This window comes from Hyaena hyaena, unplaced genomic scaffold (assembly GCF_003009895.1).
Source record: "Hyaena hyaena isolate Hyena2069 unplaced genomic scaffold, ASM300989v1 scaffold_28, whole genome shotgun sequence".
NCBI lineage: Eukaryota > Metazoa > Chordata > Mammalia > Carnivora > Hyaenidae > Hyaena > Hyaena hyaena.
Genome location: NW_024080660.1, coordinates 2634383 through 2845587, shown reverse-complemented (window position 1 = coordinate 2845587; position 211205 = coordinate 2634383). Strand labels below are relative to the sequence as shown.

Sequence of the window (211205 nt, the reverse complement as noted above, 5' to 3'; positions counted from 1 at the left end):
CCAGGCAGGATCCACACTGTCAGCACAGAGCCCGACACAGTGCTCAATCCTACAATCCTGGGATCGTGACCCAAGCCAAAACCAAGAGCTGGACACTCAACCAACTGAGCCACCCAGGGGCCCCAGAAAATGTCATTTATTATCAATTATACTCCAGGTACTGAGATAGACATTTTGTATATATTCTCTTGTTTAATTCTAGTTGGATACCTCATCCTGACTCCCTTCAGACCAGTCTGCACAAGACATCCATAGTGATCTTCCCAAAGCACAACACACAGGTCATTTCACTCTCCTGGCTAAAACTGTTCAATGATTCCCTATTGCCATCAGGATAGTCTAAACCCCTTAGTTTGTTTTTACAGCTTTTATTTTTTTTTAAGTTAAAAAAATTCTTTTTAGGGGTGCCTGGGTGGCTCAGTTGAGCATCTGACTTCGGCTCAGGTCATGATCTCACAGTTCATGGGGTTGAGCCCCGCGTCGGGCTCTGTGCTGACAGCTAGCTCAGAGCCTGGAGCCTGCTTTGGATTCTGTATCTCCCTCTCTCTCTGATCTTCCGCTGCTCACACTGTCTCTCTCTCAGTCTCAGAAATTTTTAAAAAATTAAAAATTTTTAAAATAAATAAATAATTTTTTAATGTTTATTTTTGAGAGACAGAGGGAGACAGAGCATGAGCAGAGGGGCAGAGAGAGAGGGAGACACAGAATCTGAAGCAGGCTCCAGTTTCTGAGCTGTCAGCACAGAGCCCGACATGAGGCCTGAACTCATGAACCGTAGATCCTGGCCTGAGCCGAAGTTGGACACTTAACTGAATGAGCCACCCAGGTGCCCCAGCTTTTTTTTTTTTAATAACTGCTTTATTGGGATATAATTCACATGCTATAACATTTATTTTTAAGGTACACAATTCAATAGTCACAAAGTTGTGCAACCATTACCACAATTTTAGAACATTTTTTTTTCTTAAGATTTTATTTTCAAGTAATCTCTACACCTGGTATGGGGCTTGAACTCACAATCTCGCTCCACCAAATGAGCCAGCCAGGAGCCCCTAATTTTAGGACATTTTCATCACCCACAAAAGGACCCCATGTCCATTATAAGTCATTTTCCATTTCCGTTTTCCCCAGCCCCTGGCTACTAATCTACTTTTATTTCTATGGATTCGCTTAGTCCGGTCATTTCCTATAAATGAAATCATATAATATGTGGCCTCTTGTGAGCACTTTCTTTCATGTAGCATAATGGTTCCTATGTGCTGTAGCATGTCAGTACTCTTCCATTCCTTTTGTAGTCAACTGATATTTCATTATATGGTTACACCACATTCTGCATATCCATTCCTCTGTTGGGCATGTAGATTATTCTCACTTTTTGGTTATTATAATACTGCTATGAACATTCATGTATAAGTGTTGGCATGGGTGTATATTTCATTTTCTTGAGTATAGACTTAGGAATGGAATTGCTGGATCAGATAGTTATCTGTTTAACATTTTGAGGAACTTTCTCAAAGTAGCTGCACCATTTCACAACCCCACCAGCAATGTATGTGGGTCCCAATTTCTCTAAATCCTCACCAACATTTATTCTCCATTGTTTTTTAAAATTAGAGCCTTAATAGTGGGTGTGAAGTGTTATTTCATTGTGGTTTTGATTTGCATTTCCCTAATAACTAATAATGAACTTCTTTTTTTTTTTTTTAAGAGAGAGAGAGAGACAATGTGGGTGAGGGGCAGAGAGAGAGGGAGACAGAAGACAGGACCTGTAGCGGGCTCTGCACTGTCAGCACAGAGCCTGATGTAGGGCTCAAATTCACAAACCATGAGATCATGACCTGAGCTGAATCCAGACACTCAACCGACTGAGCCAGCCAGGTGCCCTGATGAGCATCTTTTCATGTACTTATTGGCCATTTATACAGCTTCTTTGGAGAAATCTCTGTTTATATCCTTTGCCCATCTTTAATGGGTTATTCAGGGTTTTTTAAAAATCATTGAGTGTAACAATAAACTATTTGTAAAAAAATAAAAAATAAAAAAAAATAAAAAAAAAATCATTGAGTGTAAGACTTCTTTATAATATTCTGAATATGTCTCTTATTGGGTATATGATTTGCAAATATTCCATTTTGTGTGTTATCTTGTCACTGTCTTGATAGTGTCCTGTGAAGCACAGAAGTTTTTAATTTTGGTGAAGTCCGATTTATCTATTCTTTGATTGCTGATGCTTTCAGTGTCATATCTTAATATACTGTTGCCTATCCAAGGTCACAGTGATTTACACCTTATATTTTCTTCTATGAATTTTATAGCTTTTGCTCTTACATTAGGTCTATGATCCATTTTGAGTCAATTTTTTATATGGTGTAAGGTTGGAAGTCCCACTTCATTCTTTTGCATGTAGATATTCAGTTATTCCAACACCATTTGTTGAAAGGACTGCTCTTTCCCACATTGAATTGTCTGTGGCTCTTCTTAAGCTGGTCCTCTCTCAATCCTGTGGCTTCATCTTCTGCCCCATCCTTCCTCCAGCTTGCCCTCCATCTCCTGTCCCACTAAATGATTTGTGTTTTCCCAAATGAACCATGTTCTTTCTCACCTCTGGCCTACTTCTCAGCATGCTGTTTCTTTCACTAGAAAATCTCCCTGACCTTCTTCCCACATTACCTGGCTATCTTCTTTAATTATCTGGCAGGTCTAGGCTTAGATATTGTATTTTCCAAGAAGCTTTTCCTAAGCCCCCAAAAATGTTTTAGAAAGAGCAGGTCTGTGTTTCCAGAAGACCATGTACTTAAACCCACAGGGGCTTTCTTATGTTCCTCGCACATAGTAGGCATTCAATAAATAACTGATGAATGGATAAATACCAGAGGTCAAGGAAGAAGCCTGTTTCTAGAAGAAACACTAGTTAATATTGTATATGGCTACAGAGAGTAAAAGGGAATGAGCTCTGAAAAATGCAGTTGGGTTTTGACTATTTTTGTCATTACAAATAGTGAAGAGTTTCAGTAGCTTTGTGGATGTAGACACCAGTGGGGGAGTTAAGGAGTGAATTGCTGATGAGAAAGTAGAGTTTTAGTTACAAACTATTTATGTCCAAATTTGTGAGGAGAGGAAGAAACTAGACGGGCACTATGAAACAGCTTAAAGGATAGAGTTAAGGGCTTAGTTTTATTGCTATCAGTCCATCTGCTGCTTTCCTGAATTTCAGAGAATTTAACTTCTTTTTTAAAATGTTTATTTATTTATTCTGAGAGAAAGAGAGAGCACGAGGAGGGGAGGGGCAGAGAGGGAAAAAGAGAATCCCACTCAGTCTCTGCACAGTCAACACAGAGCCTGACACGGGGCTTGAACTCATGAATCGTGAGATCATGACCTAAGCCAAAATCAAGAATCCAACACTTAACCGACTGAGTCACCCAGGCGCCTCCAGAGAATTTGACTTCTAATGAGGGTCACTTTCTTGGCTACTTATGGTATCAATTTTAGGGACACCCCATGATTTCCCCATTTACCCTCCTACTACTACATTATATCTCCCCACCTCTGACTATATTTCAATATATGTATTTATATGCACACACAAGTATTCTGTGCTCATCTCAGCATTCCCAAAATCTAAAGATTCTGGGAGTGACCAACACCACTCCCCAAGTTGGGCTAAAGCTGTATCTGCTCCCAGATAAAGATAACCTATAAGAATCACCTTATAGGGCACCTAGCTGGCTCAGTCAGTAGAGCATGCAACGCTTGATCTCAGGCTCATGAGTTCAAGCCCCACGTTGGGTGTGGAGCCTACTTAAAATAATAAATAAATAAACATAAAAAGTTTTATAAAAAAAAAAAGAATCACTGGTTTGGGTAGAAAAAGGAACAGGTCTCTTAACATCATGGTGGCACCAAAAGCATCATAGAGTCTTCTGTCTCTGCCCCTTATTCCCTGGCATCTGTCTCCCCACATCACTCAGAGAGGCTCGAATGGAACAGCTTCAAGACTTTAATTTTTCACATCCAACTCTGAGCTGCTTCCATATATTTGGAATTTTCTTCCCAGAGGTAAATATGCCTGATTATGAGACCGCCAACCTGATTAGCTTTCACCACCAGCCTTACACAGCTTACATCGTACCCCATACTGTTGAGAATCTCCTGATTCATCTGCCCTTCCAAGAGGTGGCCCAGCAAGGCAAAGCTGGTACAGTATTGAGGCATTCCCTCAGGGTCATAGCCCAGCTCCACTTGCCCCTTCTCCAGGGCATGCTTTCCATCCACAATGGTGCCTGTCAACACTTGCACTCTGCTCAAATTCGCTGGATGGTTCAAAATGACTGTCAGGTGGTTCCCTGCACTAACATCGTGGGTCCAGAAGAATGACTCATCCAGAGTGTAGGCCTCCCAGGGGAAATGAACATCAAAAACCTTCATATTGGTGAAAATGGCTGCAGGTGGGTTGTCAGGACCATAGGGGTTCTTTTTCCGAAATGATGTGGCCTTCTGGCTGTCATTAGAGGTATAGTAGGAGAACCTGTTGTAGAAAAGGAACGGTCTGCAGAGGATTGGGTTTTTCTGAGCTAGGAGGGTACGGAAGTGGGGGATCAGCCCATCAAGGGGCTTTTCCTTGTAGAAGAGGAGGAGGAAATGAGCCAGAAGTGGGAGGTCCCTGCTGTGGAAGAGTTTGCCAAGGAAGCCCATATTAGAGAACTCCAGTAACACCCAGGGGTTGGACCTCATGGCGTCCACCTTCCGATGAATGTGGGTGATAAAGCTGGAGGCACAATGGACATTGTCCTCCAATAACAGGAAGTATTCAGAGAGCTTTGCGGCAAAACTCATGAGGAAGGCATGATCTATATTCTGCCTGGAGTAGAATTCCCCATTGTGGGTCTTCTTCCTCATGGCATCCATGGTGGGGTAGGCATCAGAGGGAGCATGAATCAGTAGCAACTGCCCTGCTGAGATCTGTGTGCTGAAGAGGGTTGAAATATGGGCAACAGTTTCTTTGAGCCAGGAGAGGTCAGAATGTGCCAGGTGAATCAGGACCGTGAGACGTTTCTGCTCAGTCTTAGAGGAAGCATGGAACAGGGAGACCAGGGTGTACAAGAGGCTGCTTTGATCTGGTCGTGGCACTGAGGAGATCCCCACTGTCAGCCATGCTAAGGAGAGGCAAAATAGGGATAATTGTCAGCATACGTTGGGTTGGTAGTGAAGGTGGTCAAAGGGTTAAGGGTTGGGATGCTCTTCAGGACCTTCTCTGTTCCTTTCTTCCCTCTCCTAGTTCCCGCCTATGCTCCCTTTTGATACAGGGGATGTTTAGATCATTGCTTCTCAGAATGTGGTCCTTAGTCCAACAACATCAATCTCATCTGGAAGCTCAGAAATGCAGAATCTGGGTTCCAAGAAATCTGCATTTTAACAGTATCACCAAGTACCTTATATGCACATTACAGTCTGAGAAGCACTAAACTAGGTGATGCTGAGTCCCTGTGGGTCCCTTTGAGCCTTCTTTGAGCCAGAATTTTGTAGCACATGGTTTAAGTGCTCAGGAAGTATTAGCTAACATTATTGTTTTTACAATTCTTTCTGTTTTACCCAGTTCATCTTCCCAAAGCTCAGCTTTAGGTGAAAGGAAAAGAGCTTCTCCGTAAGTCAGGAGACTAGGTTCTTGTCCCAGTTCTGCCACTGACTGTAACCTTGAGAAAGTCCCTTCAATCCTGAGCTTAGATACTGATTCACAAAACTGAGGGATTTAAACTATGACTCTAAGACCCCTTCTAATAGAAATGTTCTCTAATCCAGTGATTCTGCCTTCCTGTAACAATTATCTTTTTCCTTCTTCCTCATTCCTGAACTGTCCGCTAGATTCAAATATTCCTGGGTGGAGTCCTGCCTTCTTTCCTCTCCCTTCTTCTTTCCTTTCTAGCTACCTTCTCCTGATGTCCCTACTTCCCCTAGGGTACCCCATTCCTCTCCTTGGAACTCACTCTTTCTTCTCTGCTGAATTGTCTTAATATACTGGAAGGTATGATTCTGCCAGGCTTCCATCAGGCTCAGGTCTCTTCTTTTGCCATAATTGTCCTCCTAGATCATTGACAAAAGGCAAAACATGTACCTCCTTTCATAAGAGAAAAGGATTTAGCCCCCTAGAGGCTTCTCATAAGCTTTTCCAGGAAAGACAAGGGATGGATCACTCTCCCTAGAGTGAGCCCAGCACATTCTCAGGATGTCTGACCACTGGCCAAAGTAATAAGGGCTGGAGCACTATTTGCTCTCTTCCTTACCTTAATAAATATTAGGGTTGGGGGAGCAGCTTCTTTATGGACCGATGGGTCCAGGTTCATATCCCAACTCCCTTTGGAGCTTCCTGCTCTCAGATGAAAAGGTATAGGTGCTTTGAGAATCTACCTGTCCCCACCATTGCCACCCTACATCCTCAATTCCCACCTTGAGAGCAGGGGTTGCTACTTGGCCTTTGAAAGCCATCATGTTTTGATCATCTTCAATTTCCCTGGGGACTTTCAAAGTGATGAAGAACCACAGGAATCCGATGCCCACTGAGGTTATGATGCCACGCCTGATGGAACACCGCATGGTGTCTGATGGGATATGGTTCCTATAGCAAAAAGTCAACATGTACAGGAGCTGGGGACTCTCTCCATCCATCCATGCCTAGAACTTCTCCTTTTCCCCTGGACTTTCCCCCTCACATTCCCCCATATTCTATCCTTCCTCCTCATCATTGTTACTTCCAAAGCCTGTCTTTTTATCTGAGCTGGGAACCTGATAGAATATAGCCTTATTCTCTGACTTAAAGAAGGAAGGTCACAGTACAGGTGTGCTTTGCTGCCTTCTCTTTATAGGTTTGTTTGGAGATTCAACTTTCCTGCAGTTTTCCCTTTTCAAAATGATGAGGCTTCAGTGATGAGGCTCTTTTATCTTAGGAAACAGATGGCCACCACCTACCCTTGCTTTTTTAAACAAAAGTCAAACAGTTTATTAAAATAGCTGAACCTCAGGTACCTGGGTGGCTCAATCAGTTAAGCAACCAACTCTTGATTTTGGCTCAGATCATAGTGAGTCCTGCATTGGGCTCTATGGTGTCAGTGCAGAGCCTGCCTGGGTTTCTCTCTTTTCTTCTCTCTTTGCCCCTCCCCTGCTTGCTCACTCTCTCAAAATAAATAAAATAGCTGAACTTAAAGTAAGGCTAAATGCTAAGCAATGTGGTGCCTTTCTTACTTTTTAATAAAAGATATCCTTCATTTATTCCAGTCTTTAATCTCATTCACATACCTTGATCAGAACACGACTCTGTTAACTTAGAATGAAAAAAAAATCCTTTCGTGAATGTTGAGCTTTGGACTTCAGGCTTATTCAGCCTCAAAGGCACTTGTCTACTGCTCTCTTCCTCTGTTAGTGCCTTTTCTCCAGTGAGAATGTATTTTCATGATTGTTTCTAAATGAACAGAGGAAAGGCTTTAATGAACCTCATCACCTACTCTTGACTCTTTTCCTGTATCGTCAGTACACAAACGAAAAGAAATTGTAGTTGATGACTTCTGTGCTCCTGAGGCTGTAATATTCTCCAATCTCCCTGTTTTATGGATCCTGCCCATGCAGCATTTTGAGAGAGATTAATATGCTTCTCTCCCTTAACCATTTAGCTTTTTGATAAGAGTTATAAAATAACTTAAAATATAACTTTGATAAGAGTTATAAAAATAAAACTTATACATGGTAGGAAGGTTTCACAGAATAAACTTGTCTTACCTGGTTTCCTGAATCTGGGACTTTGAGTCACTTGGGTGATTCAGATACAAACCACTCACTAGATGTCAAAGAGATAGGTTTCTCTTCCCTAGAACATAAATACAAGGATACATATCCCGGTTAAAAAGGCTCTACAACAGCTGAAGGAGTTCACTGCCACAGCCGTAGCTCAGTCTTCCTCTGTACCTCCTGTGTCATTTCCCAGTCACAGCCAGAGTGCTGCCCTCAGTTAGCCCCCTGAGTCCTACAGACTTCTGGAAGAGTCAGGAGAGAGAGAAAAAGAGGAGCTGGGGTGTGGAGGGCCAGGCATTCAGGCATAATGGCAGAGAAGGTGAGGCCGGGTAGAGCAAACTGAGGCCTCCCCAGTGCTCCAGCTTTGAGCTAAGCTCCCTCTGTGATGTGACTCTTGCGTCCTCTCCACCCACTCCCCTACCATGAGAGGAGCGCATGTGGAGGCCTTACACAGGAGCGGTGTGTGCTTAATTATTGGCAGCTATTAGTATTCATTCCAAAGAAGTGTCAGCATCTTTTAACAGAGAAAAGAGATCCACCATGCCCTCCGCTTCCCTGAACCTCAACTCCACACTCTCCTCCCTCAGGGGGTTGTGCCCGGACTCCTACTCCCTGTCACCGGCTCAGGTGTTGCACCCCTGCAACGACCCTCTTCCTCTTCTGCATTACCCTCTTCTCCCTCTCTGCCGGACCATTCCCATCATCTTGACAGGGAACTCTACCGTATTCCAACGGGGAAAAAAAGCAAAATTCCTCTCTCAATTCACGTTCTGTCCAAATTCTGCCCATTCCTCTGCAACCCCAGCACAGCCTCCTTGAAAGCATTGTCTTTATCATTTAGCCCCACTTCACTTCACATTTTTTCTCATCTTGCTCAACCTCTCTGCAAATTTTGACATGGTTGACTACTTCCTCCTTGACACGCTTTCTTCTCTAACATCATTCTTGCCCACACTGACCATTCTTTCTGTTTCTTTCCTGGCTCATCTCTTCCCAACCTGTAAATGGAGGAGTATTCTTGGACTCTGTCCTTGGCTCTCTTCTTCCTCTATGCTCCCCTTGGGTGATCTTAACCCAGTCCCGTGGTTTTAAGTACTATACATTATATATGCATGTGTGTGTATAACTATCTTTATCTCTACAATATCTGTGTGTATATTCCATATCTGTAGGCTTTTACATATATAAGCTTGTGGGTATATACATAGATATACACACACTTGGACGACCCAGGGCAGATCTTATCTGCAGTCCTGACTCCTGTCCTGAGCTCCAGATTACCTGACTATTGCACATCTCCATTTGGATGGAGATCTTAGCTTTAACAGAGCCAAAGCAGAAACATAGATTCTTCATACATCCCCAATCTTTTTTTTTTAAATAATTTTTTTAAGTTGATTTATTTGTTGTTGAGAGAGAACACAGGTTGAGGAGAGACAGAGAGAGAGGGAGACACAGAATCCGAAGCAGGCTCCAGGCTCTGAGATGTCAGCACAGAGCCTGATGCAGGTCTCAAACCCACAGACCATAATATCATGACTTGAGCCGAAGTCAGACGCTTAACTGACTGAGCCACCCAGGCTCCCTTGGTATATCCCCAATCTTTCCCTCCCCAAGTTTTCCCATCTCAGGAAATCCATTTGCCCATTTACTTGGGGAAAAATCTAAAAGTCGTCCTTGGTGCCTCTCTCCCTTTAACACTCTACATCCAATCTAATTAGTCTTGTTACCTTTTCCTTCAAAATTTATCCACAGCATGACCTTTTCTCATCACCTCTACTGCTACCATGTGAGTCTGGGCCACAGTCGTCTCCTGCCTGGACTATTGCAAACACCTTCTAATTGGTTCCTCACCTCCACCTCGTTCTCCAGCAATCTATTCTCCACATGGCAGCCAGAAAAACATTTTAAAATTGTAAATCAAATGATATCCCTTCCTGACCTATAATTCTCCAACGGCTTGTCATTGAAACTAAGATGAAATCCAAACTCCTGACCATGGCCTACAACATCCTGCCTGATCTAAGCCTCTGCCTGCCTCTTTGACTTCATCTCCCCCCACCCACTGGCTTTCTTGGAGGAAGGAGCATCGTCCCTTGGACATTCCAAGGTGTTTGCAGACCCAGGTCTCCGTACATGGTACTCCTCTTCTTGGAACTATCCTCTGTAGACTTTCCAAGAGCCATCTTCTTCCCAATATTCCAATCTGAGCCCAAATATTCTTCCTGCCTGCGGCCACTGTGTCTAAAGCAGCCACTCACCATGCCTCCCACCCAGCCTCCCATCACTCCATCATTTGTCCTGTTTTCCTTAGCACTGATTTCTACCAGAAATCCTTCTTACCTGTATGTGCTTATTGTCCGTCTCTGTCTACTAGACTACAGTATAAGTCCTTGAAGGGCAGGGACTTTATTTTATTCAATGCTATGTCTACAGCACTTTGCATAGTAATTGGCCCAGAGAACATGCTCAACAAGTATTTATAAACTCACTCATTGTCAGGCATTATGTGATCATGGTGAGTGACCATGTGTTTCTTCAACAAACCCTGTGCTAGGTGTCAGGGACACAGCAGTGCCAGAAGGACTGTGTAGTACACCAGAGGAGGGCAATATGTGGGTGATGGTTAAGAACACAGATTCTGGACTCAGACAGCCTGGGCAGAACCTGGTTCTGTTAAACTTCTTGGCTATGTGACCTTGGCTAAATGACTCAGACTCTTTGAATCCCAGTTCTTCATCTAGAAAGACAAAGATAATAATGATGGCTATTCTCAAGGGTTCTTATGAGGATTCTGAGAGATCATTCACACAGAAATGCGCAGCACACGGCAAGCATTCAATACATGTTAGCTTTTTTATTATAAGGGACAAGCATCATTTTCAACCATGACAACACTGTCTTCTTTTCCCTTATATCTTGGAGGTCTGTCTTACTTTAATTCCTAAGCTTTCACCCCAATTTTACTTTTAGATTCTTGCACTGATGCACAGCACTTTGAGAACCTTTCCATACCTTGTCATTTGATTTCCACTTCTTTGAGGGCTTTAGAGGAGGCAAAAAATAGAGGGGGGGGGATATTTAAAAGCACTGACACTCCCCATTCCAGGTCCCTCATCAACATTGCAGTTATGTAGGCCATCTATGACACTGTGCCTGTTGCTACCATATGCCCTCGGCGTGGGCCCCGGACTTTGCTGAAAGTCAAAGTTCTCCTTTAAGCTTAGGAGGCCGAACCTGACCCACAGGGTAGGGATGAAGCAGGAGCCAGCCTCCATTCCAGCATTTCTGGCTGCGTGCCTCAGCTGGTGCTCCCTTGGCAACCATTGTTCTGAAGGTCTGAAGCTCACCATCCCAGCAGCCTCTCCAGAGCAGGTGGCTCCACACAGAACACAGTCAGATCACGAGCCTATTTGATTGGCCCACACACTGTTTTTTAAAAATTTGTTTGAAGATTGAATATTTTAAAACTAGGAGAGCTTGGGGCACCTGGGTGGCTCAGTTGGTTGAGTGTCCAACTTTGGCTCAGGTTATGATCCTGCAGTTCACGGTTCAAGCCCTGCATCGGGCTCTGTGCTGACAGCTCAGAGCCTGGAGCCTGCATTGGATTCTGTGTGTATATTGTCTCTCTCTGCCCCTCTCCTGCTCATGCTCATGCTCTGTCTCTCAAAAAATGAATTAATCTCAAAAAAAAATTCAAAATAGGGGAGTTTGTATAAAAAACCTAGACTTTTGGCTTCTCTTGAAAATTTGCAACTTAACTTCCACCCTGGCCTGATGGCCCAGGGCCCAGGTAGCTGGATATGCATTCTCCTTATTTCAGGCTCCACCTGGCTGACTTTGCTTATTTACTTTGCCCCCTGTAGGCATTTGAGTCTTTGGCTACTGCTCCAAGTCAGGTCATGCTAGATCCTGGTTTTATACCAGGCACCTGTTTGGGATAAAGTGCTAAAAAGATGAGGCACAAAGTGATCCCTGGGGTTGTGCTGTGGGTCAGGGGCAGGAGGAAAATTACTAGAGGATTTCAGACAAGTGAGTAATAACCAATGAAAAACAAACAGAAAAGAGCTGATGACTGATTTTGTCTATGATGTGGTCCATGTTCTGGAGGACTTACAGAAGATATGGGGGAGGAGGAGGGGCAATGGCCAAAATTCCAAAATTCAAGATTATATGGGTATGAGTAGAGAAAACTCACTTCTTGGTCTAGATCATCTTGAAAAGCTGCCCAAAACTACAGGAAAAACTACAGACCAGCATTTTTCAAATTGAGGGTCACAATCATGGCTTATAAAACCAGCTTCATGGGTCTCAATCAGCATGTTTGTGTATCACTGTGTGAGGGCAAGTACTATTTTGTGGAACTTTTATTTTGTGAAACTTTTGGTATATAAACAAAAGTACTGGGGCTCACAGTCAAGAAGTGTGAAGCCACTGTGGCTTAGGGGAGAGAATGGACACGTGTTGGCAGGTTAAGGGACAGCTGGTGTGAGAGTCTCAGCTTTAGAGAAATCAGCTTGGTATTTGGGGATGATCAAAGGCTTTAGGATCATCATTCTAGTCCTAACACTGTTATTATCTGTGTGGCTTTGGCTAATTAACTTTTCTGAGTCTCAATTTCTCCATCTGAAAAGCAATGACACTAAAACCCACCTACCCCATAGTGTTGATGTGTCTAAGAGACTATGAATCACTCCCAGCCACTGACCCTGTCTTATTCATGTTAGAACAGTATTTCTCGTTGTTCATGTATCACCCCTTCCTTCCAGGGGAGAGAAGAAAGAATTAGCATTTAGCGTTTAGTGTGTCTGACCCTGTGTTGGTCACTCAGCCGGGTTTAGTCGAATTTCAAATGAGCATAGTAGATTCAGTAGTGTTTCCTGAAGTTCGGACATAATTAGTGTAGAAGCCATTTTCTTCCTGTTAGAAGACTTTCATCCCAGACACAGAGAATTCCAAACATTCCAACTATCCAAGGCCATAGAGCATGCTGAGAGGGGGGCCTCGGGTCCAGAAACCTTAGTTGGGGTGGTTGCGCTCCAGGATGAACAGAGAATTTGAGTTTCCCTCTCTGCCTCTCAGCTTCTCTCTCATCTGCACAAGGCTGCTCTGGGAAAGAGTCTAGGGCCTCTAAAGTGGTCCAACCAGAAAGGGAGGAAACACCCTGAAGCCCTGTGTAGGTAACTCTGCCCCTCCCCACCCCATGGGCAGGGCTGGCCACACACCGTGGGAACTGCCCCACTTGCTGGTGTCTGTTGGAGGCTCCCTGGGGAGGGGGCCCCACTCCCGGGTCAACCAAAGCGCTGAACCCTGGATCCCCGTGGTCTGAGTTAGCTGAGAAGGGATCCCAGAACTGGAGAGGAAGAAAAGATGGGGAGGAGGAAGAGGTATTTAGTTACCAGATATCTCTCCAGGATCCAGACCCAGCTTCCCAAGGACAGAAGCCCAGAGATGAGACCCTTGTGTGAGATGAGCTGATCCCCTGAAAAAGACAGCCCGCAGAGCTGAGGGTAGGGCAGAATAGGGAACACACAAGAGACAAGTCTAGCAGAGGGAGGAGGGTTTGCTGGTTCCAGGGAAATGGGCCTGGCCTGGCAGGGAATGGGGGAAGGTGGGTTTATCCCACTAGGTGGGCTCCCCCACCCCCCACATACTGATCTGTTGTGAGATCTCTTCCTGCTTCACCTGGACAGCCAGATGCTTCTCCTGTCCTGTCCAAAGCTCCATCCTCAGCCAGTAGGAGCCACAGACACTCAAGGCCACTTCCCTTCCCCTTGAACAAATATTTGTGGAGTTTCTACCACGTGCCTGATGCCAAGGCTAGAGACATTACTCCTTCCCGCCAGCGGCTCCAGTTTGGAGGAGAGTCGTGTGTAAGGGAAGAGGGCAGTGTTAAAAAGACAAATACCGAGTTATGATTGCAGTAATAGAGAGTAGTAACGAGACGCCGTGGGAGTACACGAAATAAATAAAACAGGGAGGCCAAAGAGACTGCAGCTCATCTCGAGATCTCATAGATTGTGGGTTTCCACAGGGGACATCTGATACCAAACATTCCAGGACACCAGAAGTGGTGGGAGAGAGAGATGATGGCACTGAATCGGAGGAGCTCAGACAAACTGCGAAGAGGCTGAAGAAAGGCCCGTGCGCTGGGGAAATTAGGGGGGGAAAGGAGAAAGAAGAGGATCAACAGGGAAGGGGAGGGTGGTGTGAGAAGGGGTGCAGTGCTGGGAGGGCCCAGACACAGGAGGTCGGGGCGGAAGGTAGGCGCACCGCAGACACCCGGAGCTCGGGAGAGTGGTCGGAGGCCGCGGGCTGGGGAGGGGGGTGGAGAGCGGCCCCTACACGTGCGCTACGTGCTGCGCGGGCCGCCGCCCCCTCCCAGGCTGCTGGGGAGACTTGGCCGGCCCTCTGTCCCGGAGCCCCGTCTCCCGGGAGTGCGCGGGGGTCTGGCGGCGGGAGGTGGGAGGGGAAGGGAGAAAGTCGCTCCCCTGGTTTGCAACCCTGGAGCGTGGTCGTCCCGTCGCTGAGACCGGAAGGAACGCGGGGGCGCCTCATCACCGGGCGGGCGGATCTAGGGGCGAAGGCTGCAGATCTGGGGCGCAGGCCGGGGGCGGGGCAGACTCGAGGAATGAGGCCTGGGGACCGAGGGGGCGGAAGAGGATGGAGCCCCCTGGGGATGCGTCCAAAGGTTCTGGGGCTGCACAAATAGGGGTAGTTTGGGGGACGGAGGCCCGGGTGGGGCGGAGTGTTGTCCAAGAGTAAGGAGGGGGTTCCTGGAGACGTGGCACTCGGAACGGGGCTTGGTTCCGCTCCGGCCGCCGGGGCTCCAACCCCACTCTCCCCGGGCAATCCAAACCGGACGCCGCCCAGACCTCACTCCCAAGGCCTCCGGGAGATCCAGCCCCGGGACCTCGGAGCCGGGGTTGCCCAGGTCCGGCCTCTGGGGCGTCCGGCCAGCCCCAGACGAGACAATGCGGCCCCGGCCCCGCCCCCGGAGGCTGATGCGGCCCCGGCCTCGGCCAATCGCTGGCTGTGGCTAGGCTCTTTAAAAAAAGAAGAGCCGGCCGCGGTGTGGCTGTCAGCTGGAGAGGGATCCCTCCGCCCATGTAAACACACATCATAAAGGGCAAGGGAAGCGTCTTACGCGGGGCGGGGGAGTTGTCGCCTTCCCGGAGAGCCCTCAGGGTCCCTAGGTTCCCCTGACTACCCTGGCAACCGTCCCCTCCCTCAACGTCACATCGGGTCCTCGGGGAGCCAAACAGCTGCTGCCAGATCTGGGAGCCACAAAATCTCATCACTTAGGGTCAATACCGGAAATGGAGAGAGCTTGGGAGTTGGAAGCGTGAGGGAGTCCTAGTACACGGCTGAGGATTGGGAACGATTATCCTAGGCTCATTCTTCCTGTGCACTTCAGTTAAGTAATGGTCAGTACTGACATATGTCTGGAATTTTTCTCACAGTTATACTTACCCGGCTTGAAGGATGCCAGGGTTAAGTGTGAAAATAGTCTTAATGTTCTCCCAGGAAAGAGCACATGACAGGAAATCAACTGCAGCAAGACCCTCAAAAGCAAATACACCCATGGCAAAGAGCAACATTGATTCTTCTCCCCAACATTTTATTATGGAAACACTTCCAATATTCAGCAAAGTTAAAAAAAATTTTGCAGCAAATTCCTCTACACCCACCACCTAGGTTCTACCACTAACAATTTATTATAACTTTATCTCTTGTCTATCTTACACTGATCACTTTTTCTCCAGTAGGATGCCAGCTGCCGCTTGGCTTAAGTCTCCCTTGCAGTGGGAAGCAAAAAAGGTTTCCCTAGGTCCAAAGCCTGAGAGAGGTAAGAAAAGGAGGACCTTCTGCAAGGACCTTTTTGAACCGTTTTCGGGCCAAGTATCTCTGCGAAGAGTTTATTGAAGAGGAGGCTTCTCCCCTCCCCACTTTTTAAATTGAAGAACGCTTAAGGATAAGAGAGACTTCTTTCCTCTAGGTGAATCTGAAAGCAGAGCTAGGATTCTGTTGATCCAAAGAGTACTTCCATGGGTTTGGCTGCTTTCTGGATGAAAGAGCTCTTTTTAGTGTTGAGGTCCTACTTGTTAAATATCCTCTCCCCCCTTTCCTGGGCAGGACACTAGGCACTCACCCTACACACACACACACACACACACACACACACACACATCCCACCCATGCCTCAAAATTTTTCATATCTTTTAAAATTACTTAACCTCTCTGTGCCTCCATTGCTTGCTCTGCAAAATGGGGATAATAGTAATACCTACCTAACAGGATGGTTGTGTAGATTCAATGAGCTAATACACTAATACATGCCAAACATTTACAACAATGCTTTCACACAGTATTAGATTAGCTTTAGATAATTAATAGCTGTCAGTCATATGCTAATAACTCTAGATTTACATCCCCCATTTCTGATCACTCCCCTTCAGATTTATACTATTCAGCCTGTTGTATATTTCCAACTGTACCAAAGACATGTCAAACTCAACATATCCAGAAGTGAACACATTATCTCCCTCCTATTTTCTCATTTATATAATCTAGGGGAACGCATTGGCAATGCCTGTGCACCAGCAACCATTCAGGTAGGTACTTAAACACCTGAATCACCCTGGATACTTTACTGTCCTTCCCCAATTCCAATTTATCACTATGTTCTAATTTTATCTCCTACATTTGCCTCCCTTCTTCCTAACGAATAGCACTGGCGCCATAGTGTTTTTACCTGGATTGTTTTAAAAGTCTTTGGCTTCTCTCACACCCAATCTTGCCATTATTTTGCTCATGGACCACTCTTTTCTCAGTAACACCTCTCATTCTAAAAGACAGAGTCTCTATCATTTGTTAGCTGTGTGAATTTGGGCAAATTGCTTAAACAACCTGTGCCTCACTGTCCTTATTTGTAAAATGGAAATAAGAGTACCTGCCTCAAAGGGTTGTGTAGATTAAATGATTAATCCTGCAAAGCACTTAGAACAGAACTGTGCCCAGGATATGCAAGTGCTCAAAAGTGTTAGCTTATTATTAACATTATAACTAGTGTTTTCTCACCTCCATTTTGTTCTTACTTTCAGGCCGTTCCCCCTACCTTGAAACTCCTTCCCCATTATGCCAAATACCTTCTGCCCCTCCCCGGGTTTTACTAAGTGTATACACTTCTATCATGGCACCTACCACAGTGTACTGACATGACCGATATAATCCACTTATGTGTCTGATCTTCTCCACCAGAGTATTAACTTATTGAGGGAAGGGATTCTGGCACGTAGTAAATGGTCAATAAATGTTGGCTCAACTGGGCCGAAAGGATCAACTTCATCCCGAGGCCGAAGGCCCGTGCCCCGCCCGATTCGGGGGCGGGGCCCGGAGCCTGGCGCGGGGGTGGGGTGGGGGTGGGGGTGGGACTCTTTTTCCTCGCCGTGGCGGCGGAGGCGCACGGCGTGGGTTAGCGGCAAGACGTCGTCGGAGGAAGGCTGAAAAAGCCCAAGGTGCTGCCGTTGCTAGTACAAGTCGGACTTGCTGTTGCTGGAGCCGCGTCTGCACACGTCTCGGACCCAGCGCAGCCCGCCGCCGCGGTCCCGGAGCCCACCCCGTCCTCGCCCGTGCCCGACCCGCGGTGATGGAGCCGGCCACCGCGCTGCCCCCGGGCCCGCGCCCGGCGCTGCCCCTCGGGGGCCCGGGCCCGCTGGGCGAGTTCCTGCCTCCCCCCGAGTGCCCGGTCTTCGAGCCCAGCTGGGAAGAGTTCGCGGACCCCTTCGCTTTCATCCACAAGATCCGGCCCATAGCCGAGCAGACTGGGATCTGTAAGGTGCGGCCGCCGCCGGTGAGTCACGCCGGCACCCCGGATCCTGCTCGCGGCTGGGGGAGGGAGCTGGGACGCGCGGGCCGGGGAGGCCTGAGGCGCGGGGGGCGGGGAGCGGGGTCGCCCCGGAGGCCGCGTCAAGTTTGGGGCTGCCCCAAGGTCGGAGTTGAGGCCGGGGGCGGAGAACGGGGTTTCTCCAGGGTGGGAGATGAGGAGCGTGGGAGAGCGGGCGCCTCCGTGGTGCCACCCCGAGGGCCCGGGCGACGCGCAGCCCGAGCGGACGGGTGTGCGGCCCGGCCCGGGGTTCGGTTCGGTTCCGGATGGAGTGGCGGCCGGAGTGGGCGCGGGGGTGCTTCCTGCCGGAGGCTGGCGGCGGCGCGGGCGGGGAGGGCGGGCGCCGGCCCCGGCGCTGCTCGGCGGGCCGGGGCTCGCCTCCTCCCCCGGGGTGCGGGGGTGTGTGCTGGGTGGGGGTGGGGGACTTGCGAGTTGTCGTGCGCGGAGGAAAGTTTTCAATATGGCGGCGGGAGCCCCTGGTCCTTTGTGTGGTGGCGGCGTCGGCCCGGAGCGGCCCTCACCTGGGCGCCCCACCCTGCAGGCCGGGGCACCCCCTTGCCCCCCGGGCCCCGGGCTTCCTGCTGTTCCCCGGGCCGGGCTCGAGGAGGGGGCTTCCTGCGCTGCCGGGGGGCGGGGAGGAGCCGCGGGGCCGGCCCCGGAGCCGAGGTGTTGTGGGGGGCGTAAGTGTGTGGGGGGCACTTGGGGGTGGTGGGGAGCAGGACCGGCGGCGGAGGGTCCGGAGCCCGCCCGGCCGCGCGCACACCCGACTTCTGGCTCGGCCGCTCGGCTCCCCGGGGAGGTCTCGGCTGTGTTGGTGGGGTGGGGGCGAGGCCGTGCAGTAGGGGGACATGTCAGACCAGAAGACCTGCGAAGCCTGAACGCGCACTTCCCGCGTCCCCCCTGTCCCCCAACCCCCGGAGGCTGAAACGCAGCCCCGCTTCAGCCCTCGGAGCCGTGTCTAAAGCGCCTCGGGCCTGGGGGCTGTGTGTTAGGGGTGGGGTGCTGCTGAAGTCATCCCTAACGGCTCCAACGTTCGCTGAGAAGAGCCCGGCCAGCCCTTCACTGTCCCCCTAGCCCCCGCCCCCACCCCCAAGCCGGAACTGGGTGCGCGCCTACACCCCTGTTTCTTTGCCCACCTTGCGGATGGTCTGAGTCCGAGTTGGCCTAAAGGACGGTTGTACGGGCCGGGACCGTTGGGAAGGATGTTTAACTGCCTTTCCTACAGTTGAAGAATCTTCTCCCCTCTCTCTTCCCCGCCCCCCACTCCACCCCCACTTCCACCCCCATTGGAGGAAGATTCCCCCCCCCCCATCCCTTTCTTTCTTAAGCTTGCTCTTTGTAATGACATTTGGAGTTGCAGGGGTTCTATGTGTAATCATTAGGGTTTGGAAAAGCAGTATTGAGGGAGATCTCTTAATAGGTCCTTTCTCTCGTCTTCTTTCCCCTCCCCAACCCCCCGAAATAAAACACGGGCACCATACTTTGGTTTTTCTTGGACAAGTTTGAAAATGGAGATGAAATCTATGAGTCAGAAAATAACTGGTCAGCTAGTATGGAGGAAATGTTTGAAAATAGAACCATTTCTCTCAACTGGACAAGGTTGATTCTTGTTGCTTAAGGGACTTGCGTTTCTTCTAGAGTGCAAAGGGGCCTGCAGAAGTTACAGCCGGAGCTGATTAGAGCCAACGTTTTAATTCTTGAAGAATAGGTCACGTTTCAGACATTTAGCAGTTTAGCTTTATGTCCTGTGCTAGGAAAGGTAACTGTGGATATTGTACATTTGTGTTAATAGGATTTTATTCAGAAACTAGGCAACTTGATTAAGTTCTTGGTAACCAAAATGTGTGAAGTCTGGTTCCTGGGAGTGAGAGTTGTCCTCCATGTTGGTATTGTAGTATATATAGTAGGGCTGGGGTAAACCCTTTATCTTACTTTATTATATTCTGTGCCTTTTCTAGGGCCCTTTCCCAAAAAGATAGTGTTGGCTCTGGTTAGTTTTGGCTACCCATTTTCTCATCTTGGCTGGGATATGAATAGTAAGCTTTGCAAAATGTGTGATCATATTGCCTTTTTCCATTCTGAATGTCAGACAGACATGATGGCCACCATTTTGTATTGAGAGTAGTACATTCTACTGCCTGAGGAAGGGTGTTAAAGAGGCACAAATAATCTACAAACATAACCAGGGCTCTGTTTTGGAGACCTCCTTTGTGTGAGGGGGGCTTTCTTCCTCCTTTGTTTAACAAACTCCTATGCCAAATGGAAAGAGTTTGTTGTTGATATAACCACAAAAAGAGAAATCTTTCCAGAAGTTGTAGCTCTTGAAGAAGGGTCTTGTTGGAACAAAGGTTTCTTAAGAGATGTAAACAGTCTTTGTTTCAGAAACTGTTTTTGTTTTAGGAAGCTGTGAACAAGTGGTTTCATACAGTTGAAATAAAGCAACAAAAAAAAAAATAAGGAGTAAGAAATATTGTCCAAGGCCATGGCTACATAATGCCTGTGTTCTAGATGATTTTTGTTCGCTAATTTTTTTGGAACACAAGTCACTGTGTTAAAATGGAGATTGGGTCTGTTGGTATTTGTCCGTTGGGAGGTTAGGGGAAGAATTGTAAAGCACTTCTATTTCCTTTTGTTCTTATCTTTGTATCTTTAATTAATGGTACTTACATAGTTTCAGTTTATAGCTGCTTTCAGTGAGGGTCCTAAACTGCGTTGCTTTTGAACACTTGGGGTTCACAAAAATTTGTGAAAATATAGTAAGGTAAATGTGATAAAAGATAATCAAGAAAATGGTTAAACCGGAGTTAAAAGTTTAAAGAGGAAAATAAATGTTTTTCAGATTACATGAAGTATGTAGGATATCCAGGCTTGTTTCCTGGGCTTTTAAAAATTTTTTTAAGCTTACAATTAATCTGACTTCTGGTTTTGCTACCTTTAAAATGCTCATTTTCATTTCCTCCTTGATGTATTTAGATGTCTTTTTAAGGACAAATTTTCCGTGTCACTTTGTGGTATTTGGAAATGATTAATTTTAGGAGTGTAACTATTAGGCAAAAAATAGTTGGCTGCTCAGTAAATACTCTTTTGAGTCTCTCAAGTTTGATTGGAATATATCTGATGACTTTAATAACTTTGTTGCCCTCAAATGTCTCACATTTGGCCATAGATAGGCAGATTCCACAAATTTCTTCTTTGGCAGTGTCCAAAAATCAGGGATTTAAATCAAACCCCAGATGGCACAGTAGACATATTTTTTTCAACTTTAACTTCCTGTGGGTTGTTAGTTTGATCCCTTCATCTTTATAGCTAAAGTGTAAAACTTTCTAATGTTTCAGTATAGTCAGCATCTTTGAGTAAGCCTGATGGTTCGACCATTAGGAACAGGGTGGAACTTAAATACATATTTCTTTGTATGGTTAGAGGTGTTAATGATACGGAGCTCATTACTCTCATTCCAGCTTGTCAAGCTCCTTAATTTTAGGTTTGATTGACTTTGGCCTAACCCTCTCTGTTTTCCCATTTCCTTTGGTGTCACAGAATTTTTCCCTGGTTGTGATTCTTTGGCCACCTTAGACCTGCTTAGCATTTGGAGAAAAGGCTGATCAATGGAAACATCCTTGAATGAAGGAAGAACTTATAATTACTATTTAAAAATAAAGTTTTATATAGATATAATTCATAGACCATACAGTTCATCAATTTAAACTGTTTTTAGTTATAGTTTTCAGTAGTTACAGAGTTGTAAAACTATCCACAATCAATGTTAGGACATATCCACCATCCCCAAAAGAAACCCTGTACCCACTTGTACTGCCTTTTAGGACAAAGGTAGGACTATACTGCTCAGCAGAAAAACTTTTTTCCTCACTTAGTAGGAGGTTGGATTAAGTCCTACAGTTGTAGTTTGAAAGTGCCTTAAACAAAGCAACAAACTTCATTTGTTACAGTTTTTGAATTGGCATTTAGCTAAATTTTACTTAACTAGTGGTAGATTATAAATTGGTCACACTACGAGCCACACACCTATTCACCTAGTTGTAATTTTGTTGAACTAATCAACAAAATTAATAGTCTTTTAGAATAGAATGCGAGCAATATTGCAAATACATGAGGCAGTTTAAGATTCACACCCCCACGGGAAAAATTTCCCTACCAGTGATTACAGGATTAGGTTTTAAACATGCAACCTCAGCCTCTTCCAAGAGCAAAATGAATAGAGAATAGAGAAGTGCCTTTGAAAAGTGTTACTAAATGTATTAAAGCTGGGGTTTGAATTTTTCTGTTATTGAGATACACTAATAAGAAAAATTAGGGAAAATTTATTAGCCCTCAATTTCCTTCTTTCTCTCTCAGGTACTTAATTTTCTTTATGGTATCTTGGCTTAAATTTAAGAGTATTTCTGGTTGATAGAGGAGCAGAACTCATTTATTTGTTTACTTTTGGAGACAGAGTTCAGAATGCTTAGGATACTTTAATAAGCAGACAGAAATCTTCCAGGGAGAGAATTTTCTTTTAGAAAGGAAACAAAATATTGTAAACTATTTGATTGAAAGAACCAAGTCTGGTTTATGTGCTGTAAATGGAATCTTTTTCTAGACTTTTGTAATCTCTTGTTGTCTTAATTGGACCACATTAAAAGTTGGCTGTAGGAGACAATAAAGGGAAAACCCAAACATAGGTTTTAAAAACCCAGGAATCTAGAAAATCTTAGCTTTTTGCTTTCTTGTACAGACCTTTCTGTACAAGCTTGATTTGTGTTGATCTGGTGGTGTGATTTTTTTTTTCTTGTTAAGATATTCTCTGGAGATTATGTTAATACACTGTTTTTAAGTGCAGAAGATCATTGCCAACCTCAAAAAAAAAATTAAGTGGAATAAATATTGGGAAATGAAGGGCTGTCTATACTGTTCTTTCTGAAATTTTTGTTAAATGTGGGTCACTTGACGAGGAATCACCAGAGGCAAACCGTTAAGTCCCTTTGGGGTAAGTGGGTGGGTAGGGTGGTACTTTGGGAAAGCTGCTTGGCTGGGCTCCTCTCATTTTGCTTTATATTACTTAAAGATTGAGAAATTTATAACTGGACTTTAAAGTCTAATTTGTGAGAAACTTGTTTCAGATGTAAGAATTGTATGCTGCATACAAGGATTTTTTTGTTAACAGTTGTGTCTTAGCATGGAATTAAAAGGGAAAAATTAGATGTTACCTTTGTACACCTCTACAAGTTTTTCTAAAAATGCTTTTTCTGTCATTAACTATTAGGTGATTTCTATAATGAAGGTGCTTTGTATGACTCCCAAGTTTATAAACCAGACTAATGAGGAAAAGTTGCCTCCAGGGCAGTGAGACATTTCTTTTCCATAATTGTGCGATGTTTGGAACAAAGATGTGGAATTTGACTAAATGCATTCTTATAAGTCCTTTTCTTTTTTTTCAAATATTCAAATCTTTCATTGTAAACCATTCCTCTGAAAGCATCGTTGTCTTATACCTTTAGACGTGGCCTAGAGTCTGTTTATCTGTTTTTTTTTTTTAATCATGTAAACGTTCTTTCTGAATGTAAAGATTAGTTAGCTGTGCCAGAGCCATCACTTCCAGAGTGCAAATTTATTATATATATATATATTTTTATAATGTTTTATTTATTTCTAGGAGAGAGAGGGAGAGACAGCGTGAGCAGGGATGGGTCAGAGAGAGAGGGAGTCACAGACTGAAACAGGCTCCAGGCTCTGAGCTGGCAGTCAGCACAGAGCCCGATGCGGGGCTCAAACCCACAAACCGCGAGATCATGACCTAAGCGAAAGTCCAACGCTTAAGTGACTAAGCCACCCAGGCGCCCCATTTCCAGAGTGCAAATTAAAAAAGTTTTTTATTATAAATTTTTATTTATTATTAGATATTTTCCTGGATATAGGAGAGCAGAGTAGCAGTAGTTGGATTGAGAGTAAGCTAGTGACCTTCAGTTATAAAGAACAACTTCATGGGATCCCTGGGTGGCTCAGTCGGTTAAGTTTTTGACTTCAGCTTGGGTCATGATCTCATGTTCGTGGGTTTGAGCCCCGCATCAGATTCTGTGCTCATAGCTCAGAGCCTGGAGCCTGCTTTGGATTCTGTGTCTCCTTTCTCTCTGCCCCTCCCCTGCTTGTGCTCTGCCTTTCTCTCTCTCTCTCTCAAAAGTGAATAAACATAAAAAAAAAAAATTTGCATAGTTTTTGTTTTATTCAGGGAATGAGTGAGATTTGGGCAGTTAGGAATGTTTCTAGCCTTTAGTGAGGATGGTCACTTTGCCCAATTAGGATATGGATTGTATTTCTCAGTTTTTAAAAAAGTTAAGTTATTTATTTAATCTCTACACCTAGCGTGTAGAGATCAAGACCCTGAGATCAAGAGTTGCATGCTCTTCTGACAGCCAGCCAGGTAATCCTATATTTTTCTCAGTTTTAATCAGTGGCTTGGTTGCTTCATTACAAATTTTTAGAACCTGTGCAGAAACTTGACCATCCTCAGGCCAACTCTGGGCACCTAAAAGTTTGATGGCATTAGTTGGAGTAGTAGGTGGTGGTTGGAGGGCACTCTCCACAAACATTGTTTCATTCTCTGTCCATTTTCCTATCTACTAGACTGTCTCAAAAGAATAGAGCTGGAAGTCAGGAGTAACCAAAAAAGTAGAATTAAGTCGCTTTCTGGAAAAGGAGGTTTATGGAAATGAGAATCAAAAGGGTCTAATGAGTTGTTGGTTAGGTTGTTAGGTTCAGTTTTTTGTTAAGAATGATAGTTTGACTTTCAACCTTGATGGTGCACTATCTGTTTTAGCAGAATTGCTGATTAATATTTCTGTGGTGTCAGAAGTTCAAAAGGAGCAATTTAAAAATCAGGTCATTGAAAAATATTTTCTGTCAATAACTCCTTAAAATCTAATTGCTTTGGGGCGCCTGGGTGGCTCAGCCGGTTAAGCGTCCACCTTCCGCTCAGGTCATGATCTCACGGTTTGTGGGTTCGAGCACCGTGTCGGGCTCTGTGCAGGCAGCTAGCTCAGACCCTGGAGCCTGTTTCAGATTCTGTGTCTCCCTCTCTCTCTCTCTCTCTCACCCTCCTCTGCTCATGCTGTCTCTGTCTCTGTCTCTGTCTCTCTCTCTCTCAGAAATAAATAAAACATTTTAAAAATTTAAAAAAGAAATCTAATTGCTTTTTCCACCAAAATAATAACTTAATTTCTCAGATGGGAAACTAGTTAAACAACACCAGGCAGAAGATCGTGTAATGAATGGCTTTTTGGAACCTGTTGATTCCATTTTACTTGGTAATGTCTTATTTTACAATAGATATGAAATTTAAAGAATATTTTGCATGGGTAAAAATAAGCTTTATACAAGGGGAGTGTGTTACTTTTTAAAAGTTTGTACTTTTATTATGTAACAGAAGGAGTATGGTGTTTCTAGATTTTAAAAAATAAGTGAGTAGAGTCTTGAATCTAATTCCATTGCGACCTTGGACAATGTCATTTTTCTCCAACGTATGCCTTCTCATCTGCTGTAAGGGGATCTGACACTGACCTAGGGCTGCTGTCCAGATTAATTAATTGATGGATTGCAAGGAGCTTAAATCCCAAAGCTTTATTTGCTCACTGCTAAGAAGAGTATGGGGACAGATTTAGTGCAACAAACGTTGGTGCCAAATACATATCCCTCCTTTTCCCCTACAGTGAAGAGATTTTTAAAAAGTGAAACTTGAAAGTCAAAAGCTCAGCTTCAAAACAACAGTATATAGAATGTAATTCTTCTCCTGGTCTAGCTTGTTTTTTGTTGTTGTTGTTAGATATTTTAAATATTAGTGAGATTAGGGGCACCTCAGTGGCTTAGTTGGTTAAGTGTCTGACTTTAGCTCAGGTCATGATCTCACAGTTTGGGAGTTCGAGCCCCGTGTCTGTGCTGCTGACAGCATAGAGCCTGGAGCCTCCTTCAGATTCTGCGTCTCCCCCTCTCTCTGCCCGTCCCATGCTCTTGCTCTGTCTTTTTCTATCTCTAAATAATAAAAAAGTTTAAAAAAATTAGTGAGATTATAAAAAATTAGTAAGGGGGTACCTGGGTGGCTTAGTTGGTTGATTTCAGCTCAGGTCATGATCCCTGCATTACGTCGGGCTCCATGCTGAGGGTAAAGGTTACTTGGGATTCTCTCTCCCTCTCCACTGGCTCATGCACAATCGCTCTCTCCCTTCTCTCTAAAAAGAAAATTAGTGATATCAAAAATCTATTTTTTTCAAGTAGAGCTGTTATAAATTATTTCAGAAAACTTGCAGGTGCATGTGTTGTGTGTGTGTTGTGTGGTGTGAGTATACAGGCAGGAGTTTGTATTTGGTGAGCTTTGTGTTAAGAAATGTTTAAAATTACTTTAATTTCTCCTAGTATGGGATGGCTGTGATGCTGTTGAAGCCCTGCAAATGGAGAGCATCATATCTTACCTAACAATTTAAATAATGCCAATTCTAGCAGGTTAGGAAATTGAGTTAGTACATTGAGTCTTTAATATTCCACAATTATTTTACTTATAAAGTGGGGAGAAAAGTAGAAGAGGTGGCAGGGAAAATGTTTATTTTTGATCCTCAGGACAGAGCCGGATTATATTTTATTCTTTACTAAAAATTAGGCAAACTTAAAATAAAGCTAATGAGAACTCCCATACAAACCTGGATTCCCCCAGTGTTTTTTTTGTCCAGATAGGTCTTGTAATTGAATCTCATAACAATGCTTCTTAGGTGGACTCATATATACTGTGTTTCTGCTAGTGTGGTTTTCTTCGTTTTTATCCTGGATCAAGCAGTTTACTCGGTCAGTATTGTTTTCTAAATAGACTTTATTTGGGTTGTGTGGGTGGCTTAGTCGGTAAGGCGTCTGACTTCTCTGCTCACTGTTTGTGGGTTTCAGCCCCACATCAGGCTCTGAGCTGTCAGCTCAGAACCTGCTTTGGATTCTGTGTTTCCCTCTCTCTCTGCTCCTCCCCTGTTCACGGTTTCTCTCTCTTTCAAAAATAAATAAACATAAAAAAATATACTTTGTTTTTTTATTTATTTTGAGAGAAAATGACAGAGAATCCCATACAGGCTCCATGCCATCAGCACAGAGCCCGATGCAGGGCTCAATCCCAGGAACTGTGAGATCATGATCTAAACCAAAATCAAGAGTTGGATGCATAACCAACTAAGCCACCCAGGCGCCCCTCAGTACTGCTTTCTACATGTATTAAAAACACTTTCTGATGGCATATATAGTTAAGTGTTAAGTCTTTAAATGTTGAGTATTTTAGTTGGTAGCATGCACCTAATCTAAGATTTCTTTTCTGAGCTCTGCTCCTTACATAGCCCTAGGCAGATTTCTGTGCATTCCTGTGCTAATTCTTGTCATCTCACTGGCTTGACCATATTGCAGTGTTCAGAGAACTAAAGTCTAAAACTCAGTGCCTATTGAGCACTTGGTTGGAGCTTTTATTAAGCACATATTTCTATGTGGCATACACACTCCAGACTACAGATGCTGAAACATTATCATTTTACTCTAATCTCATAACTCCAGAAACAAAGAACAAATCCATATGAAAACCACATAATTACAAGTTCTTTAAGGCAAGATCCTCTCAATTTTTTGTGTGGTTGTACCAGCTCATCATTTGTGATATTTAAACCAGATGGTAACATCTTATCTTTGCCAGTCTTTAACTTGAGGGAAGAGATGGGGAGAGCAGGATCTCTTAGGATTTGTTTTCTGGTATCTTAAAAAAAATTGTTTTTTAAAAAATTTTTAGAGAAGAGCACAAGCAGGGGAGAGAGGCAGAGGGAGAGAGAGCAAACCTCAAGCAGGTTCCAACTAGCGTGGAGCCTGATGGAGGGCTTGATCTCACGACCCTGGGATCATGAGGTGGGCCGAAATCAAGAGTCAGATGCTCAACCGTCTAAGCCACCCACGCTCACCTGTATTCTGGGACCATACTATTTGTGGGACAGGGTGAAGGGGTAGAGATTAGAGAGGTCTACAAAGAGAATCTTTGGAGTATAACTTCTATTTTGTAAAATTTCAAGTATTCCAAGCTTTTTCTGCTCCCAGAGAGGCTCTTATCCAGTATTATGATGTATTTTGGATAAATTAAGAATAGCCACCAGATTTTCCTGTGGGAGGCTGGCTTCAGGGATTTGTGTAGGGTATGGGTTTTGGGTTTTTAAAAATTGTACTTGATGGCAACCCATTTTTCTGGGTTCCTCTCTCTCACCGCTTTTTTTTATTCATTGCTAATCTTGTGGCTCTTCTCATCTTCCATTTGTAAAATATATCTTTAACTTATATAACGTAATTGTTTATCAAGATTTCTTTTTTTTTAGAGGAACAGAGTTTAGAATTTAACTTAGGATCCAAGGTAATTTGTTTTTGGAGATTGGTATTAGTTAGGAAATGAAAACCTATTTTATGGAAAGAATACTGGAGTGGGAATGAAAACATTTGGTTTCTGGTGTGTGTTCCATTGTTTATGTGTTATCCTTGAGCTCCTAGCCTTAAGAGGGTCATGACTATTTTCAGAGTTTTTTATTCCATTAAACTGCTTATAAAATAGGGATTATGCTAGCCCTGCTTTACACAGTGAAGCCTAAAAGAGGCAAGTAAATTTGCTCACGGTCTCCTGACTATTAAGTGGTGGAGTCAGTATTTGAACCTAGAATAGAATTAGTGCACTTAACCACTATTGATATTGAATGATATATCCATAGTAATGATACAGTTATGATTACATGAGATAGTTGATGGAAAATTATGAGTCTTATTTTTATTATTTTTTTATATATTTGTATTATTCTTTTGTTTATACATTTTCCATCCTGGTATAGGCTACCCTTTTTTTTTTCCTAATAGGCTCAGCAAAAAACAATTTTATAACATAGTTCTTGCTGCTAAGGTATGACAGTTTTATATATAAGGAAACTGCTGAAACAAGTGACTTGTCTAAGGTGATGCAGCTTTTAAAGGATAGATTGGAAAGTTTCAAGCCGTTGCTTTTTACTTCCAAGTTCACTGTTCTCTTTTTTAAAATATTTATTTTATTTATTGAGAGAGAGGAAGGGAGGGAAAGGATGCCCAAGTAAGCACACAAGCAGGGGACAGGGCAGAGAGAGATGGAGAGAGAATCCCAAGCAGTCTCCACCTATCAGTGCAGAGTCCAATGCAGGGCTAGATCTCACGGACTGTAAGATCATGACCTGAGCCGAAGTCAAGAGTTGTATACTTAGCCGAATGAGACACCCAGGTCCCCTATTTATGAAATTTTATTTATTATTATTATTATTACTATTATTTTTATTTCTAGGAGAGAGAGAGAGACAGCGTGAGCAGGGGAGGGTCAGAGAGAGAGGGAGTCACAGACTGAAACAGACTCCAGGCTCTGAGCCGGCAGTCAGCACAGAGCCCGACGCGGGGCTAGAACCCACGAACCGCGAGATCATGACCTAAGCGAAAGTCGGACGCTTAACCGACTAAGCCACCCAGGCGCCCCTATTTATTATTATTTTTTAAGTTTATTTATTTTGAGGGAGACAGGGTGGGTGGGAGGGACAGGGAGAGCAAGAATTCCAAGTAGACTCCACATTGTCAGCCCAGAGCCTGATGTGAGGCTTGAACTCACAGACTCTGAGATCATGACCTAAGGCAAAATTAAGAGTCAGATGCTTAACCAACTCAGCCATCCAGATGCCCCTAATGTTTATTTTTGAGAGAGAGACAGAGTAGGAGTGAGGAAGGCGCAGAGAGAGAGAGGGAGACACAGAATCTGAAGCAGGTTCTAGCTCCAAGCTGTCAGCACAGAGCCCAACATGGGGCTTGAACTCATGGACAGTGAGATCATGACCTGAGCCAAAGTTGGACGCTCATCAGACTGAGCCACCCAGGCACCCCTGAAATTTTAAATAAATCATATACCCTCATTCTTTTAATTTACCAATGTGTGTGAGCTTCGCATTTCATATATTGGTTGCTTGGTTCATTTGAATGGAAACTCCTGGCTCATCTGTTGTCATTCTGGTGACCACCAGGTTCAGTTAGAAGAGTATTTAGGCCCCCAGAATGTAGCCCTCTTCCCATCAAAATCATCCTGGGCTCCACCCTAGAATTAGAATCTCATGAGATGCCCAAGTATTTGAATTTTAAGAAGCTCCTCTAGTCATTCTAAAACCCAGCTGGGTTTAAGAACTATTGGTTTAGATAGTTCCTTGCTGAGATTTAGGCAGCTGTTCAGAGAAGAGATTTTCTTACCTGTTGACTTTGAGTTAATAGAATTTCTCAACTCCACTACCAGAAACAAGGGGATCTTTTTGTCAGCTCTGATGAATGAAGAAATGAATTGGGTCCTTGGGTTTGGTTGTGAGTTCAATTTAGTATATTTATTAATATGTCGATAAGTGCCAGTCATTGTGTTAAGGGTTTTAGAAATGAGTTAAGCAGCTTTGACTTAAAGGAACTCATAGTCTACTGTGAGAAAGGTCTGCAACTGGATTATATGGTGTGATATGCACAACAAGTAATGGAAATTGTGTATCAAACGGTCGAAGATTAGGGTTGAGGGGATGTGGAGGTAGATGGCATAAAGTGGCGGGGCTGCTTCAGATGTTTGGAAGGATTTTGGATTGAGATAGGGTTAGGGAGGAAATAGGAGTATAGAATGAGAATGAGAATCTGACAGACCCTCAAGAAATACCAACATTTAAAGAAGGAAGAGGACATAGTTGTAAGCTGTAGGAAAAGTGCCAGGGGAAAAAACAGGTTTCTTTTTCTTTTTTTAAATATTTTTTATTTATTTCAGAGAGAGAGAGAGAGAGAGAGAAACAGCATGAACAGGGGAGGGTCAGAGAGAGAGGGAGACACAGAATAGGAAGCAGGCTCCAGGCTCTGAGCTAGCTGTCAGCACAGAGCCCGACGCGGGGCTCGAACCCACAAACCATGTGATCATGACCTGAGCCGAAGTCCGACGCTTAACCGACTGAGCCACCCAGGCGCCCCGGGAAAAAACAGGTTTCTTGAGAGTCAGTATTTGAGACTTATATGACTTGTGATGATTTTCTTAAGTCTCATCTCTAGACACAGAGTCTTTTATTTAAATCCTTTATTTAAAACCTGGAAAAGTAGATAATAGAAGAGTTTTCATAGTGTGTGTCCCTTTGCTACCAGGCAGCCATTCAAAATGAGGACCACTTTTATCAGGCTGCAACTTCTGCATATTTTAGGTTAAAACGGATTACCTATTAAATCAAGTTATTATTAAATGTGGCAATAAATATGAAGTAAGTAAGGCAGTTAATAGTGCTAACTCTATAATAGTAATACCCAGTATGGTTTGAGATATATCATAGGATAAATCTATTTTAAGACCTTTGGAGATAAGACCTATTTACCTACCATTGCAAGTAAGTTGAGCATGTCTGTGCATTAGTACATCCATTTCTCTTTCAAAAAGGAGATCTATCTAGCCTTGAAGCATGCTCAGAATTACAGTATTTTGAATAGACTTGCAGGTTGCCCTTACATAAATATTAAACCATCTGACAGTGGCAGGAAAGGAGCCGCTTACTAGCAATTCCCGTTCAGGTCCAAGCTTCAGTCTTTTACTTCAGATAGGGCTGTTAGGGATCATACAAGTTCTAAAATTATTTCCACTTTTAATGTTCAGTTTGCAGTTAGTTGTGACAGGGCTAAATAGTTAATTATTTGCATCCAGTGAAATGTATGGCTTACTGTTTCTTTTTTTTTTTTTTTAAGTACAGTTGCCAAATGTCTTCAAATGAAACATCAAACAAAAACAAAAGTTTTGTATTCTTTTGGTATCTTCTTAGAGACCCAAGCCAAGTTTTAATGTTGCTATTGTCCCTTTTGTGATCTTGATTTTGAATCTCCGAGTGTCCAGTTTGTAAAGTACTAAAGTTGTAGAACATGTATTTATAGATTTAATGAGGCCTTAAAGTTAGGGTGTGTGATGTTTAACTTTCCCTGCCCTTGGTGCCCAGGTAGGTTTGGGTGTTGCTGAGGGGAAGGTTGAAGGGGCAGAGTCTAACCTTTTTCCTAAACTCCTTCCCCTGACAAATCATTCCTGGAACCTTTCTCTGAAGTATGTCATCTTTTCTTAACCTTGGTAGCCTCAGTTTTCTGCCAGAAATGGTCTTTTCCTCACTGGGATCCTAGTTATGAAAGAAAACAGAATCAAAGCTACATATTACATTTCCTTGGGGGAGAAACTGTAGCAGAATAGCTACTTGATTGTAACATGGCTTGGTATAGACATTGAAGTAATATTTGCACCAATTACAATTGCTGTAGGGGAGAAGGATCTGAAACTTCTTCTGGTTCCATTCGGTGATTTGTGTTGTAAGATGTCTGTGAATGATCTAAAAGAAATAATGCTTTCCTCTTAAATTTTCATGATTGACCTATCATGATGTCAGCCCATTTGAGTGGAAGATGATTTGTTCTAGGAATTTAGCTTTCTTATGATCATTCTGGGGGATTTTTAAAAGGATGCTTCCAGTATAGAGGTCTGATGAGGCTTAGGGGGATATGCCAAAAATTTATTGAATCACTTCAGTAGTTATCTTTGGTAGACATCTGTTAGGTACCTTTTGGAAGATACAGGTTTTCATGTGATCGTTACTCCCTTCTTCTTATTGTTTATAAACAAAATGGTACTTGGCTTGTTGTATAAAGTGGCCTGGAAAGGAAACCATGTTTTTAAGGTTTGGGGGGTTGGTGGTGGGACATTTTCCATAGTATTTTAACATGGTTTTTGACAATTATAAATCGAAGTCCTTTAGGGGTCCTGAAACTACAGGTGATTATTAAAAGAGGTCCTTATTGGAACTAATGCTTAAAAAAGTAAATATGACATGTCTTTTACCAGTGTATTTTCATTTACTAATAGATGCTCCTCCATAGAAACAGTCCTTGGACACTTTATATTCTTTTAAATAAATTCTGTAAAACTGAAAACTAATGGTGTTTTACCAGGTCCTGTCTATTATAGGAATTATAATTTTTTTTAATAGTTTATTGTCAAGTTGGTTTCCATATAACACCCAGTGCTCATCCCTACGAGTGCCCTTCACCATGCCCATCACCCCCCACCCTCATCAGCCCTCAGTTTGCTCTCGGCATTCAAGAGTCTCTCATGGTTTGCCTCCCTCCCTCTCACCCACTATTTTTTCCCTTTTTCTCCCCCACAGTCTCCGTTAAGTTCCTCCTAATCCTCCTATACATGCAAACATGGTATCTGTCCTTCTCTGCCTGACTTATTTTGCTCAGCACAACACCCTCAAGTTCCATCCATGTTGCTACACATGGCTACATTTCATTCTTTCTCATTGCCAGGTAGTAAGGAGTTATAATTTTATCAAAAGTTTTTATTTCTTGGTCCTTAATATTGTATTATATTTTATTTTATTTTATTTATTATTACTTTTTGGTCCTTAATATTTTAGTACAACTGAAACGTCCCTGTATGTTTGCAAATGATTATGCTGGCATTTACAGCATCTTTTTGGTGGTAGCAGTTTTAGGGAAGATGACTGGGTTGACATTAGTATACCTTTTATTTTTTTTTTAAACATTTATTCATTTTTTTTAAAAATATTTTTATTTATTTCTAGGAGAGAGAGAGAGAGAAAGAGAGACAGTGTGAGCAGGGGAGGGTCAGAGAGAGAGGGAGTCACAGACTGAAACAGGCTCCAGGCTCTGAGCTGGCAGTCAGCACAGAGCCCGACGCGGGGCTCGAACCCACGAACCGCGAGATCATGACCCAAGCGAAAGTCGGATGCTTAACCGACCAAGCCACCCAGGTGCCCCTTATTCATTTTTGAGAGAGACAGAGTGTGAACAGGGGAAGGGCAGAGAGAAAGAGGGAGACACAGAATCCAAAGCAGGCTCTAGGCTCTGAGCTGTCAGCACAGAGCTGTCAGTACAGAGCCGGAGGTGGGGCTTGAACCCACGAACCCATGTGATCATGACCTGAGCTGAAGTTGGACGCCAAACCGACTGAGCCACCCAGGCACCCCATTGGTATACCTTTTCAAAAAATGTTGGCATTTCACAAATAGGTCAAGGAATCATTGTTATTAAATAGAGAAAACACTTGAAGACACTGGTTTTAAAATATGGATGGATAGAGTTCCTTGGGATGGGTTGGATGGGAATTCTGTAGGGATTAGGATTATTAAGGCAGTTTTCCAGGGTTTGGGTTGAGGACTGACTCTTGGAGGGTACATAAGATCCTTTTGTCAGGCCCAATGAGAACTTCCTCTTTTTGACTAAGTATTGTTTTTTGTTGTTTTTTAAATTTTTTTCAAATGTTTATTATTGAGAGACAGAGCATGACCATGGGAAGGGCAGAGAAAGAGGGAGAAACACAGAATCTGAAGCAGGCTCCAGGCTCTGAGCTGTCAGCACAGAGCCCGACACAGGGCTCGAATTCACAAATGTAAGATCATGACCTGAGCTGAAGTCAGATGCCTATCCAACTGAGCCACCCAGGTGCCCCTTGACTAAATATTTGTAACTAGATTTTCTTGGTATACTTTAACCAAACAGTATACTAAAGCTTATTGGATTTTCATATCTTCTGTAGTCAGCTTATTTCTGTTCAGCCAGACATTAAAGAGATTTGCAAAATAGGGGCGCCTGGGTGGCTCAGTCGGTTAAGCGACTGACTTTGGCTCAGGTCACAATCTCATGGTTCGTGGGTTCGAGCCCCGCGTCGGGCTCTGTGCTGACAGCTTGGAGCCTGGAGCCTGCTTCTGATTCTGTGTCTCCCTCTCTCTCTGACCCTCCCCTGCTCATGCTGCCTCTTTCAGAAATAAATAAAAAAAAATAAAAAAAAAGATTTGTAAAATATATGTAATATAACACAATGCCACTCTTCTATTTTTTGCTTATTATTAAATGAAAATATTTTAAAATTTCTACTGTAATAAAAGTGTATAGGTACAAGCCATATAGACTAAAGCTCTTTGAATTCCTCAATTTTTAAGAGTTTTAAGGGGTCCTAAATCTAAACATTTGAGAGTTGTCATAGTGAAAAGGGAAATTTAGTTCTGCAACGGCCTGACTCAAAAGGAATAAATCTAGGTTTTATGGATGTGTAAGAGGTACATTGATCAATTGCAGAGACTATTAAAAAACCAGTAGAGAGGGTTTGGTAAAAACTTCAGTTATCTGTTGATTCTAAGCAGTGAAATGAACAATTAAAAGTGTTTTCTAAAGGGCAAACAATAGGTTTTCCTATATAACCAATATCAATTTAAATGTTAGAAAGTGGGCCTTTTTGTTGTATTTTGTCATTTTATTAAGTTTTATAAAATTTATAATAAACCTGTGATTGTGTTTTTGCTTCTTCTTGAGAGCTGTCTTTTGGGGTCAGAAGTTTGGAACATAAAACAAACTGATCCAAGTGATTTATTTTATTTTATTGTTATTTTTTTTAATGTTTATTTTGGAGAGGGAGAGTGAGTGTGAGCAGGGGAGAGGCAAAGAGACAGGGAGACACAGACCTGAAGCAGGCTCTAGGCTTTGAGCTGTCCCCACAGAGCATGACATGGGGCTTGAACTTATGAACCGAGTGATCACGACCTGAGCTGAAGTCAGATGTTTAATCGACGGAGCCACTCAGGTGCCTGGATCCAAGTGATTTTTTAAATTGACTTAGTATTTTTAAGAAACTGTTAGATTTAGGGGCGCCCGGGTGGCTCAGTCGGTTAAGCGTCCGACTTCTGCTAAGGTCATCATCTCACGGTTCGTGGGTTTGAGCGCCGCGTCAGGCTCTGTGCTGACAGCTAGCTCAGAGCCTGGAGCCTGCTTCGGATTCTGTATCTCCCTCTTTCTCTGACCCTCTCCTGCTCACGCTGTCTCTCTCTCGGAAATAAATAAATGTTAAAAAAAAAAAAAACAACTGTTAGATTTAGATTTAAAGAAAAATTGAGTAGAGTTCCCATATACTCCTTCACCTAGTTTCCTCCTTTTATTTATTTTTCTTTTTTTAAAATGTTTTCTTTATTTCTGAGAGAGAGAGAGAGAGAGAGAGAGAGGCAGCATGAGCAGGGGAGGGTCAGAGAGAGAGGTAGACACAGAATCCAAAGCAGGCTCCAGGCTCTGAGCTGTCAGCACAGAGCCCAACGTGGGGCTCGAACTTAGCAAGAGTGAGATCATGACCGGAGCCCAAGTCAGATGCTTAGCCAGCTGAGCCACCCAGCTGCCCCTCAGGCTTTGTTTTTATCGACCTTGACTATTTTGAGGAATACTCACTTGGGTATTTTGTAGGATGCCCCATTATTGGAATTTATCTAATTTTTTTTTCATGGTAAGAGTGGGTTTATGGGCAACTGATTTTTATTTATTTTTAAGATGTTATTTTTATTTAAAAAATTGGTGTGCGTGTGTTGGGGGTGCCTGCATGGCTCAGTCGGTTAAGTATCCTTCTCGACTTTGGTTTAGGTCATGATTTCATGGTTCATGAGTTTGAGTCTTGCACTGGACTTTGTGCTGACAGTGCAGAGCCTGCTTGGGATTCTCTCTCTTTTCTTCTCTCTGCCCCTCCCCTGCTCATGCTCTCTCTCTTTTTCTCTCTCAAAATAAATAAGCTAAAAATAATAATAAAATCACAGATTAAAAGCTTTAAGTTTAGGGGCGCCTGGGTGGCTCAGTCGGTTAGGCGTCCGACTTCGGCTCAGGTCATGATCTCACGGTTCGTGGGTTCGAGTCCCGTGTCTGGCTCTGTGCTGACAGCCAGCTCAGAGCCTGGAGCCTGTTTCAGATTCTGTGTCTCTCTCTCTCTGCCCCTCCCCAGCTTGTGCTCTCTCTCTATCTCAAAAGTAAATAAACGTTAAAAAAAATTTTAATAATAAAAAAAAGCTTTAAGTTTATTTTATTTATTTATTTATTTTAAAGATTTTGGGGCGCCTGGGTGGCTTAGTCGGTTAAGCGTCCGACTTTCGCTTAGGTCATGATCTCGCGGTTCGTGGGTTCGAGCCCCGCGTCGGGCTCTGTGCTGACTGCCAGCTCAGAGCCTGGAGCCTGTTTCAGTCTGTGACTCCCTCTCTCTCTGACCCTCCCCTGCTCACGCTGTCTCTCTCTCTCTCTCTCCTAGAAATAAATAAAACATTAAAAAAAAAAAAAAAGATTTTAAGCAATTTTTTTTAATGTTTTTTATTATTTTTAGGAGAGAGAGAGAGAGACACAGAGTGAGCAGGGGAGGGTCAGAGAGAGAGGGAGTCACAGACTGAAACAGGCTCCAGGCTCCGAGCTGGCAGTCAGCACAGAGCCCGATGCGGGGCTCGAACCCACGAACCGCGAGATCATGACCTAAGCGAAAGTCGGACGCTTAACCGACTAAGCCACCCAGGCGCCCCTAAGTTTATTTTAAAGGAAGCTAAAATGAGCTTCCTAGAAGGTAGGGATGTTTTATTTATAATGATTAACATTGGAAAGTAAAGAAAATAACCTAAATGTCTAATAATAGGAAATTTTAAAAAGTATCACTACAATTAAGTGTTAAATGTTCACAGCATAGTAAGTAAAAGGCAAAATATATACATATTTTTAAAACTATTACATAATTTTTAAAAAAATATTTTAATTTAATTTTTTATTTTTTTTTACAAATAGTTTATTGTAAACTATGACATAATTTTTTGATGATTATGAAGATAACTTGCATTTTAGAAGATACTGGAAAGATGTATACCAAAATGCAACAGGTTTCTCTGAGATTATGGCTAATTTTTTCTTCATATGTATTTTCTGATATTTTAGTAATGAGGGTATTTTGTATTAGAGAAAATTATTTTAAGCTTATTCTACGCTTAGCTTTTACCTCAGTAAGAGAATATGCAGTCACGAAGTTTTATATAGTGGATATATAGGAAATGGGTTGGTTAATATAAAATACTAACATTGTGGAACCATGCATAGGCTTGCCCACTACTGTGTTAACTTTTATAATATAGAAGTTGAATTCTTTTGTAACCTAGCAGCTCCTCTCTTTGCAGATCCATTGTTAAGTACCTCTACCCTTGAATTATATACCTAAAACAGTCTTAGGAAAAGCTCTTTAAGCATGGAAACATGACAGTATATTCTCCTTTAAGAAGCAAGGTTGCATATATCTCAATAAAGCTGGAAAAAAATACAGCAAAAAAAAAATAGATGAATGGGCCTTGAATAGTATGTATTAATTTATGAATGCCATTTTTTAATGTTTATTTTTGAGAGAGAGGGAGCATGAGAAGGAGAGGGGGCAGAGAGAGAGACACACACACAGAATCTGAAGCAGGTTCCTGGCTCTGAGCTGTCAGCACAGAGCCCGACGTGGGGCCCAAACCCACAAACTGTGAGATCATTATCTGAGCCAAAGTTGGAGGCTTAAACAACTGAGCCACCCAGGCGCTCCCTATGAATGTCATTTTATACAATTTGATAATGAAGATTAGAGAATTGAAACAATTGTTTTGAACATAACCAGTCATAAAACAAAACAAGGTTACAATAGGCTTCCTGGGAACTGAAGCTTTGCAACATAAATGTTTCCTCCTAACATTTTTGACCGCTTATTTTGTAAATGCCAGGAGCTATCTAAAGGCTTTTGCCCATATTATTTAAGCCTCAGTTTCCCCTTTTTACATGTACCTAAGCTACAGAGAGATGAGCTAGTACAAAGCCACACAGTCAGGATTTGAACTCAGGCAGTGTGACACCAGAGCATATCCTCTTTAACATGTTTTACTGTGCAAGGGTAAAGGAAATGACATTTTAAAGCACTTTAAAAATGCTTTAAAATGAGCACTGGAGAAATAACAGTGGGGAGGAGGGTGGAAATCTAGGGGAGCCCTTTAACCTGTGTTGAAATTGCCCTGATGCCAACTAGAGTTAGGCTGGAAGGATAGAATCCTTAAAGGTACAGTTTAGAGGTCAGATACTCCTTGAAAGTTAGGTTGAGTGACTATTTGCTAGAAGAAATTCTGTTTCAGTGGTCAGAACTTAATGTAATAGAATACTTGCTATTTTTGCTTTATAATAAATACTCCTTTATATTTGTAATTTTAATACTCACCATAGTCCTGAAGGTAGCTACTGTTTGTACATTTCAAATGGAAAAGTTAAGATCCCTTAAGTGGTGACTAAAGAACCAAAATGCACACCAGGTCTTCTGACTCTTATTAAGTGCATTACTCTTTCTGTCCTACAGTGTGTGTATATAATCTCCTGACATTCTGAGGAGCCAAGTATCTCATCCATTATCATGTCTTGGTTAAGTATGAGAAGGGACTGAAAAAAAAAAAAAAGGTGGGGATAATGAGATAAGAATTTGAAGGTGCAAAAGTTTTGAAAGCCAAATATACTCTCAGGATTTCCCCCCTAAGGTTACAGACTCCTTTGAGAGCTTGGTGGAAGCTGTGGACTGTCCCCCCAAAATCCACATGCACTCAATTCAAATACAGTATAAGAATCTCTGATTTAAGGAATAAAAGTGATTCTGTAGTCTAAAAAGAAAACCCTCAGTGATTTTTTAACTAGTGGCTCACTAAGGATGAGAGATCTTTATTAATTTTTAAAGTTTATTTATTGAGAGAGAGAGAGAGAGAGAGAGAGAGAGAGAGAGAGGGAGGGAGGTGGGATGGGGCAGAGGGAGGGGAAAGAAAGAATCCGGCACTGTACACAGTACAGAGCCTGACACTGTCAGTACAGAACCTGACGTGGGGCTCAAACTCACAAACCCTGAGATCATGACCTGAGTTGAAATCAAGAGTGGGATGCTTAACTGACTGAATCACCCAGTCATCCTATGGATGAGAAATCTTAAACTGACTTTGATCAAATGCATGGCTAATTAAAGCTGCTTGGTGCCAAGCCTACCCTGAGGGAAATAAGAAAGGGAGAAGTTAGTATTATCTAACACATTTTTATTTCTATTTGGAAGACATTGAAGTCCTTTGTATTACAAAACTTTCCTGATAGGGGCACTTAGGTGTCTCAGTCCACATCTCAGTCAGTTGAGCTTCCGACTTCAGTTCAGGTCATATCTCACGGTTTGTGGGTTTGAGCCCTGCTTTGGGCTGTGTGCTGGCAGCTCAGAGCCTGGAGCCTGCTTCAGATTCAGTGTCTCCCTCTCTGCCCTTTGCCGGCTGTTCTATCGCTCATTTGTTCTCTCACTCTTTCTCTCTCTCATAAATAAACAACAACAACAACTTTCCTGATAGACACTCATCAGTGAGTGTTCATTGGACCCCACTGAGGGACTCATAAATACTAACTCTACTTGTTTTAAAATGTATAGATAGGGACTTATAATGATTATGGTGTGCCCAATTTTACCAGTTAGATTTGTGCAAGTGTCTTAAGGACATCATACTGACATAAAACCATTAACGTGATGAAAAAGTAGTCATTTTACATTGTATTTCATATGTGTGTTACTTAAGTCTTTATTAAGGTCGATAAATCTTGTCCTCAACTGAAAATTTTTCTGACTTGCCTTAAAACGAAGATAATTGTTTGGATCCTTAAAATTTTGCACTATAGTTTTGTGTTAATGTGTTGATAACCTAGAAAGTGTAAGAATCCGGACTAAAACACGGTGTTTAGCTTTGCTGCAATGGATTAAAATCTTTTTAGTGCATTTATTCTATGATGACAGGTTTTAATAGAACATATGCAATTAGAAAATACATTGGTCTTTACTTAATGTAATTATTTGTAAACTAACCAGAATGAGCTTTTGACATTGAGTTTTAAAAATTAGTTTTGTCTGCAGGAGAACCAACTTTTGTAATAGACTCTATACAGAATATTTTTTCTCATTTTGCTGATTATTAAATCTCAAAATGGTGATAGCCTCTCTATAATCAGAAAGATTAAAACAGTATTCTAATATGTGGATGCCAGTACTAGATCATTTACAGACTGAATTTTCATGGTGTTTTTGAAAAATCCTTAGCATCCTATGAAAGTTATTCTCCCACCGGTCAACTTTATTGCACATTTCTCTCAGTTAAATGTACTATAAGTTGTTGTTCAGTGTGGGGACTAAGGAAGAATGTTTACTTGATTTTTCTCAGGCCTCTGAGGATTTCAAAGCTTTAACTTCCTCCTACTTAATAGTCTTCTGAAGGAATATATTTTTTAGTGCTCAGGAAAATAATTGAACTTTTAAATAATATGGCTGGACATTTATTTTGAAAGTGTTAAAAATAAAGCCATTTTAAAGTTTTAAAAGTGAGCGAATCTCAGCAGGGAATTATATGGGATGCCTTGGAGTCTGTGAGCTCATAACATCTAGTTAGTATGGAAATGCTGTTTTTATGTCAGAAAAAGGATTTATGCACCATTATTGTTAGAGGCTAAAAGTTTTGGTTAGATTATATGATTGTATGATATGACCTTTAGATAAAGTGTCAAACCAAAAAGTTATCACATTTTTTAATAGTCTCTTCCCTTTGATGGCTTTTTCCCCCATGTAAAAGTTACAGTCCATTGAGGCCAGACTCAGTAAAGGATACCTTTTTTTTTTTTTTTTTTTTAATGTTTACTTATTTATTTTGTGAGAGGGAGGGAGAGCACGAAAGCAGGTGGGGGCAGAGAGAGAGAGAGCATCCCAAGCAGGCTCTGCACTGTCAGTGGGTGGGGGAGTCCTGTGCAGGGCTCTATCTCACGAATGTGAGAACACAACCCGAGCCCATACCCAGAGCTGGGCACTTAACTGAACCACCCAGGTGCCCCAGCCAAGGATATCTTAATTCTGATATTTCAGTGAGCATTGCAAATAATATGTAATTCTTTTATTGGAGTAAAGCTTTTCAGCTGACAGTGAAAGTCTTGAAATTGAATGACACTTATCCCATTCTCCCTCATTCTTTGTAACCAGAAGAGATGACAAAGATTTCAGTGGTCTGTGTTTAATGAAGGAATGATCTGAAACAGTTTTAGCTTTATATATATTAGAACCATTGTGTAATCTTCTTTAGTGACAGATATGTACTGTTTTCCTGTTTATTTTTAGGATTCATTAGAAAAAGCTTCAGTATAAAATAAGCATAAATTATATAATATATACATACATACAAAGACACAGCTCACTATAATTTATGAAACTTTAATATACAGATGAGATGAAATTAATTTCTATATCATTGTGTTTTGTGATTAAAAGGCTTATTTGGTTAGTCAGGGAATATCCTACATGACCCGAAAGTCTTAGTTTATTAAAATCCTCAGGCCATTTGGACAGTATGTTAATCATTTACTTGTATATTCTGACATATTATCCTTGATATGTTTTTGGTCTTAACCTTCTACCCAGATTAATTCATTTCAGAAAGCCTACAGCTTTTATTAAGTGTTACGGAGCAAAGCTCTGAGCAATATAAAGTCTTCCTATTAACCTGTGATAGAATATCAAACAATGTGATTTTCTTTTATTACATTGTGTTCTGTACAATTAAACACACTGTTTTCCTTAGCCTTAGTTATCAAACTAAACAAAAACAAATCACTTTCATCTTTTTTACCTGGGTTAGAGTAGGTAGTATTTTTTAAGTTTAGTAACAAGGTATATAGCATTTCTTTAACTGACAACTGACATTTAAACATTAGCCATAGTCTTTGTGGAAGAGGCAGTGGGACAACATTAAATACTTGTTAAAACAGTGCTGCCAATTTTTCTTTTTTCTTTGGTTCTTCTTTCTGGTATGGTAGTAAATAGCTTTGTATCAGTTTGTAATCTACTTTTTTTCCCTTTTTAAAAAAACTGGTAAAATGTTTTTAACATAATACTTTATTAGGCATTGCTGTTGGGTATTTTTATTGAAGTCTCCCCATCACTAAAACAAAACCTTGTTTTACTTTTTCTTTCTTTCTTTCTCCCTTCCTTCCTTCCTTCCCTCCCTCCCTCCCTCCCTCCCTCCCTCCCTTCCTTTCTTCCTGTCTTTTTTTTTTTTTTTTTTAAAGTAAGCTCTGCATCCAACATGGGGCATCAATTAATGACCTGAAGATGAAGAGTTGCATGTTCCATGGACTAAGCCAGCCAGGGGCCCTAGACCTTGTTTTACTTTTTAAAAAAAATATTTGAGAGAGAGAGAATCCCAATCAGGCTGTGCACTGTCAGCCCTGAGCTGAAGTAGGGCTCAAATTCACAAACCATGAGATCGTGACCTGAGCTGAAATCAAGAGTCAGATGCTTAACTGAACCACTCAGACACCCCTGTTTTCTTTTAAACTAAAAGCAATCAACAAATTAGAATTTAAATGAAAAATTGAAAGCAAATAAATAAAAGCAACCAATAGTAATAGGTCTAACAATATAGATTTGAAATAACAGTAATCTCTTTCCTCCTTCCTATTCTGATAATCTTTAAAATTTACATGTCTGTGGGGTGCCTGGGTGGCTCAGTCTGTTGAGCATCTGACTTCTGGTCAGATCATGATCTTGTGGGGAGTTTGAGCCCCATGTTGTACTCTGTGCTGACAGCTCAAGAGCCTGGAGCCTGCTTTGGATTCTGTGTCTCCCCCTCTCTCTGCCCCTCCCCTGCTCATGCTCTGCCTCTCTCTGTCTTTCTCTGTCTCAAAAATAAATAAACATTAAACAAAATTAAAATTTACATATGTAATATTGTTGGCACAATTTTACATGTTTTAGTTTTTTACTCATCCAGTCTTGGCTGTTTTTCTGTATTTAGAACATCTAGATCTTTTTTCCTTTATTACAGCTGCAGAGTATTTTATTGCAACTTACAGGTGTGTCAACATTTATTTACTTTATCCTCCATTGATAGATATTAAGGGTTTTTTTTTTTTTTTTTTTTTTTAATAAGTAATCTCTACACCCGATGTGGGGCTTGAATTTACAACCCTGAGATCAAGAGCCACATGTTCCACTGACTGAGCTAGTTAGGTACCCTAATATTTAAAAAAAATTTTTTAATGTTTATTTTTGAGAGAGAGAGAGAGACAGAGCATAAGTGTGAGGGGAGGGGCAGAGAGAGAGGGAGACACAACATTCAAAGCAGGCTCTAGGCTCTGAGCTGTCAGCACAGAGCCCAACGCGGGGCTCAGACTCATGGACAGCAAGATCATGACCCAAGCCGAAGTCCATGCTCCAGCGACTGAGCCACTCACGCGCCCCAAGGAAGATTTTTTAAAACGAATTTTGTTTGGATGGCAGTCTCTGCCACCCCCCCTCCCCACCCCCCCAACATATCCTTAATTTTATAATAAAAGTTAATGAAACTAGAAGGTTGCATACGTAAAATCTAGTTTATAGATGATTTGATATTCATATAGCTATTTTGTAAAAAGATAACTTCTGTGGAATAGAGGAATCAAAATCTCTTTAAATACCATATGATTTCATTCATATGTGGAACTTAATGTATCAAAATCTAACAATACACTTAATTGAAAATCAAAGAAATCCACTTCCTGTGTTTATTCTCCCACCACCCCAGTCCTACTAATCTCCTATAAGAAGATGTGGTTGGTATATATACACCACAAATACCATATGATTTCACTCCTATGTGGAATTTAAGAAACAAAACAAATGAAGAAAGAAAAAAAAAAAAAGTGATGTTTTGGAGCACCTGGCCGGCCCAGTCGAAAGAGTATGTGACTCTTGATCTCCAGGTTGTGAGTTCGAGCCTTAAGCTGGGTGTAGAGATTATACTTAACAAAATAAATAATAAACTTGTCAGTGATTTTTCAACAGGTTGACTTTCAGTGACATTATTATTCATTTGGAAGGGTGTGAGGAGGGGTGTGTGCAGGATGTATCACTTATATGGGGAGGGGTAATCAGTACATATTCTGCTGCTCTGCTGGAAAGATTGAGAAAGTACTACGCATGTTCTGTTTTGTTTTACTGGTAGGAGGTACCTTGTGTTTTACTTGACTGGGGTTTTAACACATATTTTTGAATGTCAGAATTATAAATTCTTCTGATAAAAGCCTTTGCTTCTCCCCTAGGATTGGCAGCCACCATTTGCTTGTGACGTTGACAAACTTCATTTTACCCCACGTATCCAGAGGCTGAATGAATTGGAGGTATTGTCTTGACTACTATTCTGGTTGCCTGTATTTCAGAAGGGCTTTCTTGGAGGAATCTGTCACAAATCTAGTGGTTTTTAGTGAAGCTAAAATATGGCCAATAATTGATAATCATGGTAAAACAGATGACATTAAAGCCTTTGTAGCCAACCAGATTTCATTAAAAACACTGACTTTGTCAATCATTCTTGGCCTATGAATTCACTTAAATCCTTCTAAATTTAGGTGACATTCACAGTAATTTAGGTCTTGAAAGGAATTGACTTTGAGAATCATCTAATGGAAAAGAATCTCCAGCTCTAATTTTCTTCCAAGTACACATCTCCACTTAGGTTTAATAACACTTTAATTTCCTAAGGGAGGAGTGTGGGGAGTACTGAGAATTTTCAAGAGAAGAGGTGATTTTCTTCAGTCTCTGGGTGACTGAAACTCTCAAGTGCAGGGTGAATAAAGCTTAGGTATTGGAAACCTAGAGGTAGTGTTTATATTAATGTTTTGCTAACCTGATTTTCATATTGAATCATGTTTTGTTTTTCTATAAAAAATGAGACATTTTTAACTTAAATGAAACATATATCCCCTAGGATTCTGTGGGATCCCAGAATTTCTGTATTTTGTGTCTGTATTTTCAAGTTGAGCTTGAAGGACAGGAAATGAGTGCCAACTTTGAGGTCTTAGACTGGGAACATCTGAACGTTCATTTCAGTTGTTTTTGAGCAAGATAAAACTCCTAAAACTCTCTGACTTACATTTAATTTTCAAGGAGGGGAAAGAAAAATGACCAAGAAAAATTTTTTTGGACAAAAAGTTTTTAATGACTTACAGACAACAGTAATAATTTGTTAAAGGAATGACATTTAAGAAATTTACCCTGGTTTTCCTTTATCTTATCAGGACTTGTTAAAATTGGTATGAAATCGCTTTTGTAATTCTGTTTTTAGGTTTTGTGTTTGAGAAAATAAGAAAATTTGTATTTGGAAAGAACAGACCTTTAAAATATCCCAGTTGTAAAAAGACTAAAGCATATAGAAGCTTATGATATAATTTTGACCAGTAACAAAATTGTGCTTATATGATTCCTTAAATGAGGTACTTTTCAGAGTGCCTGTTTAAGGGAAGGCTTACTGAGTTTTTAACCCTGCCAGACACATGGCAGGGGCTGAATTAAATTTTTGTTGAGTTAATGTATAATTATTTAACTAGCTTTTTTTGGTATATTTTTTGGCAGTTTCTCTGTTGAATTCAGAAATGATATTTCACTTAAATATTCTAAGAGTGAAACTACCACACACACGGGTAATAATAGGCAGGGGTCTTAAAATAAGCTCGATAGGATTAAAATTCACTTCTGTGTTATTTAGGCTCAAACTCGAGTAAAACTGAATTTCTTGGACCAGATTGCAAAGTACTGGGAGTTACAGGGAAGTACTCTGAAAATTCCACATGTGGAGAGGAAGATCTTGGACTTGTTTCAGCTCAATAAGGTAAGAGGCTAATGGCCATCTCCCTCTTTTAGTATCTTTCTGCCAGCATAAATTTGATCTTCTTCACTTTAAAAAGAAACTTACTGTTTCAAATATGTAAAATGAAATTCTCCATTCACTTTAGTAATAGATCGGGCTCTACATGTCAGGTCTGCAAGCCTTGAAAGCCTTATCTTGTGAACTATTTTGCTGCCATCTTTTTTGTGTGTGTCATTTAAAAACTTTAATTGTTCCGTAAGATACTCTTTTTTGTTTTATTGTAGTAAAAACAACTGAGGTTCAGGGAGAAAATTGACCAAACTCTAAAGGCTGAGTCAGAATTCAGTACTTTAACTTCAGGTTCACTTCAGTGTAAAGTCTACATTCTTAACTCCCAAATGGTGCCATCTTTCCTACTCCTTAGTTTATGAAGAGTTGTAAGGGTTACCGAAGTTAGACCAAGGACTAGGACTTGTTCTTTATTTATTAGAGATTTAATTGTTGGTCTAGTTCTTCCTTCTAGAAAATCTTGACTGCTTTGGGGAACTAAGAAGTAGCTTTTTGGGGTACAACATGTTTATGGGCTATATTTAAATTTTCTAGCTTGAAAATAAAATTTCTTTGTTTGACTTGGGAAAAGTATTTTTTTTTAAAGTTTATTTTGAGACACACACACACACACACACACACACCCACACCCCCCCATGAGCGAGGGAGGGGCAGAAAGAGGGAGAGAGTGAGAATCCCAGGCAGTCTTCTCATTGTCAGCACAGAGGCTGATGCAGGGGTTTATCTCATGAATGGTGAGATCATGACCTGAGCCAAAATCAAGAGTCAGATGCTCAACCAACTGAGCCACCCACATGCCTCAGAAAATATATTTAAAAAAAATTTTTTTTAAATATTTTATTTATTTCTGAGAGAGAGAGAGAGAGACAGCATGAGCAGGGAAGGGTCGAAGAGAGAGAGAGATAGAAAGACACACACAGAATCTGAAACAGGCTCCAGGCTCTGAGCTAGCTGTCAGCACAGAGCCCGACGTGGGATCTCACAAATCCATGAACCATGAGATCATGACCTGAGCCAAAGTCGGACGCTTAACCGACTGAGCCACCCAGGCGCCTCTGGAAAATATATTTTTAAAACTTACCGTTGCCAAGAACATGTTGTTCTCAGAATCATACCTAGATACGATGGAATTAGAAGTGATTTCTATATATGTATTTCTAATTTCTTTTCCTATTTTATTTAACAGTTAGTTGCAGAAGAAGGTGGATTTGCAGTTGTTTGTAAGGATAGAAAATGGACCAAAATTGCCACCAAGATGGGATTTGCTCCTGGCAAAGCTGTGGGCTCCCATATCAGAGGGCATTATGAACGAATCCTCAACCCCTACAACTTGTTCCTGTCAGGAGACAGTTTGAGAGTGAGTATTGAGGCTGATCTTAACCTATTTTATTTCACTGCTTATTGGTACGTTATCTTTTAGGGTGAATGAATAAGCCTTAGTTCTTTGTGGAATGCACTGCTGAGAAGACTATGTTTTGTGAGTTTTTCCTCCAGTGTTTCTGCTGCTGTGTTTTAAGAGCAGCCGTACTTAGAAGTTTGGAATGAATAAGGTTGGAGAAGAAATACCCTTTTGCCGTCAGAAGCCAAAGTCTGTATTTAACTTCACTAAGGCTGTGTCTTCCTAACGACAAGTTCATTATTATCTTGTTATGGCTCATGCTTTTGCACTCACATACTATGTAGCACATATTCCTAGTTGTCACAGCAAAATACGACCTGTGAAAGAAGTTGCCTACCTGTTCTCTCGCCATCTGAGATCTCCAAGGATATTTTCAGATAGAATGTTAATATGAATAAAAGGTAGAGGATTTAATAATGCTAGATAGCTATTGGATCCCTCTTCTAATAGTTCCTGTGTAGCCATGTTTGTTTTTTTTTTTATAAAGATGGTTTTTGTCAAATTATTCAGATAAGAACTTTCGTTGTAATTAAAGTAAAACAATATTGCAAAAACTTATTTCAAGACTGGTAGAAAGAAGAATATCGTTATCTGTTTATCCCTTTGAGTTATTCTAAGGCAAGAGCAGTGAGCCCTATAATTTTAACAATTGTTACTGTGCCACAGAGAAGTAGAAAGATAATGACATAGTTTCAGAGGGTAAACTACTAATCATAACTCTGTCTTGATGTTATAGACATACCATCTGTAATACTCAAATTCTATAGATTTTTGTAGCATTGCATTTTTCTTTCCTTTCTCCCTTGATTCCAGGGGAGCTTTCTTTTTAGCCTACAAGGACATGACCAGTCTAATATTCAGAAAGTTGTCAGTGTTCTTAAATGTATATGTGTGAATGTTTAATGAACCTCAGGCATGAAATTTAGAACTTTGTATGTGGAACCTTTATGTCTCTGTTTTATAGTTAGATTTGATCTACATATAGTTGCCTACAATAGATTTTCTCTTTATTAACCTTTCTGTTTGAGTATGGAAGTCATAGTGAGAGAAAAGAGAGTTTCTACTTGCTTTATGGGTTGCAGCATTTTAAAAACAACTGTATATTTGGAGACACAGTGTAGTTTCATAGTTGAAAAGCACAGAAGCATTTATTCAATCGTAGTCTGAAAGGAATAGATATTTTTTAAAAAAATTTTAAGTGTTTTATTTATTTTTGGGAGAGAGATAGAGACAGCATGAGCAGGGAAGGGTCAGAGAGAGAAGGAGACACAGTCTCTGAAGACAGGGTCCAGGCTCTGAGCTACCTGTCAGCACAGAGCCCGATGCGGGGCTCAAATCCACGAACCGTGAGATCATGACCTGAGCCGAAGTTGGACACTTAACCGACTGAGCCCCCCAGGTGCCCCAGGAATATGTATTTAAAGATGCCTTTTATAAACATTACATCTACAACACGGATAAATACTTACTGAGGGGCCTGCTGTGTACCAAGTATGTTCTAGGCACTGATAGGTATTCATTGCAGAGCAAAGGAAAATGTGATGACAATAAAAATCACTCCTAATCCTCTTACCTGTTTTTTTTTTTTTTCTTTCAAAGATACTTTTATGCATATATACACAGGCTGGGATTGTATTCTTCACATACAGTATTATATCCTGCCTTTTCTCTGTTTAACATATCATGAGCATTTGCCATGTCATTGAATATTTTTTTATCTAGTGGCATTCTGTTTTTGTGTGTGTATTTTTCTTTGTTGTTACTGTTTTTTTTAGAGAGAAAGAGCACGAGCAGGAGGGAAGGGCAGACAGAGAGAGAGAGAGAGAGAGAGAGAGAATGCCAAGCAGGTTCCATGCTGAGTGCGGAGCTGGACGCAAAGCTCAATCCCATGACCCTGGGATTATGACCTGAGCTGAAATCAAGAGTTGGGATGCTCAACTGACTGAGCCACTTAGGCGTGTTGACATTTCATTTTTATATCCAGACCTTGATTTCCTCCTATTGTTGAATGTTTAGGTTGGTTCCAGTATTTATTTATTTATTTATTTATTTATTTATTTATTTATTTATTGTACTGGGATGCCCATTTTTTATACCTTATTTTTGGCCCATTTCTGAGTTTTGGAAATAATTCTTGGAGAAAAGGGTAATTAGAATACATATATATATTTCTAATTTTTTAAATGTTTATTTTTGAGAGAGAGACCGAGTGCAAGCTGGAGGGGCAGGGGCAGAAAGAGAGAGACACAGAATCTGAACCAGGCTCCAGGCTCTGAGCTGTCAGCACAGAGCCCGATGCAGGGCTCAAACTCATGGGTCATAAAATCATGACCTGAGCTGAAGTTGGATTCTGAACTGACTGAGCCACCCTGGTGCCCTGGAATACATAATATTTTTAAAAAGAATCAAAAGCAATGTGATACCACCACACACCTATTAGAATGGCCCAAGACAGAGCACTGACAGCACAAATGCTGGCGAGGATAATAGAAATTCTCATTCATTGCTGGTGGGAGTGCAAAATGGCACAGCTACTCTGGAAGACACTTTGGCTGTTACTTAGAAACCAAACATACTCTCTTACCATACAATCCAGCAATCATGTTTCTTGGTATTTACACAAGAGTTGAAAACTTATGTCCACACAAAACCTGCACATGGATGTTTTTAACATCTTTATTAATAATTGCCAACACTTTGATGCAGCCATGCTGTCCTTCAGGAGGTGAATGGATAAATGAACTGTGTTCTATCTAGAGAATGGAGTATTATTCAGCATTAAAAAGAAATGAGATCTCAAGCCATGATAAGACAAGGAGAGGAACATCACTAAGTGAAAGAAACCAATGTGAGAAGGCTGCATGTACTGTAAGATCCCACACCTGTGGTATTCTGGAAAAGGCAAATGTGTAGAAATGCTAAAAAGATCAGTGGTTGCCTGGGGTTTGGGGGTAGGAGCAAGGGAGGGAAAAATATTCACAGTACAAAGGATTGTCAGGGCGATCAAAATACTACACGTCATTATAGATTTGTCTAAACCCATAGAACGTACAGTATCACAAGTGAATCCTAATGTCACCTATGGACTGTGAGTGATAATGATGTGTTAGTGTAGGTTCATGAGTTGTAACAAATGTACTACTACTCTGGTAGAGGATGGTGACAACAGGGGAGGCTGTGCCTGTGTGACAGTAGGGCATATATAGTAAATCTCTACCTTCACATCTTGATTGTGCTGTCAACCTAAAACTTCTCTAGAAAATCTTAACATTAAGGGGGAAAAAGAAGTCTTAACATTAAGGGGGAAAAAATATGCTCAGTGAAGGAATTGTTTCAAAAGGGTGAACCGAAGCTTAGAGTAAGTTTTGGGAAACGTGAGAATAACTGAGCAGTGATGTCCTGGTAGAGTGGGACATGAGCCTCACATTTTCTAGGTGTCTCAGCAGATGCTCTGACTCTGTAGGATGGGGTCCTCATGCTCTGGTATCAGTTACCTCTCAATCCCAGTTTATCAAATAAAGGTTAAAATTAGTCTGCATTCACTAGCATTAGATACAAAGCAAACACATCAGGTGTGTGTTTGGAACTGTGGTTTGGAACAAAATCATAAAGCTCTTCATATATATTCTGAAAAGTTTCTGACCTTGATTTTACCTTAAATCTTTAAAGTCCTTACAGAATGAAGCTAGACCATAGTTGATGGAATGATTTAGATTTGGTGGGAGATAGGGACCACATATATAAGCGGGCGAGGATGGAGGGGGCAGGGGGAGAGAATCCTGAGCTGGCTCCATGTTCAGTGGGGAGCCTGACATGGGGCTGCATCTCAAGACCACAAGGTCACAACCTAAGCCAATATCAAGAGTCAGATGCTTAACTGACTGAACCACTCAGGTGTCCCGGTAAGGTCTGCTTTTCTGACCATCCACTTAATAAAATTTTCTTGATTCAGTTCAATTCATATCTGCACGATCATACATATTTCTAGGTTTCAAATAAAAAGTTTAGGGGTGCTTTGCATAAAAGTATATTACTGTGGATTTCTGGGACATGAGTTTAAGTCCCATGTTGGGTATAGAGATCACTTAAATATATTTTTAAAAAGAAAATTTATATGAAATGTGAAAGAGGCTAATTTATTTGTTCTTAATGTTTATTTATTTTGAGAGTGACTGGGGGAGGGGCAGAGAGAGAGACAGGGAGACAGAGGGTCCTTAGTAGGTTCTGCACTGACAGCAGAAAGCCCAGTGTGGGCCTTGAACTCACAAGCCTGAACCAAAGTTGGACACTTAAAAGACTGAGCCATCCAGGTGCCCCTAAAAGAATTTAATTTAGATGATAGGTAGGTTTTTTTTTCCCATCTGCATGTTTTCATTAAATATACTCTAGGGGTACCTGGTTGGCTCTGTTGGTTAAGTGTCCAAGTTTGGCTCAGGTCATGGTCTTACAGCTTGTGAGTTCAAGCCTTGCAGCAGGTTTTGTGCTGACAGCTCAGACCCTGGAGCCTGCTTTGGGTTCTGTGTCTCCCTCTCTCTCTCTGTCCCTTCCCTGCTCATGTTCTGTCTCTGTCTCTGTCTCTCTCAAAAATAAACATTAAAATTAAATATACTCTAAGTGCTCAATTTGAGGACTTGTTATAGAATGGAGGGTAGTATTTCATACTAATTTAGTTAGTATTTCCAGATGAAATCAATGTATGAATTTAATTAGAATGAGCAGAATACTTACTATACTTAAGTTGTTGTGCCAGTGGTAGATTTATTACTTGTTTAAGAGTATCAAATAATCTGTATCAGTATTTTTTTATAGTGCATCATATTTCTTAAATGTCAGGCATAGGTTTTCTTAATTGCTCTGTTTTTGTTGTTTCCATCCCTCTTCTCTGGATTCTTTCTGCACATGTAGGGGGGAAAGAGCCAATAGTGAGACTGTATGGTAGTAATGGTACCCATAGAGCCAGGAGTTTTAGAAGATTATTATTTTACTGTATCTTAGTCCAACATAGATGATATACCTTAAATAGTTACAGTTGGGAACCTGCTTTTATAAATGCTTCTTATGATAATTGTGAGTCCTATTATGAAGAAGTGTTACTTGAAATCCATATTAGATTCAGTGGTGATATTTTGATGTTATTTTGTTTTGTTGTGCTGGCATTAAATACCCTCTATTAGCAAGCCTAGAATCATACTAAAAATAATCAAAGCAAGAGACTCTTGTCTGATCAGAACCAAAGTTATTGCTGTGGCTTACCTATTAACCTTTGCCGTGTGAGTTAGACCTTGTAGGAATATGTTGAAGTAAATGAAAGCACTAATAAGGGAGAACAGTTTAATCAGTTTACCAATTTTCTCAGTTCAGATGATATCTTTTGATCATAGAACAATGCTAGTTTGAAAGTGCAGGATTTTAAAATTTAGAAAACCTATTGGATTCCATATTTTATTCTAAACACTATAAAAAAATCAAATATTCTCAATATGGAAGGTCATTTTGGGAACTTACAAGGGGCCTTTTTTTAATGAAAAAAAATTTTTTTTATGTTTACGTTTGAGAGAGAGCATGAGCAGGGGAGGCGTAGAGAGAGAGAGGGAGATACAGAATCAAAAGCAGGCTCCAGGCTGTCAGCATAGAGCCTGATGTGGGGCTCAAACCCATGAACTGTAAGATCATGACCTGAGCCGAAGTCAATGCTTAACTGACTGAGCCACCCAGGTGCCCCTGTAAAGGGGCCTTTCTAACAGTTTGAGCCTTCAGTTAATTGACAGTTGCAAACAGGAGTAATTGCAAGTGGCTCATTGGGACTGCCTTGAGCCTGCTGTGGTCTGGTGTAACCTGATAGCATGAACAGTTAAGTGAATTGAAGGAACACCATTCACCTGCTAAAAAATTGTTTAAGCTTTTATATGTGTGTGTGTGTGTGTCTGTGATTGGGTAACTGCAGACTTGTGTTTATTTGAATTTTAAAAGTTTGGAGACTGTTTATGTTTCTGTGTAAACAATCGTAAAATATACCTTGCAAAATATGTTGAAATTCTTAAGATTAAAAAAGGAAGGGAAATTCATTAATGCCATTGTCCTTTATTTCTAGTGCCTGCAGAAGCCAAACCTGAGCACAGACACAAAGGACAAGGAGTACAAACCTCATGATATTCCCCAGAGGCAGTCTGTGCAGCCCTCAGAAACGTGCCCCCCCGCCCGACGAGCGAAACGAATGAGAGCGGAGGTGAGGACCTCATGCGGTTGTTCAGCAGAGTTCTTGAGCCCTGTCTTACACTGGGTTACTGTGACCTGTGTGTTCTTCGTAGTTTTGAACCTTGTTCACCTCGTAGAAGGATGCTGTATGTATTCTGGCTTCTACAGTTGGGGGGACTGTCAAAGGGGTAAGGAGAACTCTTTCTAGGTTTATGCTGCCTGGATAGACAGCTGCTTAACTAACTGAGTTAGGACAGTCATTCATTGTGATGGTATATGGTTTGCCTGTTAGGTTTGCCTGTTAACTAATGAAATTAGGCATTGTTGTTGGATTAAGGCTAGGGGATAGAAAGCTAGGAACTGTTTTTTTGTTTGTTTTGTTTTTTAATCAGAGAGGTTAGAGGCTATTGAAAGCTGTTTTCTTCAGAGTTCCTGAAAAGGAATTAGCAGATTATTTATGCTAAGACAGAAAATAATTACGCAGCATGGGGGTGGGGGCATTAAATTTATGAGATGAAATTAAAGTAGAACATGAGGGAAGATCAGGAGGAGAGAACTGAATGAGAAAGACAGTTTGCATCAACATTTTTCTGCTCTGAGAGTTTTACTCTGGGTAAGAGAAGAATATTTTCACAGTTACCTTGTTTCCATGCACACGTGTCAAGGGGTATTCTTGCCCGGGTTGCTGGACATTTAAGTGTTAGGAGTCCGTGATTAATGTATTGACGACATCTTAGAGCTGGGAAGCCTCACTGCATTAATCAGATGTCTAAAACAGTCTCTGGTTATTAGTAATTAGTGGTCACGATTAAAAAGGAACAATTTTGTTATCTGAGGAAAAGGGTATAAATAAGGCGATTATTTTTAACCTAGATAAGTTAGAGATATGGAAAAAATTTAAGGGCTCCATTTTTCTGAATTAAGACTGCCTCAGAATAGGAAAATATGGTTATTTGAAGTCCATAAGCATACTCTTAAAGTTCATCAGTCTAAAACTTCTCGTTTGAGCACATCTTGGCTTTAAATGTGTGAGACATGGGGCGCCTGGGTGGCTTAGTCGGTTAAGCGTCCGACTTTCTCTTAGGTCATGATCTCGCGGTTCGTGGGTTCGAGCCCCGCGTCGGGCTCTGTGCTGACTGCCAGCTCGGAGCCTGGAGGCTGTTTCAGTCTGTGACCCCCTCTCACTCTGACCCTCCCCTGCTCGCGCTGTCTCTCTCTCCCTCTCTCTCTCTCTCCTCTAGAAATAAATAAAACATTTAAAAAAAAAATAAAATAAATGTGTGAGACATGCTGTACTGCTCTGGATACCTAGGTCTGCATAGATGAGACACACATAGCACCCTGGGAAAAGTTTTGTCTGCAGTGGACATCCTGAATGCATAGAAGTGAACACAGACAAAAATGATCAAGTGTAGTTTTACAAATACTTCGCAAAAGTTGTTTTGCTTTATTAATGAGTATTACCACTTGAAGAAACGTTAGAAGTTGAGACTGGCTTATTTACCCTCAATGATGGGGGGTGGGGAATCTTTAGCAATTTAGCAATGTTAGAAGAGTAGTTTGTAATAACAGTTATATAGAAGAATTAACAGAAAACTATTATGGAAACTTGAATTTTCTATAAGCAACGGGCAGACTTTGGAAGAAGCTAGCAACCTCTTCTAGGCTAATAAATTATATTTATATAACTGTTAAAAGTTTGGCTTAGTGATGACTGAATAAAGCATGAGGTGGGTAGATGAGAACTGGGAAACTTCTAGGAGGAAAATAAGAGCTGTTCCCAATTCTGGTAGTGACATTTCCCCTAATTTGTTCCTGATCTTTTGGCTTTTCCCTATTTTTCTCACCTACCTAAGTGGAGATACTCTTGTAATCCCTAAGATTTTGGTTCATTCCTTAAATAATAGTAATTCTAAGGGCCGATTTCTCTTTTGGATGAGAGAGAAGCATGCTTTGAAGGTCTACTAATAAAGACAACTTATAAGATTATAGTCACCTTGAGATTTCAGTTGGATTTTAGAAAATTTCTTTTTTTTAAAGGAAATATTTATTATATATGACAATTTTTTTAAAGGCCATGAATATTAAAATAGAACCAGAAGAGACAGCAGAAGCCAGAACTCATAACTTGAGACGACGAATGGGTTGTCCCACTCCAAAATGTGAAACTGGTAAGAAAGTTTATCCATGAGTATGAAAGAAGCAAAAAGTAAAGAAGTACAAATACTATTCATTTGTTAATTAAGGAAACAGTGTAGCAACTATTAAATACTAATCAGTGGGTTGGGCCTTGAAATAAAATCTTAAAATATGTTAATGTCCCTCTTCTCTGTCGTTAGTGACCAGTAGAAGTAAACAGAGGACTATATGCATATTAGAAATACGATTGAGTTTCCCTTCAGTCACTAATTGCTACTTTGAAATTTGGTTACATGGTATTCATTGAAAAGAAGTGATTTATGAGAAGCATAAGTGCCTTTGACTGGATATCTGATAAGTTTATTTCAGGCATGGCAGGCTGACGTGCTTTTTCAAATCTGAATTTTAGTTGATAATTGCTTGACTGGCCATTGCTTGATGTTAGTCACCGAAAGATAAGTTTAGGACTAAAAAGCTGTAAGAGAAGGCTTAAATCGTGTATAAGCAGGCACTTACAAATGAAGGAGTTATTAAAATTGGTTGTTCTTAGTGATTGGTGAGTTATTGGAAAGGCAGCACAATATCTAATGAAGGTAGATGGATTTTTAAAAATAGAGATCTGAATTAAATCCTGGTTTAACCACTAACTAGTTATATGACCTTCAGTATTTTTTGACTTCTTTAAATGTCCATCTTCTTATCCTTGAAATGGATTTGTTGCAAAGGGTTGAATAATTCATGGAAAGCATTTAGCACAGCACCTACTAGAGGATAGTTCAGTAATTGATAGCTAGTGTTTTAGCCAAGATTCTCAGTCTTTGGAACCAGGAAGTTGGGGTAGTAAATATCATAGGTTATGGAGGGATAATCTGTATTGTGGAAGAGAGGTGACTGGTGAGCTGTTAGTCTCTTATAGTAAAGATCAGGAGGAACCTGCTTTCCTCAATATATGTTATGTCTCGGTAACATATTGTTAAGACCACATCTTCAGCTCCTGTTTTAAAAGCTCACAAACCGAGCAACATCTCTGGAAGTACCCACATTGAAATGTTGTGAGAGTTTGCTTTTATCATGAAGTAATGAGCACTTAGCCCTCGAACAGGGCAACAGTGGGTGCTGCTGCTCCAGTGAAAAGAAGCAACAAAATTGTGTTTGTGTCCTGTGTGTGCTTGGGGTAAGGAGAGGTGAGAGGTGAGGGAGCAAGATGAGCAAATTTTAGTACCAGAAGAGCTAACTCAGACTGCCTCTTACAGAGAGAGAAATGAAAAGCATCGTCAAGCAAGAACCCATTGAGAAGAAAGAGTACATTGTAGAAAGTGAGAAGGAAAAACCCAAGAGCCGATCTAAAAAAACCACCAATGCTGTGAGTTGACATGTTTAAACACTTTTATTCCCCAGTTATCCTTTTGTGCCTTACTTAGGACTGCTAGCTTAGAGTGTGACAGAAGTCCTTTTCATGTTAGTTTATAGTATCTTTTTAATTGAGAAAATACACAAATGCGTTATGAAGCAAGGGGGGAGTTGACACCCGTTTTTCTGGAGTCCATTCAATTTAGACACAAATAATGGTGAACTTGATTACATATGGAATGTTCATAAATCAATAGATCACCTCCAAATGAGCTGAAAGCTAGATCAAAAATCAAATTGATGTTTTCCAACTTTACAACAAGGAATGAAAAGGAAGATAGGAAAAAGGAAGGAAAAGGAAAGGAGTGGGGGGAATAGGAATTGAGCACCAGCAAGCGTTGGAGGACTAGGTGACCATTTACTCAAATGGAAACTTAAAAGTAAAGCTTGAGGACATTGCAGAGGATCTGGTTGCTTTTCTTCTCTGCCCTCTTCTGAGAGCCCTGTGAGTAGCTCGACAAGTGCTTTTTATCTTGGAATTTGAAATTATTTCAATTAAGTGTCCTATTCATGAGTACCATCTCCTACCCCCACCACCAAGAAAAAAAAATACAATTAGAAAGTGATCAGTACCTAGGTTTTTATTTGCTACAACAAAAAAGACGGAAAAAGTGTGACTACCTGATTAGTTGAATTAGCTTTCCATATTTATTGGAAATGTATTAGTTTACAAGGGCTGCCGTAAAAAAGTACCACAGACTAGCTTAAACAACAGAATTTATTTTCTACGTTTCTGGAGGCTGCAAGTCTAAGATCAAGGTGTCTGTAGGGTGGATTTTTTTTCTAAGGCCTTTCTACTTGGCTTGTAGATGGTCCTCCTGTCCCTGTATGTTCACGTGGCTTTCCTCTGCACACGTCTGTGTCCCTACCTCCTCTTCATGAATACGAACCATTGGGTTAGGGCCCACTCATTATGATCTCATTTTCCTGTAATTAACCTCTTTAAAGACCCTGGTTCCAAATCCAGTCACATTCTGAAGTACTGGGAGTTAGGACTTCAGGATATGAATTTTGGGGGAAACACAGTAGAGCCTGTAACTGATAATAACTATGTATTTTATTTTTATCACTGTGTATTTGGGGAACTTCTTAACCATGAATTCCTAAATAGAATATAAAGTAAATTAATGTGTTTAATTAACTTAAACGCTTCTCTTTCCTTTTAAACATGGCAAAATTGAATTTTTTTAAGTTCTATTTTTGGTTAAGCTGATAACTTATTACCATTTTAGATTATCATTCTCTAAACCACTAAAAGCTAGATATCTTAGTAATAAACTTTAACTAAAACACACAACTGAAAAAGTTTAGAGATTATACTTTAGAGTTGGGAACGTATTAAGCATTGTGAAATATCTGTTAAAAAAGGCGAAGCATTTTTATTTAGAATGGGGTGCCTGAGTGGCTCAGTCAGTTAAGCATCCAACTCTTGATTTTGGTTCAGATCATGGTCTCATGGTTTGTGGGATCAAGCCCTGCATCAGGATCTGTGCTGACAGCATGGAGCCTGCTTGGGATTCTCTCTCTTTCCCTCTCTCTGCCCTTCCTGCTTATGAACATGCACACACACTTGTCTCAAAATAAAAAAATAAAATACCTCTTAAAGAGGGTGAAGCATTTTCATTTGAAAGAGGATGGAGAAACTAGATTGTGCTAACCATTTCATTCTTAGAATTTCGCAAAATCATATAGTAGCTCATGTACCTTTGTTTTTTGTACCTATTTTTATTGCTACAGGTGGATCTCTATGTCTGCCTCTTATGTGGCAGTGGCAATGATGAAGACCGGCTTCTCTTGTGTGATGGGTGTGATGACAGCTATCACACCTTTTGCTTGATCCCACCTCTCCATGATGTTCCCAAGGGAGACTGGAGGTGTCCTAAGTGTTTAGCTCAGGTAAGAATTAAAGGCAGAGATAGCATTAGAGGATTTCCTTCAGAATATTTTTTTCCTTGCTTTTGGGTTTTAGATTTAGTAATTGATAACAATGATGCTCAAAAAAAAAAATTGGGCTGGACTTGAATAGTAAGGTCTTAACAGTGAGTTTTACAGCCATGCAAGGAGCTAAGAGGCAGAAAAAAATTTTTTAACTACACTTAAATTGTGTTTTTCATTTAAGAAAGCATTGCACGCTCTTTGCAAAAATTCTTAAGGACTGAATGACTTAAAAAAAAAAGTATGATTTTACAATCAATAGGTAACAGTTATTTTGATGTATATCCATTCAGCTTTTTTCCTAATTTAAACAACTACTTAAGTAATCCGTTTTTAAATATATATAAATAAAAATATTTTTCCCTTCTTTTTCTTTTTGGCAGGAGTGTAGTAAGCCACAAGAAGCATTTGGCTTTGAACAAGCAGCCAGGGACTATACCCTCCGTACTTTTGGGGAAATGGCAGATGCGTTCAAATCTGATTATTTCAACATGCCAGTCCACGTATGTATATACATACTGCTTTGATACAGAATTTTAATAACCTTTGTAGAAAGATGTATCTGAAGACAAAGTTGACTTGGTGTTTACTTATGATAGTCATTGTTATGTATAGTGAACCTTTCATTTGTTTGGTGGTATTAAAATTCCACAATACTTTAAAATACATCCTGATTTTTTACTTGGTTTCTCCAAAGATGGGCTTTTCCACACAAATCAAACAGTAGCAGTAACAGAATATTAGTAAAAAAAAAAAAAAAAACAAAAAAAAAACCCAACAAAAAACCAAAACCCATCAGCAATGCTTTCAGCTGAACAGATGTAATTTAAAGAAAACTGTACAGGGGCCCCTGGGGGGCTCAGTGGGTCAAGCATCCTACTCTTGGTTTTGGCTCAGGTCATGATCTCCCAGTTTGAGTCCCACATTGGGCTCTGCGCTGACAGTGCAGAGCCTGCTTGGGGTTCTCTCTCTCCCTGTCCCATGCAGTCTCTCTCTCTCTTTTCCAAAATAAATACACAAACTATACAACAAAAAAGGAGAGCTGTCAGTGTTTAGTAGGACATATTAAAAAGGAAAAAAACTTTGCAGTGTACTGAATGACCTCTGCGTGTGGGCGGCGTGCTCTGCGTATGTTGTTATGTTATAAGTATTACCAGCTTTAGGGTGAGTTCATTTTAAATTCTCCTTTATGCTCTTAGAAGCATAAGCATGTTTCATTCAGCATTTAATGTTCCATCAAGTGAGTATACCATACATAATTAAATGATTTTCTACCTTAATTCTAGACACTTAGGCTGTGTTTTTTCTTACATACCAACAAAGTGCTATAGCAAACACTTCATACGTGTAGATTTCTTTAGTTGGATTATTTTCTAGAGACGGTTACTGAGGTTAGATGAAAGCATTTTCCCTCCACTTTAATGGCTTTATCATTTATGGCAATGTATGAGTGAACCCTAAGAACACTAACATTAGCTGTTAAGTTACTTAAAATGTTTGCCTATTTGATAGGCATAAATTCAAAATATGCTCCTTTGAATTTTAAGTTCCTTTGACTCCTCATACAGTGTATTATTTTCTGGTATGTTTGCTTCACCAGTCCTGGTAGTGTGCGTGTGACCTCTTCTATTTGTGCTTAGTTTTTTATTTTACTTAGAAGATAAGGACCTTGAGGGATAGCATTTAAGTTACCTGTCTCTAGACTTGCATCAGATTAACAGCAGATCCTAGACACTTGGGCTGGTTGCTCTTTGTGCTGCTGCAGAGTAATTGTTCTTTTTGTTCATATTTTGCACTTTTTCTTCCTGGCTCCTACACTCCCATCATCCAGACCTAGTGAAAGGTGCACCCAGGTAATGTGTTTGAATACCTCTCAAGGATAAAGCATTGTTCACACACAGCTGTTATTACTGTGTAATAGTGACCCAAGTTATGTATTCCATTTCCCATACAGAAAAACATCTCTAGTTGTTGAATGTCAGAATTTGGTTTCCTTGATTACCTTTCAGAGTAGTAGCCAGATTGGTGATAGAGGAACATGAGCTCCTTTTTTTTTAAATTGTTCTTAATGTTTATTTCTGAGAGAGAGACAGCATGAGCAGGAGAGGGTCAGAGAGAGACAGAGATACAGAATCTGAAGCAGGCTCCAGGCTCTGAGCTGTCAGCACAGCACCCGACATGGGCCTCGAACCCATGAACTGTGAGATCATGACCTGAGCCGAAGTTGGATGCTCAACTGATGAGCCACCCAGGCACCCTAAGGAACAAAAAATTCTTAATCAGTACTTATTCTTTTAGTAATACAGTTGCTTTTAGAAAATAATGTCTGTGTCTGAGCTTCCGGGAATCATTGTGGAACATTATGGTTGTAATTTTTCTTAGGGTTCTATCCTCTGATTCCTGTCATTTAGCTAATCTCTTCAGATTGGTCATGAGTGGTTTGTGAGTATCTGAGAAAAAATTCATTTTTTTCTCTTCCTCATTGTTTTGTTTCCAGATGGTTCCTACAGAACTGGTTGAGAAAGAATTTTGGCGACTGGTAAGCACTATTGAAGAGGATGTCACAGTAGAATATGGAGCTGATATCGCTTCAAAAGAATTTGGCAGTGGCTTTCCTGTCCGAGATGGGAAAATCAAACTTTCACCTGAAGAGGAGGTAGGCTTTAGCTGTGAGGCACTTATATTTCGAGGAGAGCCCTGCAGTTAAAGTGATAGTTCAGCATATCCAGCATATCCTTATCTAAAGGGCATAGTACAGGATTCATAGCCTTACTGCAGAGATGTGTAGTTGGAACTTGAGTTATTAATTGAAATTCTTTTTCATTGGTTTAATGTAATATTTATGATTGCTTTCAGCACATTTTTGATTACTAGAGTTTTAATGATTTCTAGAAAAGTAGAAAGAGCCCACAGAACCGTTCTAGTCCCAGCTATTCTCCACGTTGTGGTGATGTGGGGAGATACTTAACCTCCCTTTGCCTTCAGTCTGTGACTTTGGTTTCTCCTTCTGAAGACAGTTTGAGAGATTGGGACCAGACCTATTTATCTTTGAACTTTAGTGTTTAGGAGTCTAGTGTTTTCCACAATAGCAAACTTCTAGGAGGGTTTCTATTTCTATCCTAATAGGAAGTCAGGTTTTTTTTAAAAACCTTTTTGAAGTCTAACATATACCTAGAAATGTACATAATCGTGTGCACAGCTTGATGATGATTTTTCACAACCTGAATACACCCATATAACCAACACTAGAGCAAGAATAAGGATGTGACCTATTATTACCATACCTTACCCCTGAAGTTCCCCTTCGTCCCCGCTCTTGTCCTGCCTACCCTGTCTCAGGACACCACTATCCTGACTTGGACCACCATAGATTAGTTAGCTTGCTTTTGAACTCGATATAAACAGACTCATATGATGTATTTCCTTTGTAGCCAGAACAAAGGGGGTGGGCAGATAAAGAAGTATATACTATATGAGTTCATTTATGTAAAGTTCAGAACTGAGCAGAAGTAATACATGAACGTCTAGAAAGTCAGCATAGTGGTCTCCCCTCCTTTCCTCTGACCCCAACCTTTTTATTTTGAAGACTGTTTTCAGCCAGCTTTTTGAAACATTCAGAATCTAAAATGTTGGCATGATATTGCTAAACCTTTGTACCTTTTTTGCTTCCTTCTTTTTAGGAGTATCTTGATAGTGGCTGGAATTTGAACAATATGCCAGTGATGGAGCAGTCTGTCCTTGCTCACATTACCGCTGATATATGTGGCATGAAACTTCCTTGGTTATATGTGGGAATGTGCTTTTCTTCATTCTGTTGGCATATTGAAGACCACTGGAGCTATTCAATTAACTACCTGCACTGGTAAGGAGTTCCAAGTGACCTGCAAATGGTGGCAAGCGGGCTGGAAACTCTCCTTTTCATGTCCGATGTGTCCTAACTCTTTAACTGTGTCTGGAGAGTAACGAGATATTTTTTCCCCTTAAGTTTTCACTACTGTTTGAACAGGCATCTTAACAAGTTAAGGCAGTGGTTCCTAAGGATTCCTGGGAAATCCATAAATCCCCTGAAATTGTACCCACACTGTTTTTCAGGTATAACATGTTTCTGCAGAGAGGGTAGACAGACTTTAGTGAAAGAAATCTTAATTCCTGGGAAGATGAAAAAGCACCGAGTGTTGCCCGTACTGTGGAAAAATCCCATTCCATGGCAGTGGCAGCTCAGATACCCTTTGGAAGCGCAGTGAGGTATGGGTGCCAGAGTCCAGGCCCTTGGAACTGCCAGCTTCCGTTTTGTGGTGCTGAGGGCTGGCATCATTACACCTAGTGGAATGGGCTTCCTCAGCCAGCGCACGTGTGCGTGGTGCAAGGATGCGGCTATTTGGACTCTTTTACTTTTTACACTCTAACCAAAGCCATTTCTTCTTTCACATCTGTTTTTACCCCTTCTGTTTCCCTTGCTTTTCTAAGTACAGAAATATTTGAAGATCTGTAACTCACTTAAATCCCCACACAAGGAATTTGAGAATATACCACAAGAAAGAGGGAGTTGGCAAAAATATATGTGGAGCATCAGTTCTGCTTCTCTAGGCAATTGCTCCCAGCTGTAAAATGAAGATTAAATTTACCATACCTCACAGGAATGTTACAGATTAGTTGGTCGACAGTTTAAAGTGCTTTGAAGAATAAGAGTTCTTTAGAAATGCTAATTACCTTATTAGTGTTTGATTTAACCTTGCCTGTCAGAATGGACAAGGGAAAAGGAAGATGGAGAATTGCCATCCCCTGTCATTTACGATAAGAAATTGTGGTAACCACATATCCTGTAGCTTAACAGGATATTGTATATTCTTAGAAATTTTAGATATTTTATAGTTTCTAAAGGCTCAGATAAAAATGGGAGTGAGGAGAGGGACCTCGGACAGAAAGTCTCCTGTGCAAATTCTATACATTTGAAGGGGGGAAATGCATTACATATGTCCAGATCACATTTCATTTCTTTTAAAAAAATTTTTTTTATTGTTTATTTATTGTTGAGAGAAAGACACACACACACAGTGTGAGCAGGGGAGGGGCAGAGAGAGAGGGAGACATAGAATGTGAAGCAGGCTCCAGGCTCTGAGCTTGTCAGCACAGAGCCCAATGTAGGGCTCAAACTCACAAGCTGTGAGATAATGACCTAAGCTGAGGTCGGACGCCCAACCGACTGAGCCACCCAGGCGCTCCCAGATCACATTTCTAATGACACTGAGAACATTCCTTCGTAGCATAATCTTACAGAGCAGGGTCTGAAATGTATGACTTGTGAACCAGTTTGTTTGTGTTCTTGCAGACTGATTTTTTTCTAATGAAATTTCATGTTTATGTATTTCTTGAGATTGATTTATTTTTATAATCTGTTTTTAGGGGTGAGCCAAAAACCTGGTATGGAGTCCCAGGGTATGCTGCCGAGCAGCTAGAAAATGTGATGAAGAAACTAGCTCCAGAGCTCTTTGTGTCCCAGCCAGATCTTCTCCATCAGCTTGTGACCATCATGAACCCTAATACCCTGATGACTCATGAAGTGCCTGTATGTCCTGGGTCAATCTGCCTGCCACTCAGGCTTGATTAACTTCCACTTCTCTTCTCTTACTCGGATTTTTATGCATTGATTTGGGTATATGTGTTCCATACCATAACTGGGTAGCAGAAACAACTGTTGGGTGTGATTGGCTACTATCCTGCAGTAAGCCAGTAGGACTAGATCCTTGGACACCATAAAAACTAACTTGTTGCAGCTAATAACTAGGTTGCCAAGCAGCCATATTTTGCAAATACTAAGTGTGATGTCTTTTTTTTTTTTTCCAGTTTCTAATTTCAGGCTTTCTAAACTATAATTTTTCTTTAATTAAAGAAAATATTAAATTAATATTATAGCTAATATTTAGAAAGATATGTCCTAATTCTGGATATAGCCCAGTTGTTGTAGTAAAAGCCATGTTTTCTATTCAGATGCTAATAATCAACCCTAATAGTCTGAGATACTACTCCATCTTGTGACAGAAATGAGTATCTCTGTGATTATTCTATCATAGTTCCTTTATTATGGCTCACTTTTAATTGGCAGAAAGCTTCCCTTTCTGGAGACTTAATCTGATAGTCTGTGTCCAGATTATCTTTCACGAATGTCACTAAAAGTCTCCAATTTCTGTCTTTTTAGGTTTACCGAACTAATCAGTGTGCTGGAGAGTTTGTGATTACATTTCCGAGAGCCTACCACAGTGGTTTTAATCAAGGTTTTAATTTTGCTGAGGCTGTTAACTTCTGCACTGTTGATTGGGTATGTAATTAGGACGTAGACTTTTCAAATGTATTGTTTTCCTACAGAAATAGTATATAATACTTTAAAAGCTTTCATGTGTATGGTTGCTTAAACCTGTTGCTGCTCAAATGCCTGGTTTACAGATTGTTTACCATCCATAATGAGATAAAGCACGTGGCACCACATTGTAAATCAAGCCTGTACTAATGAAGCACACTACTGGGTTCAGCTGATAGGTTTTTCTTCTGTAAAAGTGAGACTTAGTGAATAAATGAGTCTGTTGATAAACATTTTGGGTGGAATTCAGTATTTCATTGCAAACTCATAACAAACAGTTCAGTCTTAAGACTGTACAGCACTAACTTAAATGATCTACAACACAGCAGTTTTCAGTGATGGCATTTAGTTTTAGTTGTAGATTTTTTTTAATGTTTGTTTATTTTTAGAGAGAGAGAACGTGAGTGGGGGAGAGGGAGAGAGAGAATCCCAAGCAGGCTCCTCAATGTCAGCACAAAGCCTATGTGGGCTTAATCCCGTGAGCCACAAGGTCATGATGTGGGCCAAAACCCAGGTGCCTTGTAAAGTAGAATTTTTATGCTAGTATTAATACTTTACATTTACGTAAAAAGATGTAGTTTAAGTGTGTGATATTAAATCTAATGAATTATAACTTTGTTTCAATGCTTTATTGAGTAATAGTACTACCTGTATCTAAAATTACTTTCTGTTCTAGTTTGGAGCATTATTATTTCCTGAAGTAGGTTAACCTGCACTGCTTCAGCATAGTTGTTTCAGGAAATGTGTGAATTCATATGTCCAGTTAGATTTTACATTGTTGTAGACATTAATACATTGTTAATACATTTGGTTTCTTTAAGTTTATTTGTAACCAACATAGGGCCTGAACTCATGACCCTGAGATCAAGAGTTGCATGCTCTTCTGATTGAGCCAGCCAGGCACCTAAGTACATGTTTTTTTGTTTGTTTTTTTTTAATTTCTGAGAGAGACAGCATGAATAGGGGAGGGTCAGAGAGAGAGGGAGACACAGAATCCAAAGCAGGCTCCAGGCTCTGAGCTAGCTGTCAGCACAGAGCCCAATGCGGGGCTTGAACCCACGAACCGTGATATCATGACCTGAGCCGAAGTCGGACGCTTAACTGACTGAGCCACCCACGTGCCCCCGTTGGGTTTTTTAACTGCCTAATATGCCAGATCTTTGAGGCACAAGATTAAAAAAAAAAAAAAAAAGGCCCAAGGCCTCTTAAAGGCTAGTTTTAGGGTTGATATATGTATCATGGCCCAGAATATCATATTTAGTCATTTGATAATGGTCAGAAGTCTTTGGAAATAGGAAGGAGAAAGATGAATGAATGTCATGTATTGTCCTTTGTCTTTTGACCCAGCTGCCATTAGGCCGACAGTGTGTGGAGCATTATCGCTTGCTTCACCGCTATTGTGTATTTTCCCACGATGAGATGATTTGCAAGATGGCTTCCAAGGCTGATGTACTGGATGTCGTAGTGGCTTCAACTGTTCAGAAAGACATGGCCATTATGATTGAGGATGAGAAAGCTTTAAGAGAAACTGTCCGTAAATTGGTAAGGTTCTGGAATCCTCCTAATTGCATATCTCTGGGCTTTACTTAGTAAAATTCTTACACATGTTGTTAATGCCATTTTAAGAGTCTTTTCTTAGTCTAATTTCCTTTAAGATCATCCTGGAGAGCTGTATTAGTATCTCTTTGTGGTTTTAATTTCTACTTCTCTAATGGCTACTGATATTATTGAACATCTTATCATGTATGTACTTACTATTTGTATATGTATCTCTGGGGTGAAGTGTCTATTCAGATGTTTTGTCCCAGCCCCCTTTTTATTGGATTGTTGTGAGATTTCTGTTTATTCTAGAGACCAGTCCTTTATCAAATACGTGTTCTGCAAATATTTTCTTCTAGTCAGTGACTTGTCTTCATTCTCAAAGCAGTGTCTTTCTAATAGCAGAAGTTTATTTTGATAAAGCTCAATTAAGCAGTTGTTTCTTTTTTGTATCTCTTTTATGTCCTTAAGAAATCGTACCTAACCCAAAGTCACAAAGACTTTCTCCTGTGTAGTCCATCAGCTAGAATTTTTAGTTTTAAGCTTTAAGTATAAATCTTTAATTCATCTCAAGTAATTTTTATTTATGGTTCAAGGTGTGGTTTGGGATGACTCTCTTCTACCTGTGGGTGTCTCATTGCTTTAGCACCAGGTCTTGAGAAGACTTCTTTTTCCGTGGAAATGCCCGGGCACCTTTGTGTTGATACTCATTTCACTTCTTTGGGTCTATTTCTATGCTCTGTTTTATTCTCTTAATTTATGCATTTGTCTGTTGCTGTTACCATATGGTATTGATTACTATAACTTTGTAATAAATCTTGAAACGAGGTAGTGTGAGTCTTGCAGCTTTGTTCATTTTAAAAATTGGTTTGGTTATCTTAGTTCTTTTGCTTTACATATAAATTTGAGGATTGGCTTCTTGATTTTTACCAAAAAACTGGTTAGGCTTTCATGGGAACTCCATTAAGTCCACGACTATAGTTGGAGAATTGATATCTTAACAGTGTTGACTCTTCCAGTTCACGGACATAGCATAGCCACCATTTATTTAAGTCATCTTTATTTCATTCATTCAGTATTTTGTAGATTGCAGCGCACAGATCTTACACATGTTTTCTTGGGTTTATAATAATATACTTTGGTTTTTTTAGATACTGTTATAAATGATACTTAATTTTTATTTCAAATGGTTTATTGCTAGTATATACAAATATAATTGACCTCTGTATATTGACTACTTGTATCCTGCAACCTTGCAAAAACTCAGTTGTTTATTAGCTTTTTTAAGATTGTTTTGGGACAGTGGTATCTGCAAATAAATAGTTACATTGATTTTTTTTTTTTTAAGTGTGCCTTTTTAGATAGAATCCTTGAATGTTGGCTCCCTGAAGCCTGTACAGATCAACATCAGCTTGCTCACCTTCCCCTGATATTTTACAGTTAGGTACAACAATGCCCAGTGGATTTAAGCACCTTTACCAAGGTCTTATATCAGTAATGGTAACTCGTTTTTGGAGCTTTGAGAACTTAAAATTTTTTTCTAGATGTAGAAATTTACAAACAAAAATTGGGCGAACTGTATATGAGTCATTCTCAAGTAAAATCCGTAAAGTTGGTCCTTACTCTCATTTTAAATAAAACTGTAACCATTTTTACCTCAAAGTTTTTTTAAATGATCAGTTCCAGTTTAAAACCAAAATTCATCCATTAGTGGTTTCCTTACACTCTTCTGTTCCTGTTGGTCCATGTAATCGGGAAGTAAAATGATCAAAAGGTTAAAATACAGAGTAACAGCAAAACAGAGGAGCTTGGTGGCTCATAAATTGACTTAATCAATTAGTTTCTGGCATTCTCATGGTTAGATCTGGATTCCCTTTCAGATAAAGAGAAAAGCTGGTAAAAGCTTGATCTTTGAGTGACAAAAGTGTATTCTAGGAGGGCCCTCTAGGTGTCAGGTGGTACAAACTGCAGTTGAAATTTACTGGTTCAGTATCTTAATTTCTTGATACTATTTAAATTAGGAAATGCTTTATTATGACTCTGGTCTTTATTGTATGTTTTTCTAACACTCTGGATAAATAATATCCCTTTAGATAACTTTTTCATGTAAAAGCTCATCTACCACTAAGCATCTTCCCATCAATAATCCCTTCATGAGAGTCTTCATTTTTCTTCCTTTTTCTTACTTTTGTTCTTTTTATAGATTCTCTGGCAGTATTATTCTGAAGTCCTACATAATATTTCCTCTGAAGTAGAAAGTATATATGTTCCTTTTTCTCTTATCTCTTATCTATATACAAACTATGGGCAGAGCCAATTTGGAGTAGAATAAATAGCTAATGTCAGTAGTTTATAATCCTACAAACTGTTTTTGTATATACTGATATATACTCTGAGGCCCAAACATGAGGGCCTACCTTGTCCAAAAAGTGGTTCTCTCTAAACAAATGAGGTACTTTACCTTGCCCATCGTTGTAGGTCATTGTTACTTTGTGTTCCACACATTTTTAATCATGCACTCCCATTTTGGTAAGGCTCCCTCACCCACTTCCTTCCTTCCTCCCTCCCTCCCTCCCTCCCTCCCTTCCTTCCCTGCTTCCTTGTCAAGTTGGTTTCCATATAACACCCAGTGTGCATGCCAACAAGTGCCCTCCTGCATGCCCATGACCCCCCTTCCCCTCTCCTTCACCCCCATCAGCCCTCAGTACTCAGTATTTAAGAGTCTCTCATGGTTGCCTCCCCCTCTCCCCATCTATTTTTCCTCTTTTCCCCCGCCATGGTCCTCTGTTATGTTTCTCCTGTTCCATTTACAGGTGAAAATATATGGTATCTGTCCTTCTCTGCCTGACTTATTTCGCTCAGCATAACACCCTCAAGTTCGATCCACGTTGCTACACATGGCCAGATTTCATTCTTTCTCATTGTCATGTAGTGTATTCCATCGTATAGAAAAACCGCATCTTCTTGATCCATTCGTCAGTTGGTTGACATTTTGGCTCTTTCCATGATTTAGCTATTGTTGAAAGTGTTGTTACGAACATTGAGGTACATGTGGCCCTATGCATCAGCACTCCTGTATCCCTTGGGTAAATTCCTAGCAGTGCTATTGCTGGGTCATAGGGGAGTTCTATTAATTTTTGAGGAACCTCCACACTGTTTTCCAGAGTGGCTGTACCAGTTTACATTCCCACCAACAGTGTAGGTGGGTGCCTGTTTCTCCACATCCTCGCCAGCATCTAGAGTCTCCTGATTTGTTCATTTTAGCCACTCTGACCGGCGTGAGGTGGTATCTCAGTGTGGTTTTGATCTGCATTTTCCTGATGATGAGGGACGCTGAGCATCGTTTCATGTGTCTGTTGGCCATCTGGATGTCCTCTTTGGAGAAGTGTCTGTTCATGTCTCTGCCCATTTCTTCACTGGATTATTTGTTTTTTGGGTGTGCAGTTTGGTGAGTTCCTTAATAGATTTTGGATACTAGCCCTTTATCTGATGTCATTTGCAACTATCTTTTCCCATTCCTTCAGTTGCCTATTAGCTTTATTGATTGTTTCCTTTGCCTTGCAGAAGCCTTTTATCTTGATGAGGTCCTAATAGTTCATTTTTGCTCTTGATTCCCTTGCCTTTGGGGGTGTGTCAAGTAAGAAATTGCTGCAGTGGAGGTCAAGGAGGTTGTTTCCTGCTTTCTCCTATAGGGTTTTGATAGCTTCCTGTCTCACATTCAGGTCCTTTATCCATTTTAGTTTATTTTGGTGTATGGTGTAAGAAAGTGATCTAGTTTCATTCTTTGGATGTCACTGTCCAGTTCTCTCAGCACCATCTGTTAAAGAGACTGTCTTTTTTCCTTTGGATACTCTTTCCTGCTTTGTCAAAGATTAATTGGCCATACATTTGTGGGTCTAATTCTGAGTTCTCTATTCTATTCCATTGGTCTATGTGTCTGTTTTTGTGCCACCCCACCCACTTTTTAAAAAACTCAGCTATTATGTATTTGACTTGGGGGCTGGTGGATTATATTATCCTTCAGAGGTCTCTAAAGTACACTTTATTTTAGGGAGTAATTGATTCGGAAAGAATGGATTTTGAGCTGTTGCCAGATGATGAGCGTCAGTGTATAAAATGCAAAACCACATGCTTCATGTCTGCCATCTCCTGCTCTTGTAAACCTGGTTTGCTTGTTTGCCTGCATCATGTGAAAGAATTGTGTTCCTGTCCTCCTTATAAATATAAACTGAGGTGAGTAGGAAGAATGATCTTTTCTGTGGAAAACCCTAAGTCCTTCATAAAAGCTCTGTGACATCCCTGCTCCAGGGCTGAAGTACTGCATGTAAAATGCATGATTTTCTCCAAACCCAAACATCTCAAAACCAAGTCTGCTGTTTCCAGGTATAGATACACTCTGGATGATCTCTACCCCATGATGAATGCATTGAAGCTTCGAGCAGAATCTTACAACGAATGGGCCCTGAATGTGAATGAAGCTTTGGAGGCAAAGATTAACAAAAAGAAAAGTATGTGGTATCTTGGTGATTGGCAGATTGGGACTGCTTGTGATGTAGCCAACATAGTTACCAAGGAACAGATTACTTGAAACAACTTGACGCTGATTTATGGAGTGTTAGCAGAGAAAGATAAAGCCACTAGTGGATGAGGCAGATGCCCTTTACATCAAAGGAAAATCTTGATATGGGAATTGTACAAGATTGTATATTTAGCAAAGATCATAGTATTTGGAAACAATAACTTTTACACCTCTTGGGTCAGAACAAAAATATTTCTTCTTGTATATGGAACCTAGGAAAACTTTTTTTTTTTTTTTTAACTAGGTCTTAAGGCACTCGGTTAAGTGTCCAAGACTTGATTTCAGCTCAGGTCATGATCTCGTGGTTTGTGACGTGGAGGCTCATATTGTGGTCTGTGCTGATAGGGAGTCTGCTTATGATTCTCTCTGCACCTCCTCTGCTCACTTGTGGGCGGGCTCTCTTTCTCTCTTTCTCTCTGAAAATAAATAAACATTAAAAAAAAATTAAAACTAGACCTCAAGACAAAGGTAGCATGTTATTAAATTAGAAGTTTATCTTTGGTTTATCACTGCTCCCACCCCTTTTTCTCTTTTAAGTAACTTAGGCTCTGCATCCAGTGTGGAGCCCTGCGTAAGGCTTTTGAACTCAGAACCCTGAGATCAGAGTCAGATGCTTAACCAACTGAGCCATCTAGGCACCCCAGTGGTTTATTACTTTTTAGTGCTGATTAAAGTTTCTGTCTCTCATTATTATTACCTTAAAAGTCCCTACTTCCTCTCTCTCTCTCTCTCTCTTTCTGAAAGAGAGACAGCATGAGCAGGGGAGGGGCAAGAGAGAGAAGGAAACAGAAGATCCCAAGCAGGCTTCATGCTTCCTGCAAAGAACCCAACTTAGGGCTCAAGCTCACAAAACCGTGAGATCATGACTTGAGTGGAAACCAAGAGTCAGATATTTAACCAGCTAAACCCCCCAGGCGTGCCCCTGCCCCCATCTCTGTCTTTTTTCTTTCTTTTTTTAATGTTTTATTTATTTCTGAGAAAGAGAGACAGCGTGAGCAGGGAAAGGTCAGAGACAGAGGGAGACACAGAATCTGAAACAGGCTTCAGGCTCCGAGCTGGCTGTCAGCACAGAACCCGATGCAGGGCTTGAACCCACGAATGGTGAGATCATGACCTGAGCTGAAGTTGGAGGCTTAACTGACTGAGCCACCCAGGCGCCCCGCCCCCATCTTTTTCAAAGTGTTTTCACTTTTCTTTCCTTTCTGTAGTCCAACAGGTAAATATGCTCTTCTTTTATATAGGGGAAGGTTTCAATATCATTGTCCCTGAGCACACTGCATACTTGTGCCAACAGCAGGATGGAAGTGCAGGAGATAGGAGTGGTCTGTGCGACAATAAGAATCTGCGTTTTGCTTTGTTTTGACAAATCTGTTGTTTCCCATATCTTAAACATTTCAGGTCTGAATATTTCCATATTGAAGAGCAACTCTAAGCACTATTTTAAAACACTCTAAAGGGGCACCTGTCTGGCTCCTTTGGAAGGGCATGCGACTCTTGATCTCCAGGTCATGAGTTCAAGCCTCACATTGGGCATAGAGACTACTTAAAAATAGATAAAAGAGACTTAAAAAATAAGTAAATAGAAACACTCTACACTCAGCCAAAACAGTAAAAATCAGATGAACAAATCTGTTAACATCTTAAAACGCTGCATGTATTTTAGATAACTGACAAAAGCAAACTCTTCCTTTGTGTGTCATACCACTTGTAATACACATAATGATTACAGAAACGACCTTTTGTTTATTCTCAGGCCTTGTCAGCTTTAAGGCTTTAATTGAGGAATCTGAAATGAAGAAATTCCCTGACAATGATCTTTTGCGCCACCTTCGCTTAGTCACACAGGACGCGGAGAAGTGTGCTTCTGTTGCACAGCAGCTGTTGAATGGCAAAAGGCAAACGAGGTGTGTACTTCCATTTGAGTTTGCACTCTTAGGTGGCTCTACTTGGGAACCTGTTGTGAATTGGTTCTTCCTTCTGTCCTGTATTCCTGTGACATTGAATCTGGGAATGGTGACTATATTATGTTCTCATGGCTTCCTCGGGCCTTTGTCTTTACAGATATCGATCTGGTGGAGGAAAATCCCAGAATCAATTGACTGTGAATGAGCTCAGACAGTTTGTGACACAACTGTATGCTCTTCCATGTGTCCTCAGTCAAACGCCTTTGCTAAAGGTAACTATAGAGGGAACTGTGGGAAAGTACTTCGGTAATCCTATGCAGTTGAGCCTTGGTTTGCAAGCATAATTTATTCCAGAAACGTACTTGTAATCCAATGCACTCATACATCAAAGCAAATTTCAACAACCATTGTGTCAGTTGTAGTCATGTGACATTTGGCGTTATGTACTACTATTATTACAGGACCTTGTTCATTTATCAAGTTAAAATTTATTAGAAATATTTGCTTGTCTTATGAAACACTCGCAGAACAAGTTACCTGCAATCCAAGGTTTCACTGTATTTTGTAAATAAACTCAATTGACATTAAGTCACCTTTCTTGGTAATTTGTATATTTATTTGCAGATGTTTGTCATAACCTACTTAAGTGTTTTGTGTGAGTGTGTGTGGATAGAGATTATAACAGGCCCAGAAAGGAGAAATAAAGTTGGAAATTTTTACCTTGAAAGTGACCACTTGCTACTCCTTGCAGTTGGTAAAAAAGTCTGTGGTAGTCACTAGTTTTAGCTGTCAGTTGGTTTATATATTATCTCATTTACCCATATTATTGCTAAAATCACATGAGATGGAAGGAGCGTCACACTGAATTATGTATTGAAGATTCTAAGTATGAAAGAAGCCAGTTACTGAAATTACTATTTTGATACAACAACCTGTGTTTTTTTAGGATCTCTTGAATCGTGTAGAAGATTTCCAACAGCATAGCCAGAAATTGCTCTCTGAGGAAATGCCCAGTGCTGCTGAGCTGCAAGACTTGCTAGATGTCAGCTTTGAATTTGATGTTGAACTTCCACAGCTTGCTGAGATGCGTGTCCGTCTGGAGCAGGCCCGCTGGCTAGAAGAGGTGCAGCAAGCTTGCCTAGACCCCAGCTCCCTTACACTAGATGATATGAGACGTCTCATAGACCTAGGGGTGGGCCTAGCCCCATACTCGGCAGTGGAAAAAGCGATGGCCCGGCTTCAGGAGCTGCTTACAGTGTCAGAGCACTGGGATGACAAAGCCAAGAGTCTTCTCAAAGCCAGGTGAAAAGGCAAACTCCCCTCTCTCCTGGGGAGGGTTGGGTAATATCCATTTGAGAGCAGGAGAGCACAATGGTTGGCGTGTGACAAATATTCAGAAGCTGCAGTTGTGGATACAGAATACATGTAGAAAAGAAAAAAGCTGAGATATTTGGGGCTGCTTTGGAACTTGGGTAAAAATACTAATTTCTTCTTTACTGATTGTGAAGTGAACGATTCAAATGGACTTTGGACTCCGATGATACCATCTTTGAGAGAATAAGTTTTACAAATAAGTGGAAAACTATTTAAACCTACAGTTAACAAGAATGCTAGGAGTTTTTTTGAAATGTCTGAGAGTTAATATGCACTGTTCCCTAAAATGAAGGTAGTGCCAGTAATTACCAACAGGAATAGGAATGTGCCTTTGTGCTGTTGCTTAGTAATTCGGGATACCTTATCTATGTTTGAGAGATTTGATTCAACTCAGGCAAACCATCTGAGTGGAGAAAGATCGGCCCCTCCCTAATTCTGCTTTCTGTCTGATCTTTGCAGGTCCAATTGACAGTATTAAAAAATAGGTGTTTGTAGATGTTCTATTGTAGTCCTAAAATAGTGGTCATTGAGCAGAGAGACATGTTTGATACTATGCTTTTGGTATGTTGATACCCTGGAGAATTAAAATTTTCCTGACGAAATTTATGAGTCTTGACAGTATATGTAGTAAAACACTAATTTATTGCTAAGTTACCTTCTGCAAATGAAAAGTTTGTGCTTATACCAGCATAAAGTCAGGAATAAGTAGAACTTAAATGCTTTACTGAGTCATTTCTTTTATCTTAGGATGCTCCTAAGTTATATGCAGACATTTGAAACTTTAGTTAAAGTTGTGATATCTAGTAGCTATTGACATTTGAAAAAGATAAGTATTTGTTATACTGAATTTCCTTGGAAATGGGTTTTCTAGTTTCTTTAGGAAACCTTAAGAAAAATGAACCACCATATAACATATTAAGTAGTTCTTACATTTCATTTTTGTAGACCTCGGCATTCATTGAATAGCCTGGCTACAGCAGTTAAGGAGATTGAGGAGATCCCCGCTTATCTGCCAAATGGTGTGGCTCTGAAAGACTCGGTGCAGAAAGCCAGAGACTGGCTTCAGGATGTAGAGGCCCTGCAGGTTGGTTTAAGAAAAAAATGTCTTGGGTGTGTAAGTGCATCTAAGAAGAGCAGTGATTGAAAAATGTAAAAGGATGTTGTGTTGAATCTTACCACACAGATTCAGTGTTTTTGGTGGCCGAATTCATAATTATATTCAAACTTTTAAAAAAAGTTTATTTATTTTGAGGGGGGAGGAGGGAGTATGGGTGGGGAAGGGGCAGTGAAAGAGCAAGAGAGAGAATCCGAAGCAGGTTCCTCGCCACCAGTGCCGAACCTGATGCAGTGCTCGATCTCACAAACCATGAAATCATGACCTGAGCTGAAATTGGACACTTAACTGACTGAGCCACCCAGGCGTCATGATTACATTCAAACTTATGTAGGTGTACTTACCTACCACCTGTTATCCTGAACATTTGGCTCAAGTTTTATTATTTAAAGTTTAAATAATTCAACTAACTTTTTCTGGGAGCTTAGGAGCCTCTCTTAACAAACTTGAGTACTTGGTTGAGGATTGGAGAAAAAGCTAAAATTGAAGTTGTGGAGAAAAGTAGTTTCTCTCTTCCTTTGTCTCCTTCCTCCCTCCCTTCCTTCATTTCTTCCTTCCTCTCTCTCCCTCTCTCTCTGTGGGAGTAAAAAAATAGTTCTTTTTTGGTTAAAATATTTAGGTTTAGGCAGCGGGACCCTGTTTCGATGATTCCAGTTTTGTTGGCAACATCCAAAATAACATAGGAGCCAGTCAAACATATGCCTTCTCTTCAGGCCTGATCAGGATGTTGATCTTATCCACGTCAATGTCTTGGAGCTTTTTCACAGCCTGTTTGATATGGTGCTTGGTTGGCCTTGACATCCACAGTGAACACAAGTGTGGTGTTGTCTTCTATTTTCTTCATGGCTAACTTGGTAGTCAGGAAGAACTTCGATGACTGCATAGTGGTTAACTTGTTTCTCTTGGGGGTGCTCTTTCAAGGATATTTGGGCTGCCTTTGGAGACCCCAGTGTCTTGGGCCATTGGAATGTAGGTGATTTTTTTGTTGTTGTTGTTTTGTTTGTTTTTTGGAGTTTTTTTGGTGACTGTGTATACCTTTCTGCACCACTTTCTTGGCCTTCAGAGGCCTTCACAGCCTTTGCTTTGGTTTTGGGAGGGACAGGGGCCTCTTTATTTTTGGCTTTGGTGCCATCTTTGTGAAAGGGTGAGAAAGGTAGTTTCCAATCTTTGATAAGTACATTTGTCTCTTGTTGGTTTGTTTCTGGTTGTTTGATTACGTGGCCAAACTAGGCCCCAAGGTGCAGAAGTTTTCACCAAGTAGTGACTTAAACAAAAGCACTTTCTGATCCCTACAAAAGAAAGGAAACTTAACAAGTTTCAAAGTAATTAGCACCAAGTATATGTGGTCCTATGTTAGATGTTATGTTATATTTAAGGACTTGCCTATAAAGAAAGAAGAGAATTAAATTCACTTGTAGCATTATCAAGGTACAAATGAAGCTGGATAACTTCATTTGAAAAGTGGTTGGTGGGGAGTGTCTTCCTTCATCTCTGTAATCATTGTAAATCAGTAGTAAGTCTAATAATGGGACCTATTGAGGAAAAAAGGTCTTTGAATTATTTAATGAGCTAGGTTTTTAAAAATTTAGTTTATCTCATTCTTGAGCCTCAAGACCTGTTTTGTTGAAGCCATTGAATTCTAAGAATAAAATACTGTCTGCTTTTCTGAATACTTGTTTAATTTTAACTAGTGCTAATCAGTTTTTAATAAGAAATGCCAAGCCACATAGTTTTAGCCAAATGTTTGCAACAAAATATCTGGGTATCTATTTAGTTAAAAGGGAAGAGAAGATAGATTTTTTGATAAATATTATTACATAATTAAGGGGTGACTCCAATTCGCCAAAGAAAAAAACCAAGGGAAGTATTTACTGTGTACACAGACTTCCTAAATGGGAGTTTTAGATGCAGTTTCTAGTTAATGATGTTTGGAACTACAGTGATTAGTTTTAGTTTTGGTCCTCCTTTTCATTTATGATTGATGGCAGCCAGAAAGGTAAGGTGAGGTCACTGCAATAATGAGGAGAGATAAGCATGTGAAATCAGAAAGAGGCCATGTTTCTGGACGGCTTATACTCTGTTCATATTCTGTAACGTATATATTACTTACTACCGTGTTTTCACTAGTGCCCCCAAGGGCAAAAAGCAAGTTTTGCTCCATTCCTGAAATAATAGCCTGGCCTTTACTTACATCATATGCTTAAGGACATAATGGAGAGATGTGACTGACAACAAGGATCCTCTTCATATTTAGTGGATTATGTATTTTATAATGTTATCCAGTATTCAGATTTATACATTTATTTCTACATTGAACATTATAAGCTAGCATGTAATTTGTGAGTCACGTTTTTAAGTGTCCAGCAGAACACTTGTGTCCCTACCGTTCCAGTCCTATAAGAATAAATATCAAAAGCAGTGAAACATCAAGCTTCCTAGTCTATATTCACTTCCCCATTTTCCCCAAGAATGTCCCTTCTGGTTGTTTATCTAGTCCATAACCATACATTGCACCTAAATGAATCTTGCAGTGTTTTCCTCCCTACCCTACCTTTTTTCACGTCAGTGTCAAGAACAGTTACCTTGTGATAAGTTCTACCGTCTGGATTTGTCTGGTTATTTCTTTGTGGTGTGTTTTATCTTCTGTATTTCCTGTAAATTAGAAGTGAGTTTCTTAGCCTTGATGGATTCAGGTTAAATATTTTTTTTACTTAGAACAGTATCAGCATTACAGGTGATGTTGTATACTTCGTATTGCATCACATCAGGAGACATATTTGGATGACCTACTTAATGATGCTAAGATTTACCGTTGCATGAGAGCTACATCAGTGTCCCCCACCCTGCAACCTAACCCTTTCATTCTTTTCCAGTTTAGGCATCTCGTTTTCAAAGTCCCAGGACCAACAGCATCAGCATCACCTGCAAACTTGTTAAGAAATACAAATTCATGGACTCTTCCCTGGTGACCTTAATCAGAATATCTGGGAATGGGGCCCAGGAAACTATTTAAACAAGCTTTTCTGATGACTTTTAACATATACTAAATTTGAGAAGCAATGGGACTTTTCACCTCATTTTAGTTTTCTGAATAATTTTAAAGTTTATTTTTGAGAGAGAATGCACATGCATGTGTGTGTGAGCAGGAGAGAGGGGGAGAGGAGAGGGAGAGAGAGAATACCAAGCAAGTTCTGTGCTGAAAGAGGGGCCCTCTGATGTGGGGCTCGAACTCATGAATCATGCAGAATCAAGAGTTGGACAGCTTAACTGACTGAGCCACCTGGGCACCCCAGTTTTCTCAGTAATTTATACCGGGTTAATTTATCATAGGATGGATTGGAAAAATACTGTTGCCTTTCTCTGTCTAAGTCAGTGTGAAAACCTTTTGAGTTATTGCAAGTCTACATTTCTGTTTAATTTTTTTCAAGCTATCTATAGGGACCAAGATGACAAGTGAATTTAGGAGGGCATAAAAAGTCAGAACGAAGGGATCACAGAGTATGCATGTTCATAGTTGTATCCTTGGGGCCTAGCACAAACTAGGTCCTTCAATTCTTTGTTAAGTGAAGGAACACAGGTCACCCCTAACCCCATTGCTGTTGGTCAGCAGGAGGTTTTGTTCATCTCCATGTATGAATTTAACATGTCCAAATGTAGGCCTCATCTGAATCATGCTTTTCCCACTTTACAGAGAAGTATTCTTTTTTCTAAGATGCTACAATTTTTCTTGATTTACTAGGTTGGAGGACGTGTGCCAGTGTTAGACACACTCATAGAACTTGTTACACGAGGCCGATCTATCCCGGTACATCTGAATTCTTTACCAAGACTGGAATTACTAGTAGCTGAGGTCCAGGCTTGGAAAGAATGTGCTGCTAATACATTCTTGACTGAGAATTCTCCATATTCTCTCTTAGAGGTAAGTTTTCAACCAGCCCTTCTACAAGACCTGAGATCTCTTAGCTTGTAGAACATGGAGTCCATTTCCTCACAAAGGTAACACCACTGATTGATCTATCATTCTATGAGTTACCTTTGTCAGTAGAGCCAGGGAGATTCTTCTAAACTTCCAGTGAAATAACCTTTAAATGTTACCTGAATATGTTTAGGATAGCATTTGGTGTTTCAAGAAGAACATTTTTCATGTTGAAGTTCCTCAATCTGTATTGAAATTGGGTTTTTAACCTTGGCCATGCTTCACCATTTGCATTTAATAAGCCTGTAAATGATCTCATTCACCTTTCATAAAGTGCTATAGTTGCACTTTTTGTATTTTTTGTGAGCTGAGGCTGGTAGCTCATTATGACTGAACTGGTATATATCGCATTTAACTTATTGTTTAATCCAATCTAGAATCAAAGCCAATCTTTTGTGAAATTCCTCCCTCCCTCCCGCTTCCTTCCCTTCTTTCCTTTCTTCCTTTCTTGAAGAGTAGAGTTTTCTGGCTTCAGGGCGGCATGTTACAAAGAAAATGTTAGATACGAAGGAAGAAATTTACATCATTTCCACTGCTTAGACTTTTCTTTGAGGACTTCTCATGCTTCATCTGAAGTCCATTTCACCTGTGGTTGTGCTTGGTCCCACATTAGGTGCTGTGTCCTCGATGTGACATTGGCCTTTTGGGATTGAAGAGGAAGCAGAGAAAGTTAAAGGAACCCTTGCCAAGTGGAAAGAAGAAAAGCACCAAATTAGAGAGTCTGAGCGACCTGGAGAGAGCTTTAACTGAAAGCAAAGAGACTGCTTCGGCTGTATGTAGTAGGGCTTTTCTTCATTCTCTGTTGCTTAGAGAGGGTGATTTCTAACCTTTTTATATACAGGAATATTGGTAAGACATATCCAAGAATAACCTTAAGAACACTCAGTTTTACCAAATATGCTTTCTGAAAATTATCAAATGTAAAAGCTTTGAATAGATGTGTAGAGGTGCAGCAGATAGAGGGAGACCTCCCAGTCTGAGTTTTTCAGACTTGGTCTTGTCAGTGCCTGTGGGTTGATCAGGGCTGCTGAATATGGATGTCAGGGTTAACAGATAAGTGAGACCTCAGTGTCAACTAATTTACAGCAAGATGTACACGCAGGGGTTGCCTGGCCAGCGGAGGCAGTGGCATATGTGATTCTTTTTTTTTTTTTTTTTAAATATTTTTATTTATTTCTAGGAGAGAGAGAGAGAGAGACAGCGTGATCAGGGGAGGGTCAGAGAGAGAGGGAGTCACAGACTGAAACAGGCTCCAGGCTCCAAGCTGGCAGTCAGCACAGAGCCCGACGCGGGGCTCGAACCCACGAACCGCGAGATCATGACCTAAGCAAAAGTCGGATGCTTAACCGACTAAGCCACCCAGGCGCCCCATGTGATTCTTGATCTTGGGGTCATGAGTCTAAGCCCCAGAGCTTACTAAGTAAGTAAGTAAATAAATAAATAAAAACATATACATACACATAAACACACCTACTTAAAAAATACACTTAAAAGTCTACTGGGTACCTTTGAGTCTAACTGCATTTAGTAAGCACTGTTCATTAAAAGATGGTATCATTTTAAGAAGCTCATGTTTAGTAAGCAGTAGTATCAAAAGAAGATAGAGATGTGACTTGGATGCTGACAATTTTTTTTTAAGTGTTTATTTAAATTCCATTTAGCAGGGGCACCTGGATAGTTCAGTCAGTTGAGTGTCCAAGTATCCAGCTCTTGATTTCGGCTCAGGTCATGACCTCACGGTCATGGGAGATGCTGACAATTTTTAAAAAATTTTTAGTGTTTTATTTATTTCTGAGAGAGAGAAAGAGGCAGCGTGAGCAGGGGAGGGTCAGAGAGGGAGACGCAGAATCGGAAGCAGGCTCCAGGCTCTGAGCTAGCTGCCAGCACATAACCTGATGCAGGGCTCGAACCCATGAACTGTGAGATCATGACCTGAGCCGAAGTCAGACACTTAGCTGACCAAGCCACCCAGGCACCCCACTGACATTTTTTTAAATTGACCTATAAATGACATATATTTCAGGTATGCAGCATAATGGTTTGATTGATCACTATAGTAAGTCTAGTTAACATCTATCACCACACAAAGTTACAAACTTTTTCTTGGGATGAGAACTTTAAAGATCTATTGTCTTAGGAACTTCCAAGTATACAATACAGCACAGTATTAACTGTAATGAACATGTTGTACCTTACATCCGTAGGACTTATTTTATACCTAGAAGTTTGTAAAGTTTTGACTGCTTTTACCCAGTTTGCCCATTCCCCACCCCATGCCTCTGGCAGCCACTAATTTATTCTCCATTTTCTGTGGATTTGGGTTTTTGTTTTGGATTCATACAGTGTTTGTCTTTGGCCTATTTCACTTAGCCTAATACATTTATAGTCCATCTGTACTGTTGCAAATGGCAAGATTTCCTTTTTTTTTTTTTTTTTTTTAAATGCCTGGGTAACATTCCATTTTATGTACATATACCACATTTTCTAAATTCATTCATCAGCTGATGGACAGTTACGTTGCTTCCATGTGTTGGCTGCAGGACAGTAATACTGCTGCAGTGGACATGGGGGTGTGGATGTCTTTTTGAGTTAGTGTTTTTTTTTTTTTCCCTTCCAATAAATACTCAGAAGTGGAATTGCTGGATCATATGGTAGTTCTGTTTTTTAATTTCTTGAGGAACCTCCACATCATTTTCCATAGTGGCTACACTAATTTACATTACCATCAACTATGCACAAAGGTTCCCTTTTCTTCACATCCTCACCAACATGTATTATTTCTTGGTGTTTTTGATAATAGCCATTCTGGTAAGTGTGAGGTGATTTTGCATTATGATTTTAACTTGCAGTTTCATGGTTGAGCACCTTTTCATGTACCTATTATCATCTTTGTCCTCTTTGGAAAAATAGTCAATCCTCTGCCCATGTTTGCTTTTTGCTGTTAGTTGTATGAGTTCTTTATCTAGTTTGGATATTAACCCCTTATCAGACACCTGCTTTGCCAACATTTTCTCCTGTTCTGTAGGTTCCTTTTTATTTTGCTGCTGGCTTTCTTTGTCGTGCAGAAACTCCCTAGTTGGATGTAGTCCTATCTGGATGCTTTAAGTGGCACAAAGTGTTGCCCTTGGTAAAGCAGAACTGTATTTGCTCTGAGCATTGGACTAGATGGTTTCTGTCTCTAGGCAGGGCACCTTTCTCCCTATTCTGTTTCTTTGTAGCTGCCTGAATTCACTGGTGATGGGCATGAGATTGCCTTGGTTTATGTGTTTTGACACAGATTTCTTAGGGCATATTTATATATTGAGTCAAGTTCTAATCAGATTCTGCTGCTTGAATATCATTCTGGTTTTTTTTAAGGTGCTGCTTCCCACTATTATTTGTGTGGTTTATTTTTGTAAAGATACTGTGTCCTTTTTTTTTTTTTTTTTTTTTTTTAAGTTCTTTATTTTGAGAGAGAGAGTGTGAGCAGGGGATGGGCAGAGAGAGAGAAGGAGAGAGAGAATCCCAAGCAGACCCTGCACCCCAGGTCTTTTACTGTCTTTAACATTAAGGCCTTCTATATGTGCTAGACCCAGCCTGTATATAGTGAAACTGGGTCCCTCATGAAATAATTAAGTAGAAATCACTTTACTTTGTTACACACACACATGCACACATGTGTACATGCTATAAAATAAGCTCATTAGGGCACAGACAATAGCAAGTTGCTTTTCTGCAGAGTCTTAGGCATACTTGAATTGTGAAGTCTTTCCTCTCTATTAAAATGAGAGCCATGTCCCAGGAAAGTGCTGAGTTCAGCTAACCTGTATACATGACTTCAAAATAGAAACAGAATCAACTTCACAGTAAAGAGCTGAAGTGATACTGTACATATTTCTGAACAGTATTTAGTATCTGTCCATAAGTGGAATCTACACTAAGCACCTACTATATAAAATGTCCAGAACATAAACAAGTCCAGGCATTCAGATTGATTCCTTATGCAGCATGAAGTACAAGCTGTCTCAATGTGACAAACTAAAAATCATTAGCTATGACAAGAGTTAGCCCTACCACCTTGAACTTTATATCCGGTTTCCCCAGTAAAAGGCTGGACTACCAAAGTCATCGTCCTCTACCTCTCCACTGGTAGAGAAATACAGATAAATAGAGGGAAACTGTAGATTTCTAAAACTGTGCTTACCCCTCTAGAAACAGAAATTATAGGCTGTAGGAGCCATTCCTTTCCCCAGTTCTGTTCCCAGATCCTTACAGTGTTAATTGGTCGCAGTTAAAACCATTCCCAGTTATCACACCCGCCCACCGGCAGACCCATCATGATTCACCGGATGAAGTGTCCTGAGTCATAAGGCCAGAATGTACTCTCCATTATTCCTTTTTGGAATGGAGAAGAAAATGTATGAATGAAGGAAGAAACAAAAAGATGTGGAAGTAAATTAGGTAACAAACCTTGGGTATATATTTTTTTTTAAATCCCCTTATTTCTGTAGACAAAAACAATGTGCAGGCAGTATATGTGGGTTATGTGACAACATCATGCCTTTCAACTTGAAATGGAGAGCAAACAGGGACACCTGGGTGGCTCAATTGGTGACATTCCTGACTCTGATCCTTAATTTCTGATCAGCTCATGATCTCACGATTGTGAGATGGAGCCCCATGACAGGCTCTGCGCTGACAGCCTGGGGCCTGCTTGGGATTGACACTCTGCTCCTGTCTCTGCCCCTCTCTGGCTCACGTGCTTGCTCTCTCTCTCAAAACAAATAAATAAACATTAAAAAAGAAAAGAAATGGAGAGCAAATGGTGTCTCTTTCAGCGTTCTGCTATGAAATTAGTAGGTAATGGATGAGTCCTTAAGCCTGAGAGCCATACACTAGATGGGCATACACTAGACGCTGAAAGGTACAGAACGCAGAGTTCAAAGCAGACAGTGTGGGCGCCTGGGCTCTTGGTTTCCACTCAGGTCATACTCTCATGGTTTGTGGGTTTGAGCCCTGCATCGGGCTTGGTGCTGACATCATGCAGCCTGTTTGGGATTCCCTCTTTCTTCTCTCTCTGTCCCCTCCCCCCAAGAAACGGATACCTAAATGACCACCGTGCAGTGGGCCCTCTAGAGACTTCTCCCTCTAAAGTACCTCTCTCAACACAGAAGCGATTGAAGCCATGCAAACGTGGAGACCTCAGCAGTCCATACATGTAGCATGTGAAAAGCCATGTCTTTCAAGAGAAAGTTTTCTAGGAAGTAAATGTGCAGGGGAGTTGGACCTTTCAGAAGTAGTGTATTGTGGTGTATTTGCTCACACTGTTTGGTGCGTGCCTGGCACAGAGCATGCTATCACACACCTCTCATTTAATCAGCACAGTCTTGTGGGGTGGGCTTTACTCCATTTAAGTCCATTTTATACACGTGAAAATTTAGCCACAATGGAATACACTGCCCAGGGTCAGTCTCACAACTCAGTGAGACGGAGCCAGGATTCAAATGCAGATCATCTACTCTGGGACCCTAGAGTTTTAGAGAGGGCTAAGTTCCCCCTGGCATTGTCCTTGACTGTGAACTCCTTTTTAGATGGCAACACTTGGGGAAGCTCGCCTAAGGGAGATGGAGGCCTTGCAGTCTCTCAGACTAGCCAATGAAGGGAAGTTGCTGTCACCTGTCCAAGATGTGGAGCTGAAAGTCTGCCTGTGTCAGAAGGCCCCAGCTGCCCCTATGATCCAGTGTGAACTCTGCAGGGATGCCTTCCACACTAGCTGTGTGGCGGTACCCAGTATTTCACAGAGCCCCCGAATCTGGCTTTGTCCTCATTGTCGGAGGTCAGAGAAACCTCCGTTAGAGAAGATTCTGCCCCTGCTGGCCTCCCTGCAGCGTATCCGAGTTCGCCTTCCCGAGGGAGATGCACTTCGATACATGATTGAAAGAACCGTGAACTGGCAGCACAGAGCGCAGCAACTGCTTTCATCAGGGAATCTCACGTCTGTGCAGGATCGAGCGGGCTCAGGACTCCTATATGGCAGATGGCAGGCTTCAGCAGGACAGGCGTCCGACACCAACAAGGTGGGTCTGGATTTGTCTTTGCCTGTTACTGGAATCCACTTAGGCCTGTCCCTTTTCCCTGGCCCTTCCGCTCCGGTAGTGCTGCTCTTCGCGATGGACGCGTATGCAGCACTCACTCTTTAGTGCCTGGCGTTGGGGGGTTGTACCTATGTATGGGCCTGTTTGAGTTTCCTCTCCTCCTAGCAGTCAGAAGTTGTCTCTCAGGCAGTCCGTTTCTGTAGAGAAGATTTCACTTTTTCATACACACACACACACACACACACACACACACACACACACACACATATGCAATTTGCCATTCATGTGTATGAACCTAGATATGTATTTAATATATGTGAACTTTTATAATTTTTTGCTTGACTGCTTTTCCCCCCTGCCTACTCTCATGTAAGTCCCTGAGTAGATGGGAAAGTGCTCTCTGCCTCCTGTCTCTTACTGCCCTCTGAGGAAGGAATAGGTTTGGCAGTGTCTGAGTACCGTGTCGCTTCAGAGGAAAGGCAGTGGGTTTCATACCATCTGTGATATTTCTGCCAAAAGCCACATTCTTCTGACCGTCACTGGAATGGGGAGAGTTTTTTGTCTTCTTCCATAGGAGGTGACTGCAGGAAAAGAATGTGAAGATACCCAAAAAGTAGAATTAGGAGGGCAGTATTCTTTCTTCACAGAACTTTGACCTGATGACTTTCAGATAAAGTACAGATTTCTCTAGCAGGGGTCTCACAGCTCCCTTGCACTGGTAACACAGACATGAAACATAGGAATCACATGTTAAGCAGATCAGAGATAAGAACAAGAAATTATTTTCTCATATTGTTTTCCTTTTTTTTTTTAAAAAAAATTTCTCTCCAGGCTTCTAAAATGCAATGCCTGGCACTTAGCCAATGATGAAGTAAATTTTTGTTGCTTAGGTGTGTTGAGGTTATTTGGGCAACCTACAGTGGAGACATTTTTATTCTTTACACAAGATATGCTAAAGATTTACCTTTAGAGAGGACACAGTTGTTACTTATTTACTAGTTCACAGTCAATGGAGTGTTTCTACTAGCTTCTTTAATAAACATTGAAGAGGGGATGGAGGTGGATGTGCATGAGAGCTGGCAGTTCCTCAGTTGGTTTACTCAAAGGGACACATGTCTATGTTCCTTGTGTTATAACCTTCCTTAGGAGACTTACATAGGGAATAAAAAAGAGACTCAACAGAGACTCAACATAGGGTATGATCTGTTCTCATGCAAAGACAATGATTTATTTCCCAGTGGTGCTCTTGACCTCTCTGAAATCAGTCCAGATAAAACCAGGAAGACCAGTGGCTTGATGGATAGGAGTTGGTTTGGCTAAATTTAAGATACTCAGGAGACTTTTCAGTTTCCCTAATTGATAACCCAAACTACTTTCCTTGGACTGGTGGGAGAATTCTTAATCCTGAAAACGCCTTACTATAAAAATGTTTTCCTTCCATTAGGGATCTCAGCCCACTGGCACAACATCCTTTTCCTTGCCTGATGACTGGGACAGCAGAACCTCATATTTACACTCTCCCTTCTCTACTGGACGAAGTTGTATCCCCCTCCATGGTTTGTATTCTTCTTCTTCTTCTTCTTATTATTAGGGCTGGATAGTAACACGTGATCTTGCAGTAGGTTTTTGTTATAGATGTTCAGATGTAAAAAAAAAAAAAACTTTATCCTCAAATGTCAGATATGAGTTACTATGTATTTGCAGGGTAGAGAAGGATCATGTTTGAAGGTTTATAAATGCAAGGTAAATAGAGAAAGGCTTTCATACATTATTTTCAGGGATGAAAGGGTTAATCCCATGCCAACTGACATTTAAATACCACCCAGTCATTCCAGTCAGATGCTAAGTCATGGGCTCCCTTGAGATCTTAGAGATAATCCATACTAGAAACCTACCTCCTTTTTCCCTTATACAGTTGACTCTTGAACAGCCGGATTGGAACTGCACAGGTCCGCTAATACAGACTTTTTTCAATAAATACAGTCCAGCACTATAAATGTTTAATCTCCTCCTCTTTATGGTCTTCTTAACATTCTTTTCTTTCTAGCTTAGTTTATTATAAGAACACAGTGTATAATACAAAGATACAAAAATGTTAAATCAACTGTTCCATGTTATCAGTAAGGCTTCCAGTCAACAGTAGGCTGTTAGTAGTTAAATTTGGGGGGTTCAGAAGTAACACATGATTTTCAGGGGTTCAACACCCGTAAGTCCCATGCTGTTCAAGGGTCAGCTATACTTACCTATACATGAGTTCCTCCCAGAGCTACAGCTGGAGTTCCGATCCTTAGTCCTGCTGTCCACAGCATGTGTTTGGTGATGGGGCTGGAGCTCCTTGACCCTCTCAGATTGCGCACGCCCTGCCCAGAAAGCAGAGGCTGTCCAGGCAGAGGTACTACCTCATCTGCATTAGCAATAAGTAAGAGAAGAGGGGATTCAGTGTAGAATTCATACTTCCTAGTAATCAAAAGACAGAAGATCAAGTTTGGGCTCTATTATATGGTGCCTTTTAGTCACAGTATGTGAACCTAACTTGAGTTGAACGTAATTTTACAAGGAGAGGGTGGCAGTGGTATGAGGGGTGGTCCTGCTTTTCTTGCAGATCTGAATGTCCATGTGAAACGCCCTCTGTTGTTGTCCTTATGCTTTGGTGCGATCTTTACCAGGCATTAGTCCAGAAGTGAATGAACTGTTGATGGAAGCCCAGTTGCTCCAGGTATCCCTTCCTGAAATTCAGGAACTTTACCAGACTCTACTTGCAAAGCCGACCCCTGCTCAGCAAACTGGCCGAAGCTCACCAGCTAGACCCAGCGGTGAGAAGGTGCGTGTCTGACGAGCGGCTGGGGAGACAGTCTCCGGTGGGGGTATGATTCTTAGTGTCATTCTGTCTAAAGAGTTTGGTGAACAAGATGCGGTCTTTGATCCAGAAAAGGATACAAACCCTGTAGCTCGCAACCCCATTCCTCAGGCTGTCAGAGAGTAGATAGGTATGAGGCATCATTTTGGGCTCACATCCTGGAGTTCAGTGCTGTTTTGTAAGTGAGTGACTGTGACTTTTTTTTCCCCTCCCTTTTTAGCCCGGTGCTTCTCCTCATTTCCATATGACAATAGCTAGAAGCGGAATTATTTCTTTTCTGTAAGAGAAATACTGTAGACATGAAAATGTAATGATAGCTGGGAAGGCCTTTTCATATAATGCTTTCAAGACTCAAAAGAATATCTTGGAGTTAACATTTAACAAATGCTCTAACTGTTCTACCCCTGACAGGACAGCTGGGGTGAGGACTCAGTCACCAGACTTAAGGTGCCCATTTTGAGTGTTGACTTATTTGAGGGGGATAGATACCATGTATGTCCTGTTTTTTAGCATATAAAGATGCCACTACTTTCTGTTAGTGAGCTCGCTGACCTGTAACATTGGGAGCTCCTGAGAATATAGCCAGGATCGGGAAGAATCTCACTAAAAACAGCATGAGGACAGTATCATTTAGAATTTTAGTTTTCATGATGCTACCAATAGTAGTGTAGCACCATTGTTGATTGTGTTCAGTTGATGCACTTTTTTTCTATAAGGGATGGGGATGTGTGTCTTTAAAGAAGGAATGTATTTGCATGGTTTCTTAGAAGTCTGTAGGTCAAAGGATAACCATACGCCCTTAGAAACTACATAGGATTCACTCACAGATTTAACGAAAAGAATGATGTAGGCATCTCTCCATCTCCTGGTGCTAATTTGAAAGCGAATCATGACTTTAACATTTCCTTTTTCCACTGCTTTTGATAGCACTAAGAGTTGTCAGTTAAACAGGTTGTCTACAGGACATGAGGGGAGGTGGTGGCAGTGTTGTTAAGATGCAGTATTTTTTTTTAATGTTTGTTTTTGAGAGAGTGCAGGCAGGGGAGGGGCAAAGAGAGGACAGAGGAACCCGATGTGGGGCTTGAACCCATGAACTGCAAGATCACGATTTGTGCCGAAGTCAGACCTCGGCCAACTGAGCCTCACCAGGTGCTCTACAGTTGTTTTTTGTTTTTTGTTTTTAAGTTTTTAAAATTTATTTAAGCCCTTTCTACACCCAGCGTGGGACTTGAACTCATGACCCTGAGATCAAGAGTCCCATGCTCTTCTGACTGAGCCAGTCAGGTGACCCAGGATGCAGTGTTTTTTAATGTTGATTGGAGATCATCTGGTGTCTTATACAACTGACACTTAATTTCACTAGTTTGAGTCATGGGCAGACCGTAGGCTAAAATTGACTTTGTCCGTCCTCCACCCAGAATGACTGCTGCCGTGGGAAGCGAGATGGAATCAGCAGTCTTGAGAGAAAACTGAAGAGACGCCTGGAAAGAGAAGGCCTCTCCAGTGATCGGTGGGATCGAGTTAAAAAAATGCGGACCCCCAAAAAGAAGAAAATCAAACTGAGCCACTCCAAGGACACGAACAATTTCAAGTTAGAGAGAGAGCGTAGCTATGAGTTAGTCCGTTCTGCTGAAACCCATTCCCTGCCCTCAGATACATCCTATTCTGAACAGGAGGACTCTGGGGATGAAGATGCCATCTGCCCAGCCGGGAGCTGCCTGCAGCCAGAAGGAGATGAGGTCAGTGAGGTTTGGGCCATAGAGGACGTGCTTTCCCTTAACTCAGAAACCCTGTAAGCTACACCTCATCTCGCTGGTCTTTCTCTTCTGCTTATCTGCTTTGAGCTGATCTGAATGGATTGCTCAGCCCTCCCCCACTGATATCTCTGCTCTTACCATCGTTCCTGGGTCTCCTCCCTTTTCTCGAAGAAACTCTTATTCTTCCCTTTTTCCTTTTCCTGCTATTCCAGCTTTCACCGTCCCGGCGCTAAGAAGGTGGGAGGGGTGCTGATGTAATGCCCTTTTGCTTACTTATCACAGGGCGGCGCTGTCTTAACCCCAAAGCAGTCACGACTTGAAGAATGGCTTTGACTTGGTTGCTTTGGCTGGCGGGCCAGCTACACTCATGTGGCGTAGCTGCTGCGCCACAGGTCCCTGTGGTGGGACAGTGGCCGTTAGTGGCAAATGGCCTGAATATCTTGAGGCTGGCCTGCCCAATTTTGAATCACATTTTTTCCTCTGAAAACCCCATCTCCCTGCTCTTTGTAACCAGGTGGACTGGGTCCAGTGTGATGGCAGCTGCAATCAGTGGTTTCATCAGGTCTGTGTTGGTGTTTCTCCAGAGATGGCGGAGAAGGAAGACTACATCTGTGTGCGCTGTACTGTGAAGGACGCACCAAGCCGAAAATAAAACACACACACAAACAAAACACCTGCCCCCCCCCACCCCCAACCACTTAATGTAATTCAGGACTCCAACCAAGAAGATTTCCTCAATTTCTCAGCAAAGCTACAGGACTGGTATTCAAGCCAGCCTGTAAACGGTGCTATTTCTATTCCTAACGGGATCATTTTTCCAGAACTCTTTGAAAAAAAGAAAAAACAACTAAAAAAATTTTTGACACTTTTTGTATTTTTTTCCTTAAGAGCTGTTTGTGGTTGTTGAGGTTTGAAATGCTGACTGTTTTTTTTTTGCAGGGGTTTCCACCAATTGGGAAGGCATTAGAGCTTGCACCTTTTCATGGACAGCATTAAAATCTTACCTCTGTCTGGGATTTACCGGCTTAAGAGTCCAACTCAGTTTCAGGGCCCAGAAGGGCACCAGAAATTCCAGTAAATCCTCATTTGAGGAATTTCTCTCTTGTTTACTCTGTTACCATATTGGGGAACTTAAGTTTTTTCACTTTTGGGGTTTTTGTTTCTTTATCCACTTTTCTTTTTCCTGGTAGACTAGGTTTATTTATCTAAGCAATAACTTCTATGTTGGTTTCAGTGGCTGGAATTAAAACAAAACAAAACAAACTTCCAAACAGTGTGTTGGTGCTTTAGCATTTGGTTGATGTACAGAACACAAATGTCTAGTTTCTAGTGTCACTGATGAACTAGTGATGTAGAAAAGAGACTGCTCTGTAAGTCATTGCCACAGCTGTATTTTGGCTTTCTCCCTGCCTTTTCCTTCCTCTCCTTAATTTTTTGGTAGCTTGTATCAAATGTTGCAGTTTATATTGTGGAATAAATCCTTGGTTCTAATTTAACACTAAATGCTGATTATTTAGAGCCATTAGACTACAGCTGCTTCTGCCCCTCTACCTTGTGGGCTTTGAAGAATGAGAGGGGGGTTGCTTGCTTTTGCCTCTGCCCAGCTAGGCTCCAGGAGCAGTGGACAGTTCTTTTGTATCCTGCTCTGTTTGGTGGGCCATATGCCTCCAGTCTCCACTAATAAAGAACCGCACCCAGTTTTCATGAAATAGAACTTGTCTTTAAAGCCATGCTGTTTTTAAAGAAGCTTTTTGGAATGGTGGCAAATTGTTCCAATCCTCAAATCGGTCCTCCTTGTGGAAATGATGTCTTACTACATTTGAATTGACAGGGAAACTCGGTTTTAAGATGTCAGAAGGAAATCTGAGGAAGGTGATCCTCACTGAAGGGTGTGAAAGTGTGCGTTGAGGGACAGCAACAGCTTGTGACAGACACCCAGCCTCTGCATCCCTGACCTCTGTCCCTGTCTCTTTCTAACTCTAGTTGTTGTTACTGGTTATCAATAGGCCATAGCCTTTCCCCTCCTTTTCTTTTTTAAGGGGCTCTCTGTTCTGCAGTGGAGAAGACCTTCTGGTGAACAGAGCAGACTCTTGGTTTTTCCTCTTCTGTTGGTAATATTTCCCCCACATTCTATAGCCATAAACCTGGAGATGGGTAGAACTAGTGGGTCTTTAATAAAACAACAAAAACAGCAGATTGTGATGTAGCACAGATTTAAATGTACTGTCCCCCTTTATGCAATCCAAACAATTAAATCTCTTGTAAGAATGACTCGTAATTGTCTGCAGTTCTCCCACAGTTGTGATGTTTCTCCGTGTCTGATGGGGATTCTGGGGCCAATAGAGAAGAAGTCCTCTCCAGAGTACAATCTGGAATCATAGTGGTTTGGCCTTTTTTAAGTATCCAAATTCTTAGAACCCCCCAAAATTGGGACAGGATACCAACTCTCCCACTTCCATTGAGAATATAAGCTAAAAGGGGACCCTGCGGCTAAAATGAAGCCTCTGCCTTTAGAGAGCTTTTGCCCATCTGGGTGTGCACCTCCCATGCCCCTGCTAGTTTTTCTTCCTCACCATTGCGTTGTACACAATCCCTGACAATAGCATTCTTAGTGAGGTAGATTCGTCTCTCTGAGTTGGGGGAAAGGCAAGAATGTGTGTATTTAACATCTGTGCCTCGCCTCTCCTTGTGGGAACCACTGCACTGGTCTGTTTACGTATGATGGTCCTGATGTTAAAGAGAATGTCAGTTGCTCAGATTCTACTGCTGGTCAATGACAATGCCTGGGTGGTGTCTTCCAAGTCTCTTGTGATATTCCTCCTACCGTGTGTGCTCACCTGGCAAATGAACGGAGGTACGTTTACCTTCTAATTGATGCCTTCTGTTAAGTACCCGGAACAACTACGAAGTGATGTTACCTAAAAACCATATTTACTGTGTATTAGCTGTGAAGCCAGCCTGCATCCTAGAGAAACCTCTGCACCTAGAGAGAGAAGATAAAACAGAGAAACGGCTACTTCACCTCTATAGGCCTGCAGCTGCATGAGGTGTGAGGAGGAAGGACTGTTAGATGGAGCCTGAGCCAGGAGGGTAAAGAAGTCTAGTGAACTCAGAACCAAAGGGTGGATGGGTGTCCCTGCCTCATCAGTGACTGTTAGTTGTAGTTTTGTTTTTCTTTCCAAATCAACTCAACGGGATTTCTTATATGGAAAAAAGAAAGGGCTTGTTTGTATGTAGGCTCTAGCCTGGAGAAAGATTGTGTAATTTGGACTAAGCTGTAAAAGAGATGGGTTTCTCCTTCATTTCAGTGCCCTGGGAGGTGAGAGTCCTTTTTGTCTCAGGATTAGCCTAAAGCCAGAGATGCTGGCTCTGGTGGTGGGGCTAGGTAAAAGCCTGAGTTTCCTGGCTTCATTCTGCCATGTGGAGCTTTAAAAAAATGATACATAAAGATCATGAGATTTTAGGTCTTCTGTTTTGGCAGAAGTAGCTGAGATTCACTTAATTTGCCAATCTACCCACCACAAAGAGCAACATTACCCTTTGGGTGTTTGTGCAGGATAAGCCTGGGAACAGAGTGGATGCCTACCTGGAAGAGGGCAAAACTTGGTTTTGCCTTATACCCTCTAGTGAACTCTGAAGGCCCTTTAGAAATTGGTTTTTGCGCCCCCCCCCCTTTTAATTTCATCATATATAATATTGGTGGGTATTTGGCACTCCATTAAAATCTGCTTCTGGCTTGGATCAGGCACCGATTGGTATTTAGTGCGCTTGGGGGTTCTGGGCTCACTCCTGCCTAGGTTTCCCGCCAAATACCCAACTGAAGGGATTATAGATGCTACATACCTGTAACAGGAGATAGAATTGAACAAGTTATCTTAAGAGTCATTACCCATTGCCATTCAGCAACTGACTGTGCTAGTCTATGCTAGGCATCAACCTGGATTAAAAGGTCTTTGCCATAATGATGCAGAAAACCTCGCCCCCTTCTGATGAAAGTGTGCCTTTTGGGAAGAAGAGCTGAGAAAAACAGTGAAGATCCCAGTGCCTTTATCAGCTCCATATTCAAGTCGGAGTCCTTTCTCAGCTCCTAGTTGAGCACCAGAGCGATGGCTTCACACCTTCTGCCCCTGTCATCCGTCCCTTGCATGTGGCTTCTCCAGCCTCCCAACTCAGAGGTTCCACGTATAACTTGTGATAGAAATGTTATTGACAAGATGCCTAAACAAAACATTGTAAAAAGTAGGATCTTGTGTAAAATAATACTGTTGTAAATCCGTTTTTGAAAGCATAAAGAATTTGTAAAGTATATATTTCACGTCTTCCAAATTTATGTAAACAAGTTTTCATGTTTCATGATTGCTTACATAGGAACACATCTTTACATTTTTATCATTGTTAATGGAATGTTTAAAGCCAGCCAACGATAGGTCATCCAGCTCCCTGTTTTGACTCTGGGTTAATTGTACAGAATGAAGGGCTGGGACATGGTGAGTTTGGATGTCTTTTATTTTCAGGATAACTTGCTGCATTGCGATGGATGGATGGAATTGTGATGTCACTTGATCTGTTCCAGGTGAGTGGAGGCCAAAGGACTACTCCTCTTTCTGTTTTCCCTGGGATGGAAAAATTGAGAAATTAAAAAGTTGCCTGTCTAAGGAAAGAAAAGTTATCTACTCTAAATGTCCATAGACACCCTCTCCCACCGCCCCCCCCCCCACACACCCCCTAACTCCTGGAAAACTTACCTAACAAGAGGTTGAAGTGCAGTGCAGCTTCAAGCATTGACCCCTTGTGTCAGCCCATGCCAGTGTTTTCTCCCTGACTGAAATTCTAGCAGGAACTTAAAGCCCTTTTTATTTATGATTGGGACAAGTTTAACTTAAAAAGTTAAGTTATGAAGAAGTTTTATCTTGAAGTTAGCCTGTTGTATTTATGTAATAAATACGGTTTATTAATAAGCTCTAAAATTGAGGAAAGTTAGGCAAGGACCTTCATTCAGAATAGTCATAATGCATGATCTGTGATTTTCAGCTTGGAATTATTTTTCTTAAGTAAAAACTACCCCCCAGCCTGGGGCTCAAACTCGTGACCCTAATAAGATCAAGAGTCTCATGACACTAAGAACAAGAGAGCCAGCCGGGTGCCCCAGCTTGGACTTCTTTTTAAATGGATAAAGAATTTAGACATTGTGGAAGAATTGGGACTTGAGAACTCTAGATAATTTACTCCTCTTCCCCAGTCTATATTTATAGTTTCACCTATACCTAATAGCACATTTTTAAGCAACTGGATTTTTTTTTTTTTTTTAAGTAATTTCTTCAGCCAGCATGGGGCTCAAACTCACAACCCCGAGATGGAGTCATGAGCTGTGACTGAGACAGCCAGCTTCCCCCAACCTAGTTTTTTATAAACTTCTAAGTTTATTTTTTTGAAAGTGAGATGGAGAGTACGCATGGGAAGGGCAGGAGGAAGACAGAATCCCAAGCACTCTGCACTGTCAACACAGAACCCTATGTGGGGCTTGAACCCATGAATCATGAGATCATGACCTGAGCTGAAACCAAGAGTCGGATGCTTAACTGAGCCATCCAGACACCTCCCCAGTCTGGGTTTTATACAGATTCTTTTCACACAATTCGTAGGTTTATGTAACAAAGCATAATTAGTCTAACAAATTAGCAAGTATACAATTAGGAACAAATATTGCTCCACAGGTGATGAGAGCAGGTCACCAGCGCTCCACACGCCAAGACCATCAGTGCCTTTTACAAAATGAGTATCAAGTTTAGCTTAAGCTAGAGTTGGTCTAGAGATTTATTGTGTTTGAAGTCACTTGGTCCAGCTCTTGCAAGACTTTTTAAGCTTCTAGGAATTGGCTGCTATTAAAGATGAACTGTAGCCTCTAGAGCTGTCCCCATCCACTGACCAGTTATGGCACACTTGGAATTTTGTTCCTTTAATTTTTTTATTTTTTTAAATTTAAGTGGGCTCTGCTGGGCACGGAGGCCCATGCAGGACTTGAACTCACAACCCTGAGATCAAGACCTGAGCTGATATCAAGAGTCAGAATTTTGTTCCATTATTGCTAAGTGGTTGATTACCTATCATGGTCACTCTTCCTCAGGGTGACGTTTCAAGGTGTAGGCAGCAACTGTGCACATTTCATAGGTGTGAAAACTAAAGAGATGGCCAGTCCTAAGAGATGGACTTTGGAATTTGATGAGACTTCTGGCCTCCACCATATTCTAAGGAAGAACCAATACCTCAAAGTGGTTTGTTGGTCCTAGTGTAAAGCTCTTTGGGTCTCAACGGACTCAGCATATTGGCTCATGGGGTTGGTGACCCAGCTTCATCCCCTTTCCCAGCCCCACCTTCCTCTGTCCCCATACAGTAGAGACGGTGTGCAAATGTGACCTAGGGTTACAGCAGTGGGTCATTCTTTTGAGTCCCTGGTTGTGAGAGACTTTCTAGACATGACTTGAAATCCAGCAGCCATTGTTACCCTTGAGATGGCCATCTTCAAATGGGCAAAATGCCTCCACGTTTCCTTTTCCCTACAGACCCCGAGTGGGAATGTGTGATCAATATCATGTTCTGTAACAGTACTGGTCCTACCAGATTCCCCTGTGTATCCTTGGGCAGTTTCATAAGAGAAGGCAGATCCTGGGCACAGGCCTTTCAACCTTGTCATACACGCCTTGGAAGATTATCTAACAGAGCTCATGGTGATGGGAGTGCCCAGCCTCTCTTCACTGTGGCTTCATTCCACTCGCCCCACCAAGCTTCAAGGAGCAAGAGAGAACAGCTTAGAGCGGGGCTACTTTACCGAATCCAGAGGAAGTGGCATCCAGAAAGCAAAGGAGAGGAGAGTTTGAAGAATAGGGACTAAGGCAGTGTGCCTGGCTTCGAAAGTTCTCAGACTCAACAATCTTTCCTCTGATATATGTTGCCCCAATTAACTACTAAAGGTACCTTTGGCTGCCACTCCAGGCATGGCCACCAGAGAGCACTACTCAATTTCCATAAATGCCATGGATCTTCCTGCCTTGATGTAGGTTTTGTCCTGTTTAGATTGGCCAGGAGGGCAACAAATGAGTTTAGGCAACCTTTAATATTGTTAGGAGTTTATAATGCTCCAGTCCTTTCTTGCACACCACCTTCCCTAGCTCTGTTTTTTGAAAAGGTTTATAAGCCCAAGGGAAAATGGGAAAGTCAGAGATTAGGAACAAAGACCATTGGTGCAAGAATTATACCAATGTTTAAGGGACAACCACAAGGAAAGGCCAGCCCTAAACAGGACGGAGGTGAGCTGACTGGAAACCTGTTTCTTTCCCCAGGGCCACTGTCACTAGAGAAGGGACCATAACAAAACCAACATGTATAATCGAGGGCTTCTGAATCCACAGTGGCTGGGTCCTCAGGGAAGCAGATGTAGAAACTGACCATTTTCTTTGCTAGATGGTTATAGACAGTACTGAGGAAGCTGGTGTTGGGGGTACAGGAATTGAACTGAGATGCCAATAGAATTTGTATGAGGCTTGTAGCCAGTTGCAGATCCAGACCTCAAATCCATGTACATGGGTCATGTTTTTCCACTGTGCTGTGACCTCTACCACATTGCTAAGTTCTTTTTTAAGTGCTTATATAGCACCAACTGCCAGGTATTATTCAAACGGCTTTTACATATAGTATTTAATCCTGCTAACACATATGAGGTAATATTTCCCTGAGTGTGGGTAGGTGACTAGAATTTTGATGCAAAATTGTGCCCTTAATTGTTAGCTTTAGAATTTGAAATAGGGAGAATGTCTGTTTCTCTTGCTCCACATCTGCCTGATCCTTTGAGGAAGGAACATTCAAGGTTCCTAAAGGGGAAGGGTATTCTCCAGGCTATGGCCTTTTTGCCTAGGAAGATAGTGGTCTATTTCCTAATCTGAACTAATGACAAGCACAGTTCTCTTTCTTGCTTCTAGCATTAATCCTCTAATACAGCCATGGGGTGGGGTGGCATGAGATACTTGAAGGTGGATGTTTTCCAGGCCCTTCATGACAAGCCTGCAGGAATTTCTTAAGCAACACAAGAGGGCAGCAGAGGATCAGGATTGGGCTCCTTTCCTCCCTGGTTCCCCTGAGTTGGGATGGTGCCCACATGGGAGGCTTAGACAGCAGAGATCATTCTCCATTCCTTTGCTTCTCTATAACCTGCCCTCACATGCAGACCAATGCAGTGTTAACCCCCTTACAAAGGTCAGTTCTTTGTCTAACTTGCTGTTTAGGAAGAGACTGAGTTGTAGATTTAAGATAAGCTCAGGGGGCACCTGGCTGGCTCAGTGGATTAAGCCTCTGACTATCGGTTTCCACTCAGGTCATGAACTGGCAGTTTTTGAGTTTGAGCCCCACATCAGGCTCCATGCTGACGGTGTGGAGCCTGCTTGGGAATCTCTCCCTGTCTCTGCCCCTCCCCCGCCCTCTCTCTGTCTCTCAAAAATAAGCTAAAAAAAAAAAAATTGAAGCTCAGACTTTGGGACCTCGTTCCACCTGAGGTAGAGCAAATTCCTAAGCTGCTGGTGATCCCAATGATGTGCCCAGCATATCAAGTCCCTCCTGTATTCTCAGCCCTGCATAGGTTTTACGGACTCAGAATGTATAGAACATGGGCACTGCACCCAAGGGACTCCAAATTTAGTATAGAAAGGATCTATGTCTAGAAGGGATCTATTTTCTCTAGTGGGCATGCACAGTTGTGAAGAGCAAGGCTTCAGAAAAGTGGAATATTGACACTTGAACTATGTCACTGCCAAACTGGCCATGTGGCCTTGCTGAGGAGGAAGGCCTGGCACATTTAAAATTAAGACTGGCTTACAAGATCCCCGGAGACAGTGATCCCCTCTCCCCCACTCCCTGCATTTGGTTGACAGCTGTTACGTAAGCACCACCAAAGGCGAGTCAGGCAGACATAGCAAATCATTCCAGAGTCTTAGAGGGAACAGGACTTGCCTCAGAGTGGGACCCTTAGATACAAACTCTCAGCTTGTGTGTGTGGAGGAGAATCAGGGAAATGATTCTGTGTGTTGGCTTAGCATCTGCAAAGGACCCACAGTGTGACCAGAACAAAATGTATGTCTAGGGCAAGCTGAGGAAGAAGACATTTCAGGCAAAGAAATGCCATGTAGAGGGGCGCCTCGGTGGCTCAGTCAGGTGAGTGTCCAACTTTGGCTCAGGTCATGATCTTGAAGTCTGTGAGTTCGAGCCCCACATCAGGCGTTGTGCTGACAGCTTAGAGGCTGGAGCCTGCTTTGAATTCTGTCTCCCTCTCTTTCTCTGCCCCTCCCCAACTCGCACTCTACCTCTCTCAAAAATAAACATTTAAAAATGCAATGTATAATGATGAAAAGTAAAAATCATCACAACCCTTATGTGCCAGGCACATACATGCTTTGCACGTATTAACTTCTTTAATCTTTATAACACCCAGTGAGATTGGTACTATCATACCCATTTTACAGATGAGAAGCTGGAATTTAGAGAGGTAAAGACTGAAGGCCATCAAGCTGGTACACAGAGGAACCAGGATTCAAACCCAGACAGTCTTCTTCCAGGGTCTGGACCCGTAAGAGGTAGAAGGCCTCTGAGTACCTTGAGTCTAGCCTTTGGGACATGTGGCTCTCCAAAGCAATAAACCATTCCTCAAAACTCCCCAACCAAGCTTCTGATGCCTGGGGCACCTGGCTGGCTCAGCCGATTGAGCATCCAACTCTTGATTTTGGCTCAGGTCGTGATCTCACAGTTCGTAGGTTTGAGCCCCGTTGTCAGGCTCTGTGCTGCCAGCGCAGAGCCTGTTTGGGATTCTGGGATTCTGTCTCCCTGTTTCTCTACCCCTTCCCTGCTGTCTCTCTCTCTCTCTTAAAAATAAACATTAAAAAAAAAAAAAAGCTTTGGATGTCCTTAAAAGCTGGGTTTTCTCTTTCCCACTATCAGGAGGGCGAGACTTATAGAAACTTTATTTTTAGAGAAGTGAGTGAACATTCTTTTCTTTCCTAAACTGGCTTGGGTATTCAGCTGCCTCGTTAACATGTTAACATCGAGGTATCTGCCGCCTCAGGGCGTGGGCAGCACGGGCCTGTGTGTGGGGACTCTGCCCTGGGGGAGCTTCCTGGGGGTGGGTGGGAGCTCTACTCAGCTCTCCCTCCCCCACCACACCTGCACCCGCCAATAGCATAATCACCTCAGTTGGGACTGAGGCCGGGCAGATTCACTGTGTCCCTGGCCACAGGAACCAAGTCAGTACATGAAAACCAAGACCTTTAGTGAGGGAAATTTCATCCGCAAAAGTATGGAAAGTCTCTGGGCCACTGGTGTGACCGGGAAGAGGAAACCACAGCACCAGCTGGGCCTGGCCCAAGGTAAGCTGCTCTTGTGCCAGAAGGTCAGTGCCTCGTAACCCAGGCCTGGGCCTCCTGTGGGGCTCAGCCGCACGTGCAGGGCTATCTCCTGTGCAGGCGGAAGCTGGTACATAAAACAGTGCCCTAGGGGGCCAGCATCGGGCTCCCGGTGTTCGGTCCTTTTTGAACCTTCCCAGGCCATAGGCTAAGTGTGGGCAGGATGGCAGTTAGCCATGGCTTCCAGACTCCCTGAGTTTCCTCAGGGACGTCACTCAAGTGTCCTGGGGCAAATGAGGAGGAGCCTCCTGCTGCCTCCTAGAGCCAGAAACCATCATTACTGCTGAGTACTTCCTAGGCGTCAGGCACTGAGCCAGGCACTGTATCACCTCCTTAATCCTCCCCCCATTGCTATGAAGTCACCTAACTTGCCTAAGGGCTCGTGAGATCACGCGAGTTGAGATTGGAACCCAAGCTGGGCGTCTCCAGAAGCCCAAATGGTAAGCACTACACATAGAGCGTCTTTGAGGAGCCAGTCGGGGAAGGCACCTTACAGCACCTCTAACTAAGCTCCCCACGTGAGCGGTTTTCCTAAAACAAAACCGATCCACGTCTTGTGTTCGTTCCTTCCATGATTTCCATTTCTTACAAAGACAATCCACACAGCCTGGGCGGCCAGTCCCCACATGTTACTTTTTGCCCCTCTGATCTTTTCAGTATTCCCCAAACCCACCCTACTCCGTAGCCCCTGGAGAGCTATTTTCATTTCCCTAAGCATAATAATAGTAGCTACCTTTTTATCAAGACCTTGCTCAGTGTTCCAAACATTACATTATTTAATTAAAAAGAACTTTTTTGATGTTTGTTTTTGAAGGAGAGAGAGACAGACAGACAGAGCCTGAGCCAGGGACAGGGACAAGCAGAGAGAAAGGGAGGCACACAATCCCAGGCAAGCTCCAGACTGAGCTGTCAGCACAGAGCCTGATGCAGGGTTTGAACTCAGGAACCACAAGATCATGACCTGATCTGAAGTCAGACACTTAACCAACTGAGCCACCCAGGTGCCCCTTACATTATTTAACTTTTACAACAGTGCCTGAAGATAGGTGGTAAAATCTCCAATGGCTAAAGAAATTGAGGCTTTCGAGAGGTTAAGAAGCATGCCCAGGGTCACGAAGCTTTCTGACTCCAACTTTGAAGATCTTCAGTGAGTTGCAGTATCTTCTTTAACCTGCTACTATTGTCTCTGCCTGGAGTGCCTTTCTCTTCATCACCTTTCTAGACAACTAGTCCTTTCTCTGAAGGTAGCTGAAGGTTATTCTAACAGGGAAACCTGCCATTATTTCTTGCCCTCCTACCAGGTTGAGTCAGTGGCTTTTTCAGGTCCCCATGTACCCTTTGCTCTTTTGTTCGGGCACATGTCTCATGGCCTGCATTGTGGCTAGGTATTTCCATATCTGTCTTCCCTTACTAGGCTCTGAACTCCCTTGATATTTTCCTCTATATTGTCTGGTCCCAGCAGGGCTCCTGGCAGACAGTATCCTTGGTGGTGGTAAAATTTTGTTGAATGTATAGAGGATGAGTACGTGAATGATTCTGTAGTTTAAGGGATTTTGCTCCAGATTTGCACCTAAGACAGAGAGAAAGTTGGCAAATTGCCCTGGGACACCCAAACAAGGGGTCTATCAACCTAGAGCTTCTTCCCTAGATGTCCTCTGCTCTGGCTTCTGGCGCTTACCTCCCACAGCTAGGGCACATCTCAAGGGCAGGCCTGTGATACAACCTCAATTTATGGAAGGTTTTAACAGACACGGGGATATTAAAGGGCCAGGATTGGGGCACCTGGGTGGCTCAGTCGGTTAAGCGTCCGACTTCAGCTCAGGTCATGATCTCGCGTTTGTGGGTTCGAGCCCTGCGTCGGGCTCTGTGCTGACAGCCAGCTTAGAGCCTGGAGCCTGTTTAAGATTCTGTGTCTCCCTCTCTCTCTGACCCTCCCCCTGCTCACGCTGTCTCTCTCTCTCTCTCAGAAATAAATAGAACATTAAAAAAAATTTTAAGGGCCAGGATTAATTAATCAGAAAGTGCTTCAACTGACTCGTTTTCATCCCTTTGATGATGGGTAACTTTATTCTTAAGTTGTTTTTCTCTTCAAAGTAAACTCTACCCCTAATGTGGGGCTCAAACTTAACTCCAAGTTCAAGAGTCACATGCTCTACTTACTGAACCAGACGGGTGCCCCAGTGATGGGTAGCTTTATTATTATTATTTTAATGTTTATTTTTGAGAGCGAGAGAGAGAAGAGTGAGAGTGCAAGTGGAGGAGGGGCAAAGAGAAGGGGCGGATCTGAAGTGGGCTCTGCAGTGACAGCAGAGAGCCTGAGGTGGGGCTCAAACTAATGAACTTTGAGATCATGACCTGAGCCAAAGTTGGACACTTAACTAACTGAGCCACCCAGATGCCGCAATGGGTAGCTTTATTTTCTTATTTTGTTTTTTTAAATATAATTTACTGTCAAATTGGTTTCCATACAACAGCCAGTGCTCATCCCAACAAGTACCCTTCTCGGTGCCCATCACCCACTTTCCCTCGCCCCCATCCCCCCTCAGATTTTTCTCAGTGTTTCAGAGTCTCTTATGATTTGCCTCCCTCCCTCTCTGTTTGTAACATTTTTCCCTCTTCTCCCCCATGGTCCTCTGTTAAGTTTATCAAGATCCACATATGAGTGAAAACATGGTATCTGTCCTTCTCTGCCTGACTTACTTCACTCAGCATAACACCCTCCAGCTCCATCCATGTTGCTGCAAATGCCCAGATTTCATTCTTTCTCATTGCCAAGTAGTATTCCGTTGTATAGATAAACCACATCTTCTTGATCCACTCACTCATCTGTTGATGGACATTTAGGCTCTTTCCATAATTTGGCTGTTGTTGAAAGCACTGCTATGAACATTGGGGTACATGTGCCAATAAGTAGCTTTAAAGCCCATGTTCACCCTCTGGAAAGAAAAGACATCCTACCCGTGTGTGATTTCTAGTTCTGAGCCCATTGTTCTTCACATTCCTGAAAGCAAACGCCTCTGTGCATATACCATCTCTCGCTTATTTGGGGATTCACTAAGAGTCTAAGGGGAAGTAGCTGGGGAAGGGGGCAGCTTTGACATTGGGCAGAGTAATCCAGAAGAACCATGTCCCCTACTAGAGGGGTGAAAAGTAACACTCAGAGTAACTTACCGGGGACGGAAAGCTGTGTGTGACCTGTGCTTCACTGACGAAGGAGGAACAGTCTGATCTTGTGTTTAAAATTATGACCCCCTTTAGAGTGCCTGGGAGGTTTGGTCAGTTAAGCGTCTGACTTGGGTTTAGGTCATGTTCTCACAGTTCGTGAGCTCGAGGCCTGAGTTGGCCTCTGTGCTGCTGGCACAGGGCCTGCTTGGATTCTCGCTGCCTCCTCTCTCTCTCTCTGCCCCTCCCCCACTTATGCTTTCTCAAAATAAAAAAAAAAAATTATTACTCCCTTTGAATCTGGGAAGAAAAAAATATCTTCAGACAAATTGGGAGATAGAAGGATGTGACAAGATGAAGTCCCCATGATATTCATTAGTTCCTGGGATCTGATAAAATTCTGAGATTATTATTTGTGAATTATTTGTGAATTTGTGACTTTGTGAATTTCTTCTATATGCCAGACACGGTCCTGGAAATTTTAAAATGCTTCCTCTCCAGGAATGTAAATTATAGTCAGGAAGTCCTTCTCTGCCTTCCTCCTCCTCATTCTGTTATATTTAAAAGCTTTATTTGGCTCTGTTTTATTTATCGTTTTTATTGTTTTGTTCATTGCATAGGGAATAAATCATTATAGTCCACTTAGCTTCCTGGAGGAACTAGCCTTCCCAGGCTGTTTGGAGACCTGGGTTTTTTGTTTTGTTTTGTTTTGTTTTTGTTTTAAATTTAAACCTAAGATGTTACGTGGATTGTATGATTTTTTCTTTCCAAATAAAAAATGATTATTATTATTACATTTTAAAAATAACAGAACTCCAGGCTGAATATTATTACACACACACACACACACACACACACACACACACACAGTCACTGATTCCCAAAATTTGGCTGAGTTATGCCTCAGGGAAATTTTCCAGTCTGACCCACACACCAAGTTGGGATAAATAGAAACACTGAAGTGGTTTCCCCCAACAGTTCCAGAATCACCTTACACATAGACTATTTGTTGATGGAGGGCGTCTTTGCTGGGATAGAATCATGTTGGCGTCATCACCTCCCTGGATCGTGTGATTTTTATTGATTCATGTCTCATTTTATTTATTTATTTATTTATTTATTTATTTATTTTGCTCCATCTAATTAGAGTCGGTGTCTTCTGTATTAAAAACATTTCCATGCGATATCTAAAAGTTAAGTGGATTTTAGTATGAAAGATATTAAGTAGAATTTAAAAATACATCTGAGATTGGTATGTCCCTACAATCAGAATAGAAGACGAATGCCGAGATCTTCGGTGGCGGGAACTGCATATAAGTAAGTTTGTACAACTGTTTGCTCAATGCCAATCAGTAGAGCAGGTGTGCTTCAGTGCAGAGTTTAATCCTTGTTTGCTTAGCTCTCAGGAACAATAGAAACTGCTCCCGAAGGGAGATATGGATGCGTGCAGGGAAAGGAGGATGGGGAAAACTACAGCTTCAGGGACGGGTGTTTGTGCACCACGTGTGTGAACGGAAAGCAGGGAACAGGAGCTGGCCAGGACCTGCGGGTAAGGTTGGCTCGCCTGTCTCCGGCTCTTTCCTATTTGCTCTGATGACAAGCAGAGCTTTGAAAAGCTTTGTGAAGACAAAGACCTCACCAGACCCGAGGAGAATACAGTCCAAGAGTTAGAAAGCACAAGGGCTAGCAGCCCCGTGAGAGAGGGTGACCCAGAATGGGATTATTTAAGCAGAAAATAAGCCACCTGTTGGGTAAGGTGCAGGGACTCAGCTTCTCCAGTCCCCAGGGAGAGGTGTGATGGCGTGGATGCTGCTCTTCCCTGTTCTATCTCCTACCTGAGGAAAACTAAAAAAAGGCAGCACCGTGCATTGGAAGGTGGCAAAGCCATGTAGCCAGGGAGTTACAGACTCTCTCTCGGGAGACTTCTTGGGATTAGTTAGGCAGCCCTCCCCAACCTTCATGGGTGCGGAATTGGCACCGTATGAAGGCAGGGGATCAGTTACCTTGATGGTCCCTACAGGAGATCAGGCAAGTCAGTGATAGTAGTCTAAGACGACCCAGGGCTCATCTTTTTACAAGGACCAACAGTTAGAAAGCAAAGTTTTGATAATTGGCTGCGTGTGGAGGGTGTGTGTGTCTTTTCCATTCTTTCATTTTCCAGCTGAAGCCTGGGGGAATACTCAGGAGGGATGCTGAGCTCCTGATTATTAGGTTTATAGCCCAGACACTGCTGCTGGCCCTGATGAATTAAAAGAACATTAAGGCCATAGCCAGGGACACCACATTTTTCATTTAACCAAATTGGTTTGCAGCACTGACTCTCTAAGTAGTCTGGAAGGGGCAGGCTAGCTTCCTCTGCCCTCCACCCCAGGCTTCCAGGTGTGCTTAGGGGAACTTGGAGTCAGCAGATCGATCACAAGGCCAAGACTGGAGTGGTTGGTGGGCAGTGAGTGGCACCAGGTACCTAGGCTGGGTTCTGTGTGAGGAGGCTGCAGCTCACTCTCAGGCCTCCCCCTGCACGAATGTCCCGATTCATTGTCACTATGGGGTGTATGAAGGAGCAAACTGAGCCCCTCTGGTGAAGCAACACGTCCTGGGATACACCCGGCTAAGGAGGGACTGAGCATCCTCTCTGAAAAGTGTCTGGGCACCTGGATGATTGTTATTAATCTGGGTTTAGTGCCTTATAGATTCAGACTCAAGCCCCGCTTCCTCCTCTGCCCCTTGTTGCAGATGCTGAGCAGGGATGATTTCCTCTTTTGGTGAGAGCCACAGAGGGGGCAGCACTGCCCCCTTCCTTTGAGGCAAAGCGGCTGGGGATGGTCTCCACCATCTACCCAGTATTATTGGCAAAGTGAAGAGCGCCCTCCACTGCTGCTTCTCTCCACCTCCAAGCTTGAAATCCTATTTCCTCTTTGCAGTCCTATGGCTTGGCTTCCACTCTGTCACCTAGTCTTTCACGGGGTAAATGTCGGTTGATACGTCAGGCTGGATCCTGAGGGGACCCTCTCCCAGCACCCACGGGAGAGAGGCAGGGTGCTACTGTCCTATTACATAGTTGACTCCACAGAATGGAAATTCAAGTTGTGCTGCAAGCAATTCCTGAGGCCATATCCCTCCTCCTGCAGCCCTGGCGGCTCCGGGGTAGGTAGGTAGGTAGGGAAGGGCTCCACCTCGGACTTGCAGCTCTTCTCCCCGGGCTCTTCAGTGCCATCACCTACTGTGTCGCTGCGGGTTCTCGGCCAAAGTACCATCCAGGGGCCGTTTGCTCATTGCAAACTGCTCATGATACCCACCTTAAAGGGATGTCTTAAGCATTAAGAAACCAGCATGTGTGGAAAACCGCGTGGTTTAATAAATGGGAGTTTCCTCTCCACCTCCTTCGTGATTGCTCCCCCCATCTTCCTTGCCTGCTCCCCGGGCTTCCTCCCCCACCCCCTACCCCCTACCCACTCTATTCTCCACTTGTAACTTCTCCCAAACATCCCCCTCTCCCTCATCAACCCTTTAGGCTCAGAAGCCCCTACCCTCCAGGTGGCCTTACTTGGAGGACGGCGTGGGGAGAGGGGTTCAGAGATCCCAAATGGCCACGGGGGCTCCTGAGGCTAATAATGGAGCCTTGAGCTGCATTTGGGTTCCGGAGGTTGGGAGACAGAGCTGGCTCAGGGGTGACAGCCCATCTCGGGTGGGGACGATGACGTCCTGCCCTGGGTCCGACTCTCGCAGACCGGGAGCTGCAGCCGTGACCTTGAGCGGGAGGCGGGGGCGCGGGGGCGGGGGGGACCGGTCCCCGCAGGTCCGCCCCGCCCCGGCCTCCCCGGCCCCGCCCCCCGCGCGCCCGCGTCTCCTCCCCTCACTGCAGCGCTCGCCGCGCTCGCCCATCCATCAGCAGCCTCCCGCCGCCGCCTCGGCGCAGACTGCTAAGCTCAGCAAGTCTTGCGGCAAAGGCACTTCGGACCGAGTTGGGGCCGGAGCGGAGCGGGGACTCCGGGCCCCGGGGGAACGGACGCCCCTGCTGCACCGTGGCCGGCGCCGCGCCCTCGCAGCCCGCTGCCCCCTCACTTCTGGGACCCGGGATCCCTCCTGCCTGGCCGCTCCTGGTAAGTCCGTGCGCCCCCCCACCCCGCCCGTGGGGGGCACCGACTCCCCCCTCCAAAGTTTCTCTTCCTGGGGCGGGTTTCCAGCTCCTGGGCCGCGGGGCCGCGGGGTCGGACCTGGCTCCCGGGGGGTGGGTGGGGTCCGGGAAGTTCGGGGCCAAAAGGGGGCCGGGCGCCCGCACCGTCCTTCGGGGGGAGTTTGGACGCGTCCAGGTGGAAGGTTCGTTTTGGGAAGCTGGCCCCGAGGGGCGAGGAGCCGGCTGCTCTGCGGGCTTGGGGCGGGAGGAGGGAGCAGCTTTCCTCCCTGAGGCTCGGGAGGGATGAGGTGCAGAGGGCAGCGGCCGGACGACGCCCCCGGAGCCCCCGGACTCTGTGACCCCGCCGCTCCTGGACGCCCCCCACCTCCACCTCCGGCCGCCGAGGGCGTCTCCAACCCAGCTTCTTTAGCCCCCACCTCACGCTTCGCCGACCTCCTGGCCCCGCCGTCGTGGAAGGGGGGACGAGGGTCTGCGGGCTCTAGGAGGCAGAGACCCTGGATGGGGAGCGGGTGGGGGGGACAGACCACAGGGACTTTCTGGAAGGGAGGGTCGAGAGGAACTGGGACAGGGACGCGAGAGGGGGATGGGAGCACCCCCTCGCCTCTCTCCAAATCTCATGACTCAGCACGACCTAGGACGTCCCGTCCCTGCTTCAGCCCTCCTCCCCAGGGCTGGGCTTCCAGACCCAGAAAGTGCAGACAACCCCAGCCCGCTATTCCGGACTCCTAAATTTCCCTCCCCATTTGGGGTCACCCCTTCCCCTGCCCCTATTCACCCCCACCTCTCTCAGGACACGGGGGCTTTTTTTTTTTTTAACTAAAAAGAGGATTTCTCTTTCTCCTATCCCATTAACTCAGTCTTGCCCCCTTTCTCCTTTCCCCTTTTTCATTCCCACATTCCACAAGTGCCTCCCGGACCCCCCCCCCACTCAGCCCATGGTGTGGGGGTGGGAGGGCCTCGAAGGCCTATGTCTCCCTCTGCAGCATCTCCCCCCCCTTCCCTGTAAGGTAGAGAAGTGTTCTGGCTGCTCTCTCCTGTGGCAGCAGAAAGGAGCGCAGGGACAGAAGCGGTGATCCAGGAGGGGGCGCTGCAGTGGGGAGACAAGGGCAGAGGCTTGAAGGGGTGGGTGGACCCAGATTGGAATGGGGTGGGCACCCGGAGGAGGTAGTCCTTAGACTCCTAGGCTCCCTGTACCCAGCAGGACAGGAAGGTGGCCTGGAGAGCTGGAGGATCCCTTCCCTCCTCTCCCGCTGCAGCCGCCCTGAGGGGGGGCCCCCACGTCTAATAGATTATCCTCAGTCTGAGCCTTCCAGCTCTTGGTAACCTGAACACTTCATCAAGAGGGTATGACCATGAGGAGCAGGACAGCCCTTCATCTTTCTAAGTCGTCTCCCCCTACTTAGGTACAAGTGCAGACTTTGGGCTGCTAGAAACATCTCTGTGTGCACCAGAAGAGCCCAAAGAATAGCCAGGCCCTGTGCTCCTAAGATAAGGCTGGAGGGGCAGGTGAGAGGGGCTGATGCAGTGCGACGTGCCTGGTGAGCAGTGGCCTAGCAGGCACTGCCAGCTGCAGCCTGTGTCAGGGGCCCAGGGCTGAGTCAGCGTCAGGGGTCCACACCTGGCAAATCGAGGCCTGGGCCGGGGAGCCCAGCCGCAACCCTGCCTACCCTCCCCATGGCCCTGGGAATGACTAGTGCCCGCTGAACCCTCAGGCCTGGCTTCTCGCTGGCCTCCTTGGCAGTTAGATCACTGGTTTTATCCTCTAGGACACCCCGGGGGAGGGGACCTCTTGGGCTTGCCCTGGGCCCACTCTCCATGCCTTGCCCAAGGAGGAGCTGAGGAGCTTCTGGAAAGCTAATAAAGGGGAAGGCAGAAGTGTTCAATTTCCAGAGTCACGTAGACCTGGCTGGCTCTCTCTAGGAGGAAGAGACCCGAGGTCATTCTCCCTGTCGCTCTCAGTCAGCTTCCAGGCAGGTGTGACAGGAATGTCCCTGGCACCGCAGAGAATTGGGGTGGGTGGGCTTTGGAGGTGGCTGGAGAAGCCTCTGCCCTGCTCTCCCAGAGCCAGTATTCCCTGGTCCCAGGCAAGCCTGACCTCAAAGGACCCAGTCTCTACCTGGACTCTGCCCTCTTTCGGCTGAGCCTCCTCTTTTCTCCACTGATGCCTACAGTCTATGCAGCCCTCTCAGGAGAGTAGATCGAGGGGCGGCAGGTGGTCTGGGATCCAGGGTGTGGGAGGGACAGTGAGGATGGAGGGGGAGGAGGTAGGGGCTCAGTGGGCTAGAAGAGCAACTCTTCGTCCCCTTCCTTGGTCAGAAACATCCTCAGGCACTTGGCTTTGGGATTTGGGCTTTCCTGATCCCAGTTCTAGCTGCAGCTGGGTTTGTTTTTCTTGAGCGAGACACACAGAAGGTCCAGGTTGATGGAGATGATTTTTGAGAACTGGAGTGGCAAGCCAAAGGGAACAACAGACAGTGTTTACTCATTACAGGGTAGGGTAAGAGGCAGCAGACCAATAGGCTTGGGTTCCTAATCAAAGGGCCACTAACTACAAAGTGTGTGTCTTTATTAATTCATTCACGCAACAGATATTTCCTGGGGAGCACCTACTATGTGAGTACCTACTATGTGCATTGTTCTAGTCACTGTGGATATAGCAGTGAACAGACACCAATCCCTGCCCTTGTGGGTTTTGCATTCCAGCTGGCCTAGGCAAGTTGCTTAGTATTGTGAGCATCAGTTTCTTTTTTCTTTTTTTCTTTTCATTTTTTTTTTTTTCAGTAATCTCTACACCCAACACGGGCTTGAACTTATGACCCCGAGATCGAGAGTCACGTGTTCTACTGACTGAGCCATCCAGGTGCCCCTGAGCATCAGTTTCTTTCTTTTTTTAATGAGGGGCTGCACAGTTTCACAAAGCACAGTGATCACAGACCAGAGCGGTAGGGATCATGCTCCTGACGCAGAAACTACAAAATCCAAAAGCAGGGAGGCGGGGCCTTTCAGGGAGTAACTCTGCATCAGTCATCCATACTTGCCCCCAGGTCAACCTGGTGAGTTTCACAGAGCAACTGACAACCTTGGGGGTTAGGGTTGTCACATAAAGAAGGACTTAAGCAGCTAGAAGGGAATGGTAAGAAACTGCTCCAGGGCTCTCAGGAATAGAGGGCAGTGCTGGAGGCTGGGTCAACAGATGCACGAGAAACAGCACCAAAGTCGTTTCCTGCTCAGCAGTCAGTTGGCAAGGGAGAAGAGGATCCTGGAGGCAGTTGAAGGTAGCAAAGATGGTGTCCTGAACGCCAGTCTCTGGAGGTTGGATCAGAAGAAAGACCACACACTGGGCACCAGTGATGAGACACAACTCTGGACCCCAAATGGGGAGGTGACACATGGGGGTGGGTGTCACTGACTGGAGGGTGGTGGGTGGAACAGCCTCACAGTAGCCATCACAGGGCCACAGGGAAATATATGGCCACTAGGTCACAGAGGGCTCCTTCCAGTCTGGATGGGAAGGCAGAGTCTCACGGAGGAGGCCCATTGACGCCTGGGTGGTAGAAGGCACAGAGGTCCTCATATCGACAGTGGCCCTTTCTGGCAGTGTCGGCAGACAGGACGGTTGGATTTGTCTTCCATAACTTGGGGGCCATTCTTGGGTGGGCAGGTATTTTTAGTAAGAGACCAACTTTTGAGCCTTTGAGGATTTCTTTGCTCTTGTGAAAGCCTCCCCTTGAAGGACCCCCATGGCCTGGTCCAGGAAAAGGAGGTTCTGTACTGGCCTCCAGCCAACCATGACCATATGGGCCGCATCTGGGGCCTAGACCCCCCACCCTGAATTGGGCCTTTGCCCTGGGGAAGGAGGTGGGAGACTCAGCAGTGATGGAATCATTGGTCTCCTTGATCCTGGAGGACCTCGGTGAAGAGAGTCTGCGTTCTTTTCTGTCTGGCTTCTTTCCCTCAACATCGTGCTTGTGAGATTCAGCCAGGTTGCCTGTGGCAGCGTTTATTTTCGTTGCAATGTGGTATCCCATTGCACGCACACAGAGCAGCTTCTTTATCTATTTGACTGATGGTGCACATGTGGGTGGATTCCAGTTTGGTGCTGACTGGGGTCACCAGGCTTTCTGTTGGCCAGGGGTGGGGAGGGCCCAGAAGCCTGGGTGGTCCCATGGGACTCCCATCCTCCTCATCTCCAGCCTCTTCCCATGGCGGCGGCCGCTGATTCTGCCTTTATCGTTTCGGCGCATGGTTGTGGCAATGGCTGCAGCAGGATGTGAAGCCTGAACATCAGTTTCTACATTCATTCAACTATTAGCTTTTGAGACTCTGCTCTGTGCCAGGGTTATGTTAGGCAGTGGAGATTCAGTTGGGAACAAAACAGACCTGGTTCCCACCCCCACGGCACTTACAATCTAGTGAATAACACACGGAATTAAACAGACAATTGCATACGTAATTTATCACAATTGCAACAGCTGTTGGGAAGACATACAGGATGTTTCAAGACCGTGCAATGGGGGTGACGTGACCAGGTCTAGAAGGTTTTATCTGTAAATCAGAGGTAATAATACTTACCCCACAGGGTAGTAAGCGTTCAATAAATTATAACAATTACTATTGCCCATTGAACAGATACAACCCTAAATTCCATACCTGAATAATCATCATACATGCAATGAATTGATTATTCAACCTCTGCCAGGTCAGAGATGCCAGTCCTAGGTTCTCATGGGGAGAGGGAGTCTGTGATGAATAACATAGTTTAACCAGTGAAATGTCAAGCCCTAGAGCCAGTATAGTGACTCTGGCCACATTGCCTGGGTCCCTCCTGGTTCTGTCACTCACTCTGACTTTGGGCAAGTTAACCAAATTTTGTTTTTCAGTCTGCCCATCTGTAGAGTGGAGATAAAATTCATATCTATGACATAGGTTGTATTTGGTGAGGATTAAATGAATTAATTCCTGTAAAGGGTTTAGAACAGCACCCACCACATGGTCAAGACCATGTAAGTGTTTTCCATCATTATTATGTTGCCTACGGGCCCTCCTAGCCCTTTCCCTGCCCACAGACAAGACTCTATTTTATTTTATTTTTATTTTTATTTTATTGTATTTTTATTTTTATTATTTTTTGGTAAGACTCTTTCTTGGGTTTCCCCACTGGGGGGAACACTTTCCACCTCTGTTAATCTTAAAAACTCAAAGGAAGGAACTGCTATAACTTCTGTGGCCATTCCAGTATTACCTCCCTCTGACTTTTAGGCAGTTTTTTATGCCTGACAAAGCCGTATTTTGTCAAAGCTTAATTTCTGGGAAAGATTTATCTCAGCAGTACTTCATTTTCATCGCTGGAACTGATAGTTCAGGGTAGTAGCCAGAGTGATGGGTACATTTGGATTTGAGCCTAGAGAGACCTGACCAATCATTGTGACTTGGCTGCAGGGAGCACCTGGCTGCCAGCACCCCCCACCTGTCCCCCCCTCCCCCCGACACAAAGAAGTCTCAGCTTCAGCAAGGGGTCTAAAATTAAACATCAGGAAGGATGCCCCAAATACATGGTATGCAAGAGGTGTTCTAAAAGCTTCCTCCCTGGATAATTTCCAGACTAGGACAGACTTCCCCACCTGTCTGGTCAGGAGACCATATGACCGAATGCCAGGGATGGGGAGGCTGAATTTTAGGGAAGTAGGCTATGAGTTGTTTATTCCGTTATAATAGCCACTGAAACTTGCAGGGTTTGGTGCTACCAAGCAGCTCCCAAAGTGGGGGTCAGGGACAAGAAAAGAAGAGGACAGCCCTGCTGCTGTCAAGTCAGGAGAGGCCCTTTTTTGACCATTTTTTCTGAGGCCTCAGGATTTCAGCGTTGGCTATAGGCAGTGCTCACCAGCAGGCATAAGAAATGGCATAGCCAGAATGGAGCGACCAGGTGCCAGGCAGCACTGCCGTCACCCACTGAGTCTGCTTCTTTTTCAAGCTCCCCCCTTGATCTCCCCTTTCCATAATAAAGCTTTTCTGTCTCTCCTCCCTGCGGGCCTCAGTACCACACAGGCCTCAGAGCAGCCATCACAGTCCCATGTTATAACAAGGAGGCAAAGGCGCAGAGAAGTTACGTGACTGGTTTAAAACCCTGCACCATCGGGGCGCCTGGGTGGCTCAGTTGGTTGAGCGTCCGACTTTGGCTCAGGTCATGATCTTGCGGTCTGTGGGTTCGAGCCTCGCGTTGGGCTCTGTGCTGACAGCTCAGGGCTTGGAGCCTGTTTCAGATTCTGTGTCTCCCTCTTTCTCTGCCCCTCCCCAGCTCATGCTCTGTCTCTCTATCTCAAAAATGAATAAATGTTAAAAAAATTTAAAAAAAAACAACACCTTGCACCATCAACAGATAAGAGCAAGGTCTCAAACCCAGCACTTTAGGGGTCTTTCCAGTAGCTGATTGGTCAGAACCTCTCCTCTCCAGTGAGCCTCCCCTCCCCAGTTCCCTCTCACCAGCTCTGTCGAGAGTGTGGAGCTGGCTGACATGGGCAGGGGTCCTCAGTGTCATCAATGCTTTGAGTATAACCAGTAATTAAAATTAGGTAGCACAGTTTTACAAATGGAGGCAGTGGTCCTTTGGAGAAATGGAATCAACTCCCCCTGTCTGGTATTGGGTTTCCTTGGGACTCGCCGTAAGGGCTTAGGCATTCAGGAGCACCTGCTCGGAAGTGAGGAGGAAAGAGCCATGGTGGGCGGAGCAGAGCACATGATGGGGCACCTGGGGAATCTGCCCCCAGCCTCAGACAGCATTATCTGAATGGGGTGCTGGCATCATCAGCACCCAAAGCCTCTGCAGGTTCCCATTTCAGTAGAGTTTTCTTCTGAAGCCCAGCAAGACATAGGCACGTGTACATGTGTGCGTGTCTAGTTGGCACCTGAATGCTTCTCTTCTCAGAGAGTCCAGGCTTGAGAAGTCAAGACCCCTGTGGACTTAGAGCCCAGTACCCAATCTTCGCATGCAGGGGCACTGGAGTCCAAGCACCATCTGACCCGGAGCTCACTGTTTCTGATTTCCTCCTTTCCTCCTTTTCCTTCCACTTTCAATTCAGATGGACTGAGCACCTGTTCTGTACAAGGCACGAGGGATTAAAAGGGAGCTCAGAATGACCACATATCCTCCATTAGCCTGGGAGCCTCCCAAAGTCTGAGCATGGGGCTCCTCCTCTGCTGGGTCCCCCCTAAGCACCTAGAGCAGAGCTCTGTGGCCAAGATCATTTGTGATGTCTGGGTGCATGGTGACTGGGCACCCAGAGCTCCCCAACCCCAGGATAGCTGCCTGCCAGGACCAGATTTCCCTAGTCCTTGGGGCCTTCTTCACTTCCTCCCTCTGCAAAGAAACCTGGAAACCCAAGGGCCTCATCACTGGACAGTTGGGACTAGGGTAGGACAGTGGCTGAGCGGCGAGTCAGGGCATTTGTGAGGACTGGGTGCTTCACAGTGGATGGGACAAGGAGTCCTCAGGCCATGGAGACCCCTTGCAGGGCTGCCCATAACTGGGCTGATGCAGTAGCTCTGGAATTTAGCAATTAGAGAATATTGCAGTTGGAGGTGACATTCACCCATTACTATTATTCCATTCATTTTAATATTGACTATAAGTGGTTTTAACTGTGAGCTTGGCAGTAGGAAGACAAGGAAACTGAAAAGAATGGAGGAATGGGACAAGGGGCCTCTTAGCCTGAGGATGGGTGGATGGGGTGGCGGGGAGGAACTTAACCCTTTCCATACCAGGTCAACTGAAGACATGACCTGAAGGGGAGATGAAGTGGGGTCGAGACCCATCAGCCCGCTGCAGATGCAGGAGGTGACTGCGGCCAAACCAAGGAGGCTCACTCCTGTCTTCTATACCATCCTTTAGTTTCTTGTTCCTCGAAGTGATTGGGGAGGAAGCTTTTATGCCATTTATAGAAAAGAATTCCTTTCTGATGCCTAACCTTAGCTTTTTCTGCTTTAGCCCAACTTCATATCCCCTGACTTCTTGGAGAGGAGGAGAGCCTGGCAGGTGGTGTGAGGGTGTTCTGGGGAGAGGGCATGGGCTATGGATGGTAGAGGTCTCTGAGGACCCTCCTTGTGTCTCATACCCTGTGTTTATTTGGAGAAAAGCATATTTAGTAAACACATAGCCCTTTATCCCGATCCTCTGTGGGGCTGCTTGGCTCCCCATTTTCGTTGTTAGCCATGGGTCCCTTGTTGTGCCAACTGACACGGACCAAAGTCACAAGTCCAATGATGGGGGTCTGAGATTAGACACCAGAGCCTTTGGGTTTCTGCGTTCCATCCTGTCTGCATGGAGGATGAGCAAGAAGCTAGTGATTAAGTGCTCTGAGATCCTGGGGAAACAAACGTGGGAGCTGAAATTCAGCCTCACCCTTAGGAGCCAAGGAAAGTTAGAGGTAAACCCCAGGAAACACAGGGCGGCTGTGGCTAGGATTGGGGTTAACGGGAAACGTGGAGTTAACCGAGGGGAGGTAAGAGGGCTCCCTCTCCCAGCTTGACTCTCTCATGAGGAGGAAAAGGCATCACTTTAATAAAGCTGCCCTGGTTCCAGATCAATCCTGGCATCGCAGGAAGTGAATGAGGGAAGCACAACGGAGAAATTGGATTAGCTCTTTGATGCTGGGAACTGCACTTGCTGCTCTAGGAGGCAGGGGAGATGTGAGGGCTGAGCCCGCGATTGTTAGCTCAGCCCCCCAGGGTCAGAGGCTTCCCAGGGAGACCCCAGCCCCCAGCCCTGGCAGGCCTCCTGCTGGTGGGAGAGTAGCAGGGGTAACAGACAGCAACAGAGCCAGATCCTCACCACTGTGGAGGCGAGGAGGTGTCCTTAGCCTTCCCTGGGGATAAAGACGGTGAATCCCCAAGGCATGGGGAGGAGAGGTGTTGGGGGAGGCGGAGAGAAAATGCCCAACACCCCCTGGGCCCATGCCCCCACAGTAGCGTGTTCTGCAGGGTGTAACCGAAACAGCATGTGTGTGGCAGGGCGTCAGATGGCCTAGGTTTAAATCACACCGCCACTTTCTGCCTGTGTCTGGGCAAGTTACTTAAACTGTCTGAGCTTCAGGGTTCTCATCAGAAAATGGAGACAGTAACACACAAGGGATATGGCCCATGGGAAGATTCCACGAGATGTCCTAGAACAGCAGTTCTCAAAGTGGTCTGTGAACCCCTGGGAGCCCCCAGGAATTGCTCAGGGGGGAGCCATAAGGTCAAAACTATTTTCAACATGTTTTTAATGTTTTATTTATTTCTAGGAGAGAGAGAGAGAAAGAGAGAGACAGCGTGAGCAGGGGAAGGTCAGAGAGAGAGGGAGTCACAGACTCTGAAACAGGCTCCAGGCTCTGAGCTGGCAGTCAGCACAGAGCCCGACGCGGGGCTCGAACCCACGAACCGCGAGATCATGACCTAAGCGAAAGTTTGACGCTTAACCGACTAAGCCACCCAGGCGCCCCAGGTCAAAACTATTTTCAGAATAATCCTAAAGTTATTTGCCATTTAAAAAAAAAAAATTTTTTTTTAATGTTTTATTTATTTCTAGCAGAGAGAGAGAGACAGCGTGAGCAGGGGAGGGTCAGAGAGAGAGGGTGTCACAGACTCTGAAACAGGCTCCAGGCTCTGAGCTGGCAGTTAGCACAGAGCCCGACGCAGGGCTCGAACCCACGAACCGCGAGATCATGACCTAAGCGAAAGTTTGACGCTTAACCGACTAAGCCACCCAGGCGCCCCAGTTATTTGCCGTTTTTAATGTGTTGGCAGTGATGGTCCTGAAGCAATGGGTTGAACTGCTGGTACCTTAGTGTGGATCGAGGCAGGGCACCAAACTGTTCTAATCATGGGATCCTTCCGCACCATGCAGCTGCTAAATAAATAAATAGACAAATAAATGCCAGTTTCACTTAAGACTTTCTTTAATGAAGTAGCAAAGATTATACATTTTATTCAATCTTCACTCTTGAGTACACATCTTTTTTTTTTTCTAAATAGTTTATTGTCAAATTGGTTTCCATATAACACCTAGTGCTCATCCCCACAAGTGCCTTCCTCCATGCCCATCACCTCCCTTCCCCTCTCCCCCATATCCATCAGTCCTCAGTTTGTTCTCAACATTCAAGAATCTCTCATGGTTTGCCATCCTCTCCCCCACTATTTCCCCCCTTCTCCTCCCGCATGGTCCTCCGTTAAGTTCCTCCTAATTCTCCTATATGTGCAAACATATGGTATCTGTCCTTCTCTGCCTGACTTATTTCGCTCAGCACAACACCCTCAAGTCCCATCCATGTTGGTACACATGGCCAGATTTCATTCTTTCTCATTGCCATATAGTATTCCATTGTATAGATGAACCACATCTTCTTGATCCATTCGTCTGTTGATGGACACTTAGGCTCTTTCCATGTTTTGGCTATAGTTGAGAGGAGTGCACGTCTTTTTAATGTTCTTTGTGAAGAAATGAGGATGCAGAAAGCCCTTCTTGTTTTAGAGCTTGTGATATGTCACCTCCTTTATAGATGAAAAGAGTGAGTTTCAGAAAGGTAAAGTAAATGTCTCCAAGGTCACACGGCCAGTGGGCAGCAGCATCAACATCCAGACTCTGTCTGGCCCCAGGGCCACAGTCCCCCAGGCTGCACAACTGTGGCTGGCAGTGGAGGGTGGTCAGGCAGCACTGTGATAGATGTCTGCACAGGTGCCTATTCACAGGCCTCTATCTAGAACCGGTCGTGCTGGTGGAGTGGACGCTGGTTCTGTCCACACAACTCTGAGGAGACAGAGGAAACCTGGATCTCAGTCCCTTTCAGAAGTGAATCTCACAAATGAGGACCGCCAGTGCTTTCCTATCTTGTGTAGGGGACTTAAAGCTCCTATTGGACTGGCCTTCCAAGGACCACCTGGTGGGAAGGAAAATCAGTCCTTAACAGGAACCCCTAAGAGTGAGGAAGTTCTTTGTGTCTAACCATATTCTTCCTGTACCGAGGACCCATTTCCTCTTATAATTTATCCTTTGCTACCTCCTGCCAGGTGAGTCTGGGGCTCAATGTATACGGTCCCGCAGCCACAGAGAAGTGCGAGCCAGAGGCAGAGTTATGGGCTCTGTCTTCCTGGACAGCTGCCTGTTGTAATTAAGAGTTAGCACCCTGATCTGAGAGGCCGGGAGGTAGCTGCTTCTCCTTCAGGAAGAACAAGCAGTCTTCATTGTCTCTTCTGTGGCTTTTGTGGCTTGGGCACTGAGGGAATGTGGTTGGTTCATCCTGGGAGGACAGGTGGAGGGCAGGGCAGGGAGGCTCTGCAGGACAGTGGAATAGCCACCTTCAGACGAGGTCAGGTGTCTGCACATGCACATCTGGCCCAGCAGAGAACACTTGTCTCTCAGCTCTTCAGCAGCCGCACGGCTGGGTAATTGATTCTCCTGGCACATCGCTCCTTCCCTGGCTCAGCCATCCTGGGCTGCCCATCGCAGACCAGGAATGGGGAAAGACCGAGACTTAGTAAAAGGTGGAGGCCTCCCTGATGTCACTTGAGCAGTTTGTCCTTTCCCTGGAGGGGGAGCTCATTGAGACCTTGGACACTGTCCTGTGGGGTCATTGAGCTAAAGCAGGAATTGGGTCTCTGATTCTCCACCCTCTCAGCCCCATGAATGTATTTGTCTCCCTGTGGCTCTTCCTCTCTACCCAGAAGATGTATTAGAAACTGACCCTGGGCTTGGTGGCCCGTGGGCAGGGAGAGGTCAACAGTAAATTTGGAAGTTCACACACAGGATAGGGCAGCCTCCATAGGACAGGTTGGTACCCCCAGGACTTTCAGTGTGGGCCACAGAGCTCTGGCCTTTCACAAGATAGACAGATTCCCAAAACAGCCGCTCCCAGGGTCCATCCCATTGCCCTACTTTCAGAGAGCATTTCCTTCTTGTCTGGGGTTTGTGAAACCCCAGAGCACTTGGCTCAGAATAGGGAAAATTCACAACTTCACATAAACACACAGATGCAAACCTACCACGTATACACACAGCTCTTGGCAGGTTGCCTGTGGGCAGTGGGGCCTCCCTCTCACATTCCTTGGAAACTGAGAATGAAATGGGATCTGAGACCTCTCTTCAGGTTGGAGAAGACTTCTCCAGGTGACATGTGGTCTCTTTTTCCCACCACATGCCACTTCCCTTCTCGGCTCAGAACTGCTCTGGGCAGCGTCCTACGCTGGGATTTGGCTTGGGGGCATGGCCGCTGTGTGGTCTCCTTGCACACTTTGGACCCATGGTTTCTCTTATAACTATTGCTGCCTTTCCAGGCCCCGTGGCAGCTGCCATCTGTGATTAGGAGCCAATGCAGGCGAAGCCTGCTTGGCTGTGACTGTTAGCTTAGACCTTTCTGGAAGCAGCATTGATCAGGGGGCTGTGGTGCTCAAAGGCAGGAGGCTTGATGGGAAGGTGAATGAGATGGCGTGTCTGGGGCCAGGGCTTGGGACACCAGTCACTGCCTTAGTGACAGAGGTGGTGTGGGGGAGGTGGGGGCGGGAAGAGAGATAGATAAGAGAGCACATAGACTCAATAAATATTTTCACTGGTGACTTAAGTTGACAGGCTCACCTGAAGCAAAGGACTGCTTCAAGTGTACCTCAGAGTGACAAGACTCTTTTCTATGTACCAATTCTGTATAGAAAGAACAGCTGTGACATTGCCTCTCCTCGGTGTTAGAGCCAGGGCAAGAAGCTGGGACCCCTAGCATTGCAGGGGTCACATAGGTCACCCCTTCACAGGCTTCCATTCATTCATTTATTTATTCAGTCACTCATTCATGCAACAACCATTCATGCACAAGCTGCAGTGGTGATGACGACAAGGCAGACACAGTCCCTGCCCTCGTGACCTTTATAGTCTGAGGGAAGAAGGACACTGAAGACAAGAAACACACAATTGATTATTGAATTACAATTATCATAATTGACATGAAGTAAAAAAGAGCTCAGTGCTCCTATGGTTTACAGTTGGGGCACCTAGCAGGGTGGGAATCATGGGTATGTGCCCACCATGATTCACGAACTGTGAAAGGGCCCTAGGCACTCCTGGCCTTCTCTTGGGACTTCACGTCACTCCCTGGCATTGCCAGGGAGCTGGGAGGCAGGCTCTGGGTTGGAGAAGGCAAAGGAGTGTCTAACTCTGCCTCTAATTCCCCTGGTGACCCCGAGCTTGTAATTTTCCCCTCTTTGTATTTGTTCACTCCTCTGTAAATTGGAGATATTTGACTAGAAATCCTTGTGGTCCCTTCTTGGAGTCCCAGAAAAGCATTAGAGGCTTTCAAAGGCCAAACTGTAGTTCTTCCCCTGGAGACTGCGCAAAGAATTCAGAAACAGGGATGAGATGGCTCCTTGGCCACTGATTCCAGTGATCAGCAGAAAGACAGAGAACAAGCCCAGAGCCAGGGGACCATGGTTCTTTGACATCACAAATGGAGGAGTGAGCATGGCAGGTGTGTCCACAGAGTAGCTGGAATCAAAGATGGAGACATAAGAAGAGAAGGCTGCTGTCACTGCACCACGGGAAGGAGTAGAGCAAGGGTCGGAAACTGAAGCCACCAGGGTTTAGTTAGTTAGACATTAGGCAGCACTTTCTTGCTTGTTGCACTGAGCCCTGTGGTAGGCGATCAAGGGGATGAAGAGAGACTGTCAGATAGATGTTCCAGAAAAGCAGGGAAAAAGCTTTTCTGAGGGAGCGCTTGTGTGGCAGTGGAGGCAGGAGTGGATAGATGACCTTACGAGGTCTCTCCCTCAGACGAGTCCATGGATCTCTCCTTCCATTGCCACTAATGTCAGCGCTGTCTGGATGACTGTGAGAGGAAGATGTCAGGTCTTCCTGGAAATGAGTTTTTGAGCATAAACTATCCCCAGTTCACATCTCTCAATGACACATGTGGCTAACTGCAATTGTCACACTCAATCAAATCGAGCCCAATTACACCTTTGCTCTCTTGTCCTGCTGTAATATAAATACTGCTTCTGAGAAGTGTATTAGTTGCTGGCAATATAAGGCTGGGTTTGGGGGCTAAGGGAGTCCAGGGTGCTTTATGTTTCAGACCCAGAAACAAGGGCTGGAGATGGGCTTCTTGAGGGCATGGGATTGGGCAGCCCAGGCCTTCTCAGGGGACCCTGAGGCAATCCTATCTCAAAAACCAGGGGATGGATCAGATGCCATCTCCAGGATTCCTTGTGTCCTTGGACTTTGTCATTATTACCCATGGTCACAGGTTCTCCGTGTGTATGAAGGTAGGGGAGTATTGCAGTCATGCATGTGTCTGCCTGCAGATTACAGAAGGTCCAATGAAACCCTGCTCCCCACTCCCACTGAGGAAGATGCTCTGCATCTTTAATGATTCATGATGTCAGAAAGGCAACCTAGAGCATGAAGGATTTCAGGTAGACACAAAGAGGAATTTCTGAACAGTAAGTGTGGTTAGACATTGTGACAGAAGACTAAACAGATGGCAAGATCTCCAAAGAGAAGACAGTCTCTGGGGTGCCTGGGTGGCTCAGTTGGTTAAGCATCTGACTCTTGATTTCGGCTCAGGTCATGATCTCATGGTTCGTGGGGCTGAGCCCCACGTTGGGCTTCATGCTGACAGTGTGAAGCCTGCTTGGGATTCTCTCTCTCTCTTTCTCTCTCCCTGTCCTCCCCTGCTCTCCAAACAAACAAACATTTAAAAAAAGAAAGTCTGAGACAGGGTAGATATTTATAAAATATAGATTGACTACCAAGATTCTCTCTATCCCAGGGTTTATGAGTGTGGATATAGACATGCTGGAGACAGTTAACTTCTGTGCACAGTTGTTATAGTTGACTTGTATTCAGTGAGTGTATTACAGTGTGGGAGGAAAAAGGGAGAGGAGGAGGAGGGTGGGGAGGAGGAAGAGGAAGAAAGTAATGCTGAACATAATAGGGTTTGGGAGAATGAAAGTCTCTTCTTTATCAGTGTTAGGATGATATCTTGAGGTAAGGGATGATGATGGTGATGATGGTGATGATGATGATGATGATGATGATGATGTGTGTGTGTGTGTGTGTGTGTGTGTGTGTGTGAACTCAGCATCAGGAGACTTCCCTTATGAGAGTCAAACTTGCAGCAGAATATGCAGAGCCTACTACTATGTGGCCTGTCCATGGAATTTGCATGTCATCCTTGTGCAGGGGCCATGCTATTCTTCTCTGTATCATTTCAATTTTAGTATATGTGCTGCCAAAGCAAGCACAGGGGCTGTCCATTTAAATTCAGGATGCTGTGCATCCCTTGCTTAAACAACCCTTTGTTTGTTTGTTTTGTTTTGTTTTATTTTGTTTTGTTTTAAGTAGGCTCTATGGTCAATGCCAGGCTTGAACTCATGACCCCTGAGGTCAAGAGTTGCATGCTCTACTGACTGAACCAGCCATGCACCCCTAAAACAGCTCCTTTGTATGTGGTCCATTCATATATGCTGAACATTTGCTTTGCCAACAAGCCACTATCATTCAGCCTCACTATTTTTTTTCAATGTTTTATTTATTTCTGAGAGAGAGAGAGAGAGAGAGAGAGAGAGTGTGAGCAGGGGAGGGTCAGAGAGAGAGGGAGACACAGAATCTGAAACAAGCTCCAGGCTCTGAGATGGCAGCCAGCACAGAGACTGACATGGGGCTTGAACCCATGAACCATGAGATCATGACCTGAGCTGACGTCAGAGGCTCAACTGACTGAGCCACCCAGGCACCCCTCAGCCTCGCTATTGAAGAGAGTAAAGATCCAAGGATCTTGTGAAGAATATAGCTTCTAGATTTTTTCAGTATGGACTCCAGTTTGGGGCTCAGGCTAAACTCAACCCCTTTTTAACACAATCCTGACAGTGCATTTTTTTATCCCTCCATCCCCCATTTGATTCCAAGGAAGCACAGAAGGGACACAGTCATAATTCTGGACTTTGGAGGTATGACATTTAAAAGTCCTGATACCCAACCTCTAGGTTTATGTCAGAACCTTTCAAAATCACCCCACATCTTCTAAAGACTCTCTTATTAGTCTACATATTTTCCAAATTTCTCTTGGCCTTCCCTTCTGGTGACTTCCTTCTTAGAAAGTTTCCCCGTGGAAACTTTGAAGCTTGCCAGTATCAGTCATGTTGTTTTCTCACTTTTAACTTCTCTGAAAGGACCTGTATCTCAGTGTCTTAGAATCAGGGGGCCATACCCTGTTCAAGGTGATGAAAAGAGGTAAGGGGTAGGGATAGTACACTGTCCCCTTTCCCAAGCTCATATGCCTGTTTATGCCTTTGGAATTAGTCTCTGACTCCTTCATGTAAATGGTCTCCTGGATTATATTATCAACTTCCTCTCAAATCCCCCGTAACATGTTTACAATGATAGAGGCGAGAGTTTCAGCACCACGGACAGAACACCCGCGAGTTCTCTTTCCGCTTTGCACTTACTTAGTCAAAGTCCTGACTTTCCAGTTTTGGAGATAGAGGATGGGATGAGAAGAAAACTGGTGTTGTGGAGAATCGTTACCACTTTTTACTGACTGCAAGGCCATAGCCAAACCACCTCTTCTTCCTGAATCCCACTTTTTACTCTATAAAATGACAAGGATGAACTCCAAATACGCTATGAGCCTGACTGTCTATAATCATCTTTTGCAGGAAGTCTTTCCAAGTAGTTTTGACACACATAACCTAGGTTAGGGGAGGGCCAGTTTAGCTCGTAGGTGATAATAGGAATATGACCTCAGGTCCTGGAATCCAGCTGTGGTCTCCCAAACTCAGTGGCGTGCATCTCCCTCCAGCTTGCTGAAATGTTTAGCACAGTGGCATCTTCCCTGTAATATTTGTTATTCCAGATACCTCATCGCCCACTCTACTCATAGGCAAAATCTGTCCTGGGTTGGTGGGAAGGGAGGGCTTTTGTGGCATGGTGCAGTTAGTCACATGAAACTTAACCGAAGATAGAGTACTGAAATGAAGCTGGAGCTGATTGATTAGGCATCCCTGGAGGGGAGGGGGCTATGTAGGAATGAGAGTGAAGAATCCCGGCTTCTCTGTATTGGCAGGTCAGCAGGGTGTTAGAGCTGAGCCCCTCCCTCACTTGTGGGAGGATTGGGCTGCAGTGGGAGCTGCAGTGGGAGCTCCTCATGCAACAGAAGGAGGAGGAATGGCTGCAGGGACTGGCATGGGGCCCAGTGGGGGTGTAGGGTGGGCAAAGACTGGAGGCTCTTCAGAGCTCTGAGGGCTGGGGGAGCCTGTGATTGTGGAAGGGAAGATGGAGTGCCAGACCATGGCTGTGTCCTTATGTGCCTGTAGAAGGGCTGCACCACATTTTCAGCCTCTTGGTTTTTCTGGATGGGGTCCTCCCTCTGCTTGCAGGCCCCAGAAAATCCTGTAGGGAAAAAAAGCTCTTCTTTTCTATTCTCCAGTTCCTTCTTTCTCATCTTCCCCACATCTACATTTCTTCTTTGACCACTGTATGTTTCACTGAACTGATAATCCAAACACTCCTTGTTTCCCTGTCCAGGGCACTTAGCGTCGGGGAGAATGTGTAACTGTCATCCTTTGGGTGAGGAGAGAGGCAGCTCAGGCTCTACTTATTGGGTGGGATCACTTGGAACTCTCCATAACTTACCTAACACAAAAGGGAAATTCCAGGTAATATTCAGGTTACCTCTTATTTCTTCTTTGGGTTCTTCTCCCCTTAGAGATGTCAAGTGCCTACAGGTGTCCTATGCTACCCATTCTTCGCCACTCTTCCAGGCCTCCTTACCTCATCTCCCTTCCCCTAGCCCTGAAAACAGTGCAGTATGTCTTATTCTGCAGCCCCAGACACAGATTCAAACTGCTCCTCTGCTGAACACGGCACTCCTCCCAACAAAAAGGCATCTGCATATTGAATAGGCAGTGATGCCTACCCAAAAAAAGGCTGGATAAATAATGGTGGAATTCCAGGCATGGCGAAGGCTGTTTGAGGAACATATTTAAGGCAGTGCTTTCCTATGTCATTTTTAACAGTGGGTGGTTCACTGTCTGTCTTACCAGTGGGCAAAACCCATTCTTGGGAGTGGAGTTGGGGTCAGGGAGAGATGGAGCAAGTCTCTTACTTAACAGGGAAGACTGGTGTTTGCATGTGTGGGTACAATATTCTTGTTGGGGGAGGGAGAATTGGGGGCTTAAAGCACTAGCACCAAGAGTACCCATTGCTGAGGTCCAAGTCCTGAAAACCATTGCCCAAGAAGGGAGGTGGTTTGGGGGTGCAAGACCAGCCTGGAAGAGCAAGCTGGGCCCACAGTCTTAACTGCAGTGAGCCCATGGCTTTGGTATTAAAGAGAATTGATTTTACTTCTCATCTCCTACCAGACCCAGAGAGCACAAGATACACGGAGAATAATTTTGGTCCACTGTTAGGAAGACGGTTCTTTAAAAAATTTATTTTATTTAAAAAAAATTATTTTATTTTATTTTTTTGAGAGAGACAGAGAGGCTATGTGTAGGGGAGAAGGGCAGAGAGAGGGGGAGAGAGAGAGAGAGAGAGAGAGAGAATCTTAAGAAGGTTCCACGCTCAGTGTGGAAGCTGACGTGGGGCTCAATGCCATGACACTGGGATCATGATCTGAGCCAAAATCAAGAGTCAGATGCTCAACCAACTGAGCTATCCAGGCACCTCAAGACAGTTCAAACTGAGCAAGAATTTGGTCTGTTTTGGGTGTAAATCTAGTGTCTCAGTCGGTGCCTGGCACATGGAAGATACTCAGTAAATATTTACGGAATGAATGTTGAAGGATTAGAAGTGTCCAAACACTCAGTGGCTTTCCTTGGGAGACACAAGCACCTTGTCCTTAGGTACATTTCAGCAGAGGCCAGGGGACCATTCAACTGTTGTGTTGCTGGAAGGGCTCCTGTCACATGGATGGCTTGGTCTTGAGGGCCTTTTCTCTTCAACTCTGAGAATCCATGAGTCTGTGATATCCTTTGAAGAAAGGAGACCTTCAGAATGGGGCCAGAGCTGGCCCTGCAGTAGGAGTCTTTATAAGGGACACAGAGCCCAGCACCTTTGGCCCAGCCACCTCTGCAACATCAACCTGCTGCCACATATGTTTATTGAACTTGATAAAGAGAGAGTGCCTATTTCTCATTTCTTGGAAATCTTTACTGCGAGGCTCATGCATTGCAGTCTCAGCTTCGCCTGTGACTTGCTGGCCATCTGTTCGGTGGGGTGATACCCATCTGACTACCCATGCACACTTTTTAGAGGTGGGTGCTCAGTAGGACCCTAGGCGGGTGGGGGGATGAGAGAGATTTCTGGTTGCCTTCGAGGGGGAGTGGAGGCAGAGTGGGTGCGGGTCCCAGCTCCAGCTGCTCCCCTGCTGTGTCCCTGGCGCTGGCCCTGATGAGGATGAATAATTGATGGTGACTAATGGATCATTGCTCTTGTATGAAAGATTCAGCAGGGACCATGGCAGGTTTGTCTAATCAGATGTTTCCTGCTGCCCTCCTGGTAGGTGTGGGACTCCTGGGTTTCCCTGGCTCTCAGAATCATGTGCATGGGGACACTTCCCCAAAGAGAAGCGAATCTTGTGTAGAGGGTCCTGTGGAGCAACTTTCTCAGTGTACTTTTGCAGAGGCAGGGGCAGGGGCCCATAGTCATTTATTCTGAACTTGCCTGCTTTGTGAGGTGACTACGCTGTCCAACGTTAGAATGTTGGTGAATTACAGAGAGGATGGTTAGGGGTAAGCAAAGGGGCTGCATGCAGTGCCTGGGGAATCTGAGAGGGGATAGTGGGATGCCAATGGAAGACGGAGGATGGGGGGAAGCCCTCCTCTCTCACAATGTTCCCTGCCCCTTGGGTACTTAAAACAACCCTGTAGCATGGCCCTATTATGCAGATGAGGGAGAATGCTCCACAGAGTTAAATGGTTTGCCTAAGATTGTACAGCTCTGGGGTTGTGGAGCTGGGCTCCTCCCACAATGCCTCTCCTCAGAAGTGTGTCTACAGTGACAAGTCTCTTGGTCCTTTCTCCCCATCCCATCGCCCCCTTGTCCCCTCCTCCCCTTCCCCACTGACCATGTGGGAATGATGTCATGGGGATCCCGGGATAGAATTACATAGAATTACAGCCACGAGCAGCTGTGCCAAGAAGGCTGGCTGGTCCCTGATGGGGGATGGGATGATGTGAGTGTGTGTGTGTGTGTGTGTGTGCGCGCGCGCGTGCACCTGCGCGCACTGGGGAAGTGCTCCTTCCGATCAGCTTAGCAGGGAGGAGAGTAAGCCCCTTGAGAATACCAGAGCTAGGAATTCAGGGAGGAGACTGGTCAGATTTGCAGTGGGGGCCTGGTTCCTGGAGCTGCTCCCAGGGGCACTGAACCTTCTGTGAGGCTCCAGACCCCAAGTAGAACCCCCAGATTCAGACTCCCACCTGAACTTCCTCTGTCCCCATGTCTCCCATCACCATCAGAAGCTGGACGAGGGGCCGCCTGAGGACACAGCTGTAAGATGAACGGCCTACCTCAGCCCGTGCTCCTGAGTTCTGAAAGACCCTGAGGAGAGAGATGGGGCCCGTGCCTCTGGCCATCCATTTCCAAGCCTCACAGGCTCCCCCCGCTTCAGGAAGTTCTTCCGGCTTCTAGTCCCATGCCCTCCTGCTGCAGCCCAGTGTATCCTCTTGTTCTTTGGGTCTGCAGTTCTCTCCCTCCAAGGTCTCATGTAACATCACAGGCGTGGGAGATGGATGAGTAATGGTTGCTTAACAGAGGGGAAAATGTAATTCAGGATTTTGGGGTTAGAGCCAAATCCCTCTGTAGCTATCTCTCATTTCCAACTTGACACATTTCTCCGCTCGATACCTGGGCGCTGTCCAGGAGGCCAAATCAGAACATTTAGCAGGACTGTTCCCTGCCTCACGGAGACCCTTGACGGTGTCCTCCCACTGGAGCCATCCAGAGTGTTACAATGACAGGGTCATCTTTGCTAAGGAGTGAGTGAAAACCTCAGTGGGCTTTTACCACCTCCTTTAATTTCACCCTTCTAACACTAGGGGTAGAGGGAAAGGAGTGACATCACCAAGGCAGATTGCGTTTGCCCATTTTACATCTGGGGAAACTGAGGCTCAGCAGGCCAGAGTTCACATGCAATGGGAGTATGGAAGCGTGTTTGGTGTTTTGCTTTGAAATCCAGCCCCTGAGTATAGGGAACACCAGTGACCAGGGAGCCAGGCACTCGCCTGTGAGGAAGTTATCTCTGTTTTCTTGGCCTCTGCTGCCAGAGGGGCCCCGGCTGACCAGATGGGCGGCAGCCCGGAGCAGGCCCACGCTGCCATCTGGGGCACTGTCCCTATTCCATTAATATGCCCTCAGAACTGTGATGGCTGGAAAGACTATTCTTGCTTCTTTTAGCTTCAGTTCAGTGTTAGACGCAAAGGACTTGGCAGATAGGCAGGTGCAGGGGAGGAAAAGGAGAGCTTGCGTGCCTCGGGTCCCCCGAGAGAAATATTAATGGTGTGGAAGAGGATCTATTCTTTAAGAAAAGAAACAAACAAGGCTGTGTCTCACAGGAAACAGCCCCCCTCCTTCTCAGAGCCACATGTGCCTTTGGAGCTACCATTGCAGGGCTCCCTCTCCAGGGAGAGGGGGAGACCCCCACTCACAGAGCTCCCTCCTTCACTGAGTTTTCAAGCTCAGCTGAAGGTCTACTACACGCCCAGCCCAAGGCTAGTCTTTGCAGCACCAAGGGCTCCTCCCTGCATCTGGGTGACATGGTAGAGATTCAGACTAAACTCCCACGGAGGTGAAGGAGACGACAAGAGACAGCAACACAAATCTGTCATGCAGATGGGGCACTCGGCATCAGGTGGCTGGCAGCTATGCAGTACAGGCTTTTGGAGTTTAAGGAGGGTGAGGGAGCCAAGGGCTGCTCTGGGGTGGGCCTGACGACCCCCCAGAGGAGGCCACTTACATTGGAAACACACCACACTGGGGTCTGGGAGGTCTCACTCATTCTGTTGGCAAGCATTTTACTGGCCCACCAAGGGCCAGGCGCTCTGCTGCGTGCTGGGGAAACAAAGATGCTTAGTGATGACACAGCCCCTGCCCTCCATGGGCTTACCGTCCAGGAATATCAACACGTAATCTCAGTGTAGAAAGGTTAAGTGCTAAGATAAAATTATAAGGTACAGTGGGATGAGGGAGGGAGCTGTCAGTTATACTGAAGGGACTCAGGGAGGACTTCATAAATTAGAAGGCTGAGCTGGTGCTAGAAGAAACAGTGGGCATTTTCCAGATAGACAAAAGGAAGATTGTCATTTCAAACAGAGGGAATCACAGGAACAGAGACTTGGAGGTGGGAAGTTTCCTGAAGGGACTTTCAGAGCTGGGGAGGAGGGCACAAATACTGGGAGGAGGGCAGGGAGAGATGGCTGGAGGGGGACAGGTGGCAGCCACCCTCAGAAAGGCTGGGAATGCTCAGTAGGCAGGATGCAGGTGAGGGAGAAGATGTACACTCCAGAGTCTCACTCTGGCAGGACACAAGGGATGGCCTGGAGAGCGTGATGAGAGACAGGAAGCTTGGGGTACCTGGGTGGCTCAGTCGGTCAAGTGTCTGAGTCTTGATTTCAGCTCAGGTCATGATCTCTTGGCTCCTGAGGCAGGCTCTGCCCTGACAGTGAGGAGCTTGCTTAGGATTCTCTCCCTGTGCCCCTCCCCTGCTTGTGCACTCTCTCAAAATAAATAGACTTAAAAAGAGAGAGAGAGAGAGAGAGAGAAAGAGAGAGAGAGAGAGACAGGAAGCTAGGGTTGGGGACTTCTTAGGAACGGTGGCCCTACAGGGTGGTGGACAAAGGGATTGGTTGGAGCAGGACGTCTCTGCCTGCCCACGCCCAGCAGAGTTCAGGGAGTGGGTGTCGGGATAACTTGCCCTTGGCTCCTTTGGGAACCTGGAAGTGGGCAGCCCCTGCCCCAGACCATGCCTTTGCTTTCTCAGGCCAGCAGAGACAGGCATCAGGACTCCACCATCACAAAAGAGAGAAGTGGTGGCCTCACTGTTTTTCTTGAGACCCTATCTGTCTGTCTAAAGTAAGGGTGACAAAGAGAAGACAGAGAAAGGCAACAGGGAACAGCTGTGGACCACAGCACCAATGGAGGCCAGGGTCAAGTCCCCCTGAGCTGTTGCCCTCTCTGGTGGATGTGCCTGGCTGTGACCACAGCACTAATGAAGGCCAGGGTCAGGTCCCCGTGGGCTGATCCCCTCTCTGTCGGATGTGCCTGGCCCTGCCCCAGGGGTGCCCCTGGCACACACCCCCAGGAGGGAGAGACCTTGTGCACCTGTGTACCCCATGCTCGGACCCCAGGGGACTATTTCCCAGTGATCTCATTCCCTTACCTCACTTGTGAGGAACATGCCTGCTAGCACTGTGAGCCTGTTTCCCTAGCTAATGGAGCTGGGGAAATGTGCATTCATTTTTCCCCTGAGCTGTGACAGGCAATAGGAAATTCGCCCTGAAATATGCATCAGTGTGGATTGAAATAAAACACTCAGTGTATTTTGCAACAGAGCATTAACAAGGAATAATGTGGGGATCTCACCCGGATACCAGCTTCGAAGGGTACAGTTCCCCCAAACTTTCCTCTCTCTCCCTCCTGAGCATGCCTTTGTGTGTGGGGGGTGGGTGATGGGGAGAGATATATGGGAAAGGAGCCATGGAGGGTCAAGGACCACAAAGTGCCCGCAGTAGCAGGAGAGCTGAAGCTGTGTGTTTCTAGAATGATGGTGACTTCAGAAATACAGAAGAAAGAATGGGTATGTTTAAAGCTCCTGGATGCCTGGGTCTGAATAATTAAGTTCCATTGATTCTCTGCATTGCTAGTGGCATTCCTGTTGGTGTGAGCAGTGCGGTGTTGGGATGGGGGCCTGGAATGGAAGGTGGGCACTGGTGCAGATCAGATTTTTCTCAGCACACCCCCCTTCTGTTTCTCATAACCTGTAAACAGGCTGTACCCAGCCAGCCAGGTGAATGGGAAATGGCTCTATTTTAGTTTATTTTACTCCTTAGGAGGTAAAAATACTGTTTGTTCAGGCAGTTACTTCCTCAGCAGGTGAGTTTGCCAGAGGAAGGCTGAATTCCCAGAGCTTGATTCTGCCGAGGGCCGGGTCTCCCTCCCTGGCAAGATGGGACGCCCCCAGGAGGCTTCTCCCTTCCCAGCCTCTGCGGCCTTCACGCTGCTGCCCTCATCCTCTCTAGACTGGTGTCCTGGCATGGCTGGGCTCCTGGTCACCCCCTAACCCCACCCCCAGCCCACTGCGACATTACTATTCCTAACATACCTTTTGAGCAAGTCACCGCCAACCCCACCCCTACTCAAACGCTGTTTCCTGAAGGGTGTCTGGGGTGCCGGAGGGAGGGTTTGGGTGTCAATGCCAGGAGCAGGCGAGCCAGTTAGAAGTGGGTCAGCCAGGATGGAGAGCTTTGTAAGAACATCATAGCTTGGGGACAGAGGATCAGCTCTGCAACATGTCAAGAAACATGTTAAGTTTAGGAGGGGCCAGAGGAAGTTTTCACTACCAACTGAGATCCATTGTATCAGGCAAGGGGCAAGTAGGAGTGGCGATACTCAGGGACAAATTCCTGTGGACAAAGTTCTGCATATGCTCTCTTTTTAAAAGCCATTGACTTAAATATAACATAAACAGAGGAAAGTGCACAAATCTTAAGTGTATAGTTGGATGGAATTCACAAACCGAATGCACCTCTGTTACCTGCGGCCAGACGGAGAGACACATCGCCAGCTCCCCAGAGGGAGGAGGCGATACCAGGGGAATGAGAAACGCCTCATTTCCCCAGCCATGGCTTCTAGCGCTATAGATTTGTCTTCAACCTGGAATAATACTTTTCAAAATGCACTCACCTTTTGACTGTCTTTTTCCACTTCACGTTGTTTGTGACATTAACCATGTTGTTGTCTGAACCTGGAGTTTGTTTCCTCTCATGGCTGTGTCACACTCTATTATGACAATGTACCTCAATTTATTTGTCCATTCTATTGTTAATGACATTTAGGTGGTTTTTAGTCTGGGGCTATGATGAAGAGGCTGCCATGAATGTACTTCTGTATGCCTTTTGATAATAAACACATTCTCTTGCTGAGTCATGGGGTCCATGTGTGTTTTGTTTTGTCACTGAAGGCTGTGCGTTTTCCAGAATGCTCTTGCCAGGGTGCCTGGGTGGCTCAGGCAGTTAAGCGTCCCATTTCAGTTCAGGTCATGATCTCCCGGTTTGTGGGTTCGAGCCCCGCATCAGGCTCTGTGCTGACAGCTCAGAGCCTGGAGCCTGCTTTGGATTCTGTTGTCTCCCTCTCTCTCTCTGTCCTTCTCATGCCCGCTCTTTCTCTCTCTCAAAAATAAATAAACATTAACAATTTTTTTTTTACAAAACGACCTTGCCAATTTGCACTCCCACCAGCGATGACGGCGGATCGCTGATGCTCTGTTGCCAACACTTAAAACTTTCTGTCTTTGTATTTTAGCCAGTCTGGTGGGCATTGATGGTGTCTCCTTTCAATTCCAACATACATGTCCCTGATGCCTGAAAAAGATGAGCTCTTTCCCAACTGGCCATTTGGATATCCTTTTTTAAAGTTCCTACTTCCGTTTCCACTCATTTTCCTCCTGGGATGTCTGCCGTTTTCTTATTGATTTGTGGGCATCATGCCCACTTCTCTTGAAGGCCCAGACCCTGGTCCTTCACTTGTGCTTTTCTTCTGAAACCAGAAGAGCTGGGGTAGTTTGGGAAACCAGGGTCTGGCTGGTTAATTGCCTGTTCCCTGGTTTCCATCATCATTGACCTTTGGGATCAAGCTTGCCACTTGCCTAGTGTTCATGTTTAGCCCCACATCAGTGCTCTGGCTTGATCTTCCACTCCTCCTACCCTGAGAAACCCCAGGCAGGGCTGGGGTCAGATTGGCCCACACTCCGGCCCCAGATCTTGGCTTCCCACCTCCGTGCCTGTGCTCAGCCATGATCTTCACCTGGAATGCTTTCTAAGAGCTTGTTGGGGTGTTCAAATCCATGTGCTTCCCAACCCCATTCAAGGTTCAGATGAGATCCCTCCTCCTCTGTGATGCCTTTTCCAGCAGCGAGCAGCTCACTATGGTCCCTTCCTCCTTGATGCTTGGCCTTTCATGTCTCTTTGCCTCCTTTATTATATTCTGTCTTGTGATACCTCTTCTTATCTTATTTTGTTGTTTGGCTCTTTGTATGTTTATGCCCAATCTCCCTGAGTTGGTGGTGGCCCTGTGTTTCCTTCAGTGCCTGGCACACTGTGGGTGCTTAGTTGAGCCAGGAAAGGGGAGGGGACAGTCAGAAGTCAGGTCACAGGGTGATCTCGTCATGCTCCCTTTGCCTTCTCTGCCTATCCGCATGTCACGTTGCTCAGTCAACCAACATGCCTTTTCTAGTCCTCTACTAGGTGCTGGCCCTGCGCTAGAAGCTGGGTAGGGACGTAGCAGTGAACAACATCTACCATGCTCACTGGGGAGACAAGCCAGGGGCCCTGGAGCTGTGGAGGGGGTGTTAGAGCAGGTGTGGGTGGGGTGATTCCGGGTGGGGTGGTCCGGGGAGACCAGATTGAGAAGCCTGAGGTCACCGCTAGGCTGCCCCTCATTAGGGGGGACTATGATCAGAAGGCTCCACAGTTGACTGGTTGATGGGCCAGCTGATGAGGTCACTGTCCCAGATCTGATCCCTGCCAAGATTCACAGCTGCTCTCAAGAAAACAGCATCGCTCCCCCCTGCTTCATGCCCCCCACTTCCCACCTCACAGGGGAGGCTGTGCTAGGAGCTGGGACTTCACTTCCTGCCAGTTCATGGTGCTTATGAGTGCTGTAGCTGGGGTTGGGGGAAGTGGGGAAGAGGGGTAGCTCATTGCCACATGGTCCCCCCCCTGCTGGGCACAGTCATCAAAGTAGATGTAAGAGGCCCTGCCCTCCCCTCCCTTTACTCCCAAGACAGCATCAAAGGCCACAGAATGGCTCTGCTGCCCCTGCTGCCGATCCCATCTGAGCGCCCAGGAGGGGTGGGGAGTGGAAGGGGAGCATTCCCAGCTGTTGCCCTTGTGGCTGAAGATCCCACTCTGGTCTGAAGGCTTTCCTCAGCCCTGGAGACTGACGGGCTTTCAGTGGGACCTCTTAGAGATTTCACTTAACATTTCCTGAGTGCTCCTGCCTGCTGGCTGCGCCTTGAGAAGTTAAGGACCCTGCTCTGGGGACTTCTCCTGTTAAATAAGACGAGACACCAGTGGGGAGGCGGCGGCTTCTCTGCAGCGGCCAGCTTGCACTTCTCATCTCCTGTTCCAGGGACTGACTCTTCCCTCTAATTTGCTCTCACCCTGTGGGGCCCCTGGGCCTGGGAGGGTCCTGCTGAGGGCCACCTTGGAGTCAGACCAATAGGTGGAGTTAGCCCAATGAGCTCCAGGAAAGCTCTAAGGGTGGTGAGCAGCGAAGGAAGGTGTGCTCCTGGTGCTCAGTGGCCGTGGCCTGGGTGTGTGTGTGTGTGTGTGTGTGTGTGTGTGTGTGTGTATGTGACTGGAGCTGGGTGTGGTCAGCAGTCAGGCTGGGACATGATGGTGTCGGAGGACCTAACACCTCACTGAGGCAGCAGCTAGGCTGCATTGGCATTGCTGGTAACACCTGAGTTTGTGTGACATTATGGCCACCTTGGAGGCATAATGGTGGGCTCCAGGCACCAGGAGCGGGAAATGGAACAGCTATTTTGCCAAGAGCTCTTCTCTTTCTCTTCAAGTCACCGAGAGCATAGCCCAGTGCCACTTGCAATGGGGACAGAACTTGCCACTTCTGTGGAGCCCACAGACATCCACGTGCTCACTCAGGAGCAATGGACTGTTCCCCCTCTCTGTCCACATGCCCCTTTGGCTGGTTTGTTTCAGGAATTTGCTGTTGGACAACACTAAGTGTGTTTGATATGAGCTAGGGTTTCAGTTCCCTGGGAATGATTTTAGATGGAGAGAAGCAGGGAGGAGGGGGCGGGGCACGAGGAAGAAGCTGAGAATGTGTGGGAATAATGCAAATCCTGTGATTAAGTAGGATTTGGGGTTCCTCTCCCTTTTTCCTCTTGAGCACCTCCCTCCCCCCACCTTCTTGCTCCATCGCTTATAACAGTGACACATTTCATCACTGACTGGTTCTACTTAATGAAAGAATCATTCACAAAGATTCCATAGGTAGGACAGGGAAGGTCCTATATACCCCCTAGAGGCGGGAGCTCATATGTTCCGGTTTCCTATTTCAGCAACAATTACATAAATGGCCCACATTAATTAGAATCCTCTGATTTTTCATGTCTGATTTTAGGAAGCTCTATAGTTAGCCAAAATGTATGGAGCCCCAGCTAAGTCGAGTCACTGTGCTGGGTTCTGGGACACAGAGATGATCGCCGCGGCCCCAGCTCTCAGAGAGCCTCCTATTTCCCAGGGAAACTGATAGACAAGACATTGCTTCAGTTCAGCACAATGATGTTCAGAAGCGGAGGCATGCTAAGGAGGACCTGGTGGACTGCAGGAGGAGGTGACATTCTGTAAGTGTTTTGAAGGAGAAGTAGAGGTCGCTTGTTGAATAGAGTGTCCTAGGCGGAGGGAACGACGTGGATACAAGTAGAAAGACATGATTAGTGCTGAGGGCTTTTCTGGGGGTATGTGCTAAAGTGGGGGCCTGTTTGGGGATGAGGCCAGATCATGAAGGATGGGCTGGGGAGTTTGGGTTTTATCTTGATGGATAATAAGCAGGGGTGTGATAAGACCAGACATGGATTTTAGAAACTTCAGTCTGGCAGAGATGTGATTCCTGGTTTTCAGGGGATCAAGGCAGAAGACAGGGAAAGCGGCGAGGAGATAATTGTGGAATCTAGGTGAGAAACGATGAGGGCCTGGGCCTCTGGGAGATGGAGTCTGCATTTGAGAGCTAATTAGGAAGAATAATGCACCAAATCTGATAACCAATTATAAGTGGGAGGCAGAGGGGAAGGAGGCTGGGGGTGATCCCCGAGCCTCTGAACCAGGCGATGAGTGAATGACGATGGTGCTGTGTGTTGAGAAGGGAACTGGGGAAGGAAGGATGGGTTTAATTTGAGGGATGAGAATGAATTTGGTTTGGGATGTAGTGAGTTCAGAGTGCCTCTGGGACATCCGTGTGGAAATTACCAGTAAACAGCCGCAAGTGAGAGTCTAGTGCTCAGGAGAGGCGGGGGCCTGAGGAGAAGACGTCAGGGGGGGTGCGCAGCCATGGGTCGGGGAGGGAAGGCATAGAAGGGCTTGGGATGTCCGCCCCAGCAGGGCAGGCATGGCCAGGGAGATGGGGAGCAGTTGGAGCAGGAGAGGAGCAGGGGTGTTGCCCCAGAGCCAAAGGAGGAAGGTGAAGGGGGTGCGGGTGTTGTCAGATGCCAGTCAGGTCAAGCAGGTGCCCTGAGAACTGGCACTTCAGGGATCACTGCCAGAGCCAGACTGTGTCAGATTATAGCGCCAGGGGGTCAGCAGTGGGGAGGAAGGAGAGTGTGAGCACCAGGACGGGTGACAGCTTGTGTCGGGAAGAAGAGGTATATGCCGAGAGCTGGAGGTTGTGCGTGTGTTGAAATTTACAGATGGGATAAACTTGAGCTTATCCATAGGTGGAAGAGGCAGGGCAAATGGAAGATAGAAGAGCCACTGGGGAGAGGTGAGCAGCAGGGCCCTGCGGGGGGAGGTGTGGGGAGAAGGGTTCAGGGAGACCGGGGCGGGGCAGGGAGGAAGCCCCTGAGCTGGAGACCAAATGAGGATCCTGGAGGGAGAGGATAACAATGAGTGTGGGAAATTGGGGGAGCCTCAGAATGAAAAGAAAAAGAATGGAAGAGGTTGGTGGTTCATTGAGAGACACGGTCTCAAGTCTCCAAATCATAGACTCTATACCTGGACTCAACAGATCGTAGAGTCAGTTCTTAAAAGGTTGCCATATTTAAAAAGAATTGGCTTTGGAAAACTAAAATAGCAGAAAAATATGACAAACGTCCATTTTCACAGAACAACTTTTAATGTTTGTCAGTCTTTTTCTGTATGTTTAGAAACAATACCAATAATGTATGCACATACTATCCTCTATGAAATATGTGCATGGGTGGAAAACAGATGAATCTAGAATCCCCTTCGGAGTGTCATGGCCAACCTTGCTCCCAGGCTCCCAGTCCACTTCTTCCAAGGCACCCATGAGGATTTTGCTTGCACACTTAGAAACCACATAGTGTTGGTTTTTGTGTGTTGTTATCAGTTATCCTATACCACAGACCACCTGGTGATACTTGATAAAATGACTGAGAACAAGCAACAAGCCCGAATTAGTGGCTTAAAACAACAATCATCTACTTTGCTCAGACATCTGAAATCTGAGCGGGGCTCAGCAGGAATGGTTCATCTCTGCTCCACAGATGTCAGCTCGACTGAGGCCTGGAGAGTCTGTTTCAAGATGGGCCATTTATGGGGGTACCTGGCTGGCTCAGTCAGTAGAGCATCCAAGATGGTGCATTTGCATGACCAGGATGCTGGTGCTAGCTGTAGCTGGGAGCTCAGTCGAGGCTGTGGGCTGGGGACCTGTGTTCTTGTCCATATACCCCTCCACGGCTTGCTTGAGCTTCCTCACAGCCTGGTGAGGAAGAGATCATCCTAAGATAACAAAGTGGAAATGCGTTACATTTTTAATACCTAGCCTTAGTCACCTGGCATCACTTCTGCCATAATTTATTGGCCAAAGCAGTCACAAAATCTGCCCAATTTCAAAAGGAGGAGACAGACTGACAGACATCCACTCTCTGTCAATGCCAAAGTCACATTGTAAGAAGAATATGTTGGATGGGAGGTAACAATGTGCCCCAAGTGTGTGTAATACTTTTACCGAAACCAAACTTTATAGTCTATATAGTTTTGTAGTCTATATAGTCTTCTTTCACTTGCTTTTCTTGCTCAACATCATGTTGTGAAATTTAGAACCAACTTACTTTTTTATACACATTGTGGCTGGTGTTCAGGTTCAAGCAATGAGGGAGAGCTGTTACTGATATCCCGGGTCTGGTTTCAGCATAGCCTTCTAGCACTAATGCTCCCCTCATGGAAAGCTCCTGTTTTGGTGGGAGCTGTTCTATCCAAAAGGCTGAGCCTGGCTGGCTGCTGTGAAATGCCACATTCACGCCACTTGTTCAAACATAAGTCTCAGCAAGAAAAGGCAAAGAGAAATGTAATCAGTCAATATGAATTGAGTCAGGGTCTGTGTGCTAGAAGTTGTAAGGCAGGCAAAGAAATATAAGGCAGGGTTCTTGCCCTTGAGAAACCAGTAATCCATTGGAGACAAGCACCCACAGGGTGGTGAGGTCTGAAAATGGAGTTCAGAGGGTGGAATCGGCATGGGTTGAGAGTTCGGATCTGGCTTCAGGCGGGATGTTCTGCCCCTGGGCTCCTGCAGGCCAGAATGGTTCTCACTCAACCTCCTGTTCCCAACACTGTGAAGGCACCCAGCTCCATAAATGCATGTTGAATGCAGGACGGCGGGACTTGAGTCAGTGGGGGAAGAATGGGAGGTGGGCACTCCATGGCAGGGGCCATGGCCTGGGCACCCGGGCTGGAGGGACAGTGAGTCACCTGCCTGGCTGCAGGAGTGAGAAAAGCAGTGGCCTTGGAGAAACTGGCCTTTGGAGTGAGTTGGGCTGGGACGGGACCTGGTTCTGCCACTTACTGGTGGGATGACCAGGGACAAGTTATTCAGTCTCCCCATCTGTAAACTAGGCGGACTGGTAGCTGCCCAACGGGCCGTGAGGACTAGGTGCAAGGATGCGAGCACTCAGTGTAGGGCGACGCACCTGGGCCTGGTAGGAGCATGAAGGAGCTTAGCAACGATGGCCGTGCGGGCGAGGGCCAGGTGACAGGTGGCCTGGACCTCAGTCAAAGAGCTTTAATTTGGCCCTTTGGGTGTTGTTTCAGGTTTATCAGCCTGGCTGGGTGGATTGGGCAAAGGGAGTGGGAGAAGGTAGAGCCGGACCAGCCAAGAGGCCATGAGAGAGGCTCATTTGGGCGTCAGCGAGCGAATGTGTTTTATCCTAAAAGACTGGAAGTCCTTCCTGCTCTGTGTTCAAGATCTCTAGTGAAGACAACTGCAGATGAATACGCCGTGTACACTTCGGGTTTGAAAGCACAAAGTGCAGCCCTTACTGGTGCTGCTTCTGCTTGGCTGTGCCTACAGCTCACAGGAACCCCTTTGTTCAGGCCCCACTTCAGCCACATGGGCTGGTCAAATACTCTTGGCTCTCTATGCTGTGTGTTCATAGTCTGGACATAATTTTATGTTTTTGATAATTTATAATGAGTCTCCCCCACCAGTCCGTAAGCTCAATGAGAGCAGGGCCTCTTAACATGTCCCCAGGGTCTGTTAGAACATCTGATAGGAGCTCAGTCGATAGTTGTTGAATGGATAACTGTACATTAAATATATGGTAATACAGATTCATTCTAATTCATGTGCCCAGCGTCCACAGATATTCACCGCATCTTATTTTTCCTTATATATATCATATGGTTGCATATGGAAAGTCCTTCATTCAGCAGGTGCTTACTGAGCCGCTCCTAGGTGCCAAGCACTGTTCTGGGGGTAAAGATATGAACTAGAAGGAGGTGGCCCCCTCTGTGCAGCTTACATTTTGGTGGAAGGCAGGGAGAGGCAGTCAACAAGATAAATACATGAACAAGATAATTTCAGACGGTAGTAAGTGCTCTGAAGAAAGTGAAACGGTGATATAATGAGGAGTGACCTCTCTAAAGAGGAGACATTTGAGCTGAGACAGGTGCCATAGACTGAGTGTTTGTATTGAGATTCATGTTGAAACTTAATCCCTAATGTGACAGTATTGGGAGGTGGGGCCTCTGGGAGGGGCCTTCATCTTGAGAACAGAGCCCTCATGAATGGGATTAGCGCCCTTCTCAAGGAGACCTCTGTGAACCCTTTTTCTTCTTCCACCGTGTGAGGACAAAGTGAAGAGACAGCCATCTCTGAACCTGGAAGCGGGCTGTTGCCAGACACTGAATCAGCTGCACCTACATCTTGGACTTCCCAGCTTCCAGAACTGTGAGAAACAAATGTCTGATTATAAGCTCCCCAGTCTGTAGTATTTTTATAGCAACCCGACAGGTTGACACCTCAGGTGGTGGGAGAAGCAGTGAGGGGCCCAGAGCAGAGCCTGCAGGCTGGGACTGCCACGTATTATGGCAGAAGCCAGCATGATAGGCGGAGGAAACATTGGTGAGGCTGCTGTGACCAGAGCAGGGTGGGAAGGGGTGCCAGTGGGCGCTGAGGTCAGTGAGGTGGGCAGGCTGGATCATGCAAGGCCTTCAAGGTTGGACTAAGGAGTGGGGATTTCATGGTAAGTGTATTGGGAACCCTCGGAGAGTTTTAAGCTGAGGAGAGGTCACGTGGCTCACTGTATATGCACACACCGTCATTTGTTAAAGCTCGTCTCCCTGTATTTGTGTATCCAGATAACATCTTATTACACAGACTTTCATACTCTTCCATACAGACATTCACATGCTCGAATATACCATGCCAACATCTGGGTGTATGAGTAATTAAATACACCTGTGCTCTCGCGTCATTCATGCGAGGATACTCGCACAGAAACCTGCCCATACCGGCCTCCCCACGGCACATACAAGTTTCACGTCCATGTAACTGCACACGCGCACATCCACTCCTACCCAGAGTCAGCCAACTCTCGGCGCCCATCACCCAAGCAATCTCATCCAGGCTTCTAATGGCAAATGAGATCAGAACTCTATGAGGAATTGTCCTCTCTGTTGAGCATGAATGTGCTAAATAAATCTCCCTGCCTCGAATAAATCTTGTACAGATGTAGAAAATGCATTAAAGCCTGAACAACTAGAGGTGGCTGGAGACAGTGGTGGGAACAGAGTAAATCTGTGAGGGGCGTGCCAGCAGCGGGGGCCTCTCCACTTGCCCAAGAGCAGGGAAGGGGGCTGGAAATGTGGGTGAGTCTGCTTCCTGGAGGTCACCCCAAGGTAACCGTGGTCTCCTTCCCTGGGTAACCTGCCCTGTCAGCTGGCACTGTCTGGACCTCCCCCAAGGACATGGGTAGCATAGGTCTTCATGACGCAGAAACATCCATGTCATTTGATCCATTCTGGGACGAAAAGCACTAATTGACTCAAAACTCACTTCAGAGTCCAGAGTGCTGACCATTACACCCCGGGGCCCAACTGAGTCAAAACTCACTTCAAACTGTTTTTGGCGTATCTAGATAAAACATCCACATAGTTTGGGCTTGTTTGGGCCCAATTTGGATACAGGTTGCTGATTCTTTCCTAGAAAGTAACCGAGGTTTCTGGCCCATGGTTGTATAATCTCGTTGGGGCCCTTTTCATTTACTTATTGACGTAACATGTTCCAACCCTGAAGTCGACCAGCCACGTGCCACACAGTCTTGTGAGGTTATCCTGCTGTTTATTCCAGAAGCCTTCTCATTCCTATCTCTAAGCAAGGCTCTGTAGTACCTACCGCTTAGACATCTCCCTGTTTCCAGCTGGTTGGTTAAAATGTTCCATAAATCCAGGCCCCCCACCCCCCTACCATCCACACTTGGAGGCCTCTTATTTCTCATTTCTTTTTGTTCCCTACTCCCACGATTTTCTTTCCTCCCTTCCCCCATGTCTGCGGGCCCAGGTGTCCAGGTGAGGGGTGAAACATGTCTTCATGAAGCTTCCATCCTAGCAAACATCTGGGTGTTTTGAGACAGCGGGCCCCTGTACTGCTCACCTGACTCTTGGTTTGCTCGCTCTGGCTTTGTATTTTAAAACCTTTTTTTCTTTGGTTTTTCTGCAGCTTCTCTATAAGACGTTTGGATGTGAATTTCAGTTCCTGTTTTCGTTTGGGATTTGCTGGGGTTCTTGAATCTGTGGATTGATAATCCCTTACCAGCTCTGAATAGCAGCTCTGGATATCTTTCTCCATCTTTACTTCTTCAAATATCACCTCAGCCCCTTCAGCTCTCTTTTTTCTTACTGCAATTCCAGTTAAATAGATGTTCCCTTCTCACGCTTTTCCTCTAAGTCTCTTCACCTTTTTCCTGCCTTTGCCAAGTTTTTGCCACTGCGTACTGGATCATTTCTTCTGATTGATGCTCTACTTCATTAATTTCCTCTTTGGCTGTGTTAAACCTGTGGTGAAACCTGCCCATTAAATTCTTATTTTCGGCTATTGTATGTATCAGTTACAAGCTGTACATGTCATTTTTTCCAAAATATTATATGGTACTTTCGATAGTCTTTGGTTCCCTGCTGAAATTTCCAAGGTTGGCTTTCTAGTGACTTGAACATGGCAAACCATGGTTCTGTAATCAGCACCTGCGAATTGTCACACCTGGAGAGCCCGTGGGTCTCTTTCTGTTATCTGTTGTTCCTGCCTGTTCTCATTCAAGGTCTCTTGTTTCCTTGCATGTCTGATTTTCTTCAATTATGTGCTAAGCACTGTATTTGACAAATTGTGTGCTTTCTTCCCAGGGAGAGGAGTCTTGTTTGCTTCTGCAGGCCACCTAAGGGCATTCCTAGGGCAGAGTACCTTCATTCAAGTTCAGGCCTTAAGTTTTTTATAAGCAGAGAGTGAAAAGTCAGACCAGAAACCCATCCCGTCTCATTCTGCAATGCATTTAAAGGATGCGACCATACTTTAAAACAATAGGTAGTTTATCACAGCCCCTCTTTGGTGGGACCTGGGCGTTGACTTTCTTTCCCTGATCCAGGGAGGCTGCAACGGTGCAGAGGTGCCCCACTTCCGTTTCTCAACAGTATCGTCCTGATGAACAAATGAGTAGGATGGCGTCCCAGAGCTGTGAGCTTGTCCCGGGCCAGCAGGAGCAGTGACACTTCTCTCTAACTCTGAGATCACAGGTCACGGGGCTGGTTCTAATTTCCACTCTTCCCCAAACTTCTTTTAGGTTTTTTTTTTCTCCTGGAGTCAGGGAGGACGGTCATGGCTCTGTTCCTGAAAGTGGGGCTCCTCTTGTGCCTCATTCACATGCACACCAGTTGAAGGCCAGTACTCCTGGTACCCCTGTTGTGAAGCCATGGGGGGGACCAGTGAGCAGTGCCTTTACGTTTTGCCTATCTGACTGCTTTGTGAGACCAGCTGATGTCCCAGGGAAATGATGGGTCGCTTAGCATAGCTGACTGGTTACCTAGACCAGCACTGCCCACCTGTGCAGACAGGTCCAGCTGGCTGCTGCATCACGGGGAGGCCTTGGCATGGTGCACATTTAGGGTCCAGAAAGGGGAGGGAGAGTCTGTGAAAGGAAGTCATGTTTAAACTCAGCCTCCCCAGGCCACCACACATTGCTTCTTTTGTTTTATCAAGGATACCTGGGGCTGAGCCTCCATTGATCAAAGCAGATGAAAAAGCTGGGACAAAGATGCATTTTAATGCAGAGCAGTGACCCAGGGCTGTCAGGGGTGCTCTCCTTTCACTCTGCTTCCTTTCAGCTGCCTTTAAGCAGCAGGTGTGAGAGAGTTAAGTCGCCCATCACTTCCCACCCATGCTGTTCAGATCCAGACTTGGCCATTACCAATGGCCATGCCCACATTATGCTCGTTATGCTCGCAAGCTCCCAGAGAGTGCAGTAATTAATCCTGGTGGGAACTTCATTAATCTTGATTTAGTGCCTAATGTAGTTGCATCCCCCTGCCTCCCTTCCCCTTCCTTTTCCTACACAGTGAATGGCTCAAGGAATAATGTTCTTTCTGGTGATGGCTAGCTGGGGAAGGGGGTTCTGCGGTTCCTTAGCTACTTGGAGCACTCAGGTGCCTCACCCACACTTTCAGCCCGTAGCTCACTGCTTGTGAAAGGACATTTGGCAATGTAGGGGTTAAAGAGTTAAGTGCCTGATTCTCTCACTTTTCTATTACCTGCAACCTTGTTCTCTCTGGAGGGTTCCTGAGCTTCTGGAGTAACAGCATGTCCTCAGTTCCTTCTTCACCCACTCCAGAGCTCCTGTGAGGTGGGGTCCCTCACGGGACCTGGCAACCTGCAGGGGAACTAAATTCTAACATTCTGGCATCACCATCCCCGCCCCCCGCCCCCCACCGGCCCTCCATAACCTCTGGCTCACAGCATTAGGGTGTTTTCTGGGTCTTCCTCCTTTCTTGGGCTGCCATGGGCCCTTCTTCCTTATGAGTGCTGCCATATATGTCTGAGAGTAAACATAAGGCAATGAATGCTTGGGGTGGAGTGTGACACCATCATCCTGAACCCACAAGCCTTCATCAGACCTTCTCATTCCACATCAACTAGGAAAAACTGTCACCAGGCAGATGGCAGTGCCTTAGTGGAAAAGCCAGGGCTTCTGGGTAAGTGGACTGGATGAGGGGGGCACAGTCGTGTCTTTCTACTCAACCATAGTTCTTAAAATCTAGTAAAGATGTGGATTAAACCTTAACTAGTATTGCTAAATGGTGTTTTAACCCACAATTTAATGCAAAACTTAAAGAGCCACAAAGACTTTGGCAAGTTATGTGGCTCATAATATCTAATTTCGTATTAGTAGCTGATATTTTCATGGCTTGTATGGAATTAATACACTCTGAATTTTTTTAAGTTTATTTATTTTGAGAGAAAGGGGGGGAGAGAGAGAGAGAGAGAGAGAGAGATAGATAGAGAGAGAGAGAGAGTGAGCATGAGCAGAGGAAGGGCAGAGAGGGAGGGAGAGAGAATCCCAGGCAGGCTCTGCACTGTCAGCATGGAGCCCTACACGAGGGGCTCAATCCCACGAACTGGGAGATCGTGACCTGAGCCGAAACCATGAGTCAGATGCTTAACTGACTCAACCACTCAGGCACCCCTGCGCTCTGAATTCATTCACAGAGCTCCAGACTTTCAGGATCATTGGCAGATTCCAACATTTCTGAAGCCTTGACAAAAATGAGATAGACACCTGATCACCATGGTTGTTTTTTTTAATGTTTATTTATTTTGAGAGGGAGAAAGAGAATATTCAAGTAGGAGAGGGGCAGAGAGAGGAAGAGAGAGAGAATCCCAAGCAGGCTCCATGCTGTTAGTGCAGAGCCCAATGCGGGGCTCAATCCCATGAATTGCAAGACCATGGACCCCAGCTGATATCAACAGTTGGACGCTCAACCAACTGAGCCACCCAGGCACCCCTGACCACCATGGTTTTTTTTCTTCCACTCAACCATTGTTCCTCACATCCTTTCTACCTGATTTAACTCTTCTTGGCTTCTGCTTCAAGAAACACATGTGGCTTCAAAAATGAAGTCCCTCAGGTTCCCCAGGTCCCCTTCAGCAGTGCGTTGACTCCCTTCTTTGAGGAGATGCCTTGTACAGTGGTAGGTGGAACTTAAAACCAGCCAGACCCAAGCCCAAATCCTGGCTCTGTCCTCAGCAGCCATGAGCTCTTCCACTGGTTACTTAACCTTGTTTCCTTTGGAAAACTGAGAGACTAATGCCTGCCTCGCAGAAATGTTCCAAAGGATACATAGAATAGTGCACATTAAACACCTGGCATATAGTAAGGATGCGATAAATGGGTGTTGTCCTTGTGATCTTTTCCCCAAATAAAGAATTTCTCTTTATTTATCTCAGAATCTTTGAAGCTTGTAAATCTTAGAATAATTCCACCTATAACCATCATAGCAGTCTTCACTCCCAACAAACTACAGAGTAAAGTTAGAATCCAGGTTCTATTTTTGTACTTGTTTGAGTAATGTGCTATAAACTTTATAAACCACTTTCATGTATATTACTCTGTTTACCTCCCACATCACACCTGAGAGTTCTAGACCACATTAAAAAAAAAATTAAAGCAGATATTACGTGTTGTAGCCACAATTTATATGTGTGTGTCTGAGTGTACAAATGGATGAGTATGTGAGCAGATGATTATTTACATTTGTGAATATGAGGGTGGTTGTTGGAAGTATATTCCATACCTTTATATTCTGGGTGCATTCTAGGTCTCCTGATTCTATTCTGTTCACACCAAGATGTCCACCTCCCTCCCTCTGTATGCTGTCGAGCTGCTCTGCGAGCTTGGAGAGTGCTAGGAGGAAGAGCTGCCTGGAAATACCTAAGAAGCCTGCTGTGGGCTCAGTGAATTGCTCTCATGAAACTTATTTAGAATGGCCCACATTGGGGCACCTGAGTGGCTCAGTCAGTTAAGCAACTGACCGACTCAGGTCATGAACTCGCTGTTCATGGGTTCAAGCCCCACGTTGGGCTCTGTGCTGGCAGCTCAGAGCCTGGAGCCTGCTTCAGATTCTGTGTCTCCCTCTCTCTCTGTCTGCCCCTCTCCCACTGGCAGTCTGCCTTTCTCTCAGAAATAAATAAACATTAAAAAATTTTAGAATGAACAACAGAAACTAAAGTATCAGTACCACTTTCTTTCTGGCAATAGACATACAGACACACACACACATACAACATCATCATCAAGAGTAATGCGCGCACGCACACACACACACACACACATGCACACAGTGTGTTGGTTGTTTGCTGGCCTTCAGATCTATTTCCTGTCCTTTGCTCTGCTCTGACAGCAGGAAATACATTTTCTAAGCTCCTTTGCATCTGGGCCAGTTCAGCCAAAGGTAGAGTGGAAGGCCAGAGGGGCATTTCTCCCTTTGCCTCAGGAGGCCTCTCTGGCAGCACCTGCATTTCCTCTGTGGCTCTAGTTGCTAATAGATGGTGCCGGGTTCTAGTTCCTAATAAACCACCTCCTCCTGCTTTCCGTGTACCGCTCTAGGAGTGGTCATGGGTTCCTGCCGTTGTTTTTGTTTGCGATAAATCTTTCCCCCTATTTGGTTTCTGCCCTTCAAACTCTCCCTTCTTTTCATATTATGTATAAGACATAAAGAAGATCCAGGATCCTAGGGGGTGGTAATCTAAGCAAGATTGCTCTGCAGGGCACCGGTGTGTCCCAATTTCCTGGATGGGAGATTTCTCTGGGTGAAGAAAATTGTGCCATTTCAACAGGCAGATTGAATCCAGATTCTGCTGAAACTACTAGTCAAGCTGTCAGATCACTGGGGAAATTTAAGTTAAATTAGTTGTTTGGCTTTGTGAAGACCAGGGACCAGGTAACCTTTTCTCCTGCTGAGAGCTACGGACCAAACTAACTCATTTCAGTTAGCTTTTTAAAGAAATAAATTTGTGTCCCACTTATCTGCTTCTTAAATTAGGAATTGTGAACACAAAAGCCTATCAATAAGCACAAGAAATAACACAAATATAAATTTTGGATGAATGACCAGTTAATGTGGGTATAACAAGGGAGTGAGGGACAGATGGGAAGGGGAGAGAGACATGCTCCAAGGCTCTGTCAGAGACCCTGATGTACAGAACAAGAGAAAAGTGCAGAGAAATACATAACTCACAAGAGTGATACCTCTCTCCCGTGGCCTTTCAGGATATCACAGCTAAAAACTTCAGTAATTTTATTTCCCAGCTATAGGCATAGACTATCTGAAGGCCCAAGACACGGATTCCCAAGCTTCTCTGTGGTTTTAGTCCAGTGTAGAAACACAAATCATCACATGTTTATCTGCCTGCCTTTCTGATAAGTGCCTTGAACTCAGGAAACGTGTCATGTGTCCTCAGCCCAGGGTTGAGGACATAGCAGGTGCTCATATAATTTTTAAAGTAGCTTCTACTGCCAGCATAGGGCTCAGACTTATGACCCCGAGATCAAGAGTTGCACGGTCCACTGACTGAGCCAGCCAGTGCCCTGGTGCTCATATTTTTTTGATGAATGTCACAGAAAGGGAATCAGAGGGCTGAAAAGCAGCGTAAGAAGTTAACTTGGTTCAGTCTTTCCCCAGTCCAGACATAACCTTTTGACTCTGTGCTGTATGTAAGAGGTGGTAGCAAATGTTCTCTTTTTTTACTCTCTTTTTTTGCAATTTTCCTTTTTCCTTTACCATGTTCATCCCAGAGACAAATTCATTATCCTCTAGAAGGAAGCAGAGTTTCTTAGGAGACTAGGGGAAGGATAGGAACAGAAGACATAAATAACCTTTAAATTATTTTAAATTTAAATGTAAATAGGCACGCCATACAATGGCATACTATATTCAGCAACAACAACAAAAAAGGAATGAATTGCTATTACCTTCAGCAACATAGGTGAATTTCAAAATAATTGTGCTGAGCAAAAGAAGCCAGCCAGAAGGTTGTATATGGTTTGATTACATTTATATGAAATTTTCAAACAGATGAACTAATCTATAGTGAGGAAAAACAAATCAGGCATTACCAGGGGCTGGGGATGATAGGAGCTTGAGCACAAAGAGGCACAAGAGAATTTTGGGGTGATGGGGATGTTCGGCATCTACGTTAGGATGGTGGTGAAGTCATCTACGGCCATGCCACCCTGAACGTGCCCAATCTCATCTGATCTCAGAAGCTAAGCAGGGTCAGGCCTTGTTAGTACTTGGATAGGAGGATGGTGGTGAAGTTAACAGAATTCCTCAGACTATATACTTAAAATTAGTATATGTTATTGTGTGTATGTACTTATATCTCAATAAAGTTGATTAGAAAACATAAAAATAAGGGCAATGGAGGAACTGGGCTTTGTTGCTAGTGTGTGTACTCAGGACACCCAAGTTGGATGTAACTGAATTGCCTTCTTCCTGGCTAAGCTTGATCCAAGCTGAAGGACTTGAAGTTAGACTTCATAAGGACCTCTTGGGCTTATGTTAGGAAGAGGGACTGGGAATTGCTTTCCTCATTTCACATGGAAAGGTCTTCCCAACACCCCCTTAGCAGTCATGTCCTCTCTTTCGGGAAAGCCCAGGTTCAGGCCTTGGGTAAACCCGCCTCTCCATCTGTGAGCACAAGGAGGAGATGATTACTTGAAGGTAGTGACAGAAGAGCACAGGGCAGGGTAGCTGATTCCCCCCACATTCTGCCTCATGGAACAGCTCCAGAGGGCACTCACATGGAATCGTGGAGTTTTCTAAGTTGGCTGACTTGCATTCAGGGGAGGAACTTCTTGGATTTCAAGACCAGCAGAAAATGAGTGCAGTGTAGAGAAAGGTGAATCCATCTTGCTAAAAGCCCAATATACAGAGCACCCAGGTGCCCAGGGCTGCTGGTAAACGTGGTGCTCAGGCATGGGGACTGAGTCCTGGGCTGCTGGATGCATCCTGCCCTGCATCCCACAGGCCCTGGGGCCAAAGCAGGGCTTCCTTAGCCAGGCTGGGGAGTGTCTGTTTGCCGGAGGAAGGCTCGAGGTGTGATGGGGTGGGTGGCTGGAGTACCAGAGAATGTGCAGGGAGAAGAGAGGTGCACAAGGGAATTTTCACTCTCACTCCCTGCTGTGTGCTGACAGCACCCCCAGTGCGACGTGAGCTTGCTTCCAAAATGCTGACACCATCCTATAGCATTGAGAGTCCAATGTCATTGATGGTAGAGTTGCATCTGTTCTGTAAGTATTGATTGAATGTTTATTACATGACAGGCATAGTGTTAGGTAGGAAGAAAATCAAAAGCCAGTCCTGACCCTCAGGAGATCCCAGTCTGGTGGGGGGAAACTTGCAAGTAAATGGGTAAATTAAGAACATGGAGGGATAAGCTGTAATGGGAAAGCAGAGAGGGGCTAAACCACAGGAGGAAGAAACCAGCCAGTCTAGGAAGCAAGACATAGCACAGGACAAGTGGCCTAGTTTGTCCAACAAGTCAATGACAGCAAAAAAGGGGGAGGTCTCTATTGTGGAATAACTTACCAGATATAATAACCAAGGTGTAGACTCAAACAAACAGACTCTGAAAAAGGCAAAACTATACTACAAAGCTAGAGTAATCAAAATAGACACACAGATCAGTGGAACTGAGAGCCTCAAAATAAGCCCACACGTACATGGTCAGTAGTTGATGGCAAAGGAGGCAAGATATACAATGGGGGAAGGATGGTCTTTTCAATAAATGATCCTGGGAAAACTGGACAGTCACATGCAACAGACTGAAACTGGCCCATTCTCTTATACCACGCACAAAAATCAACTCAAAATAGACTAACGACTGGAACATAAGATTTGAAACCATAAAACCTCTGGTAGAAAACATAGGTGGGAAAAGGCATTTTTGAGGCAACCAGGAAAGTTTGAATATGGATTGGGTGTCATTTGCTATTAAAGAATCTTACTATGCTAAGTATGATAGTGACCTGGTGGCTATAAAGGTTGTATTTTTAAAAGGTTTTTAGAGAGCTATGCTGAAGTGTTTATGGGAAAAATAACATGATGTCTGGATTTGCTTTAAAATACTCCAGGAAAGGGGTGCCTGCGTGGCCCAGTTGGTTAAGTGTCCGACTTCGGCTTAGGTCATGATCTCATGGTTTGTGGGTTCGAGCCCCACATCAAGCTCTGTGCTGACAGCTCCGAGCCTGAGCCTGCTTCAGATTTTGTGTCTCCCTCTCTCTCTGCCCCTCCACTCACTCTCTGTCTCTCAAAAATGAATAAACATTAAAAAAAATACCCCAGGAAAAAAAAGTGGGGAGGATACTCGTAAAACAAGATTGCAAAATGTTCATAAATGTTGAGGTTGAGTGACAAGCACATGAGGCATATTATACTCTTCTTTCTACTTCTTTGTAAGTTTGAAAATGCCCATAAATAAGTCTTTTAAAAAAGATGTCCTACGGGGCGCCTGGGTGGCTTAGTCGGTTAAGCTTCCGACTTTCGCTTAGGTCATGATCTCGCGGTTCGTGGGTTCGAGCCCCGCGTCGGGCTCTGTGCTGACTGCCAGCTCAGAGCCTGGAGCCTGTTTCAGGGTCTGTGTCTCCCTCTCTCTCTGGCCCTCCCCTGCTCACGCTCTCTCTCTCTCTCTCTCTCTCTCTCCTAGAAATAAATAAAACATTTAAAAAAAAAAAAAAAGATGTCCTGGGGGTGCCTGGGTGGCTCAGTTGGTTGAGGGTCTGACTCTTGATTCCAGCTTAGGTCATGATCCCAGGGTCGTGGAATCCAGACCCACATTGGGCTCTGTGCTGAGTGGGGAGCCTGCTTGGGATTCTCTCTCTCTCTTTCTCCCTCTGCCCCTCTCCCCCACTTACACTCTCCCTCTCTTTCTCTCTCTCTAAAATAAATACATAGATAGATAGATAGATAGATAGATAGATAGATAGATAGATAGATAATAGATAGATGTTCTGAAGAGTTTGAAGCAACGTTGATGGAGACACAGTGACCCATGAGCAGGCACAGCAAATTCAGAAGGAGGAGCCTGCTTGGAGGAGTGTGGTCAGCAAGTCCTGTGAATGGTATGCAGATGATGTGTCCAATAAACAGCTGGAAAGGGGAGGCCAGGGTTTGAGAGCAAGGCTGAAGTGCCAGCGTGGGAACTCACAGTCCATTCTAGAGTGACTGCCAAGGAAACATCAGCCCAGAGGTCTTCCTCCTGCTGAGGGTAATGGTCCCTGTGGTCCCTTGGTATGTTCTTGCCTCCTTTGTCATAAATTAACTGACTATATATGTGTGGGTTTATTTCTGACACCCTGGCCCCATCCCTTGGCCTCCATACCCACCATCTCAGGCTAATTCAGGGCAGGGGGCCCTTGATGATGCCAAGAGAGGGGAGCAGGAACCTAGTTCTGCAGAGGGAGGGAAGGAATATTTACTACACGGTTGCTCCATCCAAGCACCTCTCATGCACAGTATGATTTAATTTCCATAATAACCCTGTGGAATATTATTATTTCCGTCACAGGAAAGAAATGAAAGTGACAACAAATGAAGCCAAGAGAGGTTAAGTAATTTGGACCAGTTTGTCCAGTTAACTCTGGGCAATGGAGGTGCATCTAAGGACTCAGGGTCGCATCTTGCGACCTCTCCTCCAGGATGAAGCACGCTTTTGTCTCCTTCCAGCCCCTGTCACTGCTTCCACTGTTGCTACTTACAGTTTACTATGTGTCAGGCACTTACGCTAACCATTGTGTATACGCTGTGTTTACTTTTTGGCAACCTTAGGGGATGGACATTATTAATCCTTTTTGGCACATGATGATCCTGAGGCTCAGAGAGGTTGCCTGGCTTGCCCGAGGCTACTCAGGTAGTAAATGGCTGAGCTAACAATTGAACCAAGCTTTGTGTAATGCCAAAGTCTGTGTTTGTAGCCACCATACACAGTGTCTCCCAATGAACCTGGCACATGTGCCCACAGAGGTTGGGGACAAGTACACTCAGCACAGAGAAGATGGCATATTCAGGGTGTCCAACTCACCGTCTTCACCCCCATCCGCTGTTGATCAATGACGTGGAACAGCCTCACTCTCCTGTCCCTGGGCAGGTGAAGGGGTAGCGCTTGGCTGTGCTAGTGCCCATGCTTGCTTCACCTGTGGACGAGTCATTGGCTCCAACAAGTATTAGTAATTGGCATGCTCCCTTCTTGAGGTCACCCCGAACATCACTGCTAATTACAGGGTTAACTTTGCCCCAGGCAAGCCCCACCACACCCAGTCCAGGGGGATCAGGAAGTGTAATTCCCTAGGAAGCCACAAGGCTGCGGAGGGAGGGGAAGACACTGGAATCTGAAGATCTGGGCCCAGTCTCAATCCTACCACCAGCGTTGTGTACAGCAAGCCCCTTGCCACTTCCTGGTCTTTGCTTATGATGTGCCCTCTGCCTGGGATGCCCTTCCGTGTGCTTGAGCGATTCCTATTTTCCCTCTAACAGTCTGCACAGAAGCCACCTTGGCTCAGTTTCTATTACCACCACACAGATCAGTGTGCTTACTATATTGTATTATGGTGACGTGTGTCTCCTAATTGGAGTGTGAGCCTCTTGAGGTCAAGGACCAGGTGTTGGTCATCCTTGTATGTCCAGTGACTAGCACAGTCTTGGTACCTAACAGACTCTCGAGGTGTTTGACAAACGAATTAATGAATGGGTAAATGAATGAGTGAAGTAGATACACTAGCTCTGGGACCAACTCCAAGCCCCAGTTACCCCATCTGCAAAATGAGGGTGTTCAATGAATTGTGAAGGCCCTTAGTGCTTTATAAGCCCTCTGGCAAGGGTGGTGGGAATGGGCCAGTGCCTGCAGAGCATTCTCTCTGAACACCTGCCCCCTTGGAGCAGAGACCAGAGCTGGCAGCCTGGTGATGGATGCAGGACTCGCATGAAAAATCGAGGCCAGGGGCTGAGCTCCCCCTGCCAGGTGGCTCTGGGGCCACCGAGTGGCATAGCGCAACAGCAAGGGAATGTTATCGATGGCCTGACACCGCATTTGGGGGAATTGGCCCGTCCTCACACGTAATTATGAAGCATAGGATTATGTAAAGGGACAGGGCTGGATCAGGAAAAAAGAAATATTTTGTATCCGGCACTGACGATGAGTGAGCTGGGGAGGAAGACCAAGCCATCCATCTCTTCTTGATTGCATCTCCTGCCTAACGATCCCACTCCGCAGTCGGCGGGGGTGGCGGGTGGTCTCCCCCGGGTGCCTCTGTGGGGAAGGAGGCAGCAGCCAGCCTGAGGCTGCCCTCTGCCTTGGGGTTTGGAGCTGAGGGTCCCCAAGGGCATTCGATCCCTAAGGGCATCTCTTCCTTGACCTTTTTCTGGCAAGCAGAACCCCACGTATGTCAACCTTAGCATCTAGCACAGTGCCTGGCAGAGAGTAGGTGCTCAGGAGTACTCACTGAATGAATGAATGAAAGATGGAGTGACTGAGTGAGTCAATCAATACACAGATTACATGGTCCACAGGGGCAAGGATTTTTGTTTCATTCATTGTCCTACCTCTGGCACCTAGAAGTGTCTGGAATGAAGCGGGCACTCAATAAGGATTTGCTGAGTGAAGAACTGACCTGAGGGACATGGCAAAAGCATGAGAATGAGGCAGGAACAAAGCACTGGAGGGTCCTTGCACCCAGAGGAAAGGAAGGCTGGGGTTGAGGGGGGAGGAGCAGGGGGCAAGAGTTGAAACACTGGGAACGAGCACATGGGCCTGTATCCACACTCTCCGTGAGCCAGGGCCTTGGGTCCCGCTCTCCTGTGCTCTGTGGCAATGCTTCTCAAAATGGGGTCCTCAGGCCACCTGTGTCATAATCACGCAGGATGCCCGAACTAAACCTACAGAGTCAGAATTTGAGGGGTTGGCCCTGGGAATCTGTACTTTATGGAAACTTCCAGGAGATTTTGAAGGCACATTAAAATCTGGGAGCCATTTGGTCAAAGTTGCTGGGGTGAAGATTCTCTGCCTTTCTCACCCACCACCCTGCGCATAGTTGTAGTAAAACATAGTAAGTCTGTGGACTCGACGAACTTGCCCTGGGGTACATAGTTGGAAGGTAGCAGAGTTGGGACCGAAGTCTGGCTTCCCTTTGCTTTCCTGGTGGGAAGTTTCCCGGTGGCTAACCCCGATCCCCCCTTTGCCATCTTTGGAGCCGAGCCCTCGGTCCTGGTCTGAGGGAGAAGAGTCTTCCTTTCATTCACAATCTGTGCTTTGATGGAAATACACAACGGAGGGTTGGTTTGTTTTCATTTAAAGACCTACATGCTGCTCGGGGCCTGGAGGCACCTCCTGTCTGGGGCCCAGGGGTCCTGCAGGCAGTGAGGAGAGTTCCTGCAGGCAGCCGCTCTGAGCCTGCGGGCCCTGAGCTCGCCCCTCCTCACCCCCGCCTTACATGTCAGTGGCTGTCACCTGCTCGGCAGATGGCAGACTGGCAGCTCCCTTCCCTGGGCCGTACCCAGATTGGCTCGGCTGTGTCCTGGCTGCCCCGGAGCTAGAGCCATCTGTGTCCGAGAGAGACCCAACATCACAGAGAAGGGCAGACGCGGCCCTCGTCGCCCCTCCAGGTTGTGGGGAGAGAGCTCAGGGCCCGGGATAGAGCCAGCCCACAGCTTTACCCGCCCCTGCAGAGAGAGGGCTTTCGAAGTCCTTTTTAAGGCTGAAATCCCCCTCACCTAGCAAGTGCCGCCGACCCCATTTCTTCATCTGAGCCGTCTCCTGCTGCTGCTTTCTGTCAGCAGAGAGCTCACCCACCCCACCCCCCGCCCCCCCTCGCTCCATCCCAACCTCCGTGTCTCCCTGTGGCCATTGGAGTTCTGGGGAAACCGAGGGAAGGGGAGGGCCTGAGCTGGGAAGGGTAGGTCTGCCCGTTTTCCATGATGCTCCTCATCTGGCTTTATTTTCATAGCTGATTGAACTCATTGCCTTTTTAACTGGGAAAGCAGAGCTGGATTGAAAAGTTGCCTTAAAATGAAACCCAAGAGCAGAAGACAGAAGAACACAGTAGAATGTGTGCAAAAAATTAGGATGCTGGGCAGTGGGTCAGGGGGCAGGAAAGGTGGTTCAAGTGCTTGGGCTTCCTGGGAACCCCGTAGCAGATTTGGTACTCGATACTCTAAAAGGGGGGCATTATCCCCCTGCCCCCAAAATGCCCATTCAGGGAGGGAGGGAGAGAGAGAGAGACAGAGAGAGAGAGAGAGAGAGAGAGAGAAGGAGGGAGGGAGAGTCTCTTTGAATGTGAAGAGTGAGCCTCAAGCCAGAGCCCCTGGGGATCGGGAAACTGAAACTGAGAAGGGCTCCAATTCAACATTCAAGTTCGTAGGTCTGTGTCCCAGGTCTTGGGAAGAGAAGCTCAGCCACTTCATGCTCCTTCCACTTGAGCCTCCGGGTCCCACCAAGAGCAGAGATCAGGGGGCTGGCTGCACGCAGGCAGGGGTGAGAGGTGGAGGCTACTATGCTGAATTGGAAGGGTTGACACATCCTCGGGCAACCTGGCCGTCCCTTTCTGGAAGCGTCTGGCGACACATTTCCCTGGGAAATGAGGACTTTTAGGAAAAAAACTAACAACAAAAAAAAATCCTACCACTGCATTGCAGAGCCTCTGAGATTGGTGCAGGCTGCTGGGCGGCAGCTTGAGGCACACATCCGCCACACGTCGTCACCCAGCCTGTACCCGGCCCAGGGCCTCCTCGCCCCCTCTGGCAGCTGCTGTCACAGCCCAAGGGCAGGGGAAATGGGCTCCTGCCACCCAGCCCCTGACCGGCCGGGGGCAGGATCCGAGGGGCACCAGGAGAGGCAAAGGTGGGGGGTGCAGAGGGGGGAAGGGGAGAGCGCCGGGGCACCGGGTGGTCGGACTTTGTCACAACGCCCTGCTTATCTCCATCACTGAGGCTGTTTAGCTGGAACCTGCGCATGTCCATTACTGATGCCACCGTGTGAGCCGTCCTTCCATTTTCTCCTCGTTCTCTCCAAAAAGGGGGCCCGTGAAGCTTTTGCCATCCACCCACTTCCCGTCTCCCAGCTTGCCAACTTCTAGGACCGTCAGAGAGCTGAAGGGGACCTGAGAGACCATCTACTCCCGTCTTCTTATTGTATTAGCAAGGAGTCTGAGACCCAGAGAGGTGAAGTGACTTGCCCAAGGTCACTTGGTGAGCTGAGGGCAGAGCTGGTCCTGGATCCCAGAGGTGGTACCAAAAGTGACAGAACACGCTGAGTGAGACAAGTGACAGACCCCCCCACCCCCCGCCCCGGAAGGGTCTGGTGACTTTCTGCTGATTGATTAATGAACTCCTAGATCAGCCCAGGGGGAGTGCAGCACTGACACTGGGGCCGGGGGCAGGGGCAATGTCATCCCCCGCAGACCCCGAGCCTCCTCCAGGAGAGGGGGCCCTCTGCCTTCACCCTCCAGAAGCCCCCCACCCCCACTGCTGGCTCCAGCCCATCTAACAGGGCTTCTCAAGGACAATGAGGGGGCTCCCAGGGCTCTCAGTTTCTGGACGGGGGGTGGGGGGACTGACATCGGGCAAGTGAGAGACCAAGCAGGGGCAGACATCTCACATTCATCACACTAGGAGCCGTGCATCCAAAGCCAGCTGACAGCATTCCTGGGTGAGGGAGGAGAGGGAAAGATTCAGTGAGCCACCAACCTTTTCCAGCTCACAGAGTCGTCTGACTGCTACACTCCCACCTGACACCTCCCCCAAGGGCCGTGTGGTAACCCCACCCGCCGCCCCATCTGCCCTTCTAAAAATGAGGAGCAGTTCTGTCCAGGGGCCTGGCCCCTCTCTCCCAGGGAGATGGGCTTCAGGTCTGCCTGGAAGGGGACAGGCTTATGGGTGGGCAAAGAGGCCCTCCCTGGGTCCTGAGCATCTCTTCCGAAGGCCCTCAGACTGTGGTGCGCACGCCTCCTGTGTGGGCATGTTTGGACCAGCTCTGCCCCAGGCTGTGCTGCTGACCGGAAGCCTCAGTCAGGTCTGAGTCTGAAGTCACACTTCAGAACATCTCCAGATAAGTTTATAAATTATGTACACATGAGCCTCTTGACTTGATCGGGAGCACATGATAAATGGTCATAAGAAGCACATCTGCAGGAAAGAAATGTAACTGCACCTTTCACCGAGGGCTCTGCCAAAGCCTAACCCCTGGAGTCTGGGCTGACTGGCTCATATTTAGGGTGAGTTGTACTTCTTTGGATATCCCATTTCAAGAAGGACGGATAGACCAGGTCTTGTGGGGGAGAGTTTGGCCAGGATGGTAGAGACAGTGGCAAAGGCTGAAGGAGAAGGGGGGAGCCCGACAGATAGACAAGGACACCCCGGAGGCCACAGCAGCTGTTCTCGGAGAACAGGAGGACCATCACCCCTTCTGGATGTCTCCACTCGCACCAGCAGTGGAAGAGATTCAGATGATAGGGAAACAGATTATGGTTCAAGACGAGGAAGTCCACGCTAACTCCTAAGGTGGGAGGGGGGTGCTTATGGCACAGCCCCTGCTGCAATGTGCAAGCGGAGAGCTAGGTCATCGGGGATGCAGCTCAGGGAGCGCCTGCACAGAGTGGGAACTGAGGCTGTGGACAGCTGAGCAGGGGAGCAAAGGGAGGTCACGTTTGTGGCTGGGTCGGGCCTCTACCTGCGGTGTGTGTAACCTTCAATGCGCTCTATAGCCATCAGAGCTTAACAACATCGTTGCTGAAAGAAGTGCTTTCTGGTGCTTTTATAGATGACAGAGACTCAGAAAGGTTCAGGACACTTCCTCACGGTTGTCCACTTCGAAAGCGGCAGTCAGGACTCAAACCCAGGCCAGGTCCCTTGGTCTTTGTACCCTCCCATCCTTGGCTTTGTGTCTCAGGCTCTCAGGGCCCTGGAGCAGGAGGGAGGGGCCAGATGCCCAGATAGAGGATGGCACTGCTCCTGCTCTGGGTCTAGAATAAAAAGCAGCAAAAATCAAGGAGACAGGGAAGCAGAAGGAGCCCTTAGGAGCAGAAGATAGGGAGTCTAGAGAGGATTCGGTTTGCCTTGGAGTCATACAGCTATGATCAGTTCAGCCTCTGGGTTATTCCTGATGGGGCCCATCCCTCCAGCTGACTCTTCTGATCGGTGTGTGTGTATGTGTGCGTGTGTGTACCTGCGTGCATGTATGGACCTACCTGCATGTGTGTGCGTGCACATACACGTGTATCTCCATGCATGAGTGTGCATATGCATGCATGTGCTTACCTACCTGCATGCGTGTGTGTACCTGCATGTGTGTGTCTGCACCTGCATGCATGTGTGTGTGCATGTGCATGCATGTACCTGTATGCATGTGCACCTGAATGCACGTGTGTGCATGTGCCTGCACGCACACATGTGTGTTCCACAGCCTGCCTCACAATCCCTTGTTGCAGCGGATCAGGAGCCGCAGACCACTTGCTGGGAAGACCTGCTCCTCTGCCTCATAGGGGTGCAGCAGGGAGGGCTGCCCGGCCTCTTTCCCGCCAGGCCCCCTCCCAGGCCCTCTGCAGCCTCAGTAAGACTGGGTCCTATCCCCATCTCCAGCCGAAGGTGAAGGCCCCAGGGTGCGTACCGGCTGGGCTGGGCAGGACGTGGAGGGAGCCCCTGGGCACTCAGGGGTGGCGGCCTCCGTACAACCCCAGACAAACCTGCGCTCTCTCCTCCCGTGCGCAGGCCCACTCCCCTCGCCCTGCAACCACCTCTTACAGGCTCAGCCTCCTCTCTGTGCACAAGCCACTCTTCCTGGTCCTGATTTCCGGCCCTCTGCCTCCGCCCGGCCGCTCTGGCCAGGAATCACTTATCGAAACCTCTCCCCTGTTTGGCCCAGCACTTCCTGCCCCACGGACGCCCCTGTGCCTTCTCTCCCTGCATCATCGCGCAGCCCTGGGCCAGTGGAAGGAAATCAGAGACCGAGTGTTCTGGCCCCTTGCGCTCCTAGGGTCTCTCAGACCCTCTGGCACATACCCACCTCTTCTGGAGAGACAGCACGTGGGAGTGAGAGCACGTCACGCAGGCCTGAGCCTGGGAACTCTGCTCATCTCTGAGCCCCAGCACCCTCTTCTGAAAAGCGAGGATAGGAATATCTATGTCACAAAGGCCAAGTGAGTGAGTGCGGCGGAACAGTGGTGCTCCCTCGCGAAGTACACAGTGCTCCCTTGTCACTCAGACGGCCTTGGGCACATGAGCAGCTGTTGGTTTAACAGTAGATCAAGGAGACAGGAAACTGCGTGACTCTGAGATAGCGGAAGAGCACAAGGCGACATCGTGGAAGTGGGGCGGGCACTCCCGTCTCGGAGGGCTGCCAACCGGGGTGCACCACACCTGACTTCCTCAAGCCGAGCCAGGGACTTTCCTCTCCTCCTCTGACATGAGCACCCCCTGCGGCTTCAAACCGGCCCCCCCAGGCCTCTAGGTAGGTGACGCACAAACGTGGGTCTCCAGCCCCACCCCGTTCCCCTGGGACCCGCTGGCCCAGCATCTCCAGTTGAATGCCTCAAAGGTATCTCAACATGTGGCCCATGCTTACTCCCACTGCCCATACTGGTGTCACTCCGCGGTCTTCTGTCCCAGTGAGTGACACCCCTGCAGCCAGCAGCACAGAGTGTAGGAGTTATGGTTAATGCTTGCCTCTCCCTCTCCTTCCAGATCCAACCCGGTACCAATGCCAGTCACTTTCTTCTCTCTTGAAACCCTCCACTTCTCTCCCATCTCTAGCACGCGGGCCCGGCCAGTGTCTTAACTGGATTGCGCAGAAGCTGTTCACTCTGTCCAGAATGTGCTTCCCTCCTCTCCACCTGGTTAGTTTCTGTGCAATCTTCAAGCTTCAGTTCAAGGGCTGCTTCCTCCAGGAAGCCATCCTTGATCTCCCCCAAAAGTCTGTCTGTTAGAGTTGTATGGAACCATCCCACACTCCTTCACAGTGCTGGTTATAGCATAGAGCTGATGTGTGTGTGTGAGTGTGTGTGGTCATATGATTCGTGTCATATCCTTAAGTAGACTGAACACCCCATGAGGCACAGCCTTGTCAGCTCTTGCCCGCCGTTGACTCCTCAATGCCAAGAACAGCATTTGACGCACAGAGTAGGCAACTAACACAAAGTTGTTGAATGGATGGATGGGCTGGTGAGGGCAAGTCTAGAGTCAGGTTTTGCATGCGGACAGAGGCTGGAGGAAGGAGCTCTGGTCCCTTATAGACATGGGCTTGGGTTGACGGCAGAGCATACAGGGTAGGGGGCCACTATCACAGGCTCTGCAAAAACCTGGCCCAATAGGGAGTGCAGGCAGCCGAGTGGCCTTCTTGGGAAGGTGTGCCTTCTAGGTCACACGACTGTGAAAATCTTAGTCTTCAGGAACAATTGGTTAAGTTAATTAGCTCATCAATTTAAGCAGCAGTTAAAGCAACAGGGCCTGAAGACCGTTTGGGGAAAGACACTCTGCACCAATGTCACCCTAATTTCCCTGGTAAGCTTGGCTGTGGCTGGGCAAGGAAAGAAACTTGAACACTCGATTAATTTCCCCTGTTCAGGGCCGGGGATGGGAGGGAGAGAGAGACCCTGGTGGGGGCGAGCGCTGGAGGAAAGTAGGCCGTCAGGGTACTGCAAGCCCTGTGGCCACCCGAAGACGGCATCGTGACCCCACAGACCCTTCTGATGAAGACATAGGATTTGCAGGGCTTTGAGATGTCACCCCAGAGAGAGAATAACTTAGCCAAGGTCACACAGGGACAGGACCCTGGCTCCCAGCCTCCTAGACCAGGACCTCCTCCTCAGGAGGGGGTGTGCAAATAATAACTGTGGGGGTCCAGGAGGTAAGGTGACAGGGTCACAGGACATGGCTCGCCCAGAGCAGCAGGGGCCCCTGCCTCCATCTAGGACTCTAGCGCCTAGTCTCTGCTTTCCCATCTGGAAACTGAGGCTAGAGTTTGAAGTAGGCTTGAAGATATCCCCACTCCCTGCTCCCAATCTCCAGGGACAGTCTTGAGTGCAAAGGTTCTAGTCTATTTCTGACCTCCGTATGAGGTCCACAGCCCAGACTGATTAGGCATGTGCCCAGAACCGTGCAAGGACAAGCCCCCCACTTCACCGAGCTTACACTCTGAAGGAGATATGGCGGCCCAGAGATACAACCAGAGAATAGCGCAGAGAGCCTAATGGAGCACTGAACTGTGTCTGTGAGGACCGGTCAGGGAGGACTGGAGCCCCAATGGAAGAGGTGGCACCAGGGGGCTCTGAGGGACAAGGAGAGGTGCTCCAGGTAACTGTGAATAAATGTAGGCACGCAGGCACAGGAAGAACACAGATGGCTGGAAGCCTCAGGGGACTCAGTGCGGGGGGCAGAGGCAGGAGAGTTGGAATGGGGGCCAGTTTAGGAAGGGCCATGGTGGCCTGAGAGCAGCCTTTGGTCTCGGCGCACTGGAAAAGGGTACTGCTCTGGGTCAGAGTGGCTAAAATGAGCAAATCAGAGAACTCTAGATGCTGGCAAGAATGTGGGGAAACGGGCACCCTCCTACGCTGTTGGTGGGAATGTAAACTGGTGCAGCCCTTCTGGAAAACAGTGTGGAGGTTCCTCAAAAAATTAACAATAGGGCTTTCAATCAAGGTAATGGCATTGGAACATGAATTCGTATATGCAGAGTCACGGAAAAGTGCCATGAGGAGAGAGGCATATTTTCCATAGTTTGCCAAGCTGGGGGAACTTCTCGCGAGGCTAGGTTGGGAGGAAATCCCAAACTCTAAGGGAGTTGGAAATTGGTGGCGGGGTGACAGGCGTCTAAGGACAGCCCAAGCTCTAGGCACGGTGCTTTGTATGCGTGTTATCTTAGGGGAGTTTGGCTACGAATGTTCCTTCAGCAAAGGAAACTGGAGGGGAGCCTGGGTGGCTCAGTTGGTTAAGCTTCTGACTCTTGATTTCCGCTTAGGCCATGAGCTCACCATCTCGAGTTCAAGCTCTGTGTTGGGCTCAGCCCAGAGTGTAGAGCCTGCTTGGGATTCTCTCTCTCTCTCTCTCTCTCTCTGCCCCTCCCCAACTTGGGCCTGCGCGCTCTCTCTCTCAAAATAAATAAACTTAAAAAAAATAAAAAGAAAGTGGAACTCACAGAGTTTATGAAATTCATTCACGTCTCACCCTTAATATTAAGGCAGAGCCGAGATTCCAGGTCTGACTTTGAAGCCACAGTGGAAACAGTGTTTCTGAAGTTGTCTGTTCTCCACCTTGGTCTCGCAGAGAATGACTGATGCTGGGGCCCCTCCAGGCTAATTGAATCTGAATCTCTGGACAGGGGATGAGAGGGGGCTGGCCATCTTTCTTTGAAGCTCCCCAGGTAACTGATGGACAGAGAGGCTGAGAAGCCCCCTGGCTGTAGCAAGTCACCTCCCATTTTGGCCCTGGGCTCCAGCCATCCCCTCTCAGGAGGACTGACTGTGCTAATCTATTGTTGTCAAGGACGCAGAAGCAGGGAAGACAGATTGATACATCAGGCTTGATCTGGGGCAGGTCTCCTGAAGAAGGGCAGTGCCAGCCACTGAAGGAGAGTGAGAGATGAAAAGCTTAGGGGGGGTCTGCATGGTGGATCCTGGGAGAACAGTGAAGCAAGGGGCTGAACCCTGAACACTCCCTCTTGCCCATATATGCATGGACCATGAGTTCCTCCTCCGCCATGACCACAACCCTTGACGCATGCGTACTCCCCAGCAGGCCAGACTTCCAAACCATCCTTCTGGCTGTCACTACCTCAAGGCAAAGGGATGAGGAGTGTTCTGTCTCCAGGGGTGTCCCTTCCACTGGCATCAACTGCCACCCGCTCTGGGGAGAGAGCAGCTCTTCTAGAGATTGTTCCAGATAGCTCTGACGGACACCACTTCAGACTCTATAATAAACTTGTGTGGCTTATTTAAAAATGTGCCTCAACTTTCCAATTCTGTAAAATGGGTAGAACAGAAACTTATACCTGAAAAGTATTTCTATTGGTAGATAGAAATATGCTGAAGAGAAAGAGAACTAACCAGTATTAGAATCTAACAGTTGGGGATCAAATCCATCACTGCCACTTACTGGGTTATTAGCATCTTCAGAGCAAGTTTCTCCCTGTGATTTATGAATCAGTGACTTCCCAAGGTGTATCTCGTCTAAGCTTCCTTCCTAAACTCCAGGCCTACATTTCCTCCTGAATCTGGCACAGGTTCCCTACCGAACAGGCCTCCAGTTGAACTCACAGTTCATAACTTCCCCGTCTCCCCACTCAGGGGACTACCTCTCTTAATGAACGACTTCGCCATCTTGGAAAATGGTGAGACACAAGCCAGAGACCAGCGTCTCCCTGGAACCTTTTCCCCACCCTGCACCCCCAGTCGCCAGCATGAGTCTTCACCCCTTCCTCTTCATTCCCCCTGCACCCGCCTTGTCGGGGGTCATCTCACTTACCTGTGGCAGTAAGTAGCCCACCTTGTCTCTGTCCAGTGTGGCTCCTGAGCTCACTGCCTGCTCACAGTTTCGAAGCTTTGCACAGTGCCCTCACCTGTGAGGGTTAAAGCCGGCCCCTCCAGCCCGGCCTGTGGGGCCCTGGGGTGGGGTCCTGACGCCCCTCCAGCACCACTTCCAGCCACTGCCCTGCTTTGTCCGGGGTCTCCAGACAACATGCCCAGTGCATTCCTGACTCCACACTTTTTAGCACTTGATATTCCCTTGACATGGGATCAAATCAGAAGCGTACTTCGAGAATCAGTTGGAAGTTGTCTTCTTTGGGCGATCCTCACATCCATGGTCACTGCCAGCAAGGCTCTGGCCACTGGTTCCAAGCTTCCCTGTGCACTGGCTCTGGACCATGTATCCCTTGCTCCATCAATATGAGTTTATAGGCCCATCTCCCCCAACGGACCTATGGGCAGGAGTCGTGCCCTAGAGCAGTTTATATCGTAGGGCCTAGCAGAGTGGTGGCGCATAGTACGGACTCAATAAATGCTTGGAAGGATCCCTGCTGGGCTCCCTTTTTGTCCCCCAAAGACCCACTAGTTCTGTGACACGCTAGAAGGAACAGACACACATGACGCGCCCTCTCTCTATATTTGCTCTGACCAGTAGATGGCGACAAAAACGTCACCTTGTGCAAACACAAGGCCTCTTCTGGTGGTTGTCAGGCTGGCTAAAATCCCTGCTCCCAGTGGGCAGGCGCACCTGGCAACATGAGGCTTGCGCAGGTAAACAGCCTTCCTGACTCTGCAGTTTACACATCTACAGCTATGGGAGTTGACTACGTTGGCTTCTTGAACTCTGGCAAGATCCTCCAACCGCAGACCCTTTTTTCTTCAGGGCCCTGTGCCAAACATCTGTTCTTAGATGGCCTATGTGTTTGTCTTGAGACTATAGAGAACTTGGACTCCCACCTCATGTCCAGGAAAATGGGGGATATGGCGGCGATTTTTTCTTGTGACCAGAAAGACACTGGAGGGACTGGAGTTAGCTGTATAGTCTCGGGCAAGTCACGTCACCACTGGGGAGGTGGATGAGTGTTAGAGCCCCACAGGCCAGCACTTGGATCCCAGCCCTGGCACTTCCCAGCTACGTGAACTTGGGTGAATCATTTGCATGTTTTGAGCCTCACTTTACTTGGCTGTGAAATGGGGACAAACACCGATTTTATAAGGTAGTTGTAAAGCTGGGACTCCTGGGTGGCTCAGTTGGGTGAGTGTCTGACTCTTAATTTTGGCTCAGGTGATGATCCCAAGGTTGTGGGATCGAGCCCCGCATCTGGCTCCATGCTGAGTGTGGGGCCTGCTTAACAGTCTCTCTCTCCCTCAGCCCCTTGCCTCTGTGCTCTTCCTGTCTCTCTCTCTCTCTCTCTCTCTCTCTCTCTCAAAACACAAAAACAAACAAAACAAAAAGGTAGTTGTAAATCTTATGAAGGACCCAGTGTCCACAACCTTGTCCAACTTTTGCTTAAGAATGAGGCCACTTGACTGCTTCAGGTTCTGTGTCTCCCCTCTCTGCCCTTCCCCTGCTCACACACACTCTGTCTCCTTCTTTCAAAAATAAATAAACATTAAAAAAAAAAAAGAATGAGGGCACTTGAAATTGACTGGCATATGGAAGAAGGGTTTAGAGCGTGACCTCAGAAGCAGATCAGAGTTCAAATCCTCACCTTCCACTTCCTAGTTGTGACCTTACACAAGTTATTTTACCTCTGTCTACTTCAATTTTCCTGTCTGTAAACTGGGAATAAGAATGATCCTCTTTCCTGAAGTGGTTGTGTTAAGTTCATTTTAATACTTGAAACGGTGAGCTACCCACGCGTGTTTCCAGTCTTTGTGGTCATCATCAGCGTTAGCATCTCAGTACCTGTACTGCGTCAGCTCCACCCACCTACCCGTTCCTAGGTCCCAGTCAGCTTACGTTCTAGGAGCCTCCTAAAGCCAGCTGGCATGCGTGTCATCACGTGGGTCCGGGCTGCCGCTCACCGCCGGTGTCAGAGCCTCGGTTTCCCACACCACCGCTGCCCCACACTGCTCTGTGCAGCCTCTCTCTGCTCCTGCTGCTGATGTGCCCACCGGCTCGGGCTTCCCATCTCTCCCAGCTCCGCAGCCTCTTTCAGAGAGTGAGAACAATTCCCCAGCCCCATGGGGGAAATGCTCATTTGAGGGGCAGGGTGGCCTGAGCCTGAAGTGTTAGATTCAGCAAGCCAGCTCTTGAGACCTCCTTCAGTTTACGCCCAGCTCTTTCTCTTTCCAGGCTACCAAGTCAAGCAAAGTCAAGGGCCAGCCACTCTATCCAACCTGGAGGGTCGTGCCCTCTGACTCTCAAGCTGTTTGTGGGGTCTGGCTCATTTTGTCAGCTGTATCCCTTCCTTTTGACAATTTATCAGAAACTTCTATTTAAAGATGGCCAGATATGCCTCCATGTGTCTGGAGCCCAATATGGGTAAGTTAAAGTCTCCCCAGGGTACCACTCGGTAGCCCCCATGTAAACCAACAGATGCAAATAAATACTCCGGAAGAATGGTGTCAGCGGGTTTAGTGTCTGCATATGGTTCTCAGCTTCACCCACCCTGAACTTCTGGCCCCTCATGACACATTTAAGCTGTCTAGCACATAATAGGCACTAAATAAACAGATATTTTTATCTGCTTTCTCATCTGCAAAATAGAGATAATATAAAAAATAATAGCTAACATTTACTGAGCACTTATTATGTCCCAAACATTATTTTAAGTTTTTCACATGCATTGACTCATGTAATATTCACAATGATTGAAGGAGATAGATACCATTTTTGTTCCTGTTTTACAGATGAGGTGCAGAGAAGTTGAGCAACTTGCCCAAGGTCATACAGCTGGAGCCTCTGTTTTTAAACAAGCATAGTTTCCACCCTGTCACCTAGGACTGCTGTGAAGATCCAATGATTCCAAGCCTTATGGCTCCCAATGAACGCTAGGGGCCGCTGCTCCGTTTGCTCCGTGAAGCTGAGGAAGAGGAAGGGAGGGAGGGGGGCAAGGGTGAGGAGGGGGAAGAGGAGGAGCAGGGTCCATTAGCACTAGTGACGGTCATGGTGTTGGCCACAGGATTTAGAAGCTCTTTACAAAAATCCAGTCGTGTCTCTGGAAGGGAAGAACCGAGAGTCATTATTTTGTTTGGACAGGTCTGAGGCGGGGAGGGAACTTGGTCAAGGTGAAGAACTAGGTTGGCTTTTCCAGCGCACCCTCTTTTTCCTCCCCTCTTTCTCTCTCTCAGTCAGCCTGGGCTTGGGCTGTGGGCCGGGGGTTTCCAGGAAGGCTGCCCTCAGCTGCTTCTCCAGGGTACCAGCTGTGGGGCTGGTACAGGGCTGGGGGGAAGGCACTGTCCGCCTCCTAAGCACTGGCCTCCTGCAAGGCCCAGCTCGCTCAGCTAGAGAGGAGGACATGTGAACAGCAACCGGAAGCCAGCCCAGGGAGACTGCAAAGTCCTCTTCAGGGCACCTCTTCCTAACATGGCCCTCCATCCACCGGCCCGGGAAACATATGGGCCACAGAAGCCTGAGCCTGCCGCGTTGGACCAGATCCCCGAGCTCCAGGGCAGCTCCAGAATTTCTGTGTGGGAGGGGCTCAGGCACTGCCATCTCATTGGGAGGGAGGTGAGGGAATTATTTTAGTCTGTGGACTTATGTGGAGGTGATTTTCTGGGAGATGCTAATAAGCCAACACAGGGTCAGAGTAGAGAGTCCATGATGGGCTGAAAGGTGAAGCCTGGGTGGAGAGAGAAGAAGCCACTGAACTGTTTTGTCCTGGGAACTTTGGGGCTGGGGACAAGGAGAGGAGATTGACTTAGCACCCCAGGGAGAAGGCTGAGAGTAGAGGAGTATAACCATTCCTTTATTTCTTCAACCCTCATTTCTTTACAACATTTATTTCTTTAGCACAGCTATGCCAGGAAGGGCGCTGTGTTCATCTCGGTGCATTCATTATCCCTTTAATCCTTATGACAACCCTATTTTATAATTAGAATCCCCATGCTGCAGATGAGAAAGCTGAGGCTCAGAAAGATTATATAATTTGCCCAAGGTCACACAGCACAACGCACCAGGTGGCAGTGCCAGGATTTGAGAGCACGGAACCTCAGAACCACCAAGATTTATTGGATGCCCACCAGAACATGTGCAAAGGCTCATGTGGCAGGGAAGAGCATAGCCCTTTCAGGACCTGCAAGGAGGCCAGCTGGAGCACAGAGGGTGAGGGCAGAGGCAGTGCCAGCCGGAGCTGGAGGGTGAGGGGGGCACATCTACAGATGTCTACAAGAAGAAGCTGGTAAGGGGTGACTGTAAGGAGCCCCTGGGGTGGAGGGCACGGCTATAGCTATGCATCCGGCTCCTGTAGATTAGAGAAGGGTCAGCATCTGATGTCACAGGACCCAGCTCTGTGCCCTAACTCTGTACTAAACTGAAACAAGTACTTGGGTGAGTCACTCCCCCTTTGGGGGGTTCCTGTGCCTCAGTGGTGAACTCTCTCTTCCTTGCCTTGCTACCTGCTGGCATTGTTTAAAAGGATCAAGGAAAACCAAGATTACCACCCCTATGGCTCTGAGCAAAAGCTGGCTTTTCTCAAGGGACCACAGTGCTCCCACCTTCCCAGCTGGGCCCAGCCCCATGCCTATGTCACCTGACCCTTCCCTACCCTATCAGAACCCCACTCCTCCAGGAGGGCAGAGGGCACATTGAGGGAAGCTTATATATTAGACACAGATATTTTCAGAAGGAGCAGATATAGTCCTATACAGATGCTTTACTTTCTGTTATTAGACCCAATTTAACTGGTAGCAGCTTTGAGTAAAACTCGGGTATCGTTTCATCCATTTTACCGGAAGGAGCCTGGGGAGGGGTGCGGTGGGGGGGGATCATGTCCTCCATCCCTCTGCATCCACGCAGTGCTACATTGCAGTCACTAAGCCATCTGCTTTTCTGGTCAAGTAGGCAAGTGAGGACGGTTTCGGGACCTGCAACATCAGGACATCCTAGTCATTGCTGAACCCAGCCCGCTGAACTTTCAGCCCTTTTCTCCCTCCTCCTGGCAAAAAAAAAAAAAAAAAAAAGCTTTTGGTGGATCTCAGAAGAGAAGCATTTCTTCCCCCAGGGAGAAACAAGAGGCGCAACTAGGTGACAGGCCCCTCACAGTTGCCCTGTGGTATGGGGGTGTGATGGGGGGAGTCCCTGGTGTCCTCCTGAAGAGTGGCTGACCTTGAGGCTTTGATGCTCAGTCCCCTTTTCCATCTGAAGGATGGTGAGGGGTCAGCAGAGACTAGAGAGTCTCAGGCATCTATCTTGTCCTTTAGCCCACACACATACACACACACACACGCGCGCGCACGCGCGCACACACACACACACACACACTTCCCAACACTGATGTGCGGCCCCAGCCTGGTAGATGGGTGGCACACACTCCCCTACTCAGCTTGCAGCTTGGAAATCCCCGAATCAGCTATTTCTGCAGCCCAGGGTCCGTGACTAGCGAGCTGCTGTTCTAAAGACAGGCTCCAGCCGGGCTTGAAGCAGCCGGTGCTACAGCATTGCAGTGGCCCGGCTCCGGGTCCAGTCCGGCTCTGTGTCCGGGTCCGGGGTCATGTGGAGATGTGGCTGTCCTGGGGCTGGGCCAGGGAGAGGGGACTCGCTGCAGGTATTGGGAATTCCCAGGGTTCCTCAGACTCTTGTGGAGATAAAAAGCCCTGGAAAGCTCCGAGTGAGGCCCTCCCCAACACATACATATAAGGGATTTGGGGGAGGGGGTCACTTCCTGAGTCAAACCCCAAACTTGATTCTTGACTCTGGGTATGCAGTGCTGGAGCAAGGTGGGGACGAGGGCAGGGATGGGGTGGGGCTGGGAAGGTCCAGGGAGGGCTGGTGGCCTGACACCAGCAGAGATTGCACAGGGCTGCGCTGGGGGCCTGAGGTCTTAGTGGGTGAATGCTGGGCATTGAGGATGAGGCGCAAGGGTGAGACTGAGGCACAGGAGCCATACCTGGGCCACAGTCCTCCCTGCAGCTCCTGCCTTGTGAGTGTGGGAAATGCCCCGTCCTCCCTGTGCTCTCGGAGGCCTCCTTGCCTGCCGCAAGAGGGAGGCTCCGGGCCCCTACGCACAGAGCTTTTTGAGTGGGTTCCTACCTGGGCACTGGACCCAGGTCCGGGGCAGCACACACTTCCCAGTGGGCCCCTCCACCGCTTCCTCCCCTCCCCAGGGGGCTGGAGGAGAGCCCCCCGGGCTCCAGTCCGGACTTCACCCTCCCGCGGATGCTGGGGGCTGCAGGCTGCCGGAGCACTCCCGGCCCAAACCCCTCACCTCCCCTTCCCCTCCGCTCTCCGCCTTTTGTCTCTATCATTCCTCTTCTCCCTCCCTTTTCTTTTCGTTCTCGATTCAGGAAAACCTTCATCCGTATCCCCTGAAGCAAATCGGCTCCCTCCTACTCGCTAGCCGGTTCCCGACAGCGCAGAGATCCCCCCTCCCCGCCGCCCCTCCCCCAGCCAATCCCGGCTCCCGAGAGGCTCGTAAAGCTCGTGGGTGGCGCGGGTGGGGTGGGGAGTGTCGCAGGAGGGCGCGGAGCGGGAGGGGACTCCTCTGCATTGCCCCGCGGGGCTCCGGGGACCCGAAGCCGGCCCCACCCACCGCAAACTTCTCTAGGGGCGCGCGGGGCTGAACCCCTCTCCCGCCCGCCGCGTTCTCCGTCGCACACACCTCCCCTTCCTCGCCGCCCCTCCCTCCCCGCCCACCGGCCGTCCGGACGGGAGAAGGGGGGCGCGGGGCGCGCGGAGGCGGCCTCCCCGGGGCGGGGGTTGCCGGGGCGGGGGCCCTGCGTCGCGGTTTGCGGGGATCGCCCTCGGAGGGGCCGGCACGCGCTGTGTGCAGGCGGATGTGAGGAGCATCTCAATTGGCGGGCGGGGGAAGCGGGTTCGGGCTGTTACTACTGCAGAGAGAGAGAGAGCGCGGGCGAGCCAGCGAGCGGGGAGCTGGAGCAGAGCCGCAGCGGCCCGGCCGGCCGCGAAGTGGGAAGAGGGGACCTCGACTTCGAGACCCCGGCCGTCCCCGCGCTCTGCCCCCTTGGCGAGCCCTCGCCCAGCCGCGCAAGAACGTCCCCGGTAAGAGGAGCCCCGGGCGGGGACGCTCTGCGAAGGCAACCCGTGGTCCCGAACGAAGCCGCGCTCCGATCATCTGCGGCCACAGGGAGGGCCTGGGGCGCGGGCGGATGCAGGGTCGCTAAACTGGGACACTCCGACTTTCTGGGCTCGGCGCTCACAGCCGGATAAACTAAGTGCCAGACGGAGCCCGCGGTGGGGGAGTGGGCTCCGGAAATCCACTCGCGTCGGAGCCACCCGGTTAGTCCCGGGGGAGGTGTCCTGAATTACCCCGGGCACCCCTCGCCCTTGCCCTGCTTCTGCTCCCGGGGAGCCCGGGACGCGCGCGGGGAGAAGGCGCGAGAGGCCGCGGTGCATCTGCGCGGGCACCCTGGGCAAGCAGGCAACCGCGGGAAGGGGTGCGGGGGAGGGTGGATGAGGTGGGTGTAGGGTGAAAAGTGGGTGCGGGGTGCGTATGGGACCCCCCGCCCCCGCCGCAGTGAGGCTGAGCCGAAGCGCCCCGCGCACGGAGCTCGGGAGCCCCCTGGCGCAGAGCGGGACGCGCTGGGAACACTGGCGATGCGCGGAGCTGGCTTCCTTTCCGCGCCCCCTGCCCCGCCGCTGCGGACCGGGGCTGGGATGGGCGGCGGCATCTTCACCCCTTCCTCTTCTGGAAACTTTTTCATACTCCCGCAAACGCCGCGGCTTGGTGCGTTGGAGGAAGCAGCGTCCCAAGGATTCTGGCAAACCGCAGAGCTTGGAGACACCGGGGTGGGGGGTGGGGAAGGGGCAGCGGGGCAGTAGGAAGGGATGCTCCACTCAGTTTGCTGTGTGACCTTGGACAAGCTGTTGCACCTTTCTGAAACCTCAGGAAGATGGAGACACCTGGTGCCCCCCTCCCCAGTCGGGAACGGGGACCAGGTTGGGGGCAGAGTGTTTGGTGAACAAGTCCGCGCTGGGCGCCTGCCTCTAGCCTTGGTGCTTAGGAATTCATGCCTTTGATGTAGGCCTCTCTGCGGAGAGCTCAACGCTCACTTCCTGGGGAGGGGGTGGCAGTGTGGAGCTGTGTACCCAGCGTTCCACGGGAAGTCAGGAAGCTTCCATTCTGACCTGGCCTATGACCTTGGACAACTGACTTACCCCTCAGATTCAGTCTTTTCAATAGGGTTTTGGAGCTTATGGTATCCGAAGTCCCTACCATTTGGGACACCTGTACGCCCCAGCATGCTGGGGGTGGAAGGAATGGGTGGGGTGCGCCTCACCAGCTGCATTCCCCCTGCGACAGAGCCTCTGAGGAAACTGTACCACCCCTTAAAAAGTCAGCAAGGCCTTGAGACCCTCAGCTTGCCCATCCATCATCTCTTCCCACTTGCAAAATCTCCAGTACGGCTGTGAGAATGTCTGGCTTCCCTGCGGGGCACAGAGCCTTCCCTGGGGAAAGATGCCCCATGACAGATAGGAGTCGCCGGGGTTAAAGGGGGATGTCAAGGACCCACCCAAGGTCATGCTGTCTGACCCTTGGCTCTACACAAGGCTGCATCCACTACAGACAAGGATGATCTGAAGGAATCATGTCTAGAAAGATCTCTGTTTAGAGAGATCTCCACTACAATCGCCCGTAACACCCCATGGTGCCACCTTACAGCCCTTCGCCAGAGGAAAGGCTGACCCAACTCTTTCTTGGGTGAATTCTGGTTGGGTCTGCAGTTAAGACGAAACAGTAGCTTCTCACTGGGCCTCAGGGTATTGTAGGCAGAGTCCTGGTTTAAGACAGGAGGCTTGAGTTTAATTCTAGGTTCTGCCTCCAATGTGACCTTGTATGACCTTGGGCAAGCCCCTTTCTTGCTTTCCTCACCTGTACATTGAGAAGGTTGAACTAGATAGCTTCCCAGGGTCCTTCCAGCCTTGCCGTTCTGTGGCTGAAGTTCTGGGCTGGTGTCTGAGTAGCGGGGAGTGGGTTTGGCTGGGTGCTGGGGGAAGCTGGTCTCGAGGAATTCCCATGCATGTCCCCTCACCCCCAGGTCTGTCCCCAGGGTGCGAACAACTTGAGACTAAAGACTCCACAGGAAGGGGCCACTTTCAAGGGCTCACACACCCCTGCAGGGAATCCTCACGAGACCCTGGGCTCCACCGGTTGCTAGCTGTGTGACCTTGAGCAAGTAGGAGCTTCAGATACTCAGTTGTCAAAATGAAATTAGAACAGTGATGGTATTTTAAGATTGTTGTAAGGATTAAACACAAAACAGCATGCAAAATGCTTCGGCCAGTGCAGAGCCTTGGAGTCCTCAGTGAGTGGCATCTGCTGGTCAAAATAAAAATAAAGCCTGTGGAGAGCAGGTAGCAGGGCACCTGCCCCTCCCTACCACCCATGGCCTTCGGATCTCCCCCACAGCTTCCAGAAATTCCCTGTGGGGTGGGAACAGCAGCTCTGTCTCATTGCCTCTCTCCCTCTCTGTCTCTGTCTCTGTCTCTCTCTCTCCCTGTCTCTATCTCTCTCTCTGTCTCCCTCTTTCTCTCTCCATTAGTATCATTCTGGAGCAGAAACCTCATGTGAAAGAAAAAAAAAACTACTTGACTTTCCTATAACCTCACACCTGTCTGCCCCTAGCTCTCCCTTCTCCACTTTCTGCCACATCTCCGGTCCCTTCTGTGGTGAGGACACATGGGTGTCTTACTCCATTTCCTGAATCTTCCAGGAATGAGCCAGCTGAGGCCCAGGGAAGGCTGAGGCTGGATCCCTGGAGTGGGGGACTCAGAGGCATGTCTGGGCCAGAGGAAAGGGGTGGAAGGGTGAGGGATAGGCAGAGGGGGACTGGCAAAGTCTTGGCCTCAGGGGCACTCCCAGGACCCCAGATCCCAGAGCTGGACCAAGCGGGGTGCTCTGGGTATAGGGGTGGGAGGCCCAGACTCTGTGACCTTAGGCAAGTCCCACCCACGGGCCTCAGTTTCTTCATTTGCAAAGTCAAAAGTTGGTTTATATGAATCAAAGGTTCTTCTGACCCTTTTGGTTTGGGGCCTGGTTGGCACTGCCTCCGGTGAGGCTGGGGGCGTTGGTGAGAGGTTTGTTGGAGTCACTTGGGCACCAGCACTCACTGCGCCTTTATCACACTTCTGTGACAGCCTGGGGAGGCCATGCCATCTCTTTCTTAGAATGTTGAGGGTTAAGAGCAGAGGCCCTGTAGATGGACAGACCTGGGTTCACATGTTGGCTCTGTCTTCTTATTAGTTGGGTGAATTTAGTCAAATTACTTAATCTCTCTGAGCCTCAGTTATCTCATCTGTGAAATGGGAATAAAATGACCTACCTCCTAGAGCTCTTATGAAGATTACATGGGAATAACTTCTCTGAAATCCCTGGAGTATGGGGAGTACTTACTGTGAACTGGGTGCTGCACAAGGAATGGGCTTTGGAGGCTCTATGTCATCAGGAAGGGAGCTTAGGTTTAAGGAAGGGTGGGGACACAGCCCACAGTCCTGCACTTGTCATCAGGCACAGGCTTCCATGAAAGTGCCTCCCATTTCCCTCATCCTCTTCCTGCCGTGCACTGGCTAGGGCTTCAGGAGTTCGAAGGTGCTGGTTCTTGTCACAGGGCCTGTGGAGGGGAGAGCTCAGCCCCTAGGGGGCTGCAGGCAGAGTGTGGGTCTGTCAGAGAGAACAAGGGGGTCACAGAATGCTCCTGGTGATGAGGGGAATATAAGCCTGAAGCGTGACAGCTTTCCATTTATTAGTTGTGAGGAAAGGGCTGTAAAATGTGGTCTTGGAGAAACGGCATCGCCACTCACCGGGGCATGTTAGGTGAGTGGAAACACAGCATGAGGCATAGCAAAAAGCCGTAGCGTTCATCTTCTCCAGTCTCTGACTTTGATTATGGGGAAACTGAGGCTCAGAGAAGTGGAGAACCTTGCCCAGTATCACACAGCTTGTTAGCGCCAGAGATGGGGCTGTGCCTGAACCCGTGGACCTTCCCCCGATGCTCTTTCCGCTCTCCCTGTTAAGCACCACACAGATATTTTCCAGCCCTTCTACAATCAGATCTCAAAGAAAGATGCCTTGACTACAGCAGAAAGGACGTGGGGCACTGATGGGAAGAAACCCCTTGACTTGGCACTGAGATCATCTAGTCTGACATTCCCATTTTGCAGATGAGAACACGGAGGTCCAGCAAAAAAAAAATGCCCAGTGTCTGAGACCGTAATTCCCAGGCCAGAGCTCTGCTAGTTACGCCAGCTTCCACACTGCTTCTCTGGGGTCAGAAACGCCATGTGGCCACAGGATAAAGCCAAATGCGTTTGAGAAGGGAACAGAGGACAGAAAGACAAAGCAGAAGAATGAAAAACAGAACTATTACTCCCAAGACCGTGATTTTTCCTTCTAGGATTGCTTTCTTGCCGCGTCTCTGTCGGCCGCTGCTTGGAGCTGTTCTGCTGACAGCCTGCCTTGCCCTCCCCGAGGAAGGAGACAATAGCCAGGTCCCTTGGTCTCACTTGCACTGGCAACGCGGAGTGAAAGAAAGTCAATATTTGCCCAGTGGCAAAGGACGGGAAATAAGTCTGACTTGGGATGAGGCGGGTGGGTAGGGGGGAGAAGTGATTCTGAAAAGGAAGATTGCAGAGTATTGGGCCTCCCATGTGAGCACTTGACTTCTAAAGGAGCCTTTGGGTTTACCGCATTAAATAACCCTTTGCATCTCGGACAGCATCCGGACAGCATCCGGCCCCATCCGGCAGCCTGGCAGCCCTGATCCCTAATAAATTTCTCCTATTGTTTGGAGCCGACGCCTCCCCAGCTTTCAGCTCCCTGGAGAAATGGGACTTTTAAGGCTTTTGCAGAGAGGCCTCGGAGCAGATGGCCCATTGAGCAAAGCTCAGGCAGAGCCGCGCAGAAGCTGCGAGAAAGCCTCGCTTCCTTATCTGGGCCCCTGAGCCCAGGGAAAGATGTGGAAAAAGTCCTTGGCAGGTCACGAGAGGCTGTGAAAGATTTTTCCCTCCATGTCTTTGTTTTGTTATCTTTCCATTTTTTTTCCTCTGCGTCCTGCTTCCTCTGGGTCCTGAAGTTGAGTAGGGGCTGGGGGATGGAGGGTTGAAAGCCCCCAGCCTTTCCTCAACTGAGGTGAAATTCTTGAACCCACGGCAGCTTGTCTGCTTTAATGGCTTTTGTGATTGCTGTGCTGCTCGTGGAGTCACATCTTAGCGATTTAACAAAGGGTGCGTTGGGAAGCAGAAGGGCTCCTGGTACCAGGCGACGGGGCTGTACTGCAGCAGGAAGGACTCTTGCCAGGTACAAAGGAGGACTTCCCATGCTGGGGATTCACCAGCTCTCGGTGAATCTGCTAGGGGGAGATAGCGGGGGTGGATCCATCCAGCTCACCTTCCCACTCTGGGAATGAGCTAGCTTTCTTACTTGCCCCCGAACAGGCTTCCTGGAGGTCAGTGCTGCCACCTGAGACTAAATGTGGTGCCATGGCTCCCACACTGATCGGCAGGACTGGCAGTCCCTGGGGACCATAGAGCCAGAGTGACCTCCCATCACTGGGTCACCAGCTCTGCTGCCTCTGTGGGCTTGGGGCTGAGTGACTGAGCCTGGAGGGGTGGGAGGAAGAGGAGGGTCCTGGGCTTCCACCCAGCAGCCCTGCGCCCGCAGGGGACACTGCAGTATTACAAGCAGCTAGGCTGAAGGAGAGGCTCCCACAGCTACTGCTCACCATGGGGCCGGCCGGGGCTGCCAGCGCCCAGCCTGCCTTCAGCCTGCTCCCTACTACTTGGCTGGGGCTGGGACTCGAGGGCAGCCAGCTGCTCAGAGACAGATTGCAGCCTGTCCCCAGGACACCCCCCCCCCCCAGCACGTGACCCCTGGGCTAGAGCACAGCCCAGCTTCTCTGCAGTGGATTTCCCGGTCCTATGCTCCATCTTGAGCAGACTCTCTGAGCCTGCCATGGGACCTCAGCCCGTCTTTCGGTGCATTTGGAGTATATAATTCTTGGTACTTCACAGATACTTGGCACTCTCGCGCAGTGGTTGGGAGGCTCAGATGCGAAGGTGCCGGGATGCCTGGGTTCAGATCCCAACTCCTTTGGGATTTTGTTGTTTAAACACTTGGTACTCAGTTTCTTCATATTTAACATGGACTTAAATTAGTGGGTATGCCAAGGATTTAGTGTATTGCTATTTATATTAAAAGCTCTAAGAATAGTAAGTACCTGGCATGCAGTGCTAATATTATTGTTGGGACACCTGGGGGGCTTAGTCGGTTAAACGTCTGACGCTTGATTTTGTCTCAGGTCATGATCTCACAATTTGTGAGATTGAGCCCCGTATCCGGCTCTGCGCAGACAGTCCAGAGCCTACGTGGAATTCTCCCTCTCTCTCTCTCTCTCTCTCTCTGTGTCTCTCTGTGTCTCTCTCTCTGCCCCCCTCTTCTAAATAAATAAACATTAAAAAAAAGATTTAGCTATTTTTATGGTGTTTCTTAAAACTGAAGGGGGCATTTTGTAGAAAAAGAAACATAACACTGGAGCTAGGGTGGGGTGAGGCAGAGATGTAACTTATTTGACTAGAAGGATTCGGAATCCAATGAACTCACTGCTAAGTTACTACACATGGTCCCACACAAGCTGTTTGGCCCCATTTGAAAATGTGGAGAAGGATGACTGTCCCTGTCACCTCTTCCAAATGTCCTGGGGAGTGAGGTGGGTGATGGGCTGGAGGATGCACATGTTGGTGTCTTCCTGTCACCGTGTGGGACACATGCAGGCTTCCTGGCTGAGGCTCTGGCCTGTTGAACTTCCTACAAATGGCACCAAACCCAGTGGGCCGCTCTCCCAGGGAGGCCACTCGGACTCTGGGTGACTCTGGGCTGAATGTGGCCTCTCTCAGTGGCTGCTCTTTTTCATTTGGCCAGGGAAGCGGTGGTGGTTCTGTGTCTCCACAAGCTTCTTATCGGTGGGGCAGGAGTGGTTCTGGACACAGGCCATAGTTGTGCAAGCAGAGAACAGGAGGGCTGGAGAGAGCATCTCCTTCAAGCCGGAACACCCTGGCCAGGAACCCCAGCCAGACGGGGCTGAGGCCTTCTCTGGGATGGCCAAAGCAGGCAGCTCTGCCCTCCTCCCCTCGGCCTGGCTCTCTGCAGGGCAGGCAGGCAGGCAGGGAAGGGGGCTTCCTGGAAGCAGGGCATCGACTCGATGTCATATTCAGTACCTGTCTTGCCAAGTAGGTTAAGGGCCCTGGTTGATAGTGCTTGTATCCCCTCCCTCACCCGCCTCCTTCCCAGCTGGGAGATGGTGCTGGCCTGACCTGCTGATGGCGCTGGGGTGATGATTAGGCCGAGGGTCTCAGGAGGTGTCACCAGAGTTCTCTGCTGAAGACCACAGGGATGACCAGGTTGCAGACACCCAAGCCAGCCGCTGAGTGATGCCCACTGTCCCACGGGCCTCCCAGCTGGCCATCTGGGGTGAGTGGCAGGTATGGAAAGGGGAGGCCACTTTATTTCAGAATTACTCAGGTCCTTGGAAATGTCGCCTCTGGAGCTCTCCTCAGAGCTTCTTTCCAAATATCATTTTACCAAGAACCCCAGAGATGAGGTTGCTTTGCCAAGGTCACCTCCAAAGTCAGCCATGAGCTCATGCCTCAGAGTCCACTGTATTTCATCTGCTCCATTTTCCCCAGGCTTCCCAAAGAAGGCATTAGGCATTGGCTAGAAATGCAGGGTCCCAGCCTGGTGCCTATCTTCTGTGACCTTGGCCTTGACCTCAAATTTCCCTGTACCTCATACCTCAGGGAGCCAGAAGGACTTAGATTAGATAGCAAGGAGAATTTGCTGAGTAGCCTTGCCAGGGGAGGGAATGAAAGATTTTCCCAAGACATTTGGGAGTCCAGGCTGGATTAGGTCTTAGAAGAAGCTTCAGGAAAGAGCCTTGGACTTGGAGTCCAGTAACATAAAGCCCAAAGTCAGATCCTGCAACCTGCTGGCCGTACTGGGGCAAGTGCTGGATCTCTCTGAACCTCATCGCCCTCCCTCCCATATGTGGTCAGACACTCCTTACTTTATAGGGGGCATATCGATTTTTTACTTAAAAAAAGATTTATCGAGATACTCACACACCCCACAATTCACTCATTTAAAGCTCATGATTCAGTGGTCTTTAGTACAGAGTTGTGCAAACCACCACCACAATCTAATTTCAGGACACTTTTTCCCCACCCCAAAGAGAAACACTATACACAGTAGCAGTCATTCGGATTCTTCCTTTCCTCGGGCCCTAACCAAATGATAATCTATTGCCTGCCTCTATACATCTGTCTCTTTGGAACATTTCATATAAATAGAATCGTATAATGTGTGTTCTTTTGTGTCTGGCTTCTTTCCCTTGCGTTGTGTGGTCAGAACTCCTCCACAGGGCATCGGGCATCGCTATCCCCTTTCTATTTACTGCTAAATAATATTTCATTGTATGGCTATACCACAGTGTGTTCTCCTTTTATCAGTTGATGGACATTTGGGTTGGATTTTGACTATTCCGAACTCTTACAAGTGCTATGAACATTCATGTAAAGGTTTTTGAAAAAATTTTTATGTAATCTCTATACCCAACGTGGGGCTTGAACTTACCACCCCGAGATCAAAAGTTGCATGCTCTACTCACTGATCCAGCCAGGCGCTCTTCATGTAAAGACTTTTGAGAGAACATATATTTTCATTTCTCTTGGGCACATACCCAGGAGTGGAATTGCTGGGTCAAATGGTATACTTATTTTTTTAAATTCAAAATAACTTTTATTTCTTAGGCAGCCTTTATTTATTTATTTTTCTTCCAAATTTTTACTTAAGTTCTAGTTAATTAACATACAGTGCAATATTGGTTTCAGGAGTAGAATTCAGTGATTTGTCAATTGAAATGGTATACTTATTTTGAAAGCTAACTTTTATCAGACCCTGTTCTAAGTATTTTATATGGATTATCTCCTTATACTCTATAAAGTAGGTATGATTATTAGTCCCATTATGCAGAATGAAGAAACCAAAGTTCAGAGGCATCAAGTAACTTGTCCAAGGATGTTCAACTAACAGAGCCAGGACTTGAACCCGACAGTCTGGCAGTAGTGCTTATACCATCTTGCTTCTATATATGAGGAGTAAACGGGATAAGGTTTGCCAGCCCACTGCCTGGCCTATAGTAGATGCTCAATAAATGTATCCTGGGAAGGATGACCAGACACCCTGCATTCCTCTGTCTGACCTCTGTGTGTCTGTGTCCCTTTGACTCTCTGTCCAGTTCCCCCCAGTATATAAAGCTTTCAGTGTGGAATTTAAGAGGCAGGGTCGGGGTGTGGGAACTTACATCTTATGTAAGTTCCGGGCTATCTCCTCAGCAGCCCAAGCCCCCCAGGAGTGAAGCCTGGAGTAGATGTCCAGAGTCTCAGTTCACGGTGGGTGCTCAGCAACACTCAGTGTGTTAACAGGCCAGGTTGGGGCTGAGTTGGGCGGTGGGCAAGGCTCCCCCATAATCTGCCCCCCTCCATCATAGAGCCCTTGCCGTGGGCTGGGGACCTTCTCCCATGATCTAAGCAAGGAAAGAGCCACTTGACCTCTGTACCTCCCCACCTCCTTCTTGGTTCCCCTCCTCTGGTCTCCTGCACTTCTGGAGTCCGGCTCCCTAGAGTCAAGGCGGCCTCACACCCGTCGACTACCCAGCCGGCTTCTGGTGCTCGGCCCCACCTCCTGGTTTGGGATTATTTATGGCAAAGTGCCGAGCGCAGGTAAGTGCCCCGTATGTGTCAGTTGACTATGAATCTGGTTCCCCTAGTCTTGCATCCTCTTTCAGTGAGAGCGTTAATTGTGTTTTCCAAGCCCAGCCTGGCACCGCCAAGCCAGGCAGCCGCAGCTATTCTGCGTCCCCCAATCAGCGCCACAACCTTTCCCGGGCCGTCCCTTTACTCCTCATCCCTGCTTCCTGGCACCTGCCATCAGAGGTCCCGCTGTAGTCCCAGGACGTAATGGATAGTGCCTCTAACTCCATGTGCTGGGGATCAGTGGCATCTCTGTCTCATGGAAGAGGAGACCGGTCCACGATAGGGGAGTGCCTCTCTGAGGTCACCATGCTGGCAGGTGGCAGCGGGAGGATCTGAGGGAAGCCTGTCTAGTCCCAAAGCCTGCAGAGCAGGCCGATAAGGGAGGTGCTATAAAGGCCTGTGGAGGGGTGCCCAGGCCCAGAGAAACCAAGTAGAGTGTCTCTGAACAACTAGCCTCTGAATTCCTCCAGGGCACGTATGTGTCAGTGTGTCTCATCCCTTTTTATCTCTGCCTGGAGCTCAGTGATCCTCTGGGCCTCACCTTCTCCTGGCTGAGCAGGGGGTGGCGTCTCCAACAGGGTCCTGCTCCAATCTTACCCGGAGAGATGGGGCTACGCAGCCTTCATTACACCGCTGATGGGTTCAGCGCCTCCATGGTTCACTGTCCCTGCCTTTGGTGTGCGGAGCTGGAGTTTCCGTCCCCGGTTCCCCTCCCCCAATGCCTGTGTGCCTCACTATTTTTAAGCTCTGTGGGCTTAATGAGCTGCCTGCCATGACACGTCTTCAACATTCACCTTTTTCTCTAATGAACCTTAGAGAGCTAAGCTGGCTCCGTTTTCACTCGACAGCCCAGCGCTGGGCTGTTCCCCGTCTGGGTCCAGACTCTGCTCGTGAGGACTCACCCTGCAACGTGCCCCTAGACTCCCTTGGTGGTGGTGACATTGGAATCCAGCAGCCCCCCGCCCCCCCCCCGGTCCCCTGGCCCCCAGGAACCCAGGAACTGGCCTCTTCCAGCTCTGCTGTCCTCTGTCCTGAATTCCCCCCATCCTACTCCAACCCCCGCCAAAAACCCAGAAACAGCACAATTTAAACCACCAAATCAATAAATAGTATTTAGCAAGAGCTTATTGTGCATTTAAGAATAGTTCATGAACTGGGAGCTTTTAAATTCCAAGACTGATAAGAAGCTCAGGGACAGGACAGCACAGGATGGCTTATCAAATGGGAAGGAGACTGTTTACCCTTTACCGCAAGTGCTTATCATCGCGGGCTTTCCGCTTGGCAGGGGCTTGGTTAAAGGTGATTATCTTATACCCTTTTTAGGAAGAACAACTTGTTGTTGTTTTTTATGATTATCGGAGGCATTCACAAGAACTAATCTAAGTTAAATTTTGCTTATGTTCATGAAATAAGCTAGATTTAGTTTTGCTGACGTGGCCTAAATGGTCTTGTCTGCTCAGGGACTTCTCGAGTCTGGTCTCCATTTTGTACTTAATTTCAGCACCCCCGAGCCATCCCTACAAGAGTGATGTGTTATAAAGAGGACTGTTGAGCTCCCCCACGGAGGCAGATGGTGGCCTTTCCTGAGGACAAAGTGCCTGGGGAGCTGGCAGGGCCTGGGCGCATGAGGCCAATTGACGGCAAGGGGTGGCATGGAGGTGTCAGAGATTTGGAGACTCACGGGGTTGGAGAGGGGACCTTGAAGTTCATCTAGGCCAACGCCGTGTCCCCTTCCCTGGCATCCCTTCCAGTACTGTCTAATCTCAGCTTGAACACCCTCAATGACGAGGCGCTCATTACCTCACAAATCCGCCATCCTATCAGGATTTTTGGAAGCGCTGACTATGTAGAACTCCTCCTTCACTTTGAGGCCGCATCTGTTCTCCCTGCTGTGAGATGGGGGAGCCCCCACCCGAAGAAGAGCTCATCTCCTGCCCCAGCCCTCACACTGCCGGAGTCAGAGGGGAAGTGCAAGATCCACGATGTGGTGTCTGGGACAGGGGTTCAGGGAGATGTAGTGTGGTCCTCACCTTAGAGGTGACGTTGCTCGGGGTGAGTGGGACCCCAAGAAGAGGCGAAAGGGCTGGTAGAAAAAACTGAAGTCGGGTACCTGAGGCCCTTCCTGCTTCAAGTGTGTGAGGAGCTTGAACATGTGGCAGAAAATTAGAAATACTGAAACAGACCAGCCTCGTATACAGAAGAGGTTAAATGCTGCCTCCCGCTCCAGGGACTGGGGGTCTAATGGGAGCCACACCAGGAATTCCAGTTGAAGTTTTAACCCGGGGCCACCCTACTGGGAGACCAAAACCCCTGATGCTCACATCATGCCTGTTTGGGAAACTGTCCAATGAAGACTGAGGATGTCACTGGCTTGGAAGAGCATGGAATTGGGAATGAACTGTGTGATCTTGGGCAAGTTACTTCCTCCCTCCGGACCTCAGTGGCTTTCGCTGTAACGTGTGTTGTGTGTGAACCTTCAGAAAGGATGAGGGCGTCTGGGCACCAAGGTTGCGGGATGCTGTGCATGAGAGTGGATGGGCTTCATCCAGCTGGTGCCCTGGGGGCTCAGTGCCACCCGGTTGCACGAAAGGGAGGATCCTCCACCCACTTACTTTCGCTTCTCCTCTGGCCTAGGGCAGATAGTCTGGACACCTGTGCACTTTACACCTGGCTACAGCAGAGCCCATCTCAGTGTGCTTGGCAGTGGTGAATGTAGAGTGATGCTTCTTCAGCTCCCGTGAGAGAAAGCCTAGAAGCCTCTGGTGTCCTGGGCCAAGGAGGCTCTCCTGCCCCAGGTCTGGCTCTGTGGAGTACGTCCCAGAAGGCGGGGTCTCTCAGAACACCTGAGCCACTGGGTGGCTCAGTTGGTTAAGAGTCCGACTTCGGCTCAGGTCGTGATCTCACGGTTCGTGGGTTCGAGCCCCGCGTCAGGCTCTGTGCGGACAGCTTGGAGCCTGGAGCTTGCTTTGGGTTCTGTGTCTCCCTCTCTCTCTGCCCCTTTCCCACTTGTGCACATGCTCTTTCTCTCTCAAAAATACATACATAAACTTAAAAAAAAAAAAAACGTAAAAAATCAAAAGAAGGTGGGGCCTCTCTAGCCAGAGGCAGTGACCTGCCAAGGTCAGCTGTCACTCCTACACATTCCAGGGTGTGGGGGTGAGTGGTCCCATCCCGTCTTACAATTGTGAGAAACCCACCCCCACCATCGCTGCCAGATTTCTCGCCTAGAACTGTCCGGCCCCTTCCAAGCCCACCCCGCTCCTCATGACCCTGGCTCAGGCTCCTTTCCAGGAAACCTCCCCAGAGGGGGGCTTCCTGGCTCTTTGTGCCTTCGCTCTCTCAGCAGGATCACCTGGGCATCACGAGGGAAGCAGGTGGGCCACCTGGTGCCCGGTGCCCTGGGCGGGGCCCATGGTGACTCCCACGGTGGCCCTCCAGTCAAGCTCTTGACTTGGAACGCGTTAAGTGCCCGGCTGGAGCACTGACCACAGATCAGCTGGGAGAGCTTTCTCCTCTGCGTGTTCTTTGTTCTGTTTGATTGAAGTATAGCTTAGATTCAACAATGCGCACGACTGACTGGTATATTCTCCTGCACAAACACCCCAAAGGCTGCCTGTGTCCCCCTCTCAGTCACTGCCCGCCACTGTCTCCCCTGTGTCACCACAGGTCAGTTTTCTCTTCTTCCTGGCTCTCTTTCATCCTTGGCTGTTCTCTCTGCCTTGCATTTCACCTTTTCCGGCAAATCCTCTGAATGTTGACGTTCCCTGGAGCCTGTCTCTGGTTTCCTTCTCCCCAGGAGACTGTTCTCCTGCACCCCCTCCCCCCACCTGCCCAGCCTCCTGTGCTAAGTTCTCCCTGTAGCTCCCATTCGGAGCAGCCCACCAGCCCACCAGCCACCTGCTGGACGTCACGGCCACTCAGTGGCCCACTGGCATGGCTAGGGTGCAGCTGGGACGTCCTTGGGGCACCAGTACAAGCTCGCCTCGTTGCCTCCAAGCTCTGTCACTGCAGAACGAGAGCGGTGGCCAGAGGAAGAGGAACCGGACTCTGCTAGCTTCTGTGGGGAGGACCCCATCAGACCCCACACAGAATAACTTGAAAACTTGAGCAAGCAAAATGGAGCCCCAGTGGGCCCAGCCCGAGAGGCAGGGCCGATGCTGAGTGATGGGCGGCGTGAGTGTGTGTGAGGGCATGTTGGAGGTGGGGGGGCTCGTCTGGACCCAGGACAGTGCAGTGGCTCAGAGACAGGACTCAGCCCAGAGCTGGGCCTTAACAGGCTGGCTGGGCTGGAGCGAGGGTTCGAGATCAGGGAGGACAGTTTAGTAAGAGAGGTCAGGCTGCCAGCACAGAGGCCTGCAGTCGGCAAGAAGTACAGAGAAGGGTACTGAGCTCAACCTGGGCTGCAGTATGGTGTTTAGGAGAAGCCCACCCACTCCCTGGAGCCGCCTCTGTGTGCTCCTTGTGGTTCCGAGGACCTCAGAAACGGGCTATGGGCATAATATCATGCTTTACATTCATCGTTTCCAGACTCACAACCCTACATGGCAGACACTGTTCTCGTTCTCACTTTACAGATGGAGAAGTGAGACCTGGAGAGGTTTAGCTACCTGCCCAACCTCACAGGGCTGCAAGTGGCAGAGCTGAGACTTGAAGCCAGGTCTGGCAGGCCCAGAGGCCAGGCGCTAATCTGCGCCATGTGACTGCCCCCAGGGCTTGACCTGGCTATGTTTCCTCAGGGGCTCTGCCTCCCAGGTGTAGAGCCACATAGAATCCAAGTTGGACTTTCCAACTTGGAATTTTCCTGCATCTCTTCCCTCCTTCAGCCTGTTGGCATTTTGAGGACATGGTTTGTCCCTCTGGGTCCCTATTTCCCATGTCTCTTCTGGCTCCCAGGTCAGGCAGGAGAAAGTTGGCTTCTTCGGGGGAATATAATTGTGCCCCCGGGATTTGCATGACCCATTTTAGTTTTTGGAGACCATGAGTTGTCAGAGGTGTTGGCGGTAATGGGCATCTTTATCTGAAAAGTGAAGGAGACATCTTTTCCCCCAAGGGCCTGTCCAGCAGCTGGAAAGAAGGAGGCACTTGTGGAAATGGGGGGAACAGACTGCATCCTCCTTGGCTGACCCTCCCGGGTGCCGGTTCCCATCTCCCACTGAGGGCACGCTGGGTTCCCCAGACTTCTGACTGACCCAGCTCCCTCCTTGGCCACAGATGAAATTCTCTGCTACCTTAGGGTACAGCTCTTTCCATCCTATGGGGAAGAGGAAACTGGACACGGTATGAGTAAGCAACCTCTTTTACCCCACTTAGTTTCCTCATCTATCAAATGGGAATACTAGTATCTACCTTACACAGCTAAGCATGAAGTGAAACTAAGTGTGGCATTTAGTAGAACCCCAAGGAAGGTTTCCTTCTTTTCTCTTGGCACACAAGTCCCAGGGCCTTCATGATATCTTTCCCCCACAATTAGTCCCATGAGCCGGGGCTGTTTGTTAGCAAGGAAAGAGCCCTGGGCTGGGTGCCAAGAAGTCAAGGTTCAAGTTCACAGCGAGGGCTTGGGTGAGTTGATTTCTGAGCCTCAGTGGTCTCTTGTCCATGGGGAGAATCCCATCTGGCTCCCTGAGAAGGCCTGAGTTTGTCATCTTCCTTTAGGACAGGGCTGAGTTGTATTCATCTTGTATTCTCAGCACTTAGCACTGATGTTAGTTACCTTCAAGGTTGGGTATGGGGGACTTCTGCCCGGCCCTGCAAAATTGAGGGAAGTAATCTTCAAGCCCCTCCCCAGCCCTAGATTCTTGGGAGGTCTGAACCACATGAGAGTCCCTTTCCCAAGGAAGAAGCCCCAGGGAACAGTTTGCCCAGAGGCTGCCGTCTGTCTCCTCCTCGGAGCAGTCCATGATGGCAGGCCTGCCTAGCCCAGGCCAATGACCGTTCAGGCCCTGGGGTAGCGGGGTCTGGCCTTGACAGGCCTGCCCCATGCTTCCGTGTCCTCTCCTTCCCTCTGAAGAAGGGGGGCTTGATGGATGTGGTTGCTGGGGGGGAGGGAGCAGGGCCCGCTGAGACCCCTACCTTCTCAGTTCCCTGCTGCCAAGCCCAGGGCACAGGGCCGATTGGGCCTGGTCCGAAATACAGAGGCGGACAAGACACGTTCCACCTTGTAGCACTTAACGTCCACCGGGAGCCGAGCCGCTCACGTAAGTAAGTCTGGCACCAGCAGAAGTGGTGCAGTCTCTCTGGGGAACAGGCAGAGACGGGAGGAGAATCCCTGGGCCTCAGGCTCCCCAGCCTCATGCTGTCTGGAGCTCCCCTCACTTCCTGGCCAGTGCTGCAGCCTCCTTCCGGGGACGCGAGGTCTGACCTTGTTTCCACGGTCAGCCAGCCCTGCTGAGGGCAAGCGAGGGAAAAAAACCACAAGTGTGTCCAGGACCCACTCAGTAGCGGTGCATTATAGCCAATTTCATTCCCACAATGCTCTGGGATGGGCACCTCGCCCTGTCTTCGTAGCTGAAGAAATGATACCCGAAGCCCGAGCCCATCTCCCAGGGTTGCCAAGTTCTAGGCGCCAGGTTCGAGTCCAGCCCCATGTTCTAAAGTCCACATTCTCCTCACTACACTGGACCCCTCCTGGCTCGTGCTCAAAGGCTGAGTTTCCAAGCGTCTCAGAAGGTCCCCAGGCCACCCGGGGAGGTGCAAAGGCACTTTCCAAAGTGTGGAAGGAAGAGAGAGACACCAGGTCTCCTGATGCCTCCTTCGGGTCTTACACCCCGCCAGGATGTAGGGGACCCCTCACCTGAGGGACTGGCAAGAGGTGACCATGATGCTGCAGGGGGCCCGGGGGCCTGCGATCTCACCCGCCTCTGAGGCTCTGTGGTTCTGCAAGGTGACCTGTGCTGGAGTCTGTCCCGCTCACAATTATGTAGGGGGTCTTTACATGTCACCCCCCAGTTCCTGGGCAAGTGGTATGGACTGAGACCCCCAGTTCTCTCTTCCCAGGGCTTCTCGCTTCCCGCAGGTGGCTGCATGACACACGCATTTACTCGCTTGTTTACACACGTGTTCATAGTGCCGTGCATGTGTGTTAGCAGTCACATGTGGTGTCCCAACACACACATGTGCACACACGCAGAGCCTTCCCGGCGCCCCTTTTCCCTGTCCTGTTCCTTCACTGGCTGCTGTCGCCTGCCTCCGCCGGGCCTGAGGGATGCAGAGCCTTTCTCCTCTCACAGCCGCTGAGCAAACACCACGGTTCCGCACCATCACTCGGCTAATGGAGCCTTCCACCAGTTGCCCACCTCCTCCTTTCCAGGCTGTGAGTGTTGACTGGGGCCTAGGAGGCAGTCAGCCTGGGTTGGGGAGCCCTCTTGCCTGCCGGGGTGAAGATGGGGATGGGCAGGCTGCAGGCTCCTGGACAGACAGTGGGGGTCCCCACCCACCACCCACCACCCCTCAGGCCACAGGGAGGAGGCTCCTGGGTCTCCCTTGAAGCCACCTAGGGCTCCTGTCACCCTGCTGTGGCTCCCCGCCCCTGCCCACTCCTTCTCTCCCCTGCCACCCACACCCCCCCCACACACTCACATTTGCACACTCACACCCTCTGAAACTCTCAGAAACACATCACACGCACTCACCTCACACCTCCACATTCACACGCTCAAATTAAGACTTGCGTTCAGCCCGAGCCTCTCACCCCGCCCCCCCCCCCCCACCAGGTCCCTTAGCGGGGCAGCGCTTAGCAGAGCCGGTGTGTTCAAAGCTTGTAACATTTAGTCGGGAAGAAGATGTATCAATTTTTAATGGTTTTTAGCTCAAAATGCCGACGTGCATTGGGCATGAAGGATAACAGGGGACCGTGTTGGAAAGGACGGCGCTGTTCGCATGTGGCACAGCAGTGGCCCCGTTGATTTGTGTCAGATCATCACTGCTTAGCCACCAGGGTTCCTCTTCCCCACGTGCTGCAGAAAGCAGCAACCCCCTCTCCCCCCGGGGCTCACCCTCGTGCCCCACAGTCCTGGCACACAGGAAGGCTCTGTGACACTTTGGGGGGGCAGGCCTCCATGCCCCCTCGGCACCAGGCAGCCCGGGGCCCTGCTGGTCCCCACGCTTTTGTGCATATCCCCACTCTGTCACCCATCTAGGACCCCCCACCCTTCCCAGTCTGTCCCTAAGTATCCCAACACCCAACCCATGGAAGACCTCTCTGCCGCCCCAGGAGAGCTGCCTGCAGGTTTGGGACACTTTGTCGGGTGCCGGGCAGTGGGGGCTCTGGACGAAGGCCAGAAAGGGGAGGAAACCCAGCAGGTCTACGGTCAGAGGGACCCTTGGAGCTGCAGCACTCAAGGACCTGGAGGCTGCTCTGGGCGGCTGGCAGCGGCCGGAGGTGACTCAGCAGCTTTCCCTCTGCTGGAATGAGCTGCCTGCGATAGTCCCCACTCCCTGTGGGAAGCATGGACTCCAGCCCCTCTCCCCTCCATGCAGGGCTTCCCTGTCCTTGTCCCGCTGGGGTCCTGGCTGGGGTGGCAGGGGGAAGCGGGGCCCAGGGGCCTGGCCTGACGGGCGGGGAGGGGGGTATCCTTGTCCCCCGCTGTCATTAACCAAGGATGAACTGGAATCTATGGGCTTGCTGGGGGTGGAGCGGGGGGTGGGCACAAAGAGCAGGGAGTCAAGGTGGACAGCTCAGGCCGCTGTGTCCCCACTTGCCATATTACTTGTGTGATATGAGATCACGCACGTCCCTTTGGGCCCCATTTCCTCATTGTTCAGATTAGGGGTTTGGGCTGCAATGTCTGCCAGGTGCCCTCAGCTTTCACAGTCTAGGGCTTAATTCATCTGTGACAGAAGAATATTATCCACGCCCTGAGTCCAGGTTCAGAGACAAGTACCATGTGGTAGGTATGCAGGGCTCCAGGGCCCTTACACAGGAGCCCCCGCCTGCCTTCATCATCCCAGGCCATCAGGGCTGGGTGGTTCCTTACGGATGTGCAGAGCGTGAGTGTGCAAGCAGGTGCCCGGGGGGGCCACCAGACCGGCCCAGGGTTACACGCAGCGATTGAGTGGTGGAATGAGGACTCGGTCCCGGCCCCCTCTCCACGGCCTGGGAATTGCTGATCTCATCCTAGATGCGAAAGAAGGGAACCGAGCGTCACTGCAGCAGGAGAGATTGAAGTGAGACACTGGGAAGGACTTTCTAACTTTCCGGAACCTTGGCGTGGTAGCATCCCCAGAGCTAAGTCAAGAGCGGCCTTGTTCCCAAGCGCAGGTGCGCGTGGCCTGACCCAGGAAGGCTCATCCAGCCTTGGTACACAAGGAGCTCACAGAAATGGCTAATTTATTTTCCAAATAGGCTAGAAAAAGAATTCATTAAAACTTTATCTTCTGCCTCCCGGGACCAAATGTCGGACTGGAGAATGGGTTCAAAGAGTAAAGAAATAAACTTGCCCTTAGGCATTGATCTTTTTAGCCTGCTGGCTTTGGTTAGAGGCATCTTGCTGGTTAACCTATCTGCATCTCATTACTTTGGTTTCTGCAAATACAACATGAGGAGAGATTAAATAAGTTGTATCCAGTTAGCTGCTCATTATCTGTATTAATGGGGGCCAGGCCCGAGTGTGATAATCCATAGGAGTGCACAGTCCCAGATCATATTGACTTAGTTTGGAGTGGCGGTTGGCAGTGAATGTGAGTGTGCGTGTGTGTGCGTGTGCGCGCACATGTGCTTTAGGTGGTGGGTGGGGATCAAACTTATTCATGTTTAATGTGGGGTCAGAATCCGATTTTTTTAAAGGTGGTACCTGTTACAAAGTGCTGGGATAGTTGAAGGGGCAGAAATTACTTCTTTAAAAAATGTTTAGTCATTTTTGAGAGAGAGAGAGAGTGAGCCTGAGAGGGGGAGAGGGAGGGGTGGGAGAAACAGAGGGTCCCAAGCAGGCTCTGCACTGACAGCAGAGAGCCTGATGCAGCTCAAACTCACAAGCCATTAGTCCATTCGCTCAACAGACCGAACTACCTGGGTGCCCCAGGAATCTGGTTTTGAAGGGAGTCTCATCTGGGAGGATATCAGTGGAGCCCAGAATCCAGCTGGAGGAGAGTATGGGGCTTCGGAGCTCCTGACCCATTCTAGGGCACAGGAGAAGCAGGGCGAAGGAGCAGGGTGGCCTCCGGACCAGGCAGGGAATGTCTTGATGATGCCTCCCAGCCTGGGGCAGGGTGGGTGATTCCTGGGTGAGCTACATAAGCCCCTCATTTGTTCTCTCCTTTGCAAGGCTGGGAACTGGGCTCCTGATTCCGAAGCACCCCGGGATGGGGGAGGGAATAGGCAGATATATTTGTGTGATTCAAAATTTAAAAAAATACAGAAGGGTGTGCAGTGAAATGTGTGCCAACTACTCGTTCCCATCTCCCCTCTCCTGAAGCAGCAGCGAACGTCACCAGGTCCCTATGCATCTTTCCAGAGTCAGTCTGTGAATATCCAAGCACGTATATACACACATCTCCCCCTTTCCCCCACAGGTATTATGCTTACTCTTATGAATATTCATTTTTTGATTAACATTCTCTTGAGGTCATTTCATGTCTGCACCCAGAGAGGGAAGCCCAGAGGACCTTAGCCTCCACGATGCTCCCACATCAGTTGACCGTGAGCAGAACAAAGGTCCTAAAAGCAGAGCATCTGAGGACTTCTGGGAGTGGGTGGGAGACCAGCTCATGCCACCTTCTGCAACTAGGCTAACCCCCTCCCATCCTACCTGACAGGTTATGGTCAATGGCATATGGTCAATGGCAGCGTCTACCTTTAGATATAAGGATTACGGCTCAGCTCTGAGAACCTCTTGGTGTTTGGAGTCAAGAGGAGACAGCCTCCAGACACATGCTGTCTCTGCTTGTTAGGAGGGCTCTCTGGAGAAGAGGGTGTACCCTGTCTTGGTGTACCCCAAGGCTCCCTGCTCATTTGACCTTAATACTCACCTGTGGTCCCGTTCCTTTTTCTGCTTCAGACCTCTGGCTCTGGGTTGGTCCTATGTGACAGAGAGAAAAAGGGATTAGATAAAGGATTAGTCAGCCGGGTTTTCACTGGCTCCCCAACACCCATCCCCACCTCCTGCCCTGACACCAGGCCAATGTGGCTGTTCGCCCTGCCAGAGGGGGGCAGAGGCAATTAGCTAGTGCTCAGAGATCCCAGCGTGATATCAAGTGTGCAAGGACCCTTAGGCCGCACACACCACCTCGCCTAGCCCTGTTCACCCAAGCCCGGCCCCTCCTGGTGCAGCCACTTCCAACCCCAGCCAGGGTGTCCAGCAGAGCTTGACTGAAATGGGCATATCGTTGGTTTTCTCAGTGACAGTGCAGGGGTGAGGGAGGGAGGTAAAGCTTAAAGCAGGTAAAGGACAGTGGGGAGGGGTATGTGCAGGTGGGGAGGGCTAGGCGAGTGGCGGCTGCAGCCCAGAGTGAGACTGACTTCCCCTGAGGAGAGGGGCAGAGGCCAGAGCGCCCAGAACTGAGACTGTCACAGGAGCCAGTGGCCATCCTGGACAGACAGACAGATGGACGGCAGCCAGTGGACTGAGGGAGGAAGGGAAAACCTGCATGGATTCTCCCCTCTAGCTAGCTACCTCGCTTCACTCCATCCCTGCTCCTCACTGTGGGAGACCCCGCCTTCCTGAGCTTCCCCTCAGGCCCGCCCTCCAGCACCACCCCTGGGGGTGGGGAGGGGCGGGGGGGGGGGCGGGGATAGGGATCCAGAGAGCAGAGGGCCAGACGCTTGGCCTCAGGCAGACTTAGGCTCCAATCTTGATGCTGACTGCCGGGCAGGCACTTAACTGAGCAGGATTTGCCTTATCTCTGAAATGGAGCTAACAACAGTGCCCTCCCAGGAGGATGAACTGAGAACAAGAACAGAGACTTAACTGGTTATTAAGTGTGTTGCACCGGTGGATTCCTGCAGCCTTTGATGGAAGCCGGGTGGAGGCAGTGTCCAGGTGCACAGCGCCTTCAAGGCTTAGTTCCAACCACTGGTCTTGGACTTTGACTTCCCCTGGCAAGTCTTTCCAAATGCTTAGAACCTCATTTCCCACAGCGTGGCCGCTGACCACCTGCATCGGGGTGAGCCAGGGTGCTTACTTGTGGGTCCCCCGGGCCACACTTCCAACCCGCTGAGCGAGGCTTTGAGGGCGAGGTGTCGTGGGGGGTGGTCTGCACTTTGACAAGCTCCCCCTCAGGGGCTCCCCAGGAACGAGACCCTTCCTCATCCCATCCCCTATGTGGGTCTCCCAGCCCTTCCCCCCTTCAGACTTTGACCCCTCGCGCTGCAGGCCCAGAGCAGGTGCCTCCACCCAGCCCCCAGCCTGTCTCCCAGGTGTCCTGGTGCTGGCGTCACAGCCATCTTGCAGCCACCCCTGCCTGATGATGCCATTTCATGCTTTCCTGCTTGGGTGATTTGACCAGACAGAGGAATTCACTCTGTCCTGGGAGCCCCTGGAGCCTCAAATCGTTTATCATCCTCACCCCTCCAGCTGGCTGCCTTCTTCAGGACCGCAGCCTGAGCCACAGGAGAGTCCAAGGCAGCTATAAATCCCTGAGGCTTTGGCTTTTCCTCCTTGCTGTGCTGGTCTCCGCCTGTGCTCTGACCCAGGAAGCCTGCGTCCTAGCCCCAGCATGGGGAAGAGTCCCGGGGACAGAGGGGGCAGCTGGGCTGGAGGGGAAGGAGCTGGATGGGGTTCCAGAGACTTAGACTCTGCTCCCAGCGCTGCCAGCAGCATGGGCTGTGTGGCCTTGGCCAAGTCACTTCACCTCTCTGGGCCTCTGTCTTCCACAAGAGTTGGGAACCCGTGCCAAGTTTTCAACAGCTTGTTTCCTTAGCTTCTGGTGGAATAAGGAGGGAAGAAAACGCTGACCCCTTAGTTCCCCAAGAGGGAACGCAAAAGTCGTTGTTTTTAGAAACGCTTATGAAACGGTTGGTGATGTCACAAACATTCACAACTGGGCGAGGTCTGAGCTAGAGAGAGAGCACAGGCGTTGTGGATGTGAAGGGTGTGTGACTCATCCGTTCCCAAAGAGATATTTATTGAGGGCCTACTATATGCATGTCAGAAATCCCTGTATTCGCGAATCTTAAAGTCTAGCGGGTGGAGACACAGATGAAGTGTATGCCACGTCGGTTGGTGGTAAGTGCTGCGGAGAAAGATAGGTAAGGGGAGGCGGAGGCACCAGTGGTTGGTGGGAATTTGCACTTCCAGAAATAGTCACTGCTGATGAGCTAGCTGAGGTGAAGACGTAGTCATGTGGGGGTCTGCGAGGAAGAGCGTTTTAGGCCAAGGGAAGAGCAGGTACCAAGGCTCTGAGTTAAGAGTGTGCTTGGCATGGGGCGCCTGGGTGGCTTAGTCGGTTGAGCGTCCGACTTTCGCTTAGGTCATGATCTCGCGGTTCGTGGGTTCGAGCCCCCCGTCGGGCTCTGTGCTGACTGCCAGCTCGGAGCCTGGAGCCTGTTTCAGAGTCTGTGACTCCCTCTCTCTCTGACCCTCCCCTGCTCACGCTGTCTCTCTCTCTCTCTCTCTCCTAGAAAAAAAAAAAAAAAAAAAGAGTGTGCTTGGCATATGAGAAGATCTGGAAGGAGGCCAGCGAGGCAGAGGAGGGAAGGAAGAGAGTGAAGGGAGAGGAGAGAGGGCATGGGGCTGGGTGTGCAGGGCCTTTAAGACTTGTGTGAGGACTGGGTACTTTGAGGAAAGTGAGCCACTGTAGGGTTTTGTTTTAATAATAGGACCCCTCTGCCTGCTGGGCTGAGAACAGACTTGAGACAGACAAGAGGGAAAGAGCGGAGACTGGCTTGGAGCCTCCCATCTTCCTTGTCCTGATAGAAAGGCCCCCCGAGAACGGTGGGCCGCAGAAGGCCCTGGGGTGGTTCAGGGGGCAGAAGGGCTTGGAGGGTCCTCTGGAGGCACTATGGGGTCGTGAGGTGGGGAGAAAAGGGCTTGCTGTGCTTTCTCTCTTTTTACATTTTTTAACTCCACCGATTCTGGAAAAGACGCAGGAGAGCTAAGGGTTAAGGGTCATTGAGTCTCATTGGAGGGAATATCTCCAGAGAAGAAATGCCCAAAGGGCAGCCTTGGAAAGATGAGAAACACTTCTCAGTGCTCTGGGCACTCACCCCGGGAAGGGCACTCACCATCCCCATTAATCTTAGCCTCAACTGAAGGCATTAGGAATGCAAACTCTGACAGTTAAGCAGTCTAAGACCGGGGAGGTAAAAAGACACCACCCAGGGTCAAATGGCTCATCAGGGAGTGTGCCTGACCCCACAGCACAAGAGGCTGGCTGCAAAGGGAGAGGAAGGGTGTGCAGCTCGTGGAAGTGTGCACACCACCACTTAGCTGTGCCGGCTTTGGAGTCTTCTCACGCACACACACACATGCGTGCATGCACATGCTCCCCAGGCCTTGGGGGGAGCGCCCTGGACCCAGCCCGGTGACTTGGAGCAGCTAGCTTGAGTCTTGACAAGCCCGTGGAAAGAGACCTGTCAGAGTCTTAGGCATCAATGCACTGGGTGACCCGGGACGGACGGGTTCCAGTGTCATCTGTGAAATGACACAACATGTCCAGTGATCTAGAGTCTGTGTCCTGCTCATTCATTTTTTCATTCACGTACCACATGTTTACTGAATGCCTGTCATACGTCAGACAGCATGGTATCTGCTAGGGCAGGGTCAGCAAAGTTTTCCTTAAAGGCCAGACAGTAAAGATTTTTGGCTTTTCTGGCCATACAACCTCGGTCACACCTACTCGACTCTGTGGTGGTGGCACAAAAGCAGCGCCAGAGAGAATGTGTAAAGGAATAAGTGTGGCTGTGTTCCAATAAAATTTTATTTACAAAATTTCGGCAGTGGCTCCATGGGGCCTATGGGTCATAGTTTACCCACCCCTGTTTCAGAGCTATAGCGGTGTGAACAACATGACGGTGAACAGAAATGCTATGAAGGTAAGGACAGAGCTATGAAAACATATCAGGTCTTGATCTAGCAGGGAGTGGTGGCAGGAGGCATGACCGTGGTCGGGAAAGCTTTCTTGAGGAGGTGCCGTTTGAGCTGAGCTGAGAAAGATGTGCAGACATTAGCTCAGTGAGGTTGGGGGATGGGGCGCAGTATATACAAAGGCCTTGTGGTGTGTGTTGTTGGGGGTGCATAACATGTGTGTCAGAAGAAGTGAAAGAAGTCATGTGTGGTTGGTATTAGAGACTCAGGGCAGGGGAAGAGGAAATGATGCTGGATACAGAACACGAGGGCTTCGTAGTCCACTTTCCGGATTGCGGCTTGTGTCCCTGGGATGGCTTTTAATCATAGTGACATGATCAGATTCATGTTTTAGGAAGATTGCTTTGGTGGTACCTGCAGAACTGCTTGGAGGTGAGCAAGAGGAAATACAGGGGGCAGAGTAGGTATGTCAAGGGCCCAGCTGAATCTCTGGGCCTGGAACTCAGGAGTGAGTCGGGCTTTGGCAGCCATCAGAATGGGGATGTGGCTGAGGCCGGGGGTGCAAGCGGTCACCTGGGGAGACACTTGGCCTGGGAGGAGAAGCCTTGGGGGCAAACCTTGAGGCAACCGATGGAGTCTGAATTATGATGAAAATCAAGGGGTGGTTGGAGGTGAACCTGAGGGAGGTCAAGTACAACCAAATGAAAAATTCTGCTGGGTTTAGTGACCTTGTGGTCACCTGTGACTGTGCAGAGAGCCCCTTCAGTGGAGTGACAAGGCAGAAGCCGCAGTGTGGGCGCTGAGGAGAGAGTCAGGGTGTGGGGGCGGTGGGGGGGGGGGCGGGGGAGGAAATGGAGACCATGTGGCGGAGTGTGGCCCTGAAGGGAATAGGACACTGAGGCAGCTGAATGAGGAGGGGCGGGGAGGGTCTTCATTGCTTGGCTGGTGGTATTTTCAAATGGGAAGAATTCAGCAGAGGGAACCTTTCTTATGCCCAACCTTACCTGTTCCTGTTTTTCTTTGTTTGTTTGTTATTTGCACATTTCATTCATTTTGTATCACTCAATAATGCCAACTCTTAAAAATACGGTAGTAGCTCTAATGAAAACATTCTCTGTTCTAAAATAATTACTGGGCATACAAATAACTTTTCTTAAAAATGTATCCCCTACCGTCTGAGAGGTTGTATGGTCTAGAGGAAAATATCATTGGGCAGGCATTAGGAGACCCAGTTCCCAGTCCCAAAATGCTGTAAGTCAACTAGATCTGAGCAAAATGGTTGACCAGGAAAGGTTGGGGATAAGAAAGAACATGGATCAAGAAGGTGTCCTGAGAAGGTCAAAGAGGACCCCTCCGAGATAGAGGGATTGGCCTTAAATAGGAGGAAAGTAGTCAGCTGAGACAGGAGGTCAGGGGGAGAGGGCGGTTAATATGCAGGAAGGTCTGTGGTTTGGCCTAGGGTGGGATATTGTCAGAGATTTCTCTTCAATGGCTTCTAATAATAACAGGCGAGGTGTTGGGGCCATGGGCAAGCCACAGAACTATGAAATAGAGAGTCTGGAGCATCCATTGTGAAGGGAGGCAGAGTGAGTTGATGGGCAACATATATTAAGGTTTCTGTGCAGGGTCGAAGGGCTGGGTGGTGTTGAGAATCTATGGGGTGCCCCGCGGCCCCCATATGGGACGCTCACCAGCAGTGCTTAGTTGTCTGGGGTGACAATGGAGAGGACAGAGCTGATAGTGGGTGTCTTGGCTCAGATTGCTATAACAAAACACTGTAAATGAGGAGGCTTATCAGCAACAGAAATGTATTTCTCACAGCCTTGAAGGCTGGGAAGTCTGAGTTTCGGGTGCTGACAACGTTGGGCTTTGGTGAGAGCTCTCTTCCAGGTTACAGACTGCCAACTTCCGGCATCCTCGCGTGGCAGAAGGAGCCAGCTAGCTCTCTGGCCTCTTCTTCTCAGGCACTAACCCCATGCGTGAGCTGCACCCTCTGATGCACCTCCCGGTCCCACCTCCTAACAGATCCCGTTGAGCATTAGATCTCAACATATGAACTGGTGGGGGTGTGGAGACACAAACACTCAGCCCCTAATAGGATTTCTCCAGGAGTGGTGTTTTCCCAGGTGAGTGATGGTGCCTCCGGGAGGTCAAGGAGGTTTCTGGAAGAAGAACAGTCTTGGCTCAGGGAAAAGTAAGTGCAAAGGCTGTGAGTTTGTTTGGTGAGCCTGTGTGACCGGCAGCAAGAAGGCCACCATGGCAGGAGCTGAGTGGCTGAGAGCAGAAGTGTTAGGAAATGCATTTGGGGAGCTAGCCAGGGGCCAGAGGCCAGACCATGCAGAGATTTTATCTAAGTGTGATGAGGAGCCATTGGAGGGTTTAAAATAAATGGACCTGGCTGCAGGGCTGAGATTAGACTGAGCCGAGGAGAGTGGAAAGCTTCCAGATACGTGGCTATTATAACAGTCCAGGTAGAGGGGTGGGAAGTGGCCGAATTTGGCAAACATTGTGAGTGGAGCTGAGAAGTTTGCAGATGCCTTGCATGTGGGGATGATGGCGGGAGAGAAGCGTAGGATGACCCCAAACATTTTCTAGATGTGTAACTTCATTATTCCCTTGGATCTGGGCAGCTTTGTCCTCATGTCTTTTATTGGAGGTGGATTTGAAAGGGCCTTCCAGGCACCAGGCCCTGGAAAAGCCAGTGATCTGTGCCGCTGCTTTATCAACAGCTCTACGTTCCCTCCGAGCAGCTGTATGTCATTCCCCTCTGGTGATTCCCCAGGAACACTGGAGAATCTTTCATGGGAACTTGGGGATGATAAGACATCCATTACTGGCTGTTTCAGACTCTTTCCCCTTCCCTCTGGAGTCATGGTGCATTCTAGGCTTTTACTCGCCGCCACCGAAGTACAATTTTCAAAATGTAAATTTGCACACATTACCTGCCTCCTTAAAACCCTCTGACAGCTTCCCATTACTCTTCGGGTAAAGACAAAACTCTTTGCTGTGGCCTGTGAGGTTTTGTGCCTGGGCCAGCCTGGCCCACTCTGCCAGCCCCATTTTGACCCATGCTATTTTCATTCTGGTCTTCCTTCAGGTTCTGTACTAATCAGACTGCTTCCCACCTCCAGGCCTTTGCACATGCTGTTCTCTCCGTTTAGGCTGCTCATTCCTCTCTTCCTCACCTGGATACTTCCCACTATCCTTCAGGTCTCAATCAGTTCCTCAGGAAAGCATTTTTTCTTTCCCAGATTAGGCCAGATATGCCCCACTATAAACTCATACCACCAAGTATCTCTCCTTTGTGGCATTTCTCAGAATTACGATCTTACATTCACCTATGTGTAATTATTTAATCCAGTTTATGGTAGGTTCCACAAGGGAAGCATGACATGAGTTCAATAAATTTGTTGAATGAATGAATGGCTCTTACATTTGTCCTCTCTACTCCATCCCCTACATTCCTACTCTCATCAGGGTCCATGTCATTTCTGGCTCTTCTGTTGAACCAGCCCCCTGCTGGCCCCAGCCTCACCTCCTCCAAAGCCTGTGGAGCTATCTTCCCATAGCCCCACTTTTTAAAAAAAATATAATGTATTGTCAAATTGGTTACCATACAACACCCAGTGCTCATCCCAACAAGTGCCCTCCTCCATGCCCATCACCCCTTTTTCCCTCTCTCCCACCCTCCATCCACCCTCAGATTGTTCTCAGTATTTAAGAGTCTCTTATGGTTTGCCTCCCTCCATCTCTGTAACTTTTTCCCCCCTTCCTCTCCCCATGGTCCTCTGTTAAGTTTCTCAAGATCCACATATGAGTGAAAACATATGGTCTCTGTCCTTCTCTCATTGACTTATTTCACTTAGCATAATACCCTCCAGTTCCATCCACATTGCTGCAAGTGGCCAGATTTCATTCTTTCTCATTGCCAGGTAGTATTCCATTGTATATGTATAAACCACATCTTCTTTATCCATCCATCAGGTGATGGACATTTAAGCACTTTCCATGATTTGGCTATTGTTGAAGGTGCTACCATAGCCCCACTTTTAACAGAGCAGGCCATTCCTCTGCCTTAAATGACTACCACAGTAATATTTTTTTTACTAGCAAAACCTTGGTAAAGGATCTAAATGTTTAATAGAGGAATATTAAACACATATGGTACTTCCATGTAATGGGTATTAGTTAGCTATTCAATAATAAAGGAAAATTTTAATGATAAAGGAAAAAACTTATGATAAAATCTTACATTAAAAAAAAAGGCAGAATGTTGAATTACATGTAATCTGGTCTCAATATGTAAAACACACTCTGAAAATCTACTGTTATAAAATGCTCCAAAATGCTAACTGAGTTATCTCTGTTTGCATGGTAAAATTATGGACAGCTTCTCTTTCAACCTCTCTCCCTCTGTTTTCCAGAGATGTTGATGTAAATTGGAGGCAGGGATGTGATAGAGACAGGCAGAGAATCTAGGCAGAGTGAGGTCACGGAAGAATTTAAGGAGGAGAGAGGGTCAAGAAAGAGTTTTTGATAGTGGAATATCGCCTTCTTCCTAGAGTTGTTATGGTTGGACTTAAATGAGATATGTGAAAGTGATTAGGTTTACAGGCTTTGGAGTCAGGCTGAATGGCTCAAACATCAGTTTCAGAACTTACCACCTAAGTGACCTTGGGAACATCCATTTCCATATCTGTTAAATAAGAATAAAAATCAAGCATTAGGCTGTTGTTTGGATGAGAGGAGATCATGCACAGTGCCTGGCCCATGTAAGTACTAACTTTATGATGACTATTATTGCTGTTTTACCGTAGTTGTCAATGTTATGGGATATATCTTTGAACTTCGAATAATGGGATTCTTAATAGTCTTTAGCTTTTGAAAGAGTGTTCCCCAGTCCTTTGGGCAGAGCTTCTGCACTTGGACCTCTGGGATATTCATCTGCTCCCTTCCCCTCTCATCTGCAGTGATCCCCTCTGCCACCATGAGGAACATTTTCAAGAGGAACCAGGAGCCCATTGTGGCTCCTGCCACCACCGCCGCCACAATATCAACCGGGCTCTTAGACAACTCTACCGAGAGTGGGGGCGCTGGAGAGAGTAAGGAGGACATGTTTGCCAAGCTGAAGGAGAAATTCTTCAATGAAATCCAGAAGATCCCCTGTGAGTGTCCCAGGTGGCTGAGAGGGTGGGGCAAGGCCAGGGTTAGCGCAAAGCCTTATGGGCAGGGCAGAGCTGAGGAGGGGTGGGGAACACCACTGGGGGTGTGATTGGCTGAATGTTTGGATTCCAGGATGGATTATTTTGGGAGCCTCTTCAGCAATGGGTGGGGGGAGAGGTGGTGGTACTTGGCACTAATAAAGGGAACAAGGAGGCTTATGTGGCCCTGATCTCCTAAGGGGGAAAAAGTTCTTACAACTTAGAAAACTGTCAAAAGATGAAACCAAAAGAAGATGAAAAATTATGAAACAGAAGCCATTATTGAAGTTTTCCAGTCATACTTTGAAACTACCTTAGTTTGGAAGACAGAAAATATGCCCCCCCCCACCCCCTGCTTTCTGAGTTCTTGGCAAAGGCTGTATAGGAGTCACCAGACATTAAGGGGAGCAGCCCCGAGGTGCCAGGGTGGCCCAGTCGGTTAAGCGTCCGACTTGGGCTCAGGTCATGATGCCACGGTTCGTGGGTTCGAGCCCTGTGTCCGGCTCTGTGCTGACAGCTAGAGCCTGGAGCCTGCTTCAGATTCTGTATCTCCCTCTCTCTCTGACCTTCCCCTGCTCTCTCTCTCTCTCTCAGAAATAAATAAAACATTATGAGAGACTCTTGAATGCTGAGAACAAACTGAGAGCTGATGGGGGTGAGGGAGGGGGTAGGGGAGTGATGGGCATGGAGGAGGGTAGTTGTTGGGATGAGCACTGGGTATTATATGGAAACCAACTTGACAATAAAACTATTTAAGAAAAAAATAAAAATAACTTCTAAACACCAGCATCATTAAAAAATTTTGATCATGTCACATTTCAAATATCTGTATTTCCTTATATCCTTAGCTTGGCAAGATTAGATATTTTAAATTTTAATATAAAAATTCCAGTGACTTGTTCTAGGAATTTAAAAAATATATTATTTTCAGGTGTTCAAATTATAAAATACCCTGTTTCAAGAATGGTTGCAAACTATGGTTACTGTTTTGTTACATCGAGATTACAGAAACAGCTAATCTGATGGGACAAATAAAGGGAAGGTCATCAGTATTTATATTATTAATAACAGTGATCACAACAATAACAACAGACATCTGTTATTTACCAAATGGTTAATACTGAGATGCACGTTGCTAATTCGTTTGGGTTGGTAACATCATTCCCATTCTGTGGCTCAGGACAGGAGCACATGGTTAACAGTATATGGACTAGAACCAGGAACTGTTTTCTCCCCACAAAATGAACGTTCCTTGTTGAGATAATTTTATTATTAAAAAAAATTTTCAATGTTTTATTTCTGAGAGAAGGAGAAAGAGAACATGAGCAGGGAAGGGTCAGAGAGAGAGGGAGATACAGAATCCGAAACGGGCTCCAGGCTCTGAGCTGGCTGTCAGCACAGAGCCCGATGCGGGGCTCAAACCCACGAACCCTGAGATCATGACCTGAGCCGAAGTTGGACGCATCACAGACTGAGCCACCCAGGTGCCCTGAGATAATTTTAAAACAAAGAGCATGCTTTTAATTACTCCTTTGAAAGAAAGATGGATGTTACTTATATTAACCAGTTAGTTCTTTGGGCACCATGACTATCTTAGACTTTTGTTGTTAGGCTCTGATTTGACTATGCTTTCCAGACTTCTCTATTTTTTGTTTGGCTGTGCAATAACTTACAGTGATTAGGCTTTTTATGATTTCAGCAAATTTTCTCATAATGACTGTATCATATAGCAATGTGTGTTTTCTGATGCTGCTCAACAAATCATGCCCAAACCTAGCAGCTTCAAACAACCATTTATCTCCCACATTTTCTGAGGGTCTGGAATCCACAGGGAGCTTAGCTGGATGGGTCTAGTTTAGGGTCTCATGAATTGTGCCTGTGAAGCTGTCAGGTCCGTGTGCAAGGTGGCTCCCTCACATGTGGTCGGCAGGAGGCCTTGGCTCCTCGCCACGTGGCCCTCTCTGTAAGGCTGCTTGAGTGTCCTTCTGACATGGCAGCTAGTGTCCCTCCAAATGGGTGTTTCACGAAAGAGCAAGGAGGAATCTGAAATGCCTTTTATGGTCTAGCCTCGGAAGTCATACGCTGTTGTTTCCATCTCATTTTATTTGTTAACAGTGACTCATTAAGACCAGTGGGAATTCCAGGTAGGGGATTAGGCTCCACCTATTGAAGGTACTGTCAGAGCATTTGTGGACATATTTTAGATCACCACAGTGGTTTTTTGGTAGATTTCTTTTTAACCTGTGAAAAAATATCACTTGTGAATAGTAGTTTTTATTCCAGCTATGCTAATATACACTATGTTAATATCGCACAGGATAGATCCTGGACCAGGAACTTGTTTTATCACTGAATGCCGAATAAATGTATATGGTTTTTCAAAAAATTTTTTTAAAAGGGGGAGGAGCAGCCTCACCAGTGGGAGACAGTGCTTCAGGACCATGGAGAGCAGCCCAGGGCCCCTGCCTAAATATTTGAGCTCGGCAATTTAGGTCCTTTAAGAAGCTGGCCTTTTTGGTTGGGTCAGCCCTCTTTAGTATGGGCATAAGGAATGGGCCAAAGGGGCTCTTCCTACACCTGGGTCAGATAAGGACCATCGCATTCTTTCCAATATAAGCCAGTTTTCCGTAGATCAAATGAGTCAAAACTCAAGAATGCCAAACTGACATTCTTCCTTGTTATACACTCAACTGCTGTCAGTTAGCAGGCTGTATCCATAAGGACACTAGGGTCAGGAGAGAGCAAGTATTTAATGAAAAGGCATGCAAAGTATAGGCAGCTTGCATGTAAATCACTCATGAGTGTGTGGTTAAAAATATGGAGTGTGGGCATTGGGGTACATAGTCTGCCCCTGTTTTTACTGATGCTTTGAGATCAGGGGCTATAAGGCAGAGCACTGCTGACTTCTGGGGTCCTCTCTGTGGGCAGTACCACCCTGGGCACTGATTGCTATTGCTGTGGTCGCTGGCCTCCTGCTCCTCACCTGCTGCTTCTGTATCTGTAAGAAGTGCTGCTGTAAGAAGAAGAAGAACAAGAAGGAGAAGGGCAAGGGCATGAAGAATGCCATGAATATGAAGGACATGAAAGGGGGTCAGGTAGGACAAGGCGGGGGTGGGGGACTGAGAGGGGCCCAGCCCAGGCATTCTAGGTGGTGAAAGGTGAAGCAAAGGCTTCTGGTATCTATATCCCAACCAGCTCCTCTTCTTAGAACTCCACATGACCTTCCTTATTGGCTACATCTCTAGTAAAATATTGTCTATCCATCCCATGGTGGGAGTGGGGGACTTATTCATGTGTGATCATGGACTCATCCTTGAAAAGATGGAGGGAGAGAATAATATATTGACCCCCAAAGAGGCTATTGAGACAAAATGTTGGAAAGAGAGACCCCCCCCCCCCAAACCCGCCAGGTAGCCACCATTGGAGTGACCCTGTGTTTTCCTGCCAGAAGAGACTAAAGGACAAAATGTCACTGGAGGCACCAGTGGGGCCTCGAATGAGATATAAGAATAGTCCTGGCCCCCAAGACCAGGGCCAAGTCGAATCCGTCTGTAGTCACGTACTAATTTGGCTTATTTACCCCTGTTTTGTGGGGGTTGGTTGGCCTGGAAAGGTCCTTTGATAAACCCAGTGTTTCCTTTTACGTTTACAAAGGCCCCTGTGTGCTTCTCTTTTGCCCACATTTGTTCTGAAAGTGACTAGAAGTCTCTTGCTCAAGAAATCAATATGGAGGATGGAAGGAAGGGCGTGATCTCAAGAAGTCAGCTAGAGATTAAGATGGCCTTTGAGTGCTTGTGTGTGCATGTGTGCAAGTGTGCATGAGGGTGTGTGTGTGCCTGAAAGAAGCCTGCAAGTGCGAAGTCAGGGAGGGGGGAGCTCCAAGAACTATCTGGGTGTAGCCCCACCTGGTATCACCAGGTGGCTGTGACTTCAGGGGCTGGTCTGAGCTGTAGGATGTTCTCTTACATCACTTTCTTCCTTCTCTTCTTACTTCTGTGGACTCACCCTGCTCCTGAATGCCTGTACTGCACTCCTGGTAAGTCTTACCCAGGATGGGTGGGGCCTGAGCTGGGGAAGTTTTGAGAGGAGCTAACAAGGGAAGCACCCCTCCCCTGCTTCAAGAAGCTCTAGAGCATTGGCACAGCGCCTGGCTTCGTAGCACTGTGTCTTGCAGGGAGAGAGGCACACCTAAGCCAGAACTGGGTCTTCCAGACATGGTCTGGGGTTCTGAGGGGCTGTGTGGGGGCTTTGAGAAGCTGTGCAGAGTGAAGCCCCCTGGACAGTGCCACATTCCTTCCCGTTGCCCCACACCCAGCTCTGGGTCAGGGTCTACACAGATAGGCTGGCTTCCTGATGCCCTTGCACCAGGCTGGGAGGCTCCGTTCTCTCTTAACTCACCCCTCCTTTATTCCAGCCTCCACAGGATGATGACGATGCAGAGACAGGCCTGACTGAGGGAGAAGGTGAAGGAGAGGAGGAGAAAGAGCCGGAGAATCTGGGAAAACTGCAGTTTTCCCTGGATTATGATTTCCAGGCCAACCAGGTGTGAGGGCCCGGCTTGGGGGCAAAGTGGGGGTGGGGCTGGGATTCAGGTGGGAGGGAGATAGAAACAGCTTCACACTCCCACACCCCTCACCCCCATCCCGGCCCATAGGCATTGCTCTTTTCCATGGAGTGAGATGGGCTGGAAACCGCAGGCATGTACCCCTGAACATTGACTCTGCCTTGGCCACCAGCCTGCTCTACAGAAGGTTCCCTGGCCCAGAATGGCCCTGCCGTGAACCTGCCCACCAACCTTGGGCAAATCAGTTGCCTGCTCAGCTTCTGCTTCTCCTGATGTCATCCAAATTCCTGGGGGTGGAGCTGGAGACCAGTCTTGCTTTCTAGCACCCGCCTGTTCCCACCTCCCCAGCCACCCACCTCTGGGGAAGGGTCGGTGGGTGCTGGGTCTGGGGCCAGGAGCAGTCCTGAGACTCAGGGCCCTCTCTCGCTCTCTCCACAGCTTACCGTCGGTGTTCTGCAGGCTGCTGAATTGCCTGCCCTGGACATGGGAGGCACCTCAGACCCATATGTCAAAGTCTTCCTTCTTCCAGACAAAAAGAAGAAATATGAGACCAAAGTCCATCGGAAGACATTGAACCCTGCCTTCAATGAAACCTTCACCTTCAAGGTGATGCGGTCTGGAAGGATAATGCCAGTTCCCTCCCTGATCCAAATTCTGTTGGAGTTCTGCACACCTTTCCTTGGTTCTTAGTGGTAGATAAGGCCCCTGAATGGGCTCAGTCCAATGGCGGTCCAATGGCGAGCTGGACTGTGGGCTTATGTGTGAGGTCTCTGCTCAGCTTCCTGTAGACCTGGGACACACACCTCCCCCCAAACACTGCTCCCACAGAGCCTGAGGTCTTTCCTGTCTCTACAGACCCACCAGGAGTCCTGCAGGTAGTGGGAACAGAGCTCTGACCAAGGGACCTGCCCGCAGCAGCCCCTGGAGGTGCATGAGTGGCTTTGAACCCTCTCTGATCCTGCTTGTGCCCTTCAGGTACCATACCAGGAGCTAGGAGGCAAAACCCTGGTGATGGCCATCTATGACTTTGACCGCTTCTCCAAACATGACATCATTGGTGAGGTGAAGGTGCCTATGAACACCGTGGACCTTGGCCAGCCCATCGAGGAGTGGAGAGACTTGCAGGGCGGGGAGAAGGAAGAGGTGAGAGCAGAGACCGGGTGGAAGATGAATGTGGCTGCCCATCTGGGCTACCACCCATTGACATGACAGGGAGAGGGTAGGCTTTAGAGTTGGGTGAGCTGGGTTGGGACGCCAGCTCCACACCCCCACCTGTGTGACCCTGGGCACGTCACTTAATCTCTTTAGATCTGGATTGTCTCCTGTAGTGTTTTTGCAGATGAGAATTACTTATCTCTGTAATGCACCTGGCACCCAGTCGGCGTCTGGCATCCAGTAGGTGTTCAAGTAAAGGAGAACACCATTATTATTTTTACTCCCAAGATTCTGCTGTCACTTAGGGCCACTGATTTATGACTTTGTGCCTCAGTTTACCCACAAGGAAAGCCCACGTTTATTTTAAAAGATTCTCAGCATGGAGGTTTGTCCTCCTAACAACCGCTATGGCTTCAAGCACTTACCCAACACTTACTGAGCACCTACTGTGTGCCAAATATTCCATTTTAGCCACTGCTCCTTCCAAGCATCGGTCATGTGTCTTGGCCAAGCCCCTGCTGTGTGCCCAGTGCAGTACCAGGTGGTGATGGAGGGGACGGGAAGAGACACTGAAGACACCCTTCCTTACCTGGGGCTCATGCTGTGTGAAGCTGGGCTGGTACACCCGAGCCGGGCTATTGGCCTGAGTGACCTGGTCTCTGAGAAGTTGGCTCTGCCATGATGTTGGCAGAGCTCTTAGAAACCAGGGGTCCAGCAGGTTTCATCTTGCCCCCAGTGCTAAATTGTAGGACTTTGTGGGACTGTCACTGGTTACGAAGAACCCTTGGCTTATCTACATGAAGGTGTTGCAGTTACAGTAATATAAGAAAAGGGACACTCTGTGCTTTGAAGACCGTGGCTCACTCTGCAAGTGGAATGGTTGGCAGGAGCTGTCTCAAGGGTGGGGTAATCAGGGAGGAAGGCATCTGAGATGCTCAGTTTCCCAGTGTACTTGGACGTGAACCCTTGGGTACCATGCCCACACCCCAGTCCCCTTTCCACTTCCCCAGGCCTGGGGTGGGAGCTCACCCATACCCCGCATCTGTCCAGATCCACCCAGACATCACTCACACACCCCTGCCCACAGCCTGTGCTCTGCTCCCCTCACTCCTATGACTGTGGCTCCTGCAGCATCGCTCTCAGGGGCTTTGCTGAACTGCAGCAGGAGGCCCCAAGACCTTCTCAAACATCACAGATGTGGGGACTGGGGACTGAGAGGGCTGGGGATACACCACTGCCTTGCTAGTCTTGACAAAATGGGGGTCCGCCGTGCTAGAGGCAGTGGGATGGCTAAGATGACCCTGGGTCCTGCTCTCCCCCCAACCCTCCCGACAGCCAGAGAAGCTGGGCGACATCTGCACCTCCCTGCGCTACGTGCCCACAGCTGGGAAACTCACTGTCTGTATCCTGGAGGCCAAGAACCTGAAGAAGATGGACGTAGGTGGCCTTTCAGGTACATGCAGAACTCCTGGCTGCCGTTAGGTGGCACCAGCGAGCCGGTCACTGGCCTGAGTCCTCTGTTCACATAGCCATTGTAAGAGCACTTTCCAGCCCTGGGATACACAGAATATCTCTTGAGCAGCTGTGGGTCTGAGTGCAGGACTGTGGGGCCAGAGATGTTTGGCTTTCCCTCCTTTCCCCATGAGTCTCCTGCCCCCACTCTGCCCCATGAGTCTCCTGCCTCCACTCTGAGCTCTGGGCAGTACTGGCCAGGAAAGGATCAGAGAAACTTATGTAGGAAAGCTTGCCTCTCTGTTGCATACCACAGTCTGGGGACACTTCTCAGGGAGGGGCTCTGCTGGCCCTACCCTGTAAGGGGACTTGGGGGTGGGGAGCATACGCAGCGGGGCCAGCCCACAGCACGGGGTTCTGGTGGGACAGCACAGCACGCACTTTCCCGAGAATCAGGCCTGTGTGTGGGCTTCAACTGGTGGGTCTGGCCGCCAGCCCCAGCTCTATCACAGATCCGCTGTGTGGCTGGGGGCACATCAGTTCTCTTCTGTGGGCCTCGGTTTCTCATCTGCGAGGTCAGGAGGATTGGGTTGAATCGGGGATGTGGTGCCTTTAGCACTCTTCTGTCCCCTGCCTCGGACAGACATCACCAAGCAACCCCCTCACTCTTTCTAGAAAAGGCTTTACTTAGTCTCAGGAATGTGCCCAATGTAATGTTCCAGGCATTACACCAGGCCACAACTGATCAGCCCGAGGTTGTCCTTGAAGTGAAACCTTTTCGCCACCCCTGAACTGGACACTTACTCTGCTTCTTTTAGACTTAGCACCCTATGCCTTAGGGCTTGCTGGGCACCTGGCCTTGGTGGGGTGGGTGCTCTGGGCAGGCAAGTACGTTTGGTGGGAGGATGGGACACTAAGGGCACCTCTCGGGGGCCGGGATTCTCCCTGCACAGACCCCTACGTGAAGATCCACCTGATGCAGAATGGCAAGAGGCTCAAGAAGAAGAAGACAACGGTGAAGAAGAAGACCCTGAACCCCTACTTCAACGAGTCCTTCAGCTTTGAGATCCCCTTTGAGCAGATTCAGGTGCTCGGGTTTTCGGGCATGGGCGCACAGCTCTGGGGGTCCAGAGAACTCCCGCAAAGACCTCGAGCCACCTCGCTCATTTGGGTGGGAAGGGCTCTGGCTCTCATGGTGCCTTCCCAGGGCCCCTTCCAGGGCTTCCCCCCCCTTTTTTTTTTTTTTTTTTTTACAAATAGTTTATTGTCAAATTAGTTTCCACATAACACTCAGTGCTCATCCCCACAAGTGTCCTCCTCCATGCCCATCCCTCCTCCCCCCCACATCCATCAGTCCTCAGTTTTTGTCAGCATTCAAGAGTCTCTCATGGTTTGCCTCTCTCCCTTTCCCCCACCATTTCCCCCCTTCTTCTCCTCCTTGTTCCTCCGTCAAGTTCCTCCTAATCCTCCTATGTGTGCACACATATGATATTTGTCCTTCTCTGCCTGACTTATTTCGCTCAGCATAACACCCTCAAGGTCCATCCATGTTGCTACACATGGCCAGATTTCATT

At 46.6% G+C, this 211205-nt stretch overlaps 3 protein-coding genes, 1 non-coding gene and 1 pseudogene across 7 annotated transcripts in view; 2 read left to right on the top strand and 3 right to left on the bottom strand.

Moving 5' to 3' along the window:
- Positions 1 to 3982: 3982 nt before the first annotated feature.
- LOC120228853 (alpha-1,3-mannosyl-glycoprotein 4-beta-N-acetylglucosaminyltransferase-like protein MGAT4E) lies at positions 3983 to 17140 on the bottom strand. 3 transcript variants are annotated; one of them, XM_039227459.1, is made up of 7 exons: positions 16984 to 17140; positions 13179 to 13261; positions 7768 to 7855; positions 7291 to 7453; positions 6445 to 6613; positions 5985 to 6081; positions 3983 to 5156 (listed from the first exon to the last, which is right to left on the bottom strand). In XM_039227459.1, exons 5-7 carry the CDS (start codon positions 6589 to 6591, stop codon positions 4009 to 4011), a joined length of 1392 nt encoding a protein of 463 aa, XP_039083390.1. In that variant the 5' UTR covers positions 6592 to 6613; positions 7291 to 7453; positions 7768 to 7855; positions 13179 to 13261; positions 16984 to 17140; the 3' UTR covers positions 3983 to 4008. The 3 variants fall into 3 exon arrangements, with proteins under 3 accessions (XP_039083390.1, XP_039083389.1, XP_039083391.1); XM_039227458.1 differs by lacking the exons at positions 13179 to 13261; positions 16984 to 17140 and adding an exon at positions 10795 to 11035; XM_039227460.1 differs by lacking the exons at positions 7768 to 7855; positions 13179 to 13261.
- Positions 17141 to 17266: 126 nt separating this feature from the next.
- Positions 17267 to 95205, top strand: KDM5B (lysine demethylase 5B). Its single transcript, XM_039227457.1, has 27 exons — positions 17267 to 17632; positions 44681 to 44758; positions 46123 to 46245; positions 47480 to 47650; positions 53784 to 53918; positions 55962 to 56058; positions 57280 to 57389; positions 59174 to 59332; positions 59755 to 59874; positions 61869 to 62027; positions 63052 to 63233; positions 64775 to 64937; positions 65568 to 65687; positions 67074 to 67268; positions 71317 to 71498; positions 71649 to 71773; positions 73598 to 73748; positions 73906 to 74020; positions 74695 to 75050; positions 76068 to 76206; positions 79976 to 80155; positions 80826 to 80984; positions 85783 to 86268; positions 87731 to 87842; positions 88953 to 89107; positions 90562 to 90882; positions 91415 to 95205. Exons 1-27 carry the CDS (start codon positions 17429 to 17431, stop codon positions 91550 to 91552), a joined length of 4635 nt encoding a protein of 1544 aa, XP_039083388.1. The 5' UTR covers positions 17267 to 17428; the 3' UTR covers positions 91553 to 95205.
- Positions 95206 to 112157: 16952 nt separating this feature from the next.
- Positions 112158 to 133590, bottom strand: LOC120228899 (annotated as a pseudogene).
- LOC120228963 lies at positions 123782 to 123888 on the bottom strand. Its single transcript, XR_005527639.1, has one exon. It is a non-coding gene; the product is annotated as a U6 spliceosomal RNA (small nuclear RNA).
- Positions 133591 to 202245: 68655 nt separating the features above from the next.
- SYT2 (synaptotagmin 2) overlaps positions 202246 to 211205 on the top strand; it is a 17561-nt gene continuing 8601 nt past the window's right edge. The window contains exons 1-7 of one of the 2 annotated variants that reach the window (XM_039227624.1): positions 202246 to 202423; positions 205388 to 205554; positions 206883 to 207002; positions 207462 to 207629; positions 207999 to 208166; positions 209514 to 209631; positions 210584 to 210717. In XM_039227624.1, coding sequence (XP_039083555.1) covers positions 202246 to 202423; positions 205388 to 205554; positions 206883 to 207002; positions 207462 to 207629; positions 207999 to 208166; positions 209514 to 209631; positions 210584 to 210717 — 1053 coding nt within the window. The remainder of the gene's footprint in view (positions 202424 to 205387; positions 205555 to 206882; positions 207003 to 207461; positions 207630 to 207998; positions 208167 to 209513; positions 209632 to 210583; positions 210718 to 211205) is intronic. The other variant, XM_039227625.1, reaches the window with a different exon arrangement.

What these genes read in the sequence shown, in the direction of transcription:
- KDM5B (XM_039227457.1), top strand. Translation starts at nt 17,429, where the DNA reads ATGGAGCCGGCCACCGCGCTGCCCCCGGGCCCGCGCCCGGCGCTGCCC. An exon ending in GCAAAGAGACTGCTTCGGCT is followed by an intron (nt 80,985 to 85,782) that starts GTATGTAGTAGG and finishes ACTCCTTTTTAG; the next exon opens with ATGGCAACACTTGGGGAAGC. An exon ending in AAGTTGTATCCCCCTCCATG is followed by an intron (nt 87,843 to 88,952) that starts GTTTGTATTCTT and finishes GATCTTTACCAG; the next exon opens with GCATTAGTCCAGAAGTGAAT.
- LOC120228853 (XM_039227459.1), bottom strand. Translation starts at nt 6,591, where the DNA reads ATGCGGTGTTCCATCAGGCGTGGCATCATAACCTCAGTGGGCATCGGA. An exon ending in TAGCAACCCCTGCTCTCAAG is followed by an intron (nt 6,082 to 6,444) that starts GTGGGAATTGAG and finishes TCAATGATCTAG; the next exon opens with GAGGACAATTATGGCAAAAG. An exon ending in AATTCAGCAGAGAAGAAAGA is followed by an intron (nt 5,157 to 5,984) that starts GTGAGTTCCAAG and finishes GCCTCTCCTTAG; the next exon opens with CATGGCTGACAGTGGGGATC.